Source organism: Pogoniulus pusillus, chromosome 4, assembly GCF_015220805.1.
Source record: "Pogoniulus pusillus isolate bPogPus1 chromosome 4, bPogPus1.pri, whole genome shotgun sequence".
In the NCBI taxonomy this organism is placed as follows: domain Eukaryota; kingdom Metazoa; phylum Chordata; class Aves; order Piciformes; family Lybiidae; genus Pogoniulus; species Pogoniulus pusillus.
Genome location: NC_087267.1, coordinates 30,088,823 through 30,327,185, shown reverse-complemented (window position 1 = coordinate 30,327,185; position 238,363 = coordinate 30,088,823). Strand labels below are relative to the sequence as shown.

The 238,363-nt window shown below is 39.5% G+C and overlaps 1 protein-coding gene across 2 annotated transcripts; it reads left to right on the top strand.

The window, feature by feature from the left end:
- Nucleotides 1-29,011: 29,011 nt before the first annotated feature.
- TBC1D22A (TBC1 domain family member 22A) lies at nt 29,012-216,118 on the top strand. 2 transcript variants are annotated; one of them, XM_064142446.1, is made up of 13 exons: nt 29,012-29,179; nt 31,472-31,528; nt 33,070-33,410; nt 34,615-34,794; nt 52,231-52,301; nt 56,278-56,406; nt 57,242-57,304; nt 62,325-62,439; nt 85,128-85,237; nt 106,857-106,932; nt 125,263-125,390; nt 170,379-170,474; nt 212,875-216,118. In XM_064142446.1, the coding sequence occupies exons 1-13, from the start codon at nt 29,118-29,120 to the stop codon at nt 213,001-213,003; spliced, it is 1,557 nt and encodes a 518-aa protein (XP_063998516.1). In that variant the 5' UTR covers nt 29,012-29,117; the 3' UTR covers nt 213,004-216,118. The 2 variants fall into 2 exon arrangements, with proteins under 2 accessions (XP_063998516.1, XP_063998517.1); XM_064142447.1 differs by lacking the exons at nt 170,379-170,474; nt 212,875-216,118 and adding an exon at nt 125,483-125,654.
- The last annotated feature ends 22,245 nt before the right edge of the window (nt 216,119-238,363 follow it).

The following is a 238,363-nucleotide window of genomic DNA, read 5'->3' as shown; positions in this document are numbered from 1 at the left end:
TCAGTCCACATCAGGGCCCTTCCCTGCCCCTAAGCCATGTGGGGTCAGCTCCAGGCCTAGGGCTGGACATACAAACTGATAACTGGTCAGTTTCTTGCCTTTATTTGGCATGAAAGGGGTTATCTGTAGCTACAGGACACCTGGCCATGGCTGATATAAAATGGGTCTGGAAGAGAAAGCTCTGGGCTTCGCTGCTGGGCTCTTCCTGGGATTATCTCCCTCACATGTGTGGATCACACCTTGCAGTTCTAGAAGGATTCCTTGAGAAACAGAGATCACAAGAGGACGTCTCACAACTAGAACCAGCGTTGTGAGTATATTGGAATTTGCCAAAGTCTTTTGGGAATGCCTTCTCTTGTTAGTAGAGACAATATACTGCTGGTGGACTTAATAATTTTCCAAATACTGGTCTTTAAAGCATTTGTACCTGTTCCTGGATCCTGGGAGATATTGTGCAAACAAGTAATGAACCTAGAAATACTAATTTCTAAACTTGTAAATAAGATACACAGGTGGTGGGATTTTCTTTAAATTAGTAATAATTTATATATTTATTAATTCTCTGCCTATACCCCTTGACTCATTAACATATTATCAAACTATGTATCACGTTCAGTATAACCTCCATCATAGTAAAACTTGGTGTAAGCATAGTAGGATTTTTAAAAGATTTGTAATACTGTAAAACTCCCAATCAACACTCTTCTAAGGTAAAAGTATAGGAAGGCATAGGAGAAAAGCAACCACTCAAACTACTGAGACAGTCCTTGCAAAAAGAACATAAATCAAAACAGAAGCAAGGTTTTATGAAACAGAAGGGGAAAATTTGGAGAGTACACTTATCAGATTTGAAGGTGTATCAAACTTAAAGAAACAGTTTGAAAATAAAATAGCATCAGTATAGAAACCGTTACACTGAGAAATACCATTTACCTCCTTCATATCTTGATATCTTCATCAATAACACAGGAGCTAAATAAAAATACACAGATCCATTATGTAACATGACACTGCAGACCGACTATTACCTAAGATAGTTAGACTAATTAACCTAGCACATAAAAACACATAAAGTACCTAGCACTTAGACAAGCAGGGAAGCATTTGTAAACACCAGCTGTGGTCTTTATAATTTTGATGATAAAGCAGCTCTTGAGTATCTCGGATTGTTTAGTCTGAAGACTCTTCTCCAGGCTGAACAGCCTCAAATCTCTCAGCCTGTCCCCACAGGGGAGGTGCTTCAGTCCCTTTGTGGCCCTCCTCTAGACCTGCTCCAGCAATTTCATGTCCTTCTTGTGCAGGGGGCACCAGAACTTCATAAAGTATTCCAGCTTGGGTCTCAGAAAAGCAGAATAGAGGAAGAGAATCACCTCCCTTACCCAGCTTGTCACATTTTCTTTTGATGCAGCCCACGATATGGCAGGCTTATGTTGAATTTTCATCAGCTGATGCTCCCAAGTCCTTCTCCTCAAGACTGTTCTAGAACCACTGCTCTCCCAGCCTATATTTGTGCATGGGATTACCCTGATCCAGGTGTAGGATCTTGCATTTGACTTTTTTGAGTTTCATGAGGTTGACTTGGGTCCACTCTCAACGCTTTTCTAAGCCACTCTGGATGGCATCCCTTCCCTTCAGTACTGTCAGCCAGACCACACAGCTTAGTGTTATCTGCAAACTTGCTGAGGGTGCACCCAATCCCACTGTCCATATCAGTGACAAAAATGTTAAACAACATTGGTCCCAGTGCTGAGCCATGATGGACACCACTTATCACTGTTCTCCGTTTAGACTCTGAACTGTTGACTGCAGCTCTCTGAATGCAGCCATCCAGGCAATTCCTTATCAGAGGCTGAGAGACCTGGGGCTCTATACTCTGGAGAAGAGAAGACTGAGAGGGGATATAATAAATGTTCATAAATATCTGAGGGCTGGGTGTCAGAGGTGGGGGACGACAGGCTTTTCTCATTTGCTCCCTGTGATAGGACAAGGAGCAGTGGTTGTAAGTTGCAGCACAAGAAGTTCCACCTCAACAGAAGAGGGAACTTCTTTACTGTAAGGGTCACAGAACACTGGAACAGGCTCCCCAGAGAGGCTGTGGAGTCTCCTCTAGATACTTTCAAGGCCAGTCTGGATGCATTCCTCTGTGACCTGAGCTAGACTGTATGGTCCTGCTCTGGCAGGGGGGTTGGATGCAATGATCTCTTTTGGTCCCTTCCAACACCTGACATCCTGTGACCAGGCTCAAAACTGTGGATTTGGTCTGGAGAAGTGGTCAGTGTGGAATGTATTTCTAGCACACTTGTTCGTATTGGCACAGTGTGACTTCCTTTAGCACTTGTAGTTGGAAATATGGCTCAGTCTCTGAAAATTTGCCAGGCAGAAAGAGACCTGGGGCTACTGGTAGATATTAGGCTGAACATGAGCAAGCAGTGTGCCCAGGGGGCCAGGAGAGCCATCCTGGCCTGTATCAGGAACAGTGTGGTCAGCATGACAAGGGAGGTTATTCTTCACCTGTACTCAACACTGGTCACACCACACCTTGAGTGCTGTGTCCAGTTCTGGGCTCCCCAATTCAAGAGAGATGTTGAGATACTGGAACGTGTCCAGAGAAGGGTGACAAAGCTGGTGAGGGGCCTGGAACACAGCCCTGTGAGGAGAGGCTGAAGAAGCCGGGGTGGTTTAGCTTGGAGAAGAGGAGGCTCAGGGATGACCTCAATGCTATGTACCTGAAGGGAGGCTGTAGCCAGGTGGGGGTTGGTCTCTTCTCCCAGGCAACCAGCAATAGAACAAGGGGACACAGTCTCAAGTTGTGCTGGGGAGGTATGGGCTGGATGTTAGGAGGAAGTTCTTGCCAGAGAGAGTGATTTGCCATTGGAATGGGCTACCCAGGGAGGTGGTGGAGGCACCATCCCTGGAGGTGCTCAAGAAAAGCCTGGATGAGGCACTTAGTGCCATGGTCTAGTTGACTGGATAGGGCTGGCTGATAGGTTGGAGTGGATGATCTTGGAAGTCTCTTCCAACCTGGTTGATTCTATGGTTCTATGATCTAGCCAAATGAAAAAAAACCCAACAAAATAAACCAAACCAACCAACCAAACAAACAAAAAGACAAAACCCCCCAACCAAACCAAACCTTAAACTCTTTCTTTCCTGTGAATTTTGAAGTCAAGTAGCATAAAATCACAAAGATGACTTTCTTGGAAATCCATGTTGAAAAATTTGTAATTTATTCTCAAGATTTACTGTTTTATATTTTCGTTCAAACTCTCTCACCATTTCAATTTCAGCAGGCAGAAGCAATCATACACAATGCCTTTGTCATAACACTATTATTTAAGAAAATACAGAAGCATAGAAAATAAAATAAATTAAAAACCCACAAGTAAACATGTTTTCTCAGTCTTTGGACATAATCTCATCAGTCTCGTTTTTGGGTTTTTTTTTGTCTTTAAATGCCAATGCATCCTCTCCTTGAAACCGATTTGATTATGTGATTTAATTAACAATGTTACTTTCTACACTTAGTACAATATTTTAAAAGTACAATATTAACCTGAAGTAAATGCTTAGTTATTCAGGTGAAATTCTCTTTCAAAGGCTGAGATTCTGAATGATCAGATCAAAGATGGATTGAAGCAGAATTTCTGAATAGCAATTTTCACTTTGTTTTTCAGCTGACTGCTGTAGTAGAGATGATGACAGCTGGTATGAAATTGTCTGAATCAGTGATACCAGAATGCAAATACATGCCAACACTTTACATAAAATCCACAAAGCAGAGCTATTTCTGCACTATGCCTTTGACATCTCAGCACACATGTTGACCCAAACTGGCATTCCTTTTCTAATTTTCTGATATGAAAATTAAATGGAAAGCTAAGAACAGAATGTAAAATCAAACACAGCTACCTAAAAGCAGGACAATGGGAAACAAAGAAGATCCTTTCATAATTGAAGTTCAAGATTTAATTTTAGCAAGCAAATATATTTAAGGAACTTTGCTGTTCAAAGGGATGCCAGACATCCTGGGACTAGTTCTGAGCATATTTATAAGAAAATTCAAAGACTGAGGAGTAATCTGATAAACAGTTGTAATCTGTTCATTTTGCCAAGTGACAATGGCTGACAAATTAATCTGGAGCACATTATTATTATTTTGGAATTGACTAGTCCACATATCACTCTAAATACAATTTACAGAAATTGTAGGTTTTGATGAAATTGATAGATTTTCAAAAGATTGCACAGAGTTTTAGTCAATCATCTCATGAACTATGAATCAAATTTCAGTGTAATCCTTGAAAAAAAAAGTCATTGTGTCCATCTGGTTTAATACAAACAAATTTGCAAAATACAATTTAAAAAGCATTCTGGCTAAGATATGACAATTAGAAGTAATTAATATTTTGAAAAGAGCCTCAGTGCAAATAATCAGTCAAACCGATTTCTTTTGTGGTTGTACCTGTTAGAGCAAGTCAACAGGAAAAGAAAATGCATTGTTAATGGAAGATCCTTTGTCTTGATTACAAAAGGAAATGTAGTAATGAGTTGTTGTGGAGGGCCTTTAGGCCCGAAAAGAGGCTTATTTATGCCTTGCCCTGCCTGGACATGTTTTTCTGCCAGGACTCCTGGTTGTAAACAGGTTGTGTAAGCCCCCACACACCCAGCTTGTGTCTCCCTGGGGTAAGCCTAGGTGATCCCCATATTTGGGAAAGTCCAGGCAACCTTTTGCCTGTTACGGTAAGATTTGGCTGATTGCCAACCTGATTGGTCATTCTAGTGGCCAAAGGAGACATTAATCTCGGCCCACATTCAATAAATAGGGGTGCACAGGTAAACAAAGTGCTCAGCTGCTCTGACCCTCACTTGCAGCTCAGACCCTGCATGGCTGAGACCCAGGCTTGGACACCATTGCTCACACTCGGAGCCTCACTCGCAGCTCACCTTCCTGCGTACCTTAGATGCAGAGCTCATTCAAGCTTGCCTATATATGCATATATATGAGGAGCCTATAGTCTCCAGCCAGCTGTGCACATCTGCACACTATTGTGTTATCAGGACCAGATCCTGTGTTGCCTTTACCTAAGGAGCTCGGACTCCCAGCAGCCACACACTTTGCATGCCTGCTGCCTATCATTGCCTGGTAAGCGCCACTGCCGCTGAGATAACCAGGAAGCAGACTCTGAATTGTCTGCACACACACATGGCCTGCTAGCTGTGAAGAACCATGCCAGAGACAGCATGATATTCCCCTCCTGTACCTGAGATCCTGCCAGCTGAGAATTCCTGGACGCAGCATCCAGAAGGAGCCAGCAGCACAAAGGCAGAGATTGCATCTTCATCAGGAGAACAAGGTCAGAGTCCACCATTTCCCCACAAGCTGGGAAGATTCATCCTTTCCCCTCAAGCCAGGAGGATTCCAGCCTCAAAGTCCATGAGCAGAGATCCCCTGAAGTCTGGACACTGGCATAGGCTGTGACGTAGCCCTGGAGTGTGATTAATAAGAGTTGTGAGCAAAAGCTTTAATACCTCTGTAATATAAGTTGCCTCTGCCATAGAGCAGAATCAGTTTCAGCCCACTGCTGGGCAAATAGCATATAGACCCCAAACAGTATTTGCCGCAGGGAAAACTCCTCTCTCTGTTTATAGTTTGAATGTTTGCTAGTCAATTAATAAGTTCCTGTACATATTTTATCCTAGAATGTTTTCATAACTGTGTAAATGAATATTAGTATTAATATACAGGGGTTGGGAGTGGCGAGAGTCCAGAATATTGAGTTTAATAAATATATATTTTTATATAAAATTATCTCACCCCAATTAATTTCTCCCCTCCGCCAAAACTGGCACAGGCAGCAGAATCCCCCTACGTGACATGAGTCTTGAACTAGTAACATTCATACTGGAGTTAGCTGTGAAGAAACTTCCTTCTCTTTAACAGTAGGATGGGTGTACAATAAAATTGTGGAGGGTCACAACAGCAACTGTAATAGTTGTATGTTTATTTAATTCCTCTTACCTTTGTTAGCTAGTTTTGAAACTGTGACTAGAATTCCTAGGACAGAAACTAATGAAATATTATGTGCATGTTTCACAGTCAGCAGCCCCTAGCTACTGAGAAAACTTGTGTGACTTACTATACCATACAGTCGATAATCTCAGCATCACATATAACTATGCTTTTGGAAGGAAGAGTTTTGAAACACTGTGGGACAGAACATGAAGTGGGGAGAGAGAAATGGAGAAGTGTGCTACAGGCTTTGTCACTAAGTACTAGAAACAAAACTATACTGTAGGCTTAACAGAAGCCAAAAGTGTCCAACGGAAAACCTACATGTTCCCTTTCTTATCGGCAGAAAACCCTACTCACAATGCACTGTTTCAGAAGACAATGTTGTCTGCAGCTGATTAAAGAAACAAGGATTGCAGGGTGGACAGCAACATATCTTGAGGTTGGCTTAAAACCCACAATGTTCCCATGTAAGTCAATCAGTGTCTGCATGGCTCTCTGAAAACTATCAGGTAAAAAGCAACATGAGTGACAACAAAGTAATACTGAAGAAAGACATTTATTCCTTTCACTAGCAAAGTAAAGACCCTATGACTACTAAGTGTATGGGTATGCATACAGGTATAAATGTGCAGCTGGGTGAAAAAACATTCACCTGAAACTCCAAACTCATTGAGTAATAATGATGTTAACTTCTGAGTAATGGGAGTGCAATCCAACTGGACTTTTTTGCCTTCAAAACTTAATCTTAAAAATTTCTCCTTCTTGTGCTCTTCTCTCTGGCAATTTTTCTAGCTGTAGAGAGTATATTATAGGAGTATAAATAATGTTTATCTTTCCCCATGTCTGATAACACTCTCTAGCAGGGAGGCTTCAGTTTTGCTACCAAAATCCTGGGATTAGTGTTCTAGCCAAGAGAACTTCTAATCATTTAGACACATTTTGTCCTCTACTAGAAGTGAAGTGAGCAGATCAAAGTGACTGGTGACAAGGTTCCTTATATCCCTTTATATGCGGCTTAGGAGGTTCATCTCGATTTAGATGTCAGCTAGTTTCCTAAGGCAAACATCTCCTTTATGTAGGTGCTTCAATGATTAGGGAAAAGTGTTAGGCACAAACTGTTAAGACCTCTTGGTGATACAGCCCACAAATAAGCTAGCAACCTATTCTTCCTGAAGAGCACTTGCTGCTGATTTAGTTTCCTTCCAAAGAGAATCTGTTTCATGGCTGTCACAGCTGTCCTCAGAACTGAACACAGTAAATGGAGATAAACAAAGAATTTGCTTCTGTACTGCAACACTGCTCTGAACTGAGTTGCTAATGTAGACTTGGTTGTGTTATATGTTCAAACCTGAATAGGATTGAAACAAAATGATGGCTGAAGTATAGTAGCCTTAAGTTCCTATCTCAATACCTTCAAGAGACAGCAGCTAATGCAGAAACCTTTTGGTAACAGATAGCGAAATGGCAGTTCTGTGAAATCAGAATCATGTTCACTGTTACCGTGGTGTCAGAGTCAAAGGTGGAGTTGCCATAAAGAGGTAGATGTTAACACACTAACATCTGTAGCTACTTTTAACTTTGTATGAAAGACTCCTTCCTCTTTTTGGTTTAGGAGTCCAGAAGCATTAGCTGGCAGGGTGTGTTCAGTCAAATGTGCTTCTGGGATATCTTTGAAGCATCTTACCCATCCATCCTCCTTTTCATGTGTTCCAGCTTGCTTGGTCACTTACATATAGTCTATCCAAACCACACCCACTACTCAGTGCTGCTGAGACATTGTTATTAATGACTCAATAAGTGTTCAGGCAATCTGACTCAAATGAGTTAGGTCTCACTTTATTTCATTAAAAGCAGTTACACAGAATCCTCTCATGGCAGTTGTCCACAAGCAGCAACCCATGGGTGGATACAACTCTGCAAAAACCTCTGACTCATACAGGAGCAGGGTAAACACAGAAGTGCTATGTCACATTAACTTGGTGAATAAGTTCCTTTCATGATGATGCAATAGCTAAACTGCATAAGCACATAAAATTTACAGCCTATTTCTACCAATCAATTTGGAAGCAATAATGTGTTTTCCTCTTTAGAACATATTTTTTTATTTTCCTTGGAGACATCAATATTTGAAAGCTGATAGTAGAAGCAGAAAATCAATCTGCAATTTAAATATCTTGGTTAGATCTTCTAGTGAATTAGTAGCTTAGAAACTACTAATGTTTAGAGTACTAGTGAATAATGATATCCTACATGAGTTTTTGTAACCTGGAATAGTTCATGAGTAAACACTCTTGATTGCTTCAGTGCATTGCCTAGCACAAATGCACAAAATAGCATAAACAATGCAGTCTGTAAGAGGCAATCTTATGTGCTGTTTGGTGCAGAAAGATGGTGGGCTTGGAATTTTGTTGACCTTTACAGTGGCTGAGGAAATCTCTCTCAGCCAGGTCTTTACATCATGCTTTGTAATTCAGCCTATTTCTGAGAGGCTCAATGTTTTCACAAAATAAACGAATGTTCAAAAGACTCTAAGGTTTTTCTGTTGGATGCAAACTCATGAAACTTTAATAGTTCCATAGCTTGTCAGAACATGCTTCAATTACAGAAGCTTCCATTATTTTATAACAATACTCTAGGACATTTGGCATGAATGGTTTCTAATAACTATAATTCAGTCCTTGGGCTGCAGTGCAGCTGACCTCTCTATATGGTTGAGCACTACACTGAACAGCAGCAGTGGCGTTGCTGTAAGAAGTCACAGGCATGCTACCTTTGGCACTCATAATTATTTCAAAAAGGGCTATGCCTACAAACTTTGCAGTCTACAATAAACTTTTCTACCCTTTTCTGCTATTACCTTATGTTAACTCCTGTAATTCCCTGAGCCCAGTCTAGACCAAATGCATATTAGAAACACTAAACTGGAGAACAAAGAATAATCAAAAAGAAATCATTTTTTTCACTTAGCTTTTATGAATTTTTTATATTAATATGTATTAATCAATATGTAGTATGTACTGTTTAGACTAAAGCTGCCTATTACATAGGTTCATGGGTTGATTTACAGGACACCAAGCCTGCTGGCAACAGATGGGATACACCTGTATCAAAGAGGGAAAAGGGTCTAGCAGGGCTCATTGGAGATCTTTAAACTAGATCTGAAGGGGGAATGGAATAAAACTTGGCTTCATAGAAAAAGTCCAGGGGGAGCACACCAATATCTGAATGATTGGGTCCCACTGAGGTCTTTTGGCCTGCCACCTTAGTGAAAGTAGGGAATGAAGACCCACAGGCCAGCAAAGACACTAGGGTTACTGATGAGTTAGCAACTACAGCAGCACCTGGGAACAGTCAGGTAGGAGCTAAGACTTCTCCCTAGAAAAAGGTGGCAAGATCTTTACACTAGCTCAAGTGCATCTACACTAATGCATGGAAAATGAACAGGAGGAATTGGAAGCACTTGGCCTTGTTAAACCTCATACAACTGACCTTGGTCCATCAACCCATCCTGTCCAGATCCCTCCACAGAGCCTTCCTACCTTTGAGCAGATCCACTCTTACCCAGTTTGGTATCATCTGCAAAGTTACTGAGGTCCTGTACTTGGGCCACAACAGCCCCATACAGTGCTACAGGCCTGGGGAAAATTGGCAAGAAAGCAGCTCAAAAGAAAAGGCTCTCGAGTTGCTGGTTGACAGCCAGCTGAACATGAGCCAGCAAACAACAGGAATAGTGTGTTGTGGCCTGTATCAGGAATAGTGTGGCCAGCACAAGCCCCTGTATTTGACACTGGCAAGGCCATACTTTGAATATTGTGTTCAGTTTTGGGACATTGAGCTGCTGGAATGTGTCCAGAGAAGAGCAATGAAGCTGCTGAAGGATCTGGAGAAGTCATATGAGGAAAGGCTGAGTGAACTGTGACTTTTTTAGTCTGGAGAAGAGAAGGCTGAGGAGAGACCTTATTGCTCTCTACAACTCCCTGAAAGGATGGTGTGGTGAGGTGGGGGTTGTTCTTTTCTCCCTAGTATCAAGTGACAGAATGAGAGGAAGTGGCCTCAAATTGTGCTAAAGAATGTTTAGATTGGATAATAGGAAAAAACTTACTAAAAGAGTGGCCATGCATTGGAATAGGCTGCCCAAGCATTTAGGGACATGGTTTAATGGTCATGATGGTGTTGGGTCAACAGTTGGACTCAATTTTTTCCTTCTGAAACAGTTCTATGATTCTACAATAAAAATACAATTTTCAGTTACAGATTTGTTTTCAGCCTGGTTCTGAGAGCCACTAGAATAAAACTTGGAATGTAAGAGATTATATTTCTGAAAGTTCTAATGTGAAAAGTCAATCATTCACTGCCTTGATATTAAAAATGTAGCAGAAAACAGAAGTGCTGAACATCACTCAGTGCAGATGACTTTTACATTGAAGTCTTGGGAAGAAACTAATCATTACTCTAAGTGGGTAAAACACAGCTGGGAGTGGCTGAATTGTGTTTGCAACCAAGGAAAGTTGAATGAGCACTGTGAAGCAGCTCAGCTGGATTCTTGAGCAGTGAGAGTCTGCTAACCATCAGCCTTTTAAAACACCACAGTAGTAAAAGCCCACCAAATGGCTGCAAGAAAGTGTTTGGTCTCAGGCCCAGTGGGAATTTCCTCAGCTTTCAGAGTGGGGCCATATGCCAAGATCCCTGCAGCACTGCTTAGCTCCAAAGTAAACAGCTGAATGTATTTGGCTCAGTTTTTACTACTGCTGCTCAAGCAGCTCTCATATGGGTTTGTATGTGCACAGCTATTATAGCACTGGAATTAGAAAGAATCTTCTTTTTAAAGCAAATATTCCTTTGCTAAATCTCTAGAAAGCATGTACAGAGATGGCATGAATTGGCAAAAAACCCCTTAAAACTACATAAACAAACATGCAGAATTGTGGACTTGTCTCAAGGAGAAATGCCCCTCCAATCATCTATCTATCTATCTATCTATAAAGGGAACACTTCTGAGTGTGGGATAGAGTAGCATATGCTTTTCAGAATTTATGAGGGACTGTTTTTCTCCTTTCCCATATTAAAGTTTTTCAGTCAAAATCTTAATGTTGCCAGTCTTGCAATAAAGAGACTTTGCCTATGAATACATTGATGCTATTAGCAAAGTTCTTAGGTTCTGAAAATGCAGATTTATATTAGGTCAGTGGTCATGCTGTCATGAAAAAGGCCAGATTCAAATGTCATGCCAGTCTTCAGATGACTGACATCTGAATATGCTGCAATTGATAATTGAGTAGATTTTCAAGAATGAGATTACCAAAACATTACTGCGCTGAGCAGTACCAACACATCTACTCCAGCATCTGTTTTGCTGGAATATTCTAGGGAAGCCTCTTACCATAATTTCATAATGCGGTAGTAATAGCAAATAGGAATTACCAGTAGCTGCACAACTTTGTTTATTGTAGGATACAGGATGGAAATGATGGTGACAGGAAAGCATTACCTGGATCCTTCTCTGTGAGCAGCAGAACACTCCTGAGCTATATGCTTCCTTCAACAGGGAAATGTATAATTTGAAAGTCCAATATTTGTCAACAGAAAACTGAAAACAAGACAGTGGGCTTTAATGATATTTTTACATGTGGGATAGTGAGAAGAATTTTTATTGTTGCCTGCTGAGAAAAAGCATTGATCCTGTACCAAATAATAGTGAGAGACACACAGTGATCACAGAATCATAGAATTAACCAGGCTGGAAAAGACCTCTAAGATCAACAAGTCCAATGTATTACCTGATGCCTTCTAATTAACTAAACCGTGACACTAAGTGCCTCACCCAGCCTCCTCTCAAACACCTTCAGGGACAGTGATTCTACCACCTCCCTGGGCAGTCCATTCCAATGGGCAATCACTCTTTCTGTGAAGAATTTCTTCCTACCACCTAGCCTAAACCTGCCCTGGCACAGTTTGAGACTGTGTGTTCTTGTTCTGTCACTGAGTGCCTGGGAGAAGAGACGAACCCCCACCTGGCTACAACCTCCTTTCAGGTAGTTGCAGAGAGTGGTAAGGTCTCCCCTGAGCCTCCTCTTCTCCAGGCTGAACAACCCCAGCTCCCTCAGCTGCTCCTTGAAGGGCTTGTGCTCCAGCCCCCTCACCAACCTTGTTGCCTTTCTCTGGACATGTTCAAGCATAATGAGTTTATTTTATTGCATAATAGAGGGCATAACTGTAACAAAAAAAGGACCAAGTAATGCAACCCAGTCCTCTGTCAAAAGCACACAAGGTTACTCTTTTTTGTGACAGCTATAAAAGTTCTTGGAATATTTCAGAGAAAAAAAATGTCTTTGTTCAAGGTTACAGTCCTTAGAAACCATATCTGTGTCTGTGTTTTTCAGAACAGCATCAGACCTTACCATTTAGGTTCAGTTAGTTTCTCTCAGGGATTGTATATATGTATATTGAGGCTTGTGTGCCAGGAAAAAATCTATAGTAATGCTAGTTAGATGAGCAAGTAGCAAAAGGAAAAAAAGGCTGTATGGAAGAATAAACATCCAGAGAAACACAGATGCCTTTGCTGGCTGATTTCTCTGGGACTCTTAGGACTACAAAGATATTGATCATTTTTCCTTGGTATCAAAGAGATGAACAATCTCACTGAAGTTTGCAGAAGCTGACAGATACTATGAAAGGTTTTTTATAACAGCACTGACAAAGTTGCTTGCCTGTTTTGTCTGCCAGAGGAAAGGTATATACAACTTCACTGGTAAAAGACACAAGAGAGTGAACAAACACTAAGCAATTCTTTTAAGGTGAAATAAGTATTCAGGCTGCTTTTGACATCCAGATGTAGAGAATCCTATCATTTCTATATGAAAAGAAGGTTCTGCATTATTTATTTTTGAAGAAAGTAAGACACAGAAACATTTTTGTCAATAATTCCAAAGAGCATTGCAATCAAGAGTTTCAATAGTGGTATATAATAGTCAAATTGAGATAGAATGGACATGAATTCTTCAAGATTTTCAGCATTCCAGAATTTAGTGAAGAGCATTTTTGACAAAATAAACCTGAACGACCATGATAGAATTGATTTGACTTTAAGTTGCCTTCTGTTAAGTTTCTGTTTACTGTGATAACACCAATGAGCAACTTCTTTACTAAAACAATTCATTCAATACTGCACTAGGTACTGAGTTTTTATCAACCATAGTATAAACAGACAATGTAAAAACATGATGTATTCAACTCTATAACATGAAAAGATGTTGAGTTCTGTTTTTCTTCTTCCACATTTTTAAAGATTATTGAAGGTACTATTTTCCTCTCCAATGAAAAAAAAACAAAACAAACCCAAAAACCTTTACAAAATAATTCCTTATCTTTTGGGCACATAAATGCTCAGTCTGGGTTACTTAGGACAGGAGGATTCAGTGAGCCAACAGGAGGGTTAAATGAAGCTGCAATATCTGGCAAGGCAGTGTTTTCCTCTCAGATAATAGGCTGTTCCTAGAAGACATCCACACAGCCTTTGTGTGAAAGCCCTCTCTGGCTGCATGAAGAGGATACAAAAAGTCTAAATGGCCTGCCCAGCTCTTTTTAAAAAAAATGCAGTTCATTTAGGTGTTGCATAATCCTTCAACATTGTAAACTGGATATTATCCAAATGTCAGATATTATCCAAAGCAATGCTGATGTAACACACTGAACAACTATAATCTCTTCTGAGACTTTTTTCTCAGCAGAAAGCTGAGCTTGTTTCACCTGAGAGCCCTTTAGCTCTAGCTGTTCTGCCTTTCACAACAGTTGACCCAGAGGCACATGGCTGTCCTGGTTTGTCTCGGCTGGAGATACTGAAGTGGACAGAGTTGACAGACTTGGCACTACAACCTGGCAGGGAAGCTGGCTGGGGGCACACGGAAGGACCACAGCACAATATCTTTTCAAAGTAAAGCTCTTGTGTGGCTGCCAGCCCTTGCACTTCATGCGATGCAGTGCTCCCAGAGCTATGTGGTCATAAGCACTAAATCACAGTATCACAGTATCACAGTATCACCAAGGTTGGAAGAGACCTCACAGATCATCAAGTCCAACCCTTTACCACAGTGCCCAAGGCTAGACCATGGCACCAAGTGCCACATCCAACCTTGCCTTGAACTGCCCCAGGGACGACGACTCCACCACCTCCCCAGGCAGCCCATTCCAGTGCCTAATGACTCTCTCAGTGAAGAACTTTCTCCTCACCTCGAGCCGAAATTTCCCCTGGCGCAGCCTGAGGCTGTGTCCTCTTGTTCTGGAGCTGGCCACCTGAGAGAAGAGAGCAACCTCCTCCTGGCCACAACCGCCCCTCAGGTAGTTGTAGACAGCAATAAGGTCACCCCTGAGCCTCCTCTTCTCCAGGCTAAACAACCCCAGCTCCCTAAGCCTCTCCTCGTAGGGCTTGTGCTCAAGGCCTCTCACCAGCCTCGTCGCCCTTCTCTGGACACGCTCAAGCATCTCAGTGTCCTTCCTAAACTGGGGGGCCCAGAACTGAACGCAGTACTCGAGGTGTGGTCTGACCAGTGCAGAGTACAGGGGCAGAATGACCTCCCTGCTCCTGCTGACCACACCACTCCTGATACAAGCCAGGATGCCACTGGCTCTCTTGGCCACCTGGGCACACTGCTGGCTCATGTTCAGGCGGGTATCAATCAGTACCCCCAGATCCCTCTCTGTCTGGCTGCTCTCCAGCCACTCCGACCCCAGCCTGTATCTCTGCATGGGGTTGTTGTGGCCAAAGTGCAGCACCCTGCACTTTGAGCTATTGAACCCCATCCCATTGGCCTCTGCCCATCTGTGCAGGCGGTCAAGGTCCCGCTGCAGAGCCCTTCTGCCCTCCAGCTCAGTCACATCTGCCCCCAGCTTAGTGTCATCTGCAAACTTGCTGATGACTGACTCGATGCCCTCATCCAGATCATCTATGAAGATGTTAAAGAGGATGGGGCCCAGCACTGATCCCTGAGGGACACCACTAGTGACTGGCCGCCAGCTGGATGTGGCACCATTCACCACCACTCTCTGGGTCCGGCCCTCCAGCCAGTTCCTAACCCAGCACAGAGTGTTACCATCCAAGCCGCGGGTTGACAGCTTAGCCAGCAGTTTGCTGTGGGGGACAGTGTCAAAGGCCTTGCTGAAGTCCAGATAGACCACATCCACAGGCCTCCCCACATCCACCAAGCGGGTCACCTGATCATAGAAGGAGATCAGGTTAGAAAGGCAGGATCTGCCCTTCCTAAACCCATGCTGGCTGGACCTGAGATCTTTGCCATCCCTCAGGTGCGCAGTTATTGGCCCCAAGAGAACCTGCTCCATCAGTTTCCCTGGCACTGAGGTCAGGCTGACGGGTCTGTAGTTCCCAGGTTCCTCCATCCGACCCTTTTTGTGGATGGGGACCACGTTGGCCATTTTCCAGTCTCCTGGAACCTCTCCGGTGAGCCAGGACTGCTGGAAAATGATGGAGAGTGGCTTGGCCAGCTCAGCTGCCAGCTCTCTCAGCACCCTGGGATGGATCCCATCTGGTCCCATGGACTTGTGGGTGTCCAGATGGCTCAGCAGGTCCTGAACTAATTCCTCATGAATTTCCAGGGGAACACACTGCTCCCCGACCCCATCCCCCAGTTTAAGAGGCCATTTGCATCCTCCTCCTCTCTCCTTACTGTTGAAAACTGAGGCAAAGAAGGCATTCAGGACCTCTGCCTTTGCTTCATCATCAGTTATAGTGTTCCCCTCCTGGTCCAGTAAGGAGTGGAGGGTCTTCTTGCCCTTCCTTTTAGCATTGATAAATTTATAAAAGTGTTTTTTGTTAAATTTCACGGAAGTGGCCAGCCTAAGTTCTAGCTGAGCCTTAGCCTCTCTAATTTTTCTCCTACATAGTCTGGCTACCTCCTTAAACACATCAGGAGAAGCCTTCCCCTCCTTCCAGAGGCGATACACCCTCTTTTTCTCCCCCACTTCCTTCAGGAGCTCTTTGCTCATCCAGGCTGGTCGCCTCCCCCTGCGGCTCATCTTTCGGCATGTGGGAACTGCCAGTTCCTGTGCCTTCAAGAGCTCCTGTTTAAAGTAAGTCCAACCATCCTGGACCCCTTTGTTCTCAAGAACTGCTGCCCAGGGGACATTGGAAATAAGTTCCTTGAGCAAATTGAAGTTTGCCCTCCTAAAGTCCAAGGTGTAGGTTTTGTTGAGGTGCCTCCCTACCTCCCTGTATATTGAAAACTCCACTAACTCGTGGTCGCTACACCCTAGGCAGCCTCCCACTATCACATCTCCTACCAGCCCTTCTCTGTTGGAGAGCAGCAGGTCAAGCTGAGCTTGACCCCTAGTAGGCTCGTTTAACAGTTGAGTCATGAAGCTGTCCTCCATGCACTCCAGAAATCTCCTGGACTGCCTCCTCTCTGCTGAATTAAGTTCCCAGCAGATATCTGGCAGGTTAAAGTCACCCACAAGGACAAGATCTGAAGATCTTGAGACAGCCTCCAACTGTTTGTAAAATATCTCATCTGTTCCCTCATCCTGGTTGGGTGGTCTGTAACAGACTCCAACCAGGATGTCAGATTTATTAGTCCTACCTCTGATTTTAATCCACAGGGTCTCTACCCCTTCATCCCTCACTTCTAGCTCAATGGCATGGAGTGACTCTCTAATATACAGGGCCACCCCTCCTCCTCTTCTCCCTTGCCTATCTCTCCTGAAAAGGTTATATCCCTCCAGTATAACAGCCCAGTCATGTCTGTCGTCCCACCAAGTTTCTGAAATGGCAACTACATCGTAGTCCCCCTGGTGGACCAGGACTTCCAATTCCTCCTGTTTGTTACCCAAGCTGCGTGCATTGGTGTAGATACACTTCAGCTGGGCTCTCGATTCAATTGTCCTTAGTTTCCTTCCATCTCTCTCCTTCTCAGAGAGAGTAATTTCCTCACCCACCCCCTTCAGACCTAGTTTAAAGCCCGCCTAATGAGCCCTGCCAACTCCAGTGCCAGGACTCTCCTGCCCTTCCTAGATAACTGCACCCCATCACAAGCCAGCAGGTCCGGCGCAGTAAAAGTTCCCCCATGATCAAAAAACCCAAAACGCCGCCGCTCACACCATCCCTTCAGCCATTTGTTGATATCATAGGTTCTGCTATTCCTCTCTGTGAACTCCCTTGCCACAGAGGGAACTGAGCAGAACACCACCTGTGCTCCCGCCCCATCTATCAATTTCCCCAGGGCTTTAAATTCCTTTTTAATTGCCCTGGTCCCCTTCTTTTCAATTTCATCGCTGCCAGCCTGTATTACCAACAAGGGGTAATAATCAGAGGGCTGGATTAGGTTTGGGAGTCTCCTGGTGATGTCCCTAACCCGGGCACCAGGAAGGGAGCAGACCTCCCTGTGAGACGGGTCGGGACGACAAATGGGTCCCTCTGTCCCCCTCAAGATGGAGTCCCCGACAACTACAACTCTTCTCTTTTTCTTGTTTTTTGTGGAGCTAGTCACCACAGTTGGTGGTGACTGCTCCACCCTAGGCAATGTCTCAGTGGGGTGATCCTCATCGCTCTCACCCTCTGTACCCTCTGCATGCAGCGCCTCATACTTGTTGCGCAAGGGCAGAGGAGGAGAAGGAGAGGGCCGGGGATGATTTCCCTTACTTCCCCTGACAGGGATCTGCACCCATCCCTCACTGTTTCCAGGGGCAGATTCCTTAGCAGGGGGGATCTGCAGAGCCTGCACCCACAGATCCAGCTCCCTTTCATTCTCCCTTATTGACCTGAGCCTGGACACTTCGTCCTTCAGCTCGGCCACTTCATCTTTCAGTTCCGCCACCAAGGTGAGAAGGAAGTTCACCTGCTCACACCTGGTGCAATCGTTCTCCCCCTCCCCTTCAGCAGCAAGCGAGAGGCTGTAGCACTCCCTGCATCCAGTGGCCTGGACTCCTGTGTTTTCCCAGGTCACATCAGTCTGTGTGCACACACTCATCCTGCCCTTTGTAGCACGAGTGACAGGCATAGTGCACAGAGATACTGACAGTCAGAAAGAGGGAAGAAAAAAAAAAAAAAAAAAAAAAAAAAAAAAAAAAAAAAAAAAAAAAAAAAAAAATCTCCCAGCCGCGGGAAGGCTGGCTTTTCACTCTCTCGGCTCGGCAGCCAAAATGGCGGCCGGCGCGGCACGCGGCGGGATTTTAAATCTCCCGCGGCTGACGTCACCAGCCCCGTCACAGTCTCACGCTGTATCGCGAGACCACAGCCCAGCCGTCCCCTCTGCTTACCTTATCGTGTCTCAGAACCACGGAGAGCAGCAGAACGGAGCAGCAAAACCGAACCCGGCAGCAACCCCCGCGGAGCTTTTCACTCTCTCGGCTCGGCAGCCAAAATGGCGGCCGGCGCGGCACGCGGCGGGATTTTAAATCTCCCGCGGCTGACGTCACCAGCCCCGTCACAGTCTCACGCTGTATCGCGAGACCACAGCCCAGCCGTCCCCTCTGCTTACCTTATCGTGTCTCAGAACCACGGAGAGCAGCAGAACGGAGCAGCAAAACCGAACCCGGCAGCAACCCCCGCGGAGCTTTTCACTCTCTCGGCTCGGCAGCCAAAATGGCGGCCGGCGCGGCACGCGGCGGGATTTTAAATCTCCCGCGGCTGACGTCACCAGCCCCGTCACAGTCTCACGCTGTATCGCGAGACCACAGCCCAGCCGTCCCCTCTGCTTACCTTATCGTGTCTCAGAACCACGGAGAGCAGCAGAACGGAGCAGCAAAACCGAACCCGGCAGCAACCCCCGCGGAGCTTTTCACTCTCTCGGCTCGGCAGCCAAAATGGCGGCCGGCGCGGCACGCGGCGGGATTTTAAATCTCCCGCGGCTGACGTCACCAGCCCCGTCACAGTCTCACGCTGTATCGCGAGACCACAGCCCAGCCGTCCCCTCTGCTTACCTTATCGTGTCTCAGAACCACGGAGAGCAGCAGAACGGAGCAGCAAAACCGAACCCGGCAGCAACCCCCGCGGAGCTTTTCACTCTCTCGGCTCGGCAGCCAAAATGGCGGCCGGCGCGGCACGCGGCGGGATTTTAAATCTCCCGCGGCTGACGTCACCAGCCCCGTCACAGTCTCACGCTGTATCGCGAGACCACAGCCCAGCCGTCCCCTCTGCTTACCTTATCGTGTCTCAGAACCACGGAGAGCAGCAGAACGGAGCAGCAAAACCGAACCCGGCAGCAACCCCCGCGGAGCTTTTCACTCTCTCGGCTCGGCAGCCAAAATGGCGGCCGGCGCGGCACGCGGCGGGATTTTAAATCTCCCGCGGCTGACGTCACCAGCCCCGTCACAGTCTCACGCTGTATCGCGAGACCACAGCCCAGCCGTCCCCTCTGCTTACCTTATCGTGTCTCAGAACCACGGAGAGCAGCAGAACGGAGCAGCAAAACCGAACCCGGCAGCAACCCCCGCGGAGCTTTTCACTCTCTCGGCTCGGCAGCCAAAATGGCGGCCGGCGCGGCACGCGGCGGGATTTTAAATCTCCCGCGGCTGACGTCACCAGCCCCGTCACAGTCTCACGCTGTATCGCGAGACCACAGCCCAGCCGTCCCCTCTGCTTACCTTATCGTGTCTCAGAACCACGGAGAGCAGCAGAACGGAGCAGCAAAACCGAACCCGGCAGCAACCCCCGCGGAGCTTTTCACTCTCTCGGCTCGGCAGCCAAAATGGCGGCCGGCGCGGCACGCGGCGGGATTTTAAATCTCCCGCGGCTGACGTCACCAGCCCCGTCACAGTCTCACGCTGTATCGCGAGACCACAGCCCAGCCGTCCCCTCTGCTTACCTTATCGTGTCTCAGAACCACGGAGAGCAGCAGAACGGAGCAGCAAAACCGAACCCGGCAGCAACCCCCGCGGAGCTTTTCACTCTCTCGGCTCGGCAGCCAAAATGGTAACTTGCTGACTTGTCTGGTGTTGGCAGCAGGAAAAAGACTAAAAGACTTTTACTCTCTTCCCCACTGAATTAATTGTTGGTATGCAAAATACTTCTCTCACAAAGATGGTAAACTATCAAAATGACTGAAAGGCTGAAGTCTAATGTGGGCAAAAAGCACAATTTTTCTTGTTATCTGAGCTTGGCAGACATGAATTTACAGATGAATCAAGTCAGTTTCCCAGGCAGAGAGACAGATCAAATCCCTAGAGCTTCATCCTATGGGAAATGCTTTGGAAAGTGTTCCAATTGGTCCTTTATCAAATAACAATGTGGGTTTGAATGTCAGTTTCTCATCAAAGTATTGATCCTTTCTGGGCATCCTGTTGAGATGATGATATGTTACCATTGAAGCCAAAGGTACCTCAGCCCCTCTCTGGACATGTGTGAGAAGACTGCAAAGAGCAGAGACATACAGAATGCTGATAAATAGTCTTTTAAAAAAAAGGAAGAAACCATTTTGAGATGAATGAAGACAGAAGCACACAAGCTGCAAGCTTTAATCCAGCTATTTCCTAATATAAGTTAGTTAGTGGAAGGTTACTGAACAACAAGGATGCTTTGAAAAACATCATGCTCAAACTCAAAGCCTACTGGAGGCAGTTTTATTCTAGATCCATCATGTCTAAGCACTGGATAAAAACTGACTGCTATTTCTCTCCTGTAATAATTCTCTCATTAAATGTACTGATTTTGAGCATAGTGTCAACTATTAGCACTGAAATAAAATGGACATTTCCTTCTGTTGTGCAGTGTGTAACAGACAGAAAATTGGAATACTATTAAAAAAAACATATAGCTGCTGTGGTGATTTACTTCTTCACTTATCCCATGTGGTCACACTTCAACTGGCTAGCTATTTAAGAGCTATGAAGAAATTGGCTGAGTTACTTTTTCCTGAGGAAGTCCCCAGCACAGACCCACTCTCATGAGCTATGTTACAGAAGGAGTCAGTTCTCCTGACTTAGAGAGAGAACACATTTCCAGGCAGCAGGTTACATTTTAACTGCACTAAAATTATGGAAAGGTGTCCCCATTTCTTCACCTGCACAAACACAGTAAAGATCATTTTTAGAAACACGAATTTAAACAAATTGGTTCTACTGAAGCTCCTCTTGCAACGAAGAGGAAAAGCCCATTATTCTTGGTGATACTGCAATAAAACCACATTTTAATTTTATTTCTATATAAGATTATGCATCTATATCTAATGTGCATTCATACATACACACACACACACACACATATGTGTATAGAGACATTATAATGTCTAACATAATGCAACTGTTCCTTTAACATAGAAAGTTAAAGTGATACGAGCCAAAAGAGAGATGAATAATAAGAAGAAATTCAAAAGGAAATAGCTTTGAGATCAGTCATAGGTTGTAGAGCCCAAGGGACTCCTATGATCATCTCCTCTGATTTTCTGCACAAAGAAGATATATTTCACACACTAAAAATCTCTATCAAACCCAATGAATTGTAGCTGAAGTACACTATGTTTTTCAGTAAGACATCTAAAGAACTAGACTTATGACAAAGCCCTGCAACCCCTAACCATTGATGCAATTGCTTATCTTTATTCTTTAGATAGTATTTCCATTTAACTTATTCTAGGATTAATTTCCAGTCATTAAATCATGTTATGCCTCTGCTATCTTCTTTAGTAGTGACTGTCATTATCATTATTTGCAACTTTCAGCTTTTGCTACCTACAGATGCACAGCAGCAGTGATTTTGAATTTTTAGAGTAAGGATGTGGGGTAGCATTATCTGAGAACTGGTACAAACAGTATCACAGTATCATCAGGGTTGGAAGAGACCTCACAGATCATCAAGTCCAACCCTTTACCACAGAGCTCAAGGCTAGACCATGGCACCAAGTGCCACGTCCAATCCTGCCTTGAACAGCTCCAGGGACGGCGACTCCACCACCTCCCCGGGCAGCCCATTCCAGTGTCCAATGACTCTCTCAGTGAAGAACTTTCTCCTCACCTCCAGCCTAAATTTCCCCTGGCGCAGCCTGAGGCTGTGTCCTCTCGTTCTGGCGCTGGCCACCTGAGAGAAGAGAGCAACCTCCTCCTGGCCACAACCACCCCTCAGGTAGTTGTAGACAGCAATAAGGTCACCCCTGAGCCTCCTCTTCTCCAGGCTAAACAATCCCAGCTCCCTCAGCCTCTCCTCGTAGGGCTTGTGCTCAAGGCCTCTCACCAGCCTCGTCGCCCTTCTCTGGACATGCTCAAGCATCTCAACGTCCCTCCTAAAGTGGGGGGCCCAGAACTGAACACAGTACTCAAGGTGTGGTCTAACCAGTGCAGAGTACAGGGGCAGAATGACCTCCCTGCTCCTGCTGACCACACCATTCCTGATGCAGGCCAGGATGCCATTGGCTCTGTTGGCCACTTGGGCACACTGCTGGCTCATGTTCAGGTGGGTATCAACCAGCACCCCCAGATCCCTCTCTGTTTGGCTGCTCTCCAGCCACTCCGACCCCAGCCTGTATCTCTGCATGGGGTTGTTGTGGCCAAAGTGCAGAACCCTGCACTTGGAGCTATTGAACCCCATCCCATTGGACTCTGCCCATCTGTCCAGGTGGTCAAGGTCCTGCTGCAGAGCCTTTCTGCCCTCCAACCCAGTCACATCTGCCCCCAGCTTAGTGTCATCTGCAAACTTGCTGATGACTGACTCCATGCCCTCATCCAGATCATCTATGAAGATGTTAAAGAGGATGGGGCCCAGCACTGATCCCTGAGGGACACCACTAGTGACTGGCCACCAGCTGGATGTGGCACCATTCACCACCACTCTCTGGGTCCGGCCCTGCAGCCAGTTCCTAACCCAGCACAGAGTGTTGCCACCCAAGCCATGGGCTGACAGCTTCGCCAGCAGTTTGCTGTGGGGGACAGTGTCAAAGGCCTTGCTGAAGTCCAGACAGACCACATCCACAGCCTCCCCACATCCACCAAGCGGGTCACCTGATCATAGAAGGAGATCAGGTTAGAAAGGCAGGATCTGCCCTTCCTAAACCCATGCTGGCTGGACCTGAGCCCTTTGCCATCCCTCAGGTGCGCTCTTATCACCCCCAAGATAACCTGCTCCATCAGTTTCCCTGGCACTGAGGTCAGGCTGACGGGTCTGTAGTTCCCAGGTTCCTCCATCCGACCCTTCTTGTGGATGGGGACCACGTTGGCCATTTTCCAGTCTCCTGGGACCTCTCTGGTGAGCCAGGACTGCTGGAAAATGATGGAGAGCAGCTTGGCCAGCTCAGCTGCCAGCTCTCTCAGCACCCTGGGATGGATCCCATCTGGTCCCATGGACTTGTGGGTGTCCAGTTGTCTCAGCAGGTCCTGAACTAATTCTTCATGAATTTCCAGGGGAACACACCACTCCCCGACCCCATCCCCCAGTTCAAGAGGCCACTTGCCTCCTCCTCCCTCCTTACTGTTGAAAACTGAGGCAAAGAAGGCATTCAGGACCTCAGCCTTTTCTTCGTCATCAGTTATAGTGTTCCCCTCAGAAGGGAACAGCTTACAGAAGGTAAGGGTACCACTTACAAATTAATATAAATCATGGACAACAAAGATGATATAGGATCAGTTTGATACTAATAATAACTATGGCATTATTAATGTAGGGATGAGAATACAGTATGGCATGAAGTATGAATGTAAAGTTTTTGTCATGTAGTACTTAGACAACTTTTTTTTCCACTATCAGCAAAATTCTTGGCTTTTGTTTTTTAAAGGTGTGTTTAAAAATAAAGGTTTGTCTGGCAGAAATCTGTCACTTGGCTACATTACTTAGTCTAATACAAGATATAACTATCTCTTGAGCAAATCTTTCTTCTCAAAGAAAAAAAAATGAAAAAAGAAATAAGGAAAAAAACCCACAGAAGTTTTCAAGCTTCATTAGTATTTCAATATTGTTCCTGTTCTGCAGCCTAGGGCTGACTTTCAGAGAGATTTTTGGAAAATGATGCATGACATATTTATTTCCTCTGGCTACGTGCAAAATCTTATTTTAATGATCATGCATACTAGAATTATTACCACTGTACTTCAGGACTTCAGTAGAAGAGATTAATCCTTTGAGCTCCTTCTATTTAAAATGGCTTTAACTTCTGAGGAGCTGCCTGTGATTGCCTTATCATTTTCTCTTCAAATCTCAGGGACTCTCTGGTGGGTTTATGTCAGTATTCTTAGTTCATTTCTTGCACTAAGATTGCCAGTCCTGAAACAACTGCCAAGACCATTCAAGTGAAATTGCAAATTTTCATTTCAAGGTTTAGAAGCTAAGCTATTCTTTTTTTATTACTTTACAACATGATGCTACATGCTGTGCTATACCAGAAAGTGACATGAATAGCAAAATACTACATTCTCACTTTTTAGTTTTTCTTTTTTCCCTTTAGCTGAAAAACTTGCATTATTCCTACCCCTTTCTCAAAAGTAACAAGGTCTAACAAGAATAGATTTGATTTTTTTCCCCAGTTCCACTGACAGTCTTAAGTGTGCAAAAACATTTGTCATCTTCAGCTAACAAGTACTTTGTGAATCCAATTCACTGACAGAGTATATCTCTTGGATAAGGAGCAGCAATGCTTTAAAGACAATGTAAAAAATACTTCATTACTTTTATCATAAATTTTCAGCCAAATATCTGGAGTTACTCTTACTTTCTGTGCAATGTAATTTTGCTTATGCCTCTTTCACTGTGTTCTCATACTCTCTGTTGTTAAATCACAAGTCTTCCCAACACTCTCATTAGTAAAATGGGCATCTCTGCCAACAGCACTGCTGTAGGAGCACTCAGTAACTCTCTTCTACTGGAAGTCATACTGAGAGGATCCTGTTAGTAGAACTCCAACTGCAATAACTTCATTATACTCATAACTCATCACTATATTTGCTCTCATCCAAACCAGAGCATACATAAACCGCAAAAGCAGGAAAAAAAATGCAAGTAATAAAGTATAGTTAATGAGACCTGATATAGACATACCTCTAAAACAGCAAATTCTATTCCTCTTTACAACAAGAGAAAAAATGACTTGGCTACAACTCATTTGGCTTAAATAATAACTGTAATGTATTATACTGAAGATATTTTTGGAAATTACATCTATGCAACAGACTGCAAGGCCAAGTGTGAATTTATATTCTACCTTGTATTTGTCATTCACCTTATGCTACCTGAACTCACTCTACCACTAATCATTTTCTACAGACATTGTATTATTAGGATTTCAGTACTGAAAATATGTGGAACTCTTAAAATGAAGGGAAGAAGGCAATTTTCAGTTTAAGTGTACATTTCAACTGCTATGTGGAGGAACTCAGAAATTGATTAAAAAGCAAACAGTGAAATTTAATTACCTTCTAATGTATATTTGGATCAAAGAGAAATTAATTGAGAGAGAAATGGGGTTGAATAGCAAGGTAAAGGCTTTGCTATCCTCAAGAAACTAATCCTTCACATGGACACAAATGACATGAAAAAGGAGCTAACAGTGGCTTTAAGGCATGAAAAGATAAGTCAGTGGTAGCCTTTAATTAGATATAGATATCCAAGGAGAAACCAGAAAATTAATTTCAAAGTGCACTGGTGATGGAGCTGGATGGTCAAAGACAGGACTAGATTAAAAGAAACACAACAACCACTGAACCCTGTAGCAGTCAGTCATGGATATTGTCAGAGAACAAAGGTACGCTCTCAAGATAAATTGCAAATGCTGAGAAAGGCTGAGAGAGTTGGGGTCGTTCAGCCTAGAGAAGGCTCCAAGGAGACATTGTTGTAGCCTTTTAATACTTAAAGGCAGCCTTTATGATGGTGACAGTATTTTTCGCATGTCCCATTTTGATAAGATGAGGCATAATGCTTTTAAACTAAAAGATGAGGATATTCAGAGTAGATATATGGAATAAATTTTTTACCATTGAGGGTGGTGAAACACTAGAACTGGTTGCCTGGAGAGATGGTAGAGGTCCCATCTCCAGAAAATTCAAGGTTGAGTTGGATGGCAGTCTGAGCAACCCAATCCAGTTGATGATGTCCCTGGTCACTGCAGGTGGTGTTGGACTAGATGAACTTTAAAAGTCCCTTCCAATCCAAACCATTCTATGATTCAGTTGACACACAGCTTGATGCATTCTAGCACCTGAAAATATCTGCTGAAGATAATCCATCAAAAATTCTGTGTAGTATTGTGACTTCATTCCTATTACATACATGGGAGGAGTTAAATATTCACTTCTAAATAGCTGTTTTTTTTAAAAGAGGCCAAGGATACAACTGATGGCAGTAGCATGCCAAACATTTGCAACGTTTCATGCTGAATACATCTGATGTGGTCATGGATCATACTTCTTGAGCCAGGGAATAGACAGCCATATCTGAGTGAATGCAATACTGAACCTGATACGCAAGAATGCAAATGAAGTCATCAGTGATGCCAAGACTGGGGGCAGCCTGGGCTGCACTGATCATGCACTGGTGTGGTGGAGGGGCAGCAGCCCCAAAACTGTGGATTTTGCAGTCCTAAGGAATATGGGATAGGCAAGGAGTACAGTCAGGGCTCTAAATTTTAGGAAGGCAAACTTCCATCTTAAGGAATTAGTCAGTAGGACCCCATGGGAAAGGATCCCCAGAGGCAGAGGAGCAGAGCAGAGCTGGCAGATCTTTACATACGTTTTCCTTTCAGTGCAAAAGCTCTCTATCCCCATGTCTAAGAAATTGGGCAAGAAAGGGAAGAGACCAGCATGGCTGAATAGAGACTTGATGGTCAAAATAAAGAGCAAGAGGGAACCACACAGAGAGTGAAAGCAGGGACAGGTAACCTGGGAAGAGTATAAGAACACCACCTTGTTGTGGTCAGGAAGGCCAAAGCACAGCTAGAGCTGAAACTGTTGAGGGATGCAGAGAATAACAAAAAGGGCTTTTAAAGGTGCATCAGCCAGCAAAGAAAGGTTAAAGAAACAGTACCCCCTCTGAGGAATGACAGTGGAGAGCAGGTGTCAGCAGATGAGGAGAAGTCTGAGGAACTCAGTAACTTTTTGCCTCAGTCTTCACTGGCAATCTTGCTCCACCCCCCTCCTAAGTTGATGGACCACTAGGTGCAGACCAGCAGCATAAAGTCCCTCCCATTGAGAGGGAAGATCAAGTTCAGGACCATCTGATGAACCTAATCATACACAAATCTATGGACCTGATGAGATGCATCCCAGAGTTCCGAAGGAACTGGCTGATGTAAATGCAAAGTAACTCTCAATATTTGGAAAGTCATGGCAGTCAGGTGAAGCCCCTGGAGACTGGAAGAAGGGAAACATTACACCCATTTTTAAAAAGGGTGAAAAAGAGGACCCCGGAAACTACTGACCTGTCGGCCTCACCTCTGCATCCAAAAAGATCATGGAACAGGTCCTCTTAGAAGCCATACTAAAGCATGTGGAGGACAGGGAGGTGGCTTGAGACAGCTAGCAAGGGCAAGGCCTACCTGACCAACCCAGTGGCTTTCTATGATGGTGTAACTACACAGAGGACTCTGTGGACAAGGTCCTGTTCTAAGGGGAAAAGATCTGCCCACCAGGCTGCTTCTGTCTGGAGAAAATCCCCTCTCTTTATAGTAGGACTCTATTTATACCCTGCAAGTTGTTGTGCTGTGGTTTATTTCTTAATTAGTCAGAGGGATGATTTTTTCCAAACAACAAAAGGACTTCTGCAGGTGCCAGATAAATGTCCAGAAGGGTATCAAGCTTATCTTTATCAGCTCCTAGAAAGCCTTGGCTCTTTGTTTGGGGTCTGTCAGGACCTTGCGTTTGTGGGGCTGGTCTTCTTGGAGTGGTGGTACAGTCACCTCTTGCCTCCAAAGTTAAAAGGGAGTGCAGCCTCAGTGAGGCTTGGTGTGCATTGTGGATTACCATTTCCAATATTGAGCACATGAACAATTTTGACAGCTATCCTTGTGGGAATGCAACGTGAGAGGGAATAATAACGGGCAGTGTGTGACCAGTTTGACCTTCATTTCCACAGCTTCAGGATGTCTCCTATGGGGGAGCAAAGATAGTGGGATGCCTGCTTAATGAGAAAAACAAGATGTGATGTATGTAAAAGATTGGGTTGTGCTCACCTAGATTATGCTAATGTGTAGGTGTGTGGCCTGTGCTCTAGACTAAATAAATGGGAGTCAGAACAAAACAATAAAGGTCTTCGGTGGATTCACATTCAATTGTGTGGAGTCTGTGTTGTCCCTTGCCAACATTCTCACAGTGCATTGCATACACTTAATGAACTGTTACAATGCAATTACAATATCCATCATAATTCCAAACACCAACATAAGAACAACATAACCAAAACTTTCCACAACCAGTTAACTCCTTGTAGAGCTGAGGCTTTTGGCACTGTTTTAATTTTTTGGTGTGGTCCTGAAGTTGTGTATGTTCAGGATGTACAAGCAGTATCAAAGACGGTTGTCCCAGTCTCCACCCTGTGATGCAAGTTCATCACTCTTCTGGATGAGACGGCATTTCCCAAGGTTCTGGTTGTATCGCTAAGACATCCACATGGTCTCCTCAATCATTGTCCTGTAAGAAAACTTAGTGCTAGCCTCATTTGAGAAACCGGGCTCCACAGCTGAAAGCCGGGGACACCGAGCACTACTGAAGCGGCTTTTCCCATGGCCGTCCAGGGCTTCCCAGGCATACAAGGCACAGGGTTTTGTAAGCGTCATGGGCACAATGCCAACGGAAGGTAACTACGCTGCCTCTTCGACGCACCAGTCATGGGTCCCCCGCCAAGCAGGCGAAGCCAGGCGAGCCTGAAGGCTCCCCGGCCAGGCCGCCTCAGGGGCAGGCGGCGCACACCCAGCTCCGCCGCAACGCACTCCGCTCCGAGACACCGCCCCACCCCCCGCGCCACCCTCCCGCTCTGCCATTGGCCCAGCCTGGCCCACTCGGCAGCACTCTCACTTCTGATTGGCTGAAACTTCCGGGCTGCACTGGGGGGCGAATAGGGAACGGGGTTGTAGATCGGTCCCAACATGGTGGCGCACAGTCCCTTTCCTGTGGAAAGCAATGGGGGAGAGTGAAGCCTGAGGTAGCGGGGCCGGGGCCACAAGGTGCGGGGAGAGGGGATGAGGTGACGGCCGCCATGGCGAGCGACGGAGGCAGGAAGCAGTTCTGGAAGCGGAGCGGCGCGAAAGTGCCGGGCAGGTGAGCGGGGCCCCTAAGACGTGGGGCCCGCAGGCAGAGTCTCCCTGCGGCGGCCGCGGCCCTGTCCCGCCGGTAGCTGCAGTGCCAGGGGATGGGACGAACCTCTAGACCGGTAGTGCCGGGCCGCAGGGAGCGATTGCCAGCCCCGCTGCCGACGCGCGGCCGATCAGTTTCGTTGTCTGCCCAGCGCCGTGGTGGGGCATTGCTTGGACGCAGGAGGCTTGTGTGCAGTTCATCCGCCCGTCCCTCGGTTCTTTCGGTAGCTCAGTGGTCGGAGAGTTTCGGTGCTGGACGCCTCCAGTTATCTGGTCGAATTTCGCTGGTGGTCTTAGAGAGCGTCAGATGTAACTTGTATCATAAAAGTTACTAACTACCTGAACGAGCATCCCCAGCCTGATGTTATGATCCGAAGAGTTAGTGTGTTCGTGAGGATGTATTCTCTGGAAAATGTTGAATGTGAAAACGTGTTTGTAACTCTTAACGCGTTAAGGTGTTTTGTGACTTGATGAAAGTTATGATATTTTGAACTTCTATCCAGGAAGTTTATAGGAAGCTGTAGGCTTACAGTTATTTTAGTTTCTCCCTGGTATTTCAAAATATCATCAGTTTCCCAACTGTCTTCCTGAAGTGTGAACAGCAGACCCAGTGGTTCCCCAAGAGTCATATTAACTTGACTATTACATCAGGCTGGGAACAAATGTTCAGTTGATTATTTGACAGTAACATTCTCTGCTCCCATCCCTAAACTGGTCTCACAGTAGAGTAATTCAGTTTCTTATGTTATTTTTGTAATGCTGATGCATATTTCTGTTTCTCAGAGAACTGTTACTTCACACTGTTTACCTGAATTCAGCAAAAGAGTCCCACTCATTATTTAACTTCTTTCATTCTTAGTTACCTATAAACACAAACTGGCAGTGGCTTCCTTTCTTCAGCTACCAGATAACTCTGTCAATCCGACTGTCCTTGTCTCTCTGAACTTCTTATTTTGTAACTTTACTGAAATACTTTTTGCCCTCGTCAATTAGATAGGATCAATGAGGAGCTCCAGATACTTCATTTTTAGGCGTCTGCAGGCATGTAGAAAAATGAGGATGCTGAGGAGACCTTGCTTGTGATTTGTTAAAAAAATATTGTTTGCACTGTGGAGAGGATTATTGCTGCTTTATATTTTAATGAATTGCCATCGTGTTTATTTGTAGAGTGTCTGAAGGAAAAGTCTGATTCTGTCTACAGCGTGTGCCAAAAAGGGATGTGACACCTGACCCTCATGAGAGTGTAAAGCAAGAGAGCACAAAATCATGACTGTGGAGCAATATACAGTTGTGTAGAAGGACTGATGGAGGACTGACTTTTTGATTTATGTGGAATCATGTAAAAATCCATAGAATTGATAAATCACCACTCTCAGTCATCTCTAGGACTAACTTTGCTACTATTAATGTTGCCTTTGTAGTGTTAATCTAAGTGTCTATTAAAATTTGTGACTGCAGTCTTTTGGCTTGTTTCTGCCTCAAGTTTAATAAGGTCGGACTTATATTTGCAGTCTGGGTTTTTTCAGGAGGGTTTGTCTCCTTTTACATGTTTTTTTCTTAAGGTTTAGGTAGATATAAATGTTGCATATGATTTGCTTCTCTTAAAATCTCAGAGTTTTGTGGTAATAATTTTATTATGAAGCCGTGATGTCTTCTGTGGAGTCATTTTACTTACAAAATGATTTTATAGCTGAAAACTGGAAGGAAATTAACTGCTAGTTTGTAGAGAGCTTTATTCTTGCAATGTAGTGTTTTGCAATGTTAAATAAATCTCTTTGGAAGCTTAATAAAAGCCATGCTTTGTAATAAATATTTAATATGCCATCTTTTGCACTTTTATTTAAATTTATCAGTGTTGGAGTAATGGCTAAGAATTGACTGGTTGGATTTTGGGTGACGGAGTGAATACAAGATGAAATTTTTACAGTAAATTCTTTGATTTTTTTTTTCTCGAGAGGCATCAAGAAATGGTAAATCAGGAAAAGGAAATTGTTAAAAGCAACATTGATTCTTATTGTGGAGTTAATTTTTTTGCCTAGTTTAATTCTTGATCAGAGAAATAAGTTAGCCTCGGCCTCAAAAAAAGCTCCTACCAAAATGGATTTTTTTACTAAGTTGCTTTTTAGTATATGCTTCAGTTTGAGCTTCACTAGTTTTAGTGCTATGTGGAGTTTTTTGAAATATTGGAATGTTTTAGTTCTGTTTATTATTGACTATTTAATCCCAAATGTTCAGATAACTCTTTCTTTTCCTTTAGCATTCAACATGTCTATGGAGCTCAGCATCCACCTTTTGATCCATTATTGCATGGAACGTAAGTTAACTTAATATTTAAATATTCCACAGTATTTAGTTAATCTGTTTTTCAAATTTTGTCACTCTTGACTTCTCTTTTCTGATAACTTTCTGATGCTTGCCATGTTGGGAGCAACTAATCAGCTATTCAGTTCTTAACAAACATAGATTGCCAATTTTTGTTGTCTGTATAGCGCTGTATAAGTTGGAAATTGCATGGTAAATCCTTATCTTAGTTGAGCAGATGAAGCTTTAATGTATAAGTGGCTTTCCTGCATGAATATTTCTGTTCATGGCCTGGCTTTATTTGTCTGTATGTAAGAGAAAAGAATCAGGTTGTGGTGGAGGTCATTTGGAGGCAAAGGTGGGAATTTTGTTTTTGGGAAGAATAGATTTTGCATTAATTTAGAAATTTATGGCTTTAAATCATTATTAGAGCACAGTGTACATGAAAATGGCAATATTGTGTTAAACATAATAACCAAGTTAATGTTGATGACACACAACTATTGCAAGTGAATGATTTTTGTTGCCTCATGGCTTAAGTATTAAGAAAATGCTATATTCTGACAGCTTCTGCTTTTTACTTTTGTATTATTGTATTTTTTTTGAAAGACTGTTTTAATCATTGTCAAGGGCAAAGCCATTTCTGATTCATTGATAGAATTCGCAGCTTCATTGGAACTAACATTGCTGATAAAGTGTTGGTGCATATGAGCATTTTGGACAGAAAAATTTAGAAGGAAGAGTATTTGCTTGGAAAGAGGTATCCTTTCTAATGGGTTTTTCCAAGGGCCAGGTTGAAATGACAGAAGTAGTAGACATGTGCTAGTCAGTTTTCAGATGATAGAGTTTTAGGTATTTGAAGTGTGTGACCTTGAAGACTGAAGAAGGGAATGGGATTAATGGGTTTGAAATGTGGAGTTCTAAAGAGAGACCCAGTAACTAGAAGCTTAATGCTTGAAATGATGCATAAGAGGAGAAACAACTTGCTATTTTAGACAATGACAAGTTTGGTGAATATGTTGGTGTAGTAATACCTATTAGGAAAGATGAACCAGTAGAGTGACGAAAGGTAGGAGCAATCAGGGTACACTTAAATAACTAGAGGAATTACCCTGCCTATGAGGGAGCTAAGTTCTGAACCACATATATGCTGGAGTGTTTGAATGGGAAGGAAGGACAGGTTTAGTGAGTTTTGAAATGAGACTTGATTTGTTTATGAGAATGATTGCATTATGTGATTGCTTATGACAACTTAGGTCCTGATGATTTGATTACTGCTCCTGTGTTTATGCAGTAAGTGCCCTGAAAGGCCTGAAATCTCTACAGAAGTTCATGAAGGAAGTGAAGTGGAATGTGTCTGTCCTATAGACTACTGACTTGCCCTTGTTCTTGGACATTCAGATATATGTTGTCTGTCAGCTGTAACATGACTGGAGGGAGATAAATATTTGCTATCTAGGTTGTCAAGCATGAACTTTGGCTTTTGACCCTATCCATAGGGTTTTTCTTATTCCATTACTAGTTCTCTAAGTATTGTTTATTTATCTTGAACAGTTTGATAAAACCAGGTTCAAAGCCACCTACAACTCCAGTGAAACTGAAGAAAGTTAGCACTTTCCAAGAATTTGAAAGTAACACAAGCGATGCTTGGGATCTTGGGGATGATGATGATGAACTCTTAGCAATAGCTGCTGAAAACTTAAATACAGAAGTGGTCATGGAAACGGCTCACAAAGTAATTCAGAACCACAGCAAGCTACAAGAACAGCATAAATTTCAGGAAGAACATCTACAGGAAGAAAAACAAGCAGAATCTGCAGACCTGACCCCAATTGTCTGTGGTGATAATAGGCTTGTTAAATCAGTCAGTGAAGGTCATACATCAACTTCATCAGGTATGTTAAAAAATGGGGAAGGTAGTGGAAATCAAACGTGGAGAGCTATAATACTTGTCCTTTGATGCATTAACCCCTTCCCTATCTTTCCTTAATACCACAGGAAAATATTAGTAGCAATATTGATTTGTGGGAGATGCTACATGTGGTTCTAAACTGTAAAGTGTGTGAAAAATACATGGATGAAGGAAGAATAATTAAACTCTTGTTTTCAGATATAATACTGCTTCAGTTTTGGAAGGAAGTTTTGTTATTGTATATATTTTAATAGCTGCACCTAGATGTACAAAATTAACAGTATTCCTACTATTTTGAAAAGTTTTTTATTAAAATAAAAATTAAAATAACAGGGCCACAAGGATGATCAGAGGGCTGGAGCACCTCTCCTATGAGTTCAGACTGAAAGAGTTGGGGCTGTTCAGTCTGGAGAAGAGGAAGCTCCGAGGTGACCTTCTTATGGCCTTCCTGTATCTTAAGGGGGCCTACAAAAAAAGCTGGGAGGGACATTTTAGGATATCAGGCAGTGACAGGACTAGGGAGAATGGAGCAAAGCTGGTGGTGGGGAGATTCAGACTGGATGTGAGGAAGAAGTTTTTGAGCATGAAAGTGATGAGAGGCTGGAATGGGTTGCCCAGGGAGGTGGTTGAGACCCCTTCCCTGGAGGCGTTTAAGGCCAGGCTGGATGAGGCAGTGGCCAGCCTGATCTAGGGTAGGGTGCCCCTGCCCATGTCAGGGGGATTTGAGCTAGATGATCCTTGTGGTCCCTTCCAACCCTGACTGATTGTATGACTCTGTGAAAATGCTGCTCTAGAAAGTATGTTGAAAAAGTGTAGAATTCCATGCTCCATACATGTGGACTTAGAAATTCACCTCATGTTATTTTCTCTGTAAATTGCAATGCTCAATGATTTGTCTTTTTGTTACTGGTTTGAGTGGTGAGGAGATAGAAACAGCTTTCTGTAGCGGAAGTCCAGTAGACTTGCTGTTAGTATGAACTGTAATTGATCTGTTTTAATTGTAAAATAATGTTTAGAAGAAGAATGCTCCATCTGCTAAATCCAAATAGTTTGAAGTCTGAACTTGTACTCTACTTGAGTTTATATTTCTCTAAAATATAACTCCATTTTAAAGTTACAAATTAAGTTCAAGTTAGTAGTAGCCTTCTAAATAGTTGAGGCTAACTTATGCTTCTTCTTACCTTCAGATAATGCTAGTGAAAATACTTCCATGCAGAGGTCGCAGTCACTTCCACAAACTTCCACATCTCCCTTGGTGAGTGGAATGGCAGAATATAGTACCTCAGCTACTACTGCATTAACTGAAAGAGATGCATTCCGATTAGACAAATTTAAACAGCTACTTGCTGGCCCCAATACAGATCTTGGTGAGTATTTTATATAGGAGCTATGAATTACATCTAAACTGCCCTTTAACTGTAAAAATTTCCTCTTTGATGTACTGTTCTGCTAGGTGATTTGGTTAGGATCTCATCCTTACAACATTTAGCATTGATCATGCAAAAGACACTATAAAATCAATTCATACTTGTAATGTGCAATTTGCATGTGTCTTACTAATATGTAGGGTGTTAGATGGCTTTTCTTTCTCATGTTGTTCCTACTGGATTAATCTCTGGAGAAAAAGCAAAGTATACCTAGCTGTGTTCAGTGTGAATGCCTGATAATGGGATAGTATGTACTGTAAGAGTGATTTGCATGCCTAGAAATATGAATAGGTGTGGAAGTATTAGTACTTGTCTACTCAGTGAGCATTCCTCATGTTCACAGACTGATACAGTAGTTCTAGGTCTTGTCTGTTGTCTTGATTCTAGTTTAAATTTCTCAGAGACTCAAATATAGTTAATAGAACCAATAACAATTTATGAGATGCCTTTCCCTCTTCCCCCTTCTTTCCCAAAGAAAATGGAAATTAGATGTAGAGAGGAAAAGGTAAAGTACACCCAAATACGTAGTCTCACTTCGATTTGGAAGTTAGAAGAAAAAATTTAACAATAAATAAAAGGTATTTAAGGTAGGGAAGTTACAAAAGGTGTAAGGAAGGGTGCAAAATATGTAAATACGACCAGATTTGATAGCAATGGTTTTGTCCACCTTGTGAGTTATGGTCACATAGCAAAACAAAGGTCAGCAGGAGATAGGATGGTGATGCTGGCAAGGAGAGAGGTAGGGTGAGAGAGAAACAGGAAGTTCCTCTGTTTCTTATGGGCGTCTAGACAGGAAGTGGGATGGGCTAACCACCACACCTGGTAGTGTTCAGACCCACCCCTGGGGAGGGGTCAGGAGGACCTGGGGTCAGGGTCAAGACCACTCCCCCAGGAGGGTTAACCCTTTACATCTATGAGTGCTGACATGTTAATGTGAAAACAAATGTATTATTAGATAAGTTGGCTGTACCCTTTATGCACTAGATTTTAACTGATCAACAGTAAATAACTGCTGAGAGGGTATCAAAGAATCAAAGGATTCTGTATCCTCTGTGAAAATCTTAAGTGGAAATGGTGAACTGCATTTGGAGAATGTTAGTGGCCACTTAGAAGTAGCAGCTTATATGAGAATACTTACTGAAGAAAACAAAACCATTCTGGAAGTTACATACAGGAAACTTATGTAAGGAAGTACAAACTGTATATTTGCAGTTCTTGAAGTGACACTCTTCTGCCCTGTAGTTGTGAGACTTCTTCAACATAATGTAGTTCAACTTGTTATTGTTTTCTTTTTAAATTTCTCTTCCTTTGTGCTGTGTCTAGTAAAGTAGAATTATGCAAGTAATGCTAACTAGATGAGATATAACACTTTGGTGAGTTATAGGACATTGTTTAGAAAATGCAACTGTAAATAAACTCTAAGGTGTTAAACCAAATTAAGTATTTTGTAGGACTTTGAAAATGAGAAACACACATGACTTTTTGCCCTTTGATCTAATGCATGTTACAAGATATGGCATTGTGAGTGACCTGGAAGCTTATGTAACTTTTAGGAGTGTAGTAATGATAGATATAAAGCACCAGCACAGAGAGAGTGATTTCCCATTGGAATGGGCTGCCCAGGGAGGTGGTGGAGGCACTGTCCCTGGGGGTCTTCAAGAAAAGACTGGATGAGGCACTTAGTGCCATGGTCTAGTTGATTGGATAGGGCAGGGTGATAGGTTGGACTGGATGATCTTGGAGGTCTCTTCCAACCTGGTTGATTCTATGATTCTATGATATCTTTGTTACGTAAAGTTACAAAGTCAGAGGGAAGACAAAGTTGGATTTAAACCTATCCTTTTCACTTTTTGCTGTCTTATTAGATGGGAATACTTTCCCAATAGAATGGATTAGATGTGAAAGTAATATGCTTGAGAAGGGAGTGAAAAAAATTCCACTCTTATTAGGAGTCACCCTGACTCCTGTGAAAGTTTAGCCAATGTTACTTAAACAAATTGAATTTATGTTTTTCCTTCTTGAATTTCCTACATCTCACACAGAAATATAGGAATATGAAGTCTGAGTATGTTGCACGTGATACTACTAAAATGTGAAAAATATCTAAAACTCTATCTTTTCTTATAAAAATTACTATATGCCTTTTCTTTGTGTATGGGAAGCTTGTTTTTTTCCCTCACAGTACAAACTGTAATGAATACAAAATTTGAAGTTATGTGAACTGGCATTTTAAGTGTAGTTTTCATGTTGACTTCTGTATTTGGGATATGTCCAGTACATATCCCAATATGTCTATAAATGATGCATTATTTTTCTTAGGGAAAGAAATTAAGTCTGTCTTGATGACAGGCAATTATGATCATGGAGTTATTTGTAGTAGATCGTACGTGATTGTAGTAGTTAGAATACATTATGTACTGGGGGAAGCGCGTGCATGCGTATGTGCTAGTGCATGTGGATATGCATATGGCCATGTCTACAATGCATCACAATCTGTGTGGGAGCATTTTTGGGAGATGTTTCATTTAGCTCCATGTTACAGCGAAGACTGTTTAAAAAAGAACCTTGTTTTATAGTGATAGTAATAGCCTGCGAAACTTGTGGGTTGTATGTGGTGGTAGTTTTGTGTGGTATTCTGTGGCTGTTTGTTTGGGTTTTATTTGTTTGTTGTTTTTAATTCAGAGTAATAGTAAAATAGTAAAAGTAGACTAAGGTAGCATGTAGATAGCAGGTTCCAAACTAACATTTGTAGCAATGAGGGGACAGGTAATGATTCTGTTGTAGCTGTCTCATTCTTTGTGTGTGATCTTGTAGTTTGCCTGAGTCTTTATTTGCAATTTTTTGGTTAGATTCACAGACAGTTGGGCATTGTTTGTCATGATGAATTGAATTAGTGAGCAGCTGTCTTTTGAGACATCTCAGCAAGTATTTCTATTAATTTCTGTGTGTAGCTGTGTTTTGTTTGGAAATAGTAACAGTGGAATTAAAGTATTTTTGTTGAATTTGTTTTCTTAATAAAGTTTTCCATATTGTTGAAAGATTATTTGACAAGGTCTTTCAAAAACTGCAAAACATAGTTAATTTGGGGAACTAAAACAATGCCATATGCATTTTCAACTCAACGCCATGCTCTTACCATAATGTGAAAAATCAACATAGACCAAGAACACAAAGTAATACAAATGACCTTGAAATCTTTTTAGACACAGTTATGTAGTCATGCTAGATTGAAAGAGCATGTAAATTTGGAAGTGATGATTGTTTAACCATAAGGTTGGATATTGTGACATTATGAAAATAGGTAGGTTCTATCAACCTCATCAAATTATACACTGAGCAAAATAATATACTAGGTATAGACTGCAATTACAATATGAATCCACCAGTAAATATTACATGAATATAAAGAAAGTCACTCAGTTTTTTTGTATACAGTTTTATTCAGCAGATTCTTACAGAAGTAAATAGTTATTAGAGCCTGGCAGAGTTGGAGAGCACAGGAAAGGAAGGGAGAAGGGTAATTCTAGGATTCTCAGAATACAGAAGAATTAATTCTTTTAGGTTACTTAGTCTCTTTGTTCATAAGTAAGAGTTATTTGCATGGCTCAAGTGCCTTTAATTTTTAATATTTCATAGTGCTAAAGTCACTCTCACTCCTGTAATTGCCCTTTGTACTTGTTCTGAGTCTCCCCTTAAGCCCTCCTGAGCACTTGACTTCTCTGTCCTGCAGGCATTTTTGTTGTTTGCATGATAAACAGATGCAAATAATGTGCTTTATTTGGCATATTGGCATTTTTGTTTGAATATTGCTATATTGTTACTACCACTGTAATAAATGGAAGAAGTATAATGTGAATTGGGTGTCAAGAGTAGTTAGCTATATAAAAAAAAACAACGAACCAACAATCAATAAAACAAAAAACCCTGAAATACACCCTATTATCTATAGAAATGCTACTTCTAGGTTTATGATTTATGTTGCAGGAGGGAGGTATTCAAGAGCCCTAACAATATAGCTTGGAGTAGTAATACAATGCAAAGAATGGGAAAATAATCTCATGAAGTTAAAATTACAGAATGAAAGTGATAAATAACCTGAAGCATGTTACAGCAAGGAACGTGAGTGGGTAGGAGTAGGCTGTTCTATGAAGCAGTTTTGATATGAGTCTTGGCTGACCCCTGTTAATTAACTGATATTGAGGTATAGTGGTTGCAAATTCAGGAAACGATATAGAACTGGAGGCAGCAGTAAAACTGGGCGTAGTAGACACCTGCAGAGTAGACTGTAGAGCAATGTGTCTGTGTAGCTTCCCACTCCTGGTACTGCATATGCTAGTTAATTCAGGGAAACCAATTTACACAAGTTGTTCTGTGCAATCAGCCTGTGCTTATGCTTGCCTTGCAGTCAGTTTGATGTAGATTTACTTCAAGCCTTGTCTTTCCTTGTAATCGACCTTCACATTACTAAGTGAAAATGGACTATTTATAGAATCTTTTGCAAATGGATGCTTTAACAGAAGGGATCAATGAGACTTAAGCAAAGCAGCATAGGAAGAGTGTTTCAGAAAAAAAAGTTTTTTCCTTCAACAGACCACTATTTGCATATTTAAGAAACCTACATCTATTAGGTTTCAAATTTATGTTTAATTTTATTAAATTTGTTAAACTTGAATATTTAAGTAGTCTTGTACAATGATCAGGGAACTATTTACAGTTCAAATAGAGTGGAAAGCAAACTATGTTGTTAGACTGACTTAGAACAACAAACAGGTCATCTCATGACTGTAAGCTCTGCATTGCAGGTGTATGGTAGGTTTTGTAATTTCAATTTAAAGGATAACGTGTTAAAAACAGCGTTAAGGAAGTGTTTTATCTTCCAATAAACTAATTTTCTGCTTTACACACATGTGACTAATGGATATATATAATTGGATATCAGAAACATGTTTACTGTTGGTTGTTCATTGATATAAATAAACTTGGTGTAGCATGTTCTTTAGATTCAATGAACTTTCAGACAATTGTAGTACTAACACTCTCCAACATAACACATGCATATCAAATATTTCAGAGTCAAAACAATTAATTTCATTAACACATAAAGTTGTTCTGTGTGTTAAGGTGACTTTTTCTCTTTAGTCACAATGTGTTCCAAGTTGAACAAAATAACATTAAAGTTTCGCCTTACTACTTTAGTAAAAACATTAAAAGGCCCTGTATGAGAATCCATGAAAATAGGAAAGTATTCTTGTCTTAAATTTACCCACAATGCTATATCCTACAATAGACTTTCAAAAGCTCTATTTCATTGCACTTTTAAAAAATTCATATATTTCTCTTATTTATTCTAACAAAATATCCAAACCAAAAACTTTTGTGGAGATAACCCCAAGCTGCTGAGTGAGGTGCTATTTCTTAGCCAGAATTTTGCTCGAATGACATTTATGCTCCTATTTCATAGTATTCAAAATACCAGTTAAAATAATTCAATTAATTAATTTGGGACTGCTCTCAGTCAACTTGCCCCTGAACCTGTGCTGATACTAGTAATCGTGTGGACCCAGGTTCAGGGCCTGATACTTGACATTGTTGAACTTTGAGGTTTTTCTGCGCCCTATCTTGAAGCCTATCAAGGTCCATCTGGATGGCATTCCCTTCCTCATTTGAATCAACTGCGCCACTCAGCTTGGTTTTATCTGCAAACTCACCGAGGGTGCACTCGGATCTGCTGTCCATGTTATTGATGAAGTTATTAAATAGTATTTGACACATGGAATCTTGAGGAACACCTTGTTATTCATTTTCATTGGAAACTGAGCCACTGACTCTCTTGGACATGGACATTCAGCCAATTCTGTCTAACCATCAAAACCATATCCTTCCAATTACTGGCAAGAATGTTGTGGAAAAAAGCAGGAAAAAGAGACTTACGTTGTTTTCTTGTAGCAAGGATTTGTTAGTTTTGACTTGGAATAGGAAAAAATCCTTGCTCAAGTTCCAAACACCATCACTGAATCAAGTTTTTATGGGGAGGTGGGAGGGAAGATGAGGAAGGTTAAGGCTGAACAGATGCAGATCCCGGTACCCTAAATATTTTCCCTTCTGTTTTGCTCAAGAGCTTTGGTATTCAAGTATTATTTGCACTGTGAACTTCTCAGAAGATAACTTGTTCCACTTCTTTCAGGAAATACTTGCCTATAAAATGAGTATCTCATCTATTTTTTATTAATATCAATTGTTGCTGCCTGGCATAGATAGTAAAATAATTTCTTTTCTGGTTAAATCCACAGAGAGCATTCTAAAGCCAGTGGTGTGAACATCATTCAGTACTCTTAGCACAGTCTTTAAAACTCCCATGTTATACTTATGGGAGTAGGTTCCTTTCAGCAAGGAGAAAGCCTGCAGAGAGTGGAAGCAAGGACAGGTAACCTGGGACGAATACAAAGAAATTATTTGTGCAACCAGAGCTCAGGTTAGGAAAGCTAAGTCACAGCTAGAATTAAATGTGGCTAGGGACATTATGGGAAAGAAGAAGAACTTCTTCAGGTATATTAGTGAGAAAAGGAGGACTAGGGAGAATGTGGGACCCTTCCAGAAGGGAAATGGAGTGCTGGTGACAAAAGATATGGATAAGGCTGAGGTGCTCAATGACTTCTTTGGCTCAGTCTTCAAAGGCAAGGGCTCCAGCCACAATGTCCAAGTCCCAGAGGCCAAAGGTAAGGCCTGGGAGAAGGAAGATCTGCCCACTAGAATTGAGGATCATGTTTGTGAGCACCTAAGGAAACTGAATGTGAACAAGTCCATGGGGCCTGACAAGATCCGCCCATGGGTCCTGAGGGAACTGGCAGATGAAGTTGCTAAACCACTGTCCATCATATTTGAAAGCTCATGGCACTGGTGAAGTTCTGCTGACTGGAAAAGGGCAAATGTAATGCCCATTTCCAAGAAGGGAAAAAAGGATGACCCCGGGAACTACAGACCAGTCAGGCTCTGCAAATGCAAATAGAAAACAAAGCATAGGTGCTTGGTGGTAACCAGCATGGCTTCACCAAGGGCATATCATGCCTGTCAAATTTAGTGGCTTTTTATGGTGAGGTCACTGCGGCAGTGGACAAAGGAAGGGCAACTGACGTCATCTACCTGAACCTGAGTAAGGCATTTGACTCTGTCCCACATGACACCCTGGTCACCAAACTGGAAAAACATGGACTTGATGGGTGGAGCATTGTTGGATAGGGAATTGGCTGGATGATCTCAGGCAGAGAGTGGTGATTACCAGTACAACGTCCACCTGGAGATCAGTGACAAGTGGCATCCCTCAGGGGTCAGTGCTGAGACCAGTGCTGTTTAACATCTTTGTCAGTGATATGGACAGAGAAATCAAGTGCACCCTAAGCAACTTTGCAGATGACACCAAGCTGTATGACACAGTCATCTTGCTAGAAGGCAGGGATGCCATCCAGAGAGACTTGGGCAGGCTGGAGTGGCGGGCCCACCCAACCTCATGACATTCAACAAGGCCAAGTGTAAGGTCCTGTACCTGGGTCAGTGCAATGTCAAGCACAAATTCAGACTGGGTGATGAATGGCTGGAGAGCAGCCCTGAGGAAAAGAACCTGGGGGTTTGGGTTGATGAAAAGGTCAACATGAGCTGGCAGTGTGCATGTGCAGCACAGACATCCAATCCTGTCCAAGGCTGCATCAAGAGAAGCATGGCCAGCAGGGCAAGGGAGGGGATACTCCCCCTTTACCCTGCTCTCATCAGACTGCACCTAGAGTACTATGTGCAGTTCTGGAGTCCCCAACACAGGAAGGACGTGGAAGTGTCAGAGCGAGTCCAGAGGAGGGCCACGAAGATGATCAGAGGCTGGAGCACCTCTGCTGTGAGGACAGGCTACAGGAGAAGAGAAGGATTCGAGGAGACCTTGTAGTTGCCTTCCAGTATCTGAAGGGGACCTACAGAAGGGCTGGGGAGGGACTATTTACAAGGTCTTGTAATGACAGGAGAAGGAGTGATGGGTTTAAATTGTCAGAGGGGAGATTTAAATTAGATGTTAGGAAGAAGTTCTTTACAATGAGGATGGTGAAACACTGGAACAGGTTGCCCAGGGAGGTTGTGGATGCTCCCTCCCTGGAAGTGTTCAAGGCTAGGTTGGATGAGGTCTTGATGTGGGAGATGTCCCTGCCTATGGCAGGAGTTAGAACTGGGTGCTTCTTGAGGTCCCTTCCAACCTAAACCATTCTATGATTTTGCCTTAGTTTTTGTAATCTTCTGTTCATTTGTTTTCTCCTATCTTCTGACACCAACTGCATCTACTTCTGCTTCTATGGCTTTTTGCGTGAAGTAGTGGCCAAGATGTACTTTTCTGTTTTTTGTAGGAAAGTGCCTTAAAAGATTCTTACCATGTATTTAGAGCATTGGATTGGACTTTGCTCCTGTTTTTTTTGTATGCATTCAGTATAGCCCTTTTCCCTTAATCTTCTCAGTGTAACAGTGCTTGCTTAAAAAAAACCCAAAACACTAATGAAGTGCCTAACAGAGCTATTATTCATTTTGGAAATCAGTTGCTGTGGTTGCCATAGTAATAACAAGCTCTTTATTAGAGCTACTTTCTATATATGCTGTCTGTATTTATGACATGCTGCTGGGGGAGCTACAGTTCTGCAGATCTATGCTCTTGAAAGAATTTTCCAGCTTTGTACAGTTAAATTATCCAAAGAATTTATGATATAGGAACATAAAATGTTGAAATGTAGTTTATCATATCTATTGTGGAGTTGTTCATGCAGACCTACACTTCATGTAACCATTTGCAGTAATCTCAAGTAACAGCTGTATCAAGAATTAATTATGAATGCAGAGAAAGTTTGAACTCCTTTAGTATTTCTTGACTTACCATTCTATTAGTTAAAAATAAATAAAAAATGAAGTTGGAGTTCTGAGAAAAATACTTGTAAACTGGGTTGTTTCCCTCATGTGTTTTAGGTGTAATGGGTAATAGCACCAGTAATAGCTCATGGGGCTAGAAATCTGGTAATGGCATGTTGCCTTTGTAGAGTGCCACATGAAATATTTGTAGCATGTGAAGAATCTTTAAGTGTACTGAAGTAAAAGGATGCTATTCTAAGGTTTCTTTTAGAATAATTGCTTTAAACCTTTTCAGAGAGAAGAAATGTATATCTGAATGTATTGTAGTAAACCAAAATTTTCCAGAAGTAAATCAGTTTATACCAGTTTGAAGCATTTACATACCACATTGTCTCTTCATAAGATACCCTAACCCAATATTTCTGAAAAAAAAAACACCCACAAAAAACCCCTCTCTTTTAAGCAGAAGTCACAGTTGGGTAATGCTAGCAGATGGGGATATTTTTCATCTAATCAATAGGGGTTTATAAATATTTTGATACTTATCAGTCACAGAATTATGTAAAAAAATGAGAACTGAAAGACAGAATAGCAGTGAGTGTTCAAAGTGTTGTTTCGGAAAGTATCCTTTCATTCTGAAGTAGTTGATAGACAAGATTTTACAAATACTGCTTTTGGATCTGGCTAATTTCAGCTCTGAATCAGTAGGCTAAACTCAGTTCTGTACTCACATTTTTAACAAGCGATCCTGACTGTGACAAGAATGTTCTGTAACTACTCATTTTCCAAATAATTGTTCTGGAATTTTATGAAAATTGTAATTATGTTGAAGCAAGGATTTTTTTTGGTGGTGGTATCTTGATAGAAAATGTGTCTGATTTGTAGGTGCTGTTAAAACTGCTTTGTAGAAATTCTGTGCTGGTTAACATGTTCTTTAGCTCATAACTGGGACATCCCATTCCTTGGGAAATTGACAAGGGGAAGGAATTAATTTTATGACAAAAAATTGCAATTATGCTTTGGCTAGGGAGAATGTAACATTTCAACCAATGACAAATAGTTCAATGGATAATTAGATGTTAAATAGAGGGTAAGTTCCAAGGTGCAAGTACTTTTTTTTGGTACTCTCAGTGATTCAGTTGAGGATGGATTTCTTCTCATGCCTTTATTTAAAGTGTTACATTTAAAGTTAAAAATTATGGAGCAGACATATAGTCTAATAGACTTTTACAAGACAGTGATTTCCAAGTTTGAAACCTTCACACTGGTACTTCCATACAGCTACATTCTTACTATATGATTGGAGTCTCTTTGTACTCTACACAGCAGAAATATGGTATCTTTGAATTCATTCTTTATTTACTCCTAACTTAATTCCTGTTTAACTTCATTAAAGCTGAAATCATGAACACTTCAATAGCCAAGGACTGATTTGGGGAAAAAGGCATGTCTATGGTATCACAGGTGTGGAAGTGCTGTGGGCATTTAAAAAAAAAACCCAAAATACCAAACCAAAACCATCCTCAAAAAACCCACAAAACTATCACTTAAATGCAAGTCTTCTATTTAGAACTATTGTGAAGGCATACAGCTTAAAACCAAGACAGTTGTGAATGAACATGGTAAAAGAAAGCTGTGAAGTTCAGCTGATCATTTTATTGGAAGAAAAACTAAAATCAAGCCTTTTTCTTTTTTGGTGTAAAATATTAGCCATTTCTACTTCTGTGTAAACAATTATTGAAATAAATGTAGTGGAAACCAGTAATTTACAAATTCTTCTGTTTTTTCCTCAATTTTGGTTGCATTTGGATAGGTGCTCTAGCAATGTGTTCATCTCAAAGAAGTAACAGTAAGCAAACTGGACCCTATCATTTGCTTTAGTAACTAACAAAAATAAGTGAATAGAAATATTTCAGGAATTAAATGTAGCCTGCACCTAGACTCCTCATTTTGACCACTGGATGGTTTCTCTGTACACCATCAACTGCAGAATATTTTTTGACAGTTCTTTTATATTGTACTGATCTTCTGTTCTGAAGATGACCTCCAGTAAGGGTAGAATGCTTAAGTGTTAATAGAAGACCTTGTTGACTTCTTGCAATTTGGTCAGAGAAGGCTTTTATATTATTGTCTGTTAATACACAGTGTATATTAGAGTTATATTAGATACTATAATATGTAGTGTACAATATAATTCCCCTTTTTTTGTATGTTATACTAAAAAGCAATAAAGAACTCAAATATCGAGGGATAACTAGGAATTAAAAATACTTTGCAGATTGAGTATTTTGGTATGTATAAAGATTCAGCTGCATCATTGGACTTTTAGCCTTTTAGTTTGTCTGCTTCACCTTACCAAGACTAAGAGCATAGGGGAGTTTGGGAGCGAAAAAGGTGAGACCCTCCTACTGGGACATGATGTTCAGAATGGACCCATTTGCCCTCTGAACTCTGTCAGAAAGTGAGGTTAAATCCACTATTTGTCCCAGACTTGATCAGTAGTTTATGCTTATGAATTGGTGTTTCAGTGCAGTGCTTTAACATTTTGTGTTGTATGTAATTTTGAGATGGCAGCAGTTGTATAACACTGTTTCAGTAGCTTGTTAAGTATCTTACAGTTTTATAAGAAATTCAAGCAAGGGATCTTTAGTATTCTGTAAAATTGCAAATAAATGTGTCTCTTACCACTAGCTTATTACATGTGGACAATTGTCCCTTTTGTTGGTATCACCAGGGGTTGATCAGTGTGTTGGGCCTTAGTGGTGTCTCAGCTTAGGGACAAGATACTGAGTCACAGCTGCTGGGAGATGAAGAGGTTGAGAGCAGCTCTGTGGAGAAGAACTCGGAGATACTTATGGATGAAAAGCAGGACATGAGTTGGCAATGCAAGCTCACGGCGCAGAAGGCCAACCGTATCCAGTGCTACATCAAAAGAAGGGTGGCCAGCAGGTCAAGGGAGGTGATTCTACCCCTATACTCTGAGGAGCCCTTACCTGGAGTACTGTGTCCAGTTCTGGTGTCTCCAGCACAGGAGAGTTATGCACCATTGGAACAGGTCCAGTGCAGGGCAACAAAACTGATCAAAATGCTGGAACATCTCTCCTAAAAAGAAAGGTTGAAAGACCTGCAGCTGTTGTTCAGCCTGGAGAAGAGAAGGCTCCACAGAGACTTTATTCTGGCCTTTCGGTACCTAGGTAGGGTCTATAAGAAAGATGGGAGTAGACTTACTATCAGGGCCTTTTGCAATAGGACAAAGGGTTTTAAACTAAAAGAGGGGAGATCCACGCTAGACACAAAGAATATTTTATTTTATGGTGAGGGTAGTGAGACATAGGCACAGGTTGCCCAGAGAAGTGGTAGAAGCCCCCTCTGTGGAAGCATTCAAGATTGATTGGACATAACTCTGAGCAACCTGATCTTAAAAGCCTCACTGCAGGAGGTTTGGACTAGATGACCTTTAAAAGTCCCTTCCAACCTGAACTATTACATGGTTGTATAAAATTAAAATTTTAATTTTGAGATTAAAAAGTCAGAATGATTTGATCTTCCTCAGTTCATTATTTAAGTAAAGGCTAATGTGTTTCAAGGTAACCTGAGAGTTTGAACACAAGTATTTCAATTGTGTTGTCATTTGACTTTTATGAAACTATTTTGTGGGTCACTTACAGAGCCCTTCTTAAAACTAGTAATAGAGACACTTGCTGTAAAAGCTCACATGTATTCCAAATAAAATGTTGATGTAATTAATGTATTTTAGCATAATTATTAGAATGTAACTTAAAATCTTTTGTGTATGTCTAAAATGGCAACCTGTGTATGTACTTCAATTTGTTCTTGCCTATATTGTCACCAGAAGCGTTTTATTTTTCCTATAATAGTGCTAAAATAAATCATCTAGGAACTACTACTTTCCTTCGTTGTCAAAAATAGTGAGGTTCTTAATTTTCTTTCATGAAATCATTGAAGTGTTTTGATTGGAAGAGAGTTGGAAGATCAAGTTCAGCTGTTAACCTGGCAATACCACCTCATCACTCCATCATGCCCCACAGAGCCACACCTATGCATCTTTTAAATAACTTTGAAGGGTGATGACTCCACTCTTTCCTGGGCAGCCTGTTCCAGAGCCTCACAATTTTTTCAGTGACAAAATTTTTTCCTAATGTTGTATCTGACCCCCTCACTGTCTGCTTCTTTTTGTCCTGTTGCTTATTGCTCACTTAAACCTTGCTGCAACCTCCTTTCATGTAGTTGTAAAGAGTGAGAAGCTCCACCCTGACCCTCTTTTTCTTTGTATTAAACAACTGCAGTTCTCCCATCTCCTTGTAAGACTTGTTTCCTTTCTTTAGGCCCTTCACCAAAGTAATTGGTCTTCCTTGGGCATGGTCCTGCACCTAAAGTTTTCATCTTGTTTTGATGCTGAATCACCAGAGGAGAGCATAATATACATGGATGATTGAACAGAAGAGATGAACAAGGGTCAGACCATAGATTTTTTGGGTCATAATCATGAAAATTTGCTTCTATACTTGATAAGAATTCTTGTGTAGCCTCTGATTTGTAATGCTGCTGTTTGTTGCTGCAAAACGCTAGTTGATCTCAGTGTAATGAAAAATTGATACTAAAATTTTGTGCAATTTTTGGAATTTTTGAGGCAGAAATGGAATTATCACATACCTGGGGCAATGGTTTGCGATGGAATTGACTTAACTCTCAGATGTACTATCATCTGACAGTTGCTGCAAAACAATTATCATATGAAAGCAGAAGCAAACAACAGCCTTGAGAAAGTTTGGAAGAGTCCTGTATGTCATGACAGCAGTGTAGAGGAGGTTATTAAATACAATCCAAAGGGAAAAGTTCTGTGTCAAATAAGGAGAGTAGAACATAACATAAATCCTGTGAGACTAAAGGTATGTAAGAATTTCTAAACGAATTTGAGAAGCAACTTGTAAAAGGTGTAAAAAGTGGTGTTCAGTGCTTTTTCTCAAACATACTGGGAGAAGGAATGTTGCCAAAGATGCCTAGCAGGCAATGCAGGTACAAGAGCACCTAGAGAAGATAAGACCCTGTTAGGGGGATAGAAATAATCATATAATTTGTGTCCACAATGGAATAATGTAGAGATACTCCAAATACTACCTTATGAAAAACTAGAGGATCCATTTCTAATAAGTATTTTGTTAGAAAACTAAGATATTTTGTCCTTGATGTGCATTTTTACTTCCATGCCCAGTGCTGAAATACTCTTCCACAAAGAATCATCTTTTGAAACTCAGTTGCATAAGGTATATATGTTATTGTTTGGAATTATGCAACAGGCCAAGCTACCTCTAATTGAAGTAAATGTATTTTGTCAGAAATGAAAAGAGATTTATTTTGACGCTTGCTGGAATAAAATACTATTCCTCATTTCTCTTTAGTTTTCGAAGAATGACTCCTTGTTTCCTTGAGTATTACAAGGAGTTGTTTATAATTAGCTTAGAACTGGATGTTTCATTTGGAATAGTGCCATAATTTAAATTCTCTTTGTCAAAACTGTCTTTGGTTGGCCCTGGACATAGAAGGAAAGTTCGTATTTTTCTCACGTTAAAAAAGAAAACAAACAAACAAACAAAAAATCCCATCCTATTCTGAACTTTCGGTTCAGGATTGTCCATCTGCTGTTCTGTGAAACTCTCCTTAATGAAGCTGGCTCCTGTACAGCTGTGTTTTGTATTCCAGCCTTTCTGTGTGTCATGGAATAAGCTGTTCGCATGACTGCTTTTTGACATGAGAGTTTGTAAGCGAGTGTTTATAAGTTAGTAGAAAATAGCTCAAACTCTAAGGAAGTAGCATAGCATTGAGAATAATTGCATTAAAGCTTTTTTTTTTTTTTGGTTTTATGATTATTTTGCATTTAAATGTAGTTTAGTGATATACTAATCTTTATTTATTCTTTCTTTATCTTTTATTTATCTAATATAATTTTATTTTTCTGATGCCAGTTTTTGTTACGGGCTTTAGATTATAGAAGAGTGATCAAGATTTGGACTTTTTACAATTATTTTCCTTTTTAATGCTCATCATTAACATGTTAATTTTAAAACACCTGTGCTGAAAAAAGTTACAGCTAAATATGCTACAGCTTGGTATGAGCGATCAAGAAAGCAAACATCAATCTCTGGGATTACCACAGAACCACAGAATAGCAGATGTTCAGTCTAGCCCCACCACCAAAGGAGGATCACCTAAAGCAGATCACAAAAACATGTCCAGGAAGGCCTTGAAATTTTGTCTCTAGAGAAGACTCTACCACCTTTCTGGGCAGCCTGTTGCAGTGCTCTGCCACCCTCAAACTAAAGAAACTCCTTATCATGATTAGATGGAACTTCTGTGTTCAAGTTTATGCGCATTACCTCTTGTCCTGAGGAAGGCTGAAGAGTCTAGCTCCATCTTCCTGATACCTACACTTTAGAAATTTATAAGCATTAGTAAGGTCCCCCATCAGCCTCGTCTTAATCAAGCTAAACAGATAAGAGTTCTCTCAGCCTTTCCTCATATAGTGCATGTTCCAGTCCCCTAATCATCTTAGTGGCCCTGCAATGAACTCTCTCTAGTCCATGGAAATGAGATAAATCAATTAATTCTTGGTATGTTCTTACATTTTTCCTTTCATATTTGGTATTCTAGTCTTTGGATTGCCCAAGGTATATGATTAAATTTATCTTTGGTTATGCTCCTCTCTTTTCCATCAAGATCTCCTTGCATCCACCATTATCTTGGCTGAACCTGCTGCTCAAATAAGTTGTTGAATATGTATACCCAGCACTGTACACTTCTTGAACAAGTCTTGACAAGCCTGTATCTGTTTGGAATAGCCATGACTGATTTTAAATCACCACCCTAAACCTGCTTATCTACATATGACCATAATAACTCCATAATAACCTTGCATTTCTACCTCGTAGCAATTTTCTTCTCTGTTTTTAGTAAGAGATGTATAAATATGAATTTATCCAATTTTATTTCCCCCCCTGTGATTTATTTAACTTCATATTAATACTGTCATCACATTTTAAAACAACAGATCTTGGAAGAATAATTTTTGCTACCATGTATCTGAAGTGAAAAATAAAATCTTAATGATCAGGTGACTTCATACTGCAAAATCTAGATGAGTAGCTTTTTCTTTAGTTAATGCTTCTTTGTCAAACTAATTTCTAATTAAGAATTACTTTTTAAAAAAATAACTGTTAAGAAGTGCAGTGATGCTAAAGTCAGATAGCTTTTTCCATTAGCCTCATGGTAAAGACTTCCTCCTAAGGTCCAACCTAAATCTACTCTTCCCCATTTTCAAACCATTGCCTCTAGTCCTGTCACTGCAGGCCTTTGTAAGCAGTCACTCTCTAGCCTTCTCATATAGACTTCCTGCAAGTACTGGAAGACACCTTTAAGGTCTCCCCTGAGCCTTCTCTTCTCCAGGCTGAACAACTCAACTCCTTCAGCCTGTCCTCCTAGGAGAGGTGTTCCTGAATGATTTTTGTGGTAGTCCTTTGGACCCACTTCATAAGGTCCATGTCCTTCCTGTGTTGAGGACTCCAGAGCTGAAGACTCATCAGAGCAAAGTCACAGGTTCACCTCTCTTGATGCGCTGGCCATGCATATTTTGATGCAGCCCAGGATGAGATTGGCCTTCTGTGCTTCTGCAAGTGCTCATTGTTGGCTCACATCCAGCTTCTTGTCTGCCAGCAGCCTCAGTCCTTTTCTGCAGCGCAACTCTCAATTTCGTCACCCCCTGGCATGTATTGACCTATGTGTATGCGCAATTAATTGAAATAAATATATACAAAGTGTAAAATTTTCCTCTTCTCTGTTCTTTAGCAGGTTTATAATTTGAACTTGTGCAATTTTAACCCGTAGTGTTTCTAGTAAAGAGTAAGAAGAGAAAGAGTTACAAGTAGATATCTCATAAAAATGTGGTTTCTTAGGGACATTCATTTTCCTTGATTTTTGTATAATTTTTTTTCCACAGGTTAAATAATTTTTACAATAAAGACTTGAAGTCCCACAGATTGTTTTAGCTAGATATGATATCTGACAAATGTCTTTCAAGAGAAAGGAGTACAACATGAAGTATGAGAATATGGCATGAGATTAAATTACAGAATACAAAGTCATTCTTTTTCTAGGTGCAAATCTAATTTTTCATTAGGGTCTGTGTAAAAGTATTAAACAATAAGATTGAATATTTCTTTTGTGTTAATAAAAACTATATAAAGTAAAAAGTAATGATGATAAATGCTTCATAAAATTACCTTAGGACTTTCAGAAACTGTTATCATAGATATCCCTATGGATAGTTATTATGAAATATTTCAGTAATTCGTTACAATTGTCATATAATTCTGACTTCATTCGACTTTGTAAGAAGATATCGTTGTAAACAACTTTGCACTAATTTGAATATGCATGTTTATTTTAATTGATAGTAGTTTTCTTAGTTCTCATTAAATACTTCTCTTTTAATAGAAGAATTACGGAAATTGAGTTGGTCTGGCATTCCCAAAAGGGTTCGTCCAATTGCATGGAAGCTTCTTTCGGTAAGTTGTATTTGTTTTTTTCTTCATCCTCTGCATTTAGTAGTATTTTTTTTCAATCATTGCAAGTGTTTTTGCTTGAGTTGTAATCCATTAGTGATTCCTGAAAACATTCTGTTTTGTTGTTGAATTGTAGTAAAAGTTCTGTTCTTTTGCTTGGTTTCAAGATTAAGTTGTCAAACTGAAAGGATAGGAATGAGAAGTAGTGTTAAGTCATGTCAGCTCTATATCTTTATTTTTTAACCTAGCTTTATTTAAAAGAAAGTTTTATGTGGTAACAGTAGTGTTTTTCAAACAATTTGATGTAACAGTGGAGCATTCAAAGACATGTACATTCTTACAAGTGTTTTGAAAATCCTACCCTGATCTAGGGTAGAGTGTCCCTGCCTATGGCAGGGAGATTGGAACTAGATGATCCTTATGGTACCTTCCAACCCTGACTGATTCTGTGATTCTATGATTCAATGAAAATAGGCACACAGTAGATGAAAACAAGCCTGTCAGTGTCCTGTGGTAGACTTCATTCAAGCTTCACATGAAAGTAACTCCAAGGAAGGATTAGCATTGTACTGAGGAAAAGCTGTGGTATCATCTTACAGGATTTTTGGCCAGTATTTCTGTAGTGCTTTGAGACTAATTTGAACTGTTGTGGTCAGCTACCTTGTGGTGTTGGTTCTTCTAATGTCAGTCCTGTGAGACAGTTCAGGGAGATAAGCTAATTAAAAAGCTCATTATTTTTTGTAGAATGAGTTTTTGGTTGTTTGAGCACTTTAACTTTACCCAGTGGTTCAGAGGAATTTACAAGGGCAGCAGCTTGGGAGTAGGTTGACTGAAATACCATGGAGGTGTTTCAGTTTGACGTCAAAGACAAGATGTGGGAATCTGGGAATCAATGGGCTTGGCATTTTTTAAATCTCTCTGTTTGCACAGTGTTTAAAAAGCTGTTTCTGCAAAAATACAGCACATTTCTCATAGGATTATTTTTCATGTCAGTCTTTTCAGTTATAATACTTGTGATGGCAAACAGTTGTGCGTTTTAGCTGCTGTTTGTCTACCTGTGGTTGAGAGAAGAACTTGTGAAGGTGTTTGTATTAAAAAGAAACAACAATCTTGTGCTATCTACTCTCTAGAGGCTATAGAAGACACTTTACCAGCAAATCTTCATGCATTTAAGACCTGTTTAAAAGTCTGAGTTATGCACACAACAGTTTAGCACTATTGAATTTTTCAGAGAGTAGACTTATATACAGGCTTTTGACAGAATAATTCATCAGGGAATGTAGAGTACTTACTTCAGACTGAGACTGATTTCCAATGACTGAAAGAAACTCTCTTGCTGATGAGGTCTACTAAATTTGCTGCTTAGTTCCTTCTAATGACACACTCAGATGTGGCTTCTTAATGGTGAATATTCAAATATCTTGCTGTAATCAAAATTAAAAGTGCAGTGTACAATTAATTTTTGTTCTGTTTCCAAAATTGTTGTCTAAGATTTTGATAAAGAGCAATTTCCCCCCGCTCTGGAATTTAGAAGATTTTTTTTATATACTAAAAGAAAAAAAAAAATTACATCTGACTCTAAACTGACTTTGAAACATAGTAAACCAAAGTAAAAGGGTAGGATAAGTTCTGAATCAGAGGACTGACATGGAGATGTAGAGAATTGGAATTACACAAAATTTGACTAGAGATACTTTTTAATTTGCAAGTGAGAGTTTGGGCTTTCCATCAGCTTCAGCTTCATTCTGTAAGATGGAGATTTCTCATGTTCTAACTATTCCAGTTCAAGTTTTTACCTTTGGCTTTTTGTCACACCTCTACAAAGAAATTGTATTCAGATAATTTTAGTTTTACTTTAAGAATTGAGGGGACTGATTATTTCTTGAGTAAGAGACTTCTGAGTGTGTGGTCTTTATTTTTTATCCCCTTGCTACTAGATAGCAGTATTTTCTAAGTTCTCACATTTTCTTATGCAGTTCTTACCATGATTTCTTAAAATGTTTCTCAATGAATACATTTTGGAAAACCAAAGATGAGTCATTTAGTAGTTTCTAATATAGGCAAGTAGCTTCTTTCAACTTTCCAAAGCATGGAAGAAGGTGTTTTGAGTATTTGTGGACATAAACCCCATGATGCTTTTTTCCTATTGGTAATTAAATTTTAAATCACATTAGTTGGTTGAACATGTTACCTACTGCTAATACAGAACTCAGATAAGAAGAGAGAATGGGGTAATCTTTTATGCTATAAAGTGCACTGGGAGATGTTGGGGAAACAAGTGTGACCAAAACTATTTTGATTAAAGATCAGTTGCAAGGCCAAAAAAACAACCAACCAAAAAATCCTCAAAAAATCCAGGAAAGTAAAGCATAGTTTAGAGCTAAATGAAGGCTGAATGTGTTGGTTCTGGAAGCCTCACTCAAAAGGCCAAATTAATTTGGACAACTGGTATTCACTTGACAGTTGGACTTATTGATCTAAGAGGTCTTTTACAACTGGAACAATTCTATGATTCAGTGGTAGTATTTAAGGCAGAAGATAATTGCCTTGCAAGTAATATCAGCACTTAAAGTTGGAATTTTCATAATATGGTTAACATTGAACACTTGAGATATTTATTACATAGTCAGAAGGCAAATAATGTTAACGTGTATTTGATTACAATTTTTCAAAGGGAAGAAATATGAAAATCAGTATGATATTGAGAGGCTGTTAATGTTATATGTGTACCAGTAATAGTCTATGGAAAAATCACATGATTTTTTTTTTAATATAGAAAAAACATTAGGCATACTTTGCAGCAAATGGAGTTTTCCAGGCTCGCTTCTCTTTCAAATAAGAAAACTAAAGATACAGTTGCAAAAGCCTTTGGAGAAAATTAATGAATAAACAGATTAAATTCTCCACCAGTTTATTCCCTGGTGATATGTTGCAAGCCATTCCAACTTTTAACAATAAAACCTAATTTGTAGAGTGAATGGGAAACAAGACATGTCCAGGTGAAAGATTAATTTAGTCTTTGAAACTAAATAATGGCAAAAGGCGAGAAAATATTGGTATCCTTTGAACTATCACATTTGTTTGCACAAATTAATTCTTCTCTAATAAAACTAAGATATCCTACAGGAGAAAAAAGAAAGAATAAATGGGAGACAAAATTTATCATTTAATGCAAACCACTGGAACAGGGTAGTAAGTATCAGAGTGAATCTTGCGGTAAAACTTAAGCTGATACTATTTAAAGTACCTGGAATTAGATGTAAGTAAGTATGCTTAAGAGATGTACTTCCCTTTGGCAAAAATGTCTCTTAAGGTGTCTGGAATGTAGTATATTTTGCATTTATTCTGTTAACTTAAAGTAAGAAATTAAAATATGTGGGAATAATATTTTAAATGATTGTAATGGCTTGGACAGGCACATGCTATGTTGGGTTAAGAACTGACTAAACTGACCAGGCCCAGAGAATTGTGGTGAATGGTTTTAAATCCAGTTGGTGTCCAGTTACAAGTGATACTACCTTGGGGTCAATACTGAGGCCAGTTCTGTTTAACGTCTTTATCATGATTTGTGTGAGGAGATTGTGTGCATCCTCAGTAAGTTTACAGATACCAGTTTGGGTGTTGCTCCAATAATGACCATATAGGAATGCAGAAAATAGTGAATTCGCTTAGCAGCATATTTATCTGAATTTATTTGTTTGATCTTTTCCTGCAGAAGGTAAGCATCATCTTAGAACTCTTCATGAAAAATACTGTTTTAAATCTGGCAGGTGTTTCTATCTGAAACTTTGTATCAGTTGGAATGCTTAGAAAACCAATTTATCAGAGGATTATTCAGATCCATGTAGGACATCATAGCACTACATCAGTTTATTAGCTTTCTTGTCATATATAATCAAATACTGGACATGCTTCTTTGTAAAGCAGAGTAACATCCTTTTCATTTCACTGTTTGGTTTTTTGTTTGTTTTTTCCTCAGGGCTATCTTCCTGCAAATGTAGACCGAAGAGAAAGCACTTTACAAAGAAAACGCAAAGAGTATTTTGCATTTGTTGAACAATACTATGATTCCAGAAATGATGAAAATCACCAAGATACCTATAGACAGGTAAAAATCCTACTGAAGTTGACTTTTACCTACAGGGCATCTCTTAAAGACCGTATAAAGATACTGGGTTTTGGAAAAAAAATTGATCTGAAATTCAAAACAATGAATTTGTTTTATGTTGGCTTTAGTCATGCCAGTGCAGGACTGCTGTTATGTTTATCTGTTTGAGAGTAGCAGAGTCTTCAGATCTTTCGTTCCTGCTCAGAGTTTCCTTCAAATGAGTGAAGGTGGACAGGAAAAATGTAACAGTGACTATTTCTTACTGGTTCTGTACTTCTGTTTGTGAAGTTGAAACTGTATGATATAGTGTAAACATAGGTAAGCATAGACTTGCTTATCCACTTACATAAGCAGATTACTTTTCTTCAAATTTTGTGTTAAAATGGATAGTTTGTATCGCCACGTATAGATGGAGAAGTATTACTTTAGTGTGACTTAGAGCAGAAGCAAAAGCAGGCAAGATGTTTCAGCCACAAGCCCGATCTTTAGTAGCAAGAAATACATATGATGGTCTTAATTGAACACAACTTTAGGGAAGTAGTAATATGTATATAATCATAATTACCATGACATATTGCCAATATGACCACAATTTGCAAATAGTCAAAATGTGATAAAAGGATCCTAAAATGTGTAAATGAATTATGTGTTTTTAAATGCTGCCTCATTGATACATTTACAATAGCTTAAAGATTTTACTGTGTGTTTTGAAGTACAGTATTTCAAAAACAGTGATATGATGGGATTGTATCTGTAAATCCATAGGATTATTTTAACTATTGTTTTGTTTAAAAGTGCAGTCCATTCTTGTTACAGTATTCTTTTGTCTAATTAGATCCATATAGATATCCCACGCATGAGTCCTGAAGTTTTAAGGCTTCAGCCCAAAGTAACAGAGGTAAGAATAATATCTAAAGAATTATTACCCTTTTTTTAGAAATAATTCTATAAATGACTCTGTTATCACTGCATTTCTTTATAATTAGTTAGATGACACTTGGGATCTTCACATCATAACTGGTGAAAAAAAAAGAAAAATATTTAAGTATAGACTAAGAATAGCAATGTAAATATATAGTAAAAGCAAAGGCATCTTGTAAATATCTTGTAGAGGTCTTGCATTGTATCTGCCACTTTTTTCTTTGATCTTGTGCCTTTGAGTTTGTTTGGGTTTTTTTTAATACATTTTTATAATAGTGTGGTTTTGAAGTAATCCAGAGCATAGGTTCTGCAGTTCTGTGTATTTGCCAAAATTATGCAAGGTGTGGAAGTTCTCATGGATTCTTCTACTAGGGAATTTACCTTTCTGTAAGTTTGTAGCACAACTGGTTTGTGTTCTTAGTTTGACTTTGCTTCTTTGTAAGTTTGATATATTGAGTACACTATTTAAATTTCTTTTACTAGTGTAGTAAATATATCACAATTAATGATTTATATTTTAATATGTTAATCAAATTGGTCTATGTTGTTGTGTAATTAAATTCGAGAGGGAGTTTTATTTGTAAAATATAGGTGACAAATAGTACAGATGGTGTGAGTCATCTTCTTTCAGTTATTAATTTTACTCCTTCAATTTATTCTTCTTTCTAATGGATGGAGAGTTCCTTGGATGATATGAGAAGTCAAATACAAAACTATCAATTATTTGTTTAATAGAAGTGCTTCTCAACGTCTGTTGGAGAAACCAGTTTGAAGAAATAGCCTACACAGTTTTTTGAAAGGCAATGGTATAATACCACTGCTTTCTGTCTGTTTTCCACACAGTGGTGTTTTACTTGGGCCTTTGTAGGGACAAATCAGAGTGAAGCATGGAAAAATAAAGCAATGTAAAAAGAAACAATAGTAGCAAGAAATAAGCTGTTCAAGAAATAAGATCAGTGTCAGCGCTGTAGAAACAAACCAATAAATGAAATTGGAGGTGAGGGTTATTTCATTGAAAATGACTACAGAAAGAGTACTCAAATACTTCTAAGGGTAAGGAAATACTTGTAGTAGCAGCAATAATCTTATCAATTACTCTAAATACATACTTGCATTCAACATAGAGTAGTGGCTTTTCTGTGATATTGCATTGCATGAACTATTCTTAAAGTGTTAGTGAAGATCATCTGTCTCTCAAATGACTATGGCAGTGGATACAGAATTGGTTGGATGGTTGTAACTGGAAAGTAATGCTCAACATCTTGAGATCCGGGTGGAGATATGCAGCAAATGGTCCATACTGGGACCAGTGATGTCTAATATCTTCATCAGTGATGTAGGCAGCAGGATTGAGTGCCCCCTCAGCAGGTTTGCAGATGACACCAAGCTGATTGGTGTGGTCAATATGCAAGAGGGCAGGAGGTCATCCAGAGTGACCTGGACATACTGGAGAAGAAGGAGGCCCAGATGTACCTCGTGAGGTTTGATAAGGCCATGTGCAAGGTCCTGCATCTGTGTTGGGACAATCTCCATTATCAATAGAGGCTGAGGGGAAATGTAATAGAGAGTAGTGCTACAGAAGGGACTTGGGGTACTGGTGAATGAGAAGCTGGAGATTTACCAATAGTGTGCACTTGCAGCCCAGAAGGCCAATCATATCCTAGGCTGCATCAAGAGAAATGTTGGCCAGCAGATTGAGAGAGGTGATTCTGCACTTTGCTCTGGTGCAACATTAGCACCTAAGTTGTTGTGTCTAATTCTGGAGCCTTCAGCACAGGATGGACATGGATCTGATGGAGAGGATCCAGAGGTGGGCCATAAAAACAATCAGAGGGCTGGAGCACCTGTGCTATGAAGATGGGCTGGGAAAGTTGGTGGTGTTCATCTTGGAGAAGAGAAGGCTCCAGGGAGACCTTATAGGGACCTTCCAGTATCTGAAGGGGACCTACGGGTATGCTGGGGAATGAGTGTTTACAAAGACCTAAAGCAACAGGACAAGGGGCAATGGCTTTAAACTAGAGAAAGCTAGATTTAGATGGGACATTAGAAGAATTTCTTCACAATCAGGGTGGGAGAATAGTGGAACAGGTTACCCAGGGAGGTGGTAGAATCCCCATCCCTGGAGATATTCAAGGTCAGGCTTGATGGGGCTGTGAGCAGCCTGATCTAGTTGGCTCTGTTTACTGCAGGAGGTTGGACTAGATGATGCCTAGGGGTCCCTTCCAACCCAGTCCATAATATGATCCTATGAATATGTTTTTTCCTATTATCATGAGTGAGAGTTGAATTTGAAAGAGAATAACTGATTGTTACTGACATCTCATGAGATGTAGTAGTCCATAGTAGAAGAGCAATTCCAGTTTCTGCTGCTGGTTTAGAAATCAAGAAGGAAATCTTTCGATAAAGTGACCTTTCTAATGCGATCTGCTTGAACGCACTGATAAATGCTCTATAGAATTTTTAATCAGGCTGCTTTTCAGGTTGTCAGTGCTCATTTTTAAAAAATTCAAAGCAGTAAATGGAACTTTATTAAGATGTATAGGAGTTTGAAAACACTATTTTGGCGTAGATTTGTTGAATATTAGTATAATGTCTGATTAGATGCATTTGGGGTTATTAAATGTGATGTGCCAATCACTGAATGATCCGTCCTCTTCAGAAATATTGAAAGAAAATCCTCAAACCTGAAGAAAGTACCCAAACAACCATCAGGCCTTTGCCCTTAGTTTTCATTCCTGGATTTTAGAAATGCAATGCAAATCATGTATACTAGTAGGTTCTAAGGAAAGGAAAGCTTGCTTGTACAAATTTGTGGGTTGTTTGACTTGTGGCTTGTCTTCATGAAAAACGTTTTTCCCATGGTTTTGTTTTCATAGCTATTACTTACTGACTCACTGATTTTTTTTTTCTTGCTTGTTTTTCACTGTGTATTTTTGTAACTCCATCAGACCAGGAGTTTTTTGTTTAGTTTAGTGAATGACACTATCGTACACTCAGAAATTGCCATTTAAATAGATTTTTCTGGGCACTTCTATCTGATACTTGTTTTCAGAAAAGTTGATTGTATTTGTAGTATGTTGAGCATATCCTTTCTTTGAAGTGAAATACAAAATAGAAACATTGATAATATTGTAAAACTGATATTACTGAAACTAGAATGACAATTGACAGAGGCAGGAAGGGTGACTGAGCTGAGTTACTTAGCTTTACAGTTTTCCAATAGCAGTAAAAATATGACATAAAACTCTGTAATTTCATAAAGGTATAATCATGTAAAATGTGAAAACAAATGGCAAAACTTAAGGCCTTTATATAGTTGTTGATTGGTAAAGAAACCCTGCTAGATACTGCTTGATGGTCTGAAATGGCATTTTTTTTCAGTTTAATATGCAGTTGATATTAAAAGACATGAGATGACTGGACTAGCACCAAAAATTCATAGCTAAAGGAATAAGCGTCTTAGCTAATAAAATCGCGAGGCTTTTATGGAGAACTAAATCAATACCTCCCTTTCTGCCTCATATTTTCCCCAGAACTGAAATCATACTGAGCAAAAACTGAACCTTAATCATAGCTGTAATGGATCAAACATGAGCTGCATTACAGCTTGTGTTTCAGTGCCCACCAAAGCTTTCCATATTTATTGTTGTCTCCCCTGTTCGATGGATTTTCATCATGCCAAGGAAACATAAAATCTGGAGATAATGAAACTTGATTTCCAAATGAAAACTTAGGGAAGAAGGGTAAATGGTGGTATCTGGGACTTGTTTTCAAAGCAGAAGGTGCAAACATATTTCAGCTTCAGGTAGCTTATGACAAAGACCATAATGGGACTCACACTCACTCTGATGTGAGTTATATATGCATAGACCTTTTCTTACTTGAAAACTACTGCAAGGGAGCTTTGAAAATAAATACTGTATTTAAAACAGAATTAAAATAATCAGCTTCTTAAGCTGGGTAATACTTGAAGAAAAATTGAATAGAAATAGTACAGGCTTCTTAAACTTCCTCTGCATATTGCATCCTTGATGACCCTACAAAGATGTTACATTTTGTTAGTATTGAGGCCTGATTTTAAAAGTGACATTGTCCTTTGGTTTGAAATCTCTTTTTGCTGATCCAGTTACTTACTCAGCATTCTAGCTTTTTGGGCAGACCTTCTAAAGAGCAAGCATTCTTTTGCTTCAGATGATTATACTTGAATAACTATAATTAGGGCAAAACACATAGCAGCTTCCACTCTGATGATTATTGTAACATTTTAAAGACATGTAGCACATTCAGGAAGAAAAAATTGAGAGGAAATACAGCTTGTTACACACCTAGCTTGTGTCAGAGAAGTTCTGTGATTTCCCTGCTCCATGTTCTTCTCATGCTGTCTTTCCCATGATCAGATAAATTGCGTCCATAGAAGCTTTTGCAGATCCTAATCAAGGTACAGTTTTGAGTTGTAGGGAGTGGGTGGCAGGCAGTTGCCTTGTTTCTAAATTTCCTGCTTATGAGCTCTAAAACCCCACATTGCAGTATTAGACAAGCTGAGCTATTCCAGAATCTCTTTTTATGGGCATGTTATTAAAAAATCTTAGACTCTACAATATCAAATACCATATTGATAAAGTATTTCTTTTAAAGAGGTGAAAAATCGTGGAAAGGTGATTGAATATTGCTGTGTCTTAATGAAAGAGGAATTTTATATTACTGGAAAAGCTCCAGTGAATGAGTGGTGCTTTGTTCTAACTGCTGTAGCTGAATTATGTAGAGGGTTGGTTTTAACATGTACTAATACCTTGAAAATGATTCATTTTGAAGAACTGAGATGCTTACTTAGTGCCTGAAGTTAATGAAAATCAGTATTCACCTATGCTTTTGTATGCATATTATCATACTAGTAATTCCATGATATTAAATCTGTCTTTGTGTAATTTTTAAGTATTTGTTTAAATTTTGCTCATCACTTAACAAATCATCTGATAGCTACTTTAAATCTTTTTCAGATCTTTGAAAGAATTTTGTTTATCTGGGCAATACGTCATCCAGCCAGTGGATATGTTCAGGGCATGAATGATCTTGTTACCCCCTTTTTTGTAGTCTTCGTTTGTGAATATATAGGTAAGATTTGTCTTAATACTGAATACTGAATAGGTACTTGTTTTGGAACACCATCTTCCTTTTTTAATCTAAATACTGATTTGGATGAGCTAATGAAAGCAGACCTTGATATATGATTTTTTAAATAAGTCTGTCACTGAAGTTCAGGAATCTTTCAGGGTTTTACTACAAAAGATCCTCTTTTCAACAAAATTCAACCAAACAAAAATCCAAAAGTTGCAGATACTATTCTTGTTTGTCAAGTCTGAAAGCAGCACAATCTAGGATTTTCTTTCATCTTGATTTCCAGTTAAGAAGTGTCAACCATTCTGATGCTTTTTTCTTCATAGTTGGTTATTTTCTCCCTTTATTTCTCTTCTAATTAATGTTTTTTTTGTCAAAACTTTAGATTTTATGTATGAAATATGTAAGAAAATTTAAAGTAGAGGGGACATGTTAAACTGAATCTGTGACTGTGTGACTGAAAGAATAGCCAACCAAGCAGCATGGTGTAGAGCCTGTCTTTTCTGGATTTTACAACACTAGTAACAAAAGTAGCATTAACAGCTGTATTTTTGTTGAGTTTGTGGCCTTATATATGACTATACTTTTTGAAAACATGTTTATTGATGTTGTGTGAATGCTCAATTACATAATTTATGTCTTGAGATTTACAGACTAGTATTTAACTGTTTATAAATATCAAGAGTATGAATAATCATTAACAATCATTTGATTTAAAATTGAATATAAATATGGATATACAAGGTAAGATTAAAGAGTAAAAATGAGTGTTAATCTGGCTTGAACTAAAACTGCTTTCCTTGTATTTCTATTTGTTATACACATGTATGAAAAAAATACATAATGCTTGTATGCATTCAAGCAACATGTTGTTTGGCTTCTTCAGTGAGGCTGTGTATAGTGGATTTTCCCTATCTTCTCTATGGAAGATGCCCATTGGCATCCTCATCCAAACTGATTAGATTTAATGAAGGACAGACTATCCTTGAATGGATGATAGACTATTCATTTCCTCATTTGCGTGGCAACACCTCTGTTGCTTTCTTCATTTCTTGTTTTATAGGGGGACATTTAATTGATAAGCAACTAATGAGAACTACTGCTGCCTTCTCCCTAATCATCTCTTAAGTAGGGTAGAAGCCTACTCCTGAGAGTACTTACAGTTTCTGTCTTTTACTCCCTCATTTGACAGATAATGAAAATGTTCTTAATGATTCTAGAACAGTAGGGTCTCTAGCAGACTTTAGGGTTGTTAATTGAAAGAAGAAGTTCATATGAAATGTGATTAGAGAATTGATATTCCATGTTAAATAGACCATTTAATTAATATGGTAAATAAGTTTGTCTTTACCACCAAGTTACATTTGGAGACCCTGGTGATTGTTAATGTATTTGCTAGTTTGTCAGTATTTTTGTATCAGAGAGCATAGCTGTTCCAGTAAGTGTCCATTGAAGAAACACACAACTTAAACACTGAACAACAGGAAAAGACATTTTGCCACTGAAAGGGTATGAAACGGAGGAAACTGTACTATCTGGAAGCTCATCTAAAAGCTGGTATCTATACAATAAGAAAAATATTGAAACATTTTCTTCAGTACAGTTGTGGTCCAGGCTAGCAGCAGTTATTTCACCCATGACATATAAAAACTTTAAAGAATTTATCTTTAAAAACTGTTGCAATTCTGAGTCACTTGGATCCTTATTCATGCAATTGAAAGTGAGAATGCCTTTTATTCTAGGTTCTCTCTATAATTTGGAAAAAAAATCCTGAAGCATGATTAAATTATTTTTATTAACAATTCCATTAATAATAAACTTGATGGTACAGATCTGTAGACCTGATGTTCTACATCTGATATATTTTGATGATGTTTGCACACAGTTGCGGTTTTATCAAGTATTTTGGTAGGAGGAAAGCCATATTTATTTCAGTGTTACAAAACCCAAGAATTCCCTTAATCCTGTCTTGTGTAACAAGTATGTTACCTATTTACTCTAGTGGTGGAAGTCTTTCACCTCTGCTATTGGACAGCTCTGTAAATCAGAGATCAAATTGTCCGTGCTTTCTGGCAGCAGCAGAGCAGCTGATCCCTGGCTGTCCCTGGCGGCGTGGCACAGCATGGCTGGGCACTTTGGGGCTGGTCCTCATCCGTGCAGACTCAATCAACAGTGCCATGTCAGATGTTACGCTCCCTTTGGTTTTGTCCCTAGCACCTTCCATCGTTCTGAGGATGCTCTCTACAGCTACCTGAAGGGAGGTTGGAGTGAGGAGGGGGCAGCCTCTTCTCCTTGGTGTCAAGTGACAGGACTAGAGGAAATGGTTTCAAGCTGTGCCAGAGGAGGTCCAGGATGGATATTAGGAAATATTTCTTCACTGAAGGGGTTCTCAAACATTGGAATGGTCTGCCCAGGGCAGCGCTGGAGTCGCTGTCCCTGGAGGAGTTCAAGCAGTCTGTGGACCTGGCGCTTAGGGACATGCTTTGTTGCGAAGGGTTGGACTGGATGATCTTCGAGGTCTCTTCCGGCCAGGTAAACTCTGTGACTGTGACTGTGAGTGTTGTTAAAAAGTTTTTAAACATACAAATGGCATGAATGGAAGTGGTAGTTTACTTGTAACATTCTTTTGTCATTCAAATCTGAATGTCAAAAAGTAGGTTTGTGGGTCTTTTTATGGCTAAATGCTTTGACAGGGTAGTATAGATTGAGGTACCTAATTTTAGCATGTAAGTCCACACATTTAGACTAGGTTGTGTGACTGAATGTAGGAATTGAGTGTTAGATGTTGAGAGCATTCTTTCAGCAGTGTAAGTATGATGAAAATGTAACTTGGTAATATCTTATTAGTTCCCCATTCTGCAATAAAAGCAGAATGCTGGAACATTTTTAGCGAGGTAAAACCTTGTCGTCAAACCAAACCAGGAGAAGCACAACTACAAATAAAGAAAATTTCAGTGAGGGTAGACACCAGCCCCTGCTGCTGTCAGCATTTCTGGTCTACATTAGGAGAAAGAAGAATTTAAATCGTAGGTTTCTTATATCAGGTGATTGTGTGCCAATCTCAGTTATTTGTTTTTTCCCCAGGAGAAATGCTTTTTCTATCCTAGTGTGGAATTTGAAACACTAGTGGTACAGAAAAACTATTTTGTGCTCACTTCTAATCTCCAATATGACATAGCTGTGTTACAGTAATTTATGTTGTCAGAATAAATACTGATTGTTATCAGGGCAGATTTCCTGAAAGCTCTGTGTCTTTACAGCAATTTAGTTTGTGTTGAAATGAATCTCATCCATGTGGATGTAATTCCAGAGGTATCTTTATGAAAAAGGTACAATATACAATGTGACTACTCACTGGCAAGGAAATTTTACACTGGATTGCAAGTCCTGTTTCAAGTTGTTGAATGTGTTGCTCTCTTTGTACACCTTCCTGTTACTCTGAATTCCTGTTGATCTACATTATTTACAGGTATTAAATTGTGCTGCGCAGTTGCTTGTGTTTTTTTACTCATGTAATCAGTTATACTTCACTACATCTGCCATTTCAGTACTACATCTGCAATGCACTAATTCACTGGGCCTTGTCTGTGTATCTGGAACCACAGAGAGGACCTGTATTTGTTCACCATCCAGAGACATGAAAGCTTGAGAGAAATGCCGTCATAAAAAGGATGTGTTTCAGGCCATTGCTAAGCTGTATGGCTGTATCAAATCACTTTAAAACTCCTAACAGTGTTGATTCAAGAGAAAATTAGGAGTTACGAGGAAGTTAAGGGCAGAAAACGAACACTATTGTAGCAGTTCATCATTGCATTCTGGATAAAGAGCATTCAGAAAAAGAAGGCCACTGAAGACTAGAATGGTGATTGAGATTTTGTCTGCAATCTTTTTGCAACAGAAGTTGTTGAGAAAATTTGAGGATGCTTACAAGAACAAATGAATTTTTGAAAGAAGGGTCTTACCCCATAAGTATTTTTCTTGTAAACTTCCCTGAAAGACAGCAGAGCTTAGGTTTTGCCTCCTTTGTTTGCTTATCATATGTAGAATTGGTTTTAATTTTACTTCTGTCACACTTTCTGTAATATTTTAATTTTTTAAAAAGATATTTCCATAGATCTTTAAGACCAAAGTGTTTGAAGTGGTATTGTACTAATAGGATGGAGAAAATTACTCCTGTCACATTCACAAAAAAACATTGATTAATCAGACTGCAGAACTGCAAAATCAAAATTCTTATTCTCATGAAATGGCACATATTGCAAGTTTGAAAAATATGTGGTCTGTAGTAAAATACCCTATTTAGTTTGATTGCAGATCTATAGTAGTAATAGTGCTAGATATTTAACTCATAATGGTGTGTCAAAGATGTAAGATGCACCCTCAGCTTCACTGTCTATTAGGGAAAAATTAATGTATTTCAGCTAAAACTTCTTTGTGGATACTTAAAAAAAATCTTCTTCTCTGAAGTGGATTAAGCCTAATAAAGTTAGAATTCTCTTCTTGTGGTTAACAGTTGTCATCAGAAGTGAAAAAGAGACATAAGGTTGTCCTAGTAAAATATGTCAAACTGCATAATTGTCCGTTATTTTTAGTTCTCTGAAAAGTAATGTTTTGAGTAACAATATTAATTGCTTATAGTGTCCTATAAGTTTCTGTTTAAAAACAAAAATGTAACAAAAAGAAACTCAAGCCCTCCAATTATAAGGTAGGTTAGTCTTTCAGACATTTTTAGTCTTTTAAATTGTCTTCAAAGTAAGCATATTTGGAATGTTAATACTGCATGGAAGAAACTCCAGTACATAAAGTATATGTGAAAGATGTCTTTGCAATAACAAAGCTGAAGAAGTCATTTACAGGGAGTCTCTTGTAATGTTGATGTATTACTTCAAATATATAGAAATTTATGTATTAGTGGAGTTACCAGCAGTATCAGAATTAAGCTCATGAAACCAAAAAACTGTTTGAAATCATAAAACATATGGAAGGAAAAAGCCACGAATTCCTCACTTGTTAAAAACCAAGGTAATAATTCAGTTTTATTGTTAGATGAACTTCTCCACTGTATTTATTCCTTCACACTCCAGTTATGAATCTAAATTCAAATTTGGGTGACAAGGGAGAAAAAATAGCTGTCAGAGTTGTACTCAGCTGCTCCAGGTTTATGGAGCTTTTCTTACTGTAACTATTTATGTCTAATTTGAAACAATTTGCTGTTTTCAAAGAGTAAACTTCACTGAATCTTAGCAGAATAACATTACTATTTAAAGTCTAGATATTAATTTTTCTTTGATTATTCATATAATTTTCTGATAATGCTGTCTGAAATTTCTAGTTCTGAACTGTTACATGTTCAACATAGTTTTGTGAGCAAATTATCAAAATCAAAATGTGCTTTAAAATATTTTTCAAAAGCTTCTATTTGATAAGTAAGAGAAGTATTTGTCGACATTGTTTTTACTTTCAAAAGTATTTTCATTATTACTTTGGGCTTAGACTAATTTCATAAGTTCCTAAAACAAACCTAAATGATGTATTTGTCCGAGAACAGTTCTTCAGAGTAATCTCTCTGATACTTTTATCCCATGCTATTTTATCTAATTTTTAGAGAGGTGTAAAAGTAAAAATACTTTAACCTATTTTTAAAAGCTGTTCATAACTTTTCTTATTCTGAGTCAAATGCTATAGTAGGAAGAATTAGCAAAATAGTTTTATACTAAGACTACATAGAAGATGACTCAAGAGGCTGAGGGAGCTGGGGTTGTTTAGCCTGGAGAAGAGGAGGCTCAAGGCAGACCTCATTGCTGTCTACAGCTACCAGAAGGGAGGTTGTAGCCAGGTGGGAGTTGGCCTCTTCTTCCAGGCAACCAGCAACAGAACAAGGGGACACAGTCTCAAGTTGTACCTGGGGAAGTACAGGCTGGATGTTAGGAGGAAGTTCTTGCCAGAGAGAGTGATTGGCATTGGAATGGGCTGCCCAGGGAGGTGGTGGAGGCACCATCCCTGGAGGTGTTCAAGAAAAGCCTGGATGAGGCACTTAGTGCCATGGTCTAGTTGACTGGCTAGGGCTGGGTGCTAGGTTGGACTGGATGATCTTGGAGGTCTCTTCCAACCTGGTTGATTCTGTGATTCTATGTAAAAACAGAAAAGGCAAATGATTTCTTCTAAATATACCTTCACAGAAAAATGGTTATATTAGAAAGTAACTTTACTTTTCTCTGGAGGAGGAAAGGGGGAATTTTTATTGTTTTTTCTTTTGTTCTGGGTGTTTGTTTGTATGCTTTAAAAAAAAAAATCTCCCCAAACCCCCTCTTCCCCCTTCCATGTATTTATTTTTTAAAATAATGTTACTACTATTTCTGTAAACATTTTAATAAAAGGAAAGGACTTTTGTATACTTCAGAAAGTACCTGAGTCGCTCAGACCAGTCATGTTAGAAAGTGCTCTTCCTTTTTGCGAGTGGCATCTAAGCCTCAACATTTTCACTTAAAACTATCAAAATAAGTATTTCAGAGCAATTATATGTTATATATTATGATAAGGGCCTGGAACACAAACCCTGTGAGGAGAGGCTGAGGGAGCTGGGGTTGTTTAGCCTGGAGAAGAGGAGGCTCAGGGGGGACGTCATTGCTGTCTACAACTACCTGAAGGGACATTGTAGCCAGGTGGGGGTTGGTCTCTTCTCCCAGGCAACCAGCAACAGAACAAGGGGACACAGCCTTAAGTTGTGCTGGGGGAAGTATAGGCTGGATGTTAGGAGGAAGTTCTTCCCAGAGAGAGTGATTTGCCATTGGAATGGGCTGCCCAGGGAGGTGGTGGAATCACCATCCCTGGAGGTGTTCAAGCAAAGTCTGGATGAGGCACTTAGTGCCATGGTCTAGTTGAGTGGATAGGGCTGGGTGCTAGGTTGGAGTGGATGATCTTGGAGGTCTCTTCCAACCTGGTTGATTTTATCATTCTAATTATTATACTGCAGTATTTTTACTTGAAGTGCAATAAGCAGTTTCCTGTATTTTGGAGCTGTGTTTAGCTTTAAAAACAAGAGTTTGAAGGGATTAAGAAATAGTGGCTATGGGGAAAAGCTGTAAGAGAAACTGCTGAAGAAGTAAACCCCCGATACTTCAAAGATTAAGCATCTAACAGAGGATTTATCAAACTTAATGATTTTCTGTGAATTAGTGGTTACTTCCAGGTATGACTATTTGAATTAATTGTTTTTCTCTTAAAGATACTGCTGTAAATGACTGATGCTTTTGTTAAATAGAGAATTAAATGAAAAATTAAGATCTTGGCATAAAATAGTAACTGAAAAAAAGGCAACTTTCATTTCATCTGATTTTTCTAAAAAATCGTTTGTATTGGTAAGCATAAGATTATTTTTCTACTCATCCTAGTGTAACATCCTGGAGAAGAGCAGGCTCAGGGGTGATCTTATTGCTGTCTACAACTACCTGAAGGGTGGTTGTGTCCAGGGGGAGGTTGCTTTCTTCTCTCAGGTGGCCAGCACCAGAATGAGAGGACACAGCCTCAAGCTGCGCCAGGGGAAATTTAGGCTGGAGGTGAGGAGAAAGTTCTTCACTGAGAGAGTCATTGGCCACTGGAATGGGCTGCCCGGGGAGGTGGTGGAGTCGCCGTCCCTGGAGCTGTTCAAGGCAGGATTGGACGTGGCACTTGGTGCCATGGTCTAGCCTTGAGCTCTGTGGTAAAGGGTTGGACTTGATGATCTGTGAGGTCTCTTCCAACCTTGGTGATACTGTGATCTTGTTCTAATACAAAAATTTGTAATTGCCATTAGGACAAAAATAACTGGATTACATATCCTGAAATTTACAGCTTCCTGCTGTCTGTTTCAGAATATTTTAAGTGGAGGCATCTGCAGGTGGGGTTTGAGATTTTGGGCTGACAAGTGTTTGGCATTTTGCTTGTTTGTTTGTTTTGTATGTGTGACTTTTTTTTTCTTTTTAAAGCTCTATATGCTTCCATGTCATAGGAAAGAAGAGTATATTGAGGATACTGATTCATATATGGCAATGTATGGCCCAGCCTCCATTTATTAGTTATAGTAAAGTTGTGATGTGATGGCTTTTTTGGAAAGCAGAATCAATGTGAAGAATGGATATGAGTTTATAAGCTCAGGAGTTACATCTCCTTTTAGATTACTATCGTGATTTCATATTTTAGAGGAACAGCCAGGTAGGGACTTTAAAATTAAGAATGACAAATGTCTCCTGTTGTGTATCAGTACCAGGAAGCCTGCCAAAGAGTCAAGAAATCTGACAGAGGTGTGAACGGAGCCTGTAAAATGTCACCACATAGCAGAAGAGCTGTGTGGACTCTTTGCTTAAAAGTTTCACGTGGAGAAACTTTGCAGACCCTGTCTGATAGACAGAATCAGAGGAATTCTTTTCAAGTTTTGCTCTAAGGTGTCTAGAACAAATCTCTAAATTAATAAGGAATTTCTAAGGTCGAATGGGACTAATCAAAGGTTTCTTATGAAATTAAATTAATGATTCTATAATGTAGTAATATCTCTTTATAGACCATGAAAGCAACTTTTAAGTTTCATTAATTTAATTTTATATTATGATTAAATGCATGTGTTACAGAATTGCCAAGATAGCACAGTTATACCAGTTTGCCTTTTATTTCTGCTGACTGGTGAGCAGCTTCTTAGACTACATATTATCTTTGCTGTCTGTTCTTCCTGAAAGTTTATTCTACATAATTTTACTATTACCAGGCATTTTTCTTGTCCTTAGGAAAGTCTGAGAATTAACAACAATTGCTCTGCTATTTATGTCATGATTTTATTTTATTTTATTTTCTATTTTGAAGCAGTGTTTACTGTGAGGGTGATGAGATACTGTAAGTTGTGGATGATTCATCCCTGCTGGTGTTCAAGGACAGGTGGGAAGAGAAAGATGTCTTTCTCCATGGCAGGAGTATTTGAGGTAGATGATCCCTTCCAACCAAAACCATTCTATGATTCTATGCTGTTCCACAGTCCTAATTGTGTCCTACTTGAGTAATTTAAAGCTTAATATGGGTTTTCTTCTGGCCTAATGTCTAGCTGTACTCTATATTAAATATTACTGCTTTCATAGAAAAAACTCAAAACTTTTGTCATTAGTAATCAGAATGAGTCAAAACTAGTCTTCCTGTTGCTTAAAGTATTTGATGTTTTCAGCTAACTCGGATTTGTCGATGAAGTTGCAGTCTTGTTATTATTTAAACATTTACTAATAGCTCTCTGTAGTTGCTTGCTTACTTTAGGAAAAAGGATTTCCTCATGTGTATATAAAAAAGTCTTGCCACTTAAAAACCTGGTTTAGTCCATAGGATGATATGTTTAAGTGTAAAAGTATGACTTCTGATGTGGATTTAAATTACCTATTTTTGAAGCTTGTTTTGCATCTGTATGTGTACTTCCCATTTTTTAAACGTGTCTTTCTGAAGGTGTATATTTCACAATGTTTAATGCATACTCCCAGAATGTTAAAAGTTACATGTATTTGATAATATGGGTGGTACCTTAATAATATTTCTGTGAAGTTTAAAAAGTCTTTTGTGATTTATGCTATCTCAGTTTTGAAGGCAATTAAGAAATGAGTCGACTTGCACGGTGAGGAAATCATCAGAGGTTGCTAAAGGGTATTTTATTTGAAACTACAAACTGGAAATATTGAGTCGTGGGAATAAATGGGAAATAAGATCTCGAGTAGCGGCAGAAATAGTAAAATGAAATTAAAGAGAAAGAAAGATTTATGCAGGTGTAAAAATGAAAGAATTGAGAAAAAGGAGAAAATTAATTATAATTAATGCATCTATGAGAGAGACGTATTCCAACGGGAGCAGCATGTTGTAGTTCTGCCTTTGTGCATTCATTTTGCTCTCCCTATGGCCTCCAGTTATAATTAATGATCATCTTTCTATAGTGAAGCAGCACAGAGGTGGTTATACTTTCAGATCTAAATCTTCTGAAGCATGCTTTCCAACAGACTGGGAAATTACTTTAATGATATTTGGCGTCCAAATATCACAACTTTGCATGTTTATTATGAAGTAATTCAAACAAAGAGAAACTAAAAGAGGACGAATTACTGAAACAATAACAGCATGCTGTACAAGTGTCAGGAATGTAGCATCCAAACACTGTTGTCTAGATCTGTAACATCTCCATGTCTCAAGATCTTGAAATTGGGTGGTTCAGTGCTTTAAACATAGCTGTAAACAGCTTTCATGTCTTAATTTCAATAAATGGTTAGTTACTGCTGTATAGATTTTGCATCAGTTTTAATACAATTGTCGGAGGTTTTTGTGCTAAAACTTTTTAATTTGAGTAGGCTTTGCTTGTAGTTTAAATGCAACCCTTTTTTTTAATCTTAGTATTCATGAAGTTGCTTTTCCATCAGCATGAGTTTTTTGGGTGTTTTTAATGTGGGAAATGTGAAATTTTTGCTTCTTCTACATTAAACTGTGGAAAACAAATTATAAAACAGAAATGAAAAATTAAGTACACACAATAATGGAAAAATGGACAAAAAAAAGAGTACCAGTTTTGCAAAGCCATCACCTTATTTTTTGGAAACAAAATACTTAATGGTTTTATGGCATATTGTTTTGATAGAACCCAATGCTTTATAAAAATATTACTGACTTTGATAAGAGAATTGATGTTTTTGAACTAATTCTCATGTTCCATCTTTGTGATAAAAATTTACTTATTACAGTGCAACTCTTAATTAAAAGACGACCTTCTTACAGTAACACAGGGGAAGAAATAAAGTCAAGATACTCTTAGCTTTTAATAGATTGAGCAGTTTTTTTTCTTAGAGAGTGTACTATGTATAATTTTTTAATCTTCATTATAAATACATATATAGCATGTTAAAAAAAATGAATCTCATTACTGTAACAAACCTCATGGCTTCCTTGACACAGATGCAGTTTCATTAGGAAATTGTGAATTGCAGCAGATTAAAATAGTTAAGGAATGCACTTAGCAATTAAGCTGTGTAAGAAGTAGCGTTCCTTGTGCAGTCAGTTTGCTCTCCACAAATATATTTCTTTTATTTCAGTATGTGTAATTTGTGCTAAAAAGTGCATATAATAGATACTTTTTCTGCTGAAAATAAGGCAGGAAATCTGTGACATACATTTCTTTATTAGCTGTGAATGATGTGGGAGATCATAAAACAAGGAGTTCCACTATTTTGATTAAGAAGATTTATGGATATTGCATATTTTGGATTTGCAACAAACTGCCACTGTCATGAACTTCTGCATATGCTGTTAATGAAGAACCCTTGTTTCCCCTGCCATCCATTTTACACTGAGAATTTTAGTTGTTCAGTTCAAAGACAGTAATAGGTTAAAGTAAAACTTTCTTTATCAGTGGATGAATTTACACTTATGTTACTCTAAATTGTTCCATGTCTTATTCAACAGTGGCAAATTTGTCAATCTTTCATTGCTGAAAAAAACACCATCTTTTGGATTTTTATGTTTTATATTTACATGCAATTTCTAGGGTTTTAGGGCTTTTATATTTATCCAGGTTAAAGTTGAACCTTTAGCTTGGTTATCCAGGTAATTTATGCACTATATTGCTATTTATGGGATTGTTCAAAGGAATTCTCTTTGCCTGCCTTTTAGTATTAAGTAATTATGTGCAAGTCAGTTTCTTTTTTTTTTTAAAGTAGTTTCAAGTAAAAAGTATTAATTTTCAGTAATTTTACAATTCACCCTTGCATATGTACATACATAAAATATTTTAAACTCTTTAATAAATTTTTGCCTTTAATGCAGTTGATTTTTTTCCCCCTGTCCAAAAAACAACTTTAAAAATCTACATGACTTTGTAGATTTTTGATGGCACTTCCATTTAAAGAAATAAAATTCTAGATTGACTGTCTCTAAACTGGCCCTAAAAACAATGCCATATCCTAACACAGGCTTTTTATACTTTGGTGAGAATGCTATGGTTTACTCTTATCCTGTTCTTACTGGTCTTGTGCTCTGCATGTTTGTGTGTATGTGCAAACATAGGCTCGATGCTTTACAGAAAAAAATGATGAGCACAAACTAGGTAATTAAAAAATGTGATTTGGGAAACATATTCAACCTTTAATCTTTCATTTTCTATTCTCCAAGCACCTTTTGGATTTCTCAGGAAACTCCCTTATCACGCATTCTAAGAAAATGCTCATCAGCATCCTGTGCTCACCATGCATACTGGATGCTAATTACTACTCCTGTAATTTAGTATCATGTGCACCACTTCTCCCTGGAAATCTGCTTTGGTTGACAGCAGAAAACCTATTGAAATGATTGCTCTGAGGAGAATTTGTGCTGAGTGTTGTGTTCTTCATTGCAGCTAAAATGCATTTTTATGAAGAGCTGTCATCTTAAGCTTTGAAGTCTCCTGTTTCAGAGTCATGTCATTCTGTGTGTAAACTGCATTTATTGGCCAAATTGCTCACGTGTATAAGGGGCTGCCAGTCTTTTTGTTATGCAAGTTCCATGGGTCAAAAGGCCTGTTGGTACCACCTGGTTTACATAGTTCTCTTTTTTAACCTTGCTTCGATGGTAGAGTTGTTGAAGTAATCAAGGTATTTTTCATCTTTCTCATATCTGAGCAGTAATCTTAGTCTGCAGTCCCTGAGGAACTGCTGTCTTTTGTTTAACTTGCAACTTAAGATCAGAATTTCCCTAGTTTTCAAATAAATTTACCATTCTTGAAACAGGCCTGTTTCTGTGTATATGTGCAGTGAGGTTATGAATAGCAATTAAGGGAAAGTTCTGGACTACTCAGGGCAGGAAAAAAATGCATTTAAAATCTAGTCTAGGAAAAGACGGAATAGAAGAATCTTACTGTTGTGTTGTCAGATGTTGAATTTCCTTACCTATTAATTCCTCCTACACAGTAAAATTATTTAGATAATATTGACAAAGTAAAGCTGTTAATGTTTAAAATGTATTTGTTATGTGATACATATTTCTTTTGGTTCCTATTGCACCTTAAGGAAATTGTGGCAGATAAACTGCTCTTAAAGAAGTGTAAGATTATGAAGTGTGTAAACATTATATCGTGTGGGGGAGAGCATGACTGTTATTAGAGGAGTTTTTGAATGCAGTAGGGTTATGTTTACTTTACCTGATGAGATGACTGAGTTATTTTTATTCTTTATTATTTTTAATTTTACCTTTGTGAGAGCAGCATCACAGACAAAGGGGAGTTGTTACTTCAGTGATTAATCCTTTACAGCTCAAAAGCTATTTGTATGAGATAAATATGTAAATAAGATTTCTTCAATGAGAGATATTGATGTAGCTATGTACATATTTAATTAGAAAATTGTTGCTGAAAGAATTTGCATTTAAATGCTTTATTATGTCCTGATTCACTTAGGAAAAAAAATGCCTTAGTACAGCAGTGATGAATAGCTGTTTTGAAAGGCTTTTAAACAACTGAGTTTGATGTGAAACACTAAGATTTTCTAGATATGGAAATATTACTATGCACCTCTGCATCCAATTGTATAGTTTCGTAGTTTGTATACTTAGCTGGTACCTTCTAGGTTAATTCTGTCTGAAGATACAACTGTCTCAATCCAGAGGAGAGAGACTTGTTCTTGTACATGCCTGTGTTATGAAAATTAAGGCCCAAGCAGGGCCAAATATCAAAAGTGAGGCTATTTATTAAAGGATAAAGAGAATGGAACAGAGAAAGAGAGAGAGGGAGAGAAACGAATGTAGAAAGAGAGAAGAGCAGGAAAGGAGCTATATTACCATCACCCCTCCAAGACACATTCTTTGACTGGAGAAGGTCTGAAGAAGGGTGCTGCTGCTTTAGCTTTGAAGAGGTGTTCCCCAGTTTGTCCTTGTTGGCTTATGCTGTCTTTGGCTGGAGGAGGGGAGGGAGAAAACATCCGTGGTGTTTTCCCTTCTCTGTGCAGCCTCCAGCGTGTAGTGTTTCTCAGTGGAGTTCTTCTGTCTTCTCCAGACGTTCTTAGAGCAGGCAAAACATAGGTCATAGCGTGATTGATGGTGGCGAAGAGGGTTCCTGGGTTGCTGTTTTCAGGCCTCATGTCCATGATGATGTTTTCTCCGCAGAAGCTGGTATTTGCTCAGTGTCTTCAGTTAATTGTAGCCTCTTACCCCTGTCCACACCTTAGTCTATTGTCTCCCAGGTGTTGCCTCCAGGAAATCTTTCTGTGTATTCCTGTGTGCTTGCAGGTGTCCTCTGCCTCTGCCCCCTAGAGGGGCTTTGTTGCACATTCCAGGGCACCAGAGTGGCCTCCACCCAGAACACGTATCTGGGCTGACCAGACTGGGTGATTTCACCAGGAGAACCACCCAGGATGTGCTTGCACCCCCCCCCTCCTGAGCAGCTGTTGTATGATTCTGCATTTAATGGCAGATCTTTTTACCCATGATCTGTACTGAAAAACTGAAATTCAAGCATCAGTATTAAGATCAGATACATATGAAAGACAGAGATCAGATTTGAACTTTAAATCTATTGTTTTGAATAGCTTCCACCACAATTATCAACTAGGCTTAATCTCATATTAAAACCTATTTTTAATGGAGACAAACCATGATCATCTGTTTAGCATGTTTATTTTCTACTGTCATAGGAAAAATAATTCTGTAATTTTCTTTTGATTTTATCCTTATTTCTCTACCTTTGACAATAGATCCGTTTAAAGCTGTTTAGAAAGTTACTCATTCCTTTCACACTGTGGGTAGTTTCACAAGCATACACAGAATGAGTAAAAAACAGCTAATACCATGCTCGCAGCAATGCACATATTCAGATCAGCATGTCACTGACTATATGTTATGGCAGTTTTCCTGCAGGCAACTATTTTACTGTCTTCTGCAATTACATAGATAACACGAAAAATATCTCTGCAGGAAACAGAAGAAAATTAGAAACGTTGCTGTGAAACTTTGTAATCAGGAAATTCTATTCAGTGATCTTTTTCCCCTCTTGATATATATATATATAGACACTGGCTTGCTGTTTCCCCCCATATTCCTGTTATTTAATCTTTATATTGCTGTCCGTCCAGATGTTGCTCATTGGAAATAAAGTTATGTAAGACTAGAACTGCAATTCTGTTTTCAAGCACAGGTCTTACATTGAAATAATATCTCATGTACTTTTGGGGTGGCTGTTTTTGCTTCTTCTGTTGTTTGTCTTGAAATCTGTTCTGCTCTTTATTTTCTAAGTTACTCCAGCGCATTTTATTTCTTCTACCTAATAACCAAGAGAACTGAAACAAGAATCAGTAACGTGCAACTTGACTGCTTTACCCCTTAAGACTGTGTGGAAAAAGAAGCACTTTGCGCTGTGTGCCTACGCAAATACACAAATAAATGTTTAAATGTGTAAACTGCTTTTACAAATTGTTCTGCCAAAGAAATGCTTCTTAACTGGAGCTTGTTATAAAAATGAATGCCTTTTTTTTCATTTTTTAAATTGCAGCTGTCCTGTGGAAAAGAGTCATTCAGATATTGAGTCAGTTTTGAGCTGCCTTGAAAGTGCAGGAGGTTAAGGTGAATCGATGCAGTGGAAACCATTATACATCACTGAGCATTTGTGTGGTTGCTTTTGTGATGCTTTTGTGCCATCTTTATTAGATTTAGTCTCTGAAGCGGCTTCCGCAGTGTAGCTCCTTGTTTGGTGTACACATTTGAATCAAAAAGTATCAGTTAATATGATGTATACATAAATATGCTGCTTAGCTGATCTGATTAAAAACTCTGAGCAATTAGATTTACTCTTTGGAATATTTGGTTGCAGAGACAGTTTGAGACAGTTGGTTTACGTAGGGTAGATACTACTAGCCTATAATTGAAATACAATGAAATTGTTTTACACATTTAATTAGATTTCTAATGTAAGATAAAAACATTTTTTAGAGTTGACTTAGTGATGTATGAGAAGCACAGTTTGAATGAAAATGGGACTGGAATTAGGCTATTTAAAGAACATACAAAGAATCCTGAATATTTGTTTTACATTTAAGAGGCTTATCTGAAGGAATAGAGATCAGTCAGTATAAACCACAGAAAAGTGTCTCTTCCAAAAGGAGAGACAGAACAAGAAAGTTAAATGAGTACTTCCTTAAAGTGCTACTTTAATTTCTTTATTACTTGAGTTTGCTACTTTGTAACGATGACTTCCATTCGTACTGCTGGCCATACTATTTTTGATGCCAGCCAAGATGCTCTTTGCCTTCTTGGCCACCAGAGCACACTGCTGGCTCTTGTTCACTCTGGTGTTTATCAATACCAGGTCCCTTCATACCATGCAGCTTTCCAGTCACCTTGTTAAACCTCACACAACTGGTGTCAACCCTTTGACTGAGCCTGTCCAGATCCTCTGTAGAGCCTCCCTGCGTTCATGGGGTTCAGCACTGCCTCCTAGCTTGCCGTCATCTGTAAGTTTACTGAAGGCACCCTTGATCTCCTCCTTCAGATCACTGATAAAGATATTAAAGAGAACTGCCTCTCTGGGGAGCATCACTGGGTTTAAATCTGTTCACCACCGTTCTTTGTGCCTGCCCATCTAGTCAGTTTCTTACCCTTGGCCTCTCCAAGCCATGAACAGCTAGTAACTAGAGTACTCAAACCAGAGCTAACCCAACTTAATAATAGTTTTAATTTCTAATAATTTTGTTTTGGTGTTACCTCTAGATTAATGAGAACACTAGCTATATTCTTTTCAGAAGGACCTGTCCTGGCATTGTCTTTATGCTTGGTGAACATACCTGTGGAAAAAAGTAGTTGTGAACATACCTGTGGAAAAAAGTAGTTGTGACCATTGGAAGATATTTCTTAAAAGTCAAAAATATGTGTTTCTAATTTGATTAGAAACAAGTCTAATTAAAACAAGGGCAAGTAAGTCCTTCCTTACTACAACAATGAGAGTCTATTTTTTCCCCAGATGTTAATACTGGGTCACCTTTGTTGGCCAGATTACTTCAGCCATGTTTCTCAAACCATTGTGTTCTTTGCTTGTTCTAAATAACTCAGCCACAGCATCAGAAGGAAGTCTTGATGGCTGTTTAAAATTTCATTTCAGTTGAGCGTAGAATTCCACATTTCAGTGGTCTACGATCCTCTTTAGAGCAGGACAGTTAATACTTCACCACTTCTTTTTTTTCTGTGCTGCCTGTGAAAAGAGGTGGTTAGAGATATCTTCAGCTTTTTTGTTCTTTCAAATCCTGGTGTGAGAATACAGCATGGAACATTAGATTTTCAAGGGGAAGGACAAACATGGTGTAAGATAAGAAAGATGAGAGAAAGAAGATAAAAAGCCTTTTTCATTTGTTATCTTTTCATGCCCACCTTAAGAAGAGTTATTGTGTTATGCTACAGTTTATAACTCTTTTTTTGTGTTCAGAAATGTGATAGCAGTATCATGAAAAGAAAAGGTGCTCAAAGACAGGAAATTTGCAAAAGAACACACTGTCTGAGGAGCAGTAATCTCATTCCTTCAGCAAGTGTTTAGCGAAGGGGAGTCTGAAGGCTACTTCCTTAAGGGGAATAAATTTCAATATATGCTTGTGTTTCACGTATGTATGAGTACCTTTGCTTCATTTATTTGAATTTCTTTAGGTTTTCGGGAGGCAGGGAGAGAATGGGTTACTTCTTTTTTTCACTATTTAAAATATTTAACCAAAATAAAAAAAGAAAATAGGCTTTTTCCAAGGGGCACTGATTTATGAATTTATAATAAATTATATTTTATGAGTTAACATAATTTCTGCTGTGTAGGTTACATCTTCTCCTTTTCTGTCTGGAAAAGTTTTTTTCTTACAGGTTAATCAGAATATTCATCCTCAATTTCTGTTCTGTTTAAAAGAGAATCTGTTCTGTTTAAAAGAGAATCATGGGGTTTTCTTATCTGAAATATTGAGGCATATTGCACTGGAAGTAGATAAGTGAATTTCCAGGAGTTCATATGAAGCTTCCTCATCTTAAATTGACTTTTTTGGTTCTGTTAAATCTAATAATCTTCCCTTGGTGTAACTAAGTCTTATGAGTATTTCTGGTAATTTTTCTGTTAGTGAACTTAGCAAACTTGACAGGCTGGATGGGTGGGCAGAGGCCAATGGGATGAGACTTAACAAGGCTAAGTGCACGGTTCTGCACTTTGGCCACAACAACCCCAAGCAGTGCTACAGGCTGGGGACAGAGTGGCTGGAGAGCAGCCAGGAAGAAAGAGACCTGAGGGTTACTGGTATATAGTAGCTGAAGATGAGCCAGCAGTGTGCCCAGGGGTCCAGGAGAGCCAATGGTTTCCTGTCCTGTATCAGGAACAGTGTGGCCAGTAGGACAAGGGAGATTTTTCTTCCCCTGTACTCAGCACTGGTCAGGCCACACCTTGAGTCCTGTGTCCAGTTCTGGGCTCCTCGATTCAAGAGAGATGTTGAAGTGCTGGAATGTGTCCAGAGAAGGATGACAAAGCTGGTGAGGGGCCTGGAACACAGCCCTGTGAGGAGAGGCTGAGGGAGCTGGGGTTATTTAGCCTGGAGAAGAGGAGGCTCAGGGGTGACCTCATTGCTGTCTACAACTACCTGAAGGGAGGCTGTAGCCAAGTAGAGGTTGGCCTCTTCTGCCAGGCAACCAGCAACAGAACAAGGGGACACAGTCTCAAGTTGTGCCAGGGGAAGTATAAGCTGGATGTTAGGAGGAAGTTCTTGCCAGAGAGAGTGACTGGCATTGGAATGGGCTGCCCAGGGAGGTGGTGGAGTCACCATCCCTGGAGGTGTTCAAGCAAAGTCTGGATGAGGCACTTAGTGCCATGGTCTAGTTGATTGGATAGGGCTGGACCAGATGATCTTGGTTGGATAGGTTGGACTGGATAATCTTCGATGTGTCTTCCAACCTGGTTGATTCTGTGATTCTGTGAAAGGTTATGTTGACATTAATAATACATCGCTACTTGTTCTGGACCATGAGGTAGCTTTCTCTCACCTTCTTTTTGAACTGTAGATCTGGCATTACAATTTGGATTAATTTTGCCAGATGTAGATCACATTAGCAGCTTGTCTGATCTGAGTAAGGTTTTTTCATTGCTAGATGTTTTAGATTTTTTCCTTTGTCTTGGCCTGTTTGCCTTCAGTCTGCTCTTATTATCTCAATTGTATTTAATCATCTTTACTGTGAAAAAGCTTTTAACTGTTATGCTAGGCTTTTCTCCTAAAATTTTCTTTCTTAAGGGATTAGATTTAATAAGAAGTTTGTTCTAGGAGCTATCTTTAATGAGGCGAGTCTAATAGAGAAAGTGATGGGAACCAAACAGATGTTGGAGAGGAGTGTTTCCTCCCAGTTACTGCCTATGCTGCTCCTTGAATTTACTGTCCATTGCTAGAATAGGACTATGCTACTGATTTCTGATTTTACTTTCTTTTTCCTCCTTTTAGTTGTGAGGCAAATATGCTGCTTAGATAGGGTAAGGAGTTTCTCCTGAGAGAAGGACCAACTAGTAAAAAAACATGTAGTCTGCTGCTCACTGTTTCTTCATTATTTTGCCAGGCTGTGGTTTATACATTTACTATATAGGCTGTTTAAAATCTGTTGGGTTCTTGTTTGGTGATTTTCTTCTAGAAACCGGGTTTGAAAGATTGTACTCCAATGCGCTGCTGATATTCCTTCACTAACCAATCAGTGCCTACTGGTGCACTGTTTGCAGTCCTGCCTTGTCTGAGGTCATTGTTGCTTTTATTTTATGGAGTCTGTGCTACAGTCCCCTGTTTTTACTTACTAGGTTTTGAAATACTTCAACTAATGTTTTATTAGCATGACCTAATTTTCTTCTCCTACAGCTATTAATATTTCATAGTTTAGTAACAATGATCCCTTAGAAGACACCACCCCACATATAGACACATACTGTGCTAACAAGGATGCTTTGGTGGCATCTTGCTACTGGTGTCTCTACCAGAAGTGGTAAAATCACTGGTGTGTTAAAACTGTTCTGTAAGGTGGAATGCTCATGGTTATTACCAATTCACAAATAAGCGCTTTTAAGCACATACTTGATTAGCATAATCAAATGTGACAACCTCAAGATGTACTTAGGCTTCTGTGATGACCTACTGCAAAACTACGAGAGACTTGATAAAGTAGTTTTAAAATCTTAGGTATTCTTGGTTTACTCCTACTGTTTATTCTATGCTACCTTGCAGTTGTGTGATGGAGGAAATCGGTTCTTTGATAAATCATGCTCTCTTTAAGTAGAATGCAACACTTGTCTCTTTGACAATTCCCCCCGGTAAAGAAACCAGGGTTGGGAAAGATGCTTCTTTGATACTGATCTTGATGAAATAAGACACTGTGAGATGCTGCAAGAGAGCAGCTACAGCACTTACTCAGAGCATTCCCATTGTTAAATTGTCCTCCAGGCCTGTATTGCAGCTTCACAGTCACAGTATCACAGTATCACCAAGGTTGGAAGAGACCTCACAGATCATCAAGTCCAACCCTTTACCACAGTGCCCAAGGTTAGACCATGGCACCAAGTGCCACATCCAACCTTGCCTTGAACTGCCCCAGGGATGACGACTCCACCACCCCCCCAGGCAGCCCATTCCAGTGCCCAATGACTCTCTCAGTGAAGAACTTTCTCCTCACCTCGAGCCGAAATTTCCCCTGGCGCAGCCTGAGGCTGTGTCCTCTTGTTCTGGAGCTGGCCACCTGAGAGAAGAGAGCAACCTCCCCCTGGCCACAACCACCCTTCAGGTAGTTGTAGACTGCAATAAGGTCACCCCTGAGCCTCCTCTTCTCTAGGCTAAACAATCCCAGCTCCCTCAGCCTCTCCTCGTAGGGCTGTGCTCGAGGCCTCTCACCAGCCTCGTCGCCCTTCTCTGGACACGCTCAAGCATCTCAGTGTCCTTCCTAAACTGGGGGGCCCAGAACTGAACACAGTACTCGAGGTGTGGTCTGACCAGTGCAGAGTACAGGGGCAGAATGACCTCCCTGCTCCTGCTGACCACACCATTCCTCATGCAGGCCAGGATGCCACTGGCTCTCTTGGCCACCTGGGCACACTGCTGGCTCATGTTCAGGCGGGTATCAATCAGTACCCCCAGATCCCTCTTTGTCTGGCTGCTCTCCAGCCACTCCGACCCCAGCCTGTATCTCTGCATGGGGTTGTTGTGGCCAAAGTGCAGCACCCTGCACTTCGAGCTATTGAATGCCATCCCATTGGCCTCTGCCCATCTGTCCAGGCGGTCAAGATCCCGCTGCAGAGCCCTTCTGCCCTCCAACTCAGTCACATCTGCCCCCAGCTTAGTGTCATCTGCAAACTTGCTGATGACTGACTCGATGCCCTCATCCAGATCATCTATGAAGATGTTAAAGAGGATGGGGCCCAGCACAGATCCCTGAGGGACACCACTAGTGACTGGCCGCCAGCTGGATGTGGCACCATTCACCACCACTCTCTGGGTCCGGCCCTCCAGCCAGTTCCTGGAGTTAGATAACAAAGCAGCACATTCTCTGTTTTTTTTTTCAAGATTGATCAATTCAGATACCATGATATAAAATATTTAAAAAATAGCTTGGGTTGTAAAATTTCAGTTCATGGGAAAACATGAATTTCTTTAACACTCTTATGTGAATGACTGTTTCCATTAATTGGACATTACTGGGGTTCCGTTCTTTTCCCCTGTTGAAAAATCATGTGTTTTTTTTAATGGGATAGGGGTATGAAATCATAGAATCTTAGGGTTGGAAGAGACTTCCAAGATCACCCAGTCCAACCAATCCAACCTATCCATCCAGTTAGTGACTGGCTGCCAACTGGATGTGTTACCATTCAACACCACTCTCTGGGCCCTGCCCTCCAGACAGTTCTTGACCCATATCTGTCCAAGCCATGAGCTGCCAGTTTTGCCAGGAGCTTCTTGTGCCAGGAGCATGTTTCCTTTTGTCTGATTTCTGATTTCAAATGCTTGCTTAAAACCAAGTATTTCTTTAAAAGCTATGGTTAGTGTTCTGAAAAGTTCTTTTTCAGGGCTTTTTGTCAAGACTGGCAACATATTTTGCTGTTCTTTATGCAAACAGAGACATGTTGTGAGGAGCTTGTTTGTACATAACTTGAAGGCTCTCAAAAGTGCTTCTGGTGATCCACTTTCAGCTGTGAAACATTTAAAAGGAAGCAATTACTTATATATTAATTTTGGTTAATCTGGCATGATTTGAATTTTTCACAGTCTGCAAGAAATTAAGTATTCATTAACATTTAAAGCCATTAGATGATACAGTTGAGCAATGAGTGATTTATTTAGTCCCTGTTAAAGTAAATGTATGTTGAAGTTTATGACTAGAAGATAAGTGGTGATGTTTTTTGTTTTCAATAGGAAGTTTCACGTAAACATGAGGAAGAGGTTTTTCACTGTGAGGGTAACAGTACACTGGAACAGGCTGCCCAGGGGGATTGTGGAGTCTTCCTCTCTGGAGATATTCAAAACCTGCCTGGATGAATTCCTGTGGTGTCTGGTATAGGTGATCCTGCTCTTGCAGGGGGGGATTGTACTAAATGGTCTTTCAAGTTCCCTTCCAGCCCCTGACATTCTGTGATTCTGTAATTGTTTTCCTCATCCTTGATTTATTTATTCTATGTACTTCATTGACGTACCTTTCTCTTTCTTTTCCTGAAACAGAAGAGGAGGAAGTGGAAAATTTTGATGTTTCCAGTCTGCCTGAAGAAGTGCTGCAGAACATAGAAGCTGACAGTTACTGGTGCATGAGCAAGCTGCTTGATGGCATTCAGGTAAATTGGTTTTCCTGTTTGTAAGTAGTGCATTTAACCAGTTAATGTCATGGCTTTTTAACTAGTTCAAGGTTGTTGAGAAAAGCACATCTATGAAAAACGTAAGAAGTAGATTTTTCCATTGCAAAATCTACTGCAAATTTGGCATAGTACTGAGAGTGGAAAAGAAAAAAAGAAAAAATATCTGGATGTTTTCTGATGTTTTAGAGGAGAGATGACATCTCAGTTTCTCAAGGCATGTTGTGCACCTCACTAAGCATGGAGGATGTTTACCCAGGTGTCTTAAGTAGCTTCGCTGAGGTGGTGCTTTGATTTTTTCTGTGTGGAGAGGCTGCAAATGTAGGAACGATTTTCTGTAAAATGGAGCAAGATACAAACAAAGCCATGAGTCCTAGCTTGTATGTTTGTAATCTACAAGAGGTTGCAAATGTGTAGCTGCATATCTTGCATTAAGTAAGGGAGGAATCTACTGTCTACCATAGTGTGATGGTTTGGGTGTTAACCTGCACCCCCTACTTATGAAATCACCCAGACTAGACTTAGCCGAGCTGAAAGTTAAAGAATGAAGCTCTATATTTACAGCTTAGCACAATACACAAAGAGATATTTACAATATATACAGCTATATATTGTATATAATATACAAGTTCTATGTTATATATATATATAAATATATATATACAAGAAATATACAAGTTAAGGGTAATACAGAAACACAATACTCCTCCCAGAAGCCAGAGTCCCTGGGAGGGGCTTCCAACCACCCTTCCACCTTCTTTCCACCCAGAGTTTGCCTTACGTGCAAGGTGAGTTTGGAGGATTGGGCAGGAGGGTTAGAAAGCAGAGGGATTAGTTACACAGAAGCAGGCCAGGGAGAAAGCACAGGCAGCAGCTGTGACAGACCCACTGTATTTTCTATGATCTATGTTCTTGTTTTTGTACACCTCAGCAATCCTGTGAGTGAAGTAGACATCACCATTGTTTCCTTTTCACAGCCTATAATCTAATTTCTCTCACTAAAATATTCCAGTTAGCCTCAAAACAGCACACATAGATTAAATTAGGAGCCCAAACACTGGTGTTTGATATTTAGTGTGTTAGAACACTTTGTTCTGCAGTGCTGATGCACCATAAAGTAGAAACTTCAGACTTAGTGGTTTACAAAAAACTTACCTGAATTAAATTTAATAAGATTTGTGGTGTGATAACTATCAGATAGTATTTATCCATTTTTCAGATCTGTGCCATTTATATAAACATTTTGAAGCTTGCTAGAAAGTAAAAATAATCTGATCTCATACACTCTGAATATACGCTTTTAAGTGATAGTCATTGTGTGTTTTTGAGTCATGGTTGGATGAAAATTGACCTTTACAAGAACTGTGAAAGTTTCTGAAAAGTGATGATTTCTATTTTGCATTGGCAACAAAGAACTGGTTTTAGCAATGTTTGGTAGGCAGATGTTTGCAGTCAGGGTTCATTTGCTGCTTTCAGTGAGCTGATTAGAGAATAGATTATGGTTACAAATATTTAGCAGATTGCTGCTTTGGCTTTTTATGTTCATACCTTCTCATCCTGATTCCTTGCTTGTGTAGTGCAAATCTTTTCTGTTGAATTGTTTCAGTATTGTTTTGGAGACAGTAGAAATTGTTACATGGATAACAAAACATTAGTTGATTTATTTTTGACATTCTCTCAAAAGATGCAGTGATGTGTAAGTGTTTATACAGTATTTGTTAGATTCCATAATTTTCATTAAGTCCCATGTAACTTTATTTTGAAACACTTTGGACCAATGCTTGAGAATTTGAGCTTTTGTTCTCTAACTAGCTTTAACGTAGTGAAGATTGAATTTATGTGTTTGGGAAATGGCTATCCTACAGCTGTTAATAAAACACCATAAAATGTGTATAACCATAACAATTCCTATGAATTGAAGCTGTACTTCTAAATGTAATTAACATTTTACAGATTCTTTGATCTCGCTGCATTTTTTCTGATGTATTTATTTCATTATGAGAGTTATGATTTTTAAAAGAACTTCATCATATTCTTGCCTGTGCTTTGTATTTGAATACAGATATTTTGTTGGTGAAGGCACGTTGGCTGATGTATATTGTGAATTTAAACTGTTTACAGAGTTCTCTTTTGTCAATAAAGACTATAAAATGGAGTCCACAAACAGAAATCTATTTTACTTTGATGGTATTTTAAGTGTATTTCTCCTAGTTCAAATTCAAATGTGTAGGAACTCAGTGTTTTGTGTAGTGTTGTAGAAAAGCATAGTCTTTTCATATTGATTTCTGTAAAAAAAAATGAAAAACATTGGTTTATCTCAGTCTCTCAGAACTGCAACATTCTAATTTGACCACATATCAAAAATATGTGAAAACTTATAAAGGAAGAAAAGTGAGAACTTGAAATGTACTTGAAAGGAAGAAAGCCAAAAAAGCAAGCTCTCCAGCTGTTTTACCTGTTTCTGGAATATCTTCTGTTACAGAGCTGCTGCTCTGTTGTGTGTGTTTTTTTCTGGGTTTTGCTGTGTTTTTTTCATATTTTTCTCCCCTAGAAAAGGCAGTTCAGAAAAGGCATAATAGCTGCTTAAAATTCTGGTTTTGTACAAACCCATCTAGTACTAATAAGCAAAATATTGAAATTGACTGTAATGGAATTAAACTGCATTGATGAAAATTTAAGCTCTTCTATAAATGGAATGGTTATCAATTAGATATATTCAAGGATGCACTCGTTTATCAAAAGCAGGCTTAGAAGGTGGTGTGACTAATGATGTTACAGTTAATTCACTGCAACTGCAGAATGCTACTGAAATGAAAAGATTTGCCTTTTTTTTCCCTCCCATTCTCCTGTTTTGGTTCCCTTCTGTGTTGATTGTTGTAGTGTTGGGATCTTCTCCCAAGTAGCTAATGGCATGACAAGAGGTAATAGCTTAAGGCTGCACCAGAGGAAGTTTACACTACAAGAGTGGTGACTTGTTGGAACAGGCTGCCTAGGGAAATGGTGGAGTCCCTAGAGGTGTTCAGAATATGAGTAGATGTGGCACTCTGGGTCATGGAGGTGTTGGGGAGAAGGTTGGACTTGATATGCCTTCAGTTATGCCTTCGGTTAATAGATTCTGTTATTCTGCTATAGAGCTTTACTTGTCAAATTGCCATGCCATGCAGTTGCAGGCTGAGTTGATTGGGAGAACTAACCTGACAGAAAGTCAGTGCATTGAAAGGAATGCCATCCATAGGGACCTCGGACAGCAGCCCTAAGCAATGGGTCTGTGCAAACCTTATAAAGTCCAACAAGGCCATGTGCAAGGTCCTGCATCTGGCTTAGGGAAATCTCCAACATCTATACAGACTGGAGGCTGATAGACTGGCAGCAGCTATATGGAACAGAACGCGGGCATACTGCTGGAAAGAAACTGATTATGAACTGTCACTGTGCACTTGCAGCCTAGAAGGCCAACTATATCTGCTGGGTTAGGAACTGGCTGGAGGGCCGGACGCAGAGAGTGGTGGTGAATGGTGCCACATCCAGCTGGCGGCTGTCACTAGTGGTGTCCCTCAGGGATCAGTGCTGGGCCCCATCCTCTTTAACATCTTCATAGATGATCTGGATGAGGGCATGGAGTCAGTCATCAGCAAGTTTGCAGATGACACCAAGCTGGGGGCAGATGTGGCTGGGTTGGAGGGCAGAAGGGCTCTGCAGCGGGACCTTGACTGCCTGGACAGATGGGCAGAGTCCAATGGGATGCGGTTCAATAGCTCCAAGTGCAGGGTGCTGCACTTTGGCCACAACAACCCCATGCAGAGATACAGGCTGGGGTCAGAGTGGCTGGAGAGCAGCCAGACAGAGAGGGATCTGGGGGTGCTGATTGATACCCACCTGAACATGAGCCAGCAGTGTGCCCAGGTGGCCAAGAGAGCCAGTGGCATCCTGGCCTGCATCAGGAATGGTGTGGTCAGCAGGAGCAGGGAGGTCATTCTGCCCCTGTACTCTGCACTGGTTAGACCACACCTTGAGTACTGTGTTCAGTTCTGGGCCCCCCAGTTTAGGAGGGACATTGAGATGCTTGAGCGTGTCCAGAGAAGGGCGACGAGGCTGGTGAGAGGCCTTGAGCACAAGCCCTACGAGGAGAGGCTGAGGGAGCTGGGATTGTTTAGCCTGGAGAAGAGGAGGCTCAGGGGAGACCGCATTGCTGTCTACAACTACCTGAGGGGTGGTTGTGGCCAGGAGGAGGTTGCTCTCTTCTCTCAGGTGGCCAGCGCCAGAACGAGAGGACACAGCCTCAGGCTGCGCCAGGGGAAATTTAGGCTGGAGGTGAAGAGAAAGTTCTTCACTGAGAGGGTCATTGGCCACTGGAATGGGCTGCCCGGGGAGGTGGTGGAGTCGCCGTCCCTGGAGCTGTTCAAGGCAAGGTTGGACGTGGCACTTGGTGCCATGGTCTAGCCTTGAGCTCTGTGGTAAAAGGTTGGACTTGATGATCTGTGAGGTCTCTTCCAACCCTGATGATACTGTGATACTGTGATATCCTGAGCTGCATCAAAAGAAGCACAGTCATCAGATTGAGGGGAGGTGATTGTCTCTCTCTATTTCCGTTCTGGTAAGACTTGGTCCCCAGCACAAGAAAGACATGGACCTTTCTAAACATTTCTGGCCAACAGGTTCAGAATGGAAGTATTTGAGAGCTATGGAGGGCCATCAAAAGCCATTGCATATTCTGTTTGGGCCAGGCATTGCCACTCAGTGTTTGATACAGTAGAAAGCTGGGCTCTCACAAGGTGCCTATGGAATAAATGACAGTGCAGGCATTGAGCAGCATGACATTGACTTCCTGATATGCTTACAGTCCCTAAACTAAAGAGAAAAAAGAAACAGTATGTAAAATCTACTGTTACTTGAGTAGATTCACTCATGCTGTTTCTTTGTGATCTGGGGATTTTTATGCAAGTGTGTCTTTGGCTGCGGTTAGAGAATTTTGCAGAACTTTTCCAGTTGTCACTATTTGGTGTTGCACAATATTTTAATCCATTTTGTGTTCTTGGATAACATCATCTTCTCAATTTGTTCTGTCTAGTTGTAGGTTCCTAAGTGGCTACACGTCTCTTCACAGTTTGATTTCATTAGAAAGAAAAAGCTTGAAGGATTTTTAAATATAAGTTTCTCTCTCTCTCTATGATGTCAGCTATTCTTGCAATCTGTAACTGCTCATGTTGTTTTACAGCAGTTGGTTTTGGAAGATGATAGGATGTAATGGTTTCCCTTTTCCATGCTTCATGATTGTGTGCTGCAATGATTTTCATTATCTTTTGTCTTGGAAAACCTAAACCTCACTACAGTTTTTCTTGGTTTTTTTAAGTCACCAAATGAGAAATTCTAAAACCATAGGAAGGTAGGATAATTCTGATAGGTATAGGCCTCTGTAGTGTAACCTCCTGCTCAAAGTAGGATCAGCTCTGAGGTCAAATTGAGTTGCTCAAGGCTTCGTCCAGTTATGTCATGAACCTTCAGGGATGGAGACTGAATAATCTCTGGGGTTAACCTCTGCTCAGTGCTTGATTGTCCTCACGTTGAAAAGGTGTCTCCCTACATCCAGGTGCCCATGTCCTGTTTGCTTGTGCTTTTGTCTCTTATCCTCCCACCATGCATCACTATTGAAAGCTGAGCTCAGTATTCTGGATAACATAGATTTTAGCATGCTTCTCTTAGGTGGCTCTGAAGCCTTCTTTTCTTCAGACTGGAAAAAACCCAATTCTCTCAGCCTCTGAGCATCTTGGTGACCTTCTGCCCTTGCCTCTGTTTATTCATATTTTTCTTGTATGGAGGTCCCTAAAACTGGATGTGATACTCTAAGTGTGGTCTTGAAATACAAAAGTCTTTACAGTAAAAATGGCTGAACCTTGGAAGTGTTTGGTCAGAAAGGTTATAGAGTCTTTGTCCCTGGAGTTCAAAACCTGACTGCACATAGCCTTGAGCAGCTTGCTCTAGGTGACCCTGCATTGTGCAGAGGTTTGACTTAGATGATCTTAGAGAGGTCCATGCCAATCTGTGTTATTCAACAATGAATGCTGAGTTGGTGACAATCAACTTTCTTTTATCTACTGTGCTGGAAGGCTCCTGGCTGCTGGGTCATACCGCTCTCTCTCTCTCAGTTAACTGTTGAAACTTCCAGGTCACTTTCCACAGAACTGCTCCCCATCCAGTTTGTGTCCATCCTGCACTGCTGCAAAGTGCTGTAATGCTGATTTATAATAACCAATTTCTACAAGTGTGTGTGGCCATATCAAAACATGACTAAACAAGCCCACCATTCTTGATTATCTTCAGTGCAGTGGTTGATAATTTCACATTTGCAATCTATTAAGAGTAATTAGGTCATACCTACTGAGAATAAGAATCATGTGTTTGTAGAGAGTTTTTTTATTAACTAGTCCATTTCCAAAACAATTTTGTCTTGCATTTCAGGTTGAACAGTCAAAAGATAAAATGTTTCAGATGTCAATCTGCCATGCTTATGATAAAGCTAGTTACCTTTAGAATGCTTTTTAAAAGTAGGTGAGGAATGAGTATTTTTGCATTTTTACTTTTTAGGAATAATGTCTGTGCATACAGGAAAACTAGAACTTATCCCATGAGTGTTTTTTCCAGTTAACTAGACATTCCTATACATCCATTGTAATTTTTTAATTACTAAATTGTCCTTTATAACACTTTCCTCAACAGAGTCCTGTTAACATTCAAGTAAAAGGTTCATGCTGATCTATGTGACATGAAAATGTAATGTTCATGTATGAAATAGAGTATAACTCTTCATTTTAACTTCAAGTTTAAGGGTAACGAAATAACCAAGGGGGAAATACATGCATTGCATGATAATCTAACCAGATGTACTAAAAATAGTAATAAAATATTAATATAATTAGGTTTTTAGGGCCTGGGAATTTTTATAATTTACAGAATTAAAAGCCAGGGACTAAGGTATGTATTAGCCATTTCTATGGTTGATAAAGAATCCTGCAAAATTCTTCCTCACTCTTGAGCTATGGAAAGCTTTTGCTAACATGTTCCTCAAGTCTGAATTGTGGATGGAATCAATGCTGCTTGGAAAACATTTCAGAGGTCTGCAGGAACAGTTAAGTAACATGAAGATGCAGCTCAAACGTTGAGGAGTATGTACAGAAATGACTAGCACTAGCTCTTCTGGAAATTCTTCACAGGACCTTCCAAAGGTTTGTTTTTAAGGGAAGAGTAAGTCTAAGATAGCCTTCTTTGTACATTTCTGTTAAACTCTTTGTGGTGATTTGGCCCTGACTGGTTGGGGTCAGATGCTCACTAAAGCTGCTTCCTGGGAAAAAGGCTTCACTACGTGTACTGGTTGCTCCAGAAGACAAGTGCTATTAATGAATGCCTCCACACTTTTTTTTTCCTTACTTTTTATTGTCTGAGCTGACATGTGGTAGAGAATATCCCTTTGGTCAGTTTGGGTCAGCTGGCCCAGCCATGTCCCTTCCCAAGAATTTGCCCATCCTTCAGCCTCCTGTTGCAGGAGGTGAATATTGGAAAAGCACAGGCCTGGTGCTGTGTGAGCACTGCTCAGCAGTAGCTAAACACTGGTGTCATCCCACTACCCTCCTGCAAGGCAAGCTTCTTGATTATATTGGAAACTTATTTAGGTAGCTAGTTCAGCGTTGTGAGAAGTTGCAGTTCTCTTATATGAGATTACAGCTTTGTTGGCCAGGATAGATGTAAGGAATATGTGCTGTAAGTGTCTGCATCTGTTTATTATCTGTCACTTCTCACATGAACCATGTTTATTGCATATATGCTTTCATGCATGGCACAGGTTTCCATATCACGGATACCACAGGATCTCCCTGTGCAAAGACAGTGATAGTTTGTCTAGGATTTCTGAGTGTGCTTCAGCCCAGTTCTTCTGGTAAGCTTAGCTTAATGGAGAAAGTAGTCTTTTCCTGCCACCCTCCTCAGCTGAACATAGCACTGCAAATCTGATGTGCTTAGGGAAAACGTGGTATATGATATAATTGTCTCCTAAGCAGCCTCCAGAGTCTCTGCTCATGTCGTTTAGCTGATACTGAAAGACAGTGCTACAGTCGTGCACTGATCCTAATACCAGTCAGACACTGATGTTTTAGAAACATGAAAGTCCTGTCAGGAATTGTCAAGAGGTGCTAACAGTAGTTATTCTGTACGTAATTCTTTTAATGTTTGAGACACATATTCACATCCAGTGTCTGTTCCTACAGCTACTAGTGCTGTCACTCCAGTTGTGAGACAGAACCCGATATGCTCATCACTGTTCAGCAATTTCCAGAAATCCAGATTATTCATTTTATGCTAATGTTTTGTCCTGGGAATGGCAAAACATTGTAAGATTTTTTTCTTGAAGCAGTTACTATTGTAAGGAAAAGCAATAGGTTGCTTGGTCAAAATTGCAGCTTAAAACACCTATAAAGCAGAATCAGAGAATGACAGTGCACTGAATTGGAAGGGACCTCTAGAGGTTGTCTAGTCCAACCCTCCCTTCAGTAAGCAGGGACAGCCCCAACTAGATCAGATTGCTCAGGGTCTGGTCAAGCCTGAACTTGAATATCTTCAGGGATGGGGCCTCTACCACTTCTCTGGGTAACCTGTTCCACTGTTCTACCACCCCATTTCTTCTTACTGTCTCATCTAAATATATCCTTCTCTAGCTTAAAGCCATTGCCCTTCTTCCTATTGTTGCAAGCATTTATAAACAGTCTCTCTCTATCCTGGTAGGCCCTCTTCAGATACTGGAAGGTCCCTATAAAGTCTGCCTGGAGGCTTCTCTTATCCAGACTGAACAACTTCAACTTTCTCAGCCTGGTTTCGTAGGAGAGATGCTCCAGCCCTCAGAATTTTTTTGTGGCACTCCTCTGGACCCTCTCCATCAGGTCCATGTTCTTCTTGTGTTGAGGGCCCCAGGACTAGATGTTACTCCAGGTGAGGTCTCACCAGGGCAAAGTCCAGAATCACCTCTCTGGATCTGCTGGCAATGCTTCTGTTGATGCAGCCCAAGTTGCAATTTGCCTTCTGGGCTGTAAGTGCACACTGTCTACTCATGTCCAGCTTTTTGTCCACCAGTACCCCAAATCCTTTTCTGCAGGGCTGCTCTCTATCACATCCTCCCCAAATCTGTATTGATAATAGGGATTGTCCCAACCCAGGTACAGGATCTTGCACTTGGCCTGATTGAGGTTTATCTGGGTCCCATTTTCCAGCTTGTCCAGGTGCATCTGTATGACATCTTTTCCCTCTAGCATGTTGAGTGCACCAGTTAGCTTGGTGTCTTCTGCAGACTTGCTGAGGGGACACTCAATACCACTGTCTATGACAAGAGATTGAAGAGATTGAACAGGAGTAGTTGCAGTACAGACCACTGAGGGCTACCACTTTTCACCCATTTTCATCTGGACATTGAACAGTTGACCCCTACCTTTTGGCTGCAACCATCCAGCCACTTCTTAATCCACTGAACAGTTCACTGATCAAATCCCTCTCTCTCCAGCTTTTTATTTTAGATCTAAAGTACAAGTTGCTTTGCAAAACTTCATTAATTATATACCTATAATTATAGGGATTTCTGCTTATAACTACAGATTGCTCTGGCTTACTGAAAGTGGACTCATTGTTGGAGATACATATTGTGATGAATAAACAATAAGATGAGAATAGTCATCTTTTCATTATCACTGGCTTCCATAAAACATATTATGAACAACTTTAAGGTTAAGTATCCAGTTTCTCAAATTTAGATATTAATTGGAAAGTCATTAACAAATTTCATGAGGAGTAAGTTCTGCAATTAGGGCAGGCATTTTTGCCTCCTCACAGTTCTAGAATGGAATGAGCTGTTCTTCTGAGACATGGACATCGTTTTACTAAATACTTTTACTAAATACCTTTACTAAATACTTATCCAATGTTACCCCTAAACAGTATTTTTCTGCTATTCTATCTGCACGTCCTATGTAAGATTCAGATCTTCTGAAACATAATGACGGCCACAGCAGGTGCTTGTATCCAGAATCCTTTCTGTTTTCACGCTCAAATGTCTGCTTCTATTTTTCCTACATAATATTTTGGAACAAGTACTGTTTTATGCTATTTTAAGCTTAGAATGAAAGAAAAGAAGATTCAAAGTAGAACAAAAGGCTTTTTTTTCTTTCTGCAAGCAAATTTTACCGTTCTCAATTCTAGAGAATGTTCTTATGCAGAATACACGTAAATTACTATTAAGAATGAATACCATTAAGTGTAGACCTTTTTCAGGGCAAAATATATGCAGTATAATGTCATTTTGTGTGACTTTTCCAAAGGACCTTCAGATCTTCAAAGTCTTGTTTGAAGCTTCTTTGCATAAGTTCTTTGAAGACTTTATTCGTAACTGAAGAAAGAAATCCCAACATTATATTGAACATTGCTAGGCTGTAGATCTGTTGTGACTACAAACTGTTGGAGTGTAATTGACGTAATTGTTGTGTTAGCCCTGTTCTTTTGATGTGACAGTAATTAAAGCATGTCTGCTATTGTCTGTTCGAAACTTGGAATAGTTAAAATGTAGAAGAAGCATATGTTTTTCTAGTATGCTTTGAGTAGATTTAATCTGGCAAAGACTGTATCATGGTGTTTGATGATCTGATCTCAGATTTTTTCAAAGTAGACGCTGGAACCCTTGATGTACCAAAACCTGAGATTTAGCATCAGTGTCTACTTTTCAAAGTATAAATCCTACATTGGTTTAGAAGAATTCCACTTCATTCTGTTGCTTGTGCTATCACTTAACTGTACAGGAGGACTATACTGCATAATAAGCTTGATGTGAAATCACCTAAGTTTGGTTTAGCATATGCCCGTGAGAGATCTTTTGGGGACTCTCATAAGGTTTCTAGTGGCTTGATCTAGTCACTTGATGCCCCCATCAGTTTTAGAAGATTGAATACATCACGAGGATACTGGCCATCAGGATGCATGGTAAGAATTTCAGAGGCAATTGCTCAATCTGTGTAGTTTGAAATATCTGTGATTACCTCCTATGTGGGTATCTGGTCACGGATAAACAAGATCAGTGCTCAAAACTGCTTCCACATGCGATGGACAGAGTGGAGTGGATATGACATCAGGTTTTGAAAATGATTTCAAGGGGATTCAGGAGAACACAGACTCATCAGAAAGGTTTGTAGAAAGCGTGAAAATAAACACAGTTAATGGTTAAAAGTGGCTAACAAGATAAAGCCCACATTTAATGCTTTCTGTACATCCTATAAAGCAGCACAAATCTGACAGCTTTTGAAAGGAATCAATGATCCTGTGAAAAATCTGTCTGTCTGCAGTGCATTTTGATGAAGTCACTTACCAGAAATTCCTGAAGAAGCTAGATGTCCATGGTAGAGGCGTTACCTTGTACCATGTAGAGATGAGAAGGGTTCATATAAGTACTCTTTGAAAGAGAAACATAATGTTGCTGCTTTTAAAATACAAAATGAACTTGTGCGTGGTATGCTGCATGCAGTTCTGATCACAGAATGTTGGGGGTTGGAAGGAACCTCCAGATATCTTCGAGTCCAGCTCCCATACCAGAGCAGGATCATAATCTAATGCAGGTCTTAGAGGAATGCATCCAGACAGCTCTTGAACATCTCCGGAGAAAGAGACTCCACAGCCTCCCTGGGGAGCCTGTTCCAGTGCTCTGTGACCCTTACAGTAAAGTTGTTGTTCCTTTCTGTCCATACCCTTTTTTGAAATGGTGGCTTGAAAGTTTAAAACTGATGGAGGAATGGAACAGTTTGTGGGTGATGGATTATGTACATCAGCTTGGATAGCTTAACTGAGTAGAGGTATGTAATGTATGTCTGTAAATGAAGAGTTGCATGAAGGTGAATAGGAAGTAGCTGCTTTCCATCCCTTCTGATGTAAGGGCTGGATAGTATCTTGTAATACATCTGAGTGATAGGCTTAAAAAAAAAAAGGGGCCACTCGTCAAAGGGTGAAAAGCATTTTACATGTGTTTAGAACAGTCTGAAGTTGGTTGAAGAAAAATCTTTAAACAGTTTTAATTATGAGGATACCATCCTGAGATAGGAAAGTCTCAGCACTGCAAACTAGAAACTTGAAAGAATGCTGCAAGTGCATCACTGTAGGCTTATTTTGCTCTTATGTTCCTCTGTAGCCATTTTCTGCTGACTGCTCAGAAAAGGAAAAAAAAGCAAACCAAAAACCACCAAAGTGGTTATTTTGTTAGGCCCAGTAGCCAGTTCTAAGCTTGTAGCAATAAGCCTTTGTTGGAACTGTAGGTAATGGAAAATTGAGGGCATCAGTAGGATTTATCCTGAAGGCTGTAGTTGTTCTTCAGGACAGGTGTCTCAAGAAGCACGTAAGGAGCCTGTGTCTCTTTGGAAGCCAATAATACAGTTTTCTAGCCTGGCACTGAGAATAAATTTTTCAGGAAGAGAGCAAATATGTTTGAAATAGGTTCTGAATACATATTCAAAAAGTCATTGTTTTCTGGGTTTTAGATGAAGTGTACTGTGCTATCAACATGCTTTGGAATAAAAATACTTTGACCTTAAATTTACAGCATCAGGTTTTAGGGTTGTAAGTGTACATATTTATGATTTCTAGCATTTACCCTAATTTGAACTTTTGTGTGACTGTGCCACAATGCAAAAATATACCTTAAGCGCTTTTATTGCTACTTTGACAGTTTCTGTAATTTATAATGCATTCATTTAATGTAAACCTGAGGTTTGATTACATAGCCCAGTAGAAAAATGGGTCTTTGATTCTAAGAGTATAGGTACCATTATAACACAAGAATCAGTACCTGCTTTTTCATAAAATGATGGGGTTTTCCATCCTGTTGTGTATGAATAAATAAGATGCTGTTTTTCTACGTAGATGTGCTAGTTTGAAGCAAGCTATGGGCTGCCAAGAAGTGGAACACCGTTGAGCAGGGAATTAAGCTTCTGAAGGAGTTTGCTGTGAAGGAAGTGCTTTATGGAGATCATGGCACACATGAGCCTGATGATATTCCTTTGGGAACAGGTCTCATGAAGAAGCTTATTAAGCTTGCTCCTTCATCCTATGCTAACATCTTGGCCAGCAAATTCCTAGCAAGGAGTGATAATGGAAGATCTTTCACTGTTGGTGAATTCACTGATCAGCTCAGGCAGATTGAGGACAGCTTGTCACATTCTGGTATAATCTGTGCCATAAAGACTATGACTACAGAGCTTAAAGATGGTATTAGAGATGGCATTAAGGAGAGCATGAAAGAACTGAAGGAGGATCTCAAAAATCTGGTAAAGGATACCGTTCCTGCATCATCTGAATGGGTGAATGTTTCTGCAGTCAGGAACAGACGCCCACCTCCTGCAAGGCAATTCCAGCCTAGGAGGAGACAAATTCCACCCAGACAGCAGCAATCACGTGCGTCACTGTGGATACTTCTGCGTGACACATACGGTGAGAACATGAACAAGTGGGATGGTAAACCCACTTCAGCTCTTTCAAAGAGAGTCAAGGATCTGCAGAGTGGCAGAAACAGAGGCAGCAATGCCAGGAAAGTAGCTGTCACTTCTTCAGCTCCCGAGAGCAACTGCAATTGTTCCAACAGTTGCAGTTCCTCTCACAACAACACCAATCACTGTGTACACCCCACATGCCATGTTCAGCATTAGGGGTGCCCTGCCTCCAGCCAGGAGGAGGAAAGGGATAGTGGAGAGAACCGAATCTATTGGAATGCATTCATTAGGTGGCCTGGCAGTTCAAGAGTTCGGAAATACAGGGCTTTAGTTGACACAGGTGCTCAGTGTACTTTATTGCCATCTAATTGTAAAGGGACAGAGTCCATATCTATTTTTGGAATCACTGGTGGATCTCAAGAGTTAACTAAGATACAAGCTGAGATCAGTTTAACTGGTAAAGAGTGGAAGACACATACTATTGTAACTGGTCCTGATGCGCCTTGCATTTTGGGAATTGACTTTTTGAGACAAGGTTGTTTCAAAGATCCTAAGGGTCATAAATGGGCTTTTGGAATAGCATCTGTAGAGATTGAGGATGATAAATTGAAATTGTCTGTTAGACCTGAACTTTCTGATGAATCTGCAGTTGTGGGACATCATGACATAGAGGACCTGGAAGTGCCAATTGCAACTCAAACTGTTCATCACAGACAGTACAGAACTAACCGTGACTCTTTGTTGCCCATTCATCAGCTGATTCGTCAATTGGAGAGTCAGGCTGTCATCGAGAAAGCTCATTCACCTTTCAACAGTCCCATCTGGCCTGTGCGTAAACCTACGGGCGACTGGAGACTGACAGTTGACTTTCGTGCCCTCAACGAGGTGACGCCACCCATGAGTGCAGCTGTGCCGGACATGCTGGAACTCCAGTACGAGCTGGAATCGAAGGAGGCTAAATGGTATGCAACCATAGACATTGCTAATGCTTTCTTCTCTATTCCTATAGCAAAGGAGTGTAGGCCTCAGTTTGCATTCACCTGGAGAGGAATCCAGTACCAGTTCAACCGTTTGCCTCAGGGGTGGAAACACAGCTCAACCATCTGTCACTCAGTCATCCACAATGCACTGGAGAAAGGTAAAGCTCCAGAGCACATCCAGTACATCGACGACATCATTGTGTGGGGCCAAACTGCTAAGGAAGTCTTCGAGAAAGGTAACAAAATCATTGACATTCTGTTGCAAGCAGGTTTTGCCATTAAGAGAGACAAGGTCAAAGGACCTGCCAAAGAAATTCAGTTTCTGGGAGTGCGGTGGCAGGATGGTCGCCGTTACATTCCTCAGGATGTGATCAACAAAGTCTCTACCATGGCAGTTCCCACCAGTAAGAAGGACACACTTTCTTTCCTTGGTGTGGTGGGATTTTGGAGACTACACATTCCTGGTTTCAGTCAGATTGTCAAACCTCTGCATGATGTGACTCGTAAGAGAAACAATTTCGAGTGGGGACCTGAACAACAAGCAGCCTTTGATCAGATCAAGCGAGAAGTAGTCCATGCAGTGGGCTTGGGACCTGTGAGATCTGGTCCGGACATTAAAAACATTCTGTACACGGCTGCCAGTGACAATGGTCCAACTTGGAGTCTTTGGCAGAGAGCTCCAAATGAGACACGTGGTCGTCCACTTGGTTTCTGGGGACGTTGTTACAGAGGTTCAGAGACAAATTACACTGCAACTGAGAAAGAGATTCTAGCAGCCTATGAGGGAGTGAAAGCAGCTTCTGAAGTGATTGGAACTGAGTCACAGTTACTTTTAGCTCCTAGACTGCCAGTTCTTAACTGGATGTTCAAAGGCAAAGGCTCATCACCACATCATGCCACAGATGCAACCTGGTCTAAATGGATGGCTTTGATAACCCAACGAGCACGAATGGGTAATCTTGACCGACCTGGTCTGGTGGAGGTGATCACCAACTGGCCGGAAGGCACAGACTGTTCCAAACCTCCAGAGGAGAAAATAACTCGTGCTGAGGAAGCTCCTCCCTATGATGATCTCTCTGATGAGGAAAAGAACTATGCTTTGTTCACAGATGGTTCCTGTCGTCTTGTTGGGAACAAGCGAATATGGAAGTCAGCAGTTTGGAGTCCAACCAGGAGAGTTACCGAAACGAAAGATGGAGAAGGAGAATCCAGTCAGTTCGCTGAGGTAAAAGCTGTTCAACTTGCTCTTGATGTGGCTGAACGTGAGAATTGGCCTATCCTTTACCTCTACACCGACTCGTGGATGGTAGCCAATGCTCTATGGGGTTGGCTAAAGGACTGGAAGAAGAGTGGTTGGCAGAGGAAAGGAAAGCCTATTTGGTGTGTTGATCTATGGCAGGACATTGATGCACGGCTGGAGAAGATTCCAGTGAAGGTGCGGCACGTAGACGCACACATGCCTAAGAGCAGAGCAACTGAGGAACATCAACATAACCAGAAGGCAGACCAAGCTGCTAAGATTGCTCAAGTTGATACCAACTCTGAACTTGACATTGACCTTGATTGGAAACACCGAGGTGAGCTGTTCTTAGCTCGGTGGGCCCATGACTCATCTGGACATCAAGGCAGAGATGGAACGTACCGATGGGCTCGCGATAGGTCAATTGACTTGTCCATGGACGCTATCACCCAAGTCATCTATGACTGTGACATTTGTGCTGCTATTAAGCAGGCTAAGCGAATCAAGCCCTTATGGTATGGTGAGAGATGGTCAAAGTACAAGTATGGTGAAGCCTGGCAGATTGACTACATCACTTTACCTCGATCTCGTTCTGGCAAGCAGTATGTGCTAACGATGGTAGAAGCCAGCACTGGATGGTTGGAAACCTATCCAGTTCCACATGCTACTGCACGTAACACCATTGTTGGTTTGGAGAGACAGATCTTGTGGAGACATGGAACTCCAGAGAGAATTGAGTCAGACAATGGTACTCATTTCAAGAATAATCTTGTAAAAAACTGGGCCAAAGAGCATGGTATTGAATGGATCTATCACATACCCTACTATGCACCAGCTTCAGGGAAGATTGAACGCTACAATGGTTTGCTGAAAACCACCCTAAAAGCCATGGGGGGTGGAACTCTGAAAAACTGGGACAAACATTTAGCACAAGCTACCTGGATGGTAAATAGTAGAGGTTCAGTAAACAGAGCAGGACCTGCACAATCAGATTTGGTCCAAACAGTAGACGGTGATAAAGTTCCTGTTGTACATGAAAAGAATCTGTTAGGGAAAACTGTTTGGGTATTTTCTCCTTCGGGCGAAGGGAAACCTGTCCGAGGGGTGGTTTCTGCTGAAGGTCCTGGTCATACATACTGGGTAATGCAGGAGAATGGTGAAATCCAGTGTATTCCACAGAGAAATTTAACCTTAACTGAGAGAGTTTAAATTCAAGCTGTTAGGAGTTTTCTGTTCTAGGTAACATCGGCGCCCAACACTGAGAGAATCTACGATAGAATCTACAGTACGTGAGCACGAAACCCAACATCACCTGGGAGTCCCTGTTCTGAGCTTTTGAATCACCTACATCTGATTGAAGTGTGAACTGAACTTATATATATTGTTTTAGTGTAAATATTGGTTTAGATTAGATTAGATAATTCTCAGCGATACTCTGAGCGAAGTAGACAAGGGGTGGATTGTGCTAGTTTGAAGCAAGCTAGAATGTTTTGGTAACAGAACTAGATAACGGGCAGTGAAATGAAAAACAATTGTGTCTACTTCTCTCACAGTCACGCTGAGAACTCTGGGAAGAAGAAAGACTTTTTCTCCATTTTGTTTCTCACTTTTGCTTTTGCCTTGGACCTGGTCACATCTCATTAACCCTGCTCCTACTAACCTTGCTCCCTAACCTCTTGGCTGCACCTCTTTTCTTCCTGAGAACTGGGGTAAGGTTGAGAGGGCCGGGGGGAGGTGTTGGGGTGGTTTGAGAGCCCCTCCTGGGGACTCAGGTTTCTGGGAGGGGAGTTGTGCTTTTGTATTGTTTATCCTTTGTATATTTCTGTATATAATTGTATATAACTGTATATATTGTAAATAGCTGCTTGTAAATTCTGCTAGCTGTAAATAAATTGCTTCATCTATATTCCCAGAGGCCGTCTGAGTTAGCTGGGGCAAATACAAAGTGTGGGAGGGGCGGGGTAACCCCCAAACCATCACAGTAGAAAATTTTGGGGCTGTAACACTTTGTAAATTGCTTTCCTATTGCTTATGAAATTCTAAGTTTTCAAAACTCAGGCTCAAGAATTGCAAAGATTGAAAAATCTGTTAGAGGAAGTAACTTGGAGTAATTCTGGAGCTTGCTATCAAATTTGTGCAAGCAGCATCCTCTAGCAAACTTGTGTATTTATCCTCTCCCTTTCCTGAGCTGTGTTTGAGATTATGTTTACATTATAATCTCCAGCTTCTTCAAGAAACATTTTGGATAAACTGTGCCTGGCATCCATAGTGTTAATATACATATTGGCTGTCGTCATCTACGTGTCATTTATCCTTCCCATGCAAACGGATGATCCTTAGTTTACTTAATACCACTTTCTCATTGTATCCACGGGAAAGGTCACCATAGGACTTTCCAAGGTAAACAGAGGCAGGAAAGTGGACCTGGTACCTAGTGGTGTTAAACATGTGTTGTGATCTCACTTCCACCTCTCTCCACTCGCTTGTTTCTCCCTTTCTCTCCTTTCTGTGAGTATGGGAGGATGGTTCCAGTTAAATGTGTTCAGTGCATTTTTTTTGTTTTCACTTTCTAATCCAAGTTTCTTCTGTTTAGAATTTCTCTAACTTTAAATATAAAAAGGAATTATCTAATATTTATTTTCATATTTAGTGAAAGCTATAATTGAAATATTTTAAATTGTAAGATATTTTTTAAAAAGAAGGCCTTCCAGAACCAGTTGTAGTTGCAGGGAATTTTGGAGTGCTTATACTAGCCTCTAGAGAATAACTACTGACTGCTAACATAAAGATTTGAGACTGAAGCAAGCTTTGAGCCCTTGTGACATTATAAAGTCTTAACCTTCTGTATCTTAAGGTGAAGCTAATTATGTGTTGGAGTCTGTACTAGATATTGTAACTGTTCAGCTGTGAAGTAGGTTAGCACAGTTCACTGCAAGTCTGTTGAAGCTGTCTAAGCAGAATGTCAAGGAATTTGGATATTGCACAACAATGTGTGCTTTTATGTTTATCACGGATTTTATTGTGTACTCATGCATGCTTTGTCATATGTGAATGCAAACTAGAAATTGTCAAAAGTAGTTTTTAGAATTGTAAGACATTTTGTTAATTGTTTACTGAAGAACTATTGAGGCAAGACAATCCTGTTCTGACTTTTTCATAGTTTTTTGTTTATTAGTGATGATAAATAAATGTGGAAATACAATAAAAATTTGCAGGATGAGTAATAAAATGTTCCTTTGAGGACCTGCAACTGTGAAATAGAAAGTAGAAGAGCTGAATACTGGAACTTTTCTGCAGAAGTTATCAGAGAAGTTGTATTTGGTTTATGTGGCAAAGTTTTTATAGCAGAGGAGCTGCAGGGGTGTCCTCTGTGAGAAGAGACTCTATGCTGGACAGACCCAAGTTGCAGCCAGCTCCAGGTCAGTGATGGTGGTACCTCTGTATATATAGGAAAGGTAAAAAACACTGTGCAGCACCTGTAAGAGAGGCGTGAAGAAAAACTGAGAGACGCAACTGTGCAGACACAAAAGGCAGTGAATAAAAAGAGAGAAGGGCTTCTTCAGGAGCAGAGATTCCCTGGCAGCCCATGGTGAAGACCACAGTTCTCCTGCAGCCCATGGAGGATAATGTTGGAGGAAATATCCACCATGCAGCCCACAGAGGGACCTCATGCCAGAGTAAGTGGAGATGCCTTGATGGAAGCTGCATCCATGGAGAGGAGCTCATCCAGGCCCAGGCTTTGTGGAAGGACATAAGGCCCATGAGGAGTAGCAGGCATGAAGTGTTATGAACTGGTGACAATTCCCGTTTCATATCCCCCTACATGACTTGATGGGGATGAGATAGAAGATTTGGAAGTACAACGAAGTCAAATTTGAAAGATTGTATTGCCAATTGCATTCTATGGTAGAAGGATTAAAGTCATAACCACTCTACTTCTCTATTTCCCTGAGCAATAATTCATGAATTCCATTAGTTTGCCATGTTTTTTCTCTAAGTGTGTTACTAGCTTTTTTTCTTCCACCTGTAAGTTCAAAAGGAGCAAGAATAGCAGAAAACAGAATGCTTTTTATATTTGCAAAGTCCTTTGCACAGCTTCACAGACTCTAGAAAGTCAATTACAAGTGAGGAGGGAATATGTACAGAATAATTTAATTAGAAGAGATATCTGAGGGAGCCATCAAAAGTCTTTCCAGTTAGACGAGTCAGTACAAGTAGAAGGCAGACTCCTGGCTGCCTTTATTTGCAGCTAAAATAACAGAAAAATAAGTGAATAGGCAAAAGATCCAGTGTTATGAAGAGCAAGCTTATCAGTTTTCAGATCCAAGATGGCAGTTTTGGGTTGCATTTCCAGGTGTGCACAGAGTGAATGATTTTGAGAAAGAAAACATTTTCAGATTCATATCACAGTTGGGAGTTGTGCTAATGGGCAAGAGGCTAATGATCAAAGTGGTAGTGCTTCAGCTCTGTGTTGACTTTTAGTGTTACATATATAAAGGCATTTTTACAGAGAATCTGTTAAGAGATTAAATAATTGAGTACCATATTGCTGTACTTAAAGCACAATACTACTTCCAGACAAAAAGAACAAAAAAAGAGAAATGTCTCAAGATACATAAAAATTAACTTGATATTCATGCCTTTTACTCTAAGGCTAAGTTAAAATTTGAAAAGAAGAAAAAGCAATATTCTTATATCAATGAAAATTTTTAGGGTTGTTTTTGGGATAGTTGCTCAGCTTTCCAATTGATTTTCTTACAGGGATGATTCAAAAAATAGCAGCTGAGATGAAAATTGCTTTACCTTGGTTTTCCATGCATGTAGTGGTCACATAAGAATGATTTTACATAGCAACTTTCTTTTAAACTACATATTCTTGAATCTCTCTGTATCGAAAGTCATCATAAAATGAGTTCAATGGAGAGATTGTCAATCAAATATTCAGAAACCTTGCTATTTATTTAACTAATATCTTTATTTTAAAAGATTGATCACTTCAGGATTAAAGTGGAGATACATTTCTCTTATTATTTCAAACTCCATGTTATAGGGCTGCAATTAAAAAAACTAATAAAAGAAAATCCACTTACAGTTAATACAAAGAAATATATGCAGGGACCCTGCCATTTTAGCTAGATAGTTTGTGTGTTAGATTTTAATGATATTAACTGTGAACTTGGATTCAGAACAGTCAGGACTCCATTGAAAAAGACTTTGATTTCTTATGCTGCTGGAAGGTAGTATTCTGATCTTCTAAGGATCAGATTCTTACCCTGTCACTGATTAGAGCCTGAATTCTCATATTTCTTACATTGTTTGGGAAAGAATTGTAAATTTATGAGGAAAATAAAAAAATTAAACAAAAATCTGGCATGGCACATTTTGGCATTTCAGATGACAGCATTTTTCACAGAGAGAGTGATTTCCCATTGGAATGGGCTGCCCAGGGAGGTGGTGGAGGCACCGTCCCTGGGGGTCTTCAAGAAAAGACTGGATGAGGCACTCAGTGACATGGTCTAGTTGACTGGCTAGGGCTGGGTGATAGGTTGGACTCGATGATCTTGGAGGTCTCTTCCAACCTGGTTGATTCTATGATTCTATGATTTTAAAACTACTTGGGCTTCTGTAATGAGACTGTAGCTTCCGGGACATTAGATGAGCAAATGGAGAGCAATTGATGCAGTGATAGCTAAAGGGTATATAATGTTAGAGATGAAGACTTGAAGTAGGAATATAGAATGTGATGATTTACTGCTTAGGAAGTGTAAAATCAAAACACAAGTACCTTAAAACATAGGAATATACATGAATGGAGAGAAGTACATAAAGGAGGCCTGGTTTTGGTTCGTTTTTTTTCCTCACCAATTTCTGTATGGTTTCTTCTTCAGGATAACTACACATTTGCACAGCCAGGAATTCAGAAGAAAGTGAAAATGTTGGAAGAACTTGTTAGTCGAATCGATGGTAAGTCTTGAAAGGTAACCTAATTTCTAACTGTTTTTTCAATGAAAGTGTTTCCTTAAAATGTTTGCAAGAAGTCAAGCCAACATCACTGCAGTTGTCTGCACTGGCGAGGTAGCATCACTTTCCTCAGATGAGGTGTCATGATCAATTTGTGGCACACTGGCCTTTCCAAGATCACTGTTGTGTATCATTTAAAAGAAGCCCACTAGAGCATGAGCAACTTTCATTACTTTTTATTAAGGCAATATAATAAAAATTCAATGGCAATTTCTTAGCAGCAGAGTAATGACCACATACACAAAGCAGCCAGTATTCATTTCACATTAAGCTCAATGATTGTTGTAATTCAGGCAAGTCACAGTGGTTGTTTATGGTTGTCCTTTGGCACTATGTTTTGTGCCTTTGTGCATCTTTTTGCTATCTGGAATGCCTGAATAATTTCTCTGTGGAATCCAATTAATTATGAACTCTGGAAATAACATCTTTAATATTATAGATAAATTACAGTGTGTGCAGGGGTAATTTTAGATTATGCTTTCATCTTTTAGTGTGGCACTTTGAAATATTTTCCACCTTCATCCTTAAAATAATTCCCTTCATGAAATGCTGACTGTCATATTGCTAGAGCAGAGTTTAATTAAATGAAATGCAAGAGATAATGCTTGCCCATTCTAAACATACTCTCTTGGTAGTTTGTTAAATTAATGAACAGAGTATTAACAAAATGTTGCCAAGCAAAACCAGGCACATATTTGTGACACTAGCCTGTTGATGATGAAATGCAAAAAAATATTTCTTGTGTAGCTTAATCTTTGATAACCTCCTTAGAAAAATAATTCCAACTTTTTATTACATGTACTGTGAGTATTTCTGGTGCCAGTGCTTACCATAGCAGATTTTAGAGTGGCCTGCATGTATTGACATCATGAATATTTGATGTTGCTCTTTGTGCCCTTTTAGCATGTTAAAGCAGTTGTAATGATCACAGCCTAAGAGCAGGAGAATGCTCTTATGTAATATTACAATATGTATGTAAATGTATGTATAACTTTTTGTTTGCCATCTATTTTTTAAAAGGTAATTGAATACAAAAACTATAAGAGGATAGTTCTGTATATATGGTAATAAACTATATAAAACAGTGTATTTTATTTAAAAGTAATCTGACTGCTTGTAGTGTAACTCTATGTTGTATTATGTGCTTAGATGAATATTGATGTTTACATTTCAATTACTTAGAGGAGCAAATGTTTGTATAATAAATTAAGTGTATAATTAGAATGCCTGTAAATAGACTTGAATTTGGTTTATATAAACCTAGTACAAACGAATTCTTTAACCAATTTTTAAAAAATTAACAGTGCCATTCAGATAATATTCTTGTTTGGTTTAATAAAAATATTGAACATAATATCATGTATTATTATTTCGTTTCTAAGAAATAAATAAATGCAACAGGATTATGTACCTTTGGGGACATAGTTAAATAACTTTTTCTCAATGCTTAGGTTTGAAAAGCTTTATTTTCGGGCTTCACAGTAGTAGTAATAATAATAGTAGTAGTAATAATAATAATTTACAGACAGTTGTAGAAAATACATGTCGTTTACCAGGATAGTTAAGAATGTCCTTTTCCCAGAAAGTTAAGCCTGGGTTTTTGTTTTGGGGCTTTTTTTCTGATTTAAAATAATTTAATGAGGTCTTTATAGGGCTGAATTTAATAGGAAAATGCTTAATTGTTCCATATCAGGAATTGTGATTGTTAATTGATTTTTCTCAATGTGGATCCAATGTTTTCTTCTGTGGGCTTTTTGATCTATATTGTATACTATTTAGTAAAGGAGGTAACCATTACAAGGTGTATTTTACACTGAGATGTATGTTTTGGGAGATTCTGACTGTGACTCTAGATTGTAAATCTGCCAAATTTTAAAATAAAAAATAAGATGGGTACTGAAAATACCTTTTCTACCCTAGAAAACAAGGCCTATTTTTGGGTAGTTTATAGTAGACATTATCAGTGTTTTCTAGTTAATGTTGATTTTCCATACTATTCTAAATACTCACAAAGTAGGCTGAGGAAGCTGGGGTTGTTTAGCCTGGAGAAGAGGAGGCTCAGGGGTGACCTCATTGCTGTCTACAGCTACCTGAAGGGAGGCTGTAGCCAGGTGGGGGTTGGTGTCTTCTGCCAGTCAACCAGCAACAAAACAAGGGGACACAGTCTCAAGTTGTGCCAGGGTAGGTCTAGGCTGGATGTTAGGAGGAAGTTCTTCACAGAGAGAGTGATTGGCATTGGAATGGGCTGCCCAGGGAGGTGGTGGAGTCGCTGTCCCTGGAGGTGTTCAAGAAAAGCCTGGATGAGGCACTTAGTCTAGTTTATTGGACAGGGCTGGATGCTAGGTTGGAGTGGATGATCTTGGAGGTCTCTTCCAACCTGGTTGATGCTGTGATTCTATGATTATTTGATTTTACTTAAGTCTTAACTAGATGTCATGTAACTTGTTGTTTACCTGATTGAGTAGAAGAGAATGGTTTCCTTGTTTGAACTACATAGATAGAGAAAGCACATAAAACTCATCTTATTACAGATGTATTTTGCACGTTGTCTGTATGACATACCTGTAACATATGTAGAAGTTAATAGAGACTATTTAGAAATGGGTATTGTAACACTTCAGCGTAAGGAAAATACAGTTTAATAACTTTTCATAGTAGAAACTATGTTGAATTTTAAAAAAAGGTTGTTGCTACTGATATGCTTCTTCCAAAGACCATAAACTCTCTTACTTACCCTGAGTCACTACTGTGTCTCTCTATTCAGTCAGGCTGGCCTTCTTCCCCACCAACCTGTCTTTCAGCACATGGGGATGGTCTGTTTCTGGCCCTTTAAGAATTCTCACTTAAACCGTGTCCAGTGGTCCTGGACTTCTTGGCCCTTAAGGACTGCCTCCCAAGGATCTCTCTTTACCAATCTCTAACACAGGCCACAGTCTGACTGCTGGAAGTTCAAGATGATAGTCCTGATGCAGGAATGTTGATGTGCTGGAAGATAGGAAGGCTCTGCAGAGGGATATGGACAGGCAAGATCAATGGTCAAAGCTCAACTGCATAAGATTTAACAAGGTCAAGTGCTGGCCTTGTGCTGGCCAAGTGCTTGATCCTGCAATGTTCTCAGATGGCCAAGAACAACATTCTGGTCTGTATCAGGAATAGTGTGACCAGAAGGACTAGGGAAGTGATTGTTTCCCTATACTTGACAGCGGTGAGGCTGCACCTCAAATTCTGTGTTCGGTTTTGGCCCCTCACTACAAGGACATGGAGTTTCTGGAATGCGTCCAGACAAGGGCAGTGAAGCTAGTGAAGGGTCTAGAGAGCAAGTTTTATGAGGAGCAGCTGAGAGAACTGGGATTAGTCTAGAGAAGAGAAGGCTGAGGGGTCTCTACAGCTCCATAGTATCAAATGACAGAACAAGAAGAAATGGCCCCAGGTTGCATCAGGGGAGGTTTAGATTTGGTATTAGGAAAAAAAATCTTGACTGAAAGGATTATCAGGCTTTGGAATAGGCTGCCCTGGGAGGTGGTGGGTTCACCTATTTGTTGAAACCTCAGAGCAGAGGACCTCTCTAGCACAGCATACTTCAAACATTGAACTTATTTCTAGCAAGCCCAGTTTTCTTTGCTTTGCACTTCAAATCTTGTTTAAAGCTTTCAGTGAATCCTGATACCTTCTGTGCTAGGATCCTTTTCCCTCTTTGAGAGAGCTCTATCGTGTCTACTGCCATCAGGCTTTGTGTTGTATAAATCAACCTATGCTTAAAGAACCCAAATTCCTGCCAGTGCACAAAGTCCTCTTGTATGCTAGTGTTCCAGAACTGAACACAATCCTGCACACACTCTCTCAAAAGTAGTGATTACAGAGGAAGAATTGCTTCTCCTGACATTTTTTACTTCTCTCTTGCTTAGAAAGCCAATATGTAGTTCTCCTCTCTTTCTGCAAGGACACGCAGCCTGTTTTCTACCGAGACCAAGTCCTCCTTAGCAGACCTGCTGTCCAGCCAGTTGGTGCCCTACCAGTGCTGTTGAATGAGACTATTCCATCCCAGATACAGGATGTTGGCTTCCCCTGAAACTCAGGATGTTCTTGTGAGTCATTCCCTCAGTCTGCCAAGGTCTCTCTGAGTAGCAGTGCTGACTTTCAACATGTCAGCTATTCCTCCCAGTATCCATAGAGTGTTCACTCTGTGCCATTATTAGTTGTTTAATTAATGTGTTGCACAGTATCAGACCCAGTATTGGCCTCTGGGGATGCCATTAGTGAATTAGCTGTCATTTGGACTTTGCACTGATCATCACAACCCTTATAATACAGTTTTAGATAGTAAAAGATTACTTTTTCCAGTATTCTTAGGGCCTTTTTTTTTTGTCTATGAGGCTATTCGCTCAGTTTCTTCCTTTTGCCAGAAACATCCACCAAAGTACATATAAGATGAAAATAATTTTTTGTTAGATAGTGGTAGATGTGTATTGCTGTCGTTTCATAAACTTTTGGATGTATTAGTAAGGAATCCTGACCTAGTTGACTTTTTGATGGAATCACAACATAGTTTAATTAAATGTTATGCTGTTGTGCTTTCTCTTCTCCATTCCTTTGTGCTTTTGAGGTTTTATCCTTGCAGTAGGTCTGCTATACTGTAGTTAAAGAGAAACATGTGGCTGATAGGAATTCAGTAAGTGTTTTTCAAAAAGAAATCTCATGATCTATATCTACTGTAAATATCCAAAGTGCTAATTCTGGCTATTATGAAATAAAATAATATTCCTGTTGCTACTATGTCACATTGTTTTCTCGATGCCAGTAACTACATCATAAACAGAATCTTAATGCAGTAAGTAGCTCTGTGAGTGTGTGAAGCTTGTACAATTTGTTTGCTAATAGTAGTTGATTACCAATATATGAGAAGTGTTAATGCATTATATTAGTGATTCAAGCAACCTTCATTAAACCAACCTTATGGATAACAGCTCCTCTCAAAGTAGCTGTCCTTGTGCATGCAGTACCAAATGTTGCAGTAGACTTCAATCAGCAAAGCTGCTCTTTTAATTTAATCATAATCTCAGTCTGCTTAAATGCCAGAAAAGAATTTTAATTAATTATATTTAATAAAAAAGTTGAGTTTGTTAATAGAATGTTGCTATAGAGACAATGAAATTTGAAGATAAAACATTATTTAATCTCATTTATCTCACCATTATCACTCAGCTTGTTCTAGGAATTATGCAACATTATTGAGAGGTTCCATAGATAGATCAATAATACAAGGAATCTATTACAACTAATTATCTTTTCAGTTTCCTGTAATGTCAGTAAAGCTTTTCTGCTCTAGATTGTGAACCATCTCTCATGGTTTATAAAAGATCACATCCATGGGCACGTTATCTTCAATTTTTACTTAATCTAGGCTTGAAAATAGACAGGTATGGTCTAGGAATGCAAAATCAATTCGGGATTTGTGTTCACAGAATTTACATATGTTTAGTATTTGCATGATTTTGTATTTGAGAGAGTCTTAGCTTCAGTTTAATGTAAGAAATTTGGTAATTACATTAGAATTTAAAATACCCATTTGGAGAAGGCTGAGCATTTGTAGATAAATGTTGGGATTCCATAAACATTGAAAGATGTTAAATTTTGTGGCATTCTGTCTCAATTAGTGAGAAAGCAGTTCTAGACAAAATCAAGAAAACAAACAAGCAGCAACAAACCCCCCAAAAGCAACAAAATAACTTGTTATAATATTACATTTATTTATTGTTTATGTTGGATTCTTATTAGCATTTCTAGAAACCAGAAAGGCTGTACTGATGACTGGAGAGATACAGGCTAGGGTCGGAGTGGCTGGAGAGCAGCCAGACAGAGAGGGATCTGGGGGTACTGATTGATACCCGCCTGAACATGAGCCAGCAGTGTGCCCAGGTGGCCAAGAGAGCCAGTGGCATCCTGGCCTGCATGAGGAATGGTGTGGTCAGCAGGAGCAGGGAGGTCATTCTGCCCCTGTACTCTGCACTGGTTAGACCACACCTTGAGTATTGTGTTCAGTTCTGGGCCCCCCAGTTTAGAAGGGACGTTGAGATGCTTGAGCGTGTCCAGAGAAGGGCAACGAGGCTGGTGAGAGGCCTTGAGCACAGCCCTATGAGGAGAGGCTGAGGGAGCTGGGATTGTTTAGCCTGGAGAAGAGGAGGCTCAGGGGTGACCTTATTGCTGTCTACAACTACCTGAGGGGTGGTTGTGGCCAGGGGGAGGTTGCTCTTTTCTCTCAGGTGGCCAGCACCAGAACGAGAGGACACAGCCTCAGGCTGCGCCAGGGGAGATTTAGGCTTGAGGTGAGGAGAAAGTTCTTCACTGAGAGAGTCATTGGACACTGGAATGGGCTGCCCGGGGAGGTGGTGGAGTCGCCGTCCCTGGAGCTGTTCAAGGCAAGGCTGGACGTGGCACTTGGTGCCATGGTCTAGCCTTGAGCTCTGTGGTAAAGGGTTGGACTTGATGATCTGTGAGGTCTCTTCCAACCCTCATGATACTGTGAAATACTGTGAGACTATACTTAGTATAAATATTCTACAGCTTCTGTGGGAAGTTAGTGAAGACTTTTTCTACATCCTTTAGAGAACAGCTCCAAGGGTTTGCATCTGTGCTCTGCACAGACTGATCTGTGTTTTTGTTTTCTTGTAGCTAAATAAATTTTGTTTGTAGTGTTCCAGATTTTTTCACCAGTAATCACCAATCTCGTAGGATTAAATCCTGAGTCTTAGTAACAAGAAATGGAAAAATCATATTTTTATGTTTTCCCATGTAGATTATATATGTATGCTATTACAAAGTTCAGAGATCTTAGCAAGAGTTGAGACTGACTGTAATTTTTTTTTTGTAAATTCCTGACTTCTGAAGCATTTTAATTTTTAAATAGCCAGAACGTGCTGTTTTCAGGTTTGGGATGATGCCAAACACAAATACAGGCTGAATGAAGAATGGATAGAGAGAAATCTTGGAGAGAAAGACTAGGGAGCGCTGGTTGGTGAGAAGCTCAGCATGAGCCGGTAGTGTGAACTTGCAGCCCAGAAAGCTAACTGTATCCTGTGCCACACCAAAAGAGGTATGGCCATCAGGTTAAGGGAGGTGATTATCTTCCTCTGCTCCACTCTTTTGAGACACTACCTGGATTAATGTGTCCAGCTGTGGAGCCCCCAAAACAAAACCAATATGGCACTCTTAGAGTGGGTCCAGATGAGGGCTGTGAAGATGATCAGTGGACTGGATCACCTCTCCTGTTACAGCTTATTCAGCCTGGGAAAAAAAAAAAAGTCTTTGGGAAGACCTTGTAGCAGCCTTCCAGTATTTAAAGGGGGTGTACAGGATAGTTGGAGAGCGACTTGTTACAAAGGTGTGTAGTGATAGAATGAGGGGTGATGGCTAGCGTTAGGTTAGATGTTACGGAAAAAACCTTTGCCGTGACAGTGGTGAGGTGCTTTGTACAGGTTGCCCAGAGAACTTGTCATGGCTCCAACTCTGGAAGTATTCAAAGCCATGTTGGATGAAGCCTTTAGCAACCTGGTCTAGTGTTGGGTACCTCAAAATTGCTGCTTTTATCTGATTCCCTGAAGCAACGAGGTCTTCCCTTCTCTAGTGTTTTCTTCTTTTGCTTTGGGATCAGCATCTTGAACATTTTAATGTTGGCATATTTGCCATATCTTTTGTGTATGAGTAAGATATTTCTCATAGTTACTAGCTGTGCATTTAGTGAGCTAAATTTAAATAGACTGTTATCTCCAAATTATAGGCCATGAAAAGAATATAATTTGGTGATATTTCTGGTTTCTGCCAGTCGTCTTCATTTTGTAGAGGACTTTTCAATGAAGTTTTTTTTTTTTTTTAATTTTAATTCTTACAATGGATGAGTTTAGCCAGTTATAAAAGGCAATCTAATTCTGGAGCAATATATGATAAGCATGTGTGCTGGTTTGAGGCTAATTTGAATATTTTAATGAGAAAAATTATAGGCTGTGAAAAGGAGACAATGGTGATGTCTACTTCACTCACAGACTTGCCGAGATGTTTAAAAAAAATAACATAAAACATGTATAACACAGTGGGTCTCTCTCTGTCAGAGTCTGTGTTTCTCTCCCTGAGCTGCTTCTGTGTAACCCAACTGATCATTCTTCTTCTAATCCCACTTGCCAATCCTCCAAACTCACCTTGCATGTAAGGCAAACTTTGGGATAAGGTAGAGGAGTGGAAAAGAGGTGGAAGGGTGGTTGGGAGCCCCTCCTGGGGACTGATTTCTGGGAAGGGTGTTGTGTTTCTGTGTTACTTTTAACATGTATATTTCTGTTATAGCTGTAAAGATTGTAATAGATTGTAAATATCTGCATGTATATTGTGCTAAGTTGTAAATAGAAAGCCTCATTCCTTAACTTCCAGACAGCTGAGTCTAGTCTGGATGATTTCATGAGAGTGGGGCAGTGGGGTAACTCTCAAACCATTACAGCATGTAAATATTTTACTTAGAGCTCTACTGTTATTCGAAGCAGAATTGTGTATCATAATCAGATCTTTTCTTCAAGTGTACATTTATGATCTTTTAGAATGTCTTTTTCGGTCATCATAAGTTACTTTTGTTATTAATGTATACTAATAAAACCAATATATGTAGTAATAACTCACTAATTAGATGCAGTTTTGACATACCTACTTCTATTCAAACTTCCATTAATTCAGGTTAGGGAGTTGTGAGTTTTAACCTGCAACATCTGGTATAGAGGTTTTACTCCAGACTCTGACCTTTGTCTCCCATAAATGTACTGGCTTTGAAAGATGAGAGAGAATGAAGTAGCTTTTGGTAGATAGATTACTCAACAAGAGAGCAGTCATTTACTAATGATGAATTAAAGTAGAATAAAGCATTAAGTGGAATAAAATCTAGTTGGTTGCTTTGCACAATGAAGAAAACAGTACTCAATCCCAGGATATCGTAATACTGCTATTCTATTCTGTTTTGCAGTATCATAGCTTAAAAGTGTGGCCGTTTGAGCTGATCCTCTAGCTCAGACATAGGGGAGAGATGAACATTCCAGGGATAGGCCACATAAATGGCAACAATAGATAAATTAATATAATTTCATTGGAGCATCAAGAACTTAATGTCTAGAAGCACAGCTTGTTCTGCCTCTTCACCCGCTGGCTTCTGCTGCTGCAGCTTCGCCTATCTTCCCCGGCTGCTGTTTTGGCTACTGCTGCTTCTGCTGCTTCGCTGCTGCTTGACCCTTCCCCCATCTCCCTTAAGGTTATTGTATTGTTGTTTTGTTTTTTTTTTCCTTCCTTCTCTAGTTATTATTTCTCTTTACATTGTTATACTTATACTATAAGAAAATACAATTTCATCTTTCCCTGACTTTCAAAAAAGAGAAATAATAAATAGAGAAGGAACAACACACATTCCTTCTTATCTCATGGTCTGTGGGGGACATGGCTACTAGGTGACAGGGAATTGTGAGCTGTGTCATGTGGCCTGCTGAGGCCTTGTAGGCCCCAGCTGGGGATGGCAGTTTTGGCCTACCCTCAGGCAGACTGAGGGTGGAAGGGGTGGAGGCCAATTTGGGCCTAATGGGTTTTGTACTTATTCTACCTGATGGCCTTTTGTACATATGCTCTTGTAAATAGACTTTCTCTTCAACCTTCCAATCAATATGCAATATCCTCATTCTTACTCTGGGAAAGGGGTAAGAGTCACTTCTCGGGTAGCTCGTGGCCTCAAAGTGGGATACAAGTCACATCATTATGAAGAAATTGGAAAACAAATTGTTAATGTTCACCGTTTACTTGGCTTGTACATGGCATATTGTACTCGGAACGGGCTGGGCTGTGAAAACAGTTCTGTAGCGTAGGAACGGCACTGTTGCACCAGGAGGGAAGCACAGTTGTTACAGTATCACACAAAAAAAGCCAGTTGGTGCTACACAAATTCCAGGCTTGCAAGTACATCCTTTGTGAATGAATTTGAGCTGATGCCACGTGATTTTATTTTTTAGAATTCATCCTTCTAACAATCAGTGGCTGCATTTAGCTGGTAACTCTAATGACGATGTTCATGTTTGAATGGTAGTGCATGGGAGATGTCTGATCAGCCATGGAGTAATGAAATGCCATATTTCTAACAATCAGTGGCTGCATTTAGCTGATACCTCTAATGACGATGTTCATGTTTGAATGGTAGTGCATGGGAGATGTCTGATCAGCCATGGGGTAATGAAATGCCATATTTCTAACAATCAGTGGCTGCATTTAGCTGATACCTCTAATGACGATGTTCATGTTTGAATGGTAGTGCATGGGAGATGTCTGATCAGCCATGGGGTAATGAAATGCCATATTTCTAACAATCAGTGGCTGCATTTAGCTGATACCTCTAATGACGATGTTCGTGTTTGAATGGTAGTGCATGGGAGATGTCTGATCAGCCATGGGGTAATGAAATGCCATATATTGTAATTTTTTCACTGTCTATCACAAGACATTATGAAAAATACAGACTTGCTCTGCTCTATGTTGTGAAGATTCATTGTCACCTTTATCTGTTAAATCGAGTGAGTTAGGTTATAAATAATGATTTTTATTTTCTTTTACAATGCTTGACCTGACATGGGGCGAAAGGTATCCAGATTGTAAATACAACCAATTCAGTTTGTTTCAAAACTGTTTCCTAGGGAAAAGAACAAATTCTATGAAATATTTGTAACATTCTGCAGCTGCAGACGACCTCAATTTCTTATCTTTCTTACTAATGAACAGAAAGCAGGAGGAGATTTGGATCGTACTGGTCTATGAACAGTGTTTCTTATAGTGTCTGGAAAAATGTTAAGTTGTATTTAATATCAAAGGCTACTTCAGGGAATAATAAAATAGTTACTGAAGGCCTTAAGTATCTCTGAAGTAGTTCTTAGTTATGCATGATAGTTCTCTCTCCACTAGGTTCCTCCAAAAGTTTACTACCTGCCAAATAAATACTTCTGTTTGCTTTTAAAAACTTCTTGTCATTGTTAGAATCATATTTTCATATAGGAACGTTCTAAAATAGTAGTTAGAGAATTAAAGACTGCAAGAGATATTATATATTTAAAAAATAAAGGGGTTTAACAATGGCTCTTCTAGATGTTTTCCTTTCTTACTAGGTGCCTTTGTATTATCTCTTAAGTTTACAGTTTGTGATGTTTATTTTGTTTTAATGCCAGTTGCTCTTCATGAGGTGACTACTTGGAAAATAAAGATAATTACACAGTGGAGAATCTCATCTGTAGTATATGTGAATACTGTTTCCTGAAAGGTGACAGTTTGCTTTCTTTGACTTGTCTTCCATTGTGTTAGTCTGAATGAATATTCTATAATGCTTGCCTTCGTTGACATGGTCCAGAAAGAAAAGCCTGCTAGAGTGTCATTGGAACATTGTCTACCTAGACTGCAGTAAAGCCTTTGACACGACCTTCTCCAGTGTTCTTCTGGAGAAACTGGCTGCTTGTGGCTTGGATAGGCACTGAGTAAAAGAACTGTCTGGATGACCAGCTCAAATAGCTGTGGCAAATGGAGGTAAATCCAGTTGATGGCTGGTCACACATGGTGTTCCTCAGTATCGGGGCCAGTTCTGTTTGACATCTTTATTAATGATCTGGACGAGGGAATTGAATGTATGCTCAGTAAGTCTGCAGATCACACCAAGTTAGACGGGAGTGTTAACATGCTTGAGGGTAGGAGGTTCTATGGAGGGACCTGGACAAGTCCTGTGAGGAGCTGCTGAGGAAACCGAGGTTGTTTAACCAGGAGAAGGGGATGCTTAGAGATACCTTACTGCTTCCTCCAACTGCTTGAAAGGAGCCTGTAGTGATTTGGGTGTTTGTCTCTTCTTCTACAACTACCTGAAGGGACATTGTAGCCAGGTGGGGGGTGGCCTCTTCTCCCAGGCAACCAGCAATAGAACAAGGGGACGCAGTCTCAAGTTGTGCCGGGAGAAGTATAGGCTGGATGTTAGGAGGAAGTTCTTCACAGAGAGAGTGATTGGCATTGGAATGGGCTGCCCAGGGTGGTGGAGTCACCGTCCCTGGAGGTGTTCAAGAAAAGACTGGATGAGGCACTTAGTGCCATGGTCTAGTTGACTGGATAGGGCTGGGTGCTAGGTTGGACTGGATGATCTTGGAGGTCGCTTCCAACCTGGTTGATTCTATGATTCTAATTAACAAGTGATAGGATAAGAGGAAACTGCCTCAAATTGCACCATGAGAAGTTTACATTGGACATTGAGAAAAAAAGTCATAAAAATTATTGTCAAACATTTGAGCAGGCTGTCCAGGGAAGCTATGGAGCCCTGGGGGCATTTAAATGTGGCTGAAGGTAGTGGTTTAGCAGTGGGCTTGACAGTGTTAGATTTCTAGTTAGGTTTGATCTTCTTAAAGCTCTTTTACAACTTAAATGATTGTCTGATTCAGCGTGTGTAAATGGCAATACAAATAAACCTCTGTGGTAAAAGTTGACTGATTGTTTTAGTGTTAATTTTGGATTGGTACCAGAGGAGTTCCTCTTCTATCCTGTGTACATTTTGAGAAGAATTGTATGGCTTTTCATGAGAAATGTACACATTCATTTCTTTCTTTGAACTAAAACCTGACAGTATGCTACTTTGAAATGCACCTGTATAATGTATTTTATTCTTTAATCAGTAGAGTTGCTTCACCAGAGCTTTATATAGAGATATATTGAAAGTGCTGGGAAACTTATTAAATATAATTCTTCTCTCTTTTGAATTTTGATAAAAGAAGTTTAAAAAATATAAAAAGTTACTGTCAGAAACTGCAGTAGAAGTATTTTTTATAAAACATTTGAAGTCTGAATGCTGACAGTAATTACATATCTTGCTTTTTCATTCCACACATGTACTTATTTTCACTGAAATGGAAAATTTAAATTTAGATTATGACTGTCCAAATTACCTTTATCAGCAGAAGAGTCTCTACATTACTTGCAATGCAGGAAGAATGAGTGTTTTCACTCAATGCATCATCTATTCCAGTCTTACATCAATTGTATATAATGCATGGAGTTTAGTAGTCTGTTTTTCAACTTGTTTAGACTAGAAAGCAACTTTCAACAAATTCATTATGCCTTTTAACAACTGTAGCTGAAATATCACAACTGGCACAATTTAAATCATTATTCTTCATTACTTGCTTTCAGTGGCTGTGTGAAGAACAAAAATGATTTTGAGTAACCAGCTAGAAATAAAACTGCCTTTTTCATCTTGCATGATACAGTGGATTATCTAATTATAGTACTTTGCCATATAGGTATCTAAATGTGACTTTTAAAAAATAAATGTAACACCTCAGTATATTTAACTTGCAGCTAAATTTGCCTATAGCAAAGGCAGACACGTGGTAGCAATTATGTACTTGGTTTTGGATAACTGACCTAAAATGTTGCACGGAGTTTTTAAACTTCAAGGGTTAAGCTATTATGTGTAGTGGAAAAAGCTATCTGAAGTCAAGAGATATCAACAATATGCAGGCACAGTGTTCAGTGATAATGCTGTTGTCTTTTTCCTGCACACGTGTCGCGGAGGAGTTTGTCTGGGTTTCGGGGAATGAAATACGAGGCTGATTTTTAAAGAGTTTAAAAGATTTAATGTTATATATGCTAGGAATCCCCCTTCCCCAAACTTATTTATAACTACCCCACGTAAGTTCCTTGTATGCGGTTGCGAGATTATTTTTGCAGAATGTCTATGCACAACAAATTAGGAATTTAGCAAAGATTTGAAAAGGATTTAGGAAGAGAGTCTGTGGCCTGAAAGAGTTCCACTGGAAGGCTTTGAGAGATTGTTCTGGCTTAAATCGAGTTTCTCAGTTACTCACTGTCCAGAGTCAGTTTGAAAGTCCCAAGTATCGTAGATTGGAACAATTCAGAGTTTATTGGAGCACGCTGTTTAGGCTTCCACGGGTACCAGCCAAGCTGGGCGTTGGCGGTCCGGAGGCTGGCGAGGCGCCGATCGGGGCGCTGACGAGTGCGATCAGTTCGATCAGTGCCGTCTGGTGCGGTGCGAATGCCGTGCCGTGTCGGGCCGTGCAGAGCGTGTGAAGCATCAACGCAGTGCAAGTGCAGAGAGCAAGTGCTAGTGTCATAAATACTGTTCAGAGGAGGTGTATCCAGCCAGACTAGGCTGGCACAAGTGGACAATTCCGATTGGCTCAAAGTTATGTGCAAGACACAGATAGGTTATTTTCCTACCAAAACAATCTGTGGTTCCACGCCAGGGGCTGGCAGGGTCAGCCCCCAGCAGGTGTGCGTGGGGAGTTCACATTGCCTGCGAACTCAAGGACCCTTTCCCAAAACAAGGTCTCATGTTTACAGCTTATGCCCCGCTGCAGGAGAAATCTTCCCACAGCTAGGAACGGCGGCTTAGTCAGTTCCCTGGGCTGGTGCCGTGGACTTTTGACCCCGCGATTGATGGACCTTGGGCCACAATTCTGTCCAAATGAGGGCTTTGCAAGAGGGCTTTGCAACCCTCCACCACAACACATAATGGGAGGGACGGAGAAAGATTATCTGGGACTTGAAGAGATCATTTAAAAGAGCACAGGAATACTGTCTTTCCGCTCTCATTCTCTAACTTTTCACATTTCATAGTAGCCATTTAGTCTGTTGTATGCCAGAGGTATCTAATCATATGGTTAGTGTTATAAGAAATGTTTGCAAAGAAAAGTGGTAGTAGTAGGGAGTTCCCTTCTCAGGCAAACAGGGTCTGATTTGCAGGGCAGGTCTATCCCACAGGGAGGCCTGCTGCTTGCCTGGGGCACAGGCTAGGGACATTGTAAAAGACTTCCTAGTTTGGTGCAGCCATCGGACTGTTACCCACTACTGGTTATTCAGACTGAGAGCGATGAGGCAGTGTATAGGAGTATAAAAACAATTTTAGAAGACTTCAGGGCTTTGGGCAGGTTACTTGAGGGCTCGGGAGGGCAAGTGGTGTTGGCATTTTAGATAACCAGAGGGTCAGTCCCCCTACAAGGCTGAAAACTATGTACTTGACTCCATCCCTGAAATGTTTATACACCAATGCATGCAGCATGAGGAATAAACAGGAGGAGTTAGAAACCTACGTGCAGTCACGAGGTTGGGACAGCTCACATGACTGGAATGGGGTTGTGGATGGCTGTGTCCTTTTTAGGAAAGAATGGTCAGCAAGGCAAGGTGGTGGAGTTGCTCTTTATGTGAGGGAGCAACTAGAATGTCTTGAGTTCTGTCCAGGGGTAGATGAGGGGTGAGTTGAGAGCTAGTGGGTGCAAATTAAGAGACAGGCTAGTATGGGTGATACAGTTGTGGGTGTCTATTACAGGCCACCTGATCAGGATCAGGAAGTTGATGAGGCCTTCTAGAGGCAGCTAACAGCAGCCTCACAGTCACACACCCTGCTTCTCATGGGGAATTTTAACTATCCAGGTATTTGCTGGAAGGGCTACTCAGCCAGCCACAGTCCAAAAGGTTCCTCCAGTGTCAAATAGTTGGGGAGCCAATTTGGAGGGGAGCACTGCTAGGTCTTATCCTCACCAACAGGGAGGGTCTGGTTGAAGCAGTGAAGGTTGAGGGCAGCCTTGGCCTTAATGATCATGAGATGGTGGAGTTCAAGATTTTGTCTGGTGGGAACAGGATATCAAGCAGGACTACAACCCTGGATTTCGGGAGGGCCAACATTGGCCTTTTCAAGCAATTGCTTGGTGAAATCTCATGGGACAGGGTACTAGAAAGCAGAGGGGGGCCCACAATAGTTGGTTAACATTTAAGGAGCTATTCTTCCAAGCTCAAGTTCAGTGCATCCCAGCAAGTGGGGAATTGAGAAATGGAGCCAGGAGACCTGCATGGTTAAGTAAGAAACTGCTAAGCAAACTTAAGTGGAAGAAGAGTCTACAGATCATGGAAGGAGGGGCTGGCCACCTGAGAGGAGTATAGGGCTGTTGTCAGAGGGTGTAGGGAAACAACTAGGAAGGCTAAGGCCTTGGTGGAACTCAACCTTGCAAGGGAGGTCAAGGATAACAAAAGGGCTTCTTCAAGTACATTGCAGGAAAGCTAATGTTAGAGGCAATGTAGGCCCTCTGCTGAATGAGGTGGGTGTCTTGGTGACAGAGGGCACAAAGAAGGCTGAGTTACTAAATACCTTCTTTGTCTGTCTATACTGCTGGAGACTGTCCTCAGGAGCCCCTGACACCCCCTCCCCACCAGGGTTTGGGGGGGAAACCAAGCAGCCACTTCCTGCTACTTAATCCACTCGCCGGCCTCCGCAGCACCCAAGCACCCGCTGGGACTGGGCTGGAACCAAACTATAGTCTGGCCTCTGACAAAGTGTAGTCCAGCTCCCAACAGTGTCTGAGGGACAATGAACTGGTCCCCTGTTTAAAAAGTTTAAGGACTCCTGGGTCACTTTAACACCTTGTGGCTGGTCTTACTTTAAAAAAAAAGTGCACAGCTGCTTGTTCTTAAAATCTAACAAAAAATCTCTTTCTTGCTTCTCTGTTGAAACAACTCGGTTGTGTTGGCTGACATGTTTATTCATACAGCAGATACCCTTGAGGAAAAAAATCAGTCTGTATTGTAATTTAGTATAATTTAACTTCTACTACCTTAGTCTTTAGGGAATGTTTCCTCTAACGGTGCTACTATATTCCTGGGGGTACTATTTAAATTTATTTAGTATTTTAGTTCCTTTTTAGATACTTCTCAGAAATGTAAAATTCGTAAGACCACCATTTAGTTAACAATACACCTCTGTGAATGTGGGCGAGGGATGACCTGGGAAGCAAAATCTGCCAGGAGTGCTTTTGTATAAAGAGATACAGTAGGAATTTCTTATTTCAGCTTTAACTAAGACTTCTTGTTAATTTATCCAAAATAGCACATTAGCATTTCTGCAGAATTTGTCATTTACATCATGCTAATGGCATACATGAGCCTCTTGGCTAAAACCTATTACCAGAATGTCTGTGATCATTTTTGGAGTAAGTTCTGTGAAATATATAAAGACTTTTAGCAGATGAGTTCTATTAGCTTCAGTAACAACCCATGCCAGTGGTTGTCATAGATTTCAGATGCTAAACTAGTTATTATTTGTATTTGTTTAGTATACTATGAAATTATTTAAGTTGCAAAATATGTTGTGGTCAGCAGGAGCAGGGAGGTCATTCTGCCCCTGTACTCTGCACTGGTTAGACCACACCTTGAGTACTGTGTTCAGTTCTGGGCCCCCCAGTTTAGGAGGGACATTGAGATGCTTGAGCGTGTCCAGAGAAGGGCGACGAGGCTGGTGAGAGGCCTTGAGCACAAGCCCTACGAGGAGAGGCTGAGGGAGCTGGGATTGTTTAGCCTGGAGAAGAGGAGGCTCAGAGGTGACCTTATTGCTGTCTACAACTACCTGAGGGGTGGTTGTAGCCAGGAGGAGGTTGCTCTCTTCTCTCAGGTGGCCAGCGCCAGAACAAGAGGACACAGCCTCAGGCTGCGCCAGGGGAAATTTAGGCTGGAGGTGAGGAGAAAGTTCTTCACTGAGAGAGTCATTGGCCACTGGAATGGGCTGCCCGGGGAGGTGGTGGAGTCGCCGTCCCTGGGGCAGTTCAAGGCAAGGTTGGACAGGGCACTTGGTGCCATGGTCTAGCCTTGAGCTCTGTGGTAAAGGGTTGGACTTGATGATCTGTGAGGTCTCTTCCAACCCTGACGATACTGTGATACTGTGTGTGATACTATACTACACATTAATCTCACTTTTTTTCAAGTGAATGTGACCTTCTTGTATAGTTCCCTGGTATTTCTATGCTATTGTTACTTTAATGTTGTCTTCATAATGCTTGTGCTTTAGTTTTGCAAGCCAGTGTTTTATTCGCAAACATTGTTTCTTGCAGTCTTGTCCTGAATGATTTATAGTCCAAGAGATTAGTAAGGATATGTGTACCTAATAATTTAGTTTTGTAGCTTTATATACTTCTTGTAGTATATTGTAAAGCTCTGATCTTAGTCTTAAGAGCAACTTGGAGCAGTTTTTTTAAGCTATCTCGAGGCAGGAAAAAAAAATATGATGTAATGTTTGCCTAGACGTTTCTGTTTTGGAGATTTTTATTCAGTTATACAGGTTTACATGCACCACCATATTTCATTTGCTTGGGATTGAAGGAGTATTTTACTTTTTCAAACGGTGCATTTAACACTTAAAGGATTTCAGAAAAAATGTGGTAAAATATTTCTTTATTGTATCTTCAGAACAGGTTCATAAGCATTTGGATCAGCACGAGGTGAAATATTTGCAATTTGCTTTCCGTTGGATGAATAACCTGCTGATGAGAGAAGTCCCTTTACGGTGTACCATCAGGTTATGGGACACATACCAAGTATGTATGTTATTGCATTTCCATAACTGATAATATGTTTTGGACATGCCAATAATGTTTGTGAATGTTTTTTCTTGAAACTTTCATTTTAGTGTCATCAAATAATCATCATCATAAGATAGAAGACCTTCAGTGATTGTTACCACTTAGAAACATTTAGTGTCTTCAAGTCTTCTTGCCCTTCAAAACTAAGCACTTGGTGTCATAGTAATTTATGGTACTAAAATGAACACACTCTCAAAGCATGGGTTAAAATTAATATTACCTTTTGTCTCTTCGAAGAAGTAAAACGTTGAAATGTGCTTAATCAGTGCCCTCCAACTGATTCTGATGTTCAAGCTTGTTAGTAATGTTGTGGAGGCAGGGAATTAATGTGGCCAAGTCAGGAATTTTTATATAAAAATAGAATTATTTTCCCAAAAACCTGCCCCCAAAACTATATACAGAAATTAATTTAGTTTGAGTTGCCAGATTCAGTTTCGGTTGAGAAGATCTACAAGGATACCATAGGTAATTTGACTATTTTGGAAGCCAGAAGTTGGAAAAGGCTTATTGAACTATTACATATTAGCGCTTCCCACTTAATAATAAAGCTGAGCCAAAATAACTCACAATCGGGCTGGCTGAAAAGGGTGGTCCAGCTGCTTGTCCTCTCGGGTTCTTTTTCAGAAGCCACGGGAGGGTCGTTAAGGCCTATTGAGCCTGCTTAAAGGGTGCTAATGGTGGGAAGCTGTCCTTCGGAGCAGAGTGCCAGGGGCTCCTTCTGCAGAGTCTATCCAGGCTGGGGGGGAGAAGTCTCAGGCGGGCACGATCTCCCAGGCAGGGGCAAATTCTAAGGCGGGAACCCCAAGAGTGGGAAATCCCCCAATATTTGTACCCTCTCTAGACAAAGAGCAGAGTTACCACTTCCTAGGTGCGAAGACCACAGCCAATCCCCAGCCCGATTCCAGCGTGGGCACTGCACGGGCACCCCTCGTTCCAGAAGGGCCCCTTGCTCTCCCCCTTCATGCCTGCAGGGCAGGGTGGGGGGGGAACAGGTCTTTTCACGCCTTTTCCTCTCCCATTCAAACCACAGAGGGAGAGGAATTTAGGGGTATGCAGGACTCCAGGACAACTACTCATCTGCTTAACTACTCAATCCAACATTCTTCTCTGATATCCAGTTCTTAGCATTAATTCTTCAGTCATGTCTTCTCTTTGACAGTCTGTCCAGACAAAACATCTTAGATCATTGGCCTGTAGTTGAGATAATTTTTTTTCCCAGTAATTTCTTGCCTGACTGTCAAGTGAAGAAACTGATACTGGAGAAAAACTGTTTACCCATTGTTGGTTCTATTAATTGGCATTTCAGTTTCTTCTGGTTGCAATTTTGACAACATATTTAAAAAGTCTTTGTTGAAGTTAACAGAAAAAAAGAGGAAAAAAAGTAAAAATATTTTAAATTCTGTAAGAAATTCTAAACTCAATAAATATGAGAGTAAGATATACTATTTCTTGTAGAGATCTTTAAATGTCTGTCTTTATTTCTAGTCATTGTGTAGCAATGTTTAGTTTCATATACTTTAATGCCAGAGTCATTTAGACCATCTATCCAGACCTCTAACAGAAGGTTAAGAATTGACTGCTATTCATTTAATGAGTCCAGTAAGTTGTTTCAGTGAAGTGTGTTTTGTAGAACAGTATCAAAATCTGATAACCAAGCGTTAAAAAATGAGAGTTCTGTCATTTCTACTGTTAATGTGTCCTTGCATATTTTATTTTGCTGTTCAACAAATTTCTGAATTCAGTTTGGCTACTTCTTTCACCTGGGGTCTTTCTACCACATTTGTCTCATTAGAACATCTATTGCTCATTTTAATATCTGCTGTTACTGGGTATTTTCTTCCAGTGGAAAATACTTATTCTTTATAAGATCTTTTTGCTAAACTGAAGGATTGAGCTATTTAAATGTTTCACTGTAGCTAAATGCACTCATTTTGAATAATTTTGTTGCTATCGCTGCAGCATTTCTAACTCCTGAAAGTTTTTTTACAATTCTAGCTATAGCACTGGATTTGGTACTTGATAATTAGTCTCATTATTGTGTTAAAATCATGTAAAAGCTCCTCCTCCATCCAACTAAACACCAACATATGCCACATAAATAGTTAGTTTTCACAAAACTTCACTTTGTGCTTATCTATGAGTTATAATTCTTCAAAAATGTTGAGAAATTTCTTTTGAAGACCAAGCATGTGGTTGCTTTCTCAAGCATACCATGCTGAAAAGAAACCTCTCGCAATTGCTAGTCTGTAGGCCTTTCTCAAGTTATGCTTCAGGGCGGTCTTTATTCATAATAAGTGGTTCAGATTATATAATTCTGATTTTCAGCACATTCTACTGTGTTACAATAGTTCTCCATCGTATTTAAAACTTAATACTTAGGTATTTAAATGGGATTTTTCAAGTGTTTCTTTTGAAATGAAGATTTCTCATACATAAATAGCTAAATGGAATTCTTATTCCCAGAATGGAATTATTTTTGTGTATTAAACATGCTTAAGGAGCAGTTCTGTTTTGATTCAGCAGGTGCAGTAGATCTGTACTGTTTTCTGGTATTTAGCTGCGTACAGACTGTTCAGTATGCATTTCTTGGTGAATAGCTGTTAAGGAGGGGGTTGAATCTGGGTTAGAAATGAATTGTAATGAGGCCGATATAAAAATTATTAAATAGTTTATTAAATCATATGATGAAAATTTCCCCAAACTTATTTACAATTAGCACACACAGATTCTATTATGTGGTTGGTAAAACTATTTTTGCAGAATGTATATATACAGTCAGATTTAATTTAAATGGTGTAGGAAGATTTTAGACATCTTCAGTAATTGGAGAGTCTTGCAGCACAAACTGCCGCTTAAACCTTAAACATAAACTTTCACAAACTTCAGAAAAGAGAGGTAGTTTACTCACTAGTCAGAGTCTCAATACTTGTAATCTAAAAGTATATGTAGAAGCATAAGCAAGAAAAAAATATATCCCAGCCACGTGGTGGCCTTCCATGTGGTGATGATACGGCGGGGCTTTGCTGCTTGCCTAGCTCAGATTGAGTGCGTTGTCTGAGAAGATCCACGGACACGAGGCAAATCCTCCGTGGTTCTCAGGTAGGCCATCAGAGTGGTCAGTCACCTGGGTGAAGCAGGATCCAGGTTTGCAGGCTGAAGCAGTCTGATCGGTGCTGTAAACAGCAAAGGAGCCGGCCCTCGGGATGGAGCGGTGGGCCAGCAGGTCTCTGTGTTGCAAGTTGTTGCTAGTTCATCACCTAGGCTGTTGCCTAGACTCGGCCAGAGTCAAACGGACTCGGGCTCGGCTGAGTTCAGACAGGCAGCTGTATCCCAGCATGGGGCAAGCCATTTCAGTCCCTTGGCTCAGTGTGGAGTACAGGTAGTCAGGTCTTCCCTTTGTGGGGGAGGCAAGTCCCCAGCTACGCGGTGCAAAGGCGTGCAAGGCAAACAAGTGGCAGCAGCAAACAAACAAGTTGCCTAGGTTTTTCAGCATTTTGATGAGTGTCTTTGACCAATAGCAACAGATCAAAACACTCTTAGAACCAATTCTAAGTTATTTCACCAAAAAAGGAAGATGCACATGCTTAGCATCCTTGACTTGCGTTTACCAAAGACAAAGCAGGCTGCAAAGCAAGGCCAAATATGGTGTCTTTGTGATAGACTGAGAAGCACCAAGGCTTTTGTCTGCTTTCCCATGCTTCTTCCACCATTCAAGCAGCTGTTTAGGATGTGTCTTGGTAATGTATTCTGAGTATAATTTGGACCTTCCACCACAGTAGCGTATTTATAACCTGCAAGGATATCTTAATGTAGGCAGTCATCTATATTGCTAGCCCTTTTTCTGAAACAGCCTCCAGCACTTTTGCTAGTTGCTTATCAAATTTCAGTTGTGCTTATACCAAATTTATTATCAACCTATGGGTCTTATCAAGTTAACATGTATAATGGATGGAGTGAATATATGAGAGTTGGCGAAGTTTGTTCAATGTTTTGACTGAAGTGTTAAGTGGTATCTTTATAGAGTTTTACACAATTTGTCACTACTAGTGGCTGCTCAGAATGTACATGTATGGACTTTTTCTCCCAATATTCTTGAACTACTGGAAGGAGAAATAGGTTTACCTGCAGTAGGAGTTCAGAGAGAAGGTGAATTAACCATGTTGCAGTGTAGTATTAGCCACAGCAGACAGATGGTGCAAAGGCTTTTCCTTAGACTCTACCTAGCTCATGACTCATAGGAAGGGATGTGGTGTTTGCAAGGCATTGTTTATGGGCAATTCTAGTCCCAGTGCACGACATGATTTAGTAACAGCACACGTGCAGTGCCAGAGGAGGTTTCAGGATAGGTGGAGCATGTGGAAGGAATGAGAAGACAGGTGGGACTGCTGGATTCCTTCATGTCTGGGCCAGGGGTGCATTCTCACTCTCCTTTTTCCTGCAGAGATCCAGGGTAGTGCTGATTGGCTTCCATACCCTCCCAAAGGTTAGAGGACTGCAAACAGACTGCCATCTCCAGTTGTTCTGAGAACAGAACCCATTTTGTCATGAACTGCAACAGGGACTTTTCAGGAAAATTAGAGCACTCTTAAATAGTCTGATGTTACGTATTTTCTAGTGTGATATGTAACTGGTCTGAAGGTGTTAGAACCTCATTTTTTGTCAAAATGTATTGCAATTCCATCACTGACTTGGTGAGAGTAGGATTGGACATTTAAATGATGTCTACTTCTGTCAGTAGGTGTGGTAGCAAAGGTGCTCTGACTGGTGCCTTATTTTCTGTGTAGTTTAATTTAGGATTCATCACCCATTTGTTAGACTCTGTAGAGTAAATCATTGGGCATATAATCCAAAGTACCTGTACTTCAGCTAGTTAGTGCTGCAGAGAAGGAAAGTTCTGAGAGCTTCCCAAATCCTCACTTCAGCAAATACTCTGGTATTCTGTAACTGCATCTATGAAATCCACTAAAATACATCACTGTCTTCTCTGGGAGAACTCAACAAAGTAGAAAAAGAAAAGGCATGACATGTCTTGCTTACAAAGGGAATGTTGTGAGAGCTTCTTAGCAATAAATATTAAGCTAGTTTTATTCTTTAACTTGAAGTGCATTTGAATGAATTATCATATTTTTTCACTTATTTGGGCTTTGCTATTGTTGTTTCTTTTGGCTTTGTTTGTGTGGTGATGGTTTTTGGTTTTGTTTTCGTTTGAGTTTTTGTTTGTTTGCTGTTGCTTTGGGGTTTTTTTAGATGAATGCTAAATACCTTGTCAATTACCTCAAAATAGAAAGTGCTTGTTAAGTTATGCCTAAGGCATTCAAAGTTTAGATCTGTAGAACTGATAAATACGAATGTTTATAAAATTTGTCATCTGAAAAATTCTAGAAAACAAAACACTTTAACATCATACCTCCGTTTTATATTTTTAGCTCTTTTATCTTACTTTTTGTCATCTTTTTTGGCATAAAGGTTTGGTAAAATGAGATAGAGTCATGGCTGAATTATTCAGGATATTTATGTTTAACAGTTTTCTATGAACTTATGAAATGCAAGTTAGTTTTATAATTCTTCATTGCCAGAGGGGCCTTTTGACACTAATTTGAAGATTGCTTTGTGTATTTGAAACTGACTTTTCATGGCTTCTAATGCTGACTTAAAAGATTCAGCATATTGTGTTAGAAATGATGAGGCTGTCTCCATGCTCAGCATCTGTTATTTTCTACTCTAGATAAATATTTTAAATGTTTACCATCAAAACCTTGGAAAGTATCCTTGCTTCAGTTAAGGTATTTCATTGAAGGGTTTCTTTGGGTTTATTGCTTAAAATGTATGGTGTCCTGTGATGGATTATGCAAAATTAATAATCTGTATTAATTTTGCTATCCAATCCAAGATTGTTAATAAGTATGAAACTGTTTATTAACATTAAAACTCACCAGAAAACTTATTCACAAGGTTAAAATGCACGGTCTGGAAATTTATACATGTGAGGAATAGGCAAAACTAGAACACTTATTTCTTAGTGGCAAACACAAACATTATACTGGAAGAGAAGATTCTTGTGGTTAATTATACTGTATCCACTAGAGGACACAGGAAACTCCTTTCTCCTTATGGCAGAAGGCAGTAAGTGAATTACAAGAGGCTTTTAAGTATTTACTCCCAAAATATTATCATACAGTACCCAAAGTACGTGGAGGGGTTGCAGGCTCTTTTCTCAGCAAGCTGGGAGTCTATAGCATGGTCTCTGACCTGCTTCCTCTTGATTTCTGATTCAGCAGAAGCCTTGCAGAGCGGCAGGCAGGATGCAATGAGATGAGGAGTCTTGACACAATGCCACACTGGCTAGAAAGGCTGATCATTTGCAGGCTTTTAAAGCCTGTTCCTGGTAAACTCTTCAGGGCATGGAGCTTCAGGATGCAATGAAGCAGCAGCAGCAGCAGCAGCACACTGTGCTACCTGCTCATCCCTTTTATCAGCACCAGCCCAAGACTAATGGGCCGTTGGACATAAATTAGCCAATGAGAATGGCACTTTGCCAAGACTGACCACTTTAGGTGAAGCCAGGGCTTTTGGTTTTATTTCCTGCTGTTGCTTCCCCCGGCAGGGAAGGAGGAGGAGCAGGGGAACATGTCTGGACAAACCAGAGTCCTTAGACTCAAAGGTTTCAGGTTCTTTGTTCTCTGTCCCCACAGTTGCTTCTCCCCACAGCAGAAGTGGGGAGAACATAAAAACATGCCTGGGCAAGCCAGGACATGGATAAGCCCATTTTTGGCCTACCAGACCTACCACAACATGTCCTTGAGACACTTCTAAGATCCACTGTGGTTATGTAGCTGTGTATTTCTCTGGTCGACAGTGGGCAGCAGTGCCTTTACAGTGATGGCTTCCATTCTGAACTCTTCATTCCTAACTGGAAATAGCAATATAGGTCTTGGACATCAGTGGTTTTATACCAGTGCATGGAGAAGAACAGTGTTTAGTTTTAACTCTCAGTGTTTTAAAACATTTGATTTCTGAGCATTTTGAAGCTGGAAGGAAGTCTTTAACAATTCCGTCCTGACAGAGGATAACATGGCTCTATACTGACTACCATTTTAAGTAGAATAAGAATTTTCCCAGTGCAAAAGTACCTAATTTTATTTCACGTAGAATGGAGTGTATGTGTTTTTCATTACAATGTTTTCCTTCTGATCTGATGTTCTTACATAAATTACCTCTTCTGTATCTCCTTTGTTCAGTGGTTTCTCGGCTTAAGTAAATCTGTAGTAGTACATAATTTGCAGAAGAAAGATTGACACAAGTTCCATGGGTAAAAACTTACTCAGAGAACAAAACAAACAAACAAATAAGTAAAACCCCCCACAAAATAAAATTAAAAAGTAAAAACAACCAAAGAAAATTGTAGCCTCTATGTGTATTACTTTTCAGTTTTAAGTGTATGGTGGCAAATGCCATGTGAATGTTTACAGTTAAGCATACAGCCTAGTATTTTTCTCCTGCCAAAAAGCCTTTTTTTTTAGTACCACCTAGGTACCTGACTGCTGTATTGCTGGCTCACTGGTAGGCTGATGTAGTTGAAAAAATGAGTCACACAGTGGATACCCTGTAAAACAGGCAGGTGAGAAAGGTACTGTTTACAGTGCCCTGGTGTCCTACTTTACAACTTTACCTTATTCTTGTCTGAGGAAAAGTTCAGTGTTACCAAGATAACTTAAGGCCTATCATGGAAAATAAATGCAAGTTGAAGTATATAGTCCTACCATGTAAAATGCAAAACAATTGCAAAGATTCACAGAAAGTATAGGAGAAAGCAAATAATAGCACTGACAGCATTATATAATACTGGTGAGTTGATTTCCTTTCTTACTGCTGAAATAGTTTTTCTTCTAGCCCCTGTTACCCCCTGTTCCTTAACAGTGTTTGTTAGTTTTCTTCTGATTAGCCCAGTGAGAGGGCCACAGCCAGTGCAAGATAGAGGATGAGAGAGCAGAGCTGTCATTTGAACCCTAGTGTTAAATCAGAGTGATTGCTCATCCTTTTCCAGTTTATTTGCTGCCTTTTCTTAAGATTTTCTTAATTGATAGATGGTAGATTTGATCTCAGATTTCATCTGTTAGGCAGACTTCAACAGAGAGCACCCACTGCTGGTGGAACCTACTGTCTTATGCTTCTGTTTCTCCAATTCTGCAGATGGATTCCTCTTCCTCCTTGAAATGTAATCTTTCTTCTTAAGTCAGGAGACTGATGCTTCATTTGCTCAAAATAAACATTATTTCTTTTTCTCTGGAAAATGTGTCTTCATTAGATCAATATTGTCACATATACTTGACCAGCCGTTTGTGTCCTTTCCTTCTTTGAAGAGGGGTGGAGTTTATTTTCTCACTTTTTGACTTGGTGTTATTGTTGTGCATCTCATGTTGGACCTTATATACTCTACTGCATGGTATGTTAACAGGCATCTTTGTTTCCTATTTATTTGGTGGTATCATTTATGTAGCTCATGACTGGCATTTGATGATGTGTATTTTGGGTACACGTAGACATCTAATATTATGTTTTAATAAACAGTATGGGTATGATTTCCTGGAAGTGCTGAGGACTCAAAAATCTTACTGAAGTTCAAGAAAGCCTGCAGAAGCACAGGATTTCTTTTTATCTAGAGGGAAAAATAGAGATCTAACTCCTGGGACTTATTATTGTAACTGAACTTTTGTTTTAATTGTAACACTACTACCTCCTGCCAAAAAAAAAAAAAAAGAAAAATTAAAGGGAGAGAAGTGGGGGTAAAAAAAGATTACATCTAATAGCATTATTTGGCTGGCTGTCAATCACTGAAATTTAAAAAATGTTCAAAGCTGCAGTTACAGTTTTTTTTTCCTGTGTTTCCATTTTTGACATAAATTCAATCAGAGATTTTTATTCCCTGAACACCAAAATTAATTAAGTCTGGTTTTCAGTAGAGTTGTGATTAGTGTTTATTTAAAAATAAAATAAAAGCAATTGAAGTTGAATCAGGTGTGCATTTCTCAACAGATACCAAAAAATCTATACAAGAAAAATATTACTACTTTGGTCTCAATTAAAGCCTTAAGCCACCCGAGACAACAGAGTCAAAATACATCTATTGAAAACAGATCTAATTTTTCTTGCCCAGGTATGTTTTTATGGCAGTTCTAACATCTCTTTTCTGTATTGAGTTCATGATAATAAGTAGACAATTGTTCTCATCGTTTCCTTCATCAGGAGCATAACATCTCTCACTGTGGTCTGCTTTGTTTTGTTTTTTTATACAAAACATGGGTTGAACCATAAAAATCCCTGAACCAGATTAGGTTAAATAGAAAAAACAAAGCATGTAGAGTGAGAGCAGGAGAATGGAGAAAGTATATACTCTCCCATCTTCTACTACTCAGAAGCTTTATTAAATCTCTATCTGCTTTACAAAATGCCCATTGAGTGTTATTAAATATGTATCTAATTGTTTTATTATACACCTGGGGCAAGGGGCTTTTTCTTGTGATTTGTGCAGTAGGAAAATAAATTCTCCTCCTTTAGTTTAACAAAAAAAAAATCTTTTGAATTTACTTCCAATTACTTCTTTAATATGACAAATTTATCCAATCATTCTTAGTTGCTTTTTCCTCCATCACCTCTTCCAAAGTTGATTTTGTGTCTCAGCATGTAATCGCTCCTTTCCCAAACTGGACCTGTCTGTACCTATAGAAGCCATTTCATGCACTTCTTGTGCTTACCTTTCTTCTCTGTAGTCTTTAGAGTTTTGCTATAAATCTTATTTCCGCCATATGCGAAATAAAAACTTAAAGAGATGTGCGCACTGTGGAGTCATAGAGCAAGATAAAAGTTATTGTCTATTTCTTATATTTGTGATTTCTCATTTCTTTTCTCCCGTTGAAAAGAAATGTTTTCAGGTAACTTTTCATATTTAGTCCAGCTTGTCTGTCTTGGCAGTTAATGTCATGGATGTCAAGTATGTATGTTTTGGTTTTCCCTCTTCATGTATATCCAAACTGAATTTCATTTGACAGTTTATCATTCAGTATCATTCATTTAATGAGCTTTTTGCAGCCAGCTTTTTTTTTTTTCCTTATTTTTTCTAGTAGAAGCTATTCTGGATAATTTTACATCTCTAGCAAATCATTCTTTTTGAAGATCACTTAGTAATTTAGTGAGCTACGTAGATCTTACCCTGTTATTTTTATTCTTTTAATTGACAAACATTTACTCTCATGTTCAATAACAACTTAATTTTAGACTTGTGCTTAGTGACCTTGTTTAGAGTGTCAGGGCATCTGAATATTTAATATCCAATTACACACACATGGCTGTGATCACATCTTCAATATTTCTAGGCATTTGCCAATTTGGATGAAACTGGTGAATGTGTTAAATATCCCTGAGGGTGACAGACATGGTGGGGTATAACCTTTCCTGCCCAGTCAGAGAATGGGAGTGTGAAAATAAGTTTTCTTGGGAAATAAATTTAAAAATACTGTGTGATTTTGTTATTTGGTAGTGATTCCTGTTGTCTACCTGCAGCATACTGTCTGAGAAGCCAGTTCCTGCATTCAAAAGGCATCAGCATCCTTTGGAACTTGTGCTCAGATCATGTCTCTCTTTTTGATTCTGCCACCTCTTGTTTCCTCTTGGGAAATTTTGTTTTTAGCTTCCTATCTGAGAGTTATGGTTTACTGTCCTGCTGTCTACCGAGCCCAGTCTTGATCTCACCCCCTTTCACTGTAATTCCAGATCACTTTTTCATACTGTTTGCTTTAGAAATAGATCTAAAAGTATGATTTAAATAAAATTCAGTTCTTGGACAGAATAGGAAGATATGTTAACATAAGAAAAGGAGATATTACTTGCAAAACTGGTAATCTAAACATATTCCTGTTTAAACAAAACATCTGTATTGTATCTCTGCATCCCTTTGAAAGTTTTTAGGTTCTTATGTGTTCAGCAATGTAATCTTTTGTCAGTAGACTTCTGATATATAAAGTTTCCCTGAAACTTGAGTAATTGAAAACTGTTAATACTTTTTGAATCTTTGTTAAGTAACAGGCTGTAATCACCTTCTATGGCATGGATAGTTACCTTCTGGGATATCTTGGTTGCCAAGGCAACCTCCCATTGACAAGAGTTGTGCTCATTAGTGTTGTATTTTGTCAGGCAATTATATTTCAGTGGTATGGCACTGAAGTCAGTGACCTCTTATTGCTTATCTTGTGCAAACTGCAATCAGAAATAATAAAAAAACTCAAAGAAAAGAAGGTAAAGTTGGTTGAAGACTCAGACTGCTTTATCTTCAACTGTATATAACTTTATGTACAGGCTTTATCTTGTGCATAAGGATTATGTGCACAATGGAGAAAAAACAAGTTTCTTAATCAGTTTTTAAGTGTGACCTTAAAATACATGCATTCATATTTATATAAGCACTCAGGTTTTATCCTAGAAAAGAAGAAAGTCAAATGCTGTTTTTGTAACGTAATGAGGTATGTACTCTTGATACTCCTTTGTTGATCATCCAGCTCTAGTTTGTTAGTTGTTCCTATTTATTTTGCAGTTTCTTATTGAAAGACTGAGTTCCCAAATTCCCACTGAAAGCAGACTAAGAGCTTCCTGGCTTTGAGCTAGACCACAGTCTTGCACAGAGCGGTATGCCCATTCACATCCCAGTCTCTGATCTGTGATTACATGTCCTCACCTCCCTGATTCCTGTCTGGTATGTTTTTTTCTTGATGAAGATATAAAAAGAAAAAGTTAACTTACTTTCTCTTTCAAATAAAATCTCTTTTATAGATCTTCCAGCCCTTTACTTCTGACTGGGATCTTATGCATATCACTTAGTATGTCTAACTTACTTAGCTCTGTCTTTGTTTTCACATTCTTTATTGGCATTTCCTGTATCTATTACCCAAATTCTGTGGCATGGTAGGGCAGGCTGGGGACCATGAGAGGTGCTACCTCTCTGGAGTAAATGCCTGTATACTGGTGTTTACCTGAACTCTGAGTAAGGCGCACTTAAACACTCGCAATTATAAAACTGTATGTGGCTGCTTGCATGAGAAGCTTAAACAAACTGCCCATGAAAGTCAAGTTATCAACAAGCACAGATGCATGCTTTTGAATGGGTTTGCATATTATGTACCTCTATGTAGGCATTTCTGAGTTTGAAAGCCTTTTGGATCTGGAATTCTGAGATTCCCTTGTCTGTGGGCTTACTGTGAACAATGGAGACAGGGTTCAGTTTGAGATACAAATGCAAACATACAGATGTCGTACTGTAAGCTTGTGTGTGTTGCCGTGTTGGATGTCTAAGCTTCCATGACAGCTGATGGAGACCTAGTAAATAAATTCAGAGGAGTCTAGAGAGCAATAAGTTATGGCTTAGAATCAGCTGGTAAACTGTATCTGTTTTTTTAGGCTACATTGAACATTATGGGTGCATCTTCATCACCTGTGTAACTTCAGTGGACATCCTTGTAGACAATTAAATTTAGAAATCTTAGTATGGAAGCTCTCTGACTTTCTGCAAAAGTGAGTTAAAATTCCTTTAATATGCAAAAGGACTTCTGCTGTGTAGTTCTGGGCCCCTAGGTCACCTGGTTTTGATATATGAAAGTGTAGATGGCAAAGATGTTTGCATGTTGCCAGTTTTGGTTCATTTTTCTTTGGTAGCTTTCATTGTCATCAGAGAGTATTGAAAATAAAAATATGTGTAGCCATGCTATTTTATGAGAAGGTATTTGGTCATTGAAAAAAGCATGCAAAATAAAAACTTAGTGATATGCTTGAGGAAGCCTCTAGGTTTTCCTGTGTTCAATTTCTTAAGTTCCAGTACTGTTGAAACAAATGCTGAATTTTCTGTGTCTAAAATGGAATTTGATTGTAAATGCAGAGAGGATGAGATAAAATACTTTCTCTTATGCTTAGCTTAAAGAATGTGAGTAATCTCATTTAGTTAAAGAGAGCGACATGATTTTTAAAAGTATATGTTAAGAATAACTGCTTCACATCTATTTTCCATATTGTTTCACTCCAACACAGCAATGAGGGAAAAGTAACACACAAAGTACTTGTGGGTTGAGATGAAGAGTTGAGATAAAAAGTTTTATTGAGCAAATGAGATAATAATAATGCAGTGCACAATTACCTTAGTTTAGGCTATTTACAGAAAAAGAGCAGAAAAATGCAGAAAGCAGCATCATAAATCAGAAAACCAGCGAGCTAACCAACCCCCTCCTATCACATGCCATCTGCATGGAAAAGATTCAACACCCAAAACCCAGAACCCAAAAGCAGCAACTAGTACAGAAAGCCTCTCATGTTTCAATCTGTACTTCAAGCCTCACGATACTTTGCTTCAGCCAGCACTTTCATTTTGAAGCTGGTGTGAGGCAGGATGGTTTTGAATAACAGGACGTTTAAACTCAGCCCATGACACATATGCAGATTGGGATGTTGGGAACTGAGAATTTCATATGCTTTTCCAAAAGGAGTTTTGCTGTGACGGGAAGATGTGTCTGTATTTTCTTCTTGAGACATCTAAAGGAAGAAACTGCTAACACATATTCCTACCTTTGCTTCCACATATGCCATTGTCCATTATTACACCTTCCCTTACACTCATCTCATGCTTTCCTGACCTGCAATGACTGAACTTTCTAGAATGGCAAAGGTGAATGTCTGTCTGATGAGTGAGCTGTTAGAGCTTTCCTGGCATGGCAAACTCTCTATCTTGACTGTGATTTCACTGTTGCTTAAGGATGATAGAACTTTTCTGTGTTGGGTATGTTTTCACCTATATGAATTTTATGATCTGGCTGCTTACATGACTGTATAACCCTTTATGGTTTCATAAATTGCGTAAGTAAGTACAAGGCAGTATGTGTGAACCTACCTTTTCAGCAGTAGCCTCTGCTTATGTTGTCTTAAAGCAATTGTGGAATTTCATGGTGTGAATCCATGCTGTCTTTATCCATGAGTTACTTTTTTCCCCTCTGTAGTTCTTCATATGTGGAGGGGATTTTGCATAGCTATATTTCCTCTTTGCATTGAGATTTAAGCAGAACCATTCAGGCCATCTGCCTTGTACTATAACAGCTAATTGTCAGAGCAAGGATGCCTATGTAGAGGTGAAGTATTATCGGTCAGCATTCAAATACATGATATTTTATTGAGTTCAATGTGGCATTAAATGACTTCCCATTACATAGCAAATAAATTGTAGATGTTCCTTAGAGTCATCATTTGGTCCTACTTGCAAATTTTATTTTCCTGTTCCTCTTAAAAGAAGTTAATGGTTCCTCAATGAGTGCTACTTATATGAAAGGGCAAGAGTTTCTAGATTAATTGACTTTATGCACTGGATATTTCGTTAATAAATGGCATAGATAAGGGGAGAAATATACTTGGCTTGAGAAAAATACTAAAATTTTGTTCAAAAAGACTTGGGCTCTTTTGCCTTACTGATATGCTGTATTGTAACCCCAAATGCTGAATAAAGTAGGAGAGGTTAGTTAACTATGTTGGATTTTAGTCTCATAGTCTCATCTGACTCTTCTCTCAACTGCCGTTGAGTGTAGAGCTCTTCTCTGACAATAGTACTGCACTGTTGCTGTCGGTTGAATAGATATTCTCTCAGTTTAGTTAGGCCTGACTTAAGTCCTCTGAAAGTAGGCCTTCCAAATTATCACTACCTCATATGACATGATCAGAATTTAATTCTCTTACATCTGTAGTCTGAGTCACACAGATTTGCATAAACCAAATTCTCAGAATAAGTAATAGCAGTGCTTCCAAAAAGCAGGCCATTCTGCATATAGAGTATTGTTAAATGTTGTCACCTCCTTTTAATTCAGTTATTCCTGGTTTCTCTCAATGAAATTCTTCCAGTGTCTGTCTAACATGCTAGGGAACTTCAGTTATTTAATTTTATACCTGCCAATACAGGAATCAAAAACTAGCGTGTGTAAATAGAAGAGGCTTCTTAATTTTAGCTATACACAATGGAAATTCTGTAAGTCAAATGACAGATGTAGTAAAAGGTAAGTTTCCCTTCAGAGCATTTGTTCATGACAAACTGCTTTGCTGTTGACGAAAAGTATGTTTGATGCATGAAGAAACATGGAACCAAGCTATTAAGTTGTTTAATATTTTAAAGCTGGAATCTACTTGGTTCTCTCCTCTCGAGCTCCCATTGTTAATTATGCTGGTTTTTGGTTTCATGTAAGTGAATAGTGACAACTATCCAGAACTGCCATCTGATTTTGTTTTTTTTCATGATGTCATACATTTCTGGAGGCTTCTTAACAATTGTGCTGGTTTGAGGCCATGCTGATTAGATAATTGGCTCTGAAAAAGAAAATAATAGTGATGTCTGTATCACTCACTGGTTCTGCTGAGGAACATAAAAAACAAGAAACATAAACAAAGTCAGTCTCTGCTGCTGCTTGCTGTATTAACTATCTCTGCCTGAACCTGTGTAACCCAAACTAATCATTCTTCTTTGAACTCCTTATCTGGCAGTCTCACCCCTGCACATAAGTCTTCTGAAATAAGGGAATGGGCTGGGAAAAACAGGAGGGGAGTTAGTTCGGAGCCCTCCTGAGCAGTTTCTGCTGTTCAGGAGGGGTTTTGAATTTCTGTATTACTTTTAACTTATATATAATTGTATATAGTTGTAAATATCTGTATTTATTGTGTATATATGCTTGTAAATTTGTGCTGTGCTGTAAAATACAGCTTCATTCCATAACTTCCAGCTAGCTAAGTTAGTCTGGTGAATCATGGCGGGGGGGAACTCTCAAACTATCACAGAGGCTAATTGGAATATTTTAATGAGAGAAATGAGGTCATTGGTTGTGAGAAGAAAGTGATGATGTCATGCATTGGTTTGCTGAGAGGGACAAGAAGTCAAAACATAAACAATGTAATCTCACTTTTCCCTGGAACATTGCCCTGTTCACTTCTCTCTCTGGTCTCTCTGTCCTTTGATCTAATTACTTTCTTTTAACCCTGACCTGCTTTGATACCTCACCTCTACTTTCAACAGTTAACATGTAAGCTTTGCCGGCTGCTACTGGCTTCTGCATTGTTTATGTGTGGGTTTCTGAGATAGACGAGGGGGAGGAAACAGAAGGGGAGGGGTAACCTTGAGCCCCTCTGGATAGTTTGCTTTGTCTGAGAGGGAATTGGGATTTCTGTTTTATTTCCAAGTTGTATGTAATTGTAAATACTTGTATATATTGTGTATATATGCTTGTAAATTCTGCAGTGCTGTAAATATAGCTTCATCTTACTTCCATATCGTCTGAGTTAATCTGGGTAATTTTAAATAGTGAGTGTGTGGGAAATGTTCCTAACCCATTAGAGCAATAATGAAATAATGCTAACATGTTGTACAGATCTCTATTTATTAAAACATCCATAGCTAGGACATAGTTGACAGAGATTACCTTAATGTAAGAATGTCTGATGTTCCCAACTTTGAACAGTAAAAGTTTAGAATCAGATCAGAAGGATTTCTAGTTTATGTAAGAAGAGAGCTCAATAAAAATGCAAGCATTTCATTACTTCTGCAAACGAACACAAAATTGGAAATAATATGAATATGTGGTTTATATTACTGTGCATAATAAATTTTTGATAGCAGAACTACATCCAGGTAAGGAACAAAATAAATTACCATAAAATAGACTTGAAATGCAGAAATCTGTGGTTGATATCGCTTTGCAGCACAGGGCAGCCTCTCTACCATATGAAAAATAATTAGTTCACATTCATGACAAAATTCATCTGATTTGCTTTGAAACAGATTGTTCCAGTGTCAAAGCTTTTAAGCTGCCTGAGCCAAATATCAAGCTTTCAAAATAATTTTTAACTCTCTAATGCTGTCTAAAATGTATTACCTAAACTGCAATAAAACCTTGAGAGAGGATGAATGGGATAAACTAGTATTTTTTTAAAAAATCCAATAAAATGCAGTAGAAATAGATACTTCATAGTAGCATTGGGGAGGATTATCAAACTAGTATAATTATTGTTAGTTTCTGGAATGTACAACATCATTAGAACTACATGAAATGGTAAGAACTTTATATTGTTTTGTCTCTCTGGTGCTCTATTTCCTAGCAATGATCACTTTTTCCTTAATATTCTAGCCTTTCTTGTTTTCCTGGCACATGACAGCCTTGTGTTTTTCTCTGCCACTTGTGTTGCCCTTGACTGTCTGTTTTGAGAGCTATTTTGCTATTTCTTCAGTCTCTTGGGGATTCTTGGACTTTTTTTAACCTTTCGTTCTCCGTCCTATTCATCGGCAATCTGAAGCTTTCCTACTCTTTCACTGTTAGCTTATGCTAATGATTTGCATTGTTTCTTGTATGTGTGTGACATGACTCCTTTAGTTAAGCTGTGCATTTCAGAGCATCTGTATGACAGCTATCTCTAAGTAGCTGATGACCATTCCTGATACCAAGAATTGTTTTTTTTTCCATCCCATAACCTCTTGGTTCTCTTATTTTGTAACTTTTTGTAGTACATCCTGCATAGGATTTTTGTGTTCAGAGTATTTTTCTATTACATTTTCCAGACTGTCTGTATTATATTTTCCCCTCAAAGAATTTCAAAAGCCCAATTCTTGTTGTGAATTTTTTGTCTGATATGAATAATATGAATCTCTTTAAATCAAATGGAATATGTAATTTGCCTTTTCTGTCATTACTCCGATCTTCCATCATTCAGTTCCTTCATTTTCTTCCCTTTTTCCTCTTCAAGTGTTCTTATGATTAGCCCAATTTAATGTTTCTGGGTTTTTTTACTCTCCCAGCAGTAGTTCAGGAAGTATGATTAAATAAAGTATTTCAAAGTTTATGTAAATCTGCACCACATTCTGTCTGCTCTGTGCTTAATTTAAGTCAGTATTTTTGTAGTGTGAAACTAAAATAATGCTACGTGTGCTGCAGTATGTAGGTGAATATGAAGACATTATAAAGTCTTGCCTAACATGGCATCAGTTATGGGTGAGTGGTTTTCAAGTTAAATCTAATTTTACCTGTACTCTTGGCTGTCATTAGTAAGCATTATTATACTGAATCTTTGCTGACTTCAGCTTTTAATATTAATTTCAAAACTGTAATGGAGGGTATTAATGATGTGAGATGGTATTTAAAAAAAAATGTTGTTTATTATTTTTCATATTCAGGACTCACACTACCATCCCAGTAATTTTTAATAGTAATTAGGTTCTTTGCAGCAGTAATGAAAACATTGTATAACGGAATAACAGGATCTAGAACACTTAAATAACTAGCAATAATGCAACATTAAACCATTACAACTGGAAGGAGGAGTTCTTGTGGTCAATTATACCACTTGCCCACTAGATGGACTTGGGAAGCTCCTTTCTGCTTTAAGGCAGAAGGCTTGGATTCAGTTCCAGAGTTTTGCTAAAGATTTGTTAAAGAGGCTTTTGAATATTTACTCGCAAATATGAATCTCTGGATATTCTGTGACTAACTACAGCTTCAGACAGTACCCAAACTCTTGCAGGGAGTTCTGTCAACGTCTTCTTAGCTGTTGAGGCTCCTGATCTTCCCAGGTTCTACCAAGGATGCTGAGGGAGAGGCAGATGATCTCTGACGTAGTCCTGGTTTGTGTATACACAAACAAGTGTATAAACATGTGTGGGTACCCTCTAAACAAGTTTGGACAGACATGGAGGCACCAGGCCCTTTGGTCTTCCTTTCATACAGTGCTTCTCCTATAAGCAGGAGGAGGGAGAGCCTATCTTGGCCTTCCACAACAAAAACAACAGAAAATTTAATCACAGAAATCATCAGTTTGGTGCTGGTTCAGAGAGTAAGTTGTCCATCTGATTATTCTGATCTCTGAACAGAGATAAAAACATGCACTTCAAATCAGTTTGTGAAATATTAGTTTGTTGTAATCATTATTCTGATTAAATATAGAAATCTGTTTTTACTAATAATACCTACATGTTTTAAAATAATGAATTAATTTGACACTAATATATCTTATTTTTTAAACAATTTTGCCTAGTCTAGTCACTATTTGAAAAATGTATCTATGAAAGAACATCGTTTCTGTGTTCAACAGTTTTTGCTATACTCGAATCCATCTCCACTATGTATTTGATAAGGCAGTTAAAAGTGTTGCACACAGGATCCACAGCTTTATAAGCAGTGTAAAAGTTTAGAAATTATAAGAGCTGTTGTGGGAAACATCTTTCAGAGACAGTGACTCCATATCTGCTCTGTCAGTTTTTGATAGCCACATGGTCATAATTGGAAGAAGATAAATTTCAATTCAAGCTGGAAATACTTGGGCTAAATGCCAGCACAGCATTTTTCCACGGTAGAGAGAGAAAAACAGGAATTTCTAGTTTTTAGAAAAGTTTGCTGTAAGAAAGAATAGAAGAATAGTGTTCTTCATATAAGCTTTCTCAGGTCATTTGAAGGTAGGTTATGAAATTAATAAAACATTATTTTAAAATTTATTTATGTTAAAAGTACCTCTAGTTGAATATTCCAAAACTGATAATTTGTGTTTAAACAATATCTATTGCTCCAGTATATACAGAGTGCTATATGCCGAATGTTATTTTGAGTGGTTGAATATTATTACACTAAGAATACTTCATCTTGCTTTAACAGAGTAGTAAAATAGTGAGGCCTGGAGAACAGCATGCAAGGTTGACTTCCAAATGGAGTTAACACTGCCACTTTTTGGACCCAGCCATCTAGCCATTTTTTTTCAACCAGTGAAGAGCGTGCCCTTCCAATCCATGAAGAGCCAATTTTGCCAGGAAAATGCTATGGGAAACAGTGTCAAATGCTTTGCTGAAGTCTAGATAGCCAACAATCCCAGCCTTTCCTTCATCTACTAAGCAGGTCACCTTGTTGTAGAACAACATCAGGTTAGTCAAGCAAAATCTGCTTTTCATAAACCCATGCTGACTATGCTGTAAATATTTCAGTTTGTGACTTAGTATTTTTTTTTGTATACCTCCACAGTTCCAAAAATTGTCATGTGATTTTCAATATATTGAAATAAGTCACTGATTCCATGCGCAGTTATAAAATATAAATGCATCTTCGTAAAGAAGAACGCAAGCAGTTATGCTTCATTTTTGCAAACTTACTCTCTTGGTGAGAGAAGTGTAGTTATAAATGTTATAGAAGGTATTAATGATGTGAGATGTTTTTTTTCCAAAATGAATATTGTTTATTAATTTTGATATTCAGGACTCTCACTGCCCACCCAGTAAGATTTAATCATAATATCAGGTTCTTTGCAATGGTCATGTAAAGCATTACATAAAGGATAAACAGAATCTAGAACACTTAGGACATAACTTGACAATAATGTAAACATTGAACGTAATTGAACTGGGAGAGAAGTTCTTGTGGTCAGTTATACTGCTTGCCCACTAGATGGACTCGGGAAGCTCCTTTCTGCTTAGGCAGAAGGCTTGGATTCAATTAGAGAATTTCTTACAGAGTTTTGCTAAAGAGGCTTTTGAGTATTTACTCACAAAAGTTATCTCTGAATTTCCCAGGGCTAGCTACATTTCCCAGACAGTACCCAAACACTTGCAGGGAGTTCTATCAGTGTCGTCTTAGCCACTGAGGCTTCTGATCTTCCCAGGCTCTTAATGGGGGTGCAGGGATAGAAGAAGACGATCTCTGACCTAGTCCTGGTCCCTCTTGGACAATCTGTGTCCCTTCCAGGGCTCCTCATCTTGGCAGAAGACTTGCAGGTGCAGGCAGAATGTCTTGCAGATGTGCAGTTTTAGCACAATGTCACACTGGCTAAGCAAGATTGTCCCATGAAGGCATTTGGTGCCTACTTCTGGTAAACTCAAAGTAGCTTCAACGTAGATAAGCCCAATGTATCAGGGCTTGTTATTATGCAGCAGAGCTAGATTATAGGTTAGCAGATCATGACAGGATACAACACAGTGAGGGAGTGGCACTGCCAGAAGCAGAGAGCACATTAAGGCAAAAGCAATGGTGGAAGCACACTGTCTCTACCCTCTCATCTCTTTTTATGAGTACAGCCTGAGACTAATGGATCTCTGGCTACAAATCAGCCAATCAGAATGGCAATTTGCCAAGATATTAAGTGAAGTGAGGGCTTGCTTTTACTCTTTAGGGCAGAACACAAGCAAGTGTATAAACCTAGTACCCTTAAGTGTTTACAGGTTTGGACAGACATGACATGGAGGAGACAAAGGCACCAGGGGCCATTGTTTTCCTTCCCCACAGTTGCTTTTCTCAACAACAGGAGAAGGGGGAGCAGAAAAGCATGTCTGGGCAAGCCAGGACATGTTTAGGCCTAATTTGGCCTATTTTGGCCTTCCACGACAATAAATACCATCATCTTTATTCAGTGTGTTTCTGTTCATTTTCCAAAGGAATTTGCATCAGAAGGATGTAATATTAGTGCTTTTCAATTTAAATGCAGTTGCATCCACTAAGGCAGCTGCAGCACCAGTATTTTTAAAGGCAGCATACGTTGTTGAAACTGATTGATTGTGTTAATTTAATCAAACTGTCAGAGCAATCCTTCTTACAACATTCTTCTTCATAAAGCCATTAGGATTTTGGACTTGTAAGCCTTTTATGCCTTTCCCTTAGCAGAAAGTAAGCTTGGATCACAGTTAAAAAAGGAATAGGATTTAGAAATGAGAATATTCAGAAATACTTAACTGGCAAACTGATATGTAGGTGTGAGAAATGAACAGGAAAACCTGTATCAGGCCAATTACTCATCCACAAGAACTAAAATGTAGTTCGTATTTTCCCAGATGGACTGAGGATTTCAGTGGAGGGGGTAAAATAAGAGATAGTCTTACTTTAATAGAAATACTGGTACTGAAGAGAAAAGTTTTGAAAAAAAATGACCCTAAAACAGAATCATAGAATCCTAGAATCAACCAGGTTGGAAGAGACCTCCAGGATCATCCAGTCCAACAACCTATCACCCAGTCCTATCCAGTCATCTAGACCATGGCACTAAGTGCCTCATCCAGTCTTTTCTTGAACACCACCAGGGACGGTGACTCCACCACCTCCCTGGGCAGCCCATTCCAATGGCAAATCATTTTAGTATTGTGTACAGTTGAAGTCTCTTTGGTTAACCTTTTTTATAGTTATTAACCTAATACAATAGTTATCAATTCAGAGAAGACAGTGCAAGCCCCTGGGAAATGTTAGTGGAAAGATATATTTTGCTATACCAGTATTTCTGCCCTTTTTCACTGTGAAGAAACTTATTCTTTGATTAGAAATGTAAGAAAAATAATTCAGTTACTTTCAAATTCACAGCAGATGAAGCAGAAATAAAACAGATTTTCCTTTAATTTCGTATCTGAAAGAGTGTTTGTTATCCAGTAATGTAACAAGTAGAAAGTTTCCATATTAAAATACAGTTTTTAGACATATGTCTTCAGTGGTTTCTGTTTGTCAGCTTATTTTTTCTGCATGTATTACCTGTTATTTACATTACGTAAATGTTACGTATTTAGTTTTGAAAATGTCATTATTCTGTTTCTTCACAAGTGATCAGAAAAAGATGAATAACAGGATAAGAAAGCCTGGAGCTAAGAACAGCTCATTCAGAATAAGCATAAAAATGAAGTTGTGAAACAGGAAAAGTAGGAAGACTCCTTAGCCTGGAGCAGAAAAATCTGAGAGGGGGAATATGTTACAGGTGAATGAAATACGTGTGACACAGGGAGTAGTTTAGTCTCATTTAAATGCTTGTGATAGGTAGATCTTTTTTGTGTGAACAAACTACTTGCAGCCCAGAAAGCCTACCAGATCCTGGGCTACATCAGGAGAAGTGTGGCCAGCAGGTCGAGGGAGGTGATTCTCCCCCTCTACTCCACTCTGCTGAGACCCCACCTGGAGTACTGCATCCAGTTCTGGAGCCCCTATTACAAGAGGGATGTGGACATGCTGGAGCATGTCCAGAGAAGGGCCACGAGGATGTTCAGAGGGCTGGAGCACCTCTCCTATGAGTTCAGACTGAAAGAGTTGGGGCTGTTCATTGTGGAGAAGAGTAGGCTCCCAGGTGACCTTCTTGTGGCCTTCCAGTATCAGAAGGGAGCATATAAAAAAGTTGGGGAGAGACTTTTCAGGATATCAGGTAGTGACAGGACTAGGGGGAGTGGAACGAAACTGGAGGTGGGGAGATTCAGACTGGATATGAAGAGGAAGTTGTTCAGCATGAAAGTGGTGAGAGGCTGGACTGGGTTGCCCAGGGAGGTTGTTGAGGCCCCATCCCTGGAGGTGTTTCAGGCCAGGCTGGATGAGGCTCTGATCTAGGATAGGGTGTCCCTGCGCCTGGCAGGGTGGTTGGAACTAGATGATCCTTGTGGTCCCTTCCAACCCTGACTGATTGTATGATTCTATGATACTCAAGGTGCATGGTGATTTCCTTCAGGTGTTGGAATTGTTAACAGCGACAGGGGTTAGATTTTGTCTTTAATACTTCCTTTTTCTGGTCTCAGGCAAGCATCAGATTTGACTTCCAGTTCCAGTAATACATTTTTACTTTATTTATATCTTATTTGGTTCCCCATTCTTGCAAGAGTTATCAGAAGCATTCTATTCTTCGCAAAACATCAACATCAATTGTCTATGGGTTTACACGCCATGAGTATGTATTTGGAAATAAGTATTTCTTTACTTTTAAATGCTAGTTTTCCGCTGTGAACCAAGTATTTCTATTGTTTAACAGCAAAAACTTACTTCAGCAGGGGAGCGAGGGAGAGGACAGGGAGAACAAAGTGCAAGACAAATGAGCTGTATTTAACATTTCTGTATACAACAGTTAACATGCTTTGATCCCTTAAAGCACTGATTGTAAAATCAAGGGAAACTTAAGGAAATTATTTTATCTTATTGAGCTATTTAAACTAATTTAAAAACAATTTATCTTCTGGCTTGTTCTTTTATGCAAGAACTTGGTACCACATTATTAGATTTTCCATCATATTGCTAAGTCTAGGCCATTAACAGAAAATTATGCAGAGCAGTGTTGGAAGTGTCTTTATTGTAGTAAATTTTAGTTTCCACAAAGGATTTTTAATGAGGAATTTAACAATTAGTCATTTCAGTGTTAACATAGAGAGAATATCTATTTTCTTTTAAATGTGTCAGAATTTGTATTTTCCTGCTTTAAGCTACTTTCTGTATTTTGCACCTTAACTTTTTTTCACTCTATTCAACTTGTTGCTATAAATATTTTAACCTAGTGTTATTTCCAAAAATTCTATTAGTGTCAGTAGAAAAGTAGACTTTGTGGAGTTAAATTATCATTAAATGTTTTAATCACCAATACAGGGGTTTGTTTTGTTTTGTTTGTTTGTTTTCCATTTTGCCTTTATTCTGCTTCAGTGCTTTCATAAATACAAAGAAATCATGATTCAGAAAACTCTTTGTGCTTAGAAAGAGTTCTTGGAAATACGAAGGTGAGGGCACATGGAGTATGCATAGCTACACTAAAACACATGGTGTTAACCTGATGCTTAATCTTAAAACAGGTGCCCAGGAATTCGTTAGTGTTATATAAAACCAGAGTGTTAACAACTTTGAGAGGTCTTGAGCTTGGTGTCTTCTTTTAGTCTACCTTCTTGTAGTCTACCTTTGCAGCCTAGTTCCATTGAATAATGCATTTTACTGAAATGAAATGTGAGCTGTGAATGCTTCTCCTGTCAGTGAGAGATTCAGACAGTGGTAGCTCAGTTGCCATTCATTTCCTTCCCTTTGCCCATGGGTATGAGTAGGATGCTGTTCTAATTTAGCTTTCCTGTTTATTAAATGTGATGAAGCTTAAGCAAGACATTGGGAGGTGGGTGGTTCTGTATTGAGCTGTTGTGAGAGGAAGGGACAGGTCATGGCTGTCTGGCCTCTTTAGAAGCAGTAATTTTTAGCCCCTTTCCAAATGTCATGTGATTCAATTTTGCTACAGCATGTACTAATAACTACTTGTTGGGATATCATCAGTAGAATAGAAAAGAAAAGAATGTTTCAGGTGGAAGTGACCTACAATGATCACCTGATCCAACTGCCTGACCATTTTAGGGCTGACCAAGTTATGCTGAGTTTTTGTGGCTCATGTATACTGAAAAAAAAAGTGTCTCTTTACTGATTTCTGCTGACAGCCTCTCTTCCTTACATTACTGGAATGGTATGTCACCAACATGTCATAGAAAAGTCTACCATCACTGCAAATGTAGTTTCAACAATATACATCCACTGGGGAATGTGTTTGGCAGAGTTCCATCCTGAGTTTTGATCTTTTTAGAAGCATGACTGAGTGGTGAGGAGACAATATTTAAAACATTCCTACTGGAAAAGTTGCTATTTGTGTAACTGCATCAGTGTAGCTCCTCAAGAAAATATCATCAGTCGAGTCACTTGTTAAATTTTAATGCATCTTGAGTGTGCTGAAATGTCAGTTCATGTTCTCCTCCTCACCACCACCACCCCCATTCACTTGCCACATCAGCACTTTATTCCTGAGAATAGGCACAAAGGTTGTTTCCTGCTTTTACATGCAGGAGTTGATGCTGACATGATGCTCACAGCAGAGAGATTTCACTGTTGTCCCAGGTTGAGCTGGGACAGAAGGTATTTTACCCCAAAGGCGTAAAAATAAAAGCACTTGCATGGAATTGGAGGTTCCTGTTTGCTCTAAAATGTACTGTAGAATGTAGTGCACTGCTAAAACTATCTGCTTCTGGTCGAATAACACAACAGCATTTCAGCCTAGAGCAGCGCTCTGTCTCTTCATCCTTAATGGAACAGCACAGGAATTTAAGTTCATATGCAAGGAAACCTACATTTTTAATATAGTAATTTTAACTGAGGAAAAAAGAGTATCTTATGGAATGTAAATAAACAGAAGCATAAACACAGTGGTTTTGAGATTGTGAAGAATAAGATTTACAGAATGAATGGAATTGCAGCCTGGAGTTGATTTAGAAGAGGATATCCTAAAAAAGAATGAGCTTTCTTGGAGTAGTTGCTGCATTTTATTGCCAAGCGTTCTGATATCTTTCCTCTTTTCATCCAGCCTATCTCATATTTGTAAGTTTGTTTGCAGGTTTTCAGTATTGTTATGAAAATAAGTTTTGACTGAAATATTTTAAAGCTATTTATTAGGATAAATAAATTTTCTAGAGGAAAACCACTGTTCTATAGCTGATCAAAAAGTGGACTTTGTCCACTTGCTGAAATACACATCTTTGTAAAGCATTTAATATATATTCATTATCAAAAATCCACTGATATACTTGAGGTAGAAATGTGCACTTCTGTTTGCTCTTCCTGATAGGACAGTTTACTTTCATTGCGGTGTGTTGATAATGAATTTGAAATTACAAAAATAAAAGGAAAGAACACCTCTGAATCAGTCCTAAGAGAAGTATTAAATTATGAATGTAAATTCAGTTTCCTGCCTGAGTTGTCTTAACTTGTCTACCATGTCAACTTTCTTGATATGGCAGCTTATATTCTGGACACATATGGATAAAACCACTTGTTTTGGCTGAATCAGTGTGCACAACAGTAAACAGCTTAGGGAGGAGACAGGCTGAGCTACCCAAACGTTCTCCCTTGAATATCAGCCATCATCCAGTTTTTGATGTGGATCTCTTGTTTTCTCATTTCTCTTAAGCAAGAACAAGTCTGTGCTTCAGTATGCATTGGCAAAAGTTAAGAAAGTTTAAGGAGAATTGAGTGTTGATAGATGAGATGTTCTGTGTTGATATTCTGAATATTCTCTAGCAGAATAATTTTTCCACTCATTTCTTTCTTCTGACAAATGGAACACAACTGCTGCCAGTTAACTCTATTAATTGCATCCTTTATGTCAACTCCCAAGTCTTTCTGTTAAACTGTGATATGCTCTATTTAGTATATTATTCTGTGGATACATTTCTTAGCATTTGCATTCAACAGATAGTTATTTTTCTCATGCATGCATTCCTCTGTGAGAATGCAGGAGTGTGAAAGAATGTGTTGAGCAATGTCAGATGAAGCTCATTGCTATTCTAACAGCATGACTTCACTCCTTTAGGAGGGCATTCAATCCTTGGCATTCATTTCCCTCACACTGATGTGATAACAGAATAAAGGAGCTTTACAGCTGATTGAAGTCAAGTAGTAGGGCCGTTGTAAAGGCTCACAAGAAGATTACTGATGAATACCATTACTGCTGGAGGTTGGACTAGCAACTGTGCATGTCCATGCTTTTCTATAGAGAAGTAATAATGAAAGAAATCTTGTATTAATAATTATATGCTTTTGTTTTCGAGAGGAATGCGAGTGATGTCCATTTGACTTCAGATTACTGAAAATTATGTGATAAATATTTACCAAATTCTGAGAAATACTAATTTTTACATGATAATTGGAGCTGTGACACTACTATTCCTGTAGTTGTGAATAATAGCAGAATAAAGATAACTTGGTGTGGTTCTAGTCTGGAAACAAAAGTTGTTTGGTCACTTCAGGCATTAATGGAAATTCAGAATTTTCCCCATCTTTTGCACTGTAACATTCTTGTTTTTCTTGTGACTAGAGACAGAATCAAAGCTTTGACTTTATTGCAGTATATTGAACATTCTTTGCTTATAAAAGAAGCAGATGGCTGAGACAGAATTGCAGGCACTTCTGTGGTTTAGTTTGGCTGAACATTTTTGAAACTAAAACACTTTGTATTTGATTGTATTTTCCTGCATAGAGTGAGTACAGAGGGAAACATTTCATCAAATTCCCAGCCTGACACTCATATGCTTGTAAAATATGATGGAAATAGAAGATACATAACTTTGCAGGAAATATTTCCTGTGCAAGAGGATAGTTCTTCATTACTATACTACCTCTGACAGGACCCTGGATATTCAGTAAAACCTCAGGCTGGTGTGAGCTTGGAGGTGGGTTAACACAGCTCCTCCTCTTTCACTTGAAAGCATTCAAAAAGGCCTTTTTGAATTGTTTAAATGCTAGGTTTTACTAAGCAGAAGTTAGAGAATAAGTTTCTTTAGTCACAAAACTATTTCTCTTTATGAGAGACCAGTAGTGCATCTTTGTAGGGTGGTCTTGCTTCCAAATTTGCTTTCTGAGTTTGAATGTCTGCTTTGGCAAATAGTGCAGTGCAATAGGAGTGGATCTGTGGAAGGAAACTGCACAATGCAAGCCATGACTCATCGTGCAATTGTACCTGAGAATGTATTTCAGAATCCAAACCAAAAAATCTGCTGTAGCTGTGCCCTGCTCTTTGTGATCTGAGTCCTAGCAAGCACCTCAGAGCCATGTCTGGCCTATACAAGATTTCTTTCATCAAACTCTGGTTGCTTCCTGATCATCCCATGACTCCTTTTGGCTCTGGTTCATGTAGGACCCCAGTTCTTTGCTGTAATTTTCCTTCTGGTCTTCACTGTGGTTACTGGAACTTTCCTTCCTAGTTGTGTCCTAAGTTGCTCTGAAGAAAACTCACATTTCTTCTTGAGGCATCATCCTGACTTCCTGGTGTCTGTTTTTGAAAGGGAATAAACAGCACAGAAACCAAAAGCATGGAGCAGACTGATACTCTTTCACAATAGTGTTAAACTGGATTATCATAAATATCCATATGATTACTGCACACTGTATTGCATATCTTCTAATATATCTTACATTGTTTTTGATGGATGACAATAGTTAGACACTATGCTGTGATTTTTGTCCTTTATCTGTCTTTGAGAACAATAGCAATAATTCTGTAGACTGTGCTGATACCTCTGAATGAAAAAGGCATTATGAAAAGTAATAAATGGAAATGATGCCTCCAACTTATATTTGCTCTGAATTTGTTTTTAATGGAACTTCTATGAAACACAATAAATAGTATTGAAAATGCAGGGTTTATGTAGTGACTTAGGAAATAGTAATATTGTCTTGAATAAGCCAAACAGATCCAAAAATCTATACAGCAGAGGTGTTTGGAGGGGTTTTTTTGCCTTGTAGGCAGAAATAAACAGTTATCTTGGAGAAGAAACACAGTCTAGTAGATAGGGCAATAGAGATAACAGTTGAAATGCCTGTGCTTTCTTACTTTTCCATTTGAATAATGTAAATTCCTTTTTTGCCCTGTTTTGCAAAAAGTTATGATAGAAGAATTTCAGATAATGTCAATAGGCTACTGTTCTCTTTCATAAATGGAGAACAGATTCTTTTGAAGGCTTTGTAGAAATTATTAAATACAAATTAGTTCATCAAAAATGTATCTTCTGATTATACTGTAATAAATTCTCATGTAGCTGAAAAAAAATCTTACGTTGTGCTCAAATATCTTCTTCCCAAAATTTACAGTGGCGTCTTCATGATTGAAGCTTTAAGTTCTAATAGTCTTCCTGTTTATTAATAAACAGGTTTTTCTTCTTTCTAACTAGATTCTCTCATTGTAATTTATCAATCCTGTGGAAAAGCAGTTTGTTAGTGGGAAAACAAATCAATCTGTCCTTGCAGAAAGGTATAAACAACTTTTAGTAATGATAGCTTTTAAAGCTTAGGTTGCAGATATAGGAAGTTTGTCTTTTAGGTATGTTTGATCTTCCATTTAGTATTTCAGGAAAAAAATGCTTTTATGGGGTTATGTGCTATTGTTCCATTAGAAATAAAACCTTGGTAATAAGGATTTTTTTCCTAATTAAAGGACTTTGAGATTTCCATGAGAGGCAATTTGACATATATTTTGCTTTGTGATACTGTATTGCTCCCTGAAGTTAAATATTTTAGTGCAGATTAAATGTTTGTGTGATTTTTATATTGAAGGTGTTTTTTTGTTTCAGTGTTAAATGTGATTATTGATACTGGCTCTGAATGCCAGCTATGTAAATTAGGGAAGTGGTAAAGAGGATTTTGGTTTTCAAACTTGTAGATTCTCTTCCCTGTGGCACTGCATCCCATTTCATTACATATGCATTTTTCATTTCTTTTATTCTAACTGGGCTAAGCCTTTTTTTAGTCCTTTTTGTTTTAAATTCTCTTTGTCTCTACTCCTGTACCCTCTATGGAAACAACTCTGCAGTTTGGATCTCTGTAGGCTCTCAGTGAGCAGTGCATGACAACCTTTGCTTCCTGCCTGTTTCCATAGTAGCTGCACCTTGTTGCTTTTCAGAAATAAGTATTATTTTAGTTTATAGTTTAAGACCCCTGGGATATAGAGGCTTTTCACAGCCTTCTAAGACTAGACATGCTTTATTGAGGTAACATGAAAAGTAGACTACCCTAGAAATGTTCATGAGAGAGTCCTTGCTGTCTGAAAGTTATGTGGAAAATGGAGTTTCTTGAGAGGTGTCCAGCATCAATCTTCAGTGGCTTGTTGCTACTCCTGAGAATTATAAACCTTCTGGGAGCAGTTAATTGTTTGACACTACTCTTTCTATCTCTGACCCTGGACAAGCGGTTTCTTAAGAACTCTGGGAGTCTACTGAGTGTGTACATCTTCAGTAGAGCTTTGCATGTGCTGATTTATTTGTTTTGCAGCACATTTTGCAATGCACATTGGCTGGTTAGAGCATGTTTCTACCAAATAACAGCTGTGTACTGCATCCAGTTTGATTGGCACAGGCTGCAAGTATTGTTAGTTCACAGTGAGCTTCATCTGTGACAGCAGAAACTTTATAATGATGAGTTTTTATTAATGCCTTGAAAAATAACGTGTATTGAAAACATTTTCCAGAATCATATTAGATTATTGGTATTTGCCATCATAAAATCTCTGCATGCATTTTTGTTTTAAGTTAGAGAAAATCTAACTGCAGTAAATCTGCTTGGTTTTTATTTAATTTTGTTAACATCCTTTCCATTTCGGTATTAATTTAGGGTGTTTGAGACTTGAGGAATAAGACTGCACAGGAAGTAACTGAGAATGAGTACACTGTGTCAAAAATCTTGTAGTTACATGCCAAACAAAGTTGTATTTGGCAGCTTAAAGCATTGGCACCGACTTAAATTTATGTTTGAACACACAGCTTGACATCCCTCTTTCTGACATTTCCAGGTATATGCTAGCCAGATTTGAAGGCTTACAAGTTCGGTGTCTTCAGTCTTCATTGCTATAAGCAAAATAATGTGGGAAAAACATTGCAAAAAATAATATAAAGCTAAAGAACAGATGCAGTAAAAAAATATGTTTTGATGATCATCTCCTCATAGAAAAGAATATTTCACAATTTGGCTAGGTAATAATTTGCTTCATTTCTGTTGTAAATTTCTGGAGGCTGGATTGTTACAAATAATTGTTCCTTTCTCTTTCATTTTGTTCATAAACTTTGTCCTAAGCTTAGCAGCATGGGTTTTTGATGGTAGTCTTATTGTTGCTTGTTACAACTTTTTTTTTTTTTAAAAAAAAGAGATTTGAAGAAAGTTATATGGAAATACATAAAAAATGAAATCCAGTAAGAGTCATTTATAACCTCAGTAGGCGATCATTTGACGTTTTCTGTAAAATAAAGTGTAAAATGTTTCTGAAAATAAAGAGTGATGTTTAGAAATCAAATGCAGTACGCAGTGCTCTCGGGTTGTTTCAGTAGGACTAGTGTTGTGCTTTTATATTATTTGGTCAATAGTTCCTGATTAGGGAAATTGCAAAAGCTACATGTTAGCTGTGAATTTCAGCTGAAGACTCTGCATTTAGCCAAAAATAAAGCCCTCATCTGGAAAACTTTTATTTGGATGAAAAGTGTTGTCCCATTTTGAGCTGCTTAAGGCCATCAGAGTATTGACTAGGGCACTCTTGCTCACTGTTGGAAGCGTCTCAAGACACTGGTACTGACAACTCAGTCCTTTAAATGTCAGCATGGATTAGTGGAGAGATGCTCACAGAAGCCAATGGAAAGAAAAATGCAAGCCATGTTTATTGACAGCAATAAGAGGTTTGAAACTCTTACACTTCACACTCTGATGATGTCATGTCAAATGGAAAAAAAAACCATGAAAATGTACCGGTCACTTCAGGCTGTCAGTGTGGAATAAAATGTTGTAGAGGTCTCTCTAGTTACACAACTGTGCTGTATCTGTGATGGACTAAGGTTGTCCAGAAAAAAAGGTAACAGTATTATTGGTAATACTAGAATTAAATTTATGCAGGTTGTGGTATCTTGAAATTTGCCTCGACTTCTGGCAGGCTTTTCTTCGTTTACAGTGCTATAGGATATTCTTGTAGACACTTTCCTTAACAAAGCAGTTGCAATCCATTTCATTAGGAGAGCACTGGTGGTTAATGTAGGATATACCTGAACTGGAGAAAAGTGTGAGAGTATTGGTCTCATAGTTTTTCAGGATTCTTCAGAATCAATGCAGATATTTCAGTTCTCACAGAGTAGTAGCATTGGAGTTAACCTCTAGAGAACCTTGATAAAAGAGATGCAACAACTCTACAAATGTTGCCATTCCCACACAAGTCTTCTGTTTCACGCTGCTTTTTTCAGTGATCCAGTGTCAAGACTGATTATTAGTGCGGACTTTGACTTCACTATTCTGCTGTATACAAGGTTTTGATTTTCAGCACTTTGTGAAGATTCAGATCAAAGACCTTACCTTTATTCAGTGATATTTAAGTACTGACCAGGCTGTAACATTCATTGACATTCTTCAGAACAATATTACTCATAAGATATATGTTTACAAAAGCTGATAAAGTCAATTAGATTTAGTGGGTATAGTTTCTCGTTCTGATTAAAGTTCAGCAAACCTGCACCTGATTATCAGTATTATTCTATTTCTGTGCTAACCAGTTGTGGATGGGGATAGAGGTGATCTGAAGAGTATTTTTTTTCATTAACTTGGTGAGTCTTTTGTATTAACTATTTAGATAAGAAGTAGCTTATTTTATTCATTGAGGAAAGATCAAGCTCCTGGTAGTAGCTGTCAAATGCCTAATGAATTTGATTAAAATACATGCATTATTAACATTTCCAGCTGTGAATTGAGCAACTAGCAATTTTCAGATACTTGGAATCAGTAATGATGTTGGCATTTCAGTTGCTTTTGACATCAGCTCTTTTATAAATCTGCAGTTCTGCAGAATCATGACTATGTGTGCTGGATGTGGTGGAGGCACCGTCCCTGGGGGTCTTCAAGAAAAGACTGGATGAGGCACTTAGTGCCATGGTCTAGTTGATTGGATAGGGCAGGGTGATAGGTTGGACTGGATGATCTTGGAGGTCTCTTCCAACCTGGTTGATTCTATATGATGGTTTCTATATATATGATGTAGCTGGAGAGCAGCCGAATGATGTTTTCAGATGTTGTGATTTTTGTTCTCTTTAAATGAGTGAAGATACTGCTGCAGTCAAATGCTGCCTACTTTTGTTTCTATGTTAGTTTTAATAGATGAATGAGATGTAAAATATGCAGGCCAAGGAGCGTTGTTAAGCTGTTACATGGTCACAAAAACTTTGGTACAATTAGATCATCATCACAAGGTGAGGTGAAACATTCAGCCATCCCTTGGTCGAGACTGTTTTAGGTAGCAGTGCTGTACAAGGAACAAATGTTGACATTTTGCAGACCAGCAAATGGAGGAAAATGCCAGTTGCAACTCTTTCCTAGTCTCTAGAAGAATACTGGTAATCACAAATTAGGTATTTTGTTAATATTTTGTAGGATGTAGTGTAGTTTAATAAGAGAAGAGGATGAAAAAAGCTGGTGGTATATCTTGAGTATCATTTTAATCGTTGTACTAGAAACTTAGGTGGTGGTCTTGACTCTGTGTCATGACTTAGTACTTGTCATGACTAAGCTTGAAAGGAAGATTGGCTTGGAAAACAAGAAGGGAAGACAATAATGAATGCTTATGAATAAGTATTTTTTTATTATTTCCACTATCTTACCCACTTTTCTTCATAGTGAACAAACCCCATCTGTCAGAAAACTGAATGTGATACACATTTTTTTGTTCTTGGTTTTTAACAATGTGTTCTTTGAAAGAAAGAGGAAGTAACTGGAACACTTTGCTTGAAAATTTAGGTATTATTAAGAAGAAAGTAGGTCTTTCTTTGACCACACAAAGTTTTGGTGGTCAAAAATGTCATTTTATGTTTGGATTCTAGTAAGAAATCTTCACAAAACGTTTACATATTAGATTGATGTAATAGTCTTGTCAGTTTGCAGATGTGTTTCTGTTCACTGGAAAAAAAATCACTAGTATCTTCATTGGATTACTTAATACACTTTACACAAGTGATCAGTAATATTTCATTTAAGCATTCATTGCAATCAGAATACCAACTTGTGCCCAAAAAGGCACACGTGTAAGTCTCTCTATCTGGAAGTGACATATGTGGACTAAAATGTGAGAGCATATCTTTGAATTGCATGCTATCAGCGTGTCAGAGAGCATGTTCTTGTTATTTGCTGAGAAGCTGAAATAAGCAAATACTGGTTTTTAATACTGTTATTTTAAATACTGGTTCTGTCTGTCAGTATAAACATTTGATATGTGTTTGTACAGTTATTCTGTAAATCATAGCGATAAATAGAGAAATGATACTTTATAGTTGTGAAGTGTTAAGCTAGCAATTTTATACTTTTTATAGGTATGCTTTGAATAATTAATCACTTTTATTAAAGCTAATATGGTAAAGCTAAAAGCATTTAATTATACAAATATCATACAACTGTTTCAGTATCTTTGAAATCTGAGGGCTCAAAGCTGTAGTGATTGTCTTGAGCATGGATTACGTGTCTCATCAAAATGTGATAACAGATTAATACCTGCATAGAAAGATATGACTGTGTTCTTTCTAGAGAACTAGCAATTTCATTAAAAAGAAAATTCAGCAGTTCTGTTGTTCAGAGTAAAGGGATACATGTAAATGAGGCTAGTGCTGAAATAGTATTTAAACAATCCTGATGGTTCTTCCATTATGTCCATTAATTAATTTCTCAGCATCAAAATTCTCTGGGAGTGAACTTCAAAAATAATTAATATGATATGTGAGGTAAATAGTTTAGAAATTCCAAAAGTGAAATAGGGAATTAGTTTAGTAAATATTAGTCATACTGCTTATTTGTGCTCATTCACCTTTTAAAAGCAGGTTATTGAGGAAGTATGATCTGGTTTTGATTCACGTATCTACTGACGTTGTGCTTACAGGGAGAAAAGTTTCCATGTTCTATTTCCCATTTTCCATAACATACCTGTTCTTACTTCAAATAACTAGGCTGCTTAGAGCAGGTGAACATTTATGTAAAAATATTTTGCCTTACAGGAAATTTCTTAAAATTAAATCAATCGCAGAATACATTTTCTGCTAATGATTGGGATTTAGTTTGTGCCTTGGAAGGTAAGTCATATCTTTAAGGATAGTTCTGTGAGTAACAACAGTTCTGATGTTGGTGTGACACAGCTTTGATTCTTTCCACCACGTTTTTGGCCAACAAATTAGTGTCAAGTCAGTACTTGAGAAGAAATTAAAATGTTGAAGTTCAAATTAAATTACTCATTTCAGATAGAATGAATGGGGTCTTAATTAGAAGGAACTTCAGAACAAATTTATTTGCAGCTGGACAACCATGTCTGAATAATTGAAGGCCAACTTTAAGCCTAGCTTTAAATAAAAGAAGTCTTTGCTGTAATGGTAGTTTCTGTTATTGGATGTAGATGACGCAAAAGTGAGATTTAAATTTTGTTATCCCAGATGTGCATGCCTTTGAAAGTAGCTTGGAAGATTTCACTCAAATCTGCGATTTAACCTATTAAAAAAGAAATAGCCTGCAGATTTTAGAAAGCCTTTTTTTCATCTTCACCTATACTGAGGGTGAGGGGACAACTTGTCCTCACTTCTGTTTTTATCTTAATGTTACTTCTTAGCCTTTCTGTAACAACTCATTCATTACTTCCTTAACTTCTCTCACACAAGGGGGATTTTTCGTTAAGGTGGGGGACATCTGGTAAATTAAAGATGCAAAATTAATTTTCTGGGAAATAGCTAAAGAGTGTTGAAATGACTGTTGGTGATGTCATCATTTTGTGTCCTCTTACAGCTTGAGTGATCTAATTGCCTAAGCATTTTTTTTGAGGAGTGAGCATACTTAGGACTAAGGGTTCTAGGGAAGTCTATGCTTCAGTTCAAAACTCTTGCAAGAAACAAAATACATTGTATGCTTGTGTGTTATACTGTTAGGGAAGCAAAGGACATAGTGATGTTCAGTGTTAATTGCATTGAGGTTCTCCAAGTCATAGCATTGTGCCATGGCTTGGTAAGATAATTAGGAACCATATTAATGGCTCTAACTGAACAACTTTATTCTTTAATACACTAACTATGCTGAGCAAAAGAAAATACAGCTCTAAGTAATCATCCACTTTCTAAAACCTGAACAGTGGAAATTACTCTGTTATTGATGAGGACTTCAAACATTATGTGTCTCTTACTTGTTAATGTACTGAAACCTCCATTAATTCTTGCTGCTGGTTCTGCTGTTCTTGTCTCCAGTCAGGTTAGGAGTTTTCAATCTGAAGTACTTATGCAGAAGAAAAACTTACATAAATTGTGTTGTTTTTTTCCCTACTAGAGGAGCCATAAGTATGCATATTAGATTGGGGGTTTGTATTTCATTCTTCACCATTATATTATTACAGTAGATGATTACCACTGGTAGAATTCATGGTTACATTACCTCATCCCTGTTCTTGCTGTATTCTGCATAGCCATGCTAGTAGGTAAAAAGGAAATGGTTTGCCCTCTACTTCAAGGAATTCAAAGCAGCAGATGAAGTAGTATTTCTGCAGTAAGTACAAACAACAGCTTATGGTCACTCGTTACTGCAGCAGAGAAGAGGCTCATTAACATGGGAAATGACAAAAGAAATCAGTAAGCTTTCAATAATTACAATCTGCATAATTGTTCCAGGTTCTTTTCAAAATAATGTAGAAGTGTTGCAGTGTAATTGCTCTCCCTAGGTAGAGTTCAGCATCACCTGGCATTTGTATCAAAGGCATTCTCCAAAAAAACTGCCTTACTCCACTTTTGTAAGTACCCGGTTTAGCAGAAGAAAGGCCTGCAAGCTCCATTCCTTTGCTATGATCTAGCATCATTCTTACATGTGAAGGTAATAAGCCACAACCTAGGAGGAGAAAAGTCATTATAAAACTAAAACACATTGCAGTATGTCAAGGTATCTCATTGAGTGAGACTCCACTTGACATCCTGATGGCCGGGCCCAGAGAGTGGTGGTGAATGGTGCCACATCCAGTTGGCAGCCAGTCACTAGTGGTGTTCCCCAAGGATCAGTGCTGGGCCCAGTCCTGTTCAATATCTTTATTGATGATCTGGACGAGGGGATTGAGTCCAGCATCAGTAAGTTTGCAGATGACACCAAGCTAGGAGCAGGTGTTGATCTGTTGGAAGGTAGGAGAGCCCTGCAGAGGGACCTGGACAGGCTGGATGGGTGGGCAGAGGCCAATGGGATGAGATTTAACAAGGCCAAGTGCAGGATTCTGCACTTCGGCCACCACAACCCCAAGCAGCGCTACAGGCTGGGGACGGAGTGGCTGGAGAGCAGCCAGGAGGAAAGGGACCTGGGGGTACTGATAGGTAGTAGGCTGAAGATGAGCCAGCAGTGTGCCCAGGTGGCCAAGAGAGCCAATGGCATCCTGGCCTGCATGAGGAACAGTGTGGCCAGTAGGACAAGGGAGGTTATTCTTCCCCTGTACTCAGCACTGGTCAGGCCACACCTTGAGTCCTGTGTCCAGTTCTGGGCCCCGCAATTCAAGAGAGGTGTTGAGGTGCTGGAACATGTCCAGAGAAGGGCAACAAAGCTGGTGAGGGGCCTGGAGCACAAATCCTATGAGGAGAGGCTGAGGGAGCTGGGGTTGTTTAGCCTGGAGAAGAGGAGGCTCACGGGGGACCTCATTGCTGTCTACAACTACCTGAAGGGAGGTTGTAGCCAGGTGGGGGTTGGTCTCTTCTCCCAGGCAACCAGCAACAGAACAAGGGGACACAGTCTCAAGTTGTGCCAGGGGGAGGTATAGGCTGGATGTTAGGAAGTTCTTCCCAGAGAGAGTGATTGGCATTGGAATGGGCTGTCGAAGGAGGTGGTGGAGTCACTGTCCCTGAAGGCATTGAAGAAAAGCCTGGATGAGGCACTTAGTGCCATGGTCTAGTTGATTGGCTAGGGCTGGGTGCTAGGTTGGACTGGATGATCTTGGAGGTCTCTTCCAACCTACTTGATTCTATGATTCTATGATTCTAATTTAAAAAAATCCATAATTAATTATTTAAATGAACCAGATGAGAAACACTGTTTTATTTATTCTCACCACAGTTTATTCTGGGAAAAACAGGACTAAAAAAATCAAATGTACACTTGGAGCTAGGGTTTGTGGGTTTTTTAATTATTTAAATTGAACGTATGGGCAAGTGAGGAGTATAGTAATTAAACTCTGTTCTGAGAGGTCATTCTGCCCCTGTACTCTGCACTGGTTAGACCACACCTTGAGTACTGTGTTCAGTTTTGGGCTCCCCACTTTAGGAGGGACATTGAGATGCTTGAGCGTGTCCAGAGAAGGGTGACGAGGCTGGTGAGAGGCCTTGAGCACAGCCCTACGAGGAGAGGCTGAGGGAGCTGGGATTGTTTAGCCTGGAGAGGAGGAGGCTCAGGGGGGACCTTATTGCTGTCTACAACTACCTGAGGGGTGGTTGTAGCCAGGAGGAGGTTGCTCTCTTCTCTCAGGTGGCCAGCGCCAGAACAAGAGGACACAGCCTCAGGCTGCGCCAGGGGAGATTTAGGCTGGAGGTGAGGAGAAAGTTCTTCACTGAGAGAGTCATTGGCCACTGGAATGGGCTGCCCGGGGAGGTGGTGGAGTCGCCGTCCCTGGAGCTGTTCAAGGCAAGGTTGGATGTGGCACTTGGTGCCATGGTGTAGCCTTGAGCTCTGTGGTAAAGGGTTGGACTTATGATCTGTGAGGTCTCTTCCAATCCTAATAATACTGTGATACTGTGGGAAGTTACATAAAAGATTCTGCTTAAAATGGTTAATGGGTCAATAGCATCCATTTGTGTTTGATATTGCTGAATAGTATTACCACAGATTTTGAAGGCTGTATGGAAAATTTTAACAGAGCAAAATATTGATCCAAAAAAATTCCAGCAATCCCTGTGGCTGGGATTTCACAGCGGGTTTTTTTCAAACTGTTGCCAAGTTGTTGCTTGCTAGAGTAGAGAGGCCAACTATTAAATAGTTATGAAAACTGATCTTCACCTTTTCAGCATAAATCTGTCAAAGCTAATAGAGCACTGTAAGATCAATATTTTTTTGAACATTCCTAGCAGAAATAGGATATGGGAACATAGTTTTTGTAGAGGTTTAAAGTAGGTCTTCTACAAGGAACTTACAGTGGATACTAAGGGTTGAGGTAATGAATTTATTTATTTATTAATGGTGTTTTGCTGTGCCAGCCATAACTTGCTGTTATGACCTGAAAATGCAAGACTCCATTACAGATGAAAATGCTATGAAATACCTTTGGATCAGATTTGGTTTTCATGCAAAGCTCAAACCAGCCTATACATTTTCATATTGATTTATGCATGTTTGCTTTAAAAACAGTGACTTATGGTACTTACATATAAGTAAGTTTTGGTTTTTTTTTCATTTGCTTGGGTTTAAAGATAAATGGTCTGACTTTGTGGCCATGTTTATTGTCAGAATAGGCTGAGATTAGACAAGTGCTGTTAGTCACTTACTACTATTAGGATCATCCCTTTAGGAGTACTCATGTGGAAACAAAAGCAGTGATAGAAGATAATCCAAAATGTTCCAAGTGAACAAAAATAACTGGATTTGCTAAGCATGCAACTGCAGCATACTTTTAAACATGTATCATGACTAAATTGTAAAGAAAATCAAAATTTCATTGTATAACTGACTCTAAAACCAATAGGAGGTTATGATCACACATGAGTTTGTAGGCTGCTATGTACGACAAAACTACCTGCAATCTTCGAAGCATTCCAGTATCACAGAATCATAGAATCAACCAGGTTGGAAGAGACCTCCAAGGTCATCCAGTCTGATCTCAGCCCTATCCAGTCATCTAGACCATGGCACTAAATGCCTCATCCAGTCTTTTCTTTAACACCTCCAGGGATGGTATACAGTGTCATGTCATAATACTCTTTCACTGTGATTAAATGTGGTGTTTTAAGAAAGTTTGGTAGTAAGAAATCACACCTTCCAAAGCCTTAAGAGCCAATGCATGTAATGCACCAGGTTGATGTAGCCTATTGAGATTGATGAAAACAGTGAAGAAGGATCTTCATTGAAGGTTAGTGAAGAAAAAACATAGCTGTTAAATTAAGAAAAATGCCCTTGGATGGATAATAACTATCTGAAAGGTAGAAAACAGATGGTAGGAATAAGTGGGTGTGTTTCAGAGGTAAAGAAAATCACATGTAACTTCTTAATATTTTTTTGATGAGACTTTAGCTGTTTCTGCTGAAGTCATTGGGAAATTGATAAAGGAGTAAGAGAGGAGTTTGCTGACATCATGTTATTGAGGGTAGTAAGGGTGAGAGGTTGCCGGCAAGGAACTGCAGGACTTTTTGTCACTGTAAACAAATCAGGCAGTAAATAACAGGTAAAATTCCAGATGGCCAAATACAAAATGATTGTGTGTGTGTGTGTGTGTGTGTGTGTGTGTGTGTGTGTGTGTGTTCAGAACATTCCTAACTGTGCTGGTTTAAGTATAGGCTCCAAGTTAGCTTTCTATGCTTAAGCACAAGGAAGAAAGTTAAAAGAAAATCAAAGGCTAAGAATTTCTGGAAAAAAGAACAAAACGTCATTATGCAGCAGTTACCTTCTTTCTGCATGTTACATGCTGTACAAAATCCAGGCTTTATTGCAACATCAGAAATTACAGGAAAAGATGTGTAAGAGGCAAAGATGGTGGAGCTGGTACATGAGTAATAGTAGAATAAACCAGAAAAAAAAACTAGTCTGCAAAAGAGAAGAAAAGGGAATGGACTGAAAAAAGATGAACAGGAAGTGATTGTTCATACTCTCAATGTGTTAATGAACAGCTTTCAATGAAACTAGCAGGTGTTTGCTTTAAAAAAGACACAGGGCTTTGTAATTACCAAAATGCTTACAGTGGGAAAAAACTTTGAGCAGATAAATAAAGACAAATCTATTAAGAATTATTAAATGGGTATATTCTATAACTTAATCTAAACACATCTTTGAGCACAAAAAAAAAATCACTGAAGAGTATTCTAGGGATGTACTACTGTGGGCTTGCATTCTTACACTCTTAGTCATCTGGTGCTGATCATTTTTGATGGTAGGATAGTTACCCTGATGGACCTGTGTGTGGTGTATGTCTGCTGTGTTTCTTCTCAGACTGGAACGCTGAGTCTCAGTTTTGACAGTGAATATTAGCCTGTGCCTAGGAAGACAGAGCTCCTGCTGGTGGAAAAGATAAATCTTGGAGGAGCAGCCAATAGGTTGCTTTTCCATGGTGATCCTGTGCAGATGTCTTTATCTTCTTCTGTCATTAGTTGCTTGGATAAGTTGGGAAAAAATGCTTAAACTTCTTTACAGCTAAACTATCTGCCCTTTATAATGTGGCAAACCCAGGGGTGCTTAGAGTTGCTTTATTTATCTGTAATCATAAAGTGTTTGAATGTTCTTGTATTGGTATGTGAAATGTGATGGTTTCCTACTTAACCCTGGTACAATTTCATAGCTCAAATCATTCTGAGTAATGAAAAAATTCACCTTATATTGTATTTACTCTATCAACAAATAAAATACCGTGAGATACTACCCTCCCTAAATGCTGGAGTATCTAACGTATGGAGGCAGGTTAGACCAGTCATTGAGTAGACAATTATCAGTCTAGTCATGCCTAAAATTTGCATTGTTTTGGTAAGTGTCTAATTCAAGAAGTTTGGGGAGTGCAGTATAAAGAATGCTTTTCCTTTCAGCTGCAAAAGAGGCCCAGCATTTGCAGAGCAATGAGATATTTGTGATGTTAACAGTCTAAATGATTTTTATTGATAATGACAGATGGTTCATAGATAATGTGCTCTGAGTCGTCTGTAATGTGTTCAGAATAAGTCTTCTGGAAGGTTGTACATCTGTCTTAAGATCTTCTGCTAAAATATTTAAATCAAGGTCGTTGTTTATACTTGATTTTAAATAGCTTTTAGCAGGTAGTCCGTGTTTCTGTGCATTTAGAGATCAAACTGTTTGTAACTTCAAAAGCTACAAATGGAAAAGTATAATAGGTAGCAGGTGTTAGAAAAGACGATTATGCATTAGCTGTTTCACTCAATTTCTAAAACTGTCTAAAGCTATCCATTGGAAATACTTTGTAGCCTAGATTTATCTCTGCAGCATGATAAATTTCAACTCTATAGGGAGGTATGTGTTTTTTCTCTAATGAATTGCATATTTAAGCCTATTTGGTTTCATTTATAAGAGCTGAAGAAAATTGTAGTGGGGAAAAAAGAAAGGTTGACCAGAAAAAGTACGGATTCTTGTATACTTCCAGATGATTTTTCTACTGCTCTTCAAAAGCTTTAGTTGCTGAGGGTTTTGTTTGTTTGTTTGAAAGCATTTTATCTTGACTTTCTGGCTGTGGAATATTTTTATTTATTATATGCTAACAGAGTTAATTCTTGGTCTTAAAACCCAGCATCTTAGGCTGTTATCAGCAAAACCCCCACACCAGTGATCTAATTTGACTACCTGTGTCATACTGTCAACAAGAGGAAAATAAACAGTCTTGTTAACCACAAATTGACTTTGAGAGTTAAAGGGCTGCTTTCAGGTAGATTTCTTTAATCCTGCCCTCTTCCTCCCTATGCTTTTCAAGAACTGATGTAACGGTGGAGGATTGATGAGGTGGCAGGATTACTATATACCAAAACAGGTTCCATTTAGTTCCCTGCTTTTTTGCTTACATCATGTAATTCAAGAAATGTAAACATTTGTTACAGTCGAGGATGATAACACGTAATCCAATACATAAAATACCCCAAATAATAATTGTTACTTTAAATGACATTTTCCTTCATACAGACTAAATGGTCTCTCTACTTCTTCATCTGCAAAAATAGTTTTCCTCTTTCTTAATCTGCTTTCAGCAGTATTTCTGTTACTTTATCCGGTTGGCAATCTCAATCCAATTTTATTTGTCTCTGTCCCATAGCTATCATTTTTTTCCTCCTTGCTTTCCTCTTTGATTGCAAATGCTCAAGCTGGTGTCATGCTCTTCCGTTACCCATTCTTCAAAGTAGAACTAAACACAGATCATAGTTCACAGGGTAATGGTGAACTGAGCTGTTTCTTACTATGCCAGAAATTCTTCACCAGTGACAGCACAAACTTCAACTTCAAAGTGAGCTTCTGGTACATATAATGTGTTCTTGTATAGACTGTTGGTTTAGTCTTAATAAGTCTGAATAGACTGATTAAAGTCATGTTAGTCAAGTAGAGTATTTTTTCTGGAGTAGGAAGAATACCACAGGATTTTATAATCAGAATCTTCCTTTTCTGGTTCCAAAATGTGCTGATTCTTTTTTTTCCACTTCCAACTAGACCTTTAAATGTAAAACTTTCCTGCAAATTATTGACATTATCTGTTTTCTCTCTCTCACTGATTTGGTGGACAGGGTGATCCATAGTTTCTGTGACTGCTAACATGTTATTTGTGCCAGCCCCTTGTAGTACAGTGTGCATTTCTGTCAGTCAAGGTAAAAAGTTGAGAAGGAAAATTAGGAGGAGAGTCTTTTCTTCTCCATTTGTGATAGCATTGAAGTTACTTTATTGCATGTTACAAATGTTATGTGAAGTATTTTAAATTCTGTGCTAGGTACAGTAACAATAACATAGATGTTTTTCTTGTGTAAAGTTTTTCATTAGAAGTTGTTTCAGTTCACTTTATTTCATCAGAACACTACTTTTCTAAAGAGTAACCTGCTGATTAGATAACACCGACCAAGAGAGACTATAAACCCAAAATTGTTATACTTCTAAAGAACTACAATTAGATCCTATAAATTGCTTAGATATCAGCGTTTGCCATATTATGTAGCTTAATTTTATAAATACCATTTAAAGTGTTGTTTTAATGAGGTTTTATTTAGCATTAGTTCACATTCGTCACATTGATAATTAAATATAATTATTCAGTTCTCAGTGGTGTGGAAAACAAAATCTAGAATTAATTTGGTATTATGAGAAAACTCAGTGAAGTCTTTTAGAAGGATCACAAATATTTCTAAAATCTTAGGTATACTTATAAAATCTTAATTTCAGGAGGGAATTTTATGAAGTGACTGAGTCTGCTGGCTTGAACTAAAAGAGAATGCTGTAGATCTGAGTACAAATATGAGTTGTAGTTGTTTTGTGTTACAAGATGTAATTTTTCCCTTTAGCTAAAACCTCTAATTCAATCAAATAGCAACTGAGTTCTGTATTTTTTTAATGATTAATAATTTCCATTTTTTTGTTTTATGACTAGAAAGTTCTAATAGTAGTAGAGTTTGGTCTTAATAATGGAGAAGAAGCACATGTTCATGCCACACTGCTGAGCTAGACAGTACAATATAATACACCAGGTATAAGCTAATGGATAATATCAGAAATGGAAAACTGATCTGTAAAGAACTAATTCAAATGTGAGAAATGGATGTATACCTCACCTTCTTTCCTGTTACAGGTAACAGCTGTGAATAAATTTGGCATAGATCAAATGCAAACATGTTTGTGATACAGAGAGTGACTTAGCTGACATTTGTAGCTATCTCTGATTGCCATGAAAATACACTTAGGTTATATCATGATCAGAGGCTGTGTATTGAAAGGATTATATATATTTTTTTTCTAGGCTGAACCAGAGGGGTTTTCTCACTTCCACCTATACGTCTGTGCAGCCTTCCTTGTTAGGTGGAGGAAAGAAATCCTGGAGGAGAAAGATTTTCAAGTAAGTAGATTGGATGTTTTCCAAGGATAGGGAGGTATTTGTTAAATTTATCTTCCTAGAATTATTTGGGGATGAATTTATGATAAATTAGTAACATTTTCAGCAAGAATGACTGTTTCTGTTAGAATTGTTCCCAGACTGTTGTCACTGAAGCGACTATAAGAAGTAGATGTATTCTCTTTTTTTATTCTGGAAAACAATGCAAAAAAACCCAATCAAACAAGGTGTTTTAACTAAGACAGACTTTGAGAGGATGACTTCTGGAGCTGCTGTTGCAAGTACATCCTTGGTATTTAAAAAATATTTTCTGAAAAGATAACTGCATTTTTTTTAATCTTCAGTGCATCATTGACGTTCTTTACTTATAATTTCTCATCTGTGTAATGTAACAGTATAATACAACAAGATGATGTTTGTTCCTTGAAAAAAAGCTGGGCAAGTGATTTTTTTTAAGTGAGGGAGCTGTTTTTCAGTAGGGAATAAAAGGACTCGAACAGTATTTACTTCAAGTTTCTACATTTCAAACTCTGACATTTTTCCAGTAAAGGTCATATCAGGGAGCTGTTTAGAATGGGATTTGAATATGGTAAATAGCCAAATAATTTGTGTACCCCTGTAGAAGTTCAGTTATGTTTGTGAACTGTTGACAGTTACTTTCATAGAAATATTTTCTGTAGAATTCTACCCCGTGATACCCATGTGGTGCCTGAAAGACATTAAAGTCCTGTTTACAGGCTGACTGTAAACAAACCTTGCTGCAAAGCCCTCACCATTGCTTGCCCTGGGGAAGTGTCCCCATTACCAGCTTATTTTCTGTCCATCTGACTGAACTCTGTTGCTCTGTACAAATTAACCATTGTGTAAATTTGTGTATCACTTTAATCTGTTTTACCTTTCTTCATAAAAGAATTTATTCAGAGCACTTTAACTGTCCTTGCCTATCTTTGCAATAAATAAATGCCCAAGGGCACAACATAACAACTTTAATTTATACTACCTGCCAACACTGTCAGATTTTCTCAGTTTATGGTATTTTGTCACAAACAACTTTAATGTTGGTAGCCATGCCTCTCCACTACAACTGTTCACTGTTAATCCTCCCTATTAAGTTTCACCTGTTGATTTCCTGCACCAAAATTCATAATTTCCTCCTCTCTACTGCATCTATTACGACAATGCTTAAATAATAAACCCCCAGGTATAGTACTATGATGGTTTGTTTTATTCTCCTCACATATATTCAGATTTGTTCACTTCTTTAATAATTAAGTCATTTCTTTATGGTTTAATTTCTTTATAGGCTATGTAAACTAGACTGTAAAGCACACATATCAGGAACACTTTGCAGACTGCTTTAGCTTGCTTACAACATAGAGATGCAATTAGTAATTTCAAGGATCTGTAGACTAGTGCTAGTTTTATCGCTATCATGTGTTAGCACTAAAAGGTTTGGCCTTCATTATTGTGTAACGTGACCTTGTAAAATAACTGAAGTGTTATCAGTTCTCCAAGTGATACTTCTCTCCCACAGGCAAGAATGAAATTCATTATTCTTTCTGGTTTTTTTTCAATAGAATAAAAAGCCTGACAGGAATTTTTAAGGTAGAATAATTTTCCCAGAACATCAGGTGTAGTGATACAGTAGATGAGACACTGATCAGTTTAATTGAAGACCAGTTTTAAAGTACTTGGTTATGTTGGATTAAGTACATTATCTGTAACACCATGGCCTGTATCCAAAACAGTGTGTCCTGAAGGAGCAGGGAAGTGATCATACCCCTGTACTTGGCCTTGGCAAGGGCATAAGTTTGAATACTGCGTTCAGTTCTGTCTGCCACAGTATAAGAAACTGAGGTATTGGAGAGTGTCCAGAGAAGAATAATGAGGCTAGTGAGCATTTTGGAAGGCATGTTGTGTGAGGAGCAGCTGAGGGAACTGGAAGGGTTGGTTTAGTTTGGAGACGAGAAGGCTGAAGGGGAGATCTTACTGCTCTCTACAGCTACTTGAAAAGAGGTTGCAGTGAGTCTGATGTTGGTCATCTCCCAGGTAAGTAGCAATAGGACAAGAGGAAATGGGCTTAAGTTGTGCCAGGGGAGGTTTAGGTTGAATATTAGTGAAAAATTCTTTCCTGAAAGAGTGGTGAGACTGCTCATGGAGGTGGTGTAGTCACCATCCCTGGAGATATTCAAGAAGCATGTAGATGTGGTACTTCAGGATATAGTTTAGTGGCCATGGTAGTTGGGTTATGGTTGGACTCAGTGATCTTAGAGGTCTTTTCCAACCTTAATGATTCTATGACAGGAAATAATCTTTGCTTTATTTCTATTTTCATAAGTCTTGCTGCAATCAGTAAAGTGTTATGTTTATTGTTCCTTATATGAACAGATTGTTCAACATATAGCAAATGTTCAGCTCTCCATGATCATAGTTCTTTATTACAGATTGCATGTATGTTTGTGTGGCTCTTATTTTGGTGGATTTTTGTGTATTGTAATGGCAAAGAAAGAAATTTTGCAATGTAAGGAGTTAGTCTGCCTGGACTAGTACTGCAACTACCTGAAGGGAGGCCATAGCCAGGTGGGGGTTGGTCTCTTCTCCCAGGCAAACAGCAACAGAACAAGGGGACAGTCACAAGTTGTGCCGGTGGAGGTATAGACTGAATGTTAGGAGAAGTTCTTTATAGAGAGAGTGATTTGCCATTGGAATGGGCTGCCCAGGGAGGTGGTGGAGTTGCTGTCCCTGGAGGTCTTCAAGAAAAGACTGGATGAGGCACATAGTGCCATGGTCTAGTTGGTTGGACAGGACTGGGTGCTAGGTTGGACTGGATGATCTTGGAGGTCTCTCCCAGCCTGCTTGGTTCTATGGTTCTATGATTCTACAGTGATAAAATCTGAAAACCACTTGGCATTTGATTTACATCTGTAGAATTAAATACACTGTCAAGGGAAATAAGTTTTGATAAGGGAAATAGAGGAAGAAATAAATGCTCCAATTCAGGCCTACACATTTTCAAATAATAACATGTCTATATTATATGTATCTGTTATAGGCATACATCTATATAAATAGGTCTATATTAACCTGTAACAAAAGCATTTCAAACTATGTTGACCTCAATCCCATATTTTTCACATCTAAAAGAAGATAACTAATTTTCACATTGTAAAATGATTATCAAATCATGATAGAAGTTGTCTTCTTTTTAATCTATTTGACAAATTATTGTTCTTACTGTTGTCTATTTGGGCAGTTGGGTAGACCTCAGAAACATGAGATTTGTGGGTTAACATAAGTTTTAGCAACAGACGATTGAGAAGAAAAGTGATTCTTTCTTTATATGTAAATCTAGAGCAATGTAAAACATTATTTTTAGAAGTTGTCCCATGTTTCTGTCTTATGAAGTCTAGGACCTCTTGACTTCCCACAGATTATTCCATGCCACTTTTCCATATAAATTGGTGCTGACTAGTGTAAGATGCAGTACACTGGAGAATGAAGAGCTATTTCAAGCTGCAGTGTCCCTAGAGAAAAAAAATACTTTTATGAAGCTGCTTATGGAGGAAATGTCAAATGTTGTTGGTTTTTTTTTTTGCTAGGAGCTTATATTTGCTTATATATTGTCCTGTTCTATAAACATGTCAGTAACCTGTCTAGTAAGCTTTGAGCACATTTCAAAATTTGCTATGACTGCAGTGCTGTGTAATGAGGACCAAAATTACTACACGCAGTTTTTAAATTTTCCAGTCCCTTTTTGATAGCAGTGAAACTCTACCAATATGTTTTTGGGGAGACATTTTAAATGTTTCATGGCCATATGCAATAAACGTTATTGAAAAGAATGATAGTGGTTCCGTTACTGTTGGGGCTGCTTATTCACTCCTGGCTCTCACTTGTAAAGAGAGAGAGGGCACTTTACTAACGCAACTCCACAAAGCCAGGGACAAAAAGCTAGTTTGAGTGGCTCTATTCATACTTCACATGTAAGGGAACGGAGAACACAACGGACAGTCAGTAAATGGGAGACCTTTTATTCTTGGCTTAGATTTTGCTCTTCCAACCTGGTTGATTCTATTCTGTTCTGTTCTGTTCTATCCTATCCTATCCTATCCTATCCTATCCTATCCTATCCTATCCTATCCTATCCTATCCTATTGTATTCAATGTGATGTTTTATAGGATCAAATAGATCATTCTTTGCTTGTAGTATTTTTGCTGAAGGTATAAATGTTCTGTGTTAGCTCACTGGTCCCATACTGATAGATTTTAAAAAGGAGGGGGAAAAAGATTAAGTTTAATATAGACTTAAAAATTACCTATTTCTTAATATGATAAAGTATGATTTGGGATATAGATGTAAAATGTGAAATTCATTCAGTTTCTACTATCTCAGCTTAAGTAAAGATGCAAGTAATGAATACCTTTATAGTCGTTCAATACCTGATAATTAAAGAATGATTATATAAAGATTATATCAATCAGAATAAATCAGACTTATTAATTCTGCAAACTACAGCCTAATTCTAAACTTCTCCTGAATTCTTGAGACATGAAAGACTGATACTGTTAGGTAATAAAATGTTCAAGCATGGGTTCGAGCATATTTAGAATTAAAATATTAATAGAAAAGATGGCTGTTAAATTTAATGATGTTGTGTAAAGAATATCTGCAAAAATTTGTAAGGAAGCATGACTTCAGGGATTACATTCAGTTATCAAACTGAATATAATCTGCTAGTAACATGGCACTGATACTGAATTAACTGTTTATGTACTGGAGATTTATTCCAAATACTCAGTTTAAGTAAATTTTCAGTTCGTTGACATAGCTGAGCTATAAAAATATATTCAATATGCTGAGGTAAGGAATCTGTCTTGCAAATTCTTTTTTATGATTTTAAGATACAGGCTTCTCTGTCTGTCTAACAGATATTTTTACCCATGCTGTCATCAGCTCACATCTTTATTACTGCAATGTCATTTTCTTTGGCATTGACAAATGCATTGTTACTTCATTTATATTCAACCTAACTGAAAAAAAGCTGTAAAGATCAGTTTTCAGTCCATCACTTTTTCTTGCTTTGCATCTCCTTTAGCTCCCTTTTCTTTATAGCACCAAGGGAAACTCAGATGCTTTCTCTTTCAAGGCCTTTAATGGACTAATACTGACACCTTACATGCCGTTTTATATTCAGTGTTGAGGCGCTGACTGCCAGTTTATCAGCCAGTGATGACAGCCTCATTATGCACCTGAGCTTGCAGGAAAGAATCTCTGATACCTTGCAGGTTGACCATCATACTTAAGTGGAGCACCTAATGCAGATATTCAGCCAGTTTCCTCTAAATCCTTATATGCGTTCTGTTTTTCTGCAGTACTCAGAATAGATTTGACAGGTAGTGTTGAGTCTGTTAATAGTGCTTGAGAGGCACATTGACTAGTTTTGTGTTGCTTCTTTTTACTTTCTTACTTTACTTTCTGCAAATTTGTTGACTCTTATTTTATACTTGATCCATAAAGTCTCTGAGGTAGTGACTGTCCTTTATTCTGATTTAAGTAACTTTTAAAATAATGATTCTTAAGTAGTGATTACATATAAATACGAGGGAGTAAGCCTTATTGACCTCATGGCCAACATGAATATATGCACAGTTGTCTATCCTATTAGGTAGAATCATAGAATCAACCAGGTTGGAAGAGACCTCCAAGATCATCCAGTCCAACCTATCACCCTGCCCTATCCAGTCAACTAGACCATGACACCAAGTGCCTCTTTGAGTTTTTTGAAACAATTAAGTATTGCAAGCCTTTTGAAAATGTTGTCAAGTTTGTTCTTAGATTAAATCTTGTGTTTTGTCTGTATTAGTTTCAAGGTTGTTGCCTGTTTCAGAGGATAGTGAAACCAGTACTATCCAATATATTCATCGACAACCTGGATGAGGGCACAGAGTGCGCTGTCAGCAAGTTTGCTGATAAAACTGGGATGAGTGGCTGACACTCCTGAAGGTTTTGCTGCCATTCAGTGGGACCTGGATAGGCTGGAGAGTTGGGCATGGAGAAATTTGATGAAATACAAGGGCAATTGTAGAGTCTTGCATTTGGGAAAGAACAATCTCATGTACCAGTTGGAGAGTAGAGCAGAGGCACCTTGGGGTCCTGGTGAATAGAAGAATGACCATGATCCAGCGATGTGTCCTTGTAGCCAAGAAGGCCAATGGTATCCTGAGATGTATTAGAAGGGATGTGGTTAACAGGTTGAGAGATGTTCTCCTCCACCACTACTCCCTGCTGTCATCTCAATCTACTCTGCCCTAGTGAGGCCACACCTGGAATATCATATCCAGTTCTGAGCCACTCAGTGGCTTTATATTATCCCTTGGAATAGGGCTGTAGTGCTCTATTTTTTCATGAGTGAACCCCTGGCACATAAAAGTTAGTAGGTTAGTGACTTGTGTTAATTCAGGCCTAATGTAAAGGGGTGGCTTTTTAAAAAATTCCCTTTATTGTAATGGATTTCACACCTATATTAAATTATATTAATATGCAAGGTGAAAGTCTGACATAATCAGAACATTTTAAAAACAGAGCTGTTGAGAATGCTTAGTTTTCTCCCCTACAAATATTTTCTAGGAATATGTAGGTGATGAGCATGTTGTCTTCTTATTTCACTCTTGGGCTTGTCTGCCAGTTTTCTTCATCACAGAACTACAAATTCTGTATATATCACAAAGGAATCTCTAGCTTGTATCATCATTTGGACCATTGTATTTATTATGGATGTATTTTTTTTTCACTTTTCACATGATCTACTATTTCCATTAAAGTAGATTCTTATATGTGAGCTAGAGTTTTTTGAAAGAGAAGGTTTTAAAGAGATACAAATCTGATTCTATACACCTGTCAGAGGGGGTATTTGCTACAGCTACACAAGGTAAATAATGTAACTTGGCATCCTAAGTGCAGTTTGCTAGGAGAAAAAACATCAACTATCCATTGATCTCAACCTCAGCTATGACAGTCTCAATTCAACTGCTCTGTTAACAAGCCTACTCAAAAGCTTCTACACTTCTTGGTTATCATGAATAACTTGGTTTGATCTTCACATGTGAAAGTATTGTAAATTAAATGCAAAGATATTTTATCATTCCGTCTTTAAGATACAGATTTTATCTCACAGAAATTGTTAGCACAAAATGTTAATATTAAAATATAATGAATAGACTATACATCATCCTTCTTTCAGCTTTGCTTGCCTTGTACTAGGAGGAGGAGGAGTTGCCCTCTGTCTAGAAAGATACTGAAGGATCCTGAACAGTTTATGAGTACACTAAAAGTGTAATAAGAAGCATAAAAAAAGAAATAAATCTTCTCACACTACCCTTTCTTATCTCTGAAACTTCAGTATGGTTTTTGATGATCCTTTTTCTTCTGATGAGACTGTATCCCTGTTTGTACTGTTTTCTACATTGCTTCAAGAGCCTGGCTTTAAAACTGCAAAGCTAATATCAGAAATTCAAGTGCCTAATGAAAAAAACCCTAAGTTTTGTTTTGTATATTATTAAACTAACACTATTTTGGTACCTAAATTCCTTATTTTTGCTTGAGTTTGTAGGCCAAGAACTCATAGTAATACTGCATTTCTCATGTCTGACTTAAAAAAAATATTTAACTTAACCTCATGCGATACAGACAAGTTTGGGAGTTTGTATATGAATTTGAAACCTGCACATCACTTTCTGATGCCCTCTTTCTCTCAGGCTCTCTCCCAGAAGACAATTACTCCTCTAAATATTTGGTACAGTTGTACATAGTAAAATTGAAAGTTTCAGCACAAAGATATTGAATATAGTATATAGTATGTGTTTGCTGCTGAAGGTCAGAAATTACTCTGTGCTATGATGTAGTCTAATATTATCAGATAAATTATAGGAGTCATTGAAAGCTGAGGCTCGCTCTCTCCACAGTAATTAAGCAAAATTAGAACTCTTTGGATAGTAGATTTAGCTGCTTATGGAAAGAGGTAAATATGTAATGACTGCAGCCTGGTGTACCTCAGGAGAGCTGCCTGGTTTTTAGCACAACCTGTCTTCTACTCTAGAGAATATAGGGTTGTGTTTAGGTTTTTTTGCTTTGTCTTCTTTTGTGGTTTTGTTTGTTTGTTTAAATCATTAATACTGAAATAGGATTACAAAAACAGAATGAAATTTTCAAAACCATGGTGAAGGAGAGTAGCTCTACAGGGCCAGCATACCGTCTCAGTAGGACTTCTGTGGAATGCACCATGAAAAGTGGAAAGGTGAAAACGTGGTGATGAGAACCAGGGCAAGTGTCTTCAGGTTTTCATGTTTGTGTAAGCAGAATAAATGTATTTTCTCTCTCTTCCCCTCCCCCCCCCCCCCCCCCCCCCATACTTTATAAATTGTTTTCTCTTTATTCTGAGTGTTGATATTTAGTAACCTTATTTTTAAGTTTACCAGATCTAAGTGTAAGTTGAGAGTATGTGCTTTTTCCAAGTCATTGATTACTCAGGAATTTGACAAATCTGAACGTCAAGATACTAGGATGTAGTGACAAGTGCTTCTTCACCAGGATGTTAGTTGATGTTATAGGTTAAGACAAATTATGAGTTAATTGGAATAACCATGAAGAAAGTCCTCCAAAAAAAGAGGACTATCTAAAAGGGAACTAGGTTCAGCATTGCTAAAGCTGCAGTGGCTGTTCCTAGAGGAAACGTGTAAGATGTTAGAGGAGTACAGACAACTCTTTTCTAGTGATTGCTGATTTTCTTAATGCACACTGGGTTTTAGCTCCTTGTACTTGTTTCCCATGCTGTGTGTGGTAGTGCTAAATGCACTGCAATTTGTCTAATGATCCTGGCACCTTTTTGTGTGGAGAAGTCTCAGTTTCTGCCCAACTGTTTATCAGGTGTTCATGTGACTGTTAACCCATCCATACGACTTGCTGAGGCTAATTTTCTTCACTCAATTCCAGATTAAGTTACTGTTTGAATAGTTTGCTTTTGTGATAGTCTAGGCATATGTTGCACTTTTAAATGATGTTTGAACGTGAGCACTGAAAATGCAGTTTTGTACTTTGATTTCATGTGCAATATAAAGCAGTTCATTAACTTCTACCCCTCCTTTCATGCAGAACAAAAATCTCTGACAGCAGATTTAGTGTATTTGACAGCTGAAGCCATGATACAATATATTCACACAACTGAGTGCTAACTCTAATGTTTTTTCTGTGTTCTTCACAATGAACAAAACAACTATATGATAAATCAACTTACTAAATCAAGTGTATGCAACATTAGCCAATACTTTTCTTCCTTATTTTTCAAATATTAATCTTTTAAGCAACAAAAAAAATATTCACCAGGTGCATAGCTCAGTACAAATATTACATGTAGATATGATTCATGTTACAGAGACCAGTGACTTACATTATGTAGTTAAGCTTAAGTTTCAATGAAATAAAGCCAATCCTGTGATCCAGGTCTATATTAGAAATAGTCACTTTAAATTACATTTGTAGTCAGTGGAAGGACTTGAATGTGAACCACTCACATCTGATCTCTCCCTCTGAAAATATTTATTTCACTCTGTTAATTACCAAGGATCCTGGAAGTAGAAGAAATTAGAATTAATCTGTTAAATGCTTGCATTTATTGGTCTGAATATTGAATAGGCTTTGAAGAGTTTCATGAAGATTTGGATGTCTCTTTGCGAGCCCAAATATGGTTTCCTGTACTATAACTGGAGATGCTGTCATCAAGGAAGAAGGAGGGAAGATTTTAAGCATCCAGAAACAAATTCAGTGTAGACTAGTGAATAGGGATAAAGAGATGTTGAATATAATTCCACTTGTAAAATTGTGGAACATAGTGTTTATACAGTTTATATTTCTTGAAAGATACTTCTAAATTCTGAATGTTTTCATGAGAAAGAAAATATAGATGTGTCTTTATCATACATTCATTCATTCTTTCAGGCAGAGTTACTTAGCTATGAGTCCCAAGCCCTCTTCCTCTTTATGCAGCTCTAATTATTATCATATATATTTAAAGAATATACATACATATGTAATTATTTAAAAAAAAAAAATATATATTATATTTAAGGAATCAGGTGCTATGGATTTTAATTCAAAACATTTTGGTGGAAAACACAACCATATGGTAGTAATAAGGCAGTGATTTTCAAAGGTACATATAATAAGATATCTAGTTTCAACTTCTGAACATGTTGGTTGTAACTCATTTAGTAATGAATTTTATCCCTGTACTGTAACGGTGCGAGCCACGGAATGCATTTTTTGGTTTATATGTAGTTATGGTGTAAAATCATGTTGTGTTCTGTAGACTCTTGCCAGAATTTGATTTAATATATTTTATTGCTTTAAATGTTCCATTACTGTCCATTGTATACTTTGACTCTTTAGCAATCTAAAAAAAGATATTACTAACATATCACTTAGTCTCTGTCTATTTGCCTTAGCCTTCTCTTCAGAGTAGCATTTCTTAAAGAAGGAAATATAAAGGATTACAGACATAGAAAGTTACCTGAATGTAGAACTTTAGAGATCATTCCTGTATCAATGGCATAATAATAATAACAACTTATTTTCTAAAACTTTGGGTGCCATAAAGACTGTGGAATCCTAACCCTTTAACCTTGTAAAGCAGACTGCCTAGCATTACATATCTGCAAAGTTCCGCAGTTTACCAAAATCTTTCTGCCATTATACTCCCTGAAAATTGCATATTTCTAATGTGATTAGCTTGATCCCATTAACCTTACAGTGCCATTGGTCAGCTTTTCCTATTTGCCTCAGGAATTAATTCACACGTTTTTAATGAAAATTGCTTGGTGAAATTGTGCTAGATTAAGTGGTTATTTTTCTCTATTGTTTTCATTAATGTTTTTTTAATTGCAGGAGAATGTTTAAAATGGCTTTATGTTGCTTACTTGATTGTTTCTGTTGAAGGCTGTCCTTGCAAAATGAATTGAGACCAAGTAAATAGATGTAGCAGCAAAAATGAGTAGCAAATGAAACCTTTGGAGTGAACAGGAATGGCCTGGACTGAATATAATGTAATCACTGCCAGTTTAAAAAGAGTTTTCCTTATGAACAGTGTTAGAGAAAGCCTAGTTTTTGGGACCATATATTCCAATGAGTTCCTAGAGCATTCAAGCATAAGATATTTAATGATAGCTAAGAACTATTTGATGAGGTGAAGAGCAGCACTTGAACATTTTTAATTTTTTTATCCAAGTCTGTATATTCTCAAAAATGAGAAAGGACTAACAGTTGCTGATGCTGGGGTTTGCAGCATATTGTGATGTTGCTGTTGGAGTAAGCTATAAAGTAGAAGTGAAGCAAATGTTGCTCACTGGACTTGTCAGTTATATGATTTCTTCAGTTACTTTATCAGTATTTATAGTGAGAAAAATTTCTGTCTTAGGCCACACTTAGTCACTGCATTTAATTTTAGTCTGTGCTGAATTATACTCCTCAATAAAATACTTGGAAGCAATTACAAAAAGTAAGATGAAATTCTGTAATATTTATTTTACAGCAGTGTAATAGACATTGCAGTAACTTACCACCATCCAGCTGAGATCAGGAAATAATTTCACAATGCTGTTTCTAATGTGGGTTACATGTTTTATTGTAGGCTGAGTTGGGGTCTTTTGTTTGTTTCTATATATATACTGTTACATCCCTGTGTACTTCATGCTTCTCCACCTTATCAGGATATTAGGCAGGATGATGATAGATTTTTTTTTTAATCCAAAAATGGATAAAGTTTATCATAGAATCAACCAGGTTGGAAGAGACCTCCAAGATCATCCAGTCCAGCCTATCTCCCAGCCCTAGCCAGTCAACTAGACCATGGCACTGAGTGCCTCATCCAGACTTTTCTTGAACACCTCAAGGGACAGTGCCTCCACCACCTCCCTGGGCAGCCCATTCCAATGCCAATCACTCTCTCTGGGAAGAACTTCCTCCTAACATCCAGCCTATACCTACCCCGGCACAACTTGAGACTGTGTCCCCTTGTTCTATTGCTGGTTGCCCAGGAGAAGAGGCCAACCCCCACCTGGCTACAATGTCCCTTCAGGTAGTTTTCAAAGACAAAGAAGATCCACAGTTTTGTAATGTTCAACTACAGAATACACAGAGGAAAACGCTTTAGCAAATCTATAGTGTTCAAAGAAACAGGTATCATTAATGCTACTACTGTGCAAACAGCACAATGAGTCCAAATCTATTAAAAATTGATATTTCCTGGAGTTCAGAGATAAGCAGTTTAATTAAATCAAGTTGATAGAAAACTTTCTTTTTCCCCTGAACTCTTTATGGGTTAATCACATGTGAAGAAGCCAAAACCATAATTTAGGGGCAGAAGACTCTTGACAGTCTCTAGCAGATGGCACCAAGTTTATTTAAATAACATTTACTAAACCTTTAAATTTATGGTGTGGGCATAATATAAGTGAGAAGCTGCAATGATTAAGTTGTTCTGACTGCATATGAAACTGAAATACAATTCTGCTGTGCTTATTCTAGAAAAAAGAATGAAATGAAAAGTATATACATAAAATCAATGGGCATGAAGAATATCGTTTGTCTAATCAGCCTTTGGGAAAGATGTAAGAATAGTGACTGATTGTTGTTCACTTAACCATAAAGCAGTTCAGTGATAATCTTGCAGGTCTTTGCATGGCTTTAAGTGAATCAGAGTAATAATTCAGTTCTGCCTTCAGTCGAGTTATAGATTAATTCTGATCACCATTTGTGTAAATTCAACTGTTGAAGAGTTGAATTGCACATGGTAGAAAAATATTGAATATTTTGAGTATGACCTCAGGGATTCAGTAGCATGCTGCTCTCATATAAATACAGTCATACTTCTTTTCAAAGCATGTTCACTTGAGCACATTAAAAAAATCTATAAAATAAAAATTCAGTAAGTAGACTTCAAAACCAAAAATGTTTTGCAAATGTGCAGAGCAATTAAAGTATAAACTATGCAGCATTTTAGCAAAATATAAAGGTTTTACTCTTTCCATTTTAGAGCTGAAACTAACACGTATCTTAGTTAGTACTGCATAATAAGGTCCTGGCAGAAAATGAAATGAAAAAGCTGAGCTCAGGTTTTTGCATTCTTATTCTGAGGTAATCCCTGTTTTTTAAAAAGTGTGGATTCATTCCGAGTATGCTGTTCTTAGCTGACCTTAAGTGAGTACCAAAACCAGCTAAGACTTCCTACCAACAGAAAGTGAAATTGCAACCAAAAATTTTATGAATGGCAAAGCTTCAAAGGTATCAAATTTCTCTTTGTTAAAAAAAAAAAACAACAACAAACCAACAAAACAAACTCCCCAAACAAGAAAACTGAAAATGCTGTTTATGCTGTTGGTAAAAAACAGCAGTTGTGCTTCATAGTGTCTGTATACCTTGCAACTATGATTTGTGCATTGAAACAGCACATAACGTGTAACTTTAAATGATGTTTGAATTATTGCCTTTTAACAAGCAGTACACTTAGGGGACACAGTCTCAAGTTGTGCCAGGGTAGGTATAGGCTGGATATTAGGAAGAAGTTCTTCACAGAGAGAGTGATTTGCCATTGGAATGGGCTGCCCAGGGAGGTGGTGGAGGCACCGTCCCTGGGGGGTCTTCAAGAAAAGACTGGATGAGGCACTTAGTGCCATGGTCTAGTTGACTGGATAGGGCAGGGTGCTAGGTTGGACTGGATGATCTTGGAGGTCTCTTCCAACCTGGTTGATTCTATGATTCTATGATTCTATGATTCTTGGAACTGGAGGGCATTTTTGATTTTCACAAATTCTATTGGATGTTCTTATCAGTCATTTTTCATTTTTGCTACATTACATTTTAGTTGTGCTGTGTCTTGAGTGGTTTCATCATAACTGTTGTTTCTCAGAGTAAACATTGAGTTTGTCCTTATTGCAGAATTATATTTTGTCTTCAGTGTTACCTGACTTAATAGTTGGAGCTTTAGTATGAAATTTCTGCATAATAGAGGACATTTACTGCAGAAGAGCTGTGCCAGACTACCAGTGCATCAACAAAATATAATGGAACTAATTGAGCTGAAATTGATATGGTGAATATGAGCAGAATTGAGAAAGTTGACCCAGAGAAAATGCCAAGTGCTGGAAACATGAAATTGGAAGATGTTTTAACTTTTATTTTGTAATGCCCATTTCTACAGACTTAATGGGGAGAGAATTAGACATAGAATTAATGCAGATTTATCTTAAGGAAAAATAACATGATCTAAAAATATGTTAAGTAATTGAATGGATGTCATAACCATTTGGTAAATATCTGTAATGGGTTAATACAAGGGTTAACCTGCCTGCTCCCCCAACAGAGAAGTGAGAGAAAAGTAACACACGAAAATTTGGGGTCAAACAAAATACGAGTTTACTAAATAAATGAGATAACATAAAAGCCTAACTACCTTAGCCAATACTCTAATAATACAATGCATGGTTACCTTAGCTTAGCCTATTTGCTAAGAAACAGTGCAATGAAATGCAGAAAAAAACAGCATAAAAGAAAAAGAGCAGCTACCCACTCCCACTCATCTTGCCACCATGCCATGGAAAGAAGCAAACACCCAAAAAAACCCCAGAACCCAGAAGCACCAACCAGGACAGAAAGCCTCCCATGTTACAATCTGAACTTCAAGGACCATAATAATTTGCTCCAGCCAATACTTTCATTTTGAAGCTGGCATGAGGCAGGATGGTTTTGAATAGCAGCAGACTAAAACTCAACCTCTGACAATATCTCAGTTTGTTTCACAGCTGTTAAAGTCCATGTCTTTAGCAATAGAAGTTCAGTGCCCTAAATTTTACTCGAATGAAGTTAATTTTTGGTGAACATTAGAAAGTTAAATATAAAATTTTTGATGGAAGTTTTCTTGATGTGATCAATGCACAGTACTGTTTAATGGTTGGAATAAGGACCAACTGAAAAGTGAGGTCTGAGCTCTTACTGTAATTCACAGTTTTTTTATGGGCTAGTCTTTAAACCGCAGTTCTGTTTTGAAAGGTGACCACATATTGATGATATTTTGATTGTATGCAGCCAATCATTATTTCCAGAAGAGGTGGCAAGAAAGCTCTCCTCTCTGAGTCAGTTGAACTCTTTGCTTTCTCCTTACTTCATTAAAAAACTACCTAAGAGTGTAAGAGATTCCAAAGGTATTACTAGGACACTGGACACAATATATCTTCCATCTCTGGCTTATATCTGTGAAACCTAAAGGACAAGAAAACAATTAGAAAATCTGTGCACACTGTTTGGGCTTGCTTTCATTGGATATATGTTAGTCTACACTTACTAGAATTCACTGATGCTGTGAATGTGAGAGTGTTGTGAATACTAGCTAACTGCCCAATCCTTGAACTGAAATGATAAAATTTACCCTAAAAATAAAATCTGTGTTTCTTGCGTGATTTTCACATGCATCTACCTCAAAGAAAACAGTGGCACAGTCATACAGCACTCCAGATTACTGCTGCATTTACTGGTGTCTATCGGTAATATTTCTGGAAACTTCTACTAAATTCCATAGTAATTTTCATAGCTTGTGGTAGGAGTATTTTTTGCCCTTGATGCAGAGAGTGATCAGAGTAGAGTACTGTGTCCAGTTCTGGGCTCCTCAATTCAAGAGAGATGTTGAGGTACTGGAACACGTCCAGAGAAGGACGACAAAGCTGATGAGGGGCCTGTGAGGAGAGGCTGAGGGAGCTGGGGGTGTGCAACCTGGAGAAGAGGAGGCTCAGAGGTGACCTCATTGCTGTCTACAACTACCTGAAGGGAGATTGTAGCCAGGTGGGGGTTGGTCTCTTCTCTCAGGCAACCAGCAACAGAACAAGGGGACACAGTCTCAAGTTGTGCCAGGGGAGGTCTAGGCTGGATATTAGGAGGAGGTTCTTGCCAGAGAGTGATTTGCCATTGGAATGGGCTGTCAAGGGAGGTGGTGGAGTCACCGTCCCTGGAGGTGTTCAAGAAAAGCCTGTATGAGGCACTGCCATGGTCTGGTGCTAGGTTGGACTGGATGATCTTGGAGGTCTCTTCCAACCTGCTTGATTCTATGATTGTATGAGTGTTAAAGTTGTCAGAATCGTTGAAAGAGCAGAAGCAGTTAGAAGACTATTTGAGAGTACATGTCACTATACGTCTAAACGGCAGATGGGTCATGTGTATAGCTTATGCTCTGGTGAACTTCAATGCGTCTTCTTTCTTTGCCCATTTACTCTGAATTAAAAGCCTAATGATACTCATGGCAAGGATTTTGATGCGTTACTAGTAGTCACATTGAGTACTATACTAAGAATTACCAGTTTCAAAATGTTTTCTACTTTTAACAATTACATTTTTTCCCAGGTTTCTTTTTATCTATATCTTACTTACATGACACATTCAATTTTTCTTTGGAAATGTTCTGAGGCTCTTATTCGATACCAGATGAGGTATTAAAATCTAGAGGCTCCAATGTTTTAATTTTTAAAATCTTGCTAGTAGTCCAAGAAGGTGAAATTATGAAAGAAATTTATTATCTTTTCCTGTTGTTTAGCTTCTAGGAATCTGTTTCAAATCACTTTATTGTAGCTGCTAAATAGAGTTGCTGAAGATGCACTATAAGAAGCACTAGAAAAATTCAAACCACAGAATTGCTGAAGATTTAAAGGACAGCTAAAGATAGTCTCTCTGGATCAAAGGAAACTAGGAACTCTGTTGTAGTCTGAATTGCTGTCCTTGTGATTAACAGCTAAACATTTCATTTGGCAAAACATGCTTATATATTTGTTTAATCAGTGAAACAGAGTTCTGTGTGACTGAAACCTGTAATGCTTCTTTATTGCTAGAATTAATTTCACCTAAAGTGTAGACTTTATATATTTTAATGCAAGCAAGCAAGTGTTGCTTCTTTTTGACATGTAGTTCATCATCTGCTCTGGCTCTGGCCATAATGAATTCTCATCATAAAGTAATGTAAGAGCAGCATAAATATGATGTAGTAACAGCAGGATTTAACAGCATGAATCAACAGTGGACTGTTGTGGCTTTCCAAATCTCTACTGCAACTTTGCTGTCTCAACAGAATGTTAGAAAGTAAATGAGGTAGCATTAGGGTTGGAGTGGTTCCAGCCATCATAAGCAGACTGACTGCATGGTTCGCTGGGGCTGTGAGGATGCTGTCTTGTCCTGTTTCAGTCTTGCTGAGTGTGTTATCGTTTCCCTTGTGGCAGTATGATGAAATACCAGTAACTGATACACTGTAGGTTGTGGCTGTGAAACTGTAATGAGAGAACTTGACATTTTATTACATTAAGTTCTGCTTTCTTTACTTTTCAGAAAGAAATCCATTCCAATTAAAAATACTTTTGATATTTCTAGACGCTTGGATAATCTTAGATACTTATTTTAGCTTCCATTATTATTTTGAGTACTCAGTTACTTTTTGTTACTGTATCTACTAAGAGTTTATCAGAACTTTCATAGAGACCTGGTCTCTTCATTAGTAGGCATCGTTGTACACTTGCAAGTGCTAACCAAAAGCTGCTGCTTCTTTTCAGGAAGAGTTAATAGGGAAACTCCAAGGTATTACAGGATAATGCTATAAAGACACTGATTTTTTCTAGTGATCACAGTGTATCCAGCTAACAATAGTAATAATAGTTATTAATTTTGTCTATAAGAGAAGCTTTATTTTCCTGTATAGCTTTTAGTGGCAATCTTTTAAGTCCTTCCTGTATCTGTGACTATTCTTGTTTACTTATTTCAGAAGAATATAGGAAGGAAATAATATTGTTGTATTTGTGAAAACAATATGGATATTGTTTTAATTATAAGTATTAAATTCTAACAGCTTTACTTAGCCAGTATTTTTCTAATAATTTTAATGTATGTAGTTATTTATCCAATTGTGTTTAACTTTATTTAATTTTATTTGGATTTTATTTAATTTAAGAACATTAGAAACTTTTTTTCCCCAGTGTCATTCCTAACAATTTAATTTCTGTCTTTATTCCTGAGAAATGGTGAGAAATTAATCTCCATTAGATAACAGACAAGACAGTGAAAGTGGATTTTATTCTTTGGTGACACTGTGTATTTGGTTGGTAGATGTAAATGTGCACGATAATGATTTCTAACTGTGTTAGGTTGTTCTTTTTTTTTAATTTATTTTTAAACTTTGAAAAGGCATTTAGCAATATCAACAAAAACATAGCAGGACAACAACAACAACAACAATTTAGTTAATTACATTTAAGAAGAGGTTTATCTAGTGAGCTTCTGTGGGAATCAGTAATTAGCATGATACTCTTCAGCATTTCCAGTAATAAAATAGCACATCTGTGGATGGCATAGGTTTACCATTAAGACAAAGTAAAGAGAGCAGTGCAGTTACAAAAACAAGTTTTTGAATCATTTCTTCAGCTAACCTCTTCAGGCAAGTCGTATTTTGATGTAGTCAAATGGAAAATTTTTGCAAATGCTGGATAAATAGAGTTGGTCATTTCTCTGGCGTAAGAGGCTGAGCCTGGGGTGTGTGGCTTCTGAAGCCTTCTTACAGGGTGTTTCTGACAGTGCTGTCAATATGAGCTCCCAGAGCACTGCTGTGGCACATGGAAGTAATTGCATCCTGAAATTAATAAACATAAGTGCATGTTTTGCCTTTCACTGCCAGTTTATTTGGTTTAGTTGTTGTTTTTCTGAAGTCAAAAACATAGAGGGGTCAGAAAGGATAACTGAAGTGCTCAAAAACTTGAGTTTGTCAAAAAAGACAACCAATAGATGAAGAACCTAGGGAAAAAAATTAACACAATAACAAAATTTCTGCCCCTCATAAGGATGTCAAATTGATTTTTTTTCTGAAAGAAAAAAAAGTCAAAGCAAAAAGACGGAGTGTAGGTTTAGTTCCTATTATCTACACAAGAGGTCAGACCAAGATAAGTAATGATCTTTTCTGACTTTAGCATCTGTGACTCTAGGAATCAGCCCAAAATTTTTGTTGTGTATCTGATAGCTAATAATCCCAGTGACATCCACCATTGCTATTGTGTATGGAAACCAAAACCATCCAAAGTTCTCACCATTTTTGCACAGTTAGGCCTTAGACTACTATATTGTAATTTATCACAGTATCACAGTATCAACAAGGTTGGAAGAGACCTCATAGATCATCAAGTCCAACCCTTTACCACAATTCATAATGTTTTTTCCTTCATACAATTACCTCTTAAATACTTTGATATCTAGCAATTCTTAATTTTCCTTATAGAGCAAGAAACACAAAATGTTAGAACCATATTGCCATTGTGAAAACGTAAGTCTAAAATTGTGGATCTCTGTAACGCCTACTTGCAGATAAAAACCTCTGTTTTGTTTTAAAAAGCTTCGATAGTTTGTGAGTAATCACTGCTGGTTTTTCAATATTCCTTTTTAGGGTTTTGTCACCATGCTCAATAACATAATTGAATGCTGGAAACAAGTTAATTTTGTTACACCACTAAGTTCTGTCTTTTCTTATCTTGGGAGCCTGTACAAAGAAATACATGTATGTTTTTTGTTTGGAGCTTTATAGCCTTAAGGATGCTGAAATCAAACTCCCATAGAGGTCTGGCAATGCATTTTGCAGGCTGGGAGGAACACCTTGCAAAATTGGTGTTCCCCCTCATCTGCACCTGTTGTCAAGAGTTGTGTATGGTCTGACTCCTAAAGGAAGGGACAGATGTGATGCAGGATGTGTATAATCTGAAAAGATTTCCTGTAAACCTTGCTTTATAGCTTGTGTTTTACAGAGATGCTGTTAATGCTCAAGCTTTAAATCAAATCTTCCACACAGTGAAAATCTGACTATTGTTCTGTAGGTTCCCAGGCAAAGCACTTTCTGATTGCTAGAAGGTATTTTTCATTCATCAGCCAACGTTTTTTATTTATTTTCAGTAAATACAACAGGAATCTCTGTGGGTTTTTTTTCCATTTCAATATAAAAAGAATTTTCATGAACAAAGAGAAAACTGTTGTTCTTCCTGAGCAATTTAAGTGACCTGCTAAACTAAATGCACTGGCAGGGCTTCTATTTAGTTAGTAATTCACAGCTGTCACTGGAGACATCTCTCTACAAAGAAAAGTGTTTTCTTTCCATGTTTACTTCTTCAGCAGAAACTGCTGCGTAACAATGTCAATTATTTGCCTTATCAGTGTATAACCCTGGAGAAGACTAAAATCGCAGGAGCCTGTACGCATGACTACCAAACTCAATCAAAACCACTGATAAGAGAACAAAGAGAAACTAAAAGCTTTTGGAGTATGAGCTGAATAATAGGATGAAGTGACATATGCCTTTCTTTGAGACAAGCAGATGGAGGAGGATTAATTTTCTTTCTTTTAATCTTCAGTTCTCTTATGTGGTTTCCCAAATGCTAGTGCATGTAGATTTTGCTATCTTACAACAGAATTGTCTTGTTGTGACTGCAAGACAGTAAAAATAAGAATTAAAATCCCTATTGTTTTGTCTTCTACTTGTAAACAAATTAGATTTAGAATTCTTCCAGAAATGCCATTATGACAGATTTAGTATCGCCATCGCAGCCTCCTAGTTAGCTCTTTCAGCTGCAATTAAAAGGGTGAGGTCTTTACTCATGGCAATACTATTTTTTTGCATTAGACATCCCTTTGCAAATATAGTAAGAACTTCTATTTATCCCATCCTAATTAATTTTCTACACAGTAGCATTTGCTTGCTGTTAGCTGACTGAACAGCAGTGGTTTCATCCAGTCCTCAGGAACTGATTCACTAAAGCTTTGTGTGAATTTCTTTTCATCACAGTTCTTACACACATGCTTAGTTTCAGGTACTGACTTGCATAGGACAACAGGTTAAACAGGAACATCTGAAATCTTTAGTAGCTCTTGATCTCTACCACACCCTTTTTTGTAGATTGCTGCCCCCTGAGGAAAGATGACAGAGCATAGCACAGAACTGCCTCTGAATCGCCAGCTCACAAGCAAGCCTATTAAAGCTAACTGAAATTGCCACCAGGAATATACCTTTGAAAGTTATATTTCATGTAGTTGATGTCTTTATTCTCTTCTGTGAGAAAAGGTCCCATCTTCCAAGCTGTGCTATAGATTCCTGTCTTGAAGATTATTGTGATAAATACAGGAGCTGCCCCTCTCATCTGCCTGCTAAGGAACAAACGAGAGATTAGTCACTGTGGGCAAACCAGCCCGTCAAATGCTTACACACGTAATGCACCACTGAACTATTTCTCCACTAGAAATGTTACTGCAGTTTTGGCAACACCCTTAAACACCTCTTGGTCATCCTCATTTATTTAAACAAAAAGACATTTATTTGCAAGCTATGGTTTTATAAAAGAAATAATTCCATCAGGAGACCAATTCTCAAAAGAAAATCAGTTTGGGTATGGCATTTTACTTAAAACCTATTTGTTTTATGTGTGGTTTTGAGTCTTTAGATAATGAGTCCAGACAGGCTTCTCTCAGAATCCCTGGAAGTCACAAAATCACGAACATTTTCCTGGATGTTGAATTTTTCCAAAGCCACAGCAGTGTAAGAACCCTATGCCTGGGAGTAGCAATGCAAGCTATAATTAATATTTCATTTATGTAATAGTAGTGTCTGTTAAATGGTAAAATAATTATGAAAACAGTATTTCTCAGTTTCTGTGTTTTAAGTAAGATTTCACAGAATCACATAATGTTAGGGGTTGAAAGTGACCTCAAAAAAGATTATCTAGTCCAACCTCTGTGCCAGGGCAGGATCACCTGTATCATATCACAGTATTTATCACAGTATCACAGTATCACCAAGGTTGGAAGAGACCTCACAGATCATCAAGTCCAACCCTTTACCACAGTGCCCAAGGCTAGACCATGGCACCAAGTGCCACATCCAACTTTGCCTTGAACTGCCCCAGGGACGACGACTCCACCACCTCCCCGGGCAGCCCATTCCAGTGTCCAATGACTCTCTCAGTGAAGAACTTTCTCCTCACCTCCAGCCTAAATCTCCCCTGGCGCAGCCTGAGGCTGTGTCCTCTCATTCTGGAGCTGGCCACCTGAGAGAAGAGAGCAACCTTCCCCTGGCCACAACCACCCTTCAGGTAGTTGTAGACAGCAATAAGGTCACCCCTGAGCCTCCTCTTCTCCAGGCTAAACAACCCCAGCTCCCTCAGCCTCTCCTCATAGGGCTTGTGCTCGAGGCCTCTCACCAGCCTTGTCGCCCTTCTCTGGACACACTCAAGCATCTCAATGTCCCTCCTAAACTGGGGGGCCCAGAACTGAACGCAGTACTCGAGGTGTGGTCTGACCAGTGCAGAGTACAGGGGCAGAATGACCTCCCTGCTCCTGCTGACCACACCATTCCTGATGCAGGCCAGGATGCCACTGGCTCTCTTGGCCACCTGGGCACACTGCTGGCTCATGTTCAGGTGGGTATCAATCAGTACCCCCAGATCCCTCTCTGTCTGGCTGCTCTTCAGCCACTCCGACCCCAGCCTGTATCTCTCCATGGGGTTGTTGTGGCCAAAGTGCAGCACCCTGCACTTGAAGCTATTGAATGCCATCCCATTGGCCTCTGCCCATCTGTACAGGCGGTCAAGGTCCCGCTGCAGAGCCCTTCTGCCCTCCAACTCAGCCACATCTGCCCCCAGCTTAGTGTCATCTGCAAACTTGCTGATGACTGACTCGATGCCCTCATCCAGATCATCTGTGAAGATGTTAAAGAGGATGGGGCCCAGCACAGATCCCTGAGGGACACCACTAGTGACAGCCACCAGCTGGATGTGGCACCATTCACCACCACTCTCTGGGTCTGGCCCTCCAGCCAGTTCCTAACCCAGCACAGAGTGTTGCCATCCAAGCCATGGGCTGACAGCTTAGCCAGCAGTTTGCTATGGGGGACAGTGTCAAAGGCCTTGCTGAAGTCCAGATAGACCACATCCACAGCCTCCCCACATCCACCAAGCGGGTCACCTGATCATAGAAGGAGATCAGGTTAGAAAGGCAGGATCTGCCCTTCCTAAACCCATGCTGTCTGGACCTGAGCCCTTTGCCATCCCTCAGGTGCGCAGTTATTGGCCCCAAGAGAATCTGCTCCATCAGTTTCCCTGGCACTGAGGTCAGGCTGACAGGTCTGTAGTTCCCAGGTTCCTCCATCCGACCCTTCTTGTGGATGGGGACCACGTTGGCCATTTTCCAGTCTCCTGGGACCTCTCCGGTGAGCCAGGACTGCTGGAAAATGATGGAGAGCAGCTTGGCCAGCTCAGCTCCCTCAGCACCCTGGGATGGATCCCATCTGGTCCCATGGACTTGTGGGTGTCCAGATGACTCAGCAGGTCCTGAACTAATTCTTCATGAATTTCCAGGGGAACACACCACTCCCTGACCCCATCCCCTAGTTCAAGAGGCCACTTGCCCTGAACTCCTCCCTCCTTACTGTTGAAAACTGAGGCGAAGAAGGCATTCAGGACCTCTGCCTTTGCTTCATCATCAGTTATAGTCTTCCCCTCCTGGTCCAGTAAGGAGTGGAGGCTCTTCTTGCCCTTCCTTTTAGCATTGATAAATTTATAAAAGTGTTTTTTGTTAACTTTCACGGAAGTGGCCAGCCTAAGTTCTAGCTGAGCCTTAGCCTCTCTAATTTTTCTCCTACATAGTCTGGCTACCTCCTTAAACACATCAGGAGAAGCCTTCCCCTCCTTCCAGAGGCGATACACCCTCTTTTTCTCCCCCACTTCCTTCAGGAGCTCTTTGCTCATCCAGGCTGGTCACCTCCCCCTGCGGCTCATCTTTCGGCACATGGGAACTGCCAGTTCCTGTGCCTTCAAGAGCTCCTGTTTAAAGTATGTCCAACCATCCTGGACCCCTTTGTTCTCAAGGACTGCTGCCCAGGGGACATTGGAAATAAGTTCCTTGAGTAAATTGAAGTTTGCCCTCCTAAAGTCCAAGGTGTAGGTTTTGTTGAAGTGCCTCCCTACCTCCCTGAATATTGAAAACTCCACTAACTCGTGATCACTACACCCCAGGCAGCCTCCCACTATCACATCTCCTACCAGCCCTTCTCTGTTGGAGAGCAGCAGGTCGAGCTGAGCTTGACCCCTAGTAGGCTCGCTTAACAGTTGGGTCATGAAGCTGTCCTCCATGCACTCCAGAAATCTCCTGGACTACCTCCTCTCTGCTGAATTAAGTTCCCAGCAGATATCTGGCAGGTTAAAGTCACCCACAAGGACAAGATCTGAAGATCTTGAGACAGCCTCCAACTGTTTGTAAAATATCTCATCTGTTCCCTCATCCTGGTTGGGTGGTCTGTAACAGACTCCAACCAGGATGTCAGATTTATTAGTTCTCCCTCTGATTTTAATCCACAAGGTCTCTACCCCTTCATCCCTCACTTCAAGCTCAATGGCATGGAGTGACTCCCTAATATACAGGGCCACCCCTCCTCCTCTTCTCCCTTGCCTATCTCTCCTGAAGAGGCTGTATCCCCCCAGTATAGCACTCCAGTCATGCCTGTCATCCCACCAAGTTTCTGAAATGGCAACTACATCGTAGTCCCCCTGGTGGACCAGGACTTCCAATTCCTCCTGTTTGTTACCCAAGCTGCGTGCATTGGTGTAGATATACTTCAGCTGGGCTCTCGATTCAATTGTCCTTAGTTTCCTTCCATCTCTCTCCTTCTCAGAGAGAGTAATTTCCTCACCCACCCCCTTCAGACCTAGTTTAAAGCCCGCCTAAAGGGGGGCTAAAGGTATGCATCCAGGTGGCTTTTGAGTATCTCCAGAGAGAGAGACTCCACAACCCTCCTGGGCAGCCTGTTCTGTAACCCTCACAGTGAAATTTTTTTCCTCTTTCTATGCCTCAACTTCCACCCATTGCCCCTTGTCCTGTCATTGGCCATCACTGAAAAGAGCCTGACTCCATTCTCTTGGAACTCACTCTTTACATATTTATAAACATTAATGAGGTCACCCCTTAGTCTCCTCTTCTCCAGACTAAAGATACCCGGCTGCCTCAGTCTGTCCTTGTAAGGAAGATGTCCTAGAAATCTTTGCCTAGCTTGACCTTCGATGATTGATCTTGAGCTCTGTTGCATCTGTTGGAGTGCTCCTCTGCCAAACTGCTGTATTGGGTATTGATACCACGACAGAGGCCACTGCTTTCAGTGTGCAGTTTTTGGTGAAGTTTTAGCGTGTACTTGTTTATTTCTAGTACGGACTAATATTACTAAGAAAAGGTACTCGTGGCCTAAACTCTTTTAGGACTTTAATCTCGGCAATCTTAAAATCAGCAGTCAGAAAAGATTAGCCCAGTCCATTGTTACCCACTGTACTGAAAAGACATTCAATTGTTCTCTCATGTTTGTGTCTGGAGGCTTTTCTTTTGTAGATAAGCAAAGAATATATCCTGCATTCAGCTGTTGGTTTGCAATCTTATATTTGCCACGAGAAGTTAGGGATTCATCTTACAGGGAAGTTTGATCTCAAACCCAGATGGTCCAAAGCTGAAGTTGTAGATTTCTTTTTTTATCAGTATAGTGATCTGTAAGACAAGTACTATATATTAAATGTGTTAGTATTTTAATTGTCTTAGAGACTTAGGATGTTTGTATGCATCGTAGAGCTTCCATGTACTCCACTTAGAATTATGTGATGGTTTGGGTGTTCCCCACCCCCACGCACTTTAGAAATCACCCAGACTAGACTCATCTGGCTTTGCAAATATGAATGAAGCTATTTATTTACAGCTAGCACAATATACAAGCAGATATTTACAGTATATACAGTCATATACAGAAATACACAAGGTAAAAGGTAATACAGAAACACGACTCCCCTCCCAGAAACCTGAGTCCCCAGGAGGGGCTCTCAACCACCCCTTCACCTTCCCCCTGTCCCTCTCAACCTTACCCCAGTCCCAAAGAAGAATAGAGGTTCGGCCAGAGGTTTAAGCAGCAAAATGGGTTAGCCCAAAACGGAGGGTGAGGTTAGAAAGTAAGATGTAGCTCAGCCAGCAGCCCAAGCGAGAGTGATGGCGAGAGTGTTATCTAATGTTTTTATTTCTTGTTCCCATACATCTCAGCAAGCCTGTGAGTGAGGTAGACATCACCATTGTTTTTCTTTCACAGCCTGTAATCTAATTCTTCTCACCAAAACAGTATCACACAGTATCACAGTATTATCAGGATTGGAAGAGACCTCACAGATCATCTAGTCCAACCCTTTACCACAGAGCTCAAGGCTAGACCATGGCACCAAGTGCCACATCCAGTCCTGCCTTGTACAGCCCCAGGGACGGCGACTCCACCACCTCCCCAGGCAGCCCATTCCAGTGGCCAATGACTCTCTCAGTGAAGAACTTTCTCCTCACCTCCAGCCTAAATTTCCCCTGGCGTAGCTTGAGGCTGTGTCCTCTTGTTCTGGTGCTGGCCACCTGAGAGAAGAGAGCAACCTCCTCCTGTCCACAACCACCCCTCATGTAGCTGTAGACAGCAATAAGGTCACCCCTGAGCCTCCTCTTCTCCAGGCTAAACAATCCCAGCTCCCTCAGCCTCTCCTCGTAGGGCTTGTGCTCGAGGCCTCTCCCCAGCCTCGTCGCCCTTCTCTGGACATGCTCAAGCATCTCAATGTCCCTCCTAAAGTGGGGGGCCCAGAACTGAACACAGTACTCAAGGTGTGGTCTAACCAGTGCAGAGTACAGGGGCAGAATGACCTCCCTGCTCCTGCTGACCACACCATTCCTGATGCAGGCCAGGATGCCACTGGCTCTCTTGGCCACCTGGGCACACTGCTGACTCATGTTCAGGCGGGTACCAATCAGCACCCCCAGATCCCTCTCTGTCTGGCTGCTCTCCAGCCACTCTGACCCCAGCCTGTATCTCTGCATGGGGTTGTTGTGGCCAAAGTGCAGCACCCTGCACTTGGAGCTATTGAACCCCATCCCATTGGCCTCTGCCCATCTGTCCAGGTGGTCGAGGTCCCACTGCAGAGCCCTTCTGCCCTCCAACTCAGTCACATCTGCCCCCAGCTTAGTGTCATCTGCAAACTTGCTGATGACTGACTCGATGCCCTCATCCAGATCATCAATGAAGATGTTAAAGAGGATGGGGCCCAGCACTGATCCCTGAGGGACACCACTAGTGACAGCTGCCAGCTGGATGTGGCACCATTCACCACCACTCTCTGGGTCCGGCCCTCCAGCTAGTTCCTAACCCAGCACAGAGTGTTGCCATCCAAGCCATGGGCTGACAGCTTCGCCAGCAGTTTGCTGTGGGGGACAGTGTCAAAGGCCTTGCTGAAGTCCAGATAGACCACATCCACAGGCCTCCCCACATCCACCAAGCGGGTCACCTGATCATAGAAGGAGATCAGGTTGGAGAGGCCGGATCTGCCCTTCCTAAACCCATGCTGGCTGGACCTGAGCTCTTTGCCATCCCTCAGGTGCGCTCTTATCACCCCCAAGAGAACCTGCTCCATCAGTTTCCCTGGCACTGAGGTCAGGCTGACAGGTCTGTAGTTCCCAGGTTCCTCCATCCGACCCTTCTTGTGGATGGGGACCACGTTGGCCATTTTCCAGTCTCCTGGGACTTCTCCGGTGAGCCAGGACTGCTGGAAAATGATGGAGAGCAGCTTGGCCAGCTCATCTGCCAGCTCTCTCAGCACCCTGGGATGGATCCCATCTGGTCCCATGGACTTGTGGGTGTCCAGATGACTCAGCAGGTCCTGAACTAATTCTTCATGAATTTCCAGGGGAACACACCACTCCCTGACCCCATCCCCCAGTTCAAGAGGCCACTTGCCCTGAACTCCTCCCTCCTTACTGTTGAAAACTGAGGCGAAGAAGGCATTCAGGACCTCAGCCTTTTCTTTGTCATCAGTTATAGTGTTCCCCTCCTGGTCCAGTAAGCAGCGGAGGCTCTTCTTGCCCTTCTTTTTAGCATTGATAAAGTTATAAAAGTGCTTTTTATTATCTTTCACGGAAGTGGCAGCCTAAGTTCTAGCTGGGTCTTAGCCTCTCTAGTTTTTCTCCTGCATAATCTGGCTATCTCCTCAAACACGTCAGGAGAAGCTAAACTAGCACAAATTACTACTTTTCCATGGTCCCAGTTATATTTTTTAATTTATATTCTTTAAAAATAATGTATCTGGTATTTGTGTGAGAATGATGTGTTTGGTATCTCTTCAGAATCTTGTTTAACAACAACAGTAGACTGAGAAATGAAGAATTGGTGCTAACAGAGAGTATTAAAAGCATGTAACTTAGTTAACCTTGTAAAACAAACTCAGGAGGGAGGGTTATTTTGTAGAATGCATTTGGTTTGCTTTGTAATGTGAGTAAAGATTTAAGTCATTATATAATTTTAGTGAAAGATAAAAGGATATAAATTTTGCTTTGATTCATAAACCTTTAGATAAAATGAAGCACCTTCTATGTAAAATGTTGAGAGGTAAAGAGCAGTATATATTTTATGGGAAAGCTTTATAAATTTAATGTTACTTCGTGATGGAGTAAGATTCATCTTGGTTCAGGTTTATTGTTGCCCTCAAACAGACTGAAATGTATCTTCAGCACAGTTGTTCATCACATTTGTTCTATACTATTTATACTGGTTTTGAATGTTTTTATTCTATAGCTATTAGTGCACAATTGAATTATATTTTTTTGTATTGAATTAATGCTTCAATCTGTCTATGGAAGCATTTTTTGAACTTCTCTTCAATATGAAGCACCATTTCTTCTAAGAAGTACAAAGGAAATGCAATTTCATATGCTTTCTCAGAAGGCAGCAAGGCATGGGTAAAGATTTGGAGTGAGGAGGGCAATGTTGGTTTTGTACATTGAGAGAACCTGTGCAGCTTTGTGCTCTTGTGCCTGCACACTTTGCTTACCAAGGAAATGTAAATGGTTTCTTAATATAACCAATGCTGTTCTCCTCAGAGTTGAAGAGACTTTTGGATTAGGTGTTACTGATTTCTGTGAGGCTTCTGTTGCAGAGGGGAGATTAATTGATGCCAGATGATATTTTCCTAAATTAATACTGTTTATTAATTTTGCTATTCAGAACTCTCACTACCCCCAACCACTCATTTTAATAGTATTTTGGTTCTTAACATGGTCATGGAAACATTCTATGGATAATATCTTGATCTAGCACCAACCAGCAAAATGCTGGACAATAATTGAACTGGAAGAGAAGATTCCTGCTGTCAGTGGCGCTTGCGGTCAACATTTTCCTTTATATATTGCTTTTTGCATGGAGGTAGTGCATGGAGTTTGTTGGATTAAAAAAAATATTATTTGCTATGATTTCTATTTTGGTGTATAAGAAGTAAATTTTTAGCAACAATATAGAAGTATTTCATAAGACAATATGGCAAAAAGCATAATCAAAGTGATTAAGGACTGTTGTGCTCAGTGCAAATGGAGAATTGAGATTTTTTTTGTGGACATCTCCTAGGATGTTCCATTTTCAGCCAAAGTTTTTAATTTACAAGTTCTGTTTTGTCTAGTTCAGAAGGTAGAATTCAAGACTGATTTCATTTAACTGACTGATTAATGTCAATTTATATCAGTGCTCCTTCTTGAATATTGAGTATTCTGTGTTCAAATCTTCTATTTCATCTGCATGTGATTTTGAAACAGTTTGAGACAATTGAAAAATAAGAAGGCATTACAAAAATGATGGTTTATGTAGTTGAACATCTTTTAGGTTCTGTGGCAATGCTGAGCGACCTGTTCTAGTGGGAGGTGTCCTTGCCTCTGGCACAGAGTTAGAACTCGATGATTTTTGAGGTCCCTTCCGACCTAAACCATTCTGTGGCTCTATGATGGCAATTACTTGTGCTTTTATTTTGTTTATTTAAATTTGAGAACAGAACATAAGGCTACCTGCAGTATTAGCTAAGATGTGGTCCTCTAATGTACTTTTTAACCTTATTAATTTATATCTTTTCATGCCTATGTAAATGAAAATGGAAATCTTCTCATCATCTATGTGAGCACAGTTTCTCTGACATAGTTCTTTAGAACCAGATATTTTATGAGTAGCAATTAAGGTTGCTAATGACTTGTGTAAGAGATCCATACTGGATGAAAGAAGACTTTAATTGCTGTTTTAGAGGGTCTAATATGCTGATTCCAAGAAACTTGTTCAGTAGTCATGAAAAGAAAAACATGAAAGGGAAATGATAAAACCATCAGCTTTTCATAAGCTTTCATTTTCAGAATATTAAGATGTGTTTCTATGAAGTTCTTATTAGGAATATGGAAATAACTATAAGAATAGCATACTCCTGTATGTTTTCTGAAGATTAATGGGAGATTGTTCAGATGAAGAATAAAAAATGTATGCATGAATCAATTTTTTATTTATTTCTTTATTTATTTGAATAGAAGGATAAAAAATATATACTTACTGAGAATCACTGCACATTTGAGTTACTGAATGTAAGCTGATAGGAGAAATTAACTGTTTACTTATTTAGATTATTTTGTTGTATCAGCTTTAAGATGCAATGAACTCAGTTACAGAACTGTGAATAAACTCTGAACTTTACTTAGTTTCATACTGTTCTGAGTATGTTTCATGCTGTTCAAGTTCTGCGTACTGTGGTCTGTTGTTTAGGATTTCATGTGTAAGAAAGTTCAAAATTAAAAAGAATGATTGTTTATTAGGCTGTTCTTTGGGAATAAATTCTAGATGTATAATTTAAGCAATATGCAATAAAGAAATGTCCAGGGGAAAAAGAATCAAAATTAGCATTGAATTCATACAGTTGGATGTTCACTATTTCAGCAAATGTGTGGGTTTGTTTGTTTATTTCCTCCAAACTCCCACGGGACAGGATGTAGACTTTCACATTGAAGGTGGGAGTTCTTAAATGGCACTGATTTATGATTTTCCAAGACCATATCTCTCCCAAATCCTTCAGACTGTGTACAATGCAGCTTTAAATGCTCATAGCACTTAGCATAGATATTCGGAATTACAGGAACATGAAGAGCATTAGAGCATTCAGTGTCCAAACCAGACTGTTTTCTGCTATCTCAGTCATTGCTGCCTATGCTGCTGTGCACTGTGGCTCATAGCTTTCCATGCTCAGGAAGCAGCAGAGCTATATTGCCACAGAATCCAGGTCTATTTATGCCTCTTAACCTGTATCTGCAGCAAATATTTCTCAACCTGCAGTAGATAACCTCTTCCTACTGCCTCTTTCATATTATATTTTGAAATCTTATTTTTCTCAATTCCAGCAGTGCCCAATAGGAAAGAAATGTTTTCTCAGACTGCAAGACATAGGTAATTAAGAAGATACACAGTACTCCAGAGATGCAGCTCATTATTTGCAACTCCATGTAGCAGGTTAGGACAGCTAGAGAAATGAGAAGTGACAGCAGCATAGGGGACACTGCTGAGTGAACTGAAAGAGAAAAACTCAAAGAAGAGAGACCTTATCTCAGAGCTAGAGCCCTACTTATTTGGTGCATTACATATCAACAGTGAGGGGCAGAGAGAAGAGAAAAGTAGCTCTAAAGCAACTGGGCAAGGTCAGCCTGGTGCTGCAGTATGTGTCGGACCTGTGCTTTCATGTTACCAGCCAGTGCCTTTGTCACTACTTTGATAACTGGCTGAAGGGGGAGGATTTGGACTGAGCTTGGCTGAGTCCCAAAGCAGCAGGTCTCCTTCATCCTAAGTATCTGGGAAGAGGATTAGAGGTTAGCATTGCACAGCATGTTACTGGCTTGGCCGCTGCAGCTATTAAAGGGTCTCATCGAGGCTGTGGCTCAGGCACATCTGCCTGCTTCACTGTGCAATGCAGAGGAGGGACTGAGTCACAGACAGGATCCTTGATTGGTACTAATCATCCGTGTCACCTTTTCCTTTTCCCTTTCACATTTGACAAACCCAAATGTGACCAAGTGAAAAAAAGAAGGGGGAAATAGTAATTCAGTCCACTCCTGCATTAAGTATTTATTTTTTTCCTGTGTAGTGGTCAGAGAAATCTTTTTGAATCTTTGTCCAATTATGGCTGTCTCTAACATCACATTGTACAGTTTCCCATAAAATCATACAAACATTTTGAATTCCTTGAATGCATATGATTTATTTCTGGTTTATATTAGCTAACAAGACAAATGGACATTTTTTTTCTGGCAATAATTGGTTTCCTTCTTAACTTGTCTCAGCAATTTGTCTAAATAAATGTTAGTAGTGTTGCACTTCATTAGTTCTTTAAAAGTGGGTGCTGTGTTCTAAAATTTCAAGTGTAACCTTTGAAAGCACAAATAACTCTTATAAAGAAGCATTTAATCAAATTGCCAGCATACATTTTGCAGTATTTCAAATGTGTGCATATTGTGTAACTGATACAGTACTTGTTCAAAATATAGCTGTTAGCAATTCCTTATTGAATAATGAAAGATTATGTATAAAGTTAATTTACCTTCCGTTTAGTGATATGCAGTCCTAAAGCATAATAGCAAGAAGTTCATGATCATAAAATGTAGTAAGATTGCACGTTTTGCCTATCAATACAAAATAGAGCTGTGTTAGACCAGAAGTACTCAGACCATAATTACATTGCAGTTAGCAGCAGGAAGATTAACAGCACTCGTAGAAAAATACTGTATTTTAGGACTGTCTTTATTTGCTGAATTAATAGACTGGTTCTCATTTTTGACGTTAAAAACTAACTCTATTAATTTCCTCAGTATGCTCAAATTTGATTTTAAGTTTAGTTATTGCTATTTTTATATTAACAAGAAATAAAACGCCCCACTGTTCTATTACTGGGGTTTATGTTCTGTTAAGTTTCTTCTGTTTAAAAAAAATGCAGTTGAATGTTTCAATAATTCACACAAAGAAATCTGAACTGAGTTTTCAAAGTAAATAAATTGCTTTATCACAGAAGAGAACTTTGTGATAAGCTCATTAGAATAACAATTTTATGTTTTATTAAACCACCAACGTGTTATTTGTTCTATAATTGGTTTTACTGTTCCTGATTCCTTCAAGATCCACATACACAGTTAGAGTGGGTGTGACAACAAATAGCATAAAAACTATAGATAGCCACTAACAAAAAACCAGAATTATTGCCAATTCTTCTCCTAAAAACTATAGATTAAAAGGATTGCAGCAGACTTCACATTATAAAGGGACTTCCTAATGAACCAGATTGCAAAGCATGACAAAATTTGCTGTCTTTTTCTTCTGGATTTGTTTTTTTTTTTTTTTTTAAGATTCTTTTAGTGAACTGAGGTTTCATTGGGTTACAGCCTCAATGTAGGAGAAGGAGACAGATAACTTTGTAGTAATCATTAAAAATGTGTTTTGTGAAGTTTTTTAATACTCAGTTTTGATTGGAAGAGGGTCCAGCAGAGGGCTACGAGGATGATTAGGGGACTGGAGGGCATGGCTTATGAGGAGAGGCTGAGGCACTTGGGGCTTTTTAGTCTGGAGAAAAGAAGACTTAGAGGGGATTTGATAAATGTTTATAAGTATCTGAGGGCTGGCCAGGAACAGGGGAACAGGCTCTGCTCACTTGCTCCCTGTGATAGGACAAGGAGCAATGGGTGTAAGTTGCAGTACAAGAGGTTCTGCCTCAGCACACGGGGGAACTTCTTTACTGTAAGGGTCATGGAGCACTGGAACAGGCTCCCCAGAGAGGTTATGGAGACTCCTTCTCTGGAGACTTTCAAGGCCTGTCTGGATGCATTCCTCTGTAATCTGTATTAGGTAGTATTGTCCTGCTGTGGCAGGGGGATTGGACTCGATGATCTCCTTGGGGGTCCCTTCCAACCCCCAATATCCTGTGATCCTGTGACTTAGATTGCAAAGAACAGAGCATGACTATTTTGGTTTTAGAGGAAACTGAGGAATAGACTGAAAAATAAGGGCTGTGGAAATATTTTATTTTTTAGATATCTATCTTGTAGTCCAGTGTTTTCTTTTAGATCTATATACATATATAGATACAAGTATGTATTAGAAGTTGTGTGATAAGGTATTTTTCCCTCAGGAATAATTTTGTATCTGGCAGTAACCATTGCTTAGCAATGTTGTTTATAGCATAGACCTCATTCTTTTACATTCCTGACTTGTGACGGTGCTTTTATTATGACAGCATTTCCAGCAAGTATACCACTGTCTAGCCTCGATTAATTAGTGGATGGGACAGTTCTAGAATACATATTAATTTAAATACATGTAGCAGGTTTTTTCATTTGGTTATGGATTTCTATTCTAAAGAAGCCCATGTTCTTTACCAAAACAAAGTGCTGGAAAATTCAGTGTAGAAGGGAGGTTTGCAGTGCAGAAAGGCAGACAAGCATCAAGAATTGGGTCAACTTGTTTGGGGGCTTGTCCAGGTGAGCTGTGAAAATCCCAGTGGATGAATTCTGTGTTTTCCCTGGCAAGTTGCACAAGCACCCTCATTGAAAAGGACTTTTTTCTTACAACAGCTTTGTTACCATTACCTCTTGGCCATTCTTTCTTCTTTATAACATTCATAGTATGTAGTGGAAACTCCTTCTAGATGTTACCCTGCTTTTCTTCCAGCTGAAAAATTCCATGTTTTTCTTACACTCTCCTGATATAACATCTGCTGCAGCCCCTTCACTGTGCTAGTGGCTTTTGCTAAAATCTTTATGTTTTCTCTTGTATTTGATGGGAGGGAGAAGCATATCTAAGTAGCACCTTGAGCATCCTCTGGTGTGTGTAGTACTTTTTTGTCCAACTGTTGCACTAGCACACAGAGACTTGCAATTTCTCAGAGCAGACCTGGCCAGTCATGACTGAGTCAAGAAAGTAATGAGGCTGTGTTTTCATTGGTGAGGTTTTAATGCTGAGGTTTTTAACACTTTGAAACTATTGTTTTCCTTGCATTTTAAGCAGAGGTATAAGTAAACATTAATTTGAAGTTTGTTTCTTGTAGTTTGTTATGTTTGTGATTTAGCAAAGTTACTCCATAGAGGAGGAACTAATTGCTGATTGTACCTACCTCAGATACCTGTGATTTTTCCCCAGTCAGGGAGAAACTTTCCACTGCTTGAATGGCAATGAGGAAAGGAAGTTGGCAAGATAGAGCAACTGCCACATATAGACTGAAGTGCTGGCAGGCTAGGCCACAAGTTAGACCTTGAAGTTCAAGAGATTAATATGGGTATTGAGTGCAGTAAAAGAGCTCAGTGATGCTTGAGTGCTTTGTTTTCCAAACACAAAGGGTGTAATTTTGAGCGTATTTGTTGTAGATGCAGCCAAAATGTGGACTAGAATTGTGGAAATTCCAGCTCTACTGACAATCTGCTGCCTGCCCTGGTGCCATTTTAATATTATTTAAGTAAACAGAGTAATTATTTTGAGAATATTTTACAAATACTGCTTGTTAGAGTGAATTTTCTGAAATATCCCAACTGCTTTATAATTAATTATTTTGTTAGGGTAAGTAGTAATTCAACTCATGATTCATCACATTTCAAAGAGTGTATCATAATTTAATTCAGAATGTAAATAGGAAAATTAATGTAAGCAGTTAGTGTGGATGCATTATTTACATGTGGATCCCAGTGGTTCCTACTTTATCTGGTGGAGAAAAACTAAGAATACCGAATAAAAGTAAGTGAATATTCTTGAGTCGCTGTTCTTGTAATCTTCTTACTCTTTTGTAAGTGTAAATGGTAAATTCAGTGGGTTCAGATAAAATTCTAAGGTCAACTTTAAATATTAATTAGAATATAGAATCATAGAATCAACCAGTTTGGAAGAGACCTCCAAGATCATCCAGTCCAACCTATCACCCAGCCCTATCCACTCATCTAGACCATGGCACTAAATGTTAATATGTTTGTTTATTTCTCTAAATCCAAAGACCGGGGCTGGGGGGTGTGTTTGTTTGTTTTGGGTGTTGGGTTGTTTTTTTGAGGGAAAGGGGATTACACTGGGGGTGCTGATTGATACCCGCCTGAACATGAGCCAGCAGTGTGCCCAGGTGGCCAAGAGAGCCAGTGGCATCCTGGCCTGCATCAGGAATGGTGTGGTCAGCAGGAGCAGGGAGGTCATTCTGCCCCTGTACTCTGCACTGGTTAGACCACACCTTGAGTACTGTGTTCAGTTCTGGGCCCCCCAGTTTAGGAGGGACATTGAGATGCTTGAGCATGTCCAGAGAAGGGCGACAAGGCTGGTGAGAGGCCTCGAGCACAAGCCCTATGAGGAGAGGCTGAGGGAGCTGGGATTGTTTAGCCTGGAGAAGAGGAGGCTCAGGGGTGACCTTTTTGCTGTCTACAACTACCTGAGGGGTGGTTGTGGCCAGGAGGAGGTTGCTCTCTTCTCTCAGGTGGCCAGCACCAGAACGAGAGGACACAGCCTCAAGCTACACCAGGGGAAATTTAGGCTGGAGGTGAGGAGAAAGTTCTTCACTGAGAGAGTCATTGGCCACTGGAATGGGCTGCCTGGGGAGGTGGTGGAGTCGCCGTCCCTGGGGCTGTTCAAGGCAGGATTGGACGTGGCACTTGGTGCCATGGTCTAGCCTTGAGCTGTGTGGTAAAGGGTTGGACTTGATTATCTATGAGGTCTCTTCCAACCTTGATGATACTGTGATACTGTGACATATTGTTTTTCAAAGAATGCTCCATATTCAGACATCAATGAAATTCTTTAGAAGTTAAGGAAATTTGCTAAGCTCTACTTTATTTTTATCAAGATGTAACTTTTATTGCTGTTTAAGCCAGTTTTGGAGCTGCGTAATAGACCACTGAAAGATAAGCCTCGTCTTTAGAAAACCACTCAAGTAGTGTGTTGTTTGCAAGTTACTTCACATGGATTTATAATGCATATTCACTGGTCAATATCAGTCTTAGACTTCGATGGGCAGTTAAGGAAGAAGTCTTTTCTGTTAAGAAGAATGGCGAAATGCCCACTCAGACATGGAGTTAGATAATGGATGAATTGTTCTGCCATTTATTCATATATTCAATTCTGATGAAAATTATTAATGAGTTTGCAGCTGATCCCTAGAGTTTTAAGTTAAAGCTTCACTGATAGTGCTATTTCAGACTTGATCCATGCGTTTACTTTCTTGTAGTATAGATTAAAGATGTAGTGTTTGCATGTTCAATAAAGAGCATGCAATTGAATGATTTGAGGTTTCCAGCCTTAAGCTTGGAGTGCCTGATTTCTGTTGTTCTGCTTTGTCTGCTGGGAGAAAAGAATGTTTTATCTCGTTCTCCATGGGTCAATTCCAAACAAACCTCTAAAACTGCAAGTTTATTTTAGAAAATATGATTTGTTTTATAAGATGTACCTTCAGTGCTTTCAAGAGGTAAATGTAACAAAGTCAATATAAGTGAATGTATTTTACTTCCTTTTTAATCTTCGAGCAGCCATATGTTTGTGAAGGGGATTGCTATGTAGAAGATTTAAAGAAAATATAGTTTATTTTCATAATAATTTTCTGATAGACAATATCCAGCATGGGCAACTTGCTGTCAAAATTTGATATAGTGGAATTCATTCATCTACAGGAATTATCTGTTTCACAAATGTATACTATCATTTGCTAGTTTGAAAAACATGTATGATTGCCACAAATAATCAGTGTAGCAGGCTGAATGTGTAACCAATGTAATCTCACGCTGAAACAGCTTAGGTTTTGTTCACTAGCTGTTGAATAGCTTAATAGAATCATAGAAACAACCAGGTTGGAAGAGACCTCCAAGATTATCCAGTCCAACCTATCCCCCAGCCCTATCCGGTCAACTAGACCATGGCACTAAGTACCCCATCAAGTCTTTTCTTCAACACCTCCAGGGATGGTGACTCCACCATCTCCCTGGGCAGCCCATTCCAATGGCAAATCACTCTCTCTTTATGAAGAACTTCCTCCTAACATCCAGCCTATACTTTCCCTGGCACAGCTTGAGACTGTGTCCCCTTGTTCTATTGGTGGTTGCCTGGGAGAAGAGGCCACCCCTCACCTGTCTACAATGTCCCTTCAGGTAGTTGTAGACAGCAATGAGGTCACCCCTGAGCCTCCTCCAGGCTAAACAATCCCAGCTCCCTCAGCCTCTCCTCACAGGGTTTGTGTTCCAGGCCTTTCACCAGCTTTGTCACCCTTCTCTGGACTCGTTCCAGCACCTCAACATCTCTCTTGAATTGAGGAGCCCAGAACTGGACACAATACTCAAGGTGTGGCCTGACCAGTGCTGAGTACAGGGGCAGAATAACCTCCCTTGTCCTACTGGCCACACTGTTCCTGATGCAGGCCAGGATGCCATTGGCTCTCTTGGCCACCTGGGCACACTATGTCCTGTACTGCATTCACCGGGTGATGTTCTTCAAAGTGCAAGTGTTGAGGTCTGCTAGAAGGCTTATGGTTCTCCACTGTGTGGAGGGTTGGTTTAGGCCAAATTTATTTGTCCAGGAGCCCAAAGGAAAATGAAAACACTGCTCAAGCAGTATCATTCATGTGTACCACTCCACACCAGGAGTTTGTGTAGTGGTTTGAACTGCATAATATTCTCCACTATCAGAATCATGAATTTTCAACAGTGAAGTCTTGGCAATGCAAACAGTAAAAAAGGTAATTTAATGAAACTCACTGAACTAACTACTGTGTCTTAGAGCTGGTTGAATATTACTTTTGCATGAAAGAACTTTCATGGAAGTCAGCACTCATCATCCCTCCCTACAACCTTCCTACTTCTTACTGCTAATTTATTAATTTCAGTTACCAATGTAATTGTCAACTAAGTAAATAACAATAAAAAAAGAAAATGAAAAACAGGATTGGATTTTTGGCAGTTGTGTGACACTCTATTAAAAATGTGTTCTCTTAAGTGTCATAGAAGCATTCTTGTGCTGACTCTCTATTGCTACTTATTTTTTATGACTAAATATATAGTACTGCTCAACTTCTGTCCCTTCTTGTTTCATATTACATGTGCCAGTATAGCAAGACCATGAAATAGATGAAGCCAAAATAGTTCTCTCATACACACATAAAAAAACCTATGTAAATTTCTGCTCTTTGCTGTTTCCTGAAATCACAGGACCCTTTGCCAAGGGATCCTACAGCCGTGTTCCATGAAAGCAGGTGCAGAGGAGGAAGAAAGGGAGAAGAAAAACAAAAGCTCTATGAAGAACAATTTCACTGTATACTTACACATGATATTGCAGGAATCTGACTTACAGCCAGAAAATGGTTGCAGGTTTAATTGTACCCCTGTTCTTTAGAGTAAATCTTAACAAACATATTCATGCAAAAATGTAGATATTCACATGCTCACAAATCTGCACATACACAAATGTGCACAGATTGCCCTCATTCTTTTTCTGCAAAAATAGAGCACCTAGAACAGGCAAACAGGCTTAACAACTGCACTTATTTCTAAGATTGCCTTAAAACTCCCATCATAAAATCCCACGTTGTTTGTTGTGATGTAACTCATGCAAAACCTTTTTCTGCTTTGTTGCAGCTTAAAATGTAAGGAATGTTTTTGTCAAAACAAAATCATAAGACAAGGGGTCTGTCTGGGTGATCTTTTCTTTGGAAAGTTTGAAATGTGAATTTAATGCTTGGCCTGTGGTGGGTTTTTCATAACGCTGGCAGGTTGCGACCTTTTGTGTCAACAAACCTAGTTTCCAAGTTTGGCCAAATTACTAGCCTTTCAAAATTGTCATTGGCATGAGCTCAGGAGAGAACTTGCCGTAGTTAATCTTTCAAAGAATGGCAGCTGGTAAGTTTCAACATACAGATGAGGATCTGAAGCTTTGTGCTGCTGCAGATCGTGGTAGATTTTGGTGCCTTCGTCAGAACTGAGTGTTCCAGCACTGTCCCATTGAGCTCCTTGTTACCTCTATTCCTGGGCTTAGACTGCTTGGAAATGAATTTTGCTAAAACCTAAGGAGAGAGAGGAAATAACTGATCCATAGTAAAGTATTTCAGAGTGTTGTGTTTTTTTAAAGATAGTGACAGAAATTAAACTCTCAAATGAAATTGGAGAAAAGATACAGAATTATATTTAGAGAGCAATACAGAGGTAGACATTACTAAGCAATTACCACATCCCTGGCAAACCCCCTTGAGTTTTCCCCCACCCCAAAAACTAAATCTAATACTCCCCAGTGCTTCAGTTCTCCCTCCTGCACTAGTTCGAAGCTAGCTAGAATGTTTTGGTGAGAAGAACTAGATTACAGGCTGTGGAAGGAAAACAATGGTGATGTCTACTTCCCTCATTGGCTTGCTGAGATACATAAAAACAAGAATCAAAACACAGATAAGGCACAGCTTCTGCTGGGGAACTGGCTGAGCTGCATCTCTGACCTCACCCCTCTCTGCTGTCTCTCTGACTAATCCACTTTGCTTCCTAACCCCCTGGCCAAACCTCCATTCTTCCTTGGGACTGGGGTAAGGTTGAGAGGAGTAGGGGGAATGTGAAGGGGCAGTTGGGAGCCCCTCCTGGGGACTCAGGTTTCTGGGAAGGCTGTTGTGTTTCTGTATTACCTTTTACCTTGTATATTGCTGTATATACTGTACATATCTGCTTGTGTATTGTGCTGAGCTGTAAATATAAGCTTCATTCAATTTCCAGAGCCAGCTGAGTCTAGTCTGGGTGATTTTCAAAGTGGGGGGGGGGGGGGGGGCAGGAAACACCCAAACTATCACACCCCCCCCACCCCCCCCAATGCCTCTGCCACCCAAAGAGGCCTAAACAAGCCCCTGGAGGCCGACTGCTCACATGTTCTTCCTGATAAAGTGGCTCCCACCACACACACAGGGCAGGAGGAGGAGGAAAGGAGAATGGACTGACCTTGTTATGAGTTTATAAAGAGATAGCAGAATTATGGGATTGAATAGTCCCCAGAAGATTTTAACCCTATAGTCTCGACCTGGGACACAGGGCAAGAAGCCAAGAAAGTGGGAAATCAGGGCTGGGAACTGAGGTGGGAGTAACTGACATTTATTTTCTAAATTTTTGTGTGTAGATAGGAAAGTATCATCCCTTTGCACCAGAGTGTCAGAATGTCAGGAAAAACATCTGAACTAACTGGGAAGTATTTCTTTAAACCCTCAGAATTAGCAACCAACTGCAATTCTGAGAACATACCCAGTTGTATAGTGCTGTGTCCTGGACCACAAACTATACTTCAGATGGGCAACAACGCAGGTAGATAAAGCATCCTTTTGGCCATTCGGTGATGGGACAGGAAGCAAACGTTTTTCAAGCAACCCTTTTGAAGGATCCCTTGAAGTGCAGTCAATGGGATTTGATTGTGTGCATCACAGTTCAGCATAGATCTTGGAGTTTGGGCCAACATACTTACTGATAGCATGTTATTTCTGTAAAGCACATGCACTACTAAAGCCAGAATCCACATTTTAGAACCTTTTCAAATACCTATTTGAAATTACCTCTATCAATTAATTTTATCTGTATTGCTATGTAGTTAATGTTCAAAGAGCATGAAATGTTATTTGCTGTCTATATAAAAAGCACGCCTAGAAAACAGACCATCAGAAATCATGAGATACTCTTCATGTTTATATGTGAAAAGACTAATTAGAGAAGAGAATTACAGCACTTCTTCAGTGTAGTCAGCAACTTCACTTTGTAACTGTCTGCCTCCTAGTCACAGAGGTTATAAAAACGTTTAAGGTATTAAAAAATAGATTAATATTCTACATCTCCTTAAAGAGGAAGTGGAGATAGTCCTCTGGTTCATACCTAGCATAGAGATACTTACATAATCTGGGCATGTTCAACATCTTAAAAGGTTGAACATCTTGAAAGTAGAAGATACATATGGATTATTTTTAAAAAACTATTTGCAAAACAGTTGGAAACTTCTAGAACTTGAATTGTCAAGTGTTTAAGAGATGTCGAGGTATTGGAATGTGTCCAGAGAAGGGCAATGAAACTGGTGAGGGGCCTGAAGCACAAGCCCTATGAGGAGAGGCTGAAGGAGCTGGGGTTGTTTAGCCTGGAAAAGAGGAAGCTCAGGGGTGACCTCATTGCTGTCTACAACTACCTAAAGGGAGGTTGTAGACAGGTGGGGTTGGTCTCTTCTCCCAGGCAACCAGCAACAGAACAAGGGGACATAATCTCAAGTTGTGCCAGGGGAGGTATAGGCTGGACATTAGGAGGAAGCTGATTTCTGAACCAAAAGATTGAATAGCAAGTATTTTTGTGAGAGTTACAGGATGAGATCTCAGGTTTGGCATACTGAGGTGCTATGAAAAAATCATTGTATAAGTAATAGATTGCTATTGCTCTGGTATTAAAAAACCAAACAATAATGTTTCTCTTTTTTGTCTTTTCATCTAGGAGTTGCTGATATTTTTGCAAAACTTGCCCACGGTACACTGGGGAAATGAAGAAATTAGTGTACTACTAGCAGAGGCCTACAGACTGAAGTTTGCATTTGCAGATGCCCCCAATCATTACAAGAAATGAATATAAAGAACCAGAAATCATTCAGACCCGACATGTTCTGCAGTATTATGGCGTGTGTCGTCCTGGTTGTGCTTTCAGCTCATTGCTCTTTCATTTGAATTAAGATGACCATTAAAATTCTGTTAGAATTTGCAGAATGAGAACAGAATACCAAAGAAATGGCCAAAGTCAGATATCAAGCAGTGAAGAAACTTGAAAGTGAACTTTTCCGTTCAGCATGAAAAATGAGTTCAGAAGTCTGTCACTTCATTTTCTTCTTTTTTTCTCATCTCTAATTAGGAGAATTGCAGTCTGTCTGGTTTCTCTTGAGCAGTTTTTTATGTGTTTCCAAGGCTTAAAGCTACTTATGGAATGATTTTGTCATTACTTGTGTTTTACCTTCCTTGACTTTTATCAGCCAGTTTTGGCCAGTAAAAGTCATTTATTTTGAGTAGAAAAAAAAAACCCAACCCCATTTCATAGTCATAAAGACCAGATGAGACAGCAAGTCCTGTGTTTTAAGGTAGAGTTACAATGCAGAAGACAGAGTTATTCACACACCATCTGTTGTTTCTCCATGGAATCGGGTTAGAGTACTTCAGTGACATAAGAATATAAAAGGCTGCAATGGAAATGGGTGGCATTTCTCTAAATGTTACTCAGTCTTTCAGGGCGCTGTAGAGGCTTTGTAGCCATACAAAGGAGTTATTTAAAGACAGAGAGTCGTGTGTATCACTAAAATAAATCCTGCTCTGTGTATTTTGGAGTGCTTTTAAAATATCAAATGAGATAGAAGGCATGGTCTTGTCAAAGTAATTAAAGCTTTTCTTTCAAGGCCTTTCAGTTTTTCAGCATGAAAGTTCACTTTTAAGAAACGTGTTAAGAAGCTTGATTTGCAAAGCAAGATGTATTTTTATCTCAGTTGTTGCCTTATACTCCATTTCTAACGTGTTAGAAAAGGAAAATTAATCTACCTTTCCAAAGCTTTTTTGTTAATTAATATTACTTTTTTCTTTTCCTAATTACTCAGAGGAAGTGAGGAGGATGGTTCCCAGTAACTATAACTATGTACTCAGATCACTCTTGTATCATTAGCAGAATAAAAGTCCTCTATGGCTTTATAGAATGAAGTTAACATTTCTTCATATAATCTTGGGATACTGAATAATTTCTTACAGCTTACATAATTTAAATGCACTATTTATTTTCAAGAAATATTTTCAGATATGAATTCTGATGTTGCTCTGTTCCATGTAAATAAGTTGTATTAATTTGTACCTACCCTACTCATACAGATTGTTAAGGGTGAGAGTTGCAATAAACAATATAGTGGAAGCTGGGAATTGTTGTTCATATGTTTAGTTCTTGAGTTGCACAACACTGCACAGAAAGTAGTGCACTTTTTAGTTTGGGAAACATGATCTTCAAGAGGTTTTCTCTTATGACTTGTTATTGGAAGGTTATTTTCAAGCCCTTAAAAATAGACACATATTTTGAAGAAAGCTTTCTAGATGTATTCTCTGCATTACTTGTTTCAGGAAGCCTTAGGTTCTTGACACTGACTTTATAATAATAAGGTGTTTCAGGGTAAATAGAATAAAACACATCTTTACCAACGTGATTATGAGATCTGTATTTAAAAAAATACATGAAAACTTTCACAGAAAGGAAAAAAAAATCAGAACCAGTAGTGTTTGATGACTAGGGTGTATTTCTGTTCCACTGGTGTCAGCTGAGGGTTTTGGTTGTGATGGCCTCCTAGATTGCTGCGTTTGTGCCTAGAGTGTGCAGTGGATCTCTTTCTGAAGTGTCCATAAACTGTTTTCCATAAACTCAGTTCATGGTCTAATGTATTGAAATTTATGTTTACAGGGAATATCATATTGTGCCTAACAGAGTGTCTACCAATAACAGAATAAAAGAAGTCTGAGATTTATTACCATTTGCTTTAAACTTAGTAGCTACAATCATTTGTTAATAGAAATATGTATTATTGTAACGAGAGAGGACACACAGCATTAAATGTACAATGTTGTAAGAGTTTTCTATGCTTAATTTTTTTCTGTTAAGATGTTATTAAGCTGATTACATGTAACATGGAAAGTTGACCCAAAGTCGTCTGTTGTGTCACATGCTCCTGCATAACGTTTATGGGACTGAAAGTATAAAATTTCCTTCATTTGGTCCACATTAAGTTGTTTGCCATGTCTTCCAAATTCATCAGGTGCCTCTTACTTCCCCTGGAAGAAAGTATTAAACATTAGAGGCCACATTTACAGTTGTGTCTGTGTCAGAAGTTGAATATTGTACTTGAGCACATTGCTTTTTTTAAGGAGAGTGGGAAGTTTCCTAATATAGTAACAATGCTTATATATATAGCTACAGATTTTCCAGGAAAATATGATACAGCTATATAAATAACATTTATACATCTATACATAAAGGAATCATTTTCAGCAAACAGAAGGCCAAAATGTATGTAAAATTTCAAATTTTCAATGCTTTAAGCTTTACACAAAATACATAATTTTATTGAAAAGATACCACCTTTCATTTAACAGTTCTACATCTCAGGTAAAATGTCATTCCAAGGAAAGTATTACATAGGAAAGGAAATATCATTATTACATCCCAAATACTCAATTTTTTTCCCCACAATTCAATATTCTGAACATTATGAAATTCCTTTGTAATATGCATTTTCTTACAAAGCAGGCACCTTGACACATCACTAGTAAAATTGGGCAGTAATTTCCTACAACTCATGTGAAATACTGAGAGTGTGTCTGAAATGTTTGTTAAGGAATTTGTGTAATAAAACTTTAAAGCAATGTACAATATAAAAAAATTTATGACTACAGTATTTGAAAAATGTAAATAACAAATTAGATAACTATGTAAATACAGCACATGGTGTAATAACTTCAAATCTTATGTAACTTTCTGATAGAAGAATTTAGGTTGGCTCAGTTCTTTATGGAAATGCCCATGGATTTGTTTTTAACTTCAGAACTACAGATTTAGAAGTACATGAAATTCCATGGTTTGCTTCTGACAAATATTGACACTGAGACACTGGTTAAAAATGTAAATTTGATGAAAGCTGAGGAAATAAATGCATATTTATGAAGCACTATATAGAGTGGAAAGGGTTGTTTGTTGTTTGCATCAAGCACGTAGCATTTTGCATCAAAGCATGGTTTTGGTGTATTTGTGCTTTTACAGTCTCAAACCCCTGCGTCACAAGCAAATGCAGTAGCAAAGCTTCCATTACATTTCTGCAACTCTCTGCCTTTGTATCTTGTAGATTTTGCAAGTTAATAAAAGAGAGCTTCCAAAGGTCTCTGCATATACTTTATGCTTACAAGATACCCAACATTTCCTGCAAAAAGCAGACGAAGAAAAATTTGACACCACAGCAGAATTAAATGAGAGGGCAAGTGGAGCAAATAAGGGCAAAGCAAACCAAGAAGGTACAGAAATGTTTATATCTCTGGAGGTGAGGAAGGAGAAAGAGCTTCACCTCCTTGATGAGGGAAACAGTGAAAGGTAGTAATAGGGTTACTTAGATCAGGAAACTTCCAGATTGTTTAAATAGATTAGCAGGCAAGAAGAGGCATCCTGTACATGTAGGAACCTCAAGTCCCTTGTGTAAAGAAAGCTAGTGAGAGACTTCCAATAATCCAGATGAGTCTGGTGAGAAAAGATAGGAGGCTGATGTGGAAGGCAAAGTTAATAACATGCCTGTTTAAGACTCCACACAGCATTCAGGGGAAAAGAGACCAAAGAATGCAATGGGCAATTTTTTTTGTTAAATGCTTGACTGACAATGAATTGTACTCATGCTGGTTTCTCACCCTGAAAATCTCTAATCTGAAGACCCTGAAGAAAATCAGCAAGGGAGATTTTTTTTTTTCAAATTACTTTTTGAAAAGCAGAACAGCTCAAGAGAATGGAGTAAAGGCCCCAGGATCTCACAAAAAAGTGTGCTGAGAAACAAAGCCCAAAGCCATTTGCTAGTTGATTTCCTTGTACAAAAGCAGCCTGGGATATCTATATGCCCTGGACACATATTCCACAGATAAAAACGCGAAGAGCAACACAAAAACTTTCCACAAACCTGATCCTCACTTCAGGTTGCTTCCTTGAAAACAGAATGTGGAGGATATTAAGTTGTTTTTAATGCTTTCAGTTCTTTGCATGTTGGAAAAGGAGGCAAAGTAGAAAAGCTCCCCATCCAGCAGTCACTCAGGCAGGGTGCTGTGCTGTGGGAAAGCAAGCCAGCTCAAGTGCTTCACATCACTTTGTGATGGAGAGTAAAGTTCCTGAGCAGTTTCATTCCAGATAATTTGCATTTTTATCTATAAATTCAAGCTAAAATCTTGCATTCTATCTAATTCCCTACGTTCAGTGAGCTAAGGCAGCACTGGATTGAATAATTAAATTGCTATGGAATCTTATCAGAGAACCTTTTAACACTTCAAAGTGTTCTGTACATACTCTACATTTAAGTCAAGACATGTGCCAGAAGCGAGAGGCTGAGACTACCGAATGCCTTTCAGAGGCAGGTGCTCTGAAATTCAGACTTTTTATTTTTATCCAGAAGAATTTCCTACAAGCTCTCAAAGGGAATAATGTGCACAGTAAGTAAAGCATACTTGTTTGGAATTGACTTTCACATTTATGCTTGTGATGAAGCTTCCTTGACACAGAAAATTTAGGTACATCCGCTAGGATGTACAGAGATTCTTGGAAACTTTGGCTTAGCAGTCTGAACTACAGGTATTCCTTTTGGTCCCAATATGGAATAACCTGGAAATGTAAGTCAGAATGGGCAAAATGTCTAGCAGAAGTCTACTGCAACATCCACTGATCTGCCTTTGTTATCACATTAATCAAGATTTAGTGTACCTATTTGATTCAATTTTCCTGCTATGTATCCTACATAACTGAGATTTCATTTCTGTGAGATCTTCATTTTGGGGGCCAGTCCACTTTATTCCAGATATTTCTTACCCAACCATCACTTAAACCTGTGCCTACTCATGTATACCCTCATGGGAAGACAACCATTTTGAATGGCAGAGCAGTAGAAGAAAACCACAAACCCATGGAATATAGAAGAGTTGATTTCTGATTTCCAGAAAGGGTGAGGTAATGCACCTCTTGGGGTATTTGGACAACTTATTCCTCAAACTCAGATAGCAGACTCTGACAGAGTGGTTTGAATTTCAGGCTATCTATTTTCATCTGTTTTCATCATCCTCCAGAAAGAATTGAGATTTCCAGTGAAGCGTTCCTGCTACCAGCCTGTTTGATCAGTTCTGTCCCTTCTTTTAGCAGCAGCAGAAATACAAAATATGTAGCTGTCATGATAGCTCACAGGAGATAACAAGGTGCCTGGGCTTATCAGTAGTTAGATGGCTATCTCACTCACAAAATGTCATTGTAGCAATTAAGGCAATTTGACAGACTTGGCGTTTTTTTCATCACTTTTGGTCAAGAAATAAGTGACTCCAGCTCAAAGCAGTGCTTGTAGAATCATTCCTAGACTGTAGTAAAGAGTAGCCCATAGATGGAGAGTAAAATATTTAGTCCCATCTCTACCTGATCAATGAACAATTTATCCAAACTCATCAATGAGTATTTGCTGCAACTGTATAGCACATATTATGTGTATAAATAATGCAGCTTTTGGTGAAGGGATGAATAAAGATGACAGATCAGCAAAGGATAGATTTTGTCATTGTATTTTTCCCAGATATTTCACCTTTATTGCATCAGTGGGAAATTTCATGTCAGTTTGAAAAAGGAGTACATTTGTTTCCATGCCTATCATCAAAATAGTTAAGTGTCAGACATCTGCATATCCAGGCCAAGCAGCCATTACATTCTCAGTGCAGAGGCTACTCGAGAAACATTATGTGGATGTTTGGGTGGTAAAGGCCAGCCTGTTACTGAATGTTCACCATCATCTGTGATGCCAAAGATTGAAAGTAAAATGCACTCTTGGAATTCAAATTTTATGTTCACATAACCCAAATAAGTTATAATCTGGAGGGACATGGTGACTTGTTTGTTGAAGCTATTGTACTGTGACACCTAGGTAGACTATAGATCCAGCTAGAGAGCAGTTCAGTCCATTAGCTTGCTGTTTGTATTTGCTATCATTCCTGCTGTGAATAAACTACAAACCTGTAGCATAGCCAGAGATAAAACTTCATATCTTTGCATGCAAATTGAAATAAGAGGAGAAAGAAATTTTGACAAATGACCACATTTTAAAATGGAATCTTTGCACTGGGATCTTCTTCCTACCACTTGTTATGTAAAGAAATATCATAGGCTGCTAAGTATAATGTATATGACACTAGTTCTCATTTTGGCTAACCAAAAAATAACAATAGTAGGGTTTACTCTTCCTATGTAAGTAGTATCCAAACTATATAATGCATTTTCCAGACCGTGAGCAAGATAAAGATCCTGTCTTGCAGAATGGACTGTTGTGTTTGTCAGTGCCCTGGGGTCATGGAGGGGTTTTCTCTATTCCTCCCCTGTTAGGGGGAGGTGAGAAATTAATTTTTTATAAAATTATTTATTAAAATTAATATTTACAAATTTACACCACCCCTAACCACTATGAAATCTGGTTCGTTGCAAGTTTATGAAAATAGCTTGGGATATATATATTTACAGGGATTGATTATTAAGTGGAAATATCAAATTATTAACAATTATTGACAGAGAGAAATATTTTCCTAGGCTTAATGCCTCTTAACCACTCTAGTGTTTGCCCAGCAAGGGCTGAAACTGTGTGTGCTCTTCAGGTAGAGATAACTTATATTACAAAGGTATCAAAGCTTACTTAGGTGTGCTGCTCTTGAGTATTAATCATTAATCACCCTCCTGGGAATCTGTCTCAGCATGTGCCCAGTATTGGGGTCTTGGTATAGCTGGAGTCTGTCCCGGCTTGCAAGGGGAATTGATAAGGGTTCTCCCAGTCTCTGGGGTAACAGTATTTCTCTAACCTTCTCTCCTGGGGTGATTTCTGCCTTGGAGCTGCGGTTTCTGGATGCTGTGCGTGTCCAGGGATGATCAGCTGGCAGGAATTTCCTGATGCAGGAGAAGGATTGGTCCGTGTAGCTTCTGACACGGTCACAGCTAGCAGGCTGTGTTTGCAGTTTTGCAGACAGTCTGAGGGTCTGCTGGGCCTGGGTCTTTCCAGACCTACAGGACAGCTGGCAAGTAGTATTTATGCCGGGCAAGCAGGGTCTATGCCGTGCTGCATGGAGATTTAACTCCATAGATGAATCAAGATAGCTCTAGGCTTTAGGCAGGGGTTCTCGGCTCCCCATATATGTATGGTGCAGGCATGAATGTGCTCTGCTTCTCAAAGGGCTCGCAGGTAGTGTGACTGTGCCTTGAGATCAATGAACGAGGTCTAAGCCTCTGTAATGCTTGCAGGTGAGTCAGGCCTGATCCTGTGTCTAGGCCATGCAAGCAGGCCAGTGCAGCAAGGTGCTGCTGTGGATCAGAGCTGAGACTAAATGCTCTAAGCTTCTGAACTGGTAAACAGTCTGGACTGTCTGAGCAGACTGAACACGTGGTGCTGCTGCGCACCCCTCTTTAAAGGCTCTGAGCTGAGATTTGTGGCTCGTTGGACATCTAAAATGTCCAATCAGGTTGGCTGTAAGCCAAACCTTGCCCCAATAGGCAGTAGAGACATGTCTGGACCTCCCAATAGGAGATTACCTGGGCGGACCCCAGGGGTACACGGGCTGGGTGTGTGTGTGATACACAACTTGTTTGCTGCCTCGCAGGTCCTGGCAGAAAAACATGTCTGGGCATGTAGAGGCATAGAGAAGCCTCAGTTTTGGGGCTGCTGCCCCTCCACCACACCTGGCTGAAACCACTGAACACTGGAGGGCCATTGGCTGGGATGGTGATATCTGACAGGGAAGGAGGACTTGAGAAGTGTCCAGAGGAGGTCCCATTTGGCTGAAACTGTTCACTTCATGTTCCTGCATAATTCTCTGGAAGACAGAAACAGTATGTCAGCAACAAAACAGCCTGATTCTGTCCCAGCTTCATGTGTTCTTTAAACAAAACAAAAGACCCCCTAAAAATTACTCCTCCAGTAACATGCTGTAAATACACAGGATAAACAGAATATCTCCATTGTTGTCATATGCAACTCTTTGTTGAAGAATACCAATGGTAAGGGACAGTATTTGGCAACTGAAGAATTGGAAACTATTGCATAACATGATTCCAACAGCTATGGGAGAAGTATTTTGTTGGGAGAAGGAAAGAAATGGACACCACAGGCAATCCAATATGGATTATAAGCAGGTGACAACTTTATTGGAGCAGTAGCGTTCTTTTATAGCAAGCAGCTAATGTATTCCACTGTCAGCAATTGCTTATCTGTAGCTCTACGGGATGCACTTGTGTGGTTCTTCCTTCAAAACAAGTATTGTGTTCCTTCTTCACAACAGGAAACACTTCCTTTTTCCCCTTGTTTACCACTTTGCCCAAGGACAGTGTCCTTGGTCACTTTGTCACATCAGCATGTTGCAATCTCTTCATTCTGCTGACCCACCAATTTCATACATTCTCCATGCCCATTCTCTCTTAGCCATTCCTCAACAGTATTTGTAAGTGATGGAAAGTGACATACAATGTTTACACCTCAGAAGTTAGCTCTCAAAGCTTTTTTAATCTTTGCATTCCTGTTTATGAATGGGTCTGTGTTGTATTTCCTTGTAAAGATAAAAAGTGAACTGTGGAACATAAGGTTTCAGAAATGCCAAGTCTTATAAATGCCCTCTTGTCCTCTTTTTAGTTACCTAGACCCATCTCTTTATCAAAGAGCCTAACTAGCCCACTTTAAATTGTTGTTCCTCCACTAAATTAATAATGTTAGTTCTGTGTCCTCCTGCTTGCACACATTGATGTTTTATACGTAACTTTCTTGTGAAGTACTCATGTAGAAAGTTTCTGTAAGACAGCAGTGGTAGTCTCTCAATTTCAAATTATGGTTAGAGGATACAGGTGCCAAAATTTGTAGTGTACTGTGGAACCCATCCACGGTACCTAATGATATCTATACAGAATGGATTAATATTGCTACAACAAACAGAAATCTGAGTTCAGACAGAATAGTTTTGGCATCTTGAGGTCCAGCATGTACAAGAATATTTATTGTGAACAGTCTCTTTGTGACTAGTAAGTACTGCCAGATATATTTTAAGCTCAATTTAAAAAACACTAAAATACATATATATGGGAAACATCTGTACTGTAATTTGAGGGTGGATTGTCAAATCCAGTTTGGGACCTTAAGTGTTAGGCTGTAAAGGCATCTTCCTAGTCTGCTGTATTATGTGGTAAGTTCATATTGCGTACAGCAAATATATCTGAGGATGTAGCAATAGTACAAATTGCAATCTCCACTTTTACAGAATCTGCTTTATAAGCCTTTTGGTTTTTTTCTCCTTCTGGCCTTTAAAGCATCCTATCAGAAGCTGCAGAATGAGGAAGAGATACAGCATGAGCTTCTGGCTTTTTGAAAAGCAAGTGCTTTTAACTTTGAAGTAATTGGTGGATTTGTTTTGTGGTTGTCCTAAGCGAAAGGAAATATAATGTCAGGATCTGAAATCAAGTTCCAGTACCAAGATTATTTTTAATCAAAGGAAAGAAGCAAATTAGGGTTAAAAAAAAAAAAAAAACAACCAACTCAAAATCACCGAAACCTACAAACAAAAAAAGCCCTAACAGATCTGAGGCAGCCCACAGTAAAAAAATCTGCCAGTGTTTGAATGGAGACTGTTGCTTATGTTTAAAGTGCAAATTAATTTCCTCTCTAGAGAAATAAAGTAGCTCAAAGCTATGAGAATCTCCTACGTGAAAAAGGACTATTAAAGAAACTGCCAGTTAAGACAATTGATGGAATAAATGCAGCAGAGGAAGAAGGCTGAAATTTATGGTGACTTGGCAAAATAGATCAATAGGAATAAAATACATCTGGAGTTTCCTAGCCTACATTAGAAGATGAAGAGAAATAGCCTGAAAACCACCCAAAGAAAAAAATATTGCTTCCCCCCACCCCCATTTTGTTTAAGAATTTTTTTTTTAAAAGGAAAAAAAAATAATAAAGACAAAACCTTCATCTGGTTGGATAATCCATTGAAAGGAAAGCAGTCTAATATGTTTCTAACCTAAATACAGACACTAGCATCGTTTGTACCACCCTCGGTAGCTTCACAAAGAAATAGGGAAAGCAAAGCATATGTTGATGCAGCTCTGCTGTCAAGCAAAAAGGTACTATTCACAGTACCCAATTTTAAGCAACTGGCTTGCTACCTGCAATACTGTTGTGGTATTGCAGGAGGCAGGAAACTAATCCACATAGAATCCACATAGAATCAACCAGGTTGGAAGAGACCTCCAAGATCATCCAGTCCAACCTATCACCCAGCCCTAACCAATCAACTAGACCATGGCACTAAGTGCCTCATCCAGTCTTTTCTTGAAGACCCCCAGGGACGGTGCCTCCACCACCTCCCTGGGCAGCCCATTCCAATGGGAAATCACTCTCTCTGTGAAGAACTTCTTCCTAATATCCAGCCTATACCTACCCTGGCACAACTTGAGACTCTATGTGGCTGAGTCAGGAATTTCATATAGAGTTATTTTATTTTTCCGAAAACCATCCCCAAAACTATATACAGAAATTAATTTGGTTTTAATTAGCAGATTCAGTTGATTCAGAAGATCTACAAGGATACCATAGGTAATTTGACTATTTTTGAAGTCAGAAGTTGGAAAAGGCTGAGCTATTAACTGATAGCGTTCCCCGTTAATAATAAAGCTGAGCCAGAGCTACTCACAGGTGAGCCAGGCTGGCCGAAAGAAGGGTGGTCCAGCTGCTTGTCCCCTCGGGTTCTCTTTCAGGGGCCATGGGAGGGTCGTTAAGGCCTATTGAGCCTGCATAAAGGGTGCTAATGGTGGGAAGCTCCTTCGGAGCAGAGCGCCAGGGGCTCCTGCTGCAGGGTCTATCCAGGCTGGGGAGAACTCTAAGGTGGGCATGAACTCTAAGGTGGGTACCCCAAAGCGGGAAGCCCCCCAATATTTATACCCTTCCTAGACAAAGAGCAGAGTTACCACTGCCTAGGCGCGAAGACCACAGCCAATCCCAGCCCGATTCCAGCGTGGGCACTGCACGGGCACCCCTTGTGCCAGAAGGGCCCTTTGCTCCCCCCACTTCATGCCTGTAGGGCAAGGGAGGAAACAGGTCCTTTTGCACCTTTTTCTCTCCCATTCAAACCACAGAGGGAGAGGAATTTAGGGGTATACGGGACTCCAGGACAAATACTCAGATCATCTCTTTAGATTGCTTCCAGGGACTGTGAAGATACAAAGATATGGAGACAGTCGATGGTCTCTAACCTACCTCCTGCTCCCAGTCATGTGCTAGAAGGTAAGATGTACTAGTTATCTACACAAAAATGAGCAGTGGGAATACCTCCCCTTCCCACTCCATGCCATTTATGAGGGAAAACTTGAAGAAATAACTGGCACAACCCTTCTGCTCTTTGAACTCAAATTATTTCCAGGTTCTTTTCCTTCTCAGCAAAGACACTGTCTTGGTCAAGTAGAGACTCTCGTACTACAGCTCTGATGTGCAGGCACCTAGCAATTTACTGATATGCTCTAACAGTTCAGGAAAAATCCAGACCCTTGAAAAAGGCAGTAGTGTACATTGTTGGACATGGATACTGATGGACACTATTTTGATTTAATGTTTTGTGTTGTATTGATGCAGGGATGACGGTGCTGAAATCAAAGTGTGTAAAAAATAAAAGATGTCTCAGTGTTTCTAGCTAAATGCTAGAGGTTCTCTGAAATCACAGGATCACAGGATATTAGGAGTTGGAAGGGACCCCCAAGACCATCGAGTCTAATCCCCCTGCCACAGCAGGACAATACTACCTAACACAGATTACAGAGGAATGCATCCAGACAGGCCTTGAAAGTCTCCAGGAAAGGAGTCCCCACAAGCTCTCCGGGGTGCCTGTTCCAGTGCTCTGTGACCCTTACAATAAAGAAGATCCCCCTTGTGTTGAGGCAGAACCCTTTTTGCTGCAGCTTACACCCATTGCTCCTTTTCCTATCACAGGGAGCAAGTGAGCAGAGCCTGTCCCCCGCTGCTGACCAGCCCTCAGATGTTTATAAACATTTATTAAATCCCATCTCAGTCTTCTCCAGGCTAAAAAGCCCCAGGTCCCTCAGCCTCTCCTCATAAGCCATGCCCTCCAGTCCCCTAATCATCCTCGTAGCCCACCACTGGATGCTCTCCAGCAGATCCCTGTCCCTCTGAAACTGAGGAGCCCAAAACCGAATGCAGTACTCAAGATGAGGTCTCACCAGGGCAGAGTAGAGGGGAAGGAAAACCACCCTTGCTCTGCTGGACACACTCTTCCTAATACACCCCAAGATCCCATTGGCCTTTCCGGCCACAAGGGCACATTGCTGTGCCATGGTCAACTTGTTATCCTCCAGGAGTCCCAGGTCCCTCTCCACAGGGCTACTCTCCAGCAGATCACCTCCCAGCCTGTACTGGTGCAGTTTATTATTCCTTCCCAGGTGCAGGACTCTGCACTTGTCCTTGCTGAACCTCATTTGGTTCCTCTGTGCCCAGCTCTCCAGTCTGTCCAGGTCTCGCTGGATGGCTGCACAGCCTTCAGCTGTATCAACAAAGCCTCCCAGTTTGGTGCCATCAGCAAACTTGTTGAGCAGACTCTGTCCCCTCATCAGTGTCATTGATGAAGATGTCAAACAGGACTGGATGCAGCACTGATCCCTGTGGGATTCCACTGGTTACAGCTCTCCAGCTGAACAGTACATAGCCATCCATGACAACATTCCAGTCGTGGGAGTTGTCCCACCATGTCTCAGTGACGGCAGTTATATCATAGTTAGCCTAATGCAGATCTCTAATGCTCCTCCTGCTTATTAACCCCATGCTCCATACATTGGTACATAAGCATTTCAGGGAGGGACTTAATCTGTTGGCTTCCACACTTGCAGTCTGACCGTTCCCAGCCTCTTCCATGGCCACCAATCTAGCAGTGAGCTAAAATGTACATCTGGTGCTACAATCCTTCGAAGATGTTTATGCAAAGTGACTGTTACCTTGAAATGTTCCTTCCTCTACCCTGCTCTGCTTGACAGGAATCTTACTGATTTTACAGAAGAAGGATGTACCAAATCTTATCAGATCATCCTTGTGAGTACCATAAGTGCTTACACTAATTTCTTTCTTCTGACTTGGGTTCACAGCATGTAAGCAGAAAAGCCATGTGATGGCAGTCAGCTGCAACATTTTTATTGCTAGTTCTTTCCAAATGCTGAGCTTCTCCATTTCTTCCAAATTAAAAATTTCATCAATAAAATCTGGGTGACTGAAAGAGAGTTTTGTCCATCTGACAAAACAACCTATGTTAAAAAAAATCATCTCCAAATCTTCAGAGAGGTATCTCTGGTCTCCAAACGCGTTGCCTGTAAAAATACTTCGGAGCTAGTACACAGGAGGGCGCATCCTACACTTGCAAAGAGCCAGAAGTCACATTGGGTTAGCAGCTCCTGAGCAGTAACACTTTACTTCTGAGCATACAAAATAAGGCTTTAGCAATCAATCTCTAGCTATAACGTAAGAATAGTGACAATAACCACAGTCTGAAAGCTTATGCCTTGCAGGGATAGTTATATTCCAAGTCAGTCTTCAGAAATTGCTAATTTTCCTTCAGTATCAGGGTCAGTCAAAAGAAATTTGCTTGACCTGCCATGATGTTCTTTTCAGAATCAGAAAATTCCAGCACTCTCTTTCTGTTGCTACTTAGATCTTACAGAGCACAACTGCAGGGCAGCAAATCTGACAAAATGTGGCCTTTTGTGTAGCTCATGCTATGCTTTGCCATATGGGCTGAAACCATGTATAGGAAAACGGCATACTGAAAACATCTACCATATGGTAAAACTAGTAAAATACCAGCAGCAGCAAGACCAGGATGACATAATTCAGAGTACTAGTACTGTGTCTCATTTAAGTTGTCTAATACTGGATGTCCCTGTCAGAATTAGGGACCTCTGTGTGAGGTTTTCAACAATCACTTTGCCCTGAGTAAACAAAGCTGGGAAAACAACAAAGACTGGGATTTAAAAATCCCAGCCTAAAGCAACAAACAGCACAAAGCAGTCTCATAGCTTGTTGTAAATGCCTCTGATTGTGGGATTTATCATTTTCCCACCTGTGCTCTTCTAATCTAGCTACTTAGCCTCTACAAGCTCATTCAAAGAGTGACTATCTGAATCCTTCAGCTGTTCACCTTGTGTAACACCACAGGGCCAGATTTTGTCTTGCAACTCAGTTCAATATTAAAATGGAAGGAGGCAAAAAAAAGTGCATGCGTAGTGTAAGTGTCAATCCTGAATGAAGTTTCTTGGTTGCAAAGACAGATACTGGCCAATGGTGTCATGAAGGAGAAAAGCAAAATCCCATTCCTGCCTCATTTTTGGCACAAGACAACACTATTTCCCTGCTTCAGCAGGGAGACTCTGCAAGAGACATGTCTCTGCAGAGACATGACCAACCTCTGAAAGTTCTGCTGTGATGCTCATGTCACCTTTTTGAGTTTGAAATAATCTGTTCTTAGGCAAGATAATCATCTTCCATAGCACAAATTTACAAGCAGTTGCCTCTCAGTCTCTGAAACCCAGGGAGCTCTGGGGCTGCGTTATTACATATCAACACAAAGTGGTCTCAGGAACCGCTCCTCGCAACTGTGGCAGTGCTTCTCCTCATACAGAGCCATCAATTAAAATGGCAGCAGAAGCGTGCAAAAACTCCTGAAGCAAACTGACAGAGGAAGAAATTCAGCCATATATCAGAAAGGCACAAGATATTAAAACCTGTGAACTAATCGTTTCCTTAATGGGACAATGCTTCCGAAAACTGCTGTTTGGAAATGCAATGGCCTGGAAAAGAGATGTCAATAAATCAACAAAAGGACAACCAGCACAGCTGAAAGAGAAGAGTATCTGATGGAAATAATTTAAACACCAAACTAACTCCTTATCTGTTAAATAAGGAAGGTCAACTAGGAACACAGTGCGGCATAGTTAAGTCCTAACAATGCCGTTGTGCTTTCATGTAGCAACATGTATCCTTTGGGATGGAGCAACTCCTCTCTTGTTGTTCTTCTCTAGAATATTAAAGTGGCTAGAATCAGATTTGTTGCTGTTTTCAGGCCAGGATTACTCTGTATGTATGATACTCTACCTTCACATTGTACCAAATTACCCTATGCACCGTGTACCTGATATCAGTCTATCACGACTCCAGTCTGAAAGATGGTGACAGGCTCTTTGCATATGTCCGCACATTGCTACTAAGCTTCTCAACTACCTAACACAGCAACACTCTGTTAATGTGAAGTTTAAGACACTCAGATGAAAAACTATCCTTTACAAAAGTTCCTTCAGTCGTAACTTGCCACTCAGTCTCTTTCCTTAGCTGCAGTTTATCCTGGCCTGGAAACTGCTTAACCAGTAGTAGAATTTGTTACCTTTTACCATCATTATATGAAATAATTCAGACCAGCTCTTCCAGATGATCAGAAACATTGCTGTGCAGTGCAGTCAAATAAAGTCTGCCTTATGAGAAGTCTCAAAGAAAAAAATATAGAATAGAGTCCAGTGTGAAAAAAAAAGAAAGAAAACAAAAAGGCAAAAAAGCAGTGTGACAATAAAGCAGTTGCAGACTATTCTGCTAATGTATTTAGTATAGTCTGTAGGCAGGCAGGCTAATGTTACTTGGGATTTTTGAGCCACAGCTCTTCTCAGCATTTGTTTGCTGTTACATGCTTCCCATAGATATTTTTTTCAGAAGATTCACTTTGAATTTGTATATAGCATTTAATCTTTCAGAAATGGTACAGCTAATATTGAGCTGGGAAGTACAGCTGCAGCTGTCCCTCCCAGATAAGGAATGGGAGTATTCAATTTTCTGTTTTCAACAGAGAAAGGCTGGAGACTAGCCAGTGTTAAGCTACAGCAATGTAGTAAGGCGTAAGATGAGGGTACTGAGCAGTATCACAAGTTTGAACAAAGTGGGTCAAACAAAATGACCTGCAGAGATTAAGCCAAGACTGTTAAGAGGGGAGAAAAACTTAGTTATGTAGGTAGTCAGGCTTGTGACATATGACGAGTCAAAACAGTCAAGAGCAAACAGTGCATAAATAAGATGCCATACTTCAGGGTTAAGAATGTTGCTGTTTTGATATGATGTGATTTAAATACACATGTTTTCTGTTAACAGACCCTTTCCAGCACAGTCTGGGAAGCCTGATCATCATTTCAGTTTTCATGTTCTCTGCCAAATGATGCAAATACCACATGTAAGGAGCAATGCACCTGAATATGTAATACAAACCAGAGGAAAGCTCTATACAAAAAGGTAAGGTGAATAACAGAAAAGCAAAATATCATCAAACTGTAATAGGTTTTCCTCTTCTCTTCTCTTCTCTTCTCTTCTCTTCTCTTCTCTTCTCTTCTCTTCTCTTCTCTTCTCTTCTCTTCTCTTCTCTTCTCTTCTCTTCTCTTCTCTTCTCTTCTCTTCTCTTCTCTTCTCTTCTCTTCTCTTCTCTTCTCTTCTCTTCTCTTCTCTTCCCTTCTCTTCCTAATCTATTTCCTCAGTTTTGATGCAGCAAATCACCTTCAAACTCAGGATGAATCTTGAAAGCTGTGTCTCTGTCAGAGCCGATTCTGTTCAGTAATGATTCACCATTCCTCTGTTGGAGAGTGTGCTTACTAAATCTACAAGCCCTCTATCCATCAGGATGGCATTCTGGGGAAGAGGAAACACAAAATGTCTTAGCGTACAAAAAAGTGTCTCTCTCTCTGTGTTACTAAAAAGGGGCAAATGTGAATCTGCGGAGCTGCAAAGCAGCTTGTGATATCTGTTGAGAGGCATCGTGGTGTGCTTCCAGCAGCTTAAAGTAATCTAGGACTAGGTGACTGTAACTTGCACTTTCCCTGTGGACCAAGGTTGCACACCTGCATCACCTCTCTTGCATTAGCCCCAGCATCTCTGACTGTGTGGATCCATTCAGGGAACTTACCTTGCTGAAAGCTAATGATTTTATTTCATGGTAAGGTTTCAGTTTTTCCAGCTCCCTGAACCATTTCTCTGTGCAATCAAATGAGTGCCTGTGCTAAAGGTACAGAGAAGAAGGGCATAAACCCCTGGAAATTGGCAGGATAGTGGGACCAGAGATACTTTGATTCAGATTATCTTAAAATGCATGCTGAAAGCCCTCTCCTGAGGGCTCTGAGTGGGAAAGGCCACAGAAGTCTGATCTTCTGCCAGCTACTAGCTAACCTCTCCTCACAATTTGAGAGTGCATCCAGGCTTTTTTGTTGCTCTTTACTGCTTTGTTTGCACAGCTTAAAGAAAAGTGTTATTTCTTCAAAGCAGGCAAGCTGTATCTGTTTGGTGTTTGCCAGTGGTTAGAAGAGAAGAAAAGCAGTGCTGCTATTCTGTTCAGCTCGTGGAAAGGGCACAAGTAATATGTGGTCTGCCTTCTCCATGCAACAGGCAACAAAGATGATCAATATTCTCAGCATTTATTCTTCAAATTCTAATTTACAGAAAGCAGCATCCTAATATTGACTTGATGAAAATCATGAGGAGATAATTTAAGAGGTACTTTAAGGATGTTCATCTCCTCTCAACTGCTGCTCTTGTTGGTGTTTGGAATGGCCTTTCTCTGCCTGCTCTCCCTGTGTTGTTTGCTGTGCTCCCCTTGGTATGCTCTTTGCTGGCACTTTGCTTTTCCAGCTAGGATAATGTTTCCATACTTTCACTTTTTACTGATACATAAGTGGGTTTTTTTTGTCTTTACACTTTCAAATTGTATACTAAAAGAATGTTTTTCAAGCCCTGGCTCATGTGCTTATTTTGAGCAAAGCCACTTACATAAAATGCTCCCCAGAAATCAGCCTCCTCTCCTTGGTTCACATATCTTACATTAGAAATCTCATTTTAAAAGTCACACTGTAATTTTTACTCCTTGCCTCCAAAGCCAGTGGATAAATCCTTCCACAGCCATGGACTCTGTTCTATGACAGCACATTCATTATGTATAATTACAAAGCACATAAGATGTTATTCAGTGTTGTTGGCTTGCCTGCACTGGAATTCCAGCACACATCTGTACACAGTTTACAGTTGCTTATAGCATATGCTAGCACACAGTGTGTGAACAGCTAGCATTTAAACTCAGATCCTGCATGAGGCTTTTTGTGAATCTGCTCACATCTGCTACCAGTATTGCTCAGCCCTGGGAAACAAAAAGTGGGAATTCTACCCATGGAAAAATGAAGACGGGATGTGAATACCACAACTCTAGGAAAGGGACAGACACTCATCTGATTCCAAATAACTTCAATTTTATTCAAATAAGGACATGGACAATGAAATATCGAGCTTTTAGGAGTTACTGATGTGCATTTCTGTTTCAGTTTGTTTATTTTTTTTGTTTGGTTTGTTTGGTTTTCTTTTTTTAAGAAGAGATTAATGATTGTCTGACAAAACAGGAAATAAACTCTCAAAGCATAAGAGAAGGTGGCAATTAGACTGCAAGTTAAAATTGTAGTGCCTCTACTGGACTGATATAGAGCCTCTCAGGTTATGTTTAGGGGTCTTTTATTAACATTAAGCAGCTGCTGAGATATTTAATAATGCACAATATTATTACTCTGAAGAGTACCAGTGCTGACATCTCCAGGCTTGTATTAGAAGAAGAGCAGACTACTTTCATTGTATTATTCACTATTTTGTATGTCAGTGTTGCAGCTTTGGTTTTCTAACTCTGGAGACAGACTACATTTAACTGCTTCACAGTTAAAATTTCAGGCAATGGAGAATGCTCTTCAAAGTGTAACCCCTCAGTTCTTCTAAGTTTAATGAATTGCAGTACATTATTTCACCTAAACAGACTGTAAATAGAATTTTCCAATAGCAAACAGTGCAACTGTCTCTGCCCCTTGTGCAATCCAAACACTCCAATTTCCCAGTGTGGATGACTGAAAGTGTTTCTTCTCTAAACTGCTTCAGACAGCTTGACTACAGATTTGCTTTTCCCCCATGCTTAGAGTGAGCTGCATCAGTTATACCTATTTGTGGTTTGGAAGGTGCTTCCTAGAAAACCCAGCCTTGGAGTGTCAGCTTTCAGAGTCCTGAAATTTAACTGCCATCCTTCTATAGTTTTTGATATGTTGAAAAATTATTCAGAACTGTCACAAAAACCTCAAGTGAAAAGGGTAAAAATGTTTAAAATGTGCCACTGAAATATTGCAGTGTAGAAATATTCCATGTTACCTACAAAAGCTACAATTGTTTGTTGTCAGAGTCAACATTTAAAGTTGGGAAAGAGGATGATATGAAAAATCTCCAAACTCATTGCCATCTCAGAGGTGGCTGCTACTCTATCTAAAGCAACTGTTAGTAATAAGCCTTATACATCAATCAAAGAGGTTGCAACAGGCAATGATTTTTTGTAAGGGAAGTAGAGATACTTCTGCTTGAGATGACAAACAATAAATCAGGGAGATTTTTGTATCTGAGTTACACCCAAAGATGGGGATAGGATGTAAAAGAACCCAGGACACCACAAATCCCCATTCTCCTCCAAGAGTATAAAGGGAGAACTTGAGGTTGGTTGAAACTATCCTCAGTAGAAGGACCTGGAGTAACTGTTAACTTCTCAGCTGGACCATGCAGATAGAGCAGCCATGTGTGAAGCATGCTTTGTTTTCCTTTGTTTCTTTCCACCTCTTTCCACAGACAGTAGAGTTGCTTTGTTGAACGCAGTATATGGATTTGCTTTTGGCTTTTCCTACCCCTTTTTGGCGTGGTTTCAGAGTAACTGGCAAAACTGCAGAGATCTATCATTTTGGTGTGGTCACCCTAAGGACAGGAGAGTGGTCTCCTCTTCAGCCAGCATCCTAGCAGTGATGTGCAGAGGTCCAAGGGAAAGAATGGTCTTTCAGTGTCCAGCCAGGAAAAGCATTTGACATGCAGATGGAAAATGAGATGGATGAAGAAACAAAGACTGTCAGTATCACTAGGAATGGGCTGACAGACTGTCCTCTGTAGTCCAGGTGGGACCTGATATCCAAGGCTGCTTGATCAGGGGATCCCCATCATTCCTGTCTCATCAGACTAAGTGCTTCACATAGTATATAAGGACTGATAGCTGGGGTACAGCCCTGCTGGGGGTTGGGGATAAACTGACTGAAACCCACAAGTATTCCAGAGGAATCTAGTCTGACTGACAGGGGTGTATGGGGTTCTTGCTTCTTCTGCTCAATGGAAAGAATCATTGATATCGACTTGTTTCCATAAGGAATTTTGCTTTCATTTACTGAATGTTTTCTGACACAATTTTTCATGGTTTTTCTTTAACAGAAAAGAAATAACAGGCTATATAAAGTGCCAAAGTTGTGCTCAACTATTGATCTACTGTCCAATGATGTTATGGTCAGAGTGGATCAGTGTAACTGTCTTATTTGATCTGCTTGAAATAGATGCTTCTAGCCTTACCTCAAAGACCCTACAACTTCTCTGTAACTTCTGGTGCAGTCAGAAGTTGAAATTCAAATATTTTTAGTCGTGTAAAAGAGTATTTTCTTTTTTTCTATACTTCTTTTTCATTGCTTTAACAATCAGAAGTGCTATCTTTTTTTAATTTTTAGGACCCTGTTTGTCATGTACTAGGAAGAACTTACCCCATGGGTGTCAATACTTTGAAGTTAATTCAGTTTTATAGCTGATATGTCTCAGAAACAGCTATTTGTAACATTATATTGCTATAGAAATTACTGAAACAGTGCATTCTTTTATTAATGCACTGGCCACTGGAAAACAGATTTATGTATTTTTATTGCCTCCACCTTAGGCAGTGGATCCATTGGTTAGTGATGGATATCATCCATGAGTGTCTGAGTATTGCCACTCACAGAAGTACAAACCCACAAACTCCAACCTCACAGAATCTTTGCCTGCTTTTTCCAGCTGTGCTGAAATCCCTGTTTTGCATTTGAGCTAGCACTTGAACTGGTGTTCATCAGGTAACACATTTTTTTTCCTGAAAGATTTGCCAGCTTAGTTTTCAGAAGTAGCTGCTTTTCTGGTCCTTCTAATGGTAATGTGGGCTGCACTTGTCCTGACACTGAGAGAACCAGTATGTCTTGAATAAAATCACCCGTGCTGAAGGACAGACTTGCATCCAAATTCCCCTTCAAATCAATGGAAAGCTTTCCACAGACCTCCAAGAGAGTTGGAGTTGATGTGTTTGAGATCCTATTTTATCTTCACTCCATGGTTCCTCGTGGCACATATGTTTATTCATAGCCAAACTGATTACAGGTCAAGATGGCTCTACATAAACCATGGCCCTGCATCTGAGAGGAATTAGTTTCTCCTTGGATAGTACTTAAGGTGAATTGCAGACTTTCTTCCTTCAGAGAGGACTTATCTTTTAAAAAAAAAGTTTCCTTTTTCTTTTCTTATCTAATCTTAGGACTTGCTTGTATCTCCTTCTTGAACAGTTGCAGTAAATCTTAGCAGGATTATCAGAGTTTTACAGGCTTTTGAAAGCTTTAGGTTTGCCTCCATGCTGTTAGGCAGTGCAGACATAAAAGGATGAATCTGCATCACACCTAAACACCTGCCACTTCAAATCCAGCAGTGACAATGAGGGTGTCCCAGTAGGATCACTCAATTACTGCAGTCTACACAATTTTTCCTGCAGCCACAAAAAAATAATTTATGTTTTGTCATAGAGTTACTGCACTCTGCTATGTTGCAGGCAAAATATGAGAAGGTTGAAGATTATGACAGAATCAAAATGAATTTTCTCTGAACTGAAATAATACTATGACGGGAGAGATAAAGATGATAATTTCAACTAATGTGTGTCCAAGGAAGAAGATGTCTGAGTAGAAAGGCCTTTGACAGATAATATTTCAGGCTCTAGAGAACAGAATGGGTGTATCAATGTAGGTATGAACACTTTTAATAGTGAAGAGCAGGTAAAACAGTAGTTTACTAGAAAGATCTTAACAAAGAGTGCAAAAGGCATCCATTTGCCAAAGGAAATGATATTTGGGGGCAGGATCCATTCTAACCCATAACACTGCTATGCTGGAGTAGAATAGGTGGAGGAATGCGTGATGGTTTGGGTGTTCCCTGCCCCCCCACACTTTGGAAATCACCCAGACTAGACTCAGCTGGCTCTGGAAATATGAATGAAGCTTATATTTACAGCTGGCACAAGATACAAGCAGATATTTACAGGATATACAGTTATAGACAGAAATATACAAGGTAAAAGGTAATACAGAAACACAACTCCCCTCCCAGAAACCTGAGTCCCCAGGACGGGCTCTCAACCACCCCTTCACCTTCCCCCTACCCCTCTCAACCTTACCCCAGTCCCAAAGAAGAATGAAGGTTCAGCCAGGGGGTTAGGAAGCAAAGTGGATTAGAAAAGAAAATGGAGGGTGAGGTTAGAGAGATGCAGCTCAGCCAGCAGCCCCAGTGAGAGTGGTTATCTAATGTTTTTATTTCTTGTTCCTATACATCTCAGCAAGCCTATGAGTGAAGTAGACATCACCATTGTTTTCTTTCCAGAGCCTGCAATCTAGTTCTTCTCATTCTAGCCTGCTTCAAATTAGCACAGAATGCTAGGAGCCTGTGCTGACACCAGTTAAGAAGAATGAAATGTCATCTATACCTCTGTCTTACTTTCCAGATCTCTAACTAGGTGAAAAGGAAACACAGATGCAACAATTCAGTGACAGTTTGTGTCGACGGAGTTTTACACTTTGAATAAAAAGCTGTTATACATTTAATTAAGAGGTATGATGAAGTCATTTGTGAAAAAAGTTCAGTTATGTAAAAAACAAAAAATCCTACAGAAAGGCTCCAGTTTCATGAAAACCCTCACAGGATAAAAAAAGGCCAAGTGTGCCTTGTAATTGTAGGTGTTTGGGTTTTTTTATAATTGTAGATTTTGTTTTTAATCTTAGAGAATACCTTATGCCATCCTTTAACAATTTTTAAAGATTTAATACTAACAGCCAGGCAAAAAGTCTTCTTTTTCAGAAATGTCTCTAATTATTGCAGGCAGCAGATAATTCCACATTACCCAAAGAATTTGCCCACAATTCAATATTACCTTGAATACTAATGACTACACCATTACATCCCATTGCAAACTACTTGAGAAGATCACCTGAAGAGAGCTTGAGTGTAGGTAGCTGGTGTATGGCTTCTGGAAGCATCAGGAGCCAAGGTGATGTCTTCAAATGTGACAGTATCTATGGCCACTTCTGAGATTCCTGGCTATGCACTTCTTGCTTTGTGTTAGATCTAACATTTAACAGACTAACCTGTGATACAATTTAATATACCAAGGAGAAGATTAATAATTTTAAAAAATAAATTATAGTGGAATAGTGAATTTAAAGCATTGTGAGCAAAAGCTGTCAGAATGCTGCAAACAGATAAAAACAACGGGGACCAGAGAGAAAGGAGGAAAGCAAGATGGGTGAGTCAAAAAGAAGTAAATCTTCTCCCTCTTAGTGAGCCAGATACAATTGCACAACTTCAGAGCCTGATTGGAAGGGGGATATGGAGTCCAAGTGATTTATCCTTTTATCTGACTACTGTTTTGTCAGTTTTTGAAATAAAATGTGAGAAGTAGCCATTGCAAGCTGCATTTGCCTTATGAGTAACTTCCTGACTTTGCCTTTTTTTTTTCTCCTTTGAAAACAAAGAGACAAAGAAAAAAATCAGTCTGATTTTCTCTCTGCAGTCTCTAATTCCTGTGTACAAATGCCAGATTTCTGTAGGATAGGCAGTTTCCATAGGATAGACTATATACATCCAGCTTTTCCTGGGTGTGAAGCAAAGGTTTCTTTGGTCCATCAGCATATTCAGTATATTCCTGTCATTTTACTTGGTAGCCTAGTGCATCCTCCAACAGCTTTTCATACTGGCTGACTGAGATGGAATAGAGGGCAGATTCCTGGACCCTCCAGAAGTAAGAGCTCTGCAGACTAAGATGATCATGATCGCTACATGATTTTCCAAGCTATATTTCCATTTAGAAACTTTTGTTGAGGTGCAAGAATTTTCACACCCAGCCTGCAGATCAGGACACCCTCAGTCTCATTAAGGCAACTGCCTGTTGATCATGATCTAAACCCCTGGTGCAACAGGATCAAGGTTAATTGGTTTTGAGTGCTAGTTATTGTGGGATTGGAGTTTGTTATTATTGGTTGGGGTTTTTTTTCTGTTTAAAAAGAAATTAAGCCATTTTACTGTCTAGTTTAGAGTATCTTCCGAACTGATTGATGCAGAAAATCACAGTGGGGTAGGATGGAGAGAATGGCAACTTCTTACACTTCCTTTGATGAAGGAAACTGATACCTGGTCATTGCCTGTAACTGGATGGTTGAAGTGATCTCTAAGATCCTTTCCAACCATTCTATGATTCTACAATTACAACAGTTATTTCAGCTCCATCCCTTTTCTTACTTTGGATCAAAAAGTAGCAGTTGCAGGTCACTCATGTCTGTGTGGATAAAGAATCTCCCATCAATATTGCTGCCTTGGCATCTACTCTAAGTACTATATATTAGGAGGAAGTAGTTTGCTGGCCTGTGTTAAACTAGAAGTGACCTTTGAGGAATACTCTATATAGCTTGCTCTACAGGACTTTAAATATTTGCCTGCAGCTGAAGAGGCTTTTCTGAGCACGGCTTTCTTTAGCTATGGTGCTTCTGAATTGTGCTAGAGCAACAACTTGGGATGCTGGGTGCAGCTAGTGAGCTTCCTGGCTGAAACACTGCTAGATGGGATTGGCCTGCCAATTGTGCTGGTTCTAGCCAAGTAGCATTAATACAAAACCATGTCAGATGCACAACTGGGGCAGGCTGTGGGTAGAATGATCCCTCTTGCACAGAATAACCAGAGCTAAACAGCGAGAGTTAATTTACGGTTTCTGAGAAAGAGAATAAGTACGACTATAAGGTAGTCTTTTGGAGGTAGGTTTGAATTTCTGTTTAGCAATAAATGACAACTGAAGTTGGGTTTCTGAAGTCCTCAAAGAACTCCATTACATTCCTTTCTGTCGTTCTTGAGCTTATCCTTCTGAAGTGCCAGCAGGTCTTGCTAACACCGGCAGCATGCTTGGGTTGCTGGTTATCACTGGATATCAGGTAGCAGATATAAACAACAAGGGAATAA

Excerpts from the sequence above, each read along its gene's own strand:
- TBC1D22A (XM_064142446.1), top strand. The coding sequence starts at position 29,118 with ATGGCGAGCGACGGAGGCAGGAAGCAGTTCTGGAAGCGGAGCGGCGCG. Across the intron at positions 33,411-34,614 it reads TCATACATCAACTTCATCAG|ATAATGCTAGTGAAAATACT; the intron begins GTATGTTAAAAA and ends TCTTACCTTCAG. Across the intron at positions 170,475-212,874 it reads TGGAGGAGAAAGATTTTCAA|GAGTTGCTGATATTTTTGCA; the intron begins GTAAGTAGATTG and ends CTTTTCATCTAG.